General features: G+C 39.4%; 4 protein-coding genes, 1 non-coding gene and 2 pseudogenes across 13 annotated transcripts; 5 read left to right on the forward strand and 2 right to left on the reverse strand.

Annotated features, from left to right (window-relative positions):
• Positions 1 to 365: 365 nt before the first annotated feature.
• Positions 366 to 26,581, forward strand: LOC123594107 (annotated as a pseudogene).
• Positions 26,582 to 34,959: 8,378 nt separating this feature from the next.
• On the forward strand, positions 34,960 to 43,671 carry LOC123594364 (trophinin-like; the record flags this gene model as incomplete). Its single annotated transcript, XM_045471152.1, is given in 12 exon segments — positions 34,960 to 35,340; positions 35,342 to 35,493; positions 35,495 to 36,152; positions 36,804 to 36,908; positions 37,024 to 37,087; positions 37,344 to 37,423; positions 38,180 to 38,271; positions 38,979 to 39,058; positions 39,152 to 39,194; positions 39,613 to 39,675; positions 40,243 to 40,357; positions 41,362 to 43,671. Coding segments are annotated over 12 exon segments (3,744 nt in total), but the record flags the coding sequence as incomplete, so codon positions are not given.
• Positions 39,880 to 40,008, forward strand: LOC123595562. The gene has a single exon (XR_006711250.1). It is a non-coding gene; the product is annotated as a small nucleolar RNA SNORA11 (small nucleolar RNA).
• A 1,409-nt stretch (positions 43,672 to 45,080) lies between the features above and the next one.
• On the reverse strand, positions 45,081 to 183,901 carry PFKFB1 (6-phosphofructo-2-kinase/fructose-2,6-biphosphatase 1). Of its 7 annotated transcripts, XM_045470734.1 has the most exons (15): positions 183,597 to 183,901; positions 118,186 to 118,300; positions 91,328 to 91,453; positions 86,462 to 86,555; positions 85,559 to 85,625; positions 84,596 to 84,670; positions 84,029 to 84,085; positions 81,266 to 81,387; positions 77,192 to 77,399; positions 74,419 to 74,565; positions 70,524 to 70,628; positions 49,631 to 49,760; positions 46,877 to 46,939; positions 45,757 to 45,821; positions 45,081 to 45,400 (listed from the first exon to the last, which is right to left on the reverse strand). In XM_045470734.1, exons 2-15 carry the CDS (start codon positions 118,229 to 118,231, stop codon positions 45,341 to 45,343), a joined length of 1,365 nt encoding a protein of 454 aa, XP_045326690.1. In that variant the 5' UTR covers positions 118,232 to 118,300; positions 183,597 to 183,901; the 3' UTR covers positions 45,081 to 45,340. The 7 variants fall into 7 exon arrangements, with proteins under 7 accessions (XP_045326690.1, XP_045326692.1, XP_045326691.1 ...); XM_045470736.1 differs by lacking the exon at positions 91,328 to 91,453 and having other exon boundaries at positions 183,597 to 183,900; XM_045470735.1 differs by lacking the exon at positions 118,186 to 118,300 and having other exon boundaries at positions 183,597 to 183,896.
• Positions 183,902 to 185,153: 1,252 nt separating this feature from the next.
• Positions 185,154 to 195,319, forward strand: APEX2 (apurinic/apyrimidinic endodeoxyribonuclease 2). 2 transcript variants are annotated; one of them, XM_045473061.1, is made up of 6 exons: positions 185,154 to 185,767; positions 186,778 to 186,861; positions 188,868 to 189,048; positions 189,585 to 189,731; positions 190,479 to 190,548; positions 193,262 to 195,319. In XM_045473061.1, the coding sequence occupies exons 1-6, from the start codon at positions 185,611 to 185,613 to the stop codon at positions 194,165 to 194,167; spliced, it is 1,545 nt and encodes a 514-aa protein (XP_045329017.1). In that variant the 5' UTR covers positions 185,154 to 185,610; the 3' UTR covers positions 194,168 to 195,319. The 2 variants fall into 2 exon arrangements, with proteins under 2 accessions (XP_045329017.1, XP_045329018.1); XM_045473062.1 differs by lacking the exon at positions 188,868 to 189,048 and having other exon boundaries at positions 185,650 to 186,861.
• Positions 195,319 to 221,386, reverse strand: ALAS2 (5'-aminolevulinate synthase 2). Of its 2 annotated transcripts, XM_045473059.1 has the most exons (11): positions 221,271 to 221,386; positions 214,820 to 215,015; positions 214,035 to 214,157; positions 212,393 to 212,503; positions 209,301 to 209,523; positions 208,560 to 208,744; positions 204,227 to 204,406; positions 201,621 to 201,785; positions 200,770 to 201,038; positions 199,505 to 199,667; positions 195,319 to 195,604 (listed from the first exon to the last, which is right to left on the reverse strand). In XM_045473059.1, the coding sequence occupies exons 2-11, from the start codon at positions 214,998 to 215,000 to the stop codon at positions 195,441 to 195,443; spliced, it is 1,764 nt and encodes a 587-aa protein (XP_045329015.1). In that variant the 5' UTR covers positions 215,001 to 215,015; positions 221,271 to 221,386; the 3' UTR covers positions 195,319 to 195,440. The 2 variants fall into 2 exon arrangements, with proteins under 2 accessions (XP_045329015.1, XP_045329016.1); XM_045473060.1 differs by lacking the exon at positions 212,393 to 212,503.
• A 55,845-nt stretch (positions 221,387 to 277,231) lies between these two features.
• Positions 277,232 to 278,300, forward strand: LOC123594365 (annotated as a pseudogene).
• The last annotated feature ends 10,058 nt before the right edge of the window (positions 278,301 to 288,358 follow it).

Consider the following 288,358-nt stretch of genomic DNA (forward strand, 5'->3'; position numbering starts at 1 on the left):
GACGAGGTGAACTTAGGTTCCTTTTACTTTACCATATTCCCAGCAATTGTAAACATTTCTTGTTTCTTGATGAGGTCTGCATTGCTATATATTTCCACCTTAGAACTGTTTTTGCTGCATCGAAAAAATTTGGATTGTTTTGTTACTGTTTTCTTTTTTCTTCTTGTATTTTTTTATTTCTTCTTTGATTTTTTTATTGATCCATTTGTTGTTTAGTAGCATGTAGTTTAGCCTTCATATGTTTGTGGGTTTTTTTCCAGTTTTATTTTTTGTCATTGATTTATATTTTCATAACGTAGTTGGATAGATGCAGGTTAGATTTCAATTTTCTTAAATTTATTAAGAGTTGTTTTGCCTTCATAGCAATGGTGATGTAACCTTTATTAGTTATGTACTTTTATTGTAATTAAATTTATCATTTATTTTGGCTTTATAACTCCATTAAAACTATAAGCATAAGGAACTTAAACTTTGTTTTATATTTATACATATTTAAGTAACAATGATAATAAAATAATTTAATATTAAAAAAAAGAGTTGTTTTGTGGCCTAACATGAGATATATTCTGGAGAATGTTACATGTTCACTCGAAAACAATGCTTATTCTGTTATTTTTCAATGGAATGTTCTGTATATATCTATTATTTCCATCTGGTCTAATGTGTCATTCAAAGGCACTCTTTCCTTATTGATTTTCTGCCTGGATGATCTACTCATAGATGTAGGTGGGGTGTTTAAGTCCATTACTATTATTGTATTACCATAAATTTCTACTTTTATTCTGCTGATAATTAAGTATTTGTGTGCTCCAGTGTTGGATGCTTAGGCATTTGCAATTGTTATTGAGCTGATATCTCTTATTTGATCAATCCCTTTATCATTATGTAATGTCCTTCTTAGTTTTTTATTATAGTCTTTGTTTTTAATCTATTTTTTTCTGATATATGTAGTGCTACCTTGGTTTTTTTTCCCTGCTTTTATTTGTTTGGCAAACGTTTTTCCATGCATTCATTTTCAGTTTGTATGTGTCTTTAGGTCTGTGTTGCTTCTCTTGTAGGGAGTATATACATGGATCTTGTTTTTTTTCATCTATTCTGTTCTCCTATGTTTTTTTGGGGGGGGCATATAAGTCATTTACATTTAGAGTAATTATTTATAGATATGTACTTATTGCCATTTTGTTAATTGTTTTCTGGTTGTATTGCAGTTTTTCTCTGTTCCTTTCTTCTTCTCTTACTGTCTTTGTTTTTGATTGATGCTTTTTTGTAGTGCTATGTTTGACTTTCATTCTCTTTTTTTAGGTGTTTTATAGGCTTTGGGTTTGTGGTTACCACAAAGTTTATGTATAACATCTCAAATGTATAACAGTGTACCTTAAGTTGATGGCCTTTTGAGTTCAAACACATTCTAAAGATACTTTTTTTAAACTCTCTCTTCAATGTTTTATGTATATGCTGTCGTATTTCAATCCTTTTATTCATAATTTTCTTATGTCTAATTATAGCCTTTTCTTTTCCACTTTAAGAAGCCCCTTTAGAGGTGCCTGGCTGGCTTAGTCAGTAGGGCATGCCACTCTTGATCTTGGAGTCATGAGTTCAAGCCCCATGTTGGGTGTTGAGCTTACTTAAAAAAAAAAGATGTCCTTTTAATATTTCTTGTGAGACTATTTTAGTGGTGATATCCTCTTTTAACTTTTGCTTGTTTGAAAATCTTTTTTATCTCTTTTCCAAATCTGAATGTTAACCATGCTGGGTATTCTTGGTTATAGGCTTTCTCCTTGCAGTATTTTGAAGACATCATGCCAATCCCTTCTGGCTTGCAAAGTTTCTGCTGAGAAATTAGCTGATATAGGATTTCTTTTGTATGCAACTTTTTGCTTCTCTATTGCTGCTTTCAAAATTTTCTTTATCATTAAACTTTAACATTTTAAGTTTTATGTTTTGTGGTATAAATTTCCTTGGGCTCATCTTGTTTGCAACTCTGTGCTTCTTGAACCTGGATGTCCATATACTTCCATAGGTTAGGGAAAGTTTTTCACAACCAGGAGTTTCTAGGGTACCCTACATAGGGGCAACCTGATGGGGCAGCTATATCTGAAGCAGATGTCACCCAGAAGGTCTCAGAGTGCCCTGCATTGAAAGTGCCTTAGCAAGCTATCTGAAGCCAAAGTGATGTGGACCTGAAGTGTTCCAGGGTGCTTTATTCCTGTGTCCTTTGGTGCAAAGGCTGGAGCTGTAGTGAGAAATGACCAGGGGTGTCCCAGTGTGCACTGTCCTGTGGCCACTTCAGTGGAATGGCTGGGTCTAGTGTGGGCCAGGGGCCTAGGCACTGAGTTGGCAGGCTAGTTGGAGTGCCCAGGCTCTGTTCCTGTTTACATTATTAAGATAAAGGGGGAGCATAAACTGTGTCCTCAAACTCATCCTACCAGAAGAGAGTGCTAGCAGTTTCCTCATCCTCTGATGGAGTTTTAGGGCTGGCTCTTTTATATGCTAGTTGCTCTTAATTTACAGCTGTTTTTCTGTGCCAGTATGTCCAGTTCCAGTGTGGGCTAAGTATCTGGGCATCACTGAAATATAAAAACAGCTATGGTGTCCAGACCCTGCTCTGGTCTGTAGTTTGAGGGTGGTGGGGAAGTCTAAATTGTGTCACTCGCCAGTCCCTCTGATTCAGAGAGAGTTCCAGCTGCTTCTCAGCCATTTGGCAGAGTTCTAGGGCTGGATTTTTATAAAATACTTGTCTTTTAAGTTGTGGCTCACTTTCTGTACCCAAGGACAAATGAATCTGCTCCTGGTCGCTATGTACTATCACTTTCCCAGTTTGCAGCATCAGGGTTTGTGGTTCCCATAATTGTGTCTCCCTCTCTCTTGCTGTTCTGTCTTTTATTGTGAAAAAGTTATTCAGTCAGCCCTCAGTTCTTCAGGAGTAATTGCCCCATAAATAGGTATAATTCGGTGTGTTCCATGGACGAGGTGAATTCAGGAACTTCCTACATCCCCATCTTGGACAGGAACTACCAACACTTGTTATTTTTTTGTCTTTTGATACTAGCCATTCTCACTGGTGTGAGGTGGTATCTCATTGTGGCTCTGATTTGCATTTCCCTGATGATTAGTGATATTGAGCACATTTCATTTGTTTGTTGACCATCTGTATGCCTTCCTCAGAAAAATGTATATTCAGGTCCTCTGCCTTTTTTTTTTCATTGGATTATTTGCATTTTTTGTATCATTATATAAGTTCTTTGCATATTTTGGATATTAACCCCTTATTGGATATATTATTTGCAAATATATCCTCCCATTGAGTAGGTTGCCTTTTTGTTTTGTTGATGGTTTCCTTTGCTGTGCAGAAGCTTTTTACTTTGGTGTGGTACCAATAGTTTATTTTTACTTTAATTTCCTTTGCCTGATGAACCATATCCATAAATATGCTGCTAAGGGGGATGTCCAAAAAGTTACTACTTAGTTACTTTTAGGAATTTTATGGTTTCAGGTCTCACATTTATGTCTTTACACTAGTTTGAGTTTATTTTGTGTATGCTGTAAGAAAGTGGCCCAGTTTTTCTTTTGCATATAGCTTTCCAGTTTTGCCAACATTTATTGAAAGACTATCTTTCCCCATTGTAATTATTGTCTCATCTGTTGTAGATTAATTGGCCATATAAATATGGGTTTAATTCTAGGCTCTGTATTCTGCTCCATTGATCTATGTGCCTATTTTTCTGCAAGTACCATACTTTTTTGATTGCTAAAACTTTGTAGTATATCTTGAAATTTGGTATTGTAATATTTCCAGCTTTGTTCTTTCTCAAGATTGTTTTGGGTATTCAAAGACTTTTGTGATTCCATACAAATTTTAAGATCATTTGTTCTAGTTCTATGAAAAATACTATAGGTATTTTGATAGGGATGGAATTGAATCTGTATCTTGCTTTGGGTAGTATGGATATTTTAACCATATTAATTATTTCAATTAATTAGCATTGTATATCTTTCTATTTGTTTCTGTTGTCTTCAATTTCTTTCATCAGTGTTTTATAGTTTTCAGAGAATAGATCTTTCTACTCTGTGGTTAAACTTATTTCTAAGTATTTTATCCTTTTTTGTGTAATTTTAAATGAGATTGTTTTATGGACAATCTGCTACCACATTAATGGTGTATAGAAATACAACAGATTTATGTATATTAATTTTATATCCTGCAACTTTACTGAATTCATTTATAAGTTCTAATAGTTGGGTTTTTTTGGTGGAGTTTTTAAGGTTTTTCTACATATAGTATCATGTCACCTGCAAATAGTGACAGCTTTACTTCTTTCTTTGGTTGCCTTTTAAAATTTTTCTACTCTGATTGTTGTGGTTAGTACTTCCAGCACTATGTTGAATAAAAGTGTTGAGAATGGACATCCTTGTCTTGTCCCTGATCTTAGAGGAAATACCTTCAGTTTTTTTTTATTGTTGAGTATGATGTTCACTGTGAGTTTTCATATATGGCCTTTATTATGTTGAGATATGTTCATTCTAAAGCCTCTGTTGAGAATTTTTATCATGAGTGAATATTGTATTTTGTCAAATGCTTTTTCTGTATCTATTGAGATGATTATATGGTTTTTACCTTTTCTCTTGCTAATGTGATGTGTCACATTGATTTGCAAATAGTGAACCTCCCTTACATCTCTGGAATAAATCTCACTTGACTGTAGTGAATATTTTTCATTAAGTTTTTAATTTAATTTCTAGTATAGTTGAATACAGTGTTATGTTAGTTTGAGATGCACAATATATGATTCAACAATTTTATACATTACTCAGTGGTTAGTATGATAAATTAATCCCCATAACCTACTTCACCTGTCCCCAAACCCACCTCCCCTCTGGTAACCATCAGTTGTATATATATATAATACATATATATGTAATATATATTATATACATAATGTTTATATGTATAGTTTTCCTTATATACATATAATACATATGGTATTATATATATACATATTATACATATGTACCATATACATATTATATATATACATATATAATATGTATATATACATATATATACATATATAATATGTATATATACATATATACATATATAATGTATAATGTATATTATATGTATAATATGTATATATACATATATATACATATATAATATGTATATAAATAAAAGATTATATGTACATATATATACATATAAAATTTGTATATATACATATATAATATATGTATATAATATATGTATATATAATAGATTATATATGTATATATATATGTACATATAATCTTTTATTTATCCATGGGCACTTGGGCGGCTTCTATAATTGACTTTTGTAAATAATGCTGCAATAAACATAGGCGTGCATGTATCCCATTGAATTAGTATTTTTGTGTTTTGGGGGTAAATACCCAGTAGTGTGATTACTGTATTGTAAGATAATTCTATTTTTAACATTTTAAGGGAAGTCCATACTGTCTTCCACAGTGACTGCACCCAGTTTGCATTCCCACCAACAGTGCATGAAGGTCCCTTTTTCTCCATATCCTTGCCAACACTTATTGTTTCTTATGTTTTTGATTTTATCTATTCTGACAATTGTGAGGTGATACATTGTTGTTGTTTAGGTTTGCATTTCCCTGATTATAAGTGGTGAATATTTTTTGAATGTATTATTGGATTTCTTTTGCTAATATTTTGTTAAGGCCCTTACCATGTATTTCCATGAAGGATACTGGGCTGTAGTTTTGTTTCGCAATGTATTTATCTGGTTTTGGTATCAGGGTAATGCTGACATTATGGAATAAATTTGGAATTTTTCTTTCCTCTTCTTCTTCTTCTTTTTTTTTTTTTTTTTTTGTATTGGTTTGAGAAGAATTGGTATTAACTCTTGTTTAAATATTTGGTAGAATTCTCCTGAAGCCAAATGATTCTGGACTTGTTTGTTTGTTGAGAGTTTTTTGTTTACTGATTCAATATTATTACTACTAATTGGTCTGTTCAAATTTTATATTTCTTCCTGATTCAGTTTTGAAAGATTGTTTGTTTGCAGGAATTTATGCATTTCTTCTAGGTTGTCTAATTTGTTGGCATATAATTTTCATAATATTCTCTTATAAGTTTTATATTTCTGTGGTGTCGGTTATTATTTTTCTCCTTCTTTATTGTTTTTTTCTACGTGAGTTTCTATCTCTCTTTTTCAATGAGCCTGACTAAAGGTTTATCAATTTTATTTATCTTTACAAAGAACCACCTTTTGGTTTCATTGATCTTTTCTATTGTTTTTCCCCTCTATTTTATTTATTTATTTTCTACTCTTTATTATTTCCTTTATTCTACTATATTTGGGCTTTATTCTTCCTTTTCTAGCTTTTTTACGTGTAAGGATAGGTTGTTTATTTAAGATTTTTCTCGTGTATGGAGGTAGGCTCATAAGCTATAAACTTTCCATATAGACCTGCTTTTGGTGTATCCCAAACATTTTGGACATGTTTTCATTTTCATTTGTCTCCATGCAATTTTTGATTACTTCTTTGAATTCTTGGTTTACCCATTTGTTGTTTAATAGCATGTTCTAAATGAACGATGTGTTCGTGTTTTTTCCAGATTTTTTTTCTTGTGATCTATTTCTAGTTTCATACTGTTGTGTTTGGAAAAGTTGATGGATATGACAATTTTTTTTTAACAAAAAAATTATACGGAGACAAATGAGAACACAATGGTCCAAAATCAGCCTACCAGTGTTGTCTGCTGACATCTGAATTAGGAGAAAGTGCAGTGCTAACTAGCCTTGTCATGCACTGCCTGTTCAATTTTATTGATGCTAGCTGGGGGTAGAAGCTAAGTTTATTGCTGAATCCTACTGACACTACCTTGTTTGGGTGACTTGGAACACCACCACCACTTAGTTCCACCAAGTAGGAATGGAAGATCAGCTTTCCATTCATTACTCTGACAGGGAAATTGGAGAGCTGTATTCTGCTAAGAAGGGAATGAAAGATTAGTTCACAGTTTGGTCCTATTGACACCACCAGTTGGAATTGGAGCAATGCTGTCTGCTCCCATGAATGGGATGGAATAAGGTAAAAACTAAGCTCCCTGCTTAGCTCTGTTTACATTATGGCAAGCCTTTGTGGGGGAGCAGGGAGAGTGGGGTTTGGTTGGAGTGGAATAGTCATTGCTAAAACAAGTTATCTGTTGTAAGGTCATCCTTGTTTCTGTTCTTTGTCTAGAGATAATAGGCTTTTCTCTGAGTTTATCTCTCTTTTTCTTTTTCTTGTGTTTTTTTGTTTGTTTGTTTTTTGTCTGTGTTGGTGGGCTGCAGGATTCTGCAGTGCCATGTTTGGGATATACGGGAGCTAATAAGAAAACCCAGAGAACTCACAGGAATGTTTAAGTCTGGAGGTGCTTAGGCAGTTTGTCTTCTTTTGATTTTGCAGAATCTTTCTATGCTTTTTTGTATTATGCCTAGGGATCTTTAGTTGTAAGAGGAAAAATCTGGAAGGAAAAGGACTATTCCATATTGACTTAAACCAGAAGTCCATCTCACAGATATTGATATGTTGTACTTTCATTTAGTTCAAATTATTTTTCAATTTCCCTTGAAACTTTTTTTGACAGATGCTTATTTTAAAGTGTGATTTAATTTTCATATATTTTGTTATGCTAGATATCCTTCTGTTGTTGGTTTCTAAGTTTTATTGTGGTTCAAGTGAATATTTTCTACAATTTATATTTTTATTTTTTTAATTTAATGAGATTTGTCTTATGGGCCTGAATGTGTTTTGTTTTTAAAATAAACTTTCTGTGGGAATTTGATAAGAAAATGTTTTTTTTTCCTGTTATTGGTCTATTGTTTTCTATGATTTTGAATTAGATCTAGTTGATTAGTAATGTTGTTCGGGTCTTCTATATCCTACGTGTTCAACCAGTTATTGAGAAATAAGTGTTAAATTCTTCAACTATTATCGTTGGTTTATCATTTTTATTTTAAATTCCATAACTTTTTGTCTCATATTTTTTGAAACTCTGTTGTATTTTGCATACAAATTTAAAGATGTTATATATTTTTGAAGAATTAGTTTCTTTATGATTTTATAACATTATTCTTTATCTCTGATAATATTTGTGGTTCTGAATTCTGCTTTTTACCATTGTTTCATAACAATTTGTTGATTAGGCTTTTCTTTCTCTATTGAAATATATTGGCATCTTTATTAAAAACCAATTGACCATTGGGAGAGTTGGAGAAGATAGTGACAGAACAGGTGGGTTCTAGGATCACCTCGGCCCACAAACACAAATAGATAACTATCAAATTATCCTAAATACTCAAGGAATCAACCTGAAGACTGACAACAAAAGGGAGAGAAGAGGCCACATTGAAGAAGGTAGGAAAGCTGGAGATGTGTGTTAGGGGAGAAACAGATAACAGGTGCTATGGAGGGGAGGGAGCTATGGTCATGGAGAAGGACAACAGAGGTGCACACAGGAAAATTCACAAGGAGAATGTTTCCCTGAAGCCATGGCTTGGAAGATGAGAGGGACTGAATTTCATGAGTTCTTACAAGCAGCTGGGCTTAAATATGGAGTTGTAAAGGTCAGTGGGCTTGGCTGGGATACAGCCCCAAGGGCACTTCTCTGCTCCTGGAGAGAAGGCAGATAACCCACAGACAGTATAGAAACAGCAATCTAAAGAATGCCTGGGACACAAAGTGGGGAGATTATTCTCAGAGCACATCCCTAAGTTGCAGGATTCATGTCAACCACTCTCTGGGAACAAAGGAGAAGAAGAATCTTCTGGTGTCATTTACCTCTTCTGCTTTTCAGCATAAGCACACAATTGTAGGAAGAAACACATAGCCAACACTAGCTGCTAACTTATACACCAAACCCCAACACCTGTACTCTGATTGAATGCCTTTCCCAGTCACACTTGCCTCAGTCCCAGTGTGGTGGGCCTCTCCCTCAGGAGACCAGCACAAACCCCTGTCCACACCATGTTTCCTGACCAGAATTATGTAGGCCACAGTTCTGGTAGAGGTAGTGAAAGTTCCCATTTTTAAGCAGACCAGAGCACACCTAGTTAAAACTCACCACATTCAAGCCAGGGACCAAACACTGCCCACAGCAGGCAAGAAAAGCCTCTACCCATGACTGGCCTGAAAGATAGAGCAGCCACAACCACAACAGCAGACCACAAGCAGCACACACCAGAACCACTCCCTGAAGGGCCAGGCCCTGGGCACTAACCTGTACTTTAAGCCATTACTTTTAGGAGCAGGAGACATAACCAGTTTTTCTAACACATGGAAGAAGGTAAAGACTTACAAAAAATGTGAAGGTGGGAAAATTTATCATAAATGAAAGAACAATATAAGGTCAAAGCCAGAGATCTAAGCAAAACAGATATAAGTAACATGACTGATAAGAAATTTAAAGCTACAATCAAAAGAATACTCACTGAGTTTGAGAAAATAATAGAAGGCATCAGGGAGACCTGGGAGACCATTATCACAGAGATAAAAGAGTTAAAAAAAGAATCAGTCAGGGCGCCTGGGTGGCGCAGTCGGTTAAGCGTCTGACTTCAGCCAGGTCACGATCTCGTGGTCCGTGAGTTCGAGCCCCGCATCGGGCTCTGGGCTGATGGCTCAGAGCCTGGAGCCTGTTTCTGATTCTGTGTCTCCCTCTCTCTCTGCCCCTCCCCTGTTCATGCTCTGTCTCTCTCTGTCCCAAAAATAAACGTTGAAAAAAAAAAAAAAAAGAATCGGTCAGAGATGAAGAGTGCAATAAAAGGAGACTGGAAATAGGCTTGCTCCAATAAACAACAGGCTGGAAGAAGCAGAGGAATAAATTAGTGAACTAGAAGATAAAGTAATGAAAAGTAATGAAGCTGAACAAAAGAGAAAAAGAAGAATGATGCAACATGAGAATAGACTTAGGAAACTCAATGATTCCATCAAATGTGATAACATTCATATTATAGGAGTCCCGACCAGACAGTTCTGCAGGGCCATAGAGGTGGTATCAGATCTCATTTCACAAACAGACCAGAGCACACCTAGTTGAAACTCACCACATTCAAACTAGGGACCAAACACTACCCATAGCAGCCAAGAAGGTCCCTGTAAATTATTGGCCTGAAAAATAGAGAGACCAAAACAAAACAGCAGAGTGCATGCAACACAAACCAGAGACACTTCCTGAAGTGCAAATCCCTGGGCACTACATGACCTCTTCTTCATAAGGCAATAATTTCAGAAGCCAAAGACATAACTGGCTTTTCTAACACAGAGAAGAAGGCAGAGCTGTAGACAAGATGCCAACAAGAGGAATACACCCCAAATAAAAGAACAATATAAGTCCACGGGCAGATATTTAAGTGACAAAGATGTAAGTAACATGCTTGATGGAGAATTTAAAACAACAATCATAAGAATACTCACTGGTCTTGACAAAAGAATGGAAGACATCAGTGAGACACCACAGAGATAAAAGAATTAAAAAAAAATCAAAGATAAAGAGTGCAGTAGATTGGAAACAGGGTTGATGCAATGAACAGCAGGCTACAAGAAACAAAGGAGTGAATTACTGACTTAGAAGACAAAATAATGGAAAGTAATGAAGCTGAACAAATGAGAGTAAAAAGAATAGACTTAGGGAACTTACTGACTCCATCAAACATAAAAACAGTCATATTATAGGAGACCCAGAACAAGAGAGAGAAAGGGGGGGGGGGAATTTTAATGGAAAAAATATTAGCAGAAAACTTCCCTAATCTGGGGAAGGAAACAGACATCTGGATCCATGGGGCACATAGAACTCCCATCAAAATAAACAAAAGCAGGACAACACCAGGATATATTGTAATTAAATTTGCAAAATATCATGATAAAAATAAATCTTTTAAAAAAGCAAGAGAAGAAGTCTATAACTTACAAGGGAGAACAAATAAAGCTAGCTGGAGATTTTCAAAGAGATACTTGGAAGCCAGAAGGGAGTAGCATGATATATTCAAAGTGCTAAGTAGGAAAAATGTGCAGCCAAGAATTCTCTATCCAGCAAGGCTATCATTGAGAACAGAAGGTGAGATAAAAACATTATCTCAGGCGAACAAAAATAAAGTATTTCCTGACCACTAAAACAGGCCTGCAAGAAATATTAAAGAGAACTTTTGAGTGGAAAGGAGAGAACTAATGTGAAAAAGACAAGAAGACATTAGGGAAAATCTCCAGAAACAATGACAAAACAAGTAATAAAATGGCAATACATATATATCTATCAATATTTACTTTGAATGTAAATGGACTAAATGCTCAAATCTAATGACAGAGAGTATAAAAATGGATTAAAAAAATCCATCTATGCTGCCTATAAAGTTTGGTTTTGGACCTGAAGTCACCTTCAGAATGAAAGTGAAGGGATGGAGTATTATTTATCACGCAAATGGATGTCAAAAGAAAACCAGAGCAGCAAAACTTATATCAGACAAACTAGACGTTAAAGTTTGTTTTGATTTTTTAATGTTTATTTATTTTGAGAGAGAGTGAGAGAGAGACAGAGCATGAACAGGGGAGTGGCAGAGAGAGGGAAACAGAATGAGAAATGGGCTCCAGGCTCTGAGCTGTCAGCACAGAGCCTATGCAGGGCTTGCACTCACGAGCTGTGAGATCATGACCTGAGCAAAAGTTGGACACTCAACTGACTGAGCCAACCAGGCACCCAAGACAAACTAGACTTTAAAACAAAACCTGTATCAAGAGACAAAAAAGGGCACTGTAGGAGAGCAGTCAACATGGCGGAGAAGTAGGGGGATCTGAAGTTCCCTCGTCCATAACACAGCAGTGTTGAGGCCAGAGGACTTGGAATTCCAAGAGTCCAGGCTGCAGAGTGGCAGAAACATCTCCAGGGGCCCACAGGGACAACTTGGCAGGTCATAGGTGCATGCTTGCAAACTGAAAGAAATAAAAGAGGCCACATAAGCACAGAGGGCAGGCATCCCCTTCCACGGAGAGACAAAAGGAAGAAAAAGAGAGGCTGTGGAAGTGTAGGATTGTATTTGGAAAAGAGAAAAACCATGGACCAGGAATAGGAAAAAATGGAGAAAGTTCCAATTTATTTATTTTTATTTATTTATTATTATTTTTTTCATTTTTGGGAGAGAAAGACAGAGCATGAGCGGCAGAGGGGCAGAGACAGGGAGACACAGAATCTGAGGTGGGCTCCAGGTTGTCCGAGCTGTCAGTGAAGAGCCTGATGTGGGGCTTCAACTCACAAACCGTGAGATGATGACCTGAGCTGAAGTTGGATGCTTAACTGATTGAGCCACCCAGGTACCCCGGAAAGTTCCAATTTCTGAGAGTCTCTGGATTGACAGCCCTGTTTGCACTGCTGGGGATTAGGGGAGCCAGCCCCGGGTCAGTAACTACCTCAGAGGTACAGTCCACAGTGGGAGAAAGAAATCCCCTTTCCTGAGTGCTGTGGGAAGAAGGTATATAGCTGTTCCAAGGACAAAGGGCCCTGCCTGCACTTGCCAGCCAGAGGCCCTTTATCGGCAGGATGGAGCGGCACTTTCTCAGAACTGGGGAATGTGGACATTGGGGCTTGAATCCCTGCAAAGTGCCAGGGAGGTGCAGGAGTGGGTGGAGTGGGGCAAACTGTGCCCGTGCAGCATTGTAAGGAGCAAGAGGTCCTTTGTCAGCAAGGTGGAGTGGCTCTACCGTGGAAGCAGGGTGTGCAGAGCAGGATCCTTTAAGATTTTGGGGTTTGAATCCAAGCCAAGAGCCTGGGAGGCATGGGAGACTGTGGAGCAGGAAAACAAAACAAAACAAAACAAAACAAAACAAAACAAAACAAAACAAAAAAACAGCCTAATCGTGCCCACGCAGCACCGTGAAAACAGCTTGAACAGAGTGGTTTGGGACACCCAGTCCGGGGAGGAGAGACTGAGGTGTCACCATTTTTCTCCCTATCATCAATAAGGTGGAGCTTCAGGGAATAGACAAGGGGCCACAGTGGAAGTGGGGCCCGCCTACACCAAACCACTCCCATCCACACCTGCTAACCATGTATATACCAGAGCAAGACTGACGCTGACCAACCAGATAGCCCCTCTTCCAGACCAGTGCAGTCACTGGTTCCAAGGCACCCAGCGGTTTTGCATTTTCTGACTTAATTCTTGGTCAATTCTTATTTTATACACACACACACACTTCCTTTTCTTCCTCTTATTTCTTACCTTTTCTAGTCTAGTTATTCTGGTTGTTGGTTTGTTAAAGCAGACATTTAATCTATTCTCTTTACACGTGTTCTGTATCTCCTTCTTTAATTTCCTCTCTCTCTGGATTAAGCCATATAGTTTCTCAATTTTCTTTTCTTTTCTTTTTCCCCACCTCTGTCATTTCTGTCTTTCTATGGGAGAAGGCTTCTTCCACCACGACCACCCCCCTCTTTTTAAAAACTATTTTTTCAGGGTTATTTTAATGAGCAAATCAAATCACACATAGTGGAGGGTCCAAATCACCACTATGAGTAGAGAGATAAAGCAACCAGTCACAACAACAGAGAACGTGAAACACACTTCAAACAAACCTACTGAAGGGCCAGGCCCTGGAGTGTGTGACCTCTCTTTAATATAGTAGTGCTCACAGGTGCAAGACACGTAACAAACTTTTTAAAACACACAAGGGACAGAAAACTAGACAAAATGATGAAATGGAAGAATTCTCCTCAAAAGAAATTCCAGGAAGAAATGACAGCTAAAGCATTGCTCAAAACGGATATAAACAATATACCTGATCAAGAATTTAGAATAATAATCATAAGATTAATTGCTAGGCTTGTAAAAAGCATAAAAGACAGCAGAGAATCTACTGCTACAGAGATCAAGGAACTAAAAAATAGTCATAACGAATTAAGAAATGTTGTAAATAAGGTGCAAAATAAATTGGATGTGGTGACAGCGAGGATGGAAGTGGCAGAGCGGAGAATAAGTGAAACAGATATAAGTGAAATAGAGAATAAGTGAAATAAATTATGGAAAATGAACCTGAGAAAAACAGAGAAAAAAACATATGAGAACACTAGGGCAGAATAGAGAAATAAGTGATTCAATGAAACATAATAATATCTGTATCATAGGAATTTCAGAAGAAGAAGAGAAAGAGAAAGGGGAAGAAGTTTTACTTGAACAAATAGCTGAGAACTTCCCCAATCTGGGAAAGGAAGTGGATATCCAAATCCAGAAGGCATAGAGAACTCCCTTCAGACATAATAGGAATAGGTATTTTCCTTGACATATTATAGTGAAACTAGCAAAATACAAACATAAAGAGAGAATTCTGAAAGCAGCTGTGGACAAATGGGCCTTTACATACAAGGATAGACACATAAGTGTAGTAGCATACCTGTCCACTGAACCTTGGCAGGCCAGAAGGGAGTGGCAGGAAATATTCAATGGGATGAATAGGAAAAATATGCAGCCAAGAATCCTTTATCCAGCAAGGCTATCATTCAGAATAGAAGGAGAGATAGTCTTTCCCAAACAAAAACGGAGGAGTTCATGACCACTAAACAAGCCCTACAAGAGGTCCTAGGAGGGACTCTGAGTGGAATGCTGCAAAGAATACAAAGATCCAGAAACATCACCACAAGCATGAAACATAGAGATAACACAATGACACTAAATCTTTCAATAATAACACTGAATTTAAATGGACTAAATACTCTAATCAAAAGACACAGGGAATCAGGATGGATTAAGAAACAAGATTCATCTATATGCTGTCTACAAAAGACCCATTTGAGACCTGAGAACACCTTCAGATTGAATGTGAGGGGATGGAGAACCATCCATCATGCTACTGGAAGTAAAAAAAAAAAATAGCTGGAGTAACCATACTTATATCAGAAAAATGAGATTTTAAACTAAAGGCTGTAATAAAAGACAAAGAAGGACATTATATCATAATTATGAGGTATTTCCATCAAGAAGAGCTAACAATTATAAATGTTTATGCACCGAAATTTAGAGCACCCAAATATATAAATCAGTTAATCACACACATAAGCAATCTTATTGATAATAATACAGTAATTGCAGGGGACTTTAATACTACACTAACAGCAATGGACAGATCATCCCGGCAGAAAATCAATAAAGAAACAATGGCCCTGAGTGACAGAGCTCAGTTTGGTGGGGAACAAAGGCGCTCGCCAGCGCCATCTCCCCTGCCCATCCCCCAGCCAAAATCCCAAAGGGAACCAGTTCCTGGAAGGGAACTTGCTCACTCGGCGCAAACACCCAACTCTGTGCTTCTGCAGAGCCAAACCTCCCACAGCGGATCTGACTCCCTCCCGCTGCCACAGGGCCCCTCTTGAAGTGGATCACCTAAGGAGAAGCGAGCTAAGCCTACCCCTCCTGCCCCCGTGCACCTTGTCTACCCACCCAGCTAATACGCCAGATCCCTAGCATCACAAGCCTGGCAGTGTGCAAGTAGCCCAGACAGGCCACGCCACCCCACAGTGAATCCCGCCCCTAGGAGAGGGGAAGAGAAGGCACAAACCAGTCTGACTGTGGCCCCAGCGGTGGGCTGGGGGCAGACATCAGGTCGGATTGAGGCCCCGTCCACCAACTCCAGTTATACACCACAGCACAGGGGAAGTGCCCTGCAGGTCCTCACCACTCCAGGGACTATCCAAAATGACCAAGCGGAAGAATTCCCATCAGAAGAATCTCCAGGAAATAACAACAGCTAATGAACTGATCAAAAAGGATTTAAATAATATAACAGAAAGTGAATTTAGAATAATAGTCATAAGGGGCGCCTGGATGGTGCAGTCGGTTAAGCGTCCGACGTCAGCCAGGTCACGATCTCGCGGCCCGTGAGTTCGAGCCCCGCGTCAGGCTCTGGGCTGATGGCTCAGAGCCTGGAGCCTGTTTCCGATTCTGTGTCTCCCTCTCTCTCTGCCCCTTCCCCGTTCATGCTCTGTCTCTCTGTCCCAGAAATAAATAAACGTTGGGAAAAAAAAAAAAGAAGAATAGTCATAAAATTAATCGCTGGGCTTGAAAACAGTATAGAGGACAGCAGAGAATCTCTTGCTACAGAGATCAAGGGACTAAGGAACAGTCACGAGGAGCTGAAAAGCGCTTTAAACGAAATGCAAAACAAAATGGAAACGACGACAGCTCAGATTGAAGAGGCAGAGGAGAGAATAGGTGAACTAGAAGATAAAGTTATGGAAAAAGAGGAAGCTGAGAGAAAGAGAGATAAAAAAATCCAGGAGTATGAGGGGAAAATTAGAGAACTAAGTGATACACTAAAAAGAAATAATATACGCATAATTGGTATCCCAGAGGAGGAAGAGAGAGGGAAAGGTGCTGAAGGGGTACTTGAAGAAATCATAGCTGAGAACTTCCCTGAACTGGGGAAGGAAAAAGGCATTGAAACCCAAGAGGCACAGAGAACTCCCTTCAGACGTAACTTGAATGGATCTTCTACACGACATATCATAGTGAAACTGGCAAAATACAAGGATAAAGAGAAAATTCTGAAAGCAGCAAGGGATAAACGTGCCCTCACATATAAAGGGAGACCTATAAGACTCGTGACTGATCTCTCTTTTGAAACTTGGCAAGCCAGAAAGAATTGGCACGGTATCTTCAGTGTGCTGAACAGAAAAAATATGCAGCCGAGAATCCTTTATCCAGCAAGTCTGTCATTTAGAATGGAAGGAGAGATAAAGGTCTTCCCAAACAAACAAAAACTGAAGGAATTTGTCACCACTAAACCAGCCCTACAAGAGATCCTAAGGGGGACCCTGTGAGACAAAGTACCAGAGACATCACTACAAGCATAAAACATACAGACATCACAATGACTCTAACCCGTATCTTTCTATAATAACACTGAATGTAAATGGATTAAATGCGCCAACCAAAAGACATAGGGTATCAGAATGGATAAAAAAACAAGACCCATCTATTTGCTGTCTACAAGACTCATTTAAGACCTGAGGACACCTTTAGATTGAGAGTGAGGGGATAGAGAAATATTTATCATGCTACTGGAAGCCAAAAGAGAGCTGGAGTACCCATACTGATATCAGACAAACTAGACTTTAAATTAAAGGCTGTAACAAGAGATGAAGAAGGGCATTATATAATAATCACAGGGTCTATCCATCAGGAAGAGCTAACAATTATAAATGTCTATGCGCCGAATACCAGAGCCCCCAAATATATAAAACAATTACTCATAAACATAAGCAACCTTATTGATAAGAATGTGGTAATTGCAGGGGACTTTAACACTCCACTTACAGAAATGGATAGATCATCTAGACACACGGTCAATAAAGAAACAAGGGCCCTGAAGGAGACTTTGGATCAGATGGACTTGACAGATATATTTAGAACTCTGCATCCCAAAGCAACAGAATATACTTTCTTCTCGAGTGCACATGGAACATTCTCCAAGATAGATCATATACTGGCTCACAAAACAGCCCTTCATAAGTTTACAAGAATTGAAATTATACCATGCATACTTTCAGACCACAATGCTATGAAGCTTGAAATCAACCACAGGAAAAAGTCTGGAAAACCTCCAAAAGCATGGAGGTTAAAGAACACCCTACTAAAGAATGAGTGGGTCAACCAGGCAATTAGAGAAGAAATTAAAAAATATATGGAAACAAACAAAAATGAAAATACAACAAACCAAATGCTTTGGGATGCAGCGAAGGCAGTCCTAGAGGAAAATACATTGCAATCCAGGCCTATCTCAAGAAACAAGAAAAATCCCAAATACAAAATCTAACAGCACACCTAAGGGTAATAGAAGCAGAACAGCAAAGGCTAAACCTAAACCTAGCAGAAGAAGACAAATAATAAAGATCAGAGCAGAAATAAACAATATAGAATCTAAAAAAACTGTAGAGCAGATCAACGAAACCAAGAGTTGGTTTTTTGAAAAAATAAACAAAATTCACAAACCTCTAGCCAGGCTTCTCAAAAAGAAAAGGGAAATGACCCAAATTGATAAAATCATGAATGAAAATGGAATTATTACAACCAATCCCTCAGAGACAAACAATTATCAGGGAATACTATGAAAAATTATATGCCAACAAATTGGACAACCTGGAAGAAATGGACAAATTCTTGAACACCCACACTCTTCCAAAACTCAATCAGGAGGAAATAGAAAGCTTGAACAGACCCATAACCAGCGAAGAAATTGAATCAGTTATCAAAAATCTCCCAACAAATAAGAGTCCAGGCCCAGATGGCGTCCCAGGGGAGTTCTACCAGACGTTTAAAGCAGAGATAATACCTATCCTTCTCAAGCTATTCCAAGAAATAGAAAGGGAAGGAAAACTTCCAGACTCATTATATGAAGCCAGTATTACTTTGATCCCTAAACCAGACAGAGACCCAGTAAAAAAAGAGAACTACAGGCCAATATCCCTGATGAATATGGATGCAAAAATTCTCAATAAGATACTAGCAAATCGAATTCAATGGCATATAAAAAGAATTATTCACCATGATCAAGCGGGATTCATTCCTGGGATGCAGGACTGGTTCAACATTCGCAAATCAATCAACGTGATACATCACATTAACAAAAAAAAAAAAAAAAAGAGAAGAACCATATGATCCTGTCAATCGATGCAGAAAAGGCCTTTGACAAAATCCAGCACCCTTTCTTAATAAAAACCCTTGAGAAAGTCGGGATAGAAGGAACATACTTAAACATATAAAAGCCATTTATGAAAAGCCCACAGCTAACATCATCCTCAACGGGGAAAAACTGAGAGTTTTGTCCCTAAGATCAGGAACACGACAGGGATGCCCACTCTCACTGCTGTTGTTTAAGATAGTGTTGGAAGTTCTAGCATCAGCAATCAGACAACAAAAGAAAATCAAAGGCATCCAAATTGGCAAAGATGAAGTCAAGCTTTCGCTTTTTGCAGATGACATGATATTATACATGGAAAATCCGATAGACTCCACCAAAAGTCTGCTAGAACTGATCCATGAATTCAGCAAAGTTGCAGGATACAAAATCAATGTACAGAAATCAGTTGCATTCTTATACACTAACAATGAAGCAACAGAAAGACAAATAAAGAAACTGATCCCATTCACAATTGCACCAAGAAGCATAAAATACCTAGGAATCAATCTAACCAAAGATGTAAAGGATCTGTATGCTGAAAACTATAGAAAGCTTATGAAGGAAATTGAAGAAGATTTAAAGAAATGGAAAGACATTCCCTGCTCATGGATTGGAAAAATAAAAATTGTCAAAATGTCAATACTACCCAAAGCTATCTACACATTCAATGCAATCCCAATCAAAATTGCACCAGCATTCTTCTCGAAACTAGAACAAGCAATCCTAAAATTCATATGGAACCACAAAAGGCCCAGAATAGCCAAAGTAATTTTGAAGAAGAAGACCAAAGCAGGAGGCATCACAATCCCAGACTTTAGCCTCTACTACAAAGCTGTCATCTCAAGACAGCATGGTATTGGCACAAAAACAGACACATAGACCAACAGAATAGAATAGAAACCCCAGAACTAGACCCACAAACGTATGGCCAACTCATCTTTGACAAAGCAGGAAAGAACATCCAATGGAAAAAAGACAGTCTCTTCAACAAATGGTGCTGGGAGAACTGGACAGCAACATGCAGAAGGTTGAAACTAGACCACTTTCTCACACCATTCACAAAAATAAACTCAAAATGGATAAAGGACCTGAATGTGAGACAGGAAACCATCAAAACCTTAGAGGAGAAAGCAGGAAAAGATCTCTCTGACCTCAGCCGTAGCAATCTCTTACTCGACACATCCCCAAAGGCAAGGGAATTAAAAGCAAAAGTGAATTAATGGGACCTTATGAAGATCAAAAGCTTCTGCACAGCAAAGGAAACAACCAACAAAACTAAAAGGGAACCAACGGAACGGGAAAAGATATTTGCAAATGACATATCAGACAAAGAGCTAGTATCCAAAATCTATAAAGAGCTCACCAAACTCCACACCCGAAAAACAAATAACCCAGTGAAGAAATGGGCAGAAAACATGAATAGACACTTCTCTAAAGAAGACATCCGGATGGCCAACAGGCACATGAAAAGATGTTCAACGTCGCTCCTTATCAGGGAAATACAAATCAAAACCACACTCAGATATCACCTCACGCCAGTCAGAGTGGCCAAAATGAACAAATCAGGAGACTATAGATGCTGGAGAGGATGTGGAGAAACGGGAACCCTCTTGCACTGTTGGTGGGAATGCATATTGGTGCAGCCGCTCTGGAAAGCAGTGTGGAGGTTCCTCAGAAAATGAAAAATAGACCTACCCTATCACCCAGCAATAGCACTGCTAGGAATTTATCCAAGGGATATAGGAGTACTGATGCATAGGGGCACTTGTACCCCAATGTTTATAGCAGCACTCTCAACAATAGCCAAATTATGGAAAGAGCCTAAATGTCCATCAAGTGATGAATGGATAAAGAAATTGTGGTTTATATACACAATGGAATACTACGTGGCAATGAGTAAAAATGAAATATGGCTTTTTGTAGCAACGTGGGTGGAACTGGAGTGTGATGCTAAGTGAAATAAGCCATACAGGGAAAGACAGATACCATATGGTTTCACTCTTATGTGGATCCTGAGAAACTTAACAGAAACCCATGGGGGAGGGGAAGGAAAAAAAAAAGAGGTTAGAGTGGGAGAGAGCCAAAGCATAAGAGACTGTTAAAAACTGAGAACAAACTGAGGGTTGATGGGGGGTGGGAGGGAGGGGAGGGTGGGTGATGGTTATCGAGGAGGGCACCTTTTGGGATGAGCACTGGGTGTTGTATGGAAACCAATTTGACAATAAATTTCATATATTAAAAAAAACATAGTGTTGGAAGTCCTAGCATCAGCAATCAGAAAACAAAATGAAATAAAATGCATCAAATTTGGCAAGGAAGAAGCCAAACTTTCACTTTTTACAGATGACATGATATTGTGTATGGAAAACCTGAAAGATATCACCAAAAAGCTACTAGAACTGACACATGAATTCAGCAAAGGCTCAGGATACAAAATCAATATACAGAAATCCGTTGCATTTCTATACACCAATAATGAAGCAACAGAAAGAGAAGTCAAGAAACTGATCCCATTTATAATTGTACCAAGAACCACACAATACCTAGGAATAAACGTAACCAAAGATGAAAAAGACCTATATGCTGAAAACTATGGAAAACTTATGAAGGAAATTGAAGAAGACACAAAGAAATGGAAATACATTCCATGCTCATGGATTCGAAGAACAAATGTTGTTAAAATGTCAACACTACCCAAAGCTATCTATTCAATGCAATCACAATCAAAATTGCACTGGCTTTCTTCTCAAAGTTAGAACAAAAAATCCTAAAATTTGTGTGGAACCACAAAAGACCCCAAATAGCCAAAGTAATATTGAAGAAGAAGACCAAAGCAGGAGGCATCACAATCCCAGACTTTAGCCTCTACTACAAAGCTGTAATCATGAAGACAGTATGGTGTTGGCACAAAAACAGACACATAGACTAATGGAATAGAATGGAGAACCCAGACTTGGACCCACAAATGTACGGCCAGCTAACCTTTGACAAAGCAGGAAAGAGTATCCTATGGAAAAAGACAGTCTCTTTAGCAAATGGTGCTGGGAAAACTGGACAGCAACATGTAGAAGAATGAAACTAGACCACTAGACCACTTTCTTACACCATACATAAAAATAAACTCAAAATGGATGAAAGACCTAAATGTGAAACAAGAAACCATAAAAACCCTAGAGGTGAAAATAGGTAACAACCTCTTTGACCTCAGCCACAGCAATTTTCTGCTTGACACATATCCAAATGGGAGAGGAAATAAAAGCAAAAATGAACTATTTTGGGATCTCATCAATGTAAAATGCTTCTGCACTGCAAAGGAAACAATCAACAAAAGTAAAAGGCAACCGACGGAATGGGAAAAGAGAGTTGCAAATAACATATCGGGTAAAAGCTAATTATCTAAAATCTATAAAGAACTCACCAAACTCCACACCCCAAAAACAAATAATCCAGTGAAGAAATGGGCAGAAAACATGAATAGACACTTTTCCAAAGAAGACATACAGATGGCCAACAGACACATGAAAAGATGCTCAATGTCACTCCTCATCAGGAAAATACACATCAAAACCACACTGAGATACCACCTCACGCTGGTTAGAGTGGCTAAAATGAACAAATCAGGATATTATACATGCTGGAGAGGATGTGGAGGAATCAGAACCCTCTTGTGCTGCTGGTGGGAATGCAAACTGGTGCAGCTGCTCTTCAAAACAATGTGGAGGTTCCTCAAAAAATTAAAAGTAGAACTACCCTATGGCTCAGCAATAGCACTACTAGGAACTTATCCAAAGGATACAAAAGTGCTGATTCATAGGGGCACATGTACCCCCATGTTCATAGCAGCACTTTCAACAATAGCCAAATTATGGAAAGAGCCTAAATGTCCATGAACTGATGAATGGATAAAGAAGATGTGGTTTATATATACAATGGGATACTACTTGGGAATGCGAAAGAATGAAAACCTGCCAAATGCAGCAACATGGATGGAACTGGACGGTATTATGCTAAGTGAAATAAGTCAGTCAGGGAAGGACAGATATATGTTTTCATTTATATGTGGAACTTGAGAAACTTAACAGAAGAGCGTGTGGGAAGGGAAAGGGAAAATTGTTACAAACAGAGAGGGATGGAGGCAATCCACAAGAGACTCTTAAATACAGAGAACAAAATGAGGGGAGATGGGGGTGGGGGAGAGGGGAAAATGGGTGATGGGCATTGAGGAGTGCACTTGTTGTGATGAGCACTGGATGATGTATGTAAATGGATAAATCACAGGAATCTACACCCAAAGCCAAGAGCACACTGTATACACTATATGTTAGTCAACTTGATAATAATGTATATTAAAAAAAGGGCACTGTACAATCCTAAAGGGGATGATCCAACAAAAATTTATGGCAATTATAAATATTTAGGAATCCAACTGGAAATACCCAAATATATAAATCATTCAGTAACTAATATAAAGGAACTAATTGATAGTAATATAATAATAGTAAGAGTCTTTAACACCCCACCTACATCAATGGGAAGATCATCTAAACAGAAAATCAACAAGGAAACAAAATGAGAACCACACTTGATGGAATGAAAAGTATGGTAGAACACGCTAAGAAAAAAAATTAGTACTTAGAAGACAGAGTTTGGAAAGTAAGCTGAACAAAATAGTGAGAACAAAATTGTGCAAAATGAGAGTAGGCTAAGGAACTCAGTGATTCCATCAAACATAATAACATTTGTATTATAGGAGTCTCAGAAGAAGAAGACAAAGAAAGGGGGACAGAACATTTATTTGAGGAAATAATAGTTGAAAATTTCCCTACTCTGGGGAAGGAAACAGATATCCAGATCCAGGAGTCACAGAGAAGTACAATCAAAACTAACAAAAGCAGACTGACAACCAGACATTTTAATTAAATTGGTAACATCTGGTTATAAAGAAAAACTCTAAAAGCTGCAAGAGAAGGCCAGTAGCTTCCAAGGGAAAGTCCATGAGGATACTGGGAGATTTTTTAGCAGAATCTTTACAAGCCTGAAGAGAGTGCCTGAATAGGAAATGTCTGCAGCCAAGAATACCCTATCCAGTAAAGCTATCATTCAGAATATAAGGAGAGATAAAGAGTTACCCAGACAAGCAAAAACTGAAGGATGTCATGACCACTAAACTATGCCTGCAAGAAATATTAGAAGGGATATTTTGAGTGGAAAGGATAAATCAACAGTGACAGTAAATGTAGGAAACACAAAAAATTAAAAATAGAACTACCCTACAACCCAGCAATTGCCCTACTAGGTATTTAACCAAAAGATACAAAAATGTTGATTTGAGGGGCATGTGCACCCCAATGTTTATAGAAGCATTATCAACAATAACCAATACTATATATATAGTATACTATATATACATATATAGTACATATAGTATGTACATATATATATACATATATATACTATACTATATGCACAGATACTATATATATACATACTATACATATATAGTATACTATATATATATATGTACATACAGTGGAATACTACTCAGCAATCAAAAAGAATAAAATCTTGCTATTTGCAACAACATGGATGGAACTAGATTATTATGCTAAGCAAAATAAGTCAGGCAGAGAAAGACAAGTATCAGATGATTTCACTCATATGTGGAATTTAAGAAACACAACAGATGAACATAGGGGAAGGGAAGCAAAAATAAGATAAAAAGAGTGAGGGAGGCAAACCTTAAGAGACTCTTAAATACAGAGAAAAAACAGGGTTGCTGGAGAAGTGGGTAAGGGGATGGGCTAAATGGGTTATAGGCATTAAGGAAGGCACTTGTTGGAATAAGCATTTACATATATAAGTAATGAATCACTGGGTTCTACTCCTGAAACCAATACTGCACTGTATCTTAACTAGCTTGAATTTAAATAAATAAATTTCAAAAAAAAAAGATGTAGGAAACATAAAATCATATGGAATATTTCTGTAAAAAATAATCAAGGAACTCACAAAATAAAAGGATATAAAATATAAAGACATGCATCTAAAATGTGGGCAGGAAGGAGTAAAGAATGGGTTCAAACTTAAATAACCAAGTTAATAGAGATGGTTATATGCAGAAGAGGTTATATACAAACCCAATGGTAACCATATATAAAAACCCACTAATAAATATGCAAAGGATAAAGAGAAATAAATTCAAATATATCACTAAAGAAAATCAGCAAAACATGAAAAAGGGAAAGACAAGGAAGAATCAGGGATTTCTTCAGAAACAATCGCCAAAAAATAGTAAAATGGTAATAAATACATGTCTATCAATAATTGTTCTGAATGTAAAACAAGATAAAAACAAGACCCATCTATATGCTGTCTACAAGAAACTCATTTCAGACCTAAAGACATGCATTAAAAGTGAGGGCATGGAGATTTTTCGCAACGGGTTTGCCACTAGAACATAGGTGTCATGAAAACCACCGCTAAACCTAAACCAAAATTGGAAAGGAAAAGACTCATACCAACATCGTCGTCATTGTACACGTAGATTCAGGAAAGTCTACCACTACTGGTCGTCTGATCTACAAATGTGGTGGGATCGACAAAAAAACTATCAAAAAAATTGAGAAGGAGGCTGATGAGATGGGAAAGCGTTCCTTCAAGTATGCCTGGGTCTTGGATAAACTGAAAGCCAGACGTGAACGTGGTATCACCATTGATATCTCCCTGTGGAAATTCGAGACCAGCAAGTACTATGTGACCATCACTGATGCCCCAGGACACAGAGACTTTACAAAAAATATGATTACAGGCACATCTCAGGCTGACTGTGCTGTCCTGATTGTTGCTGCTGGTGTTGGTGAATTTGAAGTAGGTATCTCCGAGAATGGGCAGACCCGTGAGCATACCCTTCTGGCTTACACACTGGGTGTAAAACAACTTATGGATTAACAAAATGGATTCCACTGAGCCACCCTACAGACAGAAGAGATACGAGGAAATCGTTAAGGAAGTCAGCACCTACATTAAGAAAATTGGCTAAAACCCCAACACAGTAGCATTTGTGCCAATTTCTGGTTGGAATAGTGACAACATGCTGGAGCCAAGTGCTAACATGCCTTGGTTCAAGGGATGGAAAGTCACCGTAAAGATGGCAATGCCAGTGGAACCACACTGCTTGAAGCTCTGGATTGCATTCTGCCATCTATTCGTCCAACTGACAAGCCCTTGCGTCTGCCCCTCCAGGATGTCTACAAAATTAGTGGTATTGGTACTGTCCCTGTGGGCTGAGTGGAGACCGGTGTTCTTAAGCCAGGCATGGAGGTCACTTTTGCTCCAGTCAATGTTATAACTGAAGTAAAGTCTGTTGAAATGCACCATGAAGCTTTGAGTGAGGCTCTACCTGGGGACAATGTGGGCTTCAATGTCAAGAACGTATCTGTCAAAGATGTTAGTCGTGGCAATGTGGCTGGTGATGGCAAAAATGACCCACCAATGGAAGCAGCTGGCTTTACAGCTCAGATGATTATCCTGAACCATCCAGGCCAAATCAGTGCTGGATAGGCACCTGTGCTGGACTGTCACACAGCTCACATCTCCTGCAAGTTCGCTGAGCTGAAGGAGAAGATTGACCGTCATTCTGGAAAAAAACTGGAAGATAGTCCCAAGTTCTAGAAATCTGGCGATGCTGCCATCATTGATATGGTTCCTGGCAAGCCCATGTATGTTGAGAGCTTCTCTGACTACCCTCCACTGGGCCGTTTTGCTGTTCGTGACATGAGACAGACGGTTGCTGTGGGTGTCATCAAAGCAGTGGACAAGAAGGCAGCTGGAGCTGGTAAGGTCACCAAGTCTGCCGAGAAAGCTCAGAAGGCTAAATGAATATTATCCCCAATACCTGCCACCCCAGTCTTAATCATTGGTGGAAGAACAGTCTCAGAACTGTTTGTGTGAATTGGCAGTTTAAGTTTAATAGTAAAAGACTGGTTAATGGTAATGCATCGTAAAACCTTCAGAAGGAAAGGAGAATGTTTTGTGGACCATTTGTTTTGTGTGTGTGTGTGTGTGTGTGTGTGTGGCAGTTTTATTAGTTTTTAAAATCAGTACTTTTTAATGGAAACAACTTTGATCAAAAATCTGTCACAGAATTTTGAAACCCGTTAAAGCAAAAGTTTAATGAGAAAAAAAAAGTGAGGGCATGGAAAAATATTTCTTATGCAAATGTATGTCAAAAGAAAGCTAAGGCAGCAATACTTATAACAAACTAAAGAGGTGTTTCTTAAATTCAAATTTTAGTTAATATACAATGCAATATTGGTTTCAGGAGTAGAATTGAGTGATTTATCTCTTATATACAACACCCAGTGCTCATTCCAACCAGTGCCCTCCTTAATACCCATCACCCATCTAGCTCATCTCCCACCCATCAACCCCCTCCATCAACCCTCAGTTTGTTCTCTACTGTTAAGTCTCTTGTGTTTTGTTTCCCTCTCTTTTTTCCTCCCCCCATGTGTTTATCTGTCTTGTTTCCTAAATTCCACATATGAATGAAATCATATGGTATATGTCTTTCTCTGATTGACTTATTTCACTTAGTATATATATAATACATTCTAGCTCCATTCACAAACTAAGCAGACTTTAAAAGACTGTAATAAGAGACCAAAAAAGACACAATATAATCATAAAGGGTACAATCCAACAAGAAGATATAACAATTATAAATATTTACTCACCCAACGTAGAAGTGATCAAATACATAAAACAGTTAATAACAAACATAAAGAAACTAATCAATAAGAATACAATAATAGTAAGGGACTTTAACATTCCACTTACATCAATATAGAAATCATCTAAACAGAAAATGAACAAGGAAACAATCCATGGCTTTGAAAGACACATTAGAAAAGATGTACTTAACAGATGTATTCAGAACATTCCATCCTAAAACAGCAAATACACATTCTTTTCTTCTGCGCATGGAACATTCCCCAGAATAGATTGCATATTAGCCCACAAAAGAAGCCTCAAGAAATTCAAGAATATTGAAGTTATACCGTGACTCTCTTCTGACCACAACACTATGAAATTAGAAGTCAACCACAAGAAAAAATCTAGAAAGACCACAAACACATGGAAGTTAAATAACATACTATTAAACAATGAATGGGTCAACAAAGATATATAAGAATAAATAGAATGAAATTTGAAATGAAAATAAAAACACAATGGTCCAAAACATCTGGAATGCAGTGAAAGTGGTTTTAGAAGGGAAGTATACATACAGTCATACAGGCTTACCTCAAGAAGCAAGAAAAATCTCAAATAAACAACTAACCTTACACCTAACAGAGCTAGAAAAGGAACAACAAATAAAATCTGAAAGCAGCAGAAGGAAGTAAATAATAAAGATTAGAGCAGAAATTAATGCTATAGAAAATAAAAAAAATAAACAAAACAGATCAATGAAACCAGGAGCTGGTTCTTTGAAAAAATATAAAAAATAAATAAACCTCTAGCCAGACTTATGAAGAAAAAAAGAGAAAAGACTCAAATAAATAAAGTCACAAATGCGAGAGGAGAAATAACCAACATCACAGAAATTCAAAATTAGAAGAGAATATTATGAAAAACTATATGCCACCAAACTGGGCAACCTGGAAGAAATGGATAAATTCTTAGAAACATATAAGTTACCAAAAATGAAAGAGGAGAAACTAGTAAATTTGAACAGACTGATAACGAACAAAGAAATTAAGTTAGTAATCAAAAAACTCCCAACAGGGAGTGGTGGCTCAGTATGTTAAGCATCTGACTTCAGCCCAGGTCATCTCATGGTTCATGGGTTTGAGCCTTGCATCAGTCTGTGCTGACAGCTCAGAGCCTGGAGCCTGCTTCAGATTCTGCATCTCCCTCTCCTTCTGTCCCTCCCCCACTTGTGCTCTGTCTCTCTCTCTGTCTCTCAAAAATAAACATTAAAAAAATCTCCTCTAAAGATATAAAGAAATGGAAAAACATTCCGTGCTCATGGATTGGAAGAATAAATATTGTCAAAATGTCAATACTACCCAAAGCTATCTACACATTCAATGCAATCCCAATCAAAATTGCACCAGCATTCTTCTCAAAGCTAGAACAAGCAATCCTAAAATTCATATGGAACCACAAAAGGCCCCGAATAGCCAAAGTAATTTTGAAGAAGAAGACCAAAGCAGGAGGCATCACAATCCCAGACTTTAGCCTCTACTACAAAGCTGTAATCATCAAGACAGAGTGGTATTGGCACAAAAACAGACACATAGACCAATGGAATAGAATAGAAACCTCAGAACTAGACCCACAAACGTATGGCCAACTAATCTTTGACAAAGCAGGAAAGAAGATCCAATGGAAAAAAGACAGTCTCTTTAACGAATGGTGCTGGGAGAACTGGACAGCAACATGCAGAAGGTTGAAACTAGACCACTTTCTCACACCATTCACAAAAATAAACTCAAAATGGATAAAGGACCTGAATGTGAGACAGGAAACCATCAAAACCCTAGAGGGGAAAGCAGGAGAATACCTCTCTGACGTCAGCGGTAGCAATTTCTTGCTTGACACATCCCCAAAGGCAAGGGAATTAAAAGCAAAAATGAACTACTGGGACCTTATGAAGATAAAAAGCTTCTGCACAGCAAAGGAAACAACCAACAAAACTAAAAGGCAACCAACGGAATGGGAAAAGATATTTGCAAATGACATATCAGACAAAGGGCTAGGATCCAAAATCTACAAAGAGCTCACCAAACTCCACACCTGAAAAACAAATAACCCAGTGAAGAAATGGGCAGAAAACATGAATAGACACTTCTCTAAAGAAGACATCCAGATGGCCAACAGGCACATGAAAAGATGCTCAACGTCACTCATTAGGGAAATACAAATCAAAACCACACTCAGATATCACCTCATGCCAGTCAGAGTGGCCAAAATGAACAAATCAGGCGACTATAGATGCTAGCGAGGATGTGGAGAAACAGGAACCCTCTTGCACTTTTGGTGGGAATGCAAATTGGTGCAGCCACTCTGGAAAACAGTGTGGAAGTTCCTCAAAAAATTAAAAATAGACCTACCCTATCACCCAGCAATAGCACTGCTAGGAATTTACCCAAGGGGTACAGGAGTGCTGATGCATAGGGGCACTTGTACCGCAATGTTTATAGCAGCACTCTCAACAATAGCCAAATTACGGAAAGAGCCTAAATGTCCATCAAGTGATGAATGGATAAAGAAATTGTGGTTTATATACACAATGGAGTACTACGTGGCAATGAGAAAGAATGAGATATGGCCCTTTGTAGCAACATGGATGGAACTGGAGAGTGTTATGCTAAGTGAAATAAACCATACAGAGAAAGACAGATACCATATGGTTTCACTCTTGTGTGGATCCTGAGAAACTTAACAGAAACCCATGGGGGAGGGGAAGGAAAAAAAAAAGAGGTTAGAGTGGGAGAGAGCCAAAGCATAAGAGACTGTTAAAAACAGAAGAAACTGAGGGTTGATGGGGGGTGGGAGGGAGGGGAGGGTGGGTGATGGGTATTGAGGAGGGCACCTTTTGGGATGAGCACTGGGTGTTGTATGGAAACCAATTTTTCAATAAATTTCATATTTAAAAAATAATAAAAAACAAAAATAACATTTAAAAAATAAAATAAAATCCAACAGCATTTTTCACTGAACTAGATCAAAGCATCCTAAAATTCATACTGAACCACAAAAGACCCTGAATAGCCAAAGTAATCTTAAAAAGGAATAGAAAATCTGGAGGCATCACAATTCCCAACCTCAAGTTATATTACAAAGCTGTAGTGATCAAAACACTATGGTACTGGCACAAAAACAGACACATAGATCAATGAAACAGAATAGAAAATCCACAAATGAACCCGCAACTATAGTCAATTAATCTTCAGCAAAGCAGGAAAGAATATCCAATGGCAAAAAGACAGTCTCTTCAACAAATGGTTGGAGGGTAACATGCAAAAAAATGAAACTGGATCACTTTCTTACATCAGATAGAAAACTAAATTCAAAATGGATTAAAGACCTGAATCTGATACCTGAAATAATAATAATCATAGAAGAGAACACAGGCAGTAACTTCTTTAACATTGACCATAGGAACATCTTAATAGATATGTCTCCTGAGGTTAGGGAAACAAAAGCAAAAACAAACTATTGGGACTACATCAAAATAAGAAGTTTCTGCACAGTGAAGGAAACAGTCAACAAAACTACCAGGCAACGTGCAGAATGGGAGAAGACACTTGCAAATGACATATCAGATAGAGGGTTGGTATCTAAACTATACAAGGAACTTATACAACTCAACACCCTCCCCCCCAAACACCAAATAATCCAATTAAAAATTGGGTAGAAAACATGAATAGACATTTCTCCAAAAATGACATATAGATGGCCAACAGACACATAAAGAGATGCTCGTCATCACATATCATGGGTGAAATGCGAATCAACACTACAGTGGTTATCACCTCATATCTGTTAGAATGGCTAAAACCTACAAAACAAGAAACAACAGGTTTTGGTGAGGATGTGGAGAAAAGGGAACACTAGTGCACTGTTGGTGGGAATGCAAACTGGTATAGCCACTGTGGAAAACTGTATGAAGGTTCCTCAAAAAGTTAAAAATAGAGCTACCTTACAATCCAACAATTGTACTAATGGGCATTTACCCAAAGAATACAAAAAAACACTAATTCAAAGGGATACATGCACCCCTATATTTATAGTAGCATTATTTACAATAGGGAACATATGAAAGCAGCCTAAGTGTCCATGGATAAAGAAGATGTGGATAAAGAAGATGGAATATTATTCATCCATAAAAAGAATGAAATCTTGCCATTTGCATTGACATGGATGTATCTAGAGAATGTAATGCTAAGTGAAATAACACAGAGAAAAACAAACACCATATGACCTCATTCATATGTGCTATTTAAGAAACAAAACAAACAAAGGTAAAAAAAATGAGAGGAGAGAGAGAGAGACAGACAGAGACAAAGAGAGACAGAGAGAAATCAAGAAACAGACTCTTAATTATAGAGAACAAACTGATGGTTACCATAGAGGAGGTTGGTGAAGGGATTGGTTAAAGAAGTGATGGGGATTGAGGAATGCACTTGTGACGAGCTCATGGTGATGTATGGAAGTGTTGAATCACTACATTATACACCTGAAGTTAATATCACACTATATGTTAACTAACTGGAATTAAACTAAAAATGTAACAAAGCAAATTAATTAAAATATTTAGAAAAAAAGAATAGATTTGAGATCTTTGAAGACAGCTACTATCGTTTTTTAAAATTTTTATTTAATTCATTTTTTAAATTCACATCCAAGTTAGTTAGCATATACTGCAACAATAATTTCAGGAGTAGATTCCTTAGTGCCCCTTATCCATTTAGCCCATCCCCCCACCCACAACCCCTCCATTAACCCTCTGTTTGTTCTCCATATTTAAGAGTCTCTTATGTTTTTGTCCCCATCCCTGATTTTATATTATTTTTGCTTCCCTTCTCTTATGTTCATCTGTTTTGTACCTTAAAATTCTCCTATGAGTGAAGTTATATGATATTTGTCTTTCTCTGACTAATTTTGCTTAGCATAATACCCTCTAGTTCTGTCCACCTAGTTGCAAATGGCAAGATTTCATTCTTTTTGATTGTCGAGTAATACTCTATTGTGTGTGTGTGTGTATAACTATCCTATCTTACTTGTCTTTGCCCACATCCAACAAGCACCTTGACACAGCTGTGTGCTCAACATATAATTAATGATTGAATGAATAAATAAAAGCCCAAGACCTCTTTGCTGAGGAGCAGTGCTCCATTTCACAAGAGAGAGAGAGAGAGTCTAAGTACTTGCTTAGTGCACCTGTAAAGGGAGAACATGGTCCCAATAAAGCTTTTCAGATAAGTTGATATTCTTTGAAAGCATCAATATAGTCATCAGGGATAAATTTAAAAACGTTGGTAGGCTTTCTTACCCTTACTGTTTTTATTCTGAATTGCATATGATGTGGGACACCCTATTTTTTAGTGTTTAGAGACTCTAAATGTTTTAATCTGGTCATACTTGAGAAGGAAATGAATATGACCTAGACCTCTGGCCCCAGAACAGCTCCCAGGGCGAGAGACCCAGACACACACTACAACAACACACTCTGTAATTAGTGTTGGCATGGGGGGGGGGTGCTGTAGGAAGGGTTGGTATGGGAGCTCAAAGAAGCACAGTCCTCTTAGGGGGAACAGAGAAGTCAAATAAGAATGGGGATACAGAGTGGGGGATAGAGAAATCAAATGGAGAATAGGAGACAGCGATAGCTGAATTGGAGGTAGTATGCAGAAAAGCGACTACACTGAGGAGAATGGAAGGTTGAAAGTAGTGAGTAAGGGAGGACGTTGACAGGCAAGGAATGAGACCCCTCTGGAGGTGGAAAAAAGCAGGACCACTTCCGGCTGGGGAGGGGAAGCTGACAGGCTCAGACCTAAGGAGAGGCTTGGAGAGAGCGGACGCCTTCTGGACTCCAGAGCACAAGGTGAGCTAAGGTGCCCAGCTTTAGTGAAGACCCTGCGGGGGCCTGTGGGCTGTGGCTTCAATGTATTTGACTCCACACACCCTAAGCCTTGAAGAAAACCTGCTACGGGTTTGGAAACTAACCACATTAAAGTGGTCCGGTTCAGAGGTGCCTGGATTCTATTCATAAGGGAGATAGAGGGGGCAGAATCCCCTTTGGGCCTTATTAATGGAGGGATCTGGAATCTGTTCAAGCCGCAGAAAGGAGGGATGCAGACACGGTTCGGACTGCAGAAAGATCAATCAATGGTTCAGGCAGTAGAAAAAGAAGTAGCACCCGAGTCGGGAGGGAGATAAGCTATGGCAGGACTCAAGTAGGCTGGCGAAAGGGGACAGGATCCGGTTTGGGCCACCGAAGTAGTGATCAGGACCCAGAAATGAGGGGCAAAATCTATTTTGAATAGCTAAAACGACCTAACTCAGACGGGCAGAAAGAGGGGCTAGGACCTGGTTGATTGTGGTTTGAAATGGGAAGGGATAGAACCTGGTAGTATTCGGGAACAAGGAATACACTATAGCGTAATATCGTTGGATGTGTGGGTGGGGTATCCATGTCGCAGAAAGGGCGGACCGGTCACTTGTAAACGTGGAAGTGTCGGTGCGGTTTGGGGGAAGGGGAGGTGCAGGGACATACTGCAGAGAGAAGGGAAGGGGCGTATTAGGGAAAGAGGAGGTGTGGAGAAATACTGCAGGACGGAGGGAGGGGGCATATCAGGAAGGGGCGGGTGCGTGTCTATACCACAAAGAGAGGGTGGGCTGTGTTGGGGAAGGGGCGGTGCAAAGTAGTCCTGCAGGGAGGGAGCGGGCTGGTGTTGGGGGATCGTTTGGACTGAAATATGATGCAGTTAGGAATAGGATGCAGTTAAGCTGGCCGACATGTTCTGCTGCTCTGAGAGGAGGGGGTGTCTGTGGGATTGAGGTGGTCTGACTGTCCAGTCCACCAAAGCGCATGTGCATGAAGGCATGAATACATACTACTCTTCCCACCCCGCACCAGTTGGTGCGCATGCGCACTATTTAGTTGCAGTAGGGGGCGTGTGTAAGCTAAAGGGGCGGGGCTGTATAACTGACTTGCAGTTTCTTGGAGGCAAAAGGAGCTAGGGTTTGGATAGGTGGTCTGGGTTTCTAGGTATGAGAACCCAGTCATTGAAGGGTTTGGGGTCCAAAGTTAGATGAGATTCCCCCTTCCTTCAGGATAGGCAGGAAGTCGGGTGAATCTCCCTCTTCTTCTCATTCTTCCCTAACTCAGACCCCTTCCCCTCAGGCTCAGCTGTTACTCGGCCTTTCAGAAAATGGATAGGAGAAATGACTACGGTTATAGGATGCTCCCATTCCAGGTGAGGTCTCTGTACATTCTCACCAGTCCATCTGTCCCGTACTGAGTTCATTTATTGCTCTTGAGCCCCCTACCACTCTATAGTTGAAGAATTTCCTGCCTAACCTGTCTCAGCCCTCCCCCTACCAGGGGAAGGAGGAGGAGAGGAAAACCTGTTTTACTCTATCTCCTGCTCCCTTTCTCTTCCCTCACCCTCCCCTTCAATCACTGCGCAGAGGAAGGGGAGGCCTTCGTGGAAAGGGTGGGCTGTAGGGAGGCCAGATGGCTCAGTAGATCGTAATCCTAAGTGTGTAGGGCCCTCTGCTTCCCCCGGGAGCCTGGGGCTTCACTTCCCTCCAGATATACAGACTGGGACGACAGAAGAAGATAGAGTCTTGCTGATGCATACCCTCTTGGCGGCAACCAAGGACCCTCTGGCCATGGACCCACCAGTCGCCAACCAGCCTAAGAAAAGCAAGACCAAGAAGTCCCCTAGTAAGGCTATTACTAAGACCATACCTGCTGCCCCTACAGTCTCATCTACCAATGTGATCACCACTATCAAGCCTAAAGTAACTTTGCAGGCTTTAAACCTGCCTGCCATCCCCCAGATCAACCAGGCTGAAGCTACCACTGAAGCAGCCAATACTCAGGCTTCTTCAGTCACTGCTCAGCCTACGAAAGCCAATAAGACAAAAGAGTGTTATGGCTAAGGCAGACCAAGTCTTCCAATCTCTAACTGGCAATGAGAGTGTTACTGCACAGATCAAGACACCCTTACAGGCCCTCAACCTACCAGACATCCTGAAGGCTATCCAGGCTTCAATTACCATTGAGTCAGCAACTCCAGGCCTTGATAGCCCCCACTAAGCCCAAGAAAGCTTCCAAAGCTAAGAAGGCTGCTGATAAGGCTATAACTAGTGCTACTGATATCTCACTGGCTTTAACCACCACCCACACAGCTATTACCCAAGGCAGAATTACTAATGAGGCAGCTACTACTCATGCCACAGCAGCCTGCATTAGAACTAATAAAGCTTTCAAAGCCAAGAAGGCAACTGTTAAGGGCATACATACTGACACTGAATTTCTAGAGGCCCCAAATGCCACTGAGACAGCTACCAGGCAGATTGAGGCCACAGCAGCAGCTATCTGGCCCAAAAAATTCAAGGGCAAGAAGACTGCCATTAAAGGCCCAAATTCTGCCTATGAGGCCTCTGAGGTTCCACCTGCCATTCAAATGGTCACAAACCAAGCCCTAGCAGCCACCCTCCAGGTCAGGAGAGGGTCCAGGGCTCATAAGTCTGCCACTAAGGCCCAGATAGCTGAAAGCCAGACTAAAATTGTTGACCAAGGGGCCCAGGCCAAGATGGCCACCTTTAAGACCAACAAAAATGCCCTTGAGACTCAGGTTGCTGCTGCTGTCCAGGCCCTGGCAGATGACTACCTGGCTCACTTGAGTCTGGAGCCTACAACCAGGAACCGGGGCAAGAGGAAACAAAAGGTGAGATCTCTGACGTTACCACCCTTAATTTTTCATTTCTTTCCCATTCCTATCCTCCTAGTTTGTTCATTTGTTCTATAAAAGTTTACTGAGACTTTTTAGTCTGAGCCAGTACCTGTGTTCAGATAGGCTGTGAGAGATGCTGAGAAGAATGTGATATAGTTCCTGCTCCCTGACGGTTCATAGATTGGTGGGGAAATAATACATCCATACACTTAGCTACAACCTGGATATAATTCAACTTGTATTTTCATAATAGTTACCATGAGGCAAGCTTTGTCTTGGGTACAGTCATATAGGTTGTATCTTTATGTTTTGAAAGTAACTTTTGCTATCTGGGGATCACAGATACAGTGTTACAGATAAGAAAGCTGAGTTTCAGAGAGGTGAAGTGACTTGTCCAGTCAGTGGTGGCTGACGAAGAGGAGGAACCCCAGGTCCTGCCCTTGGGTGGCTTCTGTCCTGATAGGAAAATGAAACTCCTGCCTGGAAGACAGTGAAAGACAAATCTGGGACTCAGGGTTGCCAATTGTAAGGTCAAGACCCATTACAGGGAGGGTTTAGGGGATTTTTAGGAGAAGGTAGGATAAGGATACAGAGCTGTCTCTTTCATCTGGTGACTCTGGACCTTCCTTCTTTCTGATGATGTAGTCCAAGCATCTGAATGGGGATGAGAGAGGTGGCGATAATTACAGGTTGGTCCCATGGGGCTGGAGGCCTCCGCCACCCCGAGATGTGGCTCTTTTGCAAGAAAGGGTAAGACTCCAATGCTGTCCAGTCTCTTCTTTTTTTCACCTTTCTTCTTTTCTGTCATTCTTCTAAGTTTTATAAAAACATATTGAGATCTCCCCATGTATTCCTCTTCTCCCAGGCAAATAAGTTGGTGAAATACCTGTTGGTTAAGGACCAGACAAAGATCCCCATCAAGCGCTCAGGTAGAGTCATACCAACCCTCCTCCCTGAAATCTCCTGTCGATTCCCATCTCTCCCATGCCCTGGGGTAACTATTTACTTTATAGCTCCTCATTCTCTCATATGTCCTCCTCTTCCCTTCTTACACTGTGCCGTGGCTGGCATCTCCTGTTAACATAGTTCAGAACTCAAACTGCACTGAGCCCACAGGTTGTCAAAAGGGCTGCAGCTCTGTGGCCCCTGCTTAGCCCAGCTGCTCCTACCTTTCCCTTCTTACAGACATGCTGAAGGATGTCATCAAAGAATATGATGAATATTTTCCAGAGATCATTGAACGAGCAAGCAACGCTCTGGAGAAGGTGAAGGGGCAGCCCTGGGGGATGGGCGCAATGGGGAAGCCTTGAATCAAACAAAGACATACATGTCCCTTCCGGGATAGACCACAGAGACTCACTATCCAACCCCATCACTGTCCATATAGGCAGACAGTGGCCTAAGTGGGAACATAGACTAGCCCAGGGTTACACAGCAAGTCAGTGGTAAAAGCACAGCTAGGACCCAAGCCTCCCAATTTAGTCCTGTCTGCTGCTAGACATGTCCTGTAATGTATTTCAGATGCTCACCTCTCCCTTTCATTCCCCATTCTCTGTATCCCTAGATCCCCACTAATTACAAAGGTGATGCTGATAATAATAGTACATTTCTTTTTTTTTTTTATTTTTTTTTCAACGTTTATTTATTTTTGGGACAGAGAGAGACGGAGCATGAACGGGGGAGGGGCAGAGAGAGAGGGAGACACAGAATCGGAAACAGGCTCCAGGCTCTGAGCCATCAGCCCTGAGCCGACGCGGGGCTCGAACTCACGGACCGCGAGATCGTGACCTGGCTGAAGTCGGACGCTTAACCGACTGCGCCACCCAGGCGCCCCAATAATAGTACATTTCTTACCTGCTTGCTGTAGTGGTGGCAACTTAGCTAAGTGCTTTGCGTGCATTTTCTCACTGATTTTGCACACACACTTGAAACTCTACACAGGGAAGTGTGGGATGCTCAAGAAGATCATTGATGCCTAGGCTGAATTTTGTGATCTCACAGGCTATTCTTTTACTTGGCAGATGTTTCGAGTCAATCTGAAGGAAATTGATAAGCAAATTAGCTTGTATATTCTGATCAGCACTCAGGAATCCTCTGCAGGCATACTGGGAACGTAAGCTGGGAAAGGGCTGGGATGGGAGGGAGGCTCTGCTTCTATGGCCCTATCCCATCCCTGTCATCTCTCCCTATATCTCCTTGGAGAGGCAGGAAGACAGGGCTGAAGAAGCCCCCGTTCCAGCTCCTACACCCAGTTGGAGCCCTGCACATGGTAGTGGTGCTTGATTATGATTAAATGAAGGTGTAGAAGCCTGAAGCAGTGCATTCTTACTGTCAGGTTTTCTGTTTCTTCAGAAGCTTCCCAGGAAAGTAGACCTGTCATTGCTTGTCTCTTCCTACTGGCTTTGGTAGAGTGATTCTCAAAGGAGGGTTTCTTAGGGTAGGTGAATCATGATTCTTAAAGGACAGGGGCCATCACTGGGGCCATTCCTAGAATTCTCTTGGAGCATAAGGATTTGGGGGAAAAAGAAGGGACTCACATTGGCTGGGTACCTGGGTTGTACCAGTTTAACAAGCATTCTTCCATCTTATTAGCAACCTGAGGCAGGGGAAGATTGGATTCTCCCATTTTACTGAATAGGAGACTGGGGCTCAAGAGTCTAAGTGCCTTGCCCAGGGTCACATAGAGCTTGAAGCATAGACTGGGCAGATTTCTCTCATGTCTGAGGAATCTGGGAGAGGCTAGCTTAGTGAACTGACTGGTGTGTTATTTGCAGATAGCTGCTAGACATAAACCTTCTCTCTACCCTGTTATTCCCCTAGGACCAAGGACACACCCAAACTAGGTCTTCTCATGGTGATTCTGAGTGTCATTTTTATGAATGGCAACAAGGCCAGTGAGGGTGAGTGGCTGAGCATGCAGCTGAATGGGTGGCCACAGTTGGAATTCCACATGTTCATTTTCTGTCCCTGTCTCCTCTTGCCTCCCCTTGCAGCTGTCATCTGGGAGGTGCTGCGCAAGCTGGGGCTGCGCCCTGGGTATGATTGGGCTCTTTCAGTGCTTGCTGTCCATGTTGTCCTTTGACAAGAGAGGAATTCCAGGAATTCATCAGTCTGGTGGTCTGGTGGAGTGGGCAAGGGTGCTGGACTGGGTAGAGGGTCCAGGGTTCTGACATGGGTGGATGATGAAATGGTCCTGAACTCCCTGGAGTTCATTCTCCCTATGTAATTGCTATGTCATTCTAAGCTGAGATATAAGATAGAACTTCAGGGGCACCCCTGACAAAGAACCATCTGGCCTTAATTTCTTGCTTCCAGCGACCATGTGTTCAATACTCGCCCGGCTTCATTGGGACTGCTGCATGTGCTAGAGAGGTCTCTTCCATGTTGAGAAATGCCTCTGCTCTCATTTGGGAAGTTTTCATCTCTGTTTATGGGTTATTTTTCCCATTGTCAGGGTGAGGCACTCACTTTTTGGGGAAGTGAGGAAGCTCATCACAGATGAGTTTGTGAAGCAGAAGTAAGTGGTATTTGGGGGCTTTGTTTGGCCCTGAAATGTTCTGAGTGTGCTGGCTTGGTTAATAAATTGCTTTATCAGCCATTTTATTATACTAGCTTTAGATGTAATAAGAGCATCCTATGCCCTAGAACTGAGTTCTGTCCACCATTCCTATAAGTGGACAATTCCAGGACTGGGCTAGACCAAAGACAAGACCCTTGCTTTGGGGTGTGCTCAGAGCAGGGTGCCTGAAGAATGGCTCCTCTGTTTACAACACACCCAACAGGAACTTGGGTTTACTCCTCACAGGTGGCAAGATACTTTGGCCTTCTTGTGACACCATGCCCTATACATTCCTTCTCTGAAGCATCAAGTGACTGCTTTGCACAGAGCCAATGGGAAATGACTCAATATTAGAGACCAAGATCATGAACTAGGTTTGGGAGTGAGTCTGGGGAAGAAGGGTCTTAGAAATCCTTCTCCAGGAGCTGACTTTAGTATTTGTTTCAAAGAGGTTGCCATCTAGTGCCCAGTGGTTACACAGCAGATTTGCTTGGTTAGAAGCAAGTTTCATTTCCTTTCTCCAAGGTACCTGGAGTACAAGAAGGTCCCTAACAGCAGACCACCTGAATATGAGTTCTTCTGGGGCTTGCGCTCCTACCATGAGACTAGCAAGATGAAAGTCCTCAAGTTTGCATGTAAGGTAATAGGAGAGAATTCTGACTTGTTATATTAAGGGTTCTGGATGCCCCCAGCTGGGGCAGGCTACATGCAGGGATGGTCAGGCACAGGGTAGCCTGCAGTTCATATACAAACATATGTAGAACTTCATTGATGTTTGAGAATGCTGCTGAACATAAAGTTTAATTGTTTCATTCCTTTTTCATACTTTGTGTTAGTCTGCTTGCACCGCCATAGCAAAATACTACAGACTGGGTGACTTAAACAATAGAAATTTATTTTCTCACAGTTCTGGAGACTGGAAGTCCCAGATCAAGGTCCAGCAGGGTCAGTTTCTGATGAAGCCTCTTTCCGGCTTGCAGATGAATGTCTTCTTGCTGTGTTCTCATGTGGTAGAGAGCCTCCTCTTTTCTTAAATGTTTATTTATTTTAAGAAACAGAGAGCACGAATGGGGGAGGGGCAGAGAAGGAGAGAGAGAGAGAGAGAGAGAGAGAGAGAGAGAGAGAGAGAATCCCAAGCAGGCCCTGTGCTGTCAGCACAGAGCCTGACACAGGGCTTGATCCCACGAACTATGAGATCATGACCTGACCTGAAATAAAAAATCAGATGCTTAACCGACTGAGCCACCCAGGTGCCCCAAGAGAGAGAGCTTCTTTTTATAAAAACACTAATCCTATTGGAGTAGGGCCCTGCCTTTATGACCTCATTTAGCTCTACTTCCATAAAGGCCCAATCTCCAAACACAGTCACATTGGGGGCTGGTGCTTTAACATATGAATTTTAGGAGGACACAAACATTCAATCCATAACTTACTCTCTTATCATTTTCCATCTTTTCCATGAGGTTAACTCGTCCAAGATCACACACAGCACCTTAGTTATCAGAGCTGAAATGGATATCAGGATTGACCCATGATTGGAAAAAAAAAAATACTACTATTGCTTTTATACAAAGCCCATAGTATGTACTTAATATATAATTACAAATGTTATTATCCTCATAATGATTATCATCCCCATTTCAGGTGCAGAAGAAAGACCCCAAGGACTGGGCTTCTCAGTACCGGGAGGCAGTAGAGATGGAAGTGCAAGCTGCAGCTGCGGCTGAGGCTGAGGCTGAAGCCAGGGCTGAGGCAAGAGCCCAAATGGGGATTGGAAAGGAAGCTGTGGCTGGGCCCTGGAATTGGGATGACATGGATATCGACTGCCTAACAAGGGAAGAGTTAGGCGATGATGATCAGTCCTGGAACAGATTTTCATTTGAAATTGAGGCCATAGCCCAAGAATATGCAGATGCCAGCACCAACATCGACTTCAGCAGAGGAGCTAGCACCAGGGCTACCTTTAGCAATAGTGCTAATATTAGCTTCAGTGATGCAACCAGCCCCAGTGGTGGCTTTGGTGGCAGAGCTGGCATTAACTTTGGTGGCACACCCAGCACCAGTGCCAGCTTCAGCAGTACAGCCAGCATTTGCTTTAGTGGCACACCCAGCACTAGCACTAGTTTCAGTGGTGCAGCCAGCATTAGCTTCAGTGGTGCAGCCAGCACCAGCTCTAGTTTCAACAGTGAAACCTGCATTAGCTTTGGTGGCACACCTTGTACCAGTGCCAGCTTTGGTGGTGGGATCAGCTCTAGTTTCAGTATCCCACTCAGCACCAGTCCCAATTTCAGTGGTGGAGTCAGCTCTGGCTTTGGAGGGACACTCAGTACCACTGCTGGCTTCTGTGGTGCACTCATTACCAGTAGCAGTTTTGGCACTATACCCAGAACCAGCACAGTCTTTAGTGGTGTACTCAGCACCAGCACTGGATTTGGTGGTACACTCAGCACTAGTATCTGCTTTAGTGGCTCTTCCAGCTCTGATGTCAGCTTTGGTGGCACACTTAGTACCAGTATCTGCTTTGATGGCTCTCCTAGCACCAGCACTGGTTTTGATGGAGTACTCAGCACCAGTGTCTCCTTTGGTAGCTCTTCCAGCACTAGTGCTGACTTTGGCGGTACACTAAGTACCAGCATTTGCTTTGGTGGTCCTCCCAGCACTGATGCCAGGTTTAGTGGTTCATTCAGCACCAGTGTTGGCTTTGGCAATGCACTCAACACCAGTGCTGGTTTTAGCAGTGCTGTTAGCACTAATGCCAGCTTCAGCAGTGCACCTAACAGCATGTCTGGCTTTGGCGGTGTGTTCAGCACTAGTACAGACTTCAGTGGGGCACTTAGCACTACTACTGACTTTAGCATTTCTCCCAGTGCCAGCATTGGCTTTGGTGGACTTCCCAGCACCAGCCTCTGCTTTGGCAGTGTATCTAACACCAACCTATGCTTTGGTGGCCCTCCTAGCACTAGCACTTACTTTAGTGGTGCTACCAGTTCTAGTTTTGGTGATGGATCCAGTACCACTGCCGGTTTCATCTTTGGCAATGGCTTAAGCACCAGTGCTGGATTTAGTGGTGGACTGAGCACCAGTGCTGGCTTTGGTAGTGGACTAGGCACCAGTGCTATCTTCGGTAGTGGACTGAGCACCAGTGCTGGCTTTGGTGGTGGACTGATCTCAAGTGATGCCTTTGGTGGTGTACTGGGCACCAATGCTGGTTTTGGCAGCACACTTGGCACCAGTGCTGGCTTTAGTGGTGGCCTCAGCATCAGTGATGGCTTTGGTGCTGGGCCTAATACCAGCTTCAATGGAGGACCAAGTACCATCATTGGCTTTGGCAGTGGTTCCAACACCAGCACTGGCTTTATTGGTGAACCTAGCATCAGCACCAGCTTTAATGGTGGACCCAGTTCTATCATTGGCTTCAGCAGTGGACCAAGCACAGGCTCTGGCTTCAACAGTGGACCAAGCAGTGGTGATGGCTTTGGCGGTGGACCAAGAAATGGTGCTGGCTTTGGTGGTGAAGCCACCAGCCTTGTTGCCTGTAGCTTCTCCTATGGCTAGTGAGGTTTCAGGTAATTACAACATTTCCACAGCATGGCCTATGGGAATGGGTATAATAGCTGGGAAATTTTAAGAAACCCCGAAGTGGGAGGGTTGGGTAGGGAGATGAGGACAATGATGGAAGTATGAGAAAACATTTGTTGCTAAAATGTGCTTCTGTTTGGTGTTTTGTTTTCAGATCCCAGGTTTACAGATAATGCTAATTAATTGCAGCAGTTCTTCCCGTGGATCCAAGGTACATCCTTGGAATCTTTGTCCATACAGCAGTATAAGCAGATATTATCAATCAGCTGAGGGTGACACACTATGAAAAATCTGCTTGCTGATCCTGCTTTATTGTTTGCTTTTTGTGTGCTATCTTATTTTGGTATTGGAGTTATATTAAATTTGCAAAATGAATTGGAGTCTTTTTATGTCTTTTAATGTGCTTAGGTTGTTGTGAGTGACATTTTAGGTTCATAAAAGAAATAGATATCAGCATAGCTCTTCAAAGATGGTGGGCTCCAACTTTAGGCTAAAATGAAAGTATGATTTCAATGGGATAAAGACCTGGGGACAGCATGGCAGGCAAGAGGATTATAGCTTGAGCAAAGATGTCAAGGGGGAAATCCTAGAACAGAAATTTGAGGGAGAGGTTCTGGAAGGAAATATAGATTCATTTTGAGACATTTGTATGGGAATGGAGAGATAGAGTGACACTAGAGGTAGACACGGGAGCAAGGGAGGGTTTTCTTGAGATAGGAGAGAGACATATGAGTATGTTGCAGAGACATATAAAGGACATATAAAAGCCAATAAAGGACAAGAGATAGATAAGGAACAGTCAACAATTGACTGAAGTAGCCCATGCCTGAGAAGGTGGGATGAGATAGAGTGCCAGAGAATAGAGGGTGACCTTGACTTTGAATAGGATTTAAGGGTGGCTGTGGAAGCAAATAAATGTAGGTTTGTTTCAAGTGGTAGATCCTCCCCCCAAAAAGGTAATATGGATTATACAAGTTTTGGGTCTTGCTGGAGGCTATGATGGAAGAACAAAGGAATCAAAGCAGTGAGTATACGAGTCTGTCTCTTCACCACTGGGTTGCTAATACCTAGGTGCATAGAGAGTGGTTGAAGAAATGGAATATAGAATCCAAGCTGGTTAAGAATGGAAGAACAATGAGGAGGAAGAGGACTTGTCGATTAGGAGACAATGGAGGAATCAAAAGATTATACTCTTGATGCAGCATAAGAACAAATATCGTTCATTCGAGAAATATTACACACATGCCTCCTATGTGGGAGGCATGCTGCTAGGGATCCTATGAATGATACAGAGTTGTAAGGACTAGGGGCCAGGGGTCAGATAGCAGGATCCTTGTATTTAAGAAGTCATACTGGGAGAGGGGTGTCTAGATGATGCCAAGGTCTATGGAATGGGTAGCTGAGGGGGAAATGATCACTGGAGTTGAGGGAGTCAGGAGACTTGGAGGTCAGGGTATTGTTTGGATAATTTATATGAACATGAAAATCACTAAGGATGGCAGCAGGAGTTGGAAAAGAGAGGAACACTATGGTCTAGGTACAGATTCTTCTGAGTGTAGGAATGAAGGTATCACGTCCTCATCCATGCTGCCCACCAAGGAACAAGGCCCATAGGTACTCACAGAGACCTATATCCTCCCTCACTTTTAGAAGTGCTACCCCAGAACCCTACCCTCCAGGAAGCCCTCATCCATTCCACACCCCACAGCAACAGAGGCATTTCACAAAGTAAGATCTTAAGAAGATCTTGTAGGAGAAGTCTCACAATGACTTCCTCTCCCTCCTTGTAGGCAGCAAGAGAAGGCTTTATTGATAAGGAACTAGGAATTAAGAAAGAAAAAGCTTCATTCATAACTAGAAAGCTCCTTGGTTGTAGCTGGAAATCGAGGCCTGTTTTGGAGATGCTGAGGGCTTCTTCACTAGAAGCAGGGGTCTTCTAGTAAGACCAAGTCCAGCGTCTTGAGGTAAGAGAAGTGCAAGGTAAGCAGCACTTAAAGGTGGGAACCAGTGGAGACAAAGGCAGTTTGACTTTCTTGGAAAGGGCTCAGTAATGGGCAGGGACAGTGTCCAGGGCTTCCTCAGGTTCTCGGGTGATGTCCACATTCTGGGGGAAGAGAGCCCAGGATTAATAGGAAGGAGATACCACTATGGAGGCCCAGACCCACCCCTGCCTCTTGTCCTCTTGTCCCAGGCTCCTCTATTTCAGCCAGGCGTGGATCCTGACCCTTTTCTCAGGCAAGCCTCTGGGGAATCTCAACCTGAGGTATTTTGGGTAAGGGTTGCTTTAGTCCCTCATCTTCAAGTCACCTCAGGCCTGGGCCATGGTTCCTGCATTTCTGGGTGCTGGTTATTCTACCAGTTGGTATGAAACATCCAAGCTATGTGGGATTGGAGTGGTCTTTCTGTGTAGGTGGGTGCTTTCACTATGTGCCAGCTTAGGCCATAGAATCCCTCACCTACCTCAGGTTTCTCCCGGTGTGTGTTTACAGCTTCCACATTCAGGTAGATGGACTCCACTTTGCAGCCTCAGAAAAGAACAACCAGTCCATCCATAAGCCCCCAAGGTAAGCACAGGTCTTTCCTAAGGTGTCATTCACTCCCATGCCCATCACCACCCATACCCCCAGCTCCACACTGTGTGCAGATTGTGACTGGGCTGTAGGGAGGGGAATGTAGACCAGCTGTGTGACATATGGGGAAGACACCAGGTCTAAGAGGAGTCAATAGGGTGTCCTCCCACCTGTCTCTGATACTCTTAGAGTTCTCTGAGCCTCAGTTGCTCAACTGGGAATGGGAAGGAGATGAGAATAGATGATCTCTGGGGCCTCCCTCAACTCTTGTGGTCTGTGAGGCAGCAATCTAATGTATATAATAATGATGGAGTTCTGTGGATCTTCTAAGCTGTGTTAAATGCTGAAGTGGTGGAAGAGTTCTGGGGCCATTGCCTTGGGGCAATCAATCCCAGGTAAAGTTCATTTAGAGGCAAAATGATTATGGCAACACCAGAGGTGTGGAAGGTCACAAGGGAGTTCTGGGAGCCTGAAGAAAAAAGAGAGTGATATCACTGGGGTCTGGGGCTGGCAGAAGAAGCATAATGCCTGTAGAAGCCCCCCTTAGCTCCATCTCTGTGGATTGCACCCTGCTCAGGGCTTCAGTGTGCTGTTTGCCCTGCTCACATCCTAGAAGATAGTAGAGTCTCTGTCTCTCTCCTGCTCATGAATATTTCATAGAAAACTAATGCCCCAAGAGATAGTCTAAACTGACCAGGCCAATCTTTGAGCCCTTTCTTCAATTTGGTCCCAAACTACACTTATTCCTCTGGTCCCCTTTGGGCACCTCTTCTACAGCTAGTGCTCCATACTTGATAGAGCCAGAGAAAGTTGAGGCTAGGCCCTGGATTTAGAGGCCATCCCCGTTCTTCCCTGTTCTCATTTTATTACTGCTAATCTTTCCTTCGCCAAGACATCTAATTACATACCCAAGAAACCTCCCCAAGGTCTCTGCTGTACAAATGGTATGCACTGGAGGTATGCTCATGCTCTCTATGTGCCTTTCCTCAGATGAGGGTAGGGGCACTCACCATAAGCCACAGGTGTGAGTTTAAGCACTGTGTGCAAAGGACACTTGAGATATGGCAGCTCATCTAGAAAGGAGGAGAAAACAGCCATCAGAGACAGGGTAGTGTGGAGGGTACCACCTCCCCAGGCTTCTTCTGCCACAACCCCTTCCTTATGGTCAGCTTCATCAAGGGCACACTCCCCACACTCTGCAGTGGGTAGTGCTGAGAGTAGGGTGAGTAATGACGAAGAATGCAGAGAGATGGCCTCTAGAACAGGGAGAAAAGAGGTCCCTGGGGAATGTGGACAGATTGTGAGTTCTCCAGGAGGGACAGGCTGGTCATCTGGGAAGTGGTTTATCTCCTCATTAACAGGGCAAACATGAGACCAAGGCAGACCTCTATCCTGCCCCAGCCTCAGGCTTTCCACAGGCCTCTAAATGAAGGCACACAAATGTATGTCAGCAAGTTTTCTGAGACCTTGCTATGTGCCAGGACCCTTGGATAGGTGTACATGCACCTTCACAGCTCCCACAGTTTTTTGCTCCAGCCCAGGCCTGTGCTCTCTGATTCCTCTCACACTTGTTGATGGACAAGCATTTCTTGATTCACTTGTTTCCAGTTGTTGACTATTGTTCACAAAGTTGTTTTGAATATTCATGTACCATTTCTTATGTGGGCATAGGTTTTATTAGACATCCTTGAGAGGAGGAGTTGATCAGGCCCAATTCAATGGATGAGGACATTAAGCCTCTGAAAGGGAAGACATTTGCCCTATGTCACCCTCAGGAAGTGGCAGCACTGGGACTTGAACCTAAGACCCTCAGAGGCTAAATGCATGCTCTGCCCACGGCAGCCAGCTACCATTGCCTTGGAGGGGCTCACAGTGTCATGGGAATGACACCCTCATTTGCCACTATTCTCTGACGACAGTCACTCTCACTCACCCAGCAAGCACTTACCACTTCCCATCTCCCTTCACTGAGCCAGAACCCCACCCCTCATGGCTTCCCTGCCCCCGAGGTTGATCCTGGTCTTTTAAGGTCACCACCACCCTCGTAGCCTCCTGAGGCATCAGGTTTGGTGATATCCTGGGCATCTATCCTGCTCCTCCTCATCTTTGTCATCATCATTGTCAGGCTCTGGGCCCTCTGGTTGCATTTGGTGCAAGATCTCATTCCACCCTTGCTGATACTCTGCAGGGGTTACTGTTCCCCTGCACACATGACACACATGACACACATGGCACACATGACAACTGGACTCAGAGAAGGGAAGTGACTGACTTGTTTGAGGTCTCTGACCTAGCTCTGCCACCACCTGGACAACTGACCTTGGCCCAGCCTTTTCTCTCTCTAGCCTTCAGAGTTCCCATCTCTCATAGGACAGGATTGGACCAAATGTACTCTGAGCATGCCCCAGCTATGAGGCTCCTTGGGGGTCTGCTTCCTGAGTCACATCATCTCTCTGGGCCTTAAGTTTCCTCACTGAGTAATACGGGTAAAAGCATGTCCCGAGCACTGCCTGGCCCAACTCCCAGGGCCTTTGTGAACAACTGGTATGTCCTGTGCATGAAAGCAGGTAGGAAGTGGGTGAAGCAGTGTGAGAATGACAAGTGAATGTACCACTCCCCACCCCACCCCCTGCAAATCTATGCATTTATTAACAGAATCCTCTGGAAAGCACCTGAGATTGACACCCCTCACTGATCCTCTGAGCCCCATGATCTTGGGTAAATCACTTTACCTCTCAAAGCCTCCATTTCCTCATCTGCACAGTCAGAGTTACAGTGCTTGCCTCATGGTCTCAAAGACAGTACCAAGCAATGGAGATTGGAAGCTGTCAGAAATCTAGTAGCACAAGAACCCTCATCCCAAGCCCCATCACGTTTTCCAGTGAGGAGACTGAGAACCAGGCAGAGGAAATGACTTGTTCGATGTCAAGTTCTCAAGTTCCCTAGGTTTCGATTTTTGATGACTTCATATTATAAGTGCCCTTTATTTGGAAACTACCATAGTAGAAAATATTCAAGTCTGCAGGACATTGCACAATATAACTTTCAAGTATAACTTTTCAATGTCCTCACATACTCAGAGTATCCTGGAGATGCCCATACTTCAGCATCCACATCAGAAATGGACTCTCACACCCGAGGTTAACATAATGGTCCCTTTCTAGGCTCTCTGCCCTAGTTTGCATTCCAGCATATGTTGTCAGTGTATAGATACTCTGTAAATTATAATGTCTAGATATATTTTTAAAAAGAAAATATTTAAAAAATAAAATGGAAATATCACTATCTTGGGAGAAATCATCCCCACAACAAAGACAGAAACCTATAATCAGGATCATTAGGCAACAAAAAGTCCCATTACCACCTGATGACAGCATGCTTCATAGAAAAACTGGCTCAGCTTTTTCATGTTGATGCATACTGTTAATGTTGGCTTTTAAAACATTAGCTCAAAATAATACTAATAGCAGCAGCTAACACATATAGCCCATACTATGTGTCATGAATTGCCCTCAGCTCTTTACATATGTTAATGTATTTAAACTTCATCATTATTTCCCCATTTTACAGATGAGAAAATTGAGGCCAGAGAGGCTAAAGTAATTTGCCAAATCTATTATGTTACAGAGCAAGAACTTGAACTCAAGCATCTTTGTTCTAGATACTGTGCTCTTAACCACTAAGGTATAAACCACAGACTCCTGGCGTAAGGGTTCCAAATCATACCCAGCTCCCTATGCCAGGAACAGAGAGGAGAGTGGTACCTGAGCTCTTATCCAAGAAGTAGGCCAGGAGGCACCGCATGACAGCCTGGTGGCAGATCACCAGTACATTTTCCTGCCGTTCTAGCTCCATTATAACTGGCTCCAGACGCTGAACCAGATCCTCATAGGACTAAAAATGAGAGAACATTTGGGTAAAAAGAGTAGATGAGGCACATTTGCCCAGAGAACTCAGGACTAGGAATCAGGAAAAGTTGGATCTGGTGCCCGTTCAGTTATTGACCCAACAATATTGTCTTAGGCAACTCACTTCTTTTTAGGGTCTTAGTTTCTCATGTACTAAATGGGGACAATCAATACAGTGGACTAAATAACAATAACAATAATAAAACTTCTTAATATAAAATTCCTAGAAAAACCACATAAAATAAATGGTTGCACTGCTGATCTTTTAACAAAATAAAGGAAATATGAATGAAGGATTCCAAAATGAAGAAAAATGTGGGGAAAAAGAGAAATAAGTGGATACAGAAGCCACAATGCTCTGGGGGCATTTTTCAATCACAATATCTAACAGGCTTGAGATTTTAAAACCTTATAGAGACAGAAGACAAGGTCTTAGGTGTGTAGACGGTTGAGAATCAGGACTGAAACTTTCACATACATCTGAGACCCTCAAAGGGCTACATCTATTTTTATTTTTTTTAATTTTTTAATTTTTTTTCAATATATGAAGTTTATTGTCAAATTGGTTTCCATACAACACCCAGTGCTCAACCCAAAAGGTGCCCTCCTCAATACCCATCACCCAGCTTCCTCTCCCTCCCACCCCCCCATCAACCCTCAGTTTGTTCTCAGTTTTTTTTTTTATTTAAAATAATTTCTTTAACGTTTATTTATTTTTGAGGCAGAGAGAGACAGAGCATGAATGGGGAGGGTCAGAGAGAGAGGGAGACACAGAATCTGAAACAGGCTCCAGGCTCTGAGCGGTCAGCACAGAGCCCGACACGGGGCTCGAACTCACGGACCGTGAGATCATGACCTGAGCCGAAGTCGGATGCTTAACCGACTGAGCCACCCAGGCGCCCCAATGTTCTGTTTTTAAGAGTCTCTTATGCTTTGGCTCTCTTCCACTCTAACCTCTTTTTTTTTCCTTCCCCTTCCCCATGGGTTTCTGTTACATCTTTTTAAAAAATTTTTAACCTTTATTCACTTTTGAGAGACAGAGAGAGACAAAGCATGAGCAAGGTAGGGACAGAGAGGGGGACACAGAACCGAAAACAGCTTCCAGGCTCTAAGCTGTCAGCACAGAGCCCAACGCAAGGCTTGAACCCACAAACCATGAGAGCATGACCTGAGCCGAAGTCAGACGCTCAACCGACTGAGCCACCCAGGCACCTCAGGGATACATCCTTAATAGAAGTGTAAACCAGAAAAAAAAATATCCATAGGAGGAGGGGCAAACATGGCAGAGAAGTAGGGGAATCTGAGGTTCCCTAATCTCTCAAACAAAGAAGTGTTGAAGCCAAAGGACTTTGAACCCTAAGAGTCCAGGAGGAACACAGACAGAGTCGCTTCCAGGGAACCACCAGGACAACCTGATGGGCCATAGATGTGTGATTGCAAACTGGGAGAGATAAAATGAGTGGAGCAGTGGGATCCCCTTCTGCAGAGGGGAGGGATCCCCTTTTGCAGAGAGACAAAGGGAAGAGAAAGAGAGGCTGGGGAAGCATAGGACTGTATCTGGACAAGAGAAAAAACCACGGACTGGGACAAAGAAAGATCCAATCTCTAACTGAGGGGCTTTCTCAAGACTGGGGCTGGCTGCCCGATTAGTGCACCTGGGGAGGAGAGGAGCTAGTCTGGGCTTGGTGGCTAGGTCAAGGGCACAGTCTGTAGTGGGAGAAAGTGATCCCCTCCCTGGAGTGCTGTGGGACAGGACAAAGCCTGCCTGCATTTACCAGCCAGAGACCACATATCGGGTGGTGCAGAGTGGCACTTCCCCAGTACCGGGGTGTGCAGAGTGGAAGTTTGAATCCCAGTCAAGTGCCAGGACATGGGAATAAGCAGAGCGAGACAAACCACCTCGTTTGTGCCCACAGCAGTGATGACGGCTTGAACAGAGTGGTTTGGGATTCCAGGTCAATGGAGGAGGGACTGGAGTGTTGCCATTTTTCTTCCCACCACCACCAAAGTGGGGTCTCAGGGATAGGATTGGACAGTGTGGCCCACAGTGGAAGCGGGACCCGCCTACAACCAAACCACTCCTGCATGTGGCAACTGCATATCTACTGGAGCAGGGTTGATGCTGATGAACCAGACAAATCCTCCTCCAGACCAGTGCTGTTGGATTGCCTGATTTAATTCTTGGACAATTCTTATTATATAGATATATTCTCCCTTCCTTTTCTCCTTCTTATCTCTTCCCCCCTCTAGTCTGGTTACTCTGGTTGTTGGTTTGGTTAAGCAGACATATTTAGTCCATTCTCTTGATACATGTTCTATAGCTCCTTTTTTATTTTCTTTTCTCTCTCTCTGGAGTAATTAAGCCTTATAGTTTCTCTGTCTGGACAACATTATCTTCTTTTCTTTTTCCCGGCTTCTTCTTTTTTTCCTTTCTCTCTCTCTGTATTAAGCTGTATAGTTTCTCTGCCTGATCAATGTTTATTTTTTTTCCCTGCCCCTGTCATTTCTCTCTTCATATGGCATGAGGCCTCTTCCATCATCACTGCTTCCACCCTGTGGTTTGCTTGTAGCTGGTGCTTCTGTTTTTTTTGTTTTTGTTTGTGTTTGTGTGTTTTTGTTTTCTGTTTGTTTTTTGTTTGTTTTCTTTCCCAGGGCTACTTCAATGAACAAATCAAAGCACACTTGGTGGAGGGTCCGAAACATCACTATAAGTAGGGAGATAAAATAACCAACGTCACAACAGCAGAGAGCAAGTAACACTCTCCAAAAAACACCTCCTGAAGGGCCAGGCCCTGGACAATGTACGACATCTCTTTAATATAGTAGTGCTCACAGATGCAGGACACATAATAAGCTTTTAAAACACATAGGGACAGGAAACTAGCCAAGATGATGAAACAGAAGAATTCTCTTCAATAGAAACTCCAAGAAGAAATGACAACTAAAGAATTGTTCGAAACAGATATAAACAATATAACTGAACAAGAGTTTATAATAATAGTCATAAAATTAATCTCTGGGCTTGAAAAAAGCATACAAGACAGCAGAGAACTTATTGCTGCAGATTTCAAGGAACTAAAAAACGCTAGTGATGAATTAAAAATACTATAAATGAGGTGTAAAATAAAATGGAGTCAGTCACATTGAGGATTGAAAAGGCAAAAGGGAGAATAGGTGAAATAGAAGATAAAATTATGGAAAAAGAAGAAACGGAGAAAAATAGAAATTAAAAAATTCTGGATCACAAGGGAGAATTAGAGAACTAAGTGATTTATGAAATGGAACAATATTGGGGTGCCTGGGTGGCTCACTCAGTTGAGCGACCGACTTTAGTTCAGGTCATGATCTCACGGTTCATGGGTTAGGACCCCGCATCGGGTTCTGTGCTAACAGCTCAGAGCCTGGAGCCTGGTTTGGATTCTGTGTCTCCCTCTCTCTCTGCCCCTAACCCACTCGCATTTTGTCTCTGTCTCTCTCAAAAATAAATAAGCATTAAAAAATTTTAGAAATGGAACAATATCCGTATCATAGGAGTTCCAGAAGAAGAAGAAGAAGGGAGAGAAAGGGGCCGAAGGTGTACTTGAACAAAACATAGCTGAGAACTCCCTAATCTGGGGAAAGAAACAGGCAATGAAATCCAGGAGGCACAGAGACCCCCTTCAGACATAACTTGAATCAATATTCTGCATGACATATCATCATGAAGCTGGCAAAATACAAAGATAAAGAGAGAATTCTGAAAGCAGCTACAGATAAATGGGCCTTAACATACAAGGGTAGACACATAAGGGTAGTAGCAGACCTATCTACTGAAACTTGGCAGGCCATAAACGAGTGGCAGGAAATCTTCAATGTGATGAACAGGAAAAATGTGCAGCCAAGAATCCTTTATCCAGCAAGCTTGTCATTCAGAATAGAAGGAGAGATAAAGGTTTCCCCAAACAAATAAAAACTGAAGGAATTCATCACCATCATACCAGCCTTACAAGAGATCCTAAGGGGGACACTGTGAGTGAAATGTTCCAAGGACCACAAAGGACCAGAGATATCACTACAAGCATGAACCCTACAGATAACACAATAATTCTAAATACATATCTTTCAATAATAACTCTGAATGTAAATGGAATAAATGCTCCAATAAAAAAAATAGGGTATAAGAATGAATAAAACAACAACACTCATCTATTTGCTGCCTATAAGAGACACATTTTAGTCATGAGGACATCTTCAGATTAAAAGTGAGGGAATACCATCTGTCAGGCTACTGGGAATCAAAAGAAAGATGGAGTAGCCATACTTATATCAGACTAACTAGATTTTAAACTAAAGGCTATAACAACAGACGAAGAAGGAATTTATATAACAAATTACAGGCTCTGTCCATCAAGAAAAGCTAACAATTATAAATGTGTATGCAACCAATTCAGGAACACCCAAATATACAAAACAATCACAAACATAAGCAATCTTATAGGTAAGAATGTGGTTAATTGCAAGGGACTTTAATACTCCACCTATAACAATGATCATCTAGACAGAAAATCAATAAGAAACAATGGCCCTGAATGATACACTGGACAAGATGGACTTGACAGGTATATTTAGAACTTTCCATTGTAAAGCAGAAGAATATACATTCTTCTCAACTGCCCATGGAACATTCTCCAAGATAGATCACACACTGGGTCACAAAACAGTCTTTAATACGTATAAAAGAATTGAGATCATACCATGCACACTTTCAGATCATAATGCTATGAAACTTGAAATCAACCACAAGAAAAAGTTTGGAAAAACCTCCAAATGCATGGAGGTTAAAGAACATCCTACTACAGAATGAATGGGTCAACCAGGCAAAGAAGACATTAAAAAATATACAGAGGGGCACCTGGCTGGCTCAGCCGGTTGAGAGACTGACTTCGACTCAGGTCATGATCTCATGGCTTGTGAGTTTGAGCCCCACATCAGGCTTTATGCTGACAGCTCTGAGCCTGGAGCCTGCTTCGGATTCTGTGTCTTCCTCTCTCTCTGTCCCTCCCCCACTCATGCTCTGTCTCTCTCTGTCTCAGAAATAAATAAACATTAAAAAATTTAAAAAATATATGGAAACAAATAAAAATGAAATCATGACAGTCCATACCCATTGGGATGCAGCAAAGGCAGTCCTACGAGGAAAATACATTGCAATCCAGGCCTATCTCAAGAAACAAGAACAATCCCAAATACGAAATCTAACAGCACACCTAAGGGAACTAGAAGCAGAACAACAAAGAAAGCCAAAACCGAGCAGAAGAAGAGAAATAATAAAGATCAGAGCAGAAATAAAGAAATAAGGAATAAAAAAAATAAAACAGTACAACAGATCAATGAAACTAAGAGTTGGTTTTTTGAAAAAATAAAATTTATAAACCTCTAGCCAGGTTTCTTAAAAGGAAAAGAGAGAGGACCCAAAGAGATAAAATCACGAAAGAAAATGGATTCATCACAACCAATCCCTCAGAAATACAAGCAATTATCAGGAAATACTATGAAAAATTATATGCCAACCAACTGGACATCCTGGAAGAAATGGACAAATTCCTAAACACCCACACACTTCCAAAACTCAAACAGGAAGAAATAAAAAATTTGATCAGACCCATAACTAATGAAGAAATATAATCAGTTATCAAAATCTCCCAACAAATAAGAGTCCTGAACCAGATGGCTCCCCTGGGGAATTCTACCAGACATTTAAGGCATAGTTAATACCCATCCTTCTGAAGGTGTTCCAGAAAATACAAATGGAAGGACAACTTCTGGACTCAATCTATGAAGCCAGCATTACTTTGATTCCCAAACCAGACAGAGACCACACACACAAAAAAGTAGAACTACAGGCCAATATCCTTGGTGAATATGGATGCAAAAATTCCCAACAAGATACTAGCAAATCGAATTCAACCATATAAAAATAATTATTCACATGATCAAGTGGGATTCATTCCTGGGCTGCAGGGCTGGTTCAATATTTGCAAATCAATCAATGTGATAGATCACATTAATAAAAGAAAGGATAAGAACCACATGATTCTTTCAATAGATGCAGAAAAAGCATTTGACAAAATACAGCACACTTTCTTAAAAAAACTCTCAAGAAAGTAGGGAAAGAAGGAACATACTTAAACATAGAAGCCATTTATGAAAGCCCACAGCTAATATCATCTTTAATGGGGAAAAACTTAGAGTTTTCCTCCTGAGATCAGGAACATGACAGGGATATCCACTGTCACCACTGTTGTTTAACATAGTGTTGGAAGCCATAGCCTTAGCAATCAGACAACAAAATGAAATAAAAAGCATCAAAATTTTCAAACAAGAAGTCAAACTTTCACTTTTTGCAGACGACATGATACTCTACATGGAAGACCTAAAAGACTCCACCAAAAGGTTCCTAGAACTGATACATGAATTCAGCAAAGTCGTAGGGTACAAAATCAATGTACAGAAATTGGTTGCATTTTTATACATCAATAATGAAGCAACAGAAAGAGAAATAAAGAAACTGATTTCATTTACAATTGCACCAAGTACCATAAAATGCCTAGGAATAAACCTAACCAAAGACGTAAAAGATCTGTATGCTGAAAACTATAGAAAGCTTCTGAAGGAAATTGAAGATACAAAGAAATGAAAAAACATTCCATTCTCATGGATTGGAAGAATAAATCTTGTTAAAATGTCAGTACTACCCAAAGCAATCTACACATTCAATGCAATCCCAATCAAAATTGCACTGGCATTGTTCTGAAAGCTAGAACAAACAATCCTAAAATTTGTATGGAACCACAAAAGACCCTGAATAGCCAAAGTAATTTTGAAGAAGAAGACCAAAGCAGGAGGCATCACAATCCCAGACTTTAGCCTCTACTACAAAGCTGTAATCATCAAGACAGTATGGTATTGGCAGAAACCAGACACATAGACCAATGGAATAGAATTGGTCCACAAATTCTGGTCCACTCCAGAATTGGACCCACAAAAGTATGGCCAACTAAACTTTGATAAAGCAGGAGAGAGTATCCAATGGAAAAAAGACAGTCTCTTTAACAAATGGTGCTGGGAGAACTGGACAGCAACGTGCAGAAGAATGAAACTAGAACACTTACACCATTCACAAAAATAAACTCAAAATGGAAGAAAGACCTGAATGTGAGGTAGGAAATCATCAAACCCTAGAGGAGAAAGCAGGCAACAACCTCTTTGACCTCAGCTATAGCAATTTCTTGCTCCACACATCTCCAATGGCAAGGTAATTAAAAGCAAAAATGAACTATGGGACCTCATCAAGATAAAAACCTTCTGCACTGCAAAGTAAATGATCAACAGAACTCAAAGGCAACCAATGGAATGGGAAAAGATATTTTCAAATGACATATCGGACAAAGGGCTAGTATCCAAAATCTATAAAGAACTCACCAAACTCCACACCTGATAAATAATCCAGTGAAGAAATGGGCAGAAGACATGAATAGACACTTTTCCAAAGAAGCCATCCAGATAGGCAATAGACACCTGAAACGATGTCCCACGTCATTCATAATCAGGGCAGTACAAATTAAAGCCACGCTGAGATACCACCTCCCACTGGTCAGAGTGCCAAAAATGAACAAATTGGGAGACTCTAGATGCTGGCAAGGATGTGGAGAAACAGGAACACTCTTGTACTGTTGGTGGGAATGCAATCTGGTGCAGTCACTCTGGAAAACAGTGTGAAGGTTCTTCAAAAAATTGAAAATGGAACTACCCTACCACCCAGAAATAGCACTACTAGGAATTTACCCAAGGGATACAGGAATGCTGATGCATAGGGGCACATGTACCCCAATGTTTATAGCAGCACTTTCAACAATAGTCAAATTGTAGAAAGAGCCTAAATGTCCATCAACTGATGAATGGATAAAGAGGATGTGGCTTATATATACAATGGGATACTACTTGGCAACGAGAAAGAATGAAATCATGCCATTTGCAGCAACGTGGATGGAACTGGAGGGTATTATGTTATGTGAAATAAGTCAGTCAGAGAATGAGAGATACCATATTTTTCACTCATATCTGGATATTGAAAACCTTAACAGAAGACTATGGGGGAAAGGAAGGGAAAAAATAGTTACAAACAGAGAGGGAGGGACGCAAACCATAAGAGACTCTTAAATACTGAGAACAAACTGAAGGTTGATGGGGGCTGGGGGAGAGGGGAGAATGGGTGATGGGCATTGAGGACGGCACTTGTTGGGATGAGCACTGGGTGTTGTATGGAAACCAATTTGATAACAAATTATATAAAAATTAAAGAGAAAATATCCACAGGCAAAAGGAACAATGTCATTTATCTGTCTCTGCTTGACTCTTGGTGGAAAAATAAGGAAAATATTCCTGTAGTAATATATTAACCACAAACCTACCATCAGGTGTGTTTGTGGTTCAGAATTACAATACCCATGTGCTTTGGAAAATGCTAAGATGAGAGTTTAACAAAAAGTGACTTCAAGTCATTAGTTCCCAGAATTTTATGGAAGAAGCAAATGGGAATTATCCCTGAATTCTCTCAATGTAGGCTGTGGGATTCTTACATATAAATTTTGCCCATAGAAGCTCACATAACGCACAAGGGAAATAAGCTACGATGAATGAAAATAAGTAGAAACAATAAGAGAACTCTAAAAATTTAAGATAAGAGATCCAAAACATAAAATAAATGTTTTAAATTTATAAAGAAATAGAAGATGGAATAAAAATGTAAGGAAGAAAGAAGATGATATTAAATATAATGTAGATTTTTAAAAAGTAATAGAATTTCTAGAAACAAATTATATATTTATTAAAACCAAAAACTCATTGCATTGAGTAAACAAAAGATTAGATACAAATTAAGAAACAGTGATTTAGAAGATAGTCCTGAAGTAATTACTCAAAATGCAGCAAAGACTTTAAAAATAATAATAATTTAGGAAACATAGAGTATAGGGGCAGGATTCACACACATTAAATTGTACTTCCAGAAGGAGAAAATATGAAAAAGGAGTAAGACATAATGTCTTAGAGTTTTCTAGAATTGATGAAGAATCCCAATCCTCAGATTCAGGAAGTTTAATCCCAAGCAAAATAAATGAAAAAATATTCAGACATATCACAGTGGAACTTCAAAACAATGAAGATAAAAGACATTAAAGGCAGCCAGAGAGAAGAGAAGCAGCAATTAACCTGAGTGGAGACTTCTTAGCCACATTAGAACACAGAGGACAGTGATGGCAATATCTTCAAAATGCTGAAAGAAAACAATGGTCAAGGTACAGTTTAATTTTTTTAATTTGTATTTCAGTTGGTATACAGAGCAAATTGATTTTACAAGTACAATTCGGTGATTCATCACTTACATACAACACCCAGTGCTGATCACAAGTGTCCTTCTTAATACCGATCTAGCCCATCTCCCTCCCACCTCCCTCCATCATCCTTCAGTTTGTTCTCTATCACTAAGAGTCTCTTGTGCTTTGTTTTCCTTTCTTCTCTCACTCCTCTTTCCTATATGTTCATCTGTTTCATTTCTTAAATTCCACATATGAATGAAATCATATTGTATTTTTCTTACTCCGATTGACTTATTTCGCTTAGCACAATACATTCTAGACCTATCCACATCATTGCAAATGACATTTTTTGATGGCTAAGTAATATTCCATTGTGTATATATACCACATCTTCTTTATGCATTCATTGGTCCATGGACATTTGGGCTCTCTCCATAGTATAGTCATTGTTAATGATGCTGCTACAAACATAAGGTGCATATAGCCTATCGAATCTGTACTTTTGTATCCTTTGGGTAAATACCTAATAGTGCAATTGCTGAATCTTAGGGTTGTTCTATTTTTAGTTTTTTGAAGAAACTCCACACTGATCAAAGTGGTTGCACCAGTTTGCACTCCCACCAGCAGTGCAAAAAGGTTCTCCTTTTTCCATATCCTTGCCAACACCTGCTATTTCTTGTATTGTTAATTTTAGCCATTATGACAGGTGTGAGGTAGTATCTCATTGTGGTTTTGATTTGTATTTTCCTGATGATGAGTGATGTTTAGCATCTTTTCATGTGTCTGTTAGCCATCTGGGTGTCTTCTTTGTAATACAGTCTAGTAATGTCTTCTACCCATTTCTTAACTGGGCTGTTTGTATTATGGTTGTTGAGTTTGATAAGTTCTTTACAGATTTTGAATACTAATCATTTATCAGATTTGTCATTTGCAAATAGCTTCTATTCTACGGGCTGCCTTTTAGTTTTGTTGATTGTTTTTCTTTTCCTTTCCCTATGTGGAAGCTTTTTATCTTGATAAATATCATTTTTGCTTTTGTTCGTTCCCCTTGCCTTCAGTGACGTGTATAGTAAGAAGTTACTCTGGCCAAGGTCAAAGTGGTTGCTGCCTGTGTTCTCCTCTAGGATTTTGATGGTTTCCTGTCTCACATTTAGATCTTTCCTCCATTTTGAGTTACTTTTGTGTATGGTGTAAGAAAGTAGTCCAGTTTCATTCTTCTGCACATTGCTGTCCAGTTTTCCCAACAACATTTATTGAAGATATTGTCTTTTCTTCATTTGATATTCTTTCCTGCTTTGTCAAAGACTACCATATAGTTGTGGGTCCTCTTCTGGGTTTTCTAATCTGTTCCATTGGCCTATGTGTCTGTTTTTGTACCAGGACCATCCTGTATTTATGACTACAGCATTGTAATATAGCTTGAAATTCGGAATCATGATGTTTCCAGTTCTGTTTTTCTTTTTCAGGATTGATTTGTCTCTTTTGGGTCTTTTGTGGTTCCTTACAAATGTTAGGATTGTTTGATCTATGTCTGTAAAGCATGCTGGTGGTGTTTTGGTAGGGATTGCATTAAATGTGTAGGTTGCTTTGGGAAGTATAGACATTAATTTTTTAACATTTATTCATTTTTGAGAGACAAAGAGAGACAGAGCATGAGCGGGGAAGGGGCAGAGAGAGAGAGACACAGAATCTGAAGCAGGCTCCAGGCCCTGAGCTGTCAGCACAGAGCCTGACACGGGGCTTGAACTCATGAACTGCGAGATCATGACCTGAGCCAAAGCTGGACACTCAACCAACTGAGCCACCCAGGCGCTCCAGTATAGACATTTGAATAATGTTTGTTCTTCCAATCCAGGAGCATGGATGCCAGAGTAGCCATACTTATATCAGACAAACTAGATTTTAAAACAAAGACTGTAACAAGAGATGAAGAAAGGCGTTATATCATAATTAAGGGGTCTCGCCACCAAGAAGATCTAACAATTGTAAATATTTATGCCCCCAATTGGAGAGAACCCAAATATATAAACCAATTAGTAGCACATATAAATAAACTCATCGATAATAATACAATAATAATAGGAGACTTTAACACCCAACTCACAGTAATGGAAAGATCATGTAAGCAGAAAATCAACAAGGAAACAATGGCTTAGAATGACACATTGAACTAGATAGACTTAACAGATATATTCAGAACATTTCATTCTAAAGCAGCAGAATACACATTATTCTTTGTGTGTGGAACATTCTTCAGAATAGATTACAGACTAGGTCACAAATCAGCCCTCAACAAATACAAAAAGATTGAGATCATACCATGCACACTTTCATATCACAAAACTATGAAACTTGATGTTAACCACAAGAAAAAATTTGGAAAGTCTTCAAATACACGGAAGGTAAAGAACATCCTACTAAGAAATGAATGGGTTAACCAGGGAATTAATGAAAAAAATTTTAAATACATGGAAGCAAATGAAAATGAAAACACTACAGTCCAATCTCTTTGGGAATGCAGCAAAGGCAATCCTAAGAGGCAAGTGCATTCCAATTCAAGTCTATATCAATAAGCAAGAAAGGCCCCAAATACACAATCTAACCTTACATCTAAAGAAGCTAGAAAAGCAACAGCAAATAAAGCTTAAAGTTAGAATAAGGGAAATAATAAATATTAGAGCAGAAATAAAATAGAAACAAACACACAAACAAAGAAACAAAAACAACAATGGTAGAACAGATCAATTAAACTTAATAGCTGGTTCTTTGAAAGAGTAAACAAAATTGATAACCTCCTAACCATACTTATTAAAATAAGCAAGGACCCAAATAGTTAAAATCATGAATGAAAGGGGAGAGATTACACTTAGCACCACAGAAACACAAACAATTAAAGAGAATACTGTGAAAAATTATATGCCAACAAACGGGGCATTCTGGAAGAAAGGGACAGGACAAATTCCTAGAAACTCACAAACAACCAAAACTGAAACAGGAAGAAATAGAAAATTTGAACAGTCCCATAACCAGCAATGAAATTGAATTAGTAATCATAAAGCTCAAAAGAAACAAGAATCCTGGGCCAGGTGGCTTCCCAGGGAAATTGTAACATATATTTAAAGAAGACTTAATACATATTCTTCTCAAGCTGTTCCAAAAAAGAAGAAATGGAAGAAAAACTTACAAATTCTTTTTATGAAGCCAGCATTACCTTGATTCCAAAACTGAAGACCCCACTAAAAAGGAGAATTAAAGACCAATATCCCTGATGAAAAGGAATGCAAAAATTCTCAACAGGATACTAGTATACCTAATTCAACAGTACATTAAAAATATTCACCACAATCAAGTGGGATTAATTCCTGGGCTGCAGGTCTGGTTCAAAACTCATAAAACAATCAAAGTGACACACCACATTAATAAAAGACAGGATAAGAACCATATGATCCTCTCAATGCATGCAGAAAAAGCATTTGACAACATAAAGCATCTATTCTTGATAAAAAAAAAAACTAGGGACAAAAGAAATATATCTCAAGATCATAAAGGCCATATAAGAAAGACCCACAGTTAATATCATCCTCAATGGGTAAAAACTGACAGCCTTTCCCCTACAGGCTTTAACAAGACAAAGATGCCCCCTCCCTCCATTACCATTTAATATAGAAGTGGAAGTCTTAGCCTCACCAATCCATCAACCTAGAGTTTTATGCTCAGGCAAATTATCACATGGTATTGAGGACTTCCCCAAAGACACTTATAGACAGAAAGATTACTTTGTCGCCAATAAATCCTCACTGAAGTAATTTTTGTAAGTTTATCTGTTTATTTTGAAAGAGAGAGCAGAGGAGGGGAAGAGAGAGAGAAAGAATCCAAAACAGGCTTGGCAACAGCAGCACTGAGACTGATATGGGGCTCAAACCCATAAACCACAAAGAAAGGACCTGAGCCAAATCCAAGAGTCAGACACTCAACTGACTGAGCCACCTTGGCTCCCATCACTGAAGTAATTTCTGAAAGATGGAAATTGAACACAGAAGGAAAAACTTGAGATACAAGAATAAAGAATGATTGGACTCAGAGGGGAAGATGGTGGCATAGGAGGACGCTGGGCTCACCTCGTCCTGCTGATCACTTAGATTCCACCCACATCTGCTTAAATAACCCAGAAAACCTCTAGCAGAAGACTACCAGAATGGACTCTCCAGAGCCAAGCATAGACAAGAGGCCCACGGAAGAGGGTAGGAAGGGTGGAGAGGCGGTGCATGCTACATGGACTGGTGGGAGGGAGCTGGGGCCATGGAGGGGCAGCCCACCTGGGAAGGCAGAGCCCCTGAAGTCTGGCTTGCAAAAGTGGAGGGGCCGGATTCTGTGAGTTCTGAAAGCCAGTGGGATTAACATCTGGAATGTTAAAAGTCAACAGCTCTGCTCTCAGAGAGCAGGGAGGGCGAGAGGATGCCAGGAGGGAGAGTTGTTGAGCCCTGGAACAGGGCTTAGTTCAGTGGGCAAACAAAGGTGCTGGCAAGTGCCATCTACCTCTCCCACCCCCAAGCTGAATTTCCAAAGGGAACCTGTTCCTGTCACCAAACTTGCTTGCACCAAGCAAACGCCCATTGCTGTGCTTCTGTGGATGCATCCATCAGCGGGGCCTGCCTCCCTCGTGCTGCAGGGCCCCTCCTGCAGGGGACCACCAATGGCAAAGCAAGCGAAGCCTGCCCCTCCCGCCCCTGTGCACCCGACTGATCCATCCTGGGTAATATGCCAGATCCCATAAGCAGCACCACAAGCTGGCAGTGTGCAAGTAGCTAAGACACGGGCCACACCACTCCACAGTGAGTCCTGCCCCTGGGAGAGAGGAAGATAAGGTACATACCAGTCTGACTGTGGCCGCAGCAGTGGGCTGAGGGCAGACATCAGATCTGACTGGGGCCCCGCCCACCAACACAAGTTACTCCGAACAGTACAAGGGAAGTGCTCTGCAGTTTGGAGCCACCACAGGGACTACCCAAGATGACGAAAGGAAAGAATTCTCCTCAAAAGAAACACCAGGAAGTAGCGATGGCTAACGAAGTGATCAAAAATGATTTAAGCAATAAAACAGAAAAAGAATTTAGAATAATAGTCATAAAATTAATCGCAGAGCTTGAAAAAAAGCATAGAGGACACCAGAGAATCTATTGCTACAGAGATCAAGGGACAAAGAAATAGTCATGAGGAGCTAAAAAATGCTATACATGAGGTGCAAAATAAAATGGAGGCAGCCATAGCACGGATTGAAGAGGCAGAGGAGAGAATAGATGAATTAGAAGATAAAATTATGGAAAAAGAGGAAGCTGAGAAAAAGAGAGATAAAAAAAATCCAGGAGTACGAGGGGAGAATTAGAGAACTAAGTGATGCAATGAAACAAAACAATATCTGTATCATAAGAATTCTAGAAGAAGAGGGAGAGAAAGGGGCTGAAGGTATACTTGAACAAATCATAGCTGAGAACTTCCCTGATCTGGGGAAGGAAAAAGGCATTGAAATCCAAGAGACACAGAGGACCCCCTTCAGACGTAACTTGAATCGATCTTCTGCATGACATATCATAGTGAAACTGGCAAAATACAAGGATAAAGACAAAATTCTGAAAACAGCTAGGGATAAACAGGCTTTAACTTACAAAGGTAGACCCATAAGAGTAGTGGCGGACCTATCTACTAAAACTTGGCAGGCCAGAAAGGAATGGCAGGAAATCTTCAATGTGACAAACAGAAAAAATATGCAGCTGAAAATCCTTTATCCAGCAAGTCTGTCATTTACAATAGAAGGAGAGATAAAGGTTTCCCCAAATAAAAAACTGAAGGAATTCATCACCACTAAACCAGCCCTACAAAAGATCCTGAGGGGATTCTGTGAGTGAAATGTTGCAAGGACCACAAAGTACCAGAGACATCACTACAAGCATGAAAACTACAGACATGACAATGACGCTAAACCCATCTCTTTCTATAATAATACTGAATGTAAATGGACTAAATGCTCCAACCAAAAGACATAGGGTATCAGAATGGATAAAAAAAGAAAAAAAAACAAGACCCATCTCTTTTCTCTCCACATGAGACTCTTTTTAGACCTGAGGACACCTTCGGATTGAAAGTGAGGGATGGAGAACTATCTATCATGCTACTGGAATTCAAAAGAAAGCTGGAGTAGCCATACTTATATCAGACAAACTAGACGCTAAATTAAAGGATGTAACAAGAGATGAAGAAGGGCATTATATAATAATTACAGGGTCTTTCCATCAGGAAGAGCTAACAATTATAAATGCCTATGTAGTGAATGGGAGCTCCCAAATATATAAAACAATTAATCACAAACATAAGCAACCTTCTTGATAAGAATGTGGTCGTTGCAAGGGATTTTAATACCCCACTGACAACAATGACTAGATCATCTAGGCACAGGATCAATAAAAAAACATGGGCCGTGAACGGTACATTGGATCAGATGGACTTGACAGATATATTTAGAACTCTGCATCCCAAAGCAACAGAATATGCTTTCTTCTCGAGTACACATGGAACATTCTGCAAGATCAATCACATACTGGGTCACAAAACAGCCCTTCATAAGTATGAAAGAACTGAGATAATACCATGCACACTGTCAGACCACAATGCTATAAAATTTGAAATCAACCAAAGGAAAATGTCTGGAAAACCTCCAAAACCATGGAGGTTAAAGAACACCCTCCTAAAGAATGAATGGATCAAACAGGCAATTCGAGAAGAAATTAAAAAATATATGGAAAAAAATGAAGATGAAAATACAACAATCCAAATGTTTTGGGATGCAGTGAAGGCAGTCCTGAGAGGAAAATACATTGCAATCCAGGCCTATCTCAAGAAACAAGAAAAATCCCAAATACAAAATCTAACAGTACACCTAAAGAAACTAGAAGCAGACAGCAAAGACACCCCAAACCCAGCAGAAGAGAAATAATAAAGATTAGAGCAGAAATAAACAATATAGAATCTAAAAAAACAACTGTAGAGCAGATCAATGAAACCAAGAGTTGGTTTTTTGAAAAAAATAAATAAAATTGATAAACCTCTAGCCATGCTTCTCAAAAAGAAAAGGGAGATGACCCATATAGATAAAATCATGAATGAAAATTGAATTATTACAACCAATCCCTCAGAGATACAAACAATCATCAGGGAATACTATGAAAAATTATATGCCAACAAACTGGACAACCTGGAAGAAATGGACAAATTCCTTAGCACCCACACACTACCAAACTCAAACAGGAAGAAACAGAAAACTTGAACAGACCCATAACCAGCGATGAAATTGAATCAGTTATCAAAAATCTCCCAACAAATGAGTCCAAGACCAGATGGCCTCCCTCGGGAATTCCACCAGGCATGTAAAGCGGAGATAATACCTATCCCTCTCAAGCTGTTCCAAAAAAAAGAAAGGGAAGGAAAAGTTCCAGACTCATTCTATGAAGCAAGCATTACTTTGACTCCTAAACCAGACAAAGACCCAACAAAAAAAGAGAACTACAGGCCAATATCCCTGATGAATATGGATGCAAAAATTCTCAATAAGATACTAGCAAATCAAAACCAACAGCATATAAAAAGAATTATTCACCATGATCAAGTGGGATTCATTCCTTGGTTGCAGGACTGGTTCAATATTCACAAATCAATCAATGTGATACATCACATTAATAAAATAAAGATAAGAACCATATGATCCTGTCGATCAATGCAGAAAGAGCATTTGGTAAAATTCAGCATTTTTTAAAATAAAAACCCTCAAGAAAGTCGGTATAGAAGGAACATACTTAAACATCATAAAAGCCATTTATTAAAAGCCCACAGCTAATATCATCCTCAATGGGGAAAACTGAGAGTTTTCTCCCTGAGATCAGGAACAAGACAGGGATGTCCACTCTCAGCACTGTTGTTTCACATATTGTTGGAAGTGCTAGCATCAGCAATCAGACAACAAAAGGAAATCAAAGGCATCAAAATTGGCAAAGATGAAGTTAACCTTTCACTTTTTGCAGATGACATGATATTATACATGGAAAATCCGATAGACTCCACCAAAAGTCGCTAGATCTGATACATGAATTCAGCAAAGTCGCAGGATACAAAATTAATGTACAGAAATCAGTTGCATTCTTATATACTAATAATGAAGCAACAGAAAGACAAATAAAGAAACTTATCCCATTCACAATTGTGCCAAGAATCATAAAATACCTAGGAATAAATTTAACCAAAGATGTACAAGATCTATATGCTGAAAACTATAGAAAGCTTATGAAGGAAAGTGAAGAAGATATGAAGAAATGGAAAAACATTCCATGCTCATGGATTGGAAGATTAAATATTGTCAAAATGTCAATACTACCCAAAGCTTTCTACACATTCAATGCAATCCCAACCAAAATTACACCAGCATTCTTCTTGAAGCTAGAACAGGCAATCCTAAAATTTGTGTGGAACCACAAAAGGCCCCGAATAGCCAAAGTAATTTTGAAGAAGAACACCAAAGCAGGAGGCATCACAATCCCAGACTTTAGCCTCTACTACAAAGCTGTAATCCTCAAGACAGCATAGTATTGGCACAAAAACAGACACATAGACCAATGGAATAGAATAGAGACTCCAGAATTGGACCTACAAAAGTATGGCCAACTAATCTTTGACAAAGCAGGAAGGAATATCCAATGGAAAAAAGACAGTCTCTTTAACAAATGGTGCTGGGAGAACTGGACAGCAACATGCAGAAGAATGAAACTAGACCACTTTCTCACACCATTCACACACACACACACACAAAAAAAAAAACTCAAAATGGGTAAAGGATCTGAATGTGAGACAGGAAACCATCAAAACCCTAGAGGAGAAAGCAGGAAAAAACCTCTCTAATCTCAGCCACAGCAATTTCCTACTTGACACATCCCCAAAGGCAAGGGAATTAAAAGCAAAAATGAACTGTTGGGACCTCATCAAGATAAAAAGCTTCTGCACTGCAAAGGAAACAATCAACAAAACTAAAAGGCAACAAACGGAATGGGAAAAGATATTTGCAAATGACATATCAGACAAAGGGTTAGTATCCAAAATCTACAAAGAGCTCACCAAACTCCACACCCGAAAAACAAATAACCCAGTGAAGAAATGGGCAGAAAACATGAATAGACACTTCTCTAAAGAAGACATCCTGATGGCCAACAGGCACATGAAAGGATGCTCAACGTCACTCCTCATCAGGGAAATACAAATCAAAACCACACTGAGATCCCACATCGTGTCAGTCAGAGTGGCTAAAATGAACAAATCAGGAGACTCTAGATGCTGGAGAGGATGTGGAGAAACGGGAACCCTCTCGCACTGTTGGTGGGAATGCAAACTGGTGCAGCTGCTCTGGAAAACAGTGTGGAGGTTCCTGAAAAAATGAAAAATAGATCTACCCTATGATCCAGTAATAGCACTGCTAGGAATTTACCCAAGGGATAGAGGAGTTCTGATGCATAGGGCACTTGTACCCCAATGTTTATAGCAGGACTTTCAACAATAGCCAAATTATGGAAAGAACCTAAATGTCCATCAACTGATGAATGGATAAAGAAATTGTGGTTTATATATACAATGGAATACTACGTGGCAATGAGAAAGAATGAAATATGGCCTATGTAGCAACGTGGATGGAACTGGAGAGTGTTATGCTAAGTGAAATAAGTCATACAGAGAAAGACAGATTCCATATGTTTTCACTCTTATGTGGATCCTGAGAAACTTAACAGAAGACCATGGGGGAGCGCAAGGGAAAAAAAACAGTTAGAGAGGGAGGGAGCCAAGCCATAAGAGACTCTTAAAAACTGAGAATAAACTGAGGGTTCATGGGTGGTGGGATGGAGGGGAAAGTGGGTGATGGGCATTGAAGAGGGCATCTGTTGGGAGGAGCACTGGGTGTTGTATGGAAAACAATTTGACAATAAATTTCCTATTAAAAATGAAGAAAAAATGATTAAAGGAAGTGGTTAATGTGGTTAAATCTAAATAGACATTGACTGCATAAATAGTTTAATTATAACAATATAATTCATTTGAGGATTAAGACACAAGGTTGAACTAAAATACAAAACAATTAATATGTAATTTAGGTGAGGGAAGGACAAGAGTTCTGAAGTTATTATATTGTTTTAGGGGAAAAGTGAAGGTACTGATTTTAGATTTTGTTGATCATGTATATTAAAATGTTAAGAGTAATCTCTAAAAGAATGAAACTGATTATATATCTTAAATATAGATGTAAAAACTGAGGAGCACAGTTGTGAAGAGGAGAGAAACAGAAAAATAAACTAAGCATAAAGAGCTCAAAATAAGAGACTAGAAATAAGGTCAATTAATTCAGTCATTACAATAAAAGTAAATGTTCCAAAATTACCATTCAAAAGGCATATATTTTCAGTTTGTATTAAAAACAACAAAAGCCAAGTATATGCTGTTTACAAGAGACATTAAACAAAAATAGAGAAGTTGAATGTAAATGAGTAAATAAAGATTAAATTGGCAAATACTAAGCAGAAAACAATTATATAGCTGTATTAATCTTACACAAAATACACTTTTAAGCAAGGAATATTATTAGGGAAATATTATTAATAATAAAACATGCAATTTGGTCAAAAGATATAATTACTTTAAATTTGTATGCCTCCAATAATATAGCCTTCAAAATATGTAAAGGAAAATAAAGGCAAACTCAGATTGACTTTAGAATGTCATTTCAAAGGATGAGGATAAAAATGTGAAATGTGGTTTGTAACATATGATGTCTGTTGTTTTACCTTCGCTGGTGTCCTGCTTTTCTGATAATTGTTCCCAGGAATTTATTTCAGAAATGGAGTATGACTAATAAATAATTTCCAGTGTGGAACTGGCTAAATGGAGTCTGGGTTGAAAGCAATAAGGACGCACCTGATATGGGAATAGGGAATTGATGGTCTGGTTCATGTGGTGGCAAAGAATTTAGTTAAACTATTAGCCATTGTTCCTTGGGTCTTCAACCCACTTCCCAGAGTGACCGGAGCTTTAGGCAACTTGGCAATAATATGTCAGGAGTATGTTGAACTATATGAAGTGTCTTTAGTGAAAATAAACTAAAGACAACATGTAGGATAAAGTGAGCCCTCCTGAAAGCAGATGGAAAAGAAGCAGGCAAGAGCCAGATTATCATGTGCCTTGTGGGATGACAGCTGCTACAAAATATGCTTTACTCTGCTTCTAAAACTGTCCATGAGACTGTGGAATTCTGGTAGTTGGAATGAAGATACTGGCAGGTGTTCTAGGAGTCAGGCAGTCCCTCCAACCCTTACCTCTCCCTTGGGATAGCGGTAGCGATATTTATCTTGGTCCCGTAGTGCAAATTCCTCAGGGTAGTGTTCCTGGATTTCTTCATAGGTCATCTCCTCACAGACACCCTGGAAAAAATTATTTGGGAACAAATTCACAAGGTGAAACCCACAAGCCTTTACCATAGTTCTGAGGCCAATGATTGTGAAACAACAGCACACAATAACCTGGGTTTCTGTAAACACAGATCTAAGTTTGTGCCTGTTGTCTGAGTGTGTGTGTGTGTGTGTGTGTGTGCACACAAAGTGTGTGGATGTGAGACTGTGTGCATATGTACAGATGTGTTCATGGTTGAGCATATAGTATATGGTAGGTACCTGTGGTATTTCTTTGTGGTTGTCCCAATAGGTTTGTATATGTACATTGTATAAGTATTTTTTTGTAAATATATGGGTTTAAGGATTTGTAACTGTATTTGTGTGTGTATGTGTAGCATGCTGGTATGTTTAAGGACCTATGTCTTGTGTTTGTGTATTTGTCTCAGTATTTTTAGTGTGTTTGTGTGAGTGAGTGTGTGTGTGTGTGTGTGTGTGTGTGTGTGTACAGAGTGTCTGAGCATCTGAGAATGTGCTCGTGCGAGTGTCTCTATGGTCTGTCTCTCCATTTGGGTCTCAGTGTGTCTGTGGCATGTGTTTCTGTGAGTGTGTATGTCTCTGATTATGTCTCTGGTGTCTATGTGTGAGTATCTGTGTGCTTATGTTGGAGGTCATGTGAATTTGTGGTAATACACTTGAGGTTATCCATCTGTACTACATACATTTCCAACCATAGTATGCTTCTCCGTGTCTATGTGATATAGGTATCTTTGTATACAAAGACTGCATGTATGTCTATGGTGAGTTTGTCTATATGTATCTCTAGGTGTCTCTATCTGTGAGTGTGTATGTGTGTGCATGCATGGTGTGGGTGTAGATTGTTAGATGTGTCTGAGAGGGATTCTATGTCTGACTAGAAGATCAATGTGTCTGTGAAGTGCATGTCTGTGAGTGTAAGCATATTTATGGTGGGTGTAAGCATATTTGTGGTGGGTGTCTATGACTGTGTATGCAAGCACACACATGTGCTCACATACACAACAGTATGCTCCCATTTTATAGCATTTCCCATCTCCTCTGCTCCTACATCTGCTTCAGAACCTCTGGCAGATAAAGAAATAGGTATCCACAGACATATCAGAAGGCAAAAATTAATGAATTCCTAATGCTTTCAGAATGGGCCTTGGGGAGATATGGTCTCCTCACCCAAAGAAGGAATCCAGAGATAAGAGGAGTTTCTCAGGAGCACATGAGAGCTTCCCAAGTTCACTGAAAAATCCCCAGAAGTGAGGTGGCTGCTGGGAGTGGGGGTGGGAAGCATTTAGGTTTATAAAGTTTCCTTTTGATTGTGTGCATTCCGATTAGACTTTCCTGTAAGGGGCAATTGGCTCTTGTTTTTGTCTTTTGAATAATCTAACAGCCTTCCATTAGGGGTGAAGTTTGCCCCTGACACAGCTCACAAACAGCTCTGCAGTGTCAAACTTCTCCATCGACACTGTCCATGGGAGAAAGCATACCCTAATGGATACACAAGGTCCTTCCAGGTTGGCTTTGACTTTCTATTCTGAGACATACCTGGAGCCTTTTTCCTGTGGAAATGGTGGAAATGGCCACTGACTTAAAAAAATTAATGTTTATTTATTTTTGAGAGAAAGAAAGCACTAGCAGGGGAGGGGCAGAGAGAGAGGGAGACAGAATCCGAAGCAGGCTCCAAGCTCAGAGCTGTCAGCACAGAATCTGATGCTGGGCTGGACCTCACAACCTGAACCACGAGATCATGACCTGAGCTGAAGTCGGGCACTGAACCGACTGAGCCAACCAAGTGCCCTATGGCCACTGACTTCCTATTGACTTAAGGCAAATTGCCTACCTCTTAGAATTTTATTTTCCTCTACTGAAAAATGAGGAGAATTACAACTACCTCACAAATGTGTTTTGAATATTAGAGATAAAATATATAAAAGAGATTAGCACAGAATGTACAAGTCTCATTTTAAAGATTCAATCAGTAGTACTAATTGTTAATATATTATTGATCACAGAAAATAAACCAGAAACTTAGGCATTATTCTAAATTCTTACTTCTTCCTTACCCCTCCCCTATAGCCAGTTTCTAAGATTCTATCTGCTAAATTTCTCTAAAATCCATCCCTTTTTCTTCCCTGTCTCCACTGTTACAATCTTAGCAGATCTACACACACACACAACACACACACACACACACACACACACACAACCTTTTTTAATTATTATGATTTCTCCTGACATATCATTCCTGATCTTCTCTACCTGGCTCACTGTTAATTAACTCTCAGCTAGGTATCACTTCTTCCAGGCAGATCCTGTGTGGCTCAGAGGCCCTGCCCTGACATCTGTTCATAAATGGTCTAGCCTATAGCACACATGCTGTTTTGTATCCCTCTGTTTTTTTTAATTTACCCTGTTTAGACTGAAAACTCAGTGAAGACAAGAATCAATCTCTGTCTCCAACACCACCCCAGAGCCTGAAACAAAGTAGGTACCCAGTAAATGCTTACACCACATATGCACCAGAAACAAGTAGTGACTGATCTCTTTATATATTTGCTTGAATGTATTTTACAGCAAATATATGTGATATGTAGAGCAATACTATATATTCTTTTTCTAAATATGCATATCTCTGTACATCTATATCTAAGTACATATGTATGTATGTATACACACATATACCTCCCTGTATTTATAGAAGTATATCTACCAGGCAATCAAGTTAACCTACCTACATGCAAGTTATCTATGTTTGTGGTGAAGCTTTTACTTTAAGGCCTAACAATCATAACCTGTGGGATGCTACCTGATGTCAGTATACCTATAGTGCAGATGAGACAATGGGGAGGAAAAAATGCTTTCTTAAAGAGCTCATGGGAAAACCTGACCCTGAAGAGAGATTGCCATGTCAAGAGAGTGAGATGAAGTTTTTCTTTGATCTATCTTCAATGCCACTACTCTAGTCCCTCATACCTTCACCTCTTGTCTGGACTAATGCAGCCATCTCCATACTAATCTACATGCTTATTCTTGCCCTCTTCCCACCTAGTTTCCACACATGACCAGAATGGTCTCTTACTTATTTATTTATTTATTTATTTATTTATTTATTTATTTTTATTTATCAAGTATCATTAACATACAGTGTTATATTGGTTTTAGGTGTATAATATTCAAAAATTCAACAATTGAATATAGAATATTCAACAACTCTATACATTTCTCAATGCTCATGAAGATAAGTGTACTCTTAATACCCTTTATCTATTTCACTCATCCACCCACCCACCTCCCCTCTGGTAACCATCAATTTGTTCTATTTCAGAGTCTGTTTTCAGTTTATCTCTTTTTTTCTTTGTTCATTTGTTTATTTATTAAATTCCACAATTTACTGAAATAACATGGTATTACCTTCTTTTTAAAAAATGTGAATTACATTCATGCCACTCTTCCTTGACTTAGACTACATCATTGGCTTCCCATTTTTAAAGCAGTATCCAAATCCCTGAACATTAATTACAAAACTCTATGAGCTGCCTTCCTTTCCAACCTCATCTCCCTTGTACTTCCTTTGTTACAACCCTTGTCACAGAAAATGCAATGTCTTATTTATGGCCTGCCTTTGAGCTCCATGAGGACAGAGAACATGTCTGTTCTTGCCTTCAATGGATCCCTCAACACACAGAACAGTGTATAGAACATGGCTGGTTGTTAAGCAGCAGAAGCAATCCAGGGGATAATCCCAGAATCAGGTCCCATAAATCACCAGGAAATCCATCCCCTTCCATCTTACCGCATCAATTTCGTTCAGGGCCTTCCACTGCTCATAAGGAACACCCAGGGCCTCAGCTGTCTGGATAGTCCTCTTCATGTGGCTGGTCCACACCTTCAGGGAGCTGATGCCCTGGGACTGAATGAAGTTGGCCAGGGCATAAGCATACTAGGAGGTGGGGGTGCAGAGAAGGAGGAGGAGAGAAAGAGAGAGATGAAAGAAGACAGAGTAGCTGTAAGAATAAACTCAGATCTACCACAAATGGTGAAATAATAATGAACAAGAAAGTATAATTTAAAATTTTTCAATTTATAAACAAGGATATGACAAGGATTAAGGGAATAGAAAAGGGTATGTGTGCTTATGTGTGTATATGTTTATATGTGTGTGTGTTCATTGATGCTTATTAAACCCCCTACTTGATTGTTCATTCAAACAGCCCAACTCTGGCATATCTGGAGCCTAGGACAAGAGTACAAATGAAGGCAGTCCACAGTCAACCTCTCTTCTATTCCCATTTCTGCCTCCATCCTGCACTTGTAGATGCCTTGAGTACATGTTTGTACATGACAAAGTTCTGTCCACATCCTATCTCCACTGATTCCCATGATCCACAAACAGTGACCCCTTGGCTATCCCTTTGCCTAGGGGTAAACACTACTGTGAAATGGTCTGCTCTCAGGTGAACAGACTCTGGGATAGGCCCATGCAGACATGGAAAAAATACTCCAGTACAGAAGGACAGCAGATTCTGGGTTCTGGATACTCACAACGTGGTCTAGAATTAGGGGATATTGGATTTGGGGAGCATTTCTTTTTGACCATGGGGGTCTCAGTACCCAGCTTCTAAGGGCATTCAAACATCCATAGTGTGTGTGGTCATGTGTGGGTATGAGGATGTCCTGTTGTCAAGACACAGTCCAGTGAGGGAAATGATGACAGCACTGAGAGGAACTAGGAAGAACTGTGGGACCCCAAATGATCAAGTGATTCACTCTTCTTCTGCATTTAGGCATGTTATTAGTCACAGAGGGTGTGTGAGGAATATCAACACAAATGCAAAAATCTATATACATATGCATATGTACAAATATAGGCATTGTGTACACACATTCTAATTATGGATGTGAGTCAGCCGTGTTCTCTAGTGGAAAAAGCCTCGTAGCTCCTGCCTGTAAGATGCAAACAGGATTAACTCATCAGCCTGATTCTATGAGTGTCATGTTAGATAGTGAACAAGGAGCACACAGAATGCTCCCTGACACACACAAGGTGACAGACTCTGTGATTTATTATGGATGACAGTCAATGGTAAAGTGCTTTGTAAACTGTTATGATTCACTGTTCCCATAAGCATGAAGGTTGGTGCCAGGCATGTGCATGTATATACACATATTTGTGTGCAAAGGTGATATGCATTGTGGAGGTGGCATGTGTCCAAAGTGGGCATTGTGCTGTGTAGGTAGGGAATTAGCTGGGCAGGGCAATAGCTGGCCCCAGCCAAAAGACTCTGGTTGCAGGTGGTGCCATGTGGCAGGGGTGGGTGATGCCACCAATACCCTCTATTCAGCTCTAAGGAGTGAGAGGGGTCGGAGTCAGAGGTTTGAGTCTACCTCAATGGGAGGCTGCCAGTCTGAAGGTAACAGAAAGGGAGTCATGGGCCTTCCAGTGCAGTGCCTTGCCTAGGACACCACCACCTCTGCAGTGGGGAATGCTGAGGGGCAGGCAGGAAAGCATGGTTTTCAGTCCTGGCTCTCTCTTTTACTGGCTGCATGACCTGGGACTGCTCTTTGCTCCTCCTTGGGCCTTAGCTTCATCAGGTTTCATAAACCATTAATGGTAATGCCCACCCCACAGAGCTGTGAAGATTAAATGAGGCTCACAGCAGATGGTGCTGTGACTGTACACAGGTGCCCAATAAAAGATAGTGTTCCCTCCCTCCTGCACCTCATTTCCCATTTGTCCTACCCAAGCCATCCTCCCAGCAAGAACAATAGCTGTGTTAACAAGCCCAGGCACAGGGCCAGACACTAAGGAAAACATGTGTCTTTATTTTATTTTATACCCATAATGTACAGGTTTACTATGCTTGGCTGGAGAGAAGAGATTCATGCCACAGAGTCAGAGATGGGCCAGGACTGGGAGATATGGAGCCCAGGGCACAGTGACCTGCTTGGGAGGGCAGGGGAGGACAGGGGAGGGTTTCCTGGACCAAACCATGGAGCAGGAGCTATACCTTGGAAAGGGGTGGGGGATGGAGGGCAAGAAAAGAGCTGTAACTGGTAGGGGACAAGTTCTGACAGTGAAATAACCTGTAATGGGGGCTGGGGGCTGTGGCATCAGCCCTAAGTAAGGGAGGAGAAGATGGATTCAAGGATCCAGGGAAGCTGTCTGTGCAAGTGATGATGGCCAGATGACAGAGGAGGGCAGGCTGGGTGGGAGAAATTGTACAAGCAAAGGCACAGAGTCATGAGAAAGATGAGGGGACAAGTCAGGCAGGAGTGAAGTGTTCTAACTGTAATGGGGCTGGAGGTGCAGCCAGATCTGGGCAGGCCTTAAGTGCCAGGACCAAGTTATCAGACTTGCAGATGCTGTTGATACATGGAAGCCATTCAAGGTTGGGACAACACTGAGTGGATGATGGAGTGGAAGAGTGGCTGTGACCAAAAACTGCTTTTACTCTGCCACTGAGTTTCCCTCCCATCCTCAGGGCCCAGGCAGTGGCCACACCACCCACCCATGGCCCACCTGGGCCAGATCAGTCAATGCCTTGGATACATGGGGCCCTTCCTACCTGCTTGCCCCGAGCTGAGAGGCCAGAGTCACCTCCAATGCGGCCTCTGAGGTTTAGTTCACTCTCACCATGCCGGCATAGGTAGATGGAGCGGGGTGTGACATGGATGTTCATGAGATAGTAGACTGTGCGGCTCTGGATGTGGTCTTGCACTCGGTTCACCATGTAGCGTGTGCCCACATCGAAGATCTTGATGTAGGAGAGGTGGCTGGGCCAGCCCAAGCAGGAGCAAGCAGCTCAGGGGATGACAGTGTAGAGGTTGATCCCAAGACAAAGCCCCAACCACACACCCTGCTTTCAAGCTTCCTGTACAATGCAGCTTTCACCTAACTTTTTCCTCTAACAAAATGCCATGCCTTGCCCTGTTCTGGGTACCCATTCTAGAGACTAGGCTCTTGGCCACCCCAAAGAGCTCACTGCCTGCTACCATCTCCCCCTGTCTCCTTTCCTCAGTTTCATCTTAATACAGGATATCTCCTAACATTATTTTTTTACACTCCAGGCATCTGGGCTCTCTTCTCTGTGGTTCACACTCTTGACATACTCAGAGAAAAGCAGTAGTCCCCTGTGTCCCTGGCTGCCTTCCACATCTCACTGGCAGCTCCTCAATTGTCTATTCACTCTTTTAAATCTCAAGCTGAGCTCTGCATCTCTATTATTTAAGCCTCTGATATGATATATTGTATTTGACATTCTACAGGTAGCTACCAGATTGTGTCTGGGTGCACTTGTGTCTGTGTATATGCCTCTCTCCTCACTCAGAAAGGGAAAAGGATTGGGATTTCTCTCCCCCATCTGTCATGCAGTCAACAAACACACCCTCTTCTGTTCTAAGCATTGTGCTTGAGGTGGTGACTCAGCATCTGCCCTTTGGGAGCTCTTAGGCTAGTCAAGAACACACACTTGGAAACGCACCATCAATGCTCAACACCCCTTCCATAAACAGTCATTTACTCGTAGGTGTGCCAAGTATTGGGGTATGGGGATGCAGAGGCTCTCCACAACATTAGTGGAAATCTTGTGGTCCTTGCTTCAAGCCCCTTTTTTATCCCCTCAATTCTGTGTTCTAGGCATGAACTAATAACTACACACAGAGTGATAATCAAACTACTCAACAACCTGTCTGCAGAGAAGCTGGGAATGGGCAACACTGACTAATCAGAACACTAGAACCATGGAGTAAGTCTTCTGAGGACCCTGACAAACCAGGTGTGAATCCTTTAGTTGCTGGACTATAAGAGGTAAGATCTCTGGGAAGAGGTGGGGAAGGTTGCAGCAATGGGGTGACACACCAGCAACCCTGGGTGCACACTAACAAAACCAAGTAAATAGAAATAGCTGCACTACCCCAAATCATGTAAAGCAGTGGCTGAGGGGTTTGGTTTCAGAAAGCCTCTCCTCCGATTTTCCTAGAGAAGTCCTTTTTTAGCTGCTCATTAAGCATGAGCTCAATCATGCCCATCCCTGTCATCTATGTCCAGTGGTTCCCAAAGGACACTTGCACTTGCTGAGAATTTTCTTTTGTGCATTTTCTTTTGTCCCACTCCCTGGGGACTTCAAACTACATAAATCATTATAATCATCTTAGGACTCAGGGATTATTAGCTTCATTTTATAGGAGAGGAAACTGAAACACAGAAAGAGGAAGTGATTTGCCTAAGGTTAACCTCTCCAACTATCTTGTCTATTATCTCAGAACCTAGGGGTAGAAAATATCTGGTGTAGCTTTTTTGTCTAATTACTGACTGTTCCTGAAACTAGGTCCTGGGTGGCTCTAGGAGAACTTCCTATTTGCTCAGTTTAGTCTGACATTCCAGGTGCCTTCAAGCATTGGCCCCACTTGGCCTGACATCATCGTCCCATGACCTCACCCATGCCATGATTTCTCTGTTTCAATCTAGCTTTCATGCTTTTGCAGGAATATTCTCTGCACCCTCTACTTTCATTCAGATTTAACTAGGCCATTCCAAAATGCTTTTCTCTTTGCTTGAAAAGGCATTCTTTGCCTGCTTTCCAAAGCTGAGCTCCTGTGCAACCATCCTTCAAGAGCCAGCACATTCACTCTAAGTTTTCGTTGAGTCTAGGATCATGTAAAGTCATTTAGAGGTGTTTCCCACCAAAAGTATTATATTAGTTAATTCCCACCTCTACTGTGTGTAATGTAAAATAAAAATTATAAACTGTATGATAATATGATAAGGTCCTATGAAATTCTGTTTTTTCTTTCATCTTGATCACATTGATGCTGTTTTGGAATTAAAATATTAAAAAGCTTTCCAGATTTTTTTGTTCTTATTTTTGGTAGCCTCCACCCTTCTGGTACCCAAAACATGTGTCTTTTCTACCTATACTAGGTAAACCTGCTCTTTCAGATTTTTTTTTCCAAACTGTGCTGGGTCTTCCCCTCTGTGTTCTTCTAGCCCACTTGGTTTATCATTTCCACAATTCTGATCAACTGCACATTGTGTATTGTCTTCTCCAACCAAGCGGGTATTTTGTCAAAGCAGGGATAGCCCTTTCCTCTTTGGATTCCTGGGGCACAGGTTTGGTTGGACCCTGATGCATGGGCTGTAAATGTCTGTTGATGTAAAAATGATTAAATAAAACCAACCTTCAGAATCTGTCACCTTCAGGCCCAAACTGATTAATAAAACACTAGCTGAACACCTGCAGGAGTATAGGCTGAAGGCTAGGGGCTTTCTTAATGCCATTATTTCACTTTAACTGCCCTTCTTCAAGCTTCTTTCACCACATGGTGCTAGCCTATATGGTGCATTTATGGACACTTGAAAAAGTTACACTGTCATCAGGGCAGAAACAGCCTCACTCCAACACACATGCTTGGGGGAAAAAAGAAAGTGTGCCCTTGACCTGGTTGTCCTTGCACAGTGAACAATCTTTACAATTGTACATAAAGGTCTTGCGCCTTGCACTGAGTGTCTAAGTCTGATGTGACACTTCTTTATGATTAAGGGATATGGGAAGGGGAGAACTAGTCTGGAAGTTTGAAGATAAGGGTTTGAATAAATATTCTACTGACTCATTATGTGGACTCAGGTAAGTCCTTGACCTGCTCTGGGTCTCAGTTTACCCACCTAAGGACTGAGGCAGTAACAATTCTTGCCTCATAGGACTTTGGCTGGGCAAAGCAGTAAGGCTGCTCTTTAAACTTCTTAAGGTTTGAATGACTATTTGAAGCCTCCTTATACTTCTCACTTGGGGGTCCAAAGGATATGGATGACCAGAGTCTCTGATCATCACAGCCCATTTTGAGGAGTAGGATTCTGGTAATATCCTATGCCCAAAACTCACACATTCCCTGTACTACCAGATAACATTTTTCTAATTTTTAGCTGGCATTATGAATGAGAGTTTCATATTTTTTATGTATCTTCCCATATGTCAAGTCATGATGGAAGCTACCTGAGGATAGAAACCACCTCTCTTACCATTATTTATACCCCCTATGTACACCACAACCCAAAAGGGCAAAATACGTATTAACTGAAAAGGTACATGGGTTTTGTGAAAAGAGATATGAGTAGGAGACAAAATATATTGTTAGAATCTGAATTCTATCCCCTGATTTGTGCCAGAAGCTTGAACAAGTGGTTTCAGCTCTCTAAGACTCAATTTACTCTTCTTGAAAATGTATGAACATAATATCTATTTTGGCTTCCTTTTAGGGGTGGTGAGTGTATGTGATGAAACAAAGAAGGTGAACATATTTGGAAACTTAAGTGTCACCCATGTGTGAGCAATAATTTTGAAAAAATAATAGCAAAAACCATAGGAGGGGGGCATTTGTTACCAGAGACCAGCATCCTGATCTATCCATATTGTTCAGGAAGGCACTACTTTAACACTTCAACGGACGTTTCACATATCAAGGAATCACCACCTCAGATAATTAGAACTTTGAGGGTTCTTGAAGACAAATCATCAAATCTAGCTCCCTGATTTTACAGATAGAGAGGTTGATGCCCAGAGAGGGAGGTTATTTTCCCAGGTCCTAAAGGACATGACAATAGGGTTAAGGATCCAGTCCTGGGCTTTAGGGTTCTGGGTTCTTACCTGTCCAGTTCATCATCCAAGGGTTGGTAGTTGACCTCATAGCACTCAATTCTCTTTAGAAAGTCTTCCAGAACCTTTTCCCGGTCACAGTCTATGTAATCAGGGCTTCCAAGTTTTACTTGCTAAGAAAAGGTAGAATAGAGGAACTATGAAAGACAGAGACTCTAACAGTGCCCTTTGGAAGTGACCTTAGAAATCATTGAGTACAACATCCTTCATAACAAAAATGACAAAATTGAGACTTGGACAAAGGGTCTTGCCCAAGTTTACAAAGTCAGTCATTTGAAGAAAATTTGGACTGTGTAACTCCTCATTTCTTATCTCTATGTGATTAAACAAGGCCTGTTATATTGTACTCAGTTCCAGAGCACACACTGTTTAAGAAGAATACTTAAAAGAGGAGCAGAAATTGTGATGTGAGAAATGGATGAAGAGGGACAGAAGATTTTGGCCAAGGTTCATAATGGCTTACATGTGTTGAGTGTTTAATGAGAGAACATAGCATGTTGGCTTTAAATTTCTGAAGGATTCACATCTCTTAATCCCCCAATGCCTATCTTCTCCACCCACATTTACTATCTCAGTGAATGGCACTATAATCCACTCAGTTACCTGAGCCTAAAAGGAATATAAGAGTCATCCTTGATGTGTCTTCATCCCCCACCTCTCAGTAGGCTGTATCTCCATGCCCCATCATCTTCACTCTATCTTCTAAATATCCTTCCTATTGATTTCCATTCTCTCTTGCCTGGATGCTTACTCTAGCTTTGTGGCTAATTACTCTTGTCTACAGTCTTGTTACTTCTGATGTATTCCTCAAACTAGTAGCCAGAAAGATATTTTTTAACACGCACATCTGACCATGGCATTTCCCTGCTTAAAACTGTGCACTATTTTCTTATATCTTTTAGGGAACAGTGTGAACTATTTCACTGGGTGACCCATTTGTCATAATTGAGCCCCAAATTATTTTTTCATCTTATCTCCCATTGCTCTCTCATTGCTTTGCTCTAGCTAACTTAAACTACTTATAGTTCCCTGGAGATACCATAATTAATATATGTTGTTCCCTTATATCCAATTCTTCACCTGCCAAATTCCTATGCATTCGTCAAGATTCAGGTCAGCTATTGCTTTCTTTGAGAATCCTTCCCTGATATACTCCTATCCCTCCCATGCAAGGTTAGTTTCTCAACAATGTTCTCCCACAGCCTCCTTTATTTCTTCATCTCAGCACTGATCTTATAGTTATGTCTATAAACTCGCCGCTATCTCTCATTAGACTGTGAGCTCAAGGGCAGGACTCTCCTCTATGTCTCTAATATTCAGAATGGTTCAGTTCAGTTGTATAGATTCAATTCTTGTTGAATCAGTAAATGGGTAGAAGGCTGGATGAAGAAGAAAGGGATTGTAGATGTTCTATGCTCCAAGAAGCAAAAATAGGACCAATCAATGAAAATTTCAGGGAGGCATATTTCAGCTTCCATTGACTGAATTTGATGAAGGCAATGAGTCTCTTGTCACTGGAGGTATGAAAAGAAAATATAGGCAAACATTTAGCTGAAATTACAAGTATCTGAGGGAGGGTTGAAGGGGGTGACCTTTAAGGTCTCTTCTGTCCCCAAAATCCAGTAATTTCATGAAATAGGGGAAAACAAAATGGGGTGGGCAATCCAGTTCTAGGCTATGGGCCTAGAATCTAAAGGCAGTTCTTAGTGCAATTGTGAATGGGATCAGTTTCTTTATTTCTCTTTCTGTTGCTTCATTATTGGTGTATAAAAATGCAACCGATGTCTGTACATTAATTTTGTACCCTGTGACTTTGCTGAATTCAGGTATCAGTTCTAGCAGACTTTTGTTGGAGTCTGTTGGGTTTTCCATGTCGTCTGCGAAAAGTGAAAGTTTGACTTCGTCTTTGCCAATTTTGGTGCCTTAACAGAAGACCACGGGGGAGGGGAAGGGGAAAGAAAAAGTTACAGAGAGGGAGGGAGGCAAACCATAAGAGACTCTTAAGGAGTGAGAACAAACTAAGGGTTGACAGGGGGTGGGGGAGAGGAGAAAGTGGGTCATGGACATGGAGGTGGGCACTTGTTATGATGAGCACTGGGTGTTGTATGGAAACCAATTTGACAGTATATTATATTTTAAAAAATAAAAGCAGATATATTCTTGATACAAGCCTGAGCTCCAGTCCCAGTTCTACCTTTTTCTAGTTGTATGAATCCTTGACACGTCGTCTATCTTGGAACCTCTATTTTCTCTCTCCAACAATGAAATGATTCCTAACATGCAGGTTTGTTGTCACAAATCAGTAAGAGTCAAGCTTGGTGCCTAGTGCATGTTAAGGACTTTATATTACCTTGGCTTCTTTTTAAAAGTTTATTCATTTATTTTGAGAGAGAAAGACAGAGAGGAAGAGAGAGAGAGAGAGAGAGAGAGAGAGAGAGAGAGAGAATCCCAAGCAGGCTCCACACTGCCAGCACAGGGACCCATGTACGGTTCAAACTCACAAACCATGAGATCATGACCTGAGCTGAAATAAAGAGTTGGACGCTTAACCAACTGAGGCACCCAGGCACCCCACATTGGCTTCTTTAAATTTCTTAGGATCATTGTAGGCAAGGATGGCCAGGGAATACTTCCTATAGGAAGCAGAAGAGAGAACCTCAGAGAAGAATACCACCTTTAACCTAATAGAGGTATTTTTATACATTATCCAAGCCAGAGGAAAAGTGAGGAGGAAAGGTAACAGGTGTTCCTTACCCTGATGTTTTCTGCAATGATGCCAGGGTCGTTACAGATGGACTCAATGAAAAAGACCTATAAGAGAAAAAGAAGAGAGATTTCTGGCAGATAATTATGTTTGGTATGGCCAAACATAGCTTGACTTCTTCTTGGTGGCTCTGAGTCATATCTAGAGGCATCTCTGACAACATAATTTCATTCGGTGGTGCTTTCCATGATTCTGAGTTTTATGAGGCATATTGACTCTAAACTGAATAGCCCTAGATTAATTTTTATGTTTTTACTTGTTTTTAGTTCTTATATATTCTTATATATCCACTATAAGTGGCTGTCTTCCCTCCTTCTTCATTTCCACCCCCCACAGTGTCAGCAGCCTGTCAGCAATTATCTTCCATTGCCTAATATAACACCTCTTCTTTCCTATTCTGTTTCTTTGCTTCTGTGATCTGAAAAACCATATAACTAAATTAAAATGTTGAGCCTGATTTGTAGCTGATTTGGCAGCTTGGAGTTCTCTGGTTTGCCTTTCTTTGGAGTTTGTACTAGATAAGTAAGCCCTAGATAAGAGTGGGAATGTAACTATACCTTGTAACCATGTTCTTTCGCAAACTGCAGAATTAGTGACCGTCGTTCTCTAGTAGTGTTGGTGGCATCAAAAACCTAGAGGCAAATGATGAGATTGATTTACTCTGAATATAGTGCTGAAAGAACACCTACTCCTTGACTATCCTTATGCTAAGTGGAGGACTTCCAGGGTGAGATAGAACTTGAACTGAGTTTTGAAGGATAGGGATGATTTGGAGTTGACTTATGCCGATTTCTCAAGCATTCATTGAGCCTTTGTTGTCAGTCCAGAAATATAGCAGACTTTAGGTATAAATAAGAGAAGAATTGTAAATTTTTATTAAGGTCATTTTATAGGTAAAATAGCTGAGGCTTAGAGGAAATATTTGTCTTAATCAAGGCCACCAGGAGTTGCTGACAGAGCAAAGCTAGGATAGATCTTTCCAACTCCTAGTTGAGGCTTCTTCCTTCCCCAACACTTTGGAGCTCTTCAAGAACAGGAAACTCTTTACCCTCAGCACCTTAGATGGGACCATTTGAGGATTTAGTCTCCTTTTAGATTTCACAAATCTTATGCCCAGGGTCTATGGGATTAAATTGAATAGATATTTAGGTAAATCTCTAGAACTAAGAAATATTTGTACGGTACTCTTAAACTCTAGTGTAGTCTTACTGAATTCTTGGAGGTAGAGTGGTAAAGCATAGTGGTTAAAGGTATAGATTTTGGAGCTATACAACCTGAATTCTAGTTTTGGCTTTGCTGCAAACACGCTGTGCCACCTTGGAAAATTATTTAATCTCTGTGTCATTCTTCTATGCTATACCATGGAGTATAACAACAATGCCTGCCTCTTGGAAGAAGGCAGAATTAAATTAATATTTGCAAATTACTTAGAATAATGTGTGTAACATAGTAAATGTTCAATACATATTAGCTGTCATTCATCACAGCAGAAACTTGAGGAAAAATTCAAATTTCTTTACCGCAACATGACCTTCCTCACGGCTGAGATAGTTATGGACATCCTTCAGGGCTGCCAGGGCACACTGCCTGAAAAAGATGGAGAAAGAAACAGAGACAATCACTATCCCCAAGATCAGTTCCTCTGTATTTTTCTCCATTATCTTTTACACCATCTCTAAGATGTTCCACATTATTCACCTATGAAACATCTACACAGGGTATCCTATGTTCTAAACAGTATGAAGAGCACAGACAGGTCACACAGTTGAGTGGCTCTGTGTGCACATCTCAGGGGCAGGGATAAAGTGGAATACCCAAGAAAAGTAGACTAATGACAGATGTCATAATATTAAAAGATCTATCCCTTGAACTGACAGACCTCAAGTAGAACTGGTCCTTAAACCCAAGAAGAGTTCGGGTATACGGTCTGTGAAGTAGAAGGCATTCCTGGAATGGGTAACAGTACAAGCACAGGTATGATGGTGGCAATGTATTTATGTCTTTGGCAAGAATCTATCTAGTGATTACTCTTTGCTGGGTTATATTATAAGGGCATGGATCAATAAATGAGTACTGGAAGTGCTCAGTGTCTTGTAGAGGAGAGAGACCTTGAGGTTGAATAGATAGGGTTGGAAAGACTGGAATGGGCCAAGCTATTGAGAATCTTAAATGTTAGGCTGAGAATTTTCCACTTTCTCTTGTAAGGAGTAGGGGATTATTTGTTCCTAAGTTCTTAAGTAGGGGATGGTTACGACCAGAAACAGACTTTGGGTAGGCTAATGGAAGGGCTTTCCCAACCACCCTTTGAGAGTCTAGAAGACCTCCTTACTAACCTAAGTTGCTCTGCTCCATGTACCCATCATCTGAACAAAGCCCTCCTTCAGCCATTGGCAGTACTGATCTCTAAAATGTTAATCACTTACTTCCTGATAAGTAGGGCCTCCATGTTGTCTGGAAGAAAGAATTCATAGTTCTTGTAGCTTACTGCCTCTCGTCGGTACTGGCCTAAATTAAACACTGAAAACAGGGAAACCTGGTGAAGAGTTTGGAAAGAATCTAGTGGAATAAAATATGGATTTCAAAAATAGAAGATATAATTTAGATATAGGTAATATGTTTATAAAGGTTCAAATGGATTTCAAAAATAGAAGATATAATTTAGATATAGGTATGGATTTCAAAAATAGAAGATATAATTTAGATATAGGTAATATGTTTATAAAGGTTCAAATTATGGCTACCAGATTACTTATTCCTCACACATAAGAATTATGATCCCATTTTACAAATGAAGAAACTGAAATTCAGAGATAGGAAGTAACTTTCACAGTTAATAAGTGGAGAGCTTGGATTCAAAACCAGGTCTGTTTGGCTCCAAAACTAGTCACTTTCCATTATTCTATTTTATTAGAAACCCCAACCCTTTCAATGTCTTACTCTATTGAAAAGGTAAGGAAACAAATCCAGTGAGTAAAATCAATCATCAAGGATAAAATAGTGAGTCACCAGGTAGCAGAACTAGACTGGGCCTCCTGAATCCTAGTCTAATGTTATTACATTTTCCTGTATAATGACAGAGAATCCAAATTTTTTGCCCTCTCTAAGCCATGCTTTCTCATCAGTAATAGTGAAAAACCTGAGAGAAGGTAAGGAAAGGAGGAGAAAGAGTATAAAAGGCTAATGCAATATTTCATTCATCTATTCAATAAATACTTTCTGATGCACACTCTATAAAGCAGGACATGAGTTCAGAAGTCTCCAAGATAGACCAAATATGCATGATGGGGCCCCAAGGAGGTCACAATCCAGCAGGTAGGACAGACAGTAAACCAGTAAATGTAGAGTTCCTATCCAGTTTGTTAAATTCTCTGATAGACCCATGGAAAAGAATAAGGGGGATGGACAGATTAATTAAACTTGGGTAAATCTGAGATTGTTTCTTATAGAAAGCAGCATTTGAACCAGCCCTTTTAGGAAGGAAGGCCTTTTTTAGGCAGCCATGGAGAGTGGGGGAGACATTCCACGTAGAGGAACACCATAAGCAAAGGTATGACATTGGCATAAGGTAGAACATGTTTGGGGTATGTTAAGTCATTCACTGTGACTGAAGACTGAGACTGGTAGGGGTGGATTGTGGAGTGCCTTGAACATTAAGCTAAAAGGCTTGGTCTGAAACTTGCAGGCCAAGAAGACTCTTTGAGGCTGTAAGTATGATAAGCTTTGTGCTTTGAAACATGACTCTGAGGGCTTCTGTGAGAATGGACTGGACTGGAGCAGATGAAATACATGTGCATTAGAGCAGAGATCCATCCACCACCATCTCATGTACCCCTAACATCCAACAGAGGTTCCTTGGAGCCTCCAGTTCTCCACCAGAACCGTTCTTTCTCTCCACTTCTGCCAATATTCCACTCCTCCCACAGGACGAATCTTAAATATACCCTATCTGGAAGCTTTCACTGCCTTCCAGTTGATGATTTCTCTGTGAACACCTTAGTACCCTGCTGTAGGATTCTTTATGTGACATGAGGTATTGAGGTATTTGTGTGCATCCCAGACAAATAGAAAACTCTTCAAGGGTAGGGCATGAATCTCATTCATTTTTGCATCTTTAATGCCTACCATGGGTTTTGGCACATAAAAAATAAACATTGGAAAACCCTTCACCAGTGAATTAGAGAAACTGCATAAAGGGAAAGGAAAAGCAACAGAAAGAAAGGAAGAGAATTGAAGAGAGAGAGGGAAGGAGGGAGAGAAATAAGATGCTGGGATGGATAAGAGAAAGGAGAGGAAGAGGATGGAGAAAAAGAAAGTATAAGACCAATGTGGGATTCTTTTCTCTTCCCATCAGTAGAACCAAGTATCAGACCTGCACAGTGAGTATCACGCTTTGGAATCAACCGGATGTGGGTTCATTTCCTGGTTCTGTCACTCATTGGCCATGTGCCTCTAGACAAGGCACTTGACGATGCCCACTTCTTGGGCATTAATTTCATCAACTGTGAAATGATGATATTTTTTGAGGAACCTCCACACTGTTTTCCAGAGTGCTGCGCAAGTTTGCATTCCCACCAACAGTGCAAGAGGGTACCCATTTCTCCACATCCTCTCCAGCATCTATAGTCTCCTGATTTGTTCATTTTAGCCACTCTGACTGGCATGAGGTGATATCTCAGTGTGGTTTTGATTTGTATTTACCTGATTATGAGTGACGTTGAGCATCTTTTCATTTGCCTGTTGGCCATCTGGATGTCTTCTTTAGAGAAGTGATGAATGGATAAAGAAGGTGTGATTTATATACACAATGGAATACTACTTGACAATGAGAAGGAATGAAATATGGCCTTTTGTAGCAACGTGGATGGAACTGGAGAGTGTTATGCTAAGTGAAATAAGTCATACAGAGAAAGGCAGATACCATGTTTTCACTCTTATGTGGATCCTGAGAAATTTAACAGAAAACCATGGGGGAGGAGAAGGGGGAAAAAAAAGTTACATAGAGGGAAGGAGGCAAACCATAGGAGACTCTTGAAAACTGAGAATAAATGAGGGTTGATGGGGGGGTGGGAGGGAGGGGAAAGTGGGTGATGGGAATTGAGGAGGGCACCTGTTGGGATGAGCACTGGGTGTTGTATAGAAACCAATTTGACAATAAATTTCATATTAAAAAAAAGAAATGATGATAATACTAGTTTCTCTTTCATGGGCAGTTTAGAACTTAAGAATAGATGTTAGTACTTTGAAGACAGACATCCTCTTATTTTTATTTGTTTGCCCAACATCCAGCAAAGGCTTTGCCACAGCTGTATGTTCAATGAATAATTAATGATTGAGTGAATAAATAAATTCCCAAGAACTCTTGGCCGCACTGGGGAGCGGTGCTCCATTTCACAAGAGTCTAAGTACTTGCTTAGTGTACCAGAAAAGGAGGAACATGGTCCCAGAAAAAAAATTTCAGATAAGTTGATATTCTTTAAAAGCTTCCATGTAGGGGCGCCTGGGTGGCGCAGTCGGTTAAGCGTCCGACTTCAGCCAGGTCACGATCTCGCGGTCCGTGAGTTCGAGCCCCGCGTCAGGCTCTGGGCTGATGGCTCAGAGCCTGGAGCCTGTTTCCGATTCTGTGTCTCCCTCTCTCTCTGCCCCTCCCCCGTTCATGCTCTGTCTCTCTCTGTCCCAAAAATAAAAATAAACGTTGAAAAAAAATTAAAAATAAATAAATAAATAAAAGCTTCCATATAGTCATCAGGGATAAATTTAAAAAATGTTGGTAGACTTTGTTACCTTTACTGTTTTTATTCTGAATTGCATATGATGTGGGGGCACCCTATCTCGTAGTATTTAGAGCCTCTAAATGTTTTAATCTGGTCATACTTGGAGATAAATGAATATGACCTAGTACCCTGACCCCAGAACAGCTTCTGGGGAGAGAGACCCAGGCACACACTACAACAATACACTCTGTGATTAGTGTTGGCATAGAGGGGGCTGTAGGAAGGGTTGGTATGGGAGCTCAGAGAAGCACAGTCTTCTTCGGGGGGAAAAAGGAATCAAATAAGAATGGAGATACAGGGTGGGAGATAGAGAAATCAAATGGAAAATAGGAGAGAGCAATTACCAAATAAGAGGTAGTACACAGAAAAGAGACCACACTGAGGAGAATGGAAAGTTGAAAGTAGGGAGTGAGGGAGGAGGTTGACAGGCAGAGAAGGAGACCTCTCTGGAGGTGGAAAAAGACAGGACCACTTCCAGCTGGGGAGGAGAAGCTGACAGGCTCAGACCTAAGGAGAGGCTTGGAGAGAGAGTGGACGCCTTCTGGACTCCAGAGCACAGGTGAGCTAAGGTGCCCAGCTTTAGTTGAGACTCTGTGGCGACCTGTGGACTGTGGCTTTAGTGTGCTTGACTCTGAAAGCCCTAAGGCTTGAAGAAAATATCTTAAGATTTTGAATAAATGGTAATGCTAATCAAAATAGTAATGTTGTTGTTGTAATAACAGTAATGGTAATAAAAAGTAGTTTATTACTAATAGGGATGTTTGTGGGGAAATAGGTTCTACTTACATAAATGGTTAGAAAAAAGCTTAGGGCAGAAAGCCACCACCACGGGGCGAAAGTGCCTGAGGTTACCTAGCAAGATATTGAAATGGGATCAGGAGTAACTTATTATATCACTGCAGGAAATTACTTTCCATTTGACACCAATATACTATTATTGTATTTTGATCACAAACTCCACTTGCTCACCCCCACCCTTTGCTTCTTACACAAGTTAATGATTACTATCTGATTATTTCTTCACGTTCACCATGTTTGTAAGATCTTGTTTTCTTCACGTTCACCATGTGGGTAATGTTTTGTGAGCTCAATAAATACAGAGATGAAACCCCTGTTTGGGGCTCTTGTCTCCTCCTGAACATTAGCCTCTCTCAGATTGCGTGTCCATTCTCTTGCTGGACAAGAGAACTCCAGACTCATAGTGTGCAACAGTTGTTTTAAAGTCTTGCAAAACTAGAGTTCCTTGAGAATAGACATTTAATCTTACTAGTTTTCCTGTACCTAGTACCTAGAATACAGTTTAGGCACAGAGTATGTGCTCATGAAATTATAAAACTTATAAAAGTGTAATGCTAGTGGTAGTAGTAGTAGTAGTAGTAGCAGCAGTCATCCTAAGACTGGTAATAATGTTTTGAGGCATTCCTAGTACTGAAGTAATGTCTTTTCTGACATGCTACCTTACTTTTTTCAGTCAGTAGCCTGTAGGGAGCTGTAGAACAAAGGGTGTCACAGACATACCTTTAGTTGGTGTTCCTATCCAGTTGAGATATCGCGTGAGCTTCGTGGAGATGTAGGTCTTTCCTCGAGCTGGTAAGCCAACCATGATCACCATTGTGGGAGAATTGGTAAACTGGGGTACTGATGCTGGAAGATAAGCAGAGCCTTAAAAGCTTATCCCCAGGCTCCCATGATCTACTGGTATCAGCTCAGAGACACAGAATTGGAAAATTATCTTTCCTACCATTATAACAGCAACAACAATGACAAATACCTGAAAATTTTCTAACTGACTTATGAATTCATCAAAAACTGCTGCAAACAGGAATCTGATAGGCCAAGATGGTGGAAAAGAAGGGGGATCCATATTTCCCACATCTCTCAAACAAAGAAGTGCTGAAGACAAAGAACTTTGAACCCCAGGAGTCTGGGAGGAAAAGAGGTTGAATCTACCAGGAAGAAAATGAGAAAACCTGAGAAAAGATAGGTGGGTGATTGCAAACTGGGGGAGATAAAATGGGCTAAGTAAGCATGTAGGGGAGGGATCAAAGGGAAGAGAAAGGGAGAGACAAAGGGAAGAGAAAGAAGAGGTGGGGAAGTGTAGGATAAGAGAAAAATCTCGGACTGGGACTGAGAGGAATCCTGTCATTAACTGTGGAACTTTCTTCAGCCTGGGGCAGGCTCCCTGTTCATGCACTTGGGGATGAGGGGAGCAAGCCCTGGGTTGTGTGGTAGATCAGGGGTTCAGTCTGCAGTAGGAGAAAGCGGCTCCCTCCCTGGAGTGCGGTGGGACAGAACAAAGCCTACCTGCATCCGCCACCCCCAGGCTTGGCGGCAAGGTCAGCGGTGCAGTCCACAGCAGGAAAAGGCGGTCCTCCCTGAAGTGCAGTGGCACAGAGAAAGCCAGCCAGGACCACATATCAAACCATACAGATAGGCTCTTCCCCAGTACCAGAGCACACAGAGCAGATCTCTGAATCCTAGCCAGGTGCCCGGGCAGGGGAGTTGGTGGAGTGAGAAGGATTGCCCCATCTGCTCCCATAGCACAGTGAGGACAACTCGAAAGAAGTCCAGTGGGTCATGGAGAAAATACTGGGGTGTCGCCATCCTCCCCCATCAACCACCAAGGCAGGGCCTGAGGGATCAGTCCTAGGGCCCATAGTGGAGGTGGGACCAGCCTACACCAAACTATGCCCCTCTGTGCTGGGTAACTGCATTTCTGCTGGAACCAGATAGATGCTGTGCAACCAGAGAGCTCCATCATCCAGACCAGTGATGATGCATAGCCTGGATTAATTCCAGGAAAATTCTTGTTATTTAGATATATTCTCCCTTCCTATATCTTCCTTAATCTAGGCTTATAACTCTGGTTGTTGGTGTGTTTAAGCAGACATATTTAATCCATTTCCCTGATACATGTTCTACATCTCCTTCAGTACTTTCCTCTCCCTCTCTTGAGGATAATCAAGCCATATAGTTTCTATGTCAGTAACTTTACCTTCGTTTTTTTTGCTGCCTCCTTCTTTAATTTTCCTTTCTCTCCCTCTGGATTAAGCTGTTTAGTCTCTCTGCCCAGTCAATGTTTATTTTCTCTTTGTCCCCACCACCCCCGTCATTTCTCTCTTTATATGTGCTCTTTCATCAGCACTGCCTCCACCCTGTTCTTTACTTAGAGTTGGTGTTTCTTCTTTTTCTTTCTTTCTTTCTTTCTTTCTTTCTTTCTTTCCTTCTTTTTTTGCTTTTGGACTGTTTTTGTTTATTTGTGTGTGTGTGTGTGTGTGTCCATTTGTTTGTTTTATTTGTCTGTGTGTTTGCAAGTCTCTGTTTCCTCTTTGTTTTCCTTTCCAGGGCTACTTTAAGGAACAAATCAAAGCACACTTTGTGGAGTGTCTAAAACATCACTACAAGCAGAGAAATAAAATAACCAAAGTCACAACAACAGAAAGCAAGTAACACTCTCCAAAAAACACCTCCTGAAGAGCTAGGCCCTGGACAGTGTATGACACCCCTTTAATATAGTAGTGCTCGCAGGTAAATAGCTAAAACAAGCTTTTAAAATTCATAAGGGAAAAAAAATAGCCAAAATGATGAAATGGAAGAATTGCCCTCAAAAGAAATTCCAGGAAGAAGTGACAGTTAAAGAATTGATCAAAAAAGATGTAAACAATATAGGTGAACAAAAATTTAGAATAACAGTCATAAGATTAATTGCTGGGCTTGAAAAAGGCATAGAAAACAGCAGAGAATCTATTATTGAAGATATCAAGGAACTAAAAAATATTCATGATGAATTAAAAAATGCTATAAATGAGGTGCAAAATAAACGAAGGCAGCCACAGCGCAATGGAAGAGGCAGAGGGGAAAATAGGTGAATTAGAAGCTAAAATTATGGAAAAAGAAGAAGCTGAGAAAAAGAGAGATTAGAAAAAACCAAGGATCAAGAGAGGAGAATTAGACTACTAAGTGATGCAATCAAATGGAACAATGTCTATATCATAGTAATTCCAGAAGAAGAGAGACAAATGGCTGAAGGTATACATGAACAAATCATAGCTGAGAACTTCCCCAATCTAGGGAAGGAAACAGACATTGAAATCCAAGAAGCACAGAAAACTCCTTTCAGATGTAACTTGAATCGATATTCTACACAACATATCATAGTGAAACTGGCAAAATACAAGGATAAAGAGAATTCTCAAAGAAGCTAGGGATAAACAGGTCTTAACATACAAAGGTAGAAGCATAAGGGTAGTAGCAGACCTATCTACTGAAACTTGGCAGGCCAGAAAGGAATGGCATGAATTCTTCAATGTGATGAACAGGAAAAATATGCAGTCAAGAATCCTTTATCCAGAAGGCCTGTCATTCAGAATAGAAGAAGAGATAAAGGTTTTCCCAAACAAACAAAAACTGAGGGAATTAATCACCACTAAATCAGCCCTACAAGAGATCTTAAGGGGTACTCTGAGAGTGAAATGTTCCAAGGGGAACAAAGGACCAGAGACATGAATTCAAGCATGAGCCTTACAGACAACACAATAACTCTAAATACATATCTTTCAATAATAACACTGAATATAAATGGACTAAATGCTCCAATCAAAACACATATGATATAAGAATGGACAAAACAAGACTCATCTATTTGCTGTCTACAAAAGACCCACTTTATACATGAGGACATCTTCAGACTGAAAGTGAGGGGATACCATCTATCATGCTACTGGGAATCAAAAGAAAGCTGGAGCAGCCATACTTATATCAGACAAACTAGACTTTAAATTAAAGGCTGTAACAAGAGATGAAGAAGGGCATTATATAATAATTACAGGGTCTATCCATCAGGAAGAGCTAACAATTATAAATGTCTATGCACCAAATATGGGAGCCCCCAAATATATAAAACAAACACAAACATAAGCAGCTTATTAATAAGAATGTGGTAATTACAGGGGAATTTAATACTACACGTACAGCAATGGAAAGATCATGTAGACACAGAATCAGTAAAGAAACAATGGTCCTGAATGATACATTGGACCAGATGGACTTGACAGATATATTTAGAACTCTACATCCCAAAGAAGCAGAATACACTTTCTTCTCCAGTGCACATTGAACATTCTCCAAGATAGATCACATACTGGGTCACAAAACATCCCTTAATAAGTATAAACGAATTGAGATTATAACATGCACACTTTCAGACCACAATGCTAAGAAACTTGAAATCAACCAGAGGAAAAACTCTGGAAAACCTGTAAAAGCAGGCAGATTGAAGAACATCCTACTAAAGAATAAATGGATCAACCAGGCAATTAGAGAAGAAATTAAAAGTTTTATGGAGGGGCGCCTGGGTGGCGCAGTCGGTTGAGCATCCGACTTCAGCCAGGTCACGATCTCGCGGTCCGTGAGTTCGAGCCCCGCCTCGGGCTCTGGGCTGATGGCTCAGAGCCTGGAGCCTGTTTCCGATTCTGTGTCTCCCTCTCTCTCTGCCCCTACCCCGTTCATGCTCTGTCTCTCTCTGTCCCAAAAATAAATAAACATTGAAAAAAAAATTAAAAAAAAAAGTTTTATGGAAACAAATGAAATGAAAATACAACAATCCAAACCCATTGGGATGCAGCAAAGACAGTCCTAAGAGGAATATACATTGCAATCCAGGCCTATCTCAAGAAAGAATAACAATCCCAAATACAAAATCTAATAGCACACCTAAAGAAAATAGAAGCAGAAAAGCAAAGACACCCCAAACCCCACAGAAGAAGAGAATTAATAAAGATCAGAACAGAAGTAAACAATATACAATACCAATAAACCCAGTAGAACATATCAATGAAACCAAGAGTTGGCTTATTGAAAAAAAATAAACAAAGTTGATAAACCTCTAGTCAGGCTTCTCAAAAAGAAAGAGAGGGAGGACCCAAATAGATAAAATCATGAATGAAAATGGAACTATTACAACCAATCCCTCAGAAATACAAGCAACTATCAGGGATTACTATGAAAAGTTATATGCCAACAAACTGGACAACCTGGAAAAAATGGATAAATGCCTAAAGACCCACACATTACCAAATTCAAATGGGAAAATAAAAAATTTGAACTGACACATAACTAGTGAAGAAATTGAATCAGTTATCAAAAATCTCCCAACAAGTAACAGTCCTGGACCAGATGGTTTCCCTTGGGAATTCTACCAGACATTTAAAGCAGAGTTAATACCTATCTTTCTCAAGCTGTTCCAAAAAATAGAAAGGGAAGGAAAACTTCTGGTCTCATACTATGAAGCCAGCGTTACTTTGATTCCAAAACCAAACAGAGACCCAGAAAAAAAAAGGAACTACATTCCAATATCCCTGATGAATATGGATGCAAAAATTCTCAACAAGATACTAGTGGATCGATTTCAACAGCATATAAAAAGGTTTATTCACCATGATCAAGTGGGATTCATTCCTGGGCTGCAGGGCTGGTTCAATATTTGCACATCAATCAATGTGATACATCGCATTAATAAAAGAAAAGATAAGAACCATACGGTTCTGTCAATATGCACAAAAAGAATTTGACAAAATACAGCATTCTTTCTTGATGAAAACCCCCAAGAAAGTCGGGATAGAGGGAACACACTTAAACATCATACAAGCCATGTATGAAAGCCCACAGCTAATATCATCATCAATAGGAAAACACTGAGAGCTTTCCCCCTGAGATCAGCTAAACGACGGAGATGTGCACTCTCACCACTGTTGTTTAACATAGTGTTGGAAGTCCTAGCATCAGCAATCAGACAACAAAATGAAATAAAAGGCATAAAAATAGGTAAAGATAAAGTCAAACATTCATTTTTCACAGACAACATGATACTCTACATGAAAACCTGAAAGACTCCACCAAAAGTCTGCTACAATTGATACATGAATTCAAGAAAGTCTCAGGGTACAAAATCAGTGTACAGAAATTGGTTGCATTTTTATATCCCAATAATGAGCAACAGAAAGAGTAATAAAGAAACTTATCCCATTCACAATTGCACCAAGAACCTTAAAATACCTAGGAATAAACCTAACCAAATGTGAAAGATCTATGTATGCTGAAAACTATAGAAAGCTTATTAAGGAAATTTAAGAAGATACAAAGAAATGGAAAAATATTCCATGCTCATGGATTGGAAGCATAAATATTAAAATGTCAATACTGCCCAAAGCAATCTACACATTCAATGCAATCCCAATCAAAATTTCACCAGCATTCTTCTGAAAGCTAGAATGAACAATCCTAAAATTTTTATGGAACCACAAAAGACCCTAAATACCCAAAGTAATATTGAAGAAGACCAAAGCGGGAGGCATCACAATCCCAGACTTTAGCCTCTACTACAAACTGTAATGATGAAGACAGTATGGTATTGGCAGAAAACAGACACATAGACCAATTGAATAGAATAGGGACCCCAGAATTGGACCCACAAATGCATGGCTAACATGCATGCCATTTGACTAAGCAGGAGAGAGTATCCAATGGAAAAAAGACAGTCTCTTTACCAAATGGTGCTGGGAGAACTAGACAGAAACATGCAGAAGAATGAAACCAGACCACTTTATTACACCACACACAAAAATAAACTCAAAATGGATGAAGGACCTGAATGTGAGACAGGAAACCATCAAAACCCTAGAGGAGAAAGCAGGAAAAAAACCTCTCTGACCTCAGCCGCAGAAATTTCTTACACGACACATCACCAAAGGCAAGGGAATTAAAAGCAAAACTGAAATATTGGGACCTCATCAGGATAAAAAGTTTCTGCACTGCAAAGGAAACAATAAAAAAAAAAAAACTAAAAGGCAACTGAAGGGAGAGTGGGTGATGGGTATTAAGGAGGGCACCTTTTGGGATGAGCACTGGGTATTGTATGGAAACCAATTTGACAATAAATTTCATATTAATAAATAAATAAATAAATAAATAAATAAATAAAAGGCAACTGAAGGAATGGGAAAAGATATTTGCAAGTGACACATTAGATAAAGGGCTAGTATCTAAATCTATAAAAAACTCACCAAACTCCACACCTGAAAAACAAATAATCCAGTGAAGAAATGGGCAGAAGACATGAATAGACACTTTTCCAAAGAAGACATCCAGATGGCCAACAGACACATGAAAAGATGCTCAACATCACTTCTTCTCAGGGAAATACACATCAAAACTACAATGAGATATCTCATGCCAGTCAGAGTGGCTAAAATGAACAAATCAGGAGACTATAGGTGCTGGCAAGGATGTGGAGAAATGGGAACCCTCTTGCACTTCTGTTGGCAATGCAAACTGGTGCAGCTACTCTGGAAAAGAGTGTGGAGGTTCCTCAAAAAATTAAAAGTAGAACTACCTTATGACCCATCAGTAACACTGATAGGAATGTACCCAAAGGATACAGGAGTGCTGATGCATAGGGGCACTTGTACCCCAATGTTTATAGCAGCACTTTCAACAATAGCCAAATTATGGAAAGAGTCTAAATGTTCATCAACTGACGAATGGATAAAGAAGGTGTGGATTGTATATTCAATGGAATACTACATGGCAATGAGAAAGAATGAAATCTGGCCATTTGTGGCAATGTGGGTGGACCTGGAGGGTATTATGCTAAGTGAAATAAGCGAGGCAGAGAAAGACAGATACCATATTTTCCCCCTCATATGTGAATCTGGAAAAACTTAACAGAAGACCATGTGGGAGGGGAAGGGTGAAAAATAGTTACAGACGTAGAGGAGACAAACTCTAAGAGACTATTAAGGACTGAGAAAAAACTAAGGGTAGATGGGGGTGAGGGAGAGGAGAAAGTGGGTGATGGGAAGGGAGGAGGGCACTTGGAATGAGCACTTGGAAGCCATTTTTACAATAAATTATATTTTTAAAAAAAGTGCTGAGGGGATCTGGAAGATGGCGGTATAGGAGGATGCTGGGCTCACCGCGCGTCCTGCTGATCACTTCGATTCCACCTACACCTGCCTAACTAAACCAGAAAACCACCAGAAGACTAGCAGAAGGGAGTCTCCAGAGCCGAGCACAGACGAGAGGCCCACTGAAGAGGGTAGGAAGGGCTGTGAGGCGGTGCGCACTACACAGACTGGCGGGAGGGAGCCGGGGTGGAGGGGCGGCTCCCCGGCCAAGCTGAGCCCCCGAGTCTGGCTTGCAAAACCGGAGGGGCCGGACCAAGTGTGTTCAGACAGCAAGCGTGACTTAGCATCTGGGAGGTCATAAGTTAACAGCTCTGCTCAGAAAGCGGGAAGGCTGGAGGACAAAGGGAGGGAGAGTTGCTGAGCCCCAGGACGACAGAGCTCAGTTTGGGGGGGAACAAAGGTGCTTCCCAGGGCCATTATGCCTCGCCCATCCCCCAGACAAAATCCCAAAAGGAACCAGTTCGTGCCAGAGAACGTGCTTGCTCTGCACAAACACCCAACGCTGTGCTTCTGCAGAGCCACCCCTCCGGCAGCGGGTCTGACTCCCTCCCACTGCCACAGGGCCCCTCCTGAAGAGGACCACCTAAGGAAAAGCTAGCTGAGGCTGCCCCTCCCGCCCCTGTGCACCTTGCCTACCCACCCCAGCTAATACGCCAGATCCCCAGCACCACAAGCCTGGCAGTGTGCAAGTAGCCCAGATGGGCCACGCCACCCCCCAGTGAAACCCGCCCCTAGGAGAGAGGAAGAGAAGGCACACACCAGTCTGACTGTGGCCCCAGCAGTGGGCTGGAGGCAGACATCAGGTCTGACTGTGGCTCCGCCCACCAACTCCAGTTATACACCACAGCACAGGGGAAGTGCCCTTCAGGTCCCCACCACTCCAAGGACTATCCAAAATGACCAAACGGAAGAATTCCCCTCACAAGAATCCAGGAAATAACAACAGCTAATGAACTGATCAAAAAGGATTTAAATAATATAACAGAAAGTGAATTTAGAATAATAGTCATAAAATTAATCACTGTGCTTGAAAACAGTATAGAGGACAGCAGAGAATCTCTTGCTACAGAGATCAAGGGACTAATGAACAGTCAGGAGGAGCTGAAAAACGCTTTTAACGAGATGCAAAATAAAATGGAAATGACCACGGCTCGGACTGAAGAGGCAGAGGAGAGAATATGTGAACTAGAAGATAAAATTATGGAAAAAGAGGAAGCTGAGAAAAAGAGAGATAAAAAAATCCAGGAGTATGAGGGGAAAATTAGAGAACTAAGTGATGCACTAAAGAGAAATAATCTACGCATAATTGGTATCCCAAGGGGGAAGAGATAGGGAAAGGTGCTGAAGGGGTACTTGAAGAAATACTAGCTGAGAACTTCCCTGAACTGGGGAAGGAAAAAGGCATTGAAATCCAAGAGGCACAGAGAACTCCCTTCAGACGTAACTTGAATCGATCTTCTGCATGACATATCATAGTGAAACTGGCAAAATACAAGGATAAAGAGAAAATTCTGAAAGCAGCAAGGGATAAACGTGCCCTCACATATAAAGGGAGACCTATAAGACTCGTGACTGATCTGTCTTTTGAAACTTGGCAGGCCAGAAAGGATTGGCAGGAGATCTTCAATGTGTTGAACAGAAAAAATATGCAGCCGAGAATCCTTTATCCAGCAAGTCTGTCATTTAGAATAGAAGGAGAGATAAGGTCTTCCCAAACAAACAAACTCTGAAGGAATTCATCACCACTAAACCAGCCCTACAAGAGATCCTAAGCGGGATCCTGTGAGACAAAGTACCAGAGACATTGCTACAAGCATAAAACATACAGACATTACAATGACTCTAAACCCATATCTTTCTATAATAACACTGAATGTAAATGGATTAAATGCACCAACCAAAAGACATAGAGTATCAGAATGGATAAAAAAAACAAGACCCATCTATTTGCTGTCTACAAGAGACTCATTTTAGACCTGAGGACACCTTTAGATTGAGAGTGAGGGGATGGAGAACTATCTATCATGCTAGTGGAAGCCAAAAGAAAGTTGGAGTAGCCATACTTATATCAGACAAACTAGACTTTAAATTTAAGCTGTAACAAGAGATGAAGAAGGGCATTATATAATAATTACAGGGTCTATCCACCAGGAAGAGCTAACAATTATAAATGTCTATGCGCCAAATACAGGAGCCCCCAAATATATAAAACAATTACTCATAAACATAAGCAACCTTATTGATAAGAATGTGGTCATTGCAGGGGCTTTAACACTCCACTTACAGAAATGGATAAATCATCTAGACACATGGTCAATAAAGAAACAAGGGCCCTGAATGATACATTGGATCAGATGGACTTGACAGATCTATTTAGAACTCTGCATCCCAAAGCAACAGAATATACTTTCTTCTCAAGTGCACATGGAACATTCTCCAAGATAGATCACATACTGGGTCACCAAAACAGCCCTTCATAAGTATACAAGAATTGAAATCATACCATGCATACTTTCAGACCACAATGCTATGAAGCTTGAAATCAACCATAGGAAAAAGTCTGGAGAACCTCCAAAAGCATGGAGGTTAAAGAACATCCTACTAAAGAATGAGTGGGTCAACCAGGCAATTAGAGAAGAAATTGAAAAATATATGGAAACAAACGAAAATAAAAATACAACAATCCAAACACTTTGGGGTGCAGCGAAGGCAGTCCTGAGAGGAAAATGCATTGCAATCCAGGCCTATCTCAAGAAACAAGAGAAATCCCAAATACAAAATCTAACAGCACACCTAAAGGAAATAGAAGCAGAACAGCAAAGGCAGCCTAAATCCAGCAGAAGAAGCGAAATCATAAAGATCAGGGCAGAAATAAACAATATAGAATCTAAAAAAAACTGTAGAGCAGATCAACGAAACCAAGAGTTGGTTTTTTGAAAAAATAAACAAAATTCACAAACCTCTAGCCAGGCTTCTCAAAAAGAAAAGGGAGATGACCCAAATAGATAAAATCATGAATGAAAATGGAATGATTACAACCAATCCCTCAGAGATATAAACAATCATCAGGGAATACTATGAAAAATTACATGCCAACAAACTGGACAACCTGGAAGAAATGGACAAATTCCTAAACACCCACATTCTTCCAAAACTGAATCAGGAGGAAAGAGAAAGCTTGAACAGACCCATAACCAGCGAAGAAATTGAATCGGTTATCAAAAATCTCCCAACAAATAAGAGTCCAGGACCAGATGGCTTCCCAGGGGAGTTCTACCAGACGTTTAAAGCAGAGATAATACCTATCTTTCTCAAGCTATTCCAAGAAATAGAAAGGGAAGGAAAACTTCCAGACTCATTCTATGAAGCCAGTATTACTTTGATTCCTAAACCAGACAGAGACCCAGTAAAAAAAGAGAACTACAGGCCAATATCCCTGATGAATATGGATGCAAAAATTCTCAATAAGATACTAGCAAATCGAATTCAACGGCATATAAAAAGAATTATTCACTATGATCAAGTGGAATTCATTCCTGGGATGCAGGGCTGGTTCAACATTCGCAAATCAATCAACGTGATACATCACATTAATAAAAGAAAAGATAAGAACCATATGATCCTGTCAATCGATACAGAAAAGGCCTTTGACAAAATCCAGCACCCTTTCTTAATAAAAACCCTCGAGAAGGTCGGGAGAGAAGGCACATACTTAAGCATCATAAAAGCCATTTATGAAAAGCCCACAGCTAACATCATCCTCAATGGGGGAAAACAGAGCTTTTTCCCTGAGATCAGGAACACGACAGGGATGCACACTCTCACCGCTGTTGTTTCACATAGTGTTGGAAGTTTTAGCACCAGCAATCAGACAACAAAATGAAATCAAAGGCATCCAAATTGGCAAAGATGAAGTCAAGCTTTCGCTTTTTGCAGATGACATATTATACATGGAAAATCCGATAGACTCCACCAATAGTCTGCTAGAACTGATCCATGAATTCAGCAAAGTTGCAGGATACAAAATCAAGGTACAGAAATCAGTTGCATTCTTATACACTAACAATGAAGCAACAGAAAGACAAATAAAGAAACTGATCCCATTCACAATTGCACCAAGAAGCATAAAATACCTAGGAATCAATCTAACCAAAGATGTAAAAGATCTGTATGCTGAAAACTATAGAAAGCTTATGAAGGTAATTGCAGAAGATGTAAAGAAATGGAAAGACATTCTCTGCTCATGGATTGGAAGAATAAATATTGTCAAAATGTCAATACTACCCAAAGCTATCTACACATTCAATGCAATCCCAATCAAAATTGCACCAGCATTCTTCTCGAAACTAGAACAAGGAATTCTAAAATTCATATGGAACCACAAAAGGCCCCGAATAGCCAAAGTAATTTTGAAGAAGAACACCAAAGCAGGAGGCATCACAATCCCAGACTTTAGCCTCTACTACAAAGCTGTAATCATCAAGACAGAGTGGTATTGGCTCAAAAACAGACACATAGACCAATGGAATAGAATAGAAACCCCAGAACTAGACCCACAAACGTATGGCCAACTCATCTTTGACAAAGCAGGAAAGAACATCCAATGGAAGAAAAGACAGTCTCGTTAACAAATGGTGCTGGGAGAACTGGACAGCAACATGCGGAAGTATGAAACTAGACCAATTTCTCACACCATTCACAAAAATAAACTCAAAATGGATAAAGGACCTGAATGTGAGACAGGAAACCATCAAAACCTTAGAGGAGAAAGCAGGAAAAGACCTCTCTGACCTCAGCCGTAGCAATCTCTTACTCGACACATCCCCAAAGGCAAGGGAATTAAAAGCAAAAGTGAATTACTGGGACCTTATGAAGATAAAAAGCTTCTGCACAGCAAAGGAAACAACCAACAAAACTAAAAGGCAACCAACGGAATGGGAAAAGATATTTGCAAATGACATATCGGACAAAGGGCTAGGATCCAGAATCTATAAAGAGCTCACCAAACTCCACACCCAAAAAACAAAGAACCCAGTGAAGAAATGGGCAGAAAACATGAATAGACACTTCTGTAAAGAAGACATCCAGATGGCCAACAGGCACATGAAAAGATGTTCAACGTCGCTCTTTATCAGGGAAATACAAATCAAAACCACACTCAGATATCACCTCACGCCAGTCAGAGTGGCCAAAATGAACAAATCAGGAGACTATAGATGCTGGCGAGGATGTGGAGAAACGGGAACCCTCTTGCACTGTTGGTGGGAATGCAAATTGGTGCAGCCACTCTGGAAAACAGTGTGGAGGTTCCTCAGAAATTTAAAAATAGACCTACCCTATGACCCAGCAATAGCACTGCTAGGAATTTACCCAAGGGATACAGAAGTCCTGATGCATAGGTACACTTGTACCCCAATGTTTATAGCAGCTCTTTCAACAATAGCCAAATTATGGAAAGAGCCTAAATGTCCATCAACTTATGAATGGATAAAGAAATTGTGGTTTATATACACAATGGAGTAGTACATGGCAATGAGAAAGAACGAAATATGGCCCTTTGTAGCAACGTGTATGGAACTGGAGAGTGTGATGCTAAGTGAAATAAGCCATACAGAGAAAGACAGATACCATATGTTTTCACTCTTATGTGGATCCTGAGAAACCTAACACAAACCCATGGGGAGGGTAAGGAAAAAAAAATAGAGGTTAGAGTGGGAGAGAGCTAAAGCATAAGGGACTGTTAAAAACTGAGAAAAAACTGAGGGTTGATGGGGGGTGGGAGGGAGGGGAGAGTGCGTGAGGGGTATTGAGGAGGGTACCTTTTGGGATGAGCACTGGGTGTTGTATGGAAACCAATTTGACAATAAATTTCATCTTTTGAAAAAAAAATAAAAAATAAAAGAAAAAGAAAAAGTGCTGCAAACAGCTAACCCTTAATCTGTATAAACAGTCAAACACCTGCAGGGAGCAACAAAGTCGAGGTTTTTGCTTTTTTTTCATAGATACTACTGCTCAGCATACACTCATAAGTAGACTCAGGTAAAACTTTTTAATAAATTGCTAACGTGGTTGTGGGCTTGTATGAGAATGTGCAGCCCCTGGGGGTTGAAGACCTAGGTGGTTTTGCATCCTCTTGCAGACTTCCTCTACGAGTTCCACCAGGTGCTGACAGGGAAGATAGAATAATCCTGAGATGTCCTATAGATCTGGCTTGGGGAGTAAAACAGAATAGCAGCTATTGCTGAAATTGTGCCCAGACCATTCTCCTTTTATATCCTATGAAACAAAAGCTTTAGTCTTCACAGAGAAAGACAATGCAACTGTAACTTGAGAGTGGTAGTGGAAATTAACTGCAGCTGACAGAGGGAATAGCCAACACTACTGAAACTCTGCCCATACCAATCTACTCCATCTCCCCTAAAGCAAATAAACCTTAATGTGAAGGAAGAAGGGTGATGTCCTGGGCCTACCACTGTAGTTAGAGAAGAGGCAGGAACACATGGGAAGGTCACACCTCCAAGACTGAGGATAAGCATGCCTAAGACTGAGGCTTAATCAGACTAACATGAAATGTCATTAGTCACCTATTCCTTACTACCAGGGTAAAAAAAAAAAAAAAAAGTAAAATAATAGATTACATCTTCACACAAATAGAAGATTCATCTTCATACAAATTGTCTCCAGAGAGCAGCAGAAAGGGAAGAATCAAGGCAAGAAAGAAATAGTCTGAAGAGAAAAAGAAATCATCAGGACCAGATTCAGGTATAATACACATATTGAAATTATCAGGCAGGGAATTTAAAATAGCTACAATTGATAAATTTAGAAAAAACTTTATTGGAAAAGGTAGACAACATGAAAGATCAGATAGATAATTTCAGTATATGGATGAAAACTATAAGAAGGAATCAAAGGAAAATCAAGAGAAAAAAACTACAGTAATAGATCTGAAGAATATCTTCAATGTGTTCATAAGTGAACTTAACATAGCTGAGGAATCAATGAACTTGATATATTACTAGAAATTAAACACATTAAAATGCAGAGAGAAAAATTAGTAAAAAAAAAAAAGAAAAAAGAACAAAACATCCAAAAATTTTGGGAAAGTATCAAATAGTGTAATATATATGTATATATAAAATATATGCAATATATAATTAGAATGACAAAAGGAGAAGAGGGAGATAATGGGAAAGAAGAAATATTTGAAGAAAAAATTGTAAAAAATTTCTAAAATTGAGTTATTGATACCAAACCACAGATCCAAGTATCTCAGAGAACACCAAGCAAAGTAAATAAAGTTTAAAAAGAACCACACCACACCCAGATGTATCAAATTCAAATTGCAGAAAATCAGGCAAAAATAAAATATTGAAGGAGGCCAGGAAAAAGGAATGGCAGGAACACCTTACCTACAGAAGAACAAGGAGAAGAATTATGCTAGACTTCTTGTCAGATGCTACATAAACAAAAAGACAGTGGAATAAAAATTTTAAGGTATTGAAAGCAAACAACAGTGACAACACCACAAACTGTGCCAATCCAGAATTCTAAATTCAGCAAAAATGTCCTTCAAAAATAAAGGCAAAGTAAATGCTTGTATTTCAGACATACAAAAACAGAAAATTCATCACAGGCAGAACTGACTTATAAGAAATATTAAAGAACAATATTTAGAAAGAAAGGATATGATATAGGTCAAGAATCTGGATTTACATAACTAAAGAAGAGCATTGGGAAAGGAATAAATGAAAGCAATATATATCTTTTATTTTACATATTCTTAATTGTTCTAAAAGATAATTGTTTTAAAAATTGTTAATGCTTATTTATTTTTGAGAGAGAGAGAGAGAGAGACGCAGAGCATGAATGGGGGAAGGGCAGAGAGGGAGGGAGACAGAATCTGAAGCAGGTTCCAGCCTCTTAGCTGTCAGCACAGAGCCCAATGTGGGACTCAAACCCACAAACCATGAGGTCATGACCTGAGCCAAAGTTGGATGCTTGACTGACTGAGCCACCCAGGTGCCCCTAAAAGATAACTGCTTAAAGCAATACTGGTAATAATGTATTGGGTGTTTATAACATATATGAAAATTAAATAAGTACAACAATGACACAAAGAAAGTGAAGAAGATTCTGGGAATATTCTGTTATAAGGTGCTTGTTCTACATGAAAAACAATATAGTGTTATTTGAAGGTGAACCCAAATTACTTTAAAATATACATTGTAAACCCTAGGGGAACCACTAAAAAAGTTTAAAAAAAAATAGAGATATATAAATAAATAAATAAATAAATAAATAAATACAATAAATACAATAAATAAAATGGAATCATAAAAATTCTCAAATCAGATGAGAAAAAGCCAAAACAAAATGTTAAAAAAGAAGTAAAGAGGTCTGGGAAGATGGTGGTGGAATATGAAGACTCTAGGCTTGCATTTCTTTGTGAATGCTACTAGATAACTATCAAATCATCCTAAATGACCCAACAATAAACCTAAAGACTGGCAGAACAAATTCCACAACTAAAGGTAGAGAAGAGGTCACACCAAAGAAGGTAGGAGGTGTGGAGACACAGTTTGGTAGAGAAACGGATCATGGCTACCATGGTGGGGAAGGAGCTGAAGCGGTAGAAAAGGGTCAGAGACAGACTAGCACACCGAGAAGCCCACAGGGGGAATACAAGCTCCCATAGAAATTGGCTTGGAAAGCAAGACAGGATGAATTTTGTGAGTTCTTGAAACCACCTGGGTTTAAAGTCTAGAGATTTAAAGGTCAGGAGGCTTTGGCTCTGGGAAACCACAGAGGGCATTGGGGCTGTTCTTGGAGAGAAAGCAGGGCAAATAACGTGTGGACATACAACATGGAAACAGCAATATGAAGAGTACCTGGGGTACACAGTGGGGGAGGATATCTGCATATCTTGTAGTGTGTCAGCATTCAGGGAAAGACCCCTCTGGTAACAAAGGGCAGGCACCATTTTCCTCCCCAGCCTTTCAGTTTAAACACAGGGTCACTTTCAGGAACCAATTAGACTATACTTGACACAAAACTTGCTTACACCAAGCCCCAACCCCCCCCCCCATGCTGTGGTGGAACCACCATTCTCAGTCATGCTTGCCTCAGTCCCATTGCAGTGGGCTCCTTCCCCTAGAAGACCAGCTTAAAGCCCTGTCCATACTGCATCTATCAAACCAGAAGTTTTTCAGGGCCTTGGTTTTAGTAGCAGTGGTGAAAGGTCTTATTTCACAAGGAGACCAGAGCACATCTTAGTTAAAACTTGTCACATTCAGGTAGGGATCACATATTGCCCACAACAGACAAAAAGAGCCTCTGCAGATGACTGGCCTGAGGGTAGAGCACCCAGGACACAATGGCAGAGCACTTGCAGCATACATTAGAGACACCCCTTGAAGTACTAAGCCCTGGAGTACTATACTACACTACAGAGCACTACAGGACATCTTCTTCATAAGACCATTACCCTCAAGAACAAGAGAAGTAGTTGACTTTCCTAAGACATTGAAACATGCATAAAGACTTAGAAAAAAATGAGAGGACAGAGAAATCTATCCCAAATGAAGGAACTAGATAAGGCCATGTTGTATTTAAACTGCTGAATGGGAAAAAAACTGCAACCAAGATACTCTATCCAGCAAGGCTACCAACATTGGAAGGAGAGATAAAAAGTTTCTCAGACAAAAACTAAAGGAGTTACTGATCACTAAACCAGCCAGCAAGAAATATTAAAGGGGACTCTTTGAGTGGACAGGAAGAACTATAAATTAGAATATGAAGATAGGAAGCACAAAAGCAGTGATAATTAATATTTCTGTTAAAAAAACAGTCAAGGAACCCACAAAATAAAAGGTTGTCAAATATGACACCATATACCTAAAACATGGGAAGGAGTGGAATAAAGAATCAGTTCAAATTTAAATGACCATCAACTTAATACAGATTGTGATATACAGAAGATGTTATGTACAAGATAATTGTTTTTTTTAATATACGAAATTTATTGTCAAATTGGTTTCCATACAACACCCAGTGCTCATCCCAAAAGATGCCCTCTTCAATGTCCATCACCTACCCTTCCCTCCCTCCCACCCCCCATCAACCTTCAGTTTGTTCTCAGTTTTTAAGAGTCTCTTATGGTTTGGCTCTCTCCCACTCTAACCTCTTTTTTTGTACAAGATAATTGTAACAATGAATCAAAAACCACTAATAGGTATGCAAAGTATAAAGAGAAAGGAATCTAAATGTACCACTAAGAAAAAACAGCATATCATGAAAGAGAGAAAGAGTAATAAGAGAACTTCAGAAACAACCACAAAACAAGTAATAAAATGCCAATAGATACATATATATCAATAATTACTTTGAATATAAATGGACTAAACATTCCAATCAAGACACAGGGTGATAGAATTGATTAAAAAGCAAGACTCACCTATATGCTGCCTACAGGAGATTCATTTTTAGACTAAAAGACACCTGCAGATTAAAACTCGGAATATGGAAAAAATATTTATCATGCAAATGGATATTAAAAGAAATCCAGAGGAACAATAATAATGTCAGACAAAGTAGATTTTAAAACAAAGACTGTCAGAAGAGATAAAAACAGACTCTCTATATAATCATAATGGGGACAATCCAACAAGATATAACAATTGTAAATATTTATGCACCCAATATGAGGGAACCCAAATAAATAAAACAGATAATAACAAGTATAAAGGAACTAACTGGTAGTAATACAATAGTAGTAGGGGATTGTAACATGCCACTTACATCAACGAACAGATTACCTAAACAGAAAATCAACAAGAAAACTATGGCTTTGAATGGCACACTGGACAAAATGGACTTAACCAATATATCCAGAACATTCCATCCTAAAACAGCAGAATACACATTTTTTTCAAGTACACATGAAACATTATCCAGAATAGATCTTATTAGGCCACAAAATCAGTCTCTACAAATTAAAAAAAAAAAAATGAAAGTCATACCATGAATCTTTTCTGACCACAACGTTATGAAATTAGAAATAAACCACACACACACACACACACACACACACACACACACACACACACAAATTGGGAAAGGTCATAAATACATGGACATTTGATAATATGCTACTAAACAACTCATGGGTAAAATAAGAAATCAAAACAGAAACCAAAAAGCACATGGGAACAATTGAAAATGAAAACAAACGGTCCAAAACATTTTGGATGAAGGGAAAGCTGTTCAAAGTGTGAAGTTTATAGCAATACAGGTCTACCTCAAAAAGAAAGAGAAATCTGAAATAAGCAGCCCAACCTCACACCTAAAGTAACTAGAAAAAGAAAAACAAACAAAGGGAACCTGGCTGGCTCAGTTGGTAGAGCATGTGACTATATTGGGGACATGAGTGCGAGCCCCATGTTAGGGGCAGAGATTACTTAATAAATAAAAGTTTAAATGTTTTTAATTTAATTTAATTTAAAAAAAATTTTTAATGTTGGGGCGCCTGGGTGGCGCAGTCGGTTAAGCGTCCGACTTCAGCCAGGTCACGATCTCGCGGTCCGGGAGTTCAAGCCCCGCGTCAGGCTCTGGGCTGATGGCTCAGAGCCTGGAGCCTGTTTCCGATTCTGTGTCTCCCTCTCTCTCTGCCCCTCCCCCGTTCATGCTCTGTCTCTCTCTGTCCCAAAAATAAATAAACACTGGCACAAAAACAGACACATAGACCAATGGAATAGAATAGAAACCCCAGAACTAGACCCACAAACGTATGGTCAACTCATCTTTGACAAAGCAGGAAAGAACATCCAATGGAAAAAAGACAGCCTCTTTAACAAATGGTGCTGGGAGAACTGGACAGCAACATGCAGAAGGTTGAAACTAGACCACTTTCTCACACCAGTCACAAAAATAAACTCAAAATGGATAAAGGACCTGAATGTGAGACAGGAAACCATCAAAACCTTAGAGGAGAAAGCAGGAAAAGACCTCTCTGACCTCAGCCGTAGCAATCTCTTACTCGACACATCCCCAAAGGCAAGGGAATTAAAAGCAAAAGTGAATTACTGGGACCTTATGAAGATAAAAAGCTTCTGCACAGCAAAGGAAACAACCAACAAAACTAAAAGGCAACCAACGGAATGGGAAAAGATATTTGCAAATGACATATCGGACAAAGGGCTAGTATCCAGAATCTATAAAGAGCTCACCAAACTCCACACCCGAAAAACAAATAACCCAGTGAAGAAATGGGCAGAAAACATGAATAGACACTTCTCTAAAGAAGACATCCGGATGGCCAACAGGCACATGAAAAGATGTTCAGCGTCGCTCCTTATCAGGGAAATACAAATCAAAACCACACTCAGGTATCACCTCACGCCAGTCAGAGTGGCCAAAATGAACAAATCAGGAGACTATAGATGCTGGCGAGGATGTGGAGAAACGGGAACCCTCTTGCACTGTTGGTGGGAATGCAAATTGGTGCAGCCGCTCTGGAAAACAGTGTGGAGGTTCCTCAGAAAATTAAAAATAGACCTACCCTATGACCCAGCAATAGCACTGCTGGGAATTTATCCAAGGGATACAGGAGTACTGATGCATAGGGGCACTTGTACCCCAATGTTCATAGTAGCACTCTCAACAATAGCCAAATTATGGAAAGAGCCTAAATGTCCATCAACTGATGAATGGATAAAGAAATTGTGGTTTATATACACAATGGAATACTACGTGGCAATGAGAAAAAATGAAATATGGCCTTTTGTAGCAACGTGGATGGAACTGGAGAGTGTGATGCTAAGTGAAATAAGCCATACAGAGAAAGACAGATACCATATGGTTTCACTCTTATGTGGACCCTGAGAAACGTAACAGGAACCCGTGGGGGAGGGGGAGGAAAAAAGGAAAAAAAAAAAAAAAAGAGGTTAGAGTGGGAGAGAGCCAAAGCATAAGAGACTGTTAAAAACTGAGAACAAACTGAGGGTTGATGGGGGGTGGGAGGGAGGAGAGGGTGGGTGATGGGTATTGAGGAGGGCACCTTTTGGGATGAGCACTGGGTGTTTTATGGAAACCAATTTGGACAATAAATTTCATATATTATAAAAAAAAAATAAAAAAAAAATAAAAATAAAAAATAAAAAAAAAATTAACTATCCAAAAAAAAAAAAAAAAAAAAAATAAGTTAAGTTAAAAACGCATGTAATACACCTAACCTCCTCAACATCACAGCTTAGCCTAGCCTACCTTAAATATGCTCGGTCACTTACATTATTTGGGCAAAATCATCTGACACAAAGCCTATTTTATAATAAAGTGTTGAACATCTCAAAAAATAAATAAATAAATAAATAAATAAATAAATAAATAAACATTGAAAAAAATTAAAAAAAAATTTTTAATGTTTATTTCTGAAAGAGAGAGACAGAGTGCTAGTGGGAGAGGGGAAGAGAAAGAGGGAGAGAGACACAGAATCTGAAGCAGCTCCAGGCTCTGAGCTGTCAGCACAGAGCCCGACGTGGGGGCTTGAACCCATGAACTGGGAGATCATAACCTGAGCTAAAGTCAGACACTGAACTGACTGAGCCACCCAGGCACCCCTAAAAACTTTTGAAAAATGAAAATATCTTTAAAAAAAGAAAAAGATAAACAAACCCTAAAATAGCAGAAGGAAGGAAATAATAAAGATTAGAACGAAAATAAATGGTACAGAAACTAAATAAACAATAGAACAGATCATTAAAAATAGGAGCTGGTTCCCTGAAAAAAATCAATAACATTGATAAACCTGTTGCTAGACTTATCAAGAAACAAAGAGAAAGGACTCAGATAAATAAAATTACAAATATAAGTGCTAAATAACCAACACAACAGAAATACAATCATAAAAGAATCTTATGTAAAATTATATGCCAACAAATGGGACAATCTAGAAAAAATGGATAAATTCCAAGAAACATATATCCTAGTAAAGCCGAAACAGAAAAAAAAAATAGAAAATTTTCATAGATTTATTACCACCAAAGAGATTGAATCAGTAATCAAAAACCTCCCAACAAAAATCCAGTACCAGACAGCCTCACAGGTGAATTTTACCAAACATTGAAGAAGAGTTAATACCTATTCTTCTCAAACTATTTCAAAAAGAAGAGGAAAGAAAACTTCCAAATTCATTCTATGAGGTTAGAATTACCCTGATACCAAAACCGTATAAAGACATCACAAAAAAAAGAGAACTAAAGACCCATATCTCTGATTAACATAGATGCAACAATCCTCAACTAAATACTAACAAACTGAATCCAACAATGCATTAAAAAAGCATTGCCATGATCAAGTGGGATTTATTCCTGGTATGCAGGAGTGGTTATGTGGGGAAATAGGTTCTACTTACACAAATAGGTTAGAAAAAAAGCTTAGGGCAGAAAGCTGCCTCCACGAGGCGAAAGCACCCAAGGTTAGCTAGCAAGATATTGTAATGGGATCATGAGTAACTTGTTATATCACCTGCAGTAACTTACTTTCCATCTGGTGCCAATATACTATTGTGCTTTGATCACAAGCTCCACTTTCCCCCCAAACCCTTTGCTTCTTACACACACAAGTTAATGATTACTATCTGATTTCTTCACGTTCACCATATGTATAAGATCTTGAGTGCTCAAAATACAGAGACGAAGCCCCTGTTCAGGGCTCTTGTCTCCTCACGGACATTAGCCTCTCTTGTATTCAGTTCTGTGTCCACTCTCTTGCTGGACAAGAGAGAACTCCAAACTCATAGTCTGTAACATGGTTCAATATTCAAAAACCAATCAACATGATACATCATACCAGTTAAGAGAAAGGATAAAAACCATATGATCATTTCAATAGATGCAGAAAAAGCATTTGTCAAAGTACATCCATTCATAATAAAAAGCCCTAAGTAAAGTAGGTTGAGAGTGAACACACCTCAACATAATGAAGGCCATATATGAAAAACCCACAAAGAGCATCATACTCAATAGGGAAAAAACAGGGCTTTCCCCCTAAAGTCACGAACAAGACAAGGTTGTACACTCTCACCACTTTTTTTCAACATAGTAGTGGAAGTCCTAGCCACAGCAATTAGACAATGAAAAGAAATAAATGGCATCGAAATTGGTAAGAAAGAAGTAAAACTTCACTATTTGCAGATAACATGATACTATATATAGAAAACCATAAAGACTCCATCAAAAAATGACTAGAACTGATAAACAAATTTAGTAAAGTCACAGCATACAAAAACAATAAACAGAAATCGGTTGCATTTCTATACACAATAAGGAAGCAGCAAAAAAAAAATTAAGAAAACAATTCCATTTACAATTGCACCCAAAATAATAAGATATCTAGGAATAAACCTAACAAAAGAAGTTAAAGACCTGTTCTCTGAAAACTAAAAAACAATGACAAAATAAATGGAAGAGGACATAAGGAAATGGAAAGACAGGGGCACCTCTGTGGCCCAGTCAGTTGAGTGTCTTGCTCTTAATTTTGGCTCAGGTCACAATCCCAAGGTTATGGGATTGAGCCCCATGTTAGACTCCACACTGATTGTGGTACCTACTTAAGATTTTCTCTCCCACACCCTCAGCCCCAATTCCCCACTCACACACTCCCTAAAAATAATTTAAAAAAAGAAATGGAAAGACATTCCATGCTCATTGATTGGAAGAACAAATATTGTTAAAATGTCCATAATACCCAAAGCAATCTACACATTTAATTCAATCACTATCAAAATACAAATAGCATTTTTCACAGAATTAGAAGGAAAAAAGTCCTAAAATGTCTATGGAACCACAAAAGACCCCGAAGAGCCAAAGCAACTTTGAAAAAGAAAATCAAAGCTGGAGGCATCACAATTCTGTACTTCAAGTTATATTACAAAGCTGTAGTCATTAAAACAGTATGATAGTGGAACAATAATAGATACATAGATCAATGGAACAGAATAGAAAACCCAGAAGTAAACCCATAATTTTATGGTCCATTAATCTTTGACAAAGCAGGAGAGAATATCCAATGGAAAAAAAGTCTCTTCAACAAAAGATATTGGGGAAACTGGTCTGCTACATGCAAAAAATTATACTTGACCGCTGTCTTACACCATACACAAAGATAAATTCATACCAGCATAAAAATCTAAATGTGAGACCTGAAACTATAAAAATACTAGAAGCATACACCAGCAGTGAGGTCTCTGACATCAACCATAGCAATATTTTTCTAAATATGTCTTTTGAGACAAGGGAAATAAAAGCAAAAATGAACTATTGGGACTTCATCAAGATAAAAAGCATTTGCACAGCAGAGGAAACAATAACCAAAACTAAAAGGCAGCCTACAGTACAAATGAAGATATTTGCAAACAACATATCTGATAAAGGGTTAGTATCCCAAATCTATAAAGAATTTATCAAATCCAACATCCAAAAAACAAATAACCGAATGAAGAAATGGGCAAAAGATATGAATAGACACTTTTGCAAAGAAGACATACAGATGGCTAACAAACACATGAAAAGATGCTCAACATTACTCACTATCAGGGAAATACAAGTCAAAATCATATTGAGATACCACCTCACACCTAAAATGGACAACTCAGGAAACAACAGATATTGACAAGGATGCACAGAAAGGGGATCCCTTGTGCACTGCTGGTAGGAATGCAAACTGATGCAGCCACTCTGCAAATTAGTATGGAGGTTCCTCAAAAAATTAAAATTAGAACTACTCCATGACCCAGCAATTGTACTACTAGGTATTTATGCAAAGGATATAAAAATGCAGACTCTAAGAAGCACATGCACCCCAGTGTTTATAGCAGTGCTATCTACAATAGCCAGAGTATGGAAAGAGTTCAAATGTCAATCGACTGATGAATGGATAAAGAAGATGTGGTGTATATACATACAATGGAGTATTACTTGGTGATCAAAAGGAATGAAATCTTGCCATTTACAACTACATGGATGGAAGTAGAGTGTATTATGCTAAGTGAAATAAGTCAGTCAGAGAAAGACAAATATCACATGATATCACTCATATGTGGAATTTAAGAAACAAAATAGATGAACATAGGGGAAGGGGAGAAAAATAAGATAAAAACAGAGAGGGTGGCAAACCATAGAGACTCTTAAATACAGAGAACAAACTGAGGGTTGCTGGAGGGGTGTTGGTTGGGGGGATGGGCTAAATGGGTGATAGGTATTAAGGAGGGCACTTGTTAGGGTGAGCACTGGGTATTTTATGTAAGTGATGAATCATTGAATTCTACTCCTGAAATAATTATTACACTATATGTTAAATAACTGGATTTAAATAAAATTTAAAAATTAAAAAAAATTCAGTTAAGAAATGGGCAGAAGACATGAACAGACACTATTTCCAAAGAAGACACCCTGATGGCTTACAGACACATGAAAAGATGCTCAACATCACTCTACATCAGGGCAATACAAATCAAAACCACGATGAGATACCACCCTACACCTGTCAGAATGGTTAACATTAATAACACAGGAAACAGGTGTTGGTTAGAATGTGGAGAAAGGGGAACCCTCTTGAACTGCTGGTGGGAATACAAACTAGTGCAGTCACTCTGGAGAACAGTATGGAGGTTCCTCAAAAAGTTAAAAATAGAACTACCCTATGATCCTGCAATTGCTCTATTAGGTATTTACCTGAAGAATACAAAAATATAGATTTAAAGGGGTACATGCACCTCAATGTTTATAGCAGCATTATCAACAATAACCTAACTATGGGAAGAGCCTAAATGTCCATCAACTATTAAATGGATAAAGAAGAGATGGTGTGTGTGTGTGTGTGTGTGTGAGTGCGTATGTATATATATATATATATATATATATATATATATATATATACACATTACTAGCATGTATATATATATTATATTATATATATATTTATATATTATACATATATACATATACATTATATATTATATATATTGTATAACATATATAATATATTGTATTATATATAGTACACATTATATATTATAACATATGTATTATATATATATATATATATATATACACATACACATACTCAGTCATCAAAAAGAATGAAATCTTGCCATTTGCACCAACATGAATGGAGCTAGAAAGTATTATACTAAGTGAAATAAGTCAGTCAGGGAAGACAAATTTCATATGATTTCACACATATGTGGAATTTAAGAAACAAAGCAGATGAACCTATTGGAGAAAGAAAAACAAACCACGAGTCTCTTAATGATAGAGAACAAACTGAAGATTGATGGAAGGATGAGGTGGGAGATGGGCTAGACGGGTGATGGGCATTAAGGAGATCATTGTTATGATGAGCACTGGGTGTTGTATGTAAGTAATGAGTCACTGAATTCAACTGAAACCAATATTGTACTGTATGTTAACTAAGTAGAATTTAAGTAAAAATTTCAAAAGAAAGAAAAAGAAAACAGAAAACAATGGAAAAAAAGGAACAAAGCAAGGATATCTACTTTCATCACTTTTATTCAATAGCACTAAAACTCCTAGTCAGTATTATAAGCCAAAAACAAACAAATAAAAGGTATACAGATTGTATACAGATTGTACAAAATTCCAGTAAATCTGCAAAAAATTCTGTTGAGGAACATCATCAAAATACATGATAGCCAATTGCCCCATGAGCTGGACCTAAGTACTCAGAGGCTCCTCACCCCCTCCTCTGTCCTAGGAATATGGGTTCCACTTGCTTTTCCCACTCCCAGAGGCTACTCCAAGGACAAAATTGAGATGGTGATATGTTGGAAATACCTGCATGGGAGGGGGGGTGGTGTCTGGGTGGCTAAGCCAGTTAAATGTCTAACTCTTGATTTCAGCTAAGGTCATGATTTCACGGTTTGTGAGATCATTGGGCCCTGTGGTGACAGCGAGGACACTCCTTGGGATTCTCTTTCTCACCCTCTCACTCTGCACCTCCCTCTGTCTCTCAAAATAAATAAACATTTTTTAAATGAAAATACCGGGGTGTCTGGGTGGCTCAGTATGTTGAGCATCTGACTCTTGGTTTCTGCTCAGGTCATGATCACAAGATCGTGGGACAAGCCCTGCATCAGGCTCCATGCTCAGTGTGGAGTCTGCTTAAGTTTCTCTCTCTCCCTCTGCCCCTCTTCCTCACTCACGCTCTTTTTCTCTAAAATAAAGGGAAAAATAAAGGAAAATACCTGTATGGTATGTTACTGAGCCAGTTAGGGTCTCATGATAAACTTTTAAGATTTGGAGACCAGGTGCAGGGGTCCATTTTTCTTGCTGCCAGCCAAGACAAGCCTTGTATGTAGGTTCCCATTATTATTATTAAAAATTTCCGCCTACCCACCTGGAATAGCTTGCCTCTTTCTTTGATCTCTCCCTGCCTTCTTCATAAGGGGTCTAGGTTCATATTACACCTGGGAAGCTCCTGAGAGGGTTCCAAGCAACAAATACTCCTAGAACTAATAAGTGATTTTATTAATTTCACAGGATACAATGTCAACACAAAAAAGTCAATCATATTCCTATAAATAAGCAATTAATAGCTAAAGAACAAAATTAATGAAAAAACTATAATACTTCTAATAAGATAAAAAAAATACTTAGGTATAATACTAACAAAACCTGTATAAGATCTGTATGCTGAAAACTGCAAAATGCTCCTAAAAGAAATCAAACAACTAAATAAATACGCATATCGTGTTCATGGATTGAAAGACTCAACATAGTAAATATGTCCATTTTCTCCAAAATGACCAAGAGATTTAACAGAATATCAATAAAAACTATCATCAGGATTTTTTGAAAATATAGACAAACCAACTCTAAAGTTAATATGGAAGATCAAAGGAACTAAAATAGTTAAAATAATTTGCAAGTTAATAACAATTTTGGAGGAAACTCTGTACCTGATTTTAAGATTTACTATAAAGCTACAGTGCTCAAGACAGTGTGGTATTGTCAAAAGGATAGACATATATGTCAATGGATTAGAATAAAGAGCCCACAAATAGACCCACACAAATACAGTCAATTGATTTAGGAAAATCGAAAGCAATTCAATGGAGAAAATAGAGACTTTTCAAAAATGGTGCTAGAACAAATAGAACTCCCTATACAAAACATGAACCTCAACACAAACCTTGTACTTTTGCAAAAAAGAACTCAAAATAGATTATTGTGCTAAATATATAATGTAAATATATAAAACTTCTAAAAGATATTTCATCCAGTTTTATTTTATTTTTGGGTACGGTGCAAGAAAGTGGTCCAGGTTCATTTACTGAAGAGACTGTCTTTTTTCCATTGGATATTCTTTCCTGCTTTGTCAAAGATTAGTTGGCATATGTTTGTGGGCCCATTTCTGGGTTCTCTATTCCATTGTATCTATGTGTCTGTATTTGCAAATGAAATATCAGATAAAGGGTTAGTATCCAAAATCTATAAAGAACTTATCAAAGTTAACACCCCAAAAAACAAATAACCCAGTGAAGAACTGGGCAAAAGACATGAATAGACACTTTTCCAAAGACATACAGATGGCTAACAGACACATAAAAAAATGCTCAACATCACTCATCATTAGGGAAATACAAATCAAACCACAATGAGATACCACCTCACACCAGTCACAATAGCTAAAATTAACAACCCAGGAAACAACAGATGTTGGTGAGGATGCTGAGAAAGAGGATCCCTTTTGCATTGCTCATGGGAATGCAAACTGGTGCAGCCACTTTGGAAATTAGTATGAAGGTTCCTCAAAGAATTAAAAATAGAACTACCCTATGACCCAGCAATTGCACTACTAGGCAGTTATCCAAAAATACAGGAGTGCTATTTCGAAGGGACATATTCACCCCAATGTTTATAGCAGCACTATTGACAATAGCCCAAGTATGGAAAGAGCCCAAACGCCCATTGACTGATGAATAGATAAAGAAGATGTGGTATATATATGTATATATGGAATATATGGAATATATGTGTGTGTGTATACACACATATAAATACACATACACGCAATGGAATATTACTCAGCTATCAGAAAGAATGAAATCTTGCCATTTGCAACAATGTGGATGGAACTAGAGTGTGTTATGCTAAGCAAAAGTAGTCAATCAGGGAAAGACAAATATCATATGACTTCACTGACATGTGGAATTTAAGATACAAAACAGATGAACATAAAGGAAGGGAAGCAAAAATAATATTAAAACAGGGAGGGGGACAAACCTAAAAGACACTTAAATACAGAGAACAAACTGAGGGTTGCTGGCAGGGTTTTGGTGGGGGGATGGGCTAAATGGGCAAGGCGCATTAAGGAGGACACTTGTTGAGATGAACACTGGGTGTTACATGCAAGTGATGAATAACAAATTCTACTCCTGAAACAATCATTACATTATATGTTAGCTAAATTGTATGTAATTAAAAAAAAAATAAATTAAAGGGTGCCTGGATGGCTCAGTCGGTTAAGCGTCTGACTTCAGCTCACGTCATGCTCTCCCAGTTTATGGGTTTGAACCCGGCGTCAGGAACTGTGATGACAGCTCAGAGCCTGGAGCCCGCTTTGGATTCTGTGTCTCCCCCCTTTAAAGGCCCTCCTATGCTCATGCTTTGTCTCTCTCTGTCTCTCAATAATAAATAAATGCCAAAAAATAAAAATTAATTAATTAATTAATTTAAAAAATAATTTAAAAAACTTAACACCCAAAAAATATATAATCCAATTAAATAATGAGCAGAAGACACGAATAGACATTTTTTCCAAAGACATAGAACTGGCCATCGGGAACAGGAAAAGATGTGGTCAACATCACTGATCATCAGGGAAATACAAATCCACACTATAATGAGATTCATCTCATACCAGTCAGGATGGTTAACACCAACAACACAAGAACAACATGTGTTGTTAAGGATGTGGAGAAAATAGAACCTTCTTGCACTGTTGGTGGGAGTGCAAACAGGTGCAGCCACTGTGGAAAACATTATGGGGTCTGGGCTCCTCAAAATTTTAAAAATAGGACTATCTTATGATCCAGCAATTGTACTCCAAAATATTTACCCCAACAATACAAGAATATTAATTCAAATGGATAAATGCACCCCAATGTTTATAGCAGCATTATCTATAATTGCCAAATTATGGAAACTGCCCAAGTGTTCATTGACTCAGTAATGGATAAACAATTATATATATATATATATATATATATATATATATATGCAATATTACTCAGCCATAAAAGAGAATTAAGTCTTGCCATTTGCAACAACATGGATGGCACTAGAGAGTATTATGTTAAGTGAAATAAGTCAGTCAGAGAAAAAAAAAAGTATGATTTCATTCATATGTGGAATTTGAGAAACAAAACAACTGAGCAATGGGGAACAAAAGAGAGAGAGGAAAACCAAGAAAAAGACTGTTAACTATAAAGAACAAATTGAGGTTTTTTAGATATATGGTGAGGGAGAAGATGGCAGTGAAGGAGGACGCTGGACTCACCTCGTCCTGCTGATCACTTAGATTCCACCCACATCTGCCTAAATAACCCAGAAAACCACCAGAAGACAAGCAGGATGGACTCTCTGGAGCCAAGTGTAGACAAGAGGCCCACGGAAGAGGTTAGAAAGGGTAGAGAGGCAGTGCGTGCTACACGGACTGGTGGGAAGGAGCTGGGGCAGTAGAAAGGCAGCCTGCCTGGAAAGGCAGAGCCCCTGAAGTCTGGCATGCAAAAGCAGAGGGGGCGGACTCCAGGAGTTCTGATAGCCAATGGGACTTAACATCTGGAATGTTATAAGTCAACAGCTCTGCTCGGAGAACAGGAGGGTGAGAGGAGATTGGGAAGGAGAGGTATTGAGCCCTGGAAGACAGAGCTCAGCTCAGCGGGGAACAAAGGCACTGGTCACCGCCATATCCCTCTCCCATCCCCCAGCCAAAACCCCAAAGGGAATCAGTTCACTGAACTTGCTTGCACCGCACAAACAACCAATGCTGTGCTTCTGTGGAACCATCCCTCTGACGGGTCAGCCTCCCTCCTGGTGCTGCAGGGCCCTTCCCACAGGGGACAACTGATGGCAAAGTGAGCTGAGCCTACCCCTCCCGCCCCTGTGAAGCTTGCTTATTCACCCCGGCTTATATGCCAGAGCCATCATAGCAGCACCACAAGCCTCGAAGTGTGCAAGTAACCCACACAGGGTCCACACCACTCCACAGTGAGTCCTGCCCCTGGGAGAGGGAAAGATAAGGTACACACCAGTCTGACTGTGGCCCCAGCAGTGGGCTGCGGACAGACATCAGGTCTGACTGTGGCCCCGTCCACCAACACAAGTTACTCCAGACAGCACAGAGGAAGTGCTCTGAAATTCTGCGGCACCCCAGGGACTATTCAAAATGACAAAACGGAAGAATTTTCCTCAAAAGAAACTCCAGGAAGTAGCGATAGTTAACAAATTGATCAAAAATGATTTAAGCAATATAACAGAACAAGAATTTAGAATAATAGTCATAAAATTAACCTCTGGGCTTGAAAAAAGTATAGAGGACAGCACAGAATCTGTTGCTACAGAGATCAAGGGACTAAGAAATAGTCATGAGGAGCTAAAAAATGCTAAAAATGAGGTGAAAAATAAAATGGAGGCGACCACAGCTCAGATTGAAGAGGCAGAGGAGAGAATAGGTGAATTAGAAGATAAAATTATGGAAAAAGAGGAAGCTGAGAAAAAGAGAGATAAAAGATCCAGGAGTACGAGGGGAAAATTAGAGAACTAAGTAATGCAATCAAACGCAACAATATCCGTATCATAGGAATTCCAGAAGAGGAAGAGAGAGAGAAAGGGGCTGAAGGTGTACTTGAACAAATCATAGCTGAGAACTTCCCTGATCTGGGGAAGGAAAAAGGCACTGAAATCCAAGAGGCACAGAGAACTCCCTTCAGATGTAACTTGAATTGATCTTCTGCATGACATATCATAGTGAAACTGGCAAAATACATGGATAAAGAGAAAATTCTGAAAGCAGCTAGGGATAAACACGCTCTAACACATAAAGGGAGACTGATAAGGCTAGTGACAGACCTATCTACTGGAACTTTGCAGGCCATAAAGGAATGGCAGGGAATGTTCAATGTGATGAACAGAAAAAAATATGCAGCTGAGAATCCTTTATCCAGCAAGTGTGTCATTTAGAATAGAAGGAGAGATAAAGGTCTTCCCAAACAAACAAAAACTGAAGGAATTCATCACCACTAAACCAACCCTACAACATATCCTAAGGGGGATCCTGTGAGTGAAATGTTGCAAGGACCACAAACTACCAGAGGCATCACTGCAAGCATGAAACCTACAGACATCACAATGACTCTAAACCCATATCTTTCAATAACACTGAATGTAAATGGACTAAATGCACCAACCAAAAGACATAGGGTATCAGAATGGATAAAAAAAAAACAAGACCCATCTACTTGCTGTCTACACGAGACTCATTTTAGACCTGAGGACACCTTCAGATTGAAAGTGAGGGGATGGAGAACTAACTGTCATGCTATTGGAAGTCAAAATAAAGCTGGAGTAGCCATACATATATCAGACAAACTAGAATTATTTTCTTTTACATTTATTTATTTTTGATAGACAGAGAGAGACAGACCACAAGTGGGGAAGGGGCAGAGAGGGAAGGAGACACAGAATCCGAAGCAGGCTTCAGGCTCCGAGCTGTCAGCACAGAGCCCGACGCAGGGCTCTAACTCACAAACAGCGAGATCATGACCTTAGCCAAATTCTGATGGTTAATCGACTGAGCCACCCAGGTGCCCCTGGACAAGTCAGACTTTACATTAAAGGCTGTAATAAAAGATGAAGAAGGGCATTATATAATAATTACACCGTCTATCCATCAGGAAGAGCTAAACAATTATAAATGTCTATGTGCCAAATATGGGAGCCCCAAATATATAAAACAATTACTCACAAACATAAGCAACCTTATTGATAAGAATGTGGTCATTGCAGGGGACTTTAACACTCCACTTACAGAAATGGATAAATCATCTAGACACAGGATCAATAAAGAAACAAGGGCCCTGAATGTTACATTGGATCAGATGGACTTGACAGTTATATTTGGAACTCTGCATCCCAAAGCAACAGAATATACTTTCTACTCAAGTTCACATGGAACATTCTCCAAGATCGATCACATACTGGGTCACAAAACAGCCCTTCATAAGTATAAAAGAATTGAGATCATACCATGCACACTGTCAGATCACAATGTTATGAAATTTGAAATCAACCACAGGAAAAAGTCTGGAAAACCTCCAAAAGCATGGAGGTTAAAGAACACCCTACGAAAGAATGAATGGGTCAACCAGGCAATTCAAGAAGAAATTTATTTTTTTTTCCAACGTTTATTTATTTTTGGGACAGAGAGAGACAGAGCATGAACGGGGGAGGGGCAGAGAGAGAGGGAGACACAGAATCGGAAACAGGCTCCAGGCTCTGAGCCATCAGCCCAGAGCCTGACGCGGGGCTCGAACTCACAGACCGCGAGATCGTGACCTGGCTGAAGTCGGACGCTTAACCGACTGCGCCACCCAGGCGCCCTACAAGAAGAAATTTAAAAACATATGGAAACAAATGAAAATGAAAATACAACAATCCAAACGCTTTGGGATGCAGTGAAGGCAGTCCTGAGAGGAAAATACATTGCAATCCAGGCCTATCTCAAGAAACAAGAAAAATCCCAAATACAAAATCTACCAGCACACATAAAGGAAAAAGAAGCAGAAGAGCAAAGATACCCCAAACCCAGCAGAAGAGAAATAATAAAGATCAGAGCAAAAATAAACAATAAAATCTAAAAAAAAAAAAAACTGTAGAGCAGATCCAAGAGTTTTTTTTTTTGAAAAATTAAACAAAATTGGTAAACCTCTAGCCAGGCTTCTCAAAAAGAAAAGGAAGATGACCCAATTAGATCAAATCATGAATGAAAATGGAATTATTACAACCAATCCCTCAGAGATACAAACAATCATCAGGGAACAGTATGAAAAATTATCTGCCAACAAACTGGACAACGTGGAAGAAATGGAAAAATTCCTCAGCACCCACACACTTCCAAAACTCAAACATGAAGTAATAGAAAACTTTAATGGATGCATAACCAGAGAAAAAATTGAATCAGTTCTCAAAAATCTCCCAACAAATAAGAGTCCAGGACCAGATGGCTTCCCAGGGTAATTCTATCAGACATTTAAAGTAGAGTTAATACCTATCCTTCTCAAGTTGTTCCAAGAAACAGAAAGGGAAGGAAAACGTCCAGACCCATTCTATGAAGCCAGCATTACTTTGATTCCCAAACCAGACAGAGACCCAACAAAAAAAGAGAACTACAAGCCAATATCCCTGATGAATATAGATGCAAAAATTCTCATTAAGATACTAGCAAATCGAATTCAACAGCATATAAAAAGAATTATTCACCATGATCAAGTAGGATTCATTCCTGGGCTGCAGGGCTGGTTCAACATGCACAAATCAATCAATGTGATACATCACATTAATAAAAGAAAAGATAAGAACCATATGATCCTGTCAATCGATGCAGAAAAAGCATTTGACAAAATTCAGCATCCTTTCTTAATAAAATCCCTCGAAAAAGTCGGGATAGAAGGGACATACTTAAACATCAGAAAAGCCATTTATGCAAAGCCCACAGCTAATATCATCCTCAATGGGGAAAAACTGAGAGCTTTCCCCCTCAGATCAGGAACACGACAGGAATGTCCACTCTCACCACTGTTGTTTCACATAGTGTTGGAAGTACTAGCATCAGTAATCAGACAACAAAATGAAATCAAAGGCATCAAAATTGGCAAAGATGAAGTCAAACTTTCACTTTTGCAGATGACATATTATACATGGAAAACCCGATAGACTCCACCAAAAGTCTGCTAGAACTGACACATGAATTCAGCAAAGTAGCAGGATTCAAAATCAGTGTACAGAAATCAGTTGCATTCTTATACACTAATAATGAAGCAACAGAAAGACAAATAAAGAAACTGATCCCATTCACAATTGCACCAAGAAGCACAAAATACCTAGGAATAAACCTGACTAAAGATGTAAAAGATCTGTATGCTGAAAACCATAGAAAGCTTATGAAGAAAATTGAAGAAGATATAAAGCAATGGAAAGACATTCCCTGCTCATGGATTGGAAGAATAAATATTGTCAAAATGTCAATACTACCCAAAGCTATCTACACATTCAATGCAATCCCAATCAAAATTGCACCAGCATTCTTGTCGAAGCTAGAACAAGCAATCCTAAAATGTGTATGGAACCACAAAAGGCCCCGAATAGCCAAAGTAATATTGAAGAAGACCAAGGTGGGAGGCATCACAATCCCAGACTTTTGTCTCTACTACAAAGCTGTAATCATCAAGATAGCATGGTATTGGCACAAAAGCAGACACATAGACCAATGGAATACAACAGAAACCCCAGAATTAGACCCACAAAAGTGTGGCCAAATAATGTTTGACAAAGCAGGAAATAATATCCAATGGGAAAAAGACAGTCTCTTTAACAAATGGTGCTGGGAGAACTGGAAAGCAACATGCAGAAGATTGAAACTAGACCATGTTCTTACACCATTCACACACACACACACACACACACACACACACACACAAAACTCAAAATGGATAAAGGACCTGAATGTGAGACAGGAAACCATAAAAACCCTAGAGGAGAAAGCAGGAAAAAAAACTCTCTGACCTCAGCCACAGCAATTTCTTACTTGACACATTTCCAAAGGCAAGGGAATTAAAAGCAAAAACTGAACTATTGGGACCTCATGAAGATCCAAAACTTCTGCACTGCAAAGGAAACAATCCACAAAACGAAAAGGCAACCAACAGAATAGGAAAAGATATTTGCAAATGACATATCGGACAAAGGGCTAGTATCCAAAATCTATAAAGAGCTCACCAAGCTCCATACCTGAAAAACAAATAATCCAGTGAAGAAATGGGCAGAAAACATTGAAGAGACACTTCTCTAAAGAAAACATCCAGATGGTGAACAGGAGCATGAAAAGATGCTCAACATCGCTCCTCATCAGGGAAATACAAATCAAAACCACACTGAGATACCATCTCACGCCAGTCAGAGTGGCTAAAATGAACAAATAAGGAGACTATAGATGCTGGAGAGGATGTGGAGAAACGGGAACCCTCTTGCACTGTTGGTGGGAATGCAAACTGGTGCAGCCACTCTGGAAAGCAGTGTGGAGGTTCCTCAAAAAATTAAAAACAGATCTACCCTATGACCCAGTTATAGTACTGCTAGGACTTTACCCAAGGGATACAGGAGTGCTGATGCATAGGGGCACTTGTACCCCAATGTTTATAGCAGCACTTTCAACAATAGCCAAATTATGGAGAGAACGTAAATGTCCATGAACTGATAAATGGATAAAGAAATTGTGGTTTATATACACAATGGAATACTACGTGGCAATGAGAAAGAGTGAAATATGGCCTTTTGTAGCAATGTGGATGGCACTGGAGAGTGTTATGCAAAGTGAAATAAATCATACAGAGAAAGACAGATACCCTATGTTTTCATTCACATGTGGATCCCGAGAAACTTAATAGAAAACCATGGGGGAGAGGAAGGAAAAAAAGGTTAGAGAAGGGGGGAGCCAAAACATAAGAGACTCTTAAAAACTGAGAACAAACCTCGGGTTGATGGGACGTGGGAGGGAGGAGAGGGTGGGTGATGGTAATGAGGAGGGCACCTGTTTGGATGAGCACTGGGTGTTGTATGGAAACCAATTTGACAATAAATTTCTTATTTAAAAAAAGAACAAATTTATGGTTAACAGAGGAGAGTTGATTGAGGGTTGGGTAAATAGCTGATGGCAATTAAGGAGTGCAGCCGTGATGAGCACTGGGTATTGTATGGCAGCAATGAATCACTATATTGTATTTGAAGCTATCATCTGAAGCTATTACTACACTGTATGTTAACTAACTTGAATTTAAATAAAAGTAGTGCAATTGTGGGTCGTGGGGTAGTTCTATTTTTAATTTTATGAGGAACCTCCATACTGTTTTCCAGAGTAGCTGCACAAGTTTGCATTCCCACCAGCAATGTAAAAGAGATCCTCTTTCTCCACATCCTTGCCACACCTGTTGTTGCGTGAGTTGTTTATGTTAGCCATTTTGACAGTGTGAGCTGGTATCCCATTGTGGTTTTGATTTTTTTTCCCTGATGATGAGTGATGTGGAGCATTTTTTCATGTGTCGGTTGGCCATCTGAATGTCTTTTTTGTAGAAGTGTCTGTTCATGTCTTTTGCCCATTTCTTCCCTGGATTTTTTTTTTTTTTTTTTTTTTGGGTGTTGAATTTGATAAGTTCTTTGTAGATTTTGGATACTAACCCTGTATCTGATATGTCATTTGTAAATATCTTCTCCCATTCTGTTGGTTCCCTTTCAGTTTTGCTGATTGTTTCCTTCACTGTGCAGAAGATTTTTATTTTGATGAGGTCCCAGTAGTTCATTTTTGCTTTTGTTTCCCTTGCCTCTGGAGACGTGTTGAGTAAGAAGTTGCTGCAGCCAAGATCAAAGAGGTTTTTGCCTGCTTTTTTCTCGAGGATTTAGATAGCTTCCTGTCTTACATTGAGGTCTTTCATCCATTTTGAGTTTATCTTTGTGTATGGGGTAAGAAATTGGTCCAGGTTCATTCTTCTGCATGTCGCTGTCCAGTTTTCCCAGCACCACTTGGTGAAGAGACTGTCTTTATTCCATTGGATATTCTTTCCTGCTTTGTCATAGATTAGTTGGCCATACGTTTGTGGGTCCATTTCTGGGTTCTCAATTCTGTTCCATTGATCTGAGTGTCTGTTCTTGTGCCAGTACCATACTGTCTTGATGATTACAACTTTTAGTATAGCTTGAAGTCTGGGATTGTGATGCCTCCTGTTTTGGTTTTCTTCTTCAAGATTGCTTTGGCTATTCGGGTCTTTTCTGGTTCCATACAAATTTTAGGATTATTTTTCCTAGCTCTATGAAGAATGCTGGTGTTATTTTGGTAGGGATTGCATTGAATATGCAGATTGCTTTGGGTAGTATTGACATTTTAACAGTATTTGTCTTCCTATCCAGGAGCATGGAATATTTTTCCATTTCTTTGTGTCTTCTTCAATTTCTTTCATAAGCTTTCTATACTGTTCAGTGTATAAAATTTTCACCTCTTGGGTTAGATTTATTCCTAGGTATTTCATGGTTATTTGTGCAACTGTAAATGGGATCAAGTCCTTGATTTCTCTTTCTGTTGCTTCATTGTTGGAGTATAGGAATGCAACTGATTTCTGTGTGTTGATTTTATATCCTGCAACTTTGCTGAATTCATGAATCAGTTCTAGCAGTTTTTTGGTGGAATATTTTAGGTTTTCCATATAGAGTATCAAGTCATCTTCTATAAGCGAAAATCTGACCTCTTCCTGGCCTATTTGGCTGCCTTTATTTCCTTGTGTTGTCTGATTGCAGAGGCTAAGACTTCCAATACTATGTTGAATGACAGTTGTGAGAGTGGATATCCCTGTCTTGTTTTTGACCTTAGGGGGAAAGCTCACAGTTTTTCCCCATTGGGGATGATATTAGTGTTGGGTCGTTCACATATGGCTTTTATGATCTGGAGGTATGATCCTTCTATCCCTACTTTCTTGAGGGTTATTATCAAGAGAGGATGTTGTATTTTGTCAAGTGCTTTCTCTGCATCTATTGAGAGGATCATTTAGTTCTTGTCCTTTCTTTTATTGATGTGATGAATTACGTTGTTTTGCAGATATTGAACCAACCCTGCATCACAGGTATAAATCACACTTGGTCATGATGAATAACTTTTTAAATGTATTGTTGGATCTGGATGGCTAATATCTTGTTGAGGATTTTTTCATTCATGTTCATCAGGGACATTGGTCTATAGTTCTCCTTTTTAGTGGGGTCTCTGTTTTCAGAATCAAGGTAATGCTGGCTTCATAGAAAGAGTTTGGAAGTTTTTCTTACATTTCTATTTTTTGGAACAGCTTCAAGAGAATAGGTGTATACTCCTCCTTAAACGTTTGGTAGAATTCCCCTGGAAAGCCACTTGGCCATGGACTCTTGGTTTTTGGGAGATTTGTGATTACTAGTTAGATTTCTTTACTGGTTATGGGACTGTTAAAATTTTCTATTTCTTACTGTTTCAGTTTTTGCAGTTTATTTCTTTCTAGAAATTTGTCCATTTCTTCCAGATTGCCCATTTTATTGGCGTATAATTACTCATAATATTCTCTTATTATTGTTTTTATTTCTGCTGTGTTGGTTGTGATCTCTCCTCTTTCATTCTTGATTTTATTTATTTGGGTCCTTTCCTTTTTCTTTTTGATCAAACTGCCTAGTGGTCTATCAATTTTGTTAATTTTTTCAAAGAACCAGCTTCTGGTTTCACTGACCTGTTCTACTGGGTTTTGTTTGTTTGTTTGTTTGTTTGTTTCTATAGCACTGATTTCTGTTCTAATCCTTATTACTTCCTGTCTTCTGCTAATTTTAGATTTTATTTGCTGTTCTTTTCCAGCTCTTTAAGGTGGAAGGTTAGGTTGTGTATCTGAGAGCTTTCTTCCTTCTTTGGGAAGGCCTGCGATTACTATATACTTCCCTCTTGTGACCGCCTTTGCTGCATCCCAGAGGTTTTGGGTTGTGGTGTTATCATTTTCGTTGGTTTCCATGTCCTTTTTAATTTCCTCTTTAACTTATTGGTTAGTCCATTCATTCTTTAGTAGGATGTTCTGTAGTCTCCAAGTATTTCTTACCTTTACAAATTTTTACTTCTGGTTGATTTCAAGTTTCATAGCATTGTGGTCTGAAAATATGCATGGTATGATCTCAATCTTTTTGTACTTGTTGAGGGCTGATTTGTGTCCCAGTACGTGGTCTATTCTGGAGAACGTTCCACGTGCACTGGAGAGGAATGTACATTCTACTGCTTTAGGTGAAGTGTTCTGAATATATCTGTTTAGTCCATCTGGTCCAGTGTGTCATTCAAAGCCATTGTTTCCTTGTTGATTTTCTGATTACATGATCTGTCCATTGTTGTAAGTGAGGTATTGAAGTCACCTACTATTATCGCATTTTATCGATGAGTTTCTCTATGTTTGTGATTAATTGATTTATGTATTTGGGTGCTTTCACATTTGGAGGATAAATGTTTGCAATTTCTTCTTGGTGGATAGATGGATCTTCTTGGTGGATAGATACCTTCATTATGATATAATTCCCTTCTTCACCTCTTGTTACAGTCTTTATTTTAAAGTCTAGATTGTCTGATACAAGTATGGCTACTCCAGCTTTCTTTTGTTGACCATTAACATGATAGATGGTTCTCCATCCACTCATTTTCAATCTGAAGGTGTCTTTAGGTCTAAAATGTGTCTCTTGTAAACAGCATATAGATGGATCCTGTTTTCTTATCCATTCTGTTACCCTAAGTCTTTTAATTGGAGCAATGAGTACATTGACATTTAGAGTGAGTACTGAAAGATATGAATTTATTGCCATTATGATTCTTGTAGAGTTGGAGTTTCTGGTGGTGTTCTCTGGTCCTTTCTAATCTTTGTTGCTTTTGGTATTTATTTATTTATTTATTTATTTATTTATTTATTTATTTAAATGTTTTCTCCCCTCAGGGAATCCCTCTTAAAATTTCTTGCAGGGCTGGTTTAGTGGTCACAAACTCCTTTAATTTTTGTTTGTCTGGAAAACTTTTAATCTCTCCTTCTATTTTGAATCACAGCCTTGCTGGATAAAGATTCGTGCCTGCATATTTTTCTGATTCAGCACATTGAATATATCCTGCCACTCCTTTCTGGCCTGCCAAGTTTCTGTGGATAGGCCTGCTGCAAACCTGATCTGTCTTCCCTTGGAGGTTAGGGACTTTTTCCTCTTGCTGCTTTCATGATTTTTTCCTTGCCTGAGTATTTTGTGAATTTGACTATGATATGCCTTGTTGATGGTCGGTTTTTGTTGAATTTTATGGGAGCCCTCTGTGCTTCCTGGATTTTGATGTGTGCGTCTTTCTCGAGGTTAGGAAAGCTTTCCACTATGATTTGCTCACATAACCCTTCTACCCCTTTTTCTCTCTCCTCATCTTCTGGGACCCCTGTGATTCTGATGTTATTCCTTTTTAATGAGTCTCTGATTTCTCTAATTCTTAAATCGTGCTCTTTTGCCTTACTCTCTCTCTTTTTTTCTGCTTCATTATTCTCCATAAGTCTGTCTGTCCTCTACATCATTGATTCTCTGCTCTGCCTCATCCATCCTTACCACCGTGTCACACATTGGAGATTGCAGCTCAGTTATAGTATTTTTTATTTCCTTCTGACTAGCTTTTACTTCTTTTATCTCTGCAGAAAGGGACTCTATTCTATTTTTGGCTCCCGCTAGTATTCTTATTATTGTGATTCTAAATTCTGGTTCAGACATCTTGCTTATATCTGTGTTAGTTAAGTCCCTGGATATCATTACTTCCTGCTCTTTCTTTTGGGGTGAATTCCTTTGTTTCACCATTTTGAAGGGAGCAAAGCAATTAATGAGGTAAAAATAATTAAAAAATAAAATTAAAAAATTAAAAACAACAAACACACAAAAAATCAAATAAATGATGCTGGATCCTAGGTGTGTTTTGGTCTGGGTGTTGAAAAGGGGCTTGAATAATTAGAGAAAAAAAGGAAAAGAAAAAAATAGTGAATTGTTTGTAAATTTGAAAAAAATGAATAACGTGAAATAGAATAAAATGAAATGATGGAAGTAAAATAGAATTTGAAAAAAATTACACAAAAGTAAAAATATAGTAGAAAAAAGTAAGAAAATTATTTTTAATAAATATTGAAAATAAAAATATTTTTTCTCTTTCTGTATTAAAGAAAAAGAAAAGAAATGAGAAAGAGAGAAAAAAGGAACAAAATCAAAATTGAAAAGATGTACCAGTGAACTGACTGAAATACGATTGAAATTACTTCTCTTTCACCTAGAAGTCGAACTATGAAGTGCTTTATAGTCCGTAAACTAATCAGGTGGAGAGGCTTGTGTTCCTGAAGAGTGAGGTTGGCCCAGTGGGGTGGGGCTTAGTGTAATGGCTCCATTCTCCACCAAATGGCGATGCTTAGCTTACTGGGGTGGATTGTTGTGGCACTTGTAGTTGTGTATGGGCATCCCCAGGAGCGGTGGTAATCGTGTCCCCCAGGTACCCAGTCTCTCATATCAGAACTCTGTTCTCCCTAATCAGCAATCATGCACCTATCCTTTGTCTTATGCTTCTGTCCACTCCTGGCTTTTACACTGTCTGTGACCAAGCCCCAGGCAGAACCTCCCTCCTGAGTTTTATCTCAGATGTGGCTGTGTTTCCATATCTCTTACTTCTGTGGGACTTCAGCTTTGACCCTTTCTGCCCCTCTATGGGAGGGTCTCACCAAGCAATAGCCAGGTACTGGCCACACCCAGGAACTTTTGTGGAACTGTGCTGCTGCCAATGCCCAGAGACTGTGGCTGGGTGACAGTCTGCCCCAGAAAAAGTTCACATGATCGTGTGGCAACAGTGTTTCAGGGATTATGGCAAATAACAGCACACATCTGGCACCAGGATTCAACCCAACGACCTTGTTCCAGCACCAGCGAGTGTGGTTGTTCTCCCGGGTCCACTTAGGACTTTGCTTTTGGGGAGTCAAACAGCGTCTACCAGATGTCCTCCCAGCAGGGGAACTACCTCTCCCCATGTGGCCCAAAGAGCCCCAGAGTTCACTCTGCTCCTGGGAATTCACTCTTCCCACCAAGAGCACTGCCAGGTATCAAGCTGTGGATTTCAGACTCCACTCCCCCTGTTTATAGATGCTTAATGGAATTTAAATCCTCTCCTTTCTCCTTTATCCGTTTATTGTTCAGTGCCTGTGGCTGTTTTCACTTTTCCACTTTCTCTCTAGCTGATTTGGTTGGGGGTGCTTTTCCTGTATTCTCCCCGTCCCCCATCTCTGTCTTCTCTCCACAAGCAAAAACAGCTCCCTGCCTTCCACAGCTTCTCTCTCCCCCAGTTCACCTCTCTGTGCTGCATACCTGCTGAGTTTTGTGGTTCAGGTTGTGCAGATTTTTGTGTTAATCCTCAAATCAGGTTTCTAGGTTTGCATGATGGTTTAGTGTTGATCTGGCTGTATTTCATGGACGTGAAACACAGAAAAAACTTCCATGTTGTTCCACCATCTTGGGTCTTCCCTCTGATTCTTTTAATGTACCATTGGATTTGGTTTGCTAGTATTTTATTGAGAACTTTTGCATCCATCTTCATCAGGAATACAAGTCTGTAGTTCTCTTTTTTGTGAATTCTTCATCTGGTTTTTATATCAGGGTAATGCTGGCCTCATAGAATTAATTTGGAAGTTTTTCTTCCTTTTCTATTTTTTGGAATAGTTTAAGGGTAGGTATTAACTCTTCCTTAATGTTTGGTAGGATTTGTCTGTGAATCTATCTGGCCCTGGACTTTTGTTTGTTGGGAGTTTTTTTGATCACTCATTCAATTTCCTTCCTGTTTATTGGTCTGTTCAAGTTTTCTATTTTTCTTGTCTCTATTGTTGTAGTTGATATATTCCTAGGAATTTATCCATTTATCCAGATTGTCCAATTTCTTGGTATATAGTTTTTCATAGTATTCCCTTCTGATTCTTTGTATTTCTGTGGTGTTGGTTTTTATTTCTCCTCTCTTATATGTGAGTTTATTTATTTGAATCCTTCCTTTTTGTTCCTTGATAAGTCTGGTTAGAGGTTTATCAGTTTTATTTATTTTTTTAAAAGACCATCTCCTGGTTTTGGTGATGTTTTCTGTTGTTTTATATTTACTTATCATTTATTTCTTTTCTGATCTTTATTACTTACTTTTTTCTGCTCATTTTAGGTTATTTTTGTTATTCTTTTTCTTGCTTCTCTAGGTGTAAGATTCATTTGTTTACTTGGGATTTTTCTTGCTTCTTGATGTAAGCCTGTATTGCTATATACTTTCTTCTTGGGACTGCTTTAGCTGCATTTTTATTTGTTTCTAGGTATTATTTTATTTCTTCTTTGATTTCTTGGTTAAACCTCTAATTGTTTAATAGAATGTTATTTAACCTCCATGTATTTGTGATCTTTGAAGACTTTTTCTTGTGATTGACTTCTAGTGTCATAGCATGTGGCCTGAAAATATGCATGGTATGACATCTATCTTCTTTTATTGTTGAGTTTTATTTTGGGGGCTAATCTGTGACCTACTTTTGAGGATATTCCATGTGCACTGTAAAAGAGTGTTTATTCTGCTGTTTCAGGATGGAACGTTCCGAATATATGTTAAATCCATCTGTTTCAGTGTGTCATTCAAAGCCATTGTTTCCTTGTTTCTTTTCTGTTCAGATGATCTGTCCATTGATGCAAGTGGGGTGTTAAAGTCCCCTACTATTATTGTAGTATTATCAATTAGTTTCTTTATGTTTGTTATTAATTGTTTTATGTATTTGGGTTATTCTCTGTTGAATGCATAAATATTTACAATTACTATATATTCTTGTTGGATAATCCCTTTTATTATGATATAGTGTGCTTATTTGTCTCTTGTTACTGTCTTTGTTTTACAGTCTATTTTGTCTGAAATAATTATCCCTACTTTGGCTTTCTTTTGACATCAGTTTGCATAATAAAAGTTTCTCCATTCCCTTCATTTTCAATCAACAGGTGTCTTTAGGTCCAAAATTGAGTCTCTTGTAGGCAGCATATAAATGGACTTTTTTTTCTATCCATCCTTTCACTATATGTCTTTTGTTTGGAGCATTTAGCACATTTATACTCAACATAATTATTGATAGATATGTATTTATTGCCATTTTACTAGTTGTTTTATGTTTGTTTCTGAATATTTTCTCTGATCCATCTATTTCTGTCTTTCATGGTTTGCTGATTTCCTTTAGAGATATATTTGGATTTATCTTTACTCTTTTTATATTTATTACTGATTTTTGATTTGAGATTACCATTAGTTTTCTTTATAACTTCTTATGCATATAGCAGTCTATATTAACTTGAGGGTCATTTAAGGTTTTTAAAATTTTTTTAATGTTTATTGTTTTAAGAGAGAGAGAGACAGAGTGTGAGTGGGTGAGGGATAGAGAGATAGGGAGACATAGAATCTGAAGCAGGCTCCAGGCTTTGAGCTGTCATCACAGAGCCCAATGCAGGGCTCAAACTCACAAACTGTGAGGTCATGACCTGAACCAAAGTCACACGCTTAACCGACTGATCCACCCAGGTGCCCTGATGGTCATTTAAGTTTGAACCCATTCTTTACTCCTCTCCTACCCACGTTTTAGTTATATGTTCTCATGTTTTACATACATTTATTTTGTGAGTTTCTTAACATGACTTTTTTACAAAAATATTCATTTTTATTGATTTTGTGTTTCCTACCTTCATACTGTCACTTTTTGTCTTTCTTTTCCACTCAAAGTGTTCCCTTTAATATTTCTAGCAGGGCTGATTTAATGGTCATGAACTCCTTTAGTTTTTTGTTTGTTTGTCTGAGAAACTCTTCATCTCTCCTATTGTGAGTGATAGCCTTGCTGGATAAAGTATTCTTGGCTGCAGATTTTTCCCATTCAGAAATTTGAATATATCATGCCACTCCCTTCTGGCCTGCAAAATTTCTGCGTATGACCTTGTGGGATTTCCCTTGTATGTAACTGTCTTCTTTTCTCTTGCTACTTAATTTTTTTTTCTTTATCACTACTTTTTGCCATTTTAATTGCTATGTGTCTTGGTGTGAACCCCCTTGGGTTGATTTTGGGAGGATCTCTGTACCTCCTGGATCTGGATATCTGTTTTCTTCCCCAGATTAGGGATGGTTTTAGCTATTATTTTTTTAAATAAATTTTCTACTCCCTTTTCTCTCATTTCTTCTTCTGGGATCCTTATAATGCAAATGTTATTATACTTGATGGGATTACTGAAAACCATTAGACTATGCTCAATTTGCATAATTTTTATGTCTCATTTGCTCAGCTTGATTACTTTACATTCCTCTGTCTTCCAGGTCATTAATCCATTCTTCTGCTTCCTCCAGCCTGCTATTACTCCATCAAGTGTATTTTTAATATATATATTTATGTATTCATTTTGAGAGACAGAGAGTAAGTGGGGGAGGGGCAGAGAAAGAGGGAGAGAGAGAGAATCCTAAGCAATCTCCATGATCAGTGTAGAGCCCAATGCAGGGCTCAATCTCATGAACTGTGAGATCATGACCTGAGCAAAAATCAAGAGTCAGATGTTTAACCAACTGAGCCACACAGGGGCCCCCATCAAGTGTATTTTTAAATTTCATTTATTGTTTTCCTAATCTCTGATTGGTTCTTTTTTTTTATCTCTTTGTTAAGGGTCTCACTGATGTTCTCCATTCTTTTTTCAAATCCAGTGAGTCTCTTTATGATCATTACTTTAAATTCTGTATCAGGCATATTTCTTATATCCATTTTGCTTTGTTCTCTTGCGGTGGTGTGCTCCTATTCTTTCATTTGGGACATATTTCTCTGTCTCCTCATTTTTTCTAACTGTTTGTCTGTTTCTCTGTGTTACAAAAGACAGCTATGTCTCCTCTTCTTTAGGTAATGTCCTTATGAATAAAAGATCCTGAAATGCCCTGCAGTGTAGTGTCCCATGTTCCCAAGGACCTGGCACTTCAGGGAGTGACTCCTCTGTGTGTTGCATGTGCCCTATTGTGTCTTTGCTGCTTTTCCCTTCAGTCCATTGGTCTGTAGTGTCTCTCTTTGCATGTTGTGAGCATTGTTTGATCCTCTGGTACCAATCCATGCCTTTGTGGGGCCTTTGACCTGGAAGCTGCAGCAGGGGCAGCTGCAGCAGCAGCAGAGGGAACTGCAAGAGACTGAGGTTTGCAAATGTTTGCATTGGTCTTCTGATAGAGAAGCCCCTCAGCAATAGGTGTGAGGTGAACATGCCTGGGGAGGTCACATCTGCTAAGCACAGGGGGCAGGTGTCTTGGTGCAAGAAAGTAGTGAGTGTTGGTGCTGAACAAGTTCCCATAGGTGGCCATGTATTTACACTGGGGGTGGAGGAGAAAAAGGATGCCTGAAAGCTCCTTTCAGGGGAGGGGTCCCCTTGGGATCCGTCTTTTCAAGTAATGCTCTGAGATGAGTAAATCTCCCTCCCTCCTGTGTGGCCCAGTTGTACAGGGCATGTTAAACAAAATTATGAGCTCAAAGTCTGAAGCTGAATCAGAGTCTGCCTAAAGTCAGGACTCAAAAAGGTGAAATTACCAGTTGGTTAAAAAAAATCACCCAACTGAGAGAGACTGTCTCAACCTTGCTTTTCTGTAGGGAATAAAAGTATAAATAAACGTTCCTGAGAGTTCTTAACCCAAGCCTCCTTTCATGTGGGTTTGGGGTTTGAATTTACATTACTTCTGTTGAAAAAAAAACAACAACAAGGCAACACACACACACACATTCACACACACATAGACAAACACACACCCCAAGAAGAAAAATCTATATGAAAAAGAACCCACAGGTACAACAAACTGATGAATCAGAATTACAAAAACTGCAATTGGAATTATCTGATGCATACTGTAAAATAAGCACACATGATATGTTTAAGGAAATGGAAAGAGATATCAAAAATATATCAGAGAAACATGAGATTATCAAAAGAGGCCACATGATTTTTTTTCTGAATCAAATAATACATAAATTAAAAATAAAATCATTGAAATTCAATATGTAATCTATGAGTTAAACAGAAAATTCTAAAAAAGTGAAGGTAATTATTGAACTAGAACATAAATCTGAAGAATGTATAAATAATGCACCATAGAAAAAATATATAAAAATATAAAATTGAAATTGAAAAGCAAGGATAGAATGTGATAGTCTACCATAACTCTAACTGCAGTTCCAGAATGAGATGATAGAGATAATGTGGGGAAAGCAATATTTGAATAAATTATACGTGAGAGAATTTTTCAGAATGGGTGAAAATCATTAGTGCTTAGGTAAGAAAAGCAAAGCTTAAAAAATTAAAATGAAGAGAAGCAACATTCAGAAATATCATAATAAAATTGAAGAACACTAAAACCGAATAGATCTTTTTAAAAAAACAATAAGAGGAAAATATCACCTAATGAGAGTTACAATTATATTTGCAATTAATTTATCAATGCAGTAATGAAAACCAAAGATAGGGGAATAATATCATCAAAGTCCTGTGAGAAAATAACTATTATCCCAGTATTGTGTATTCATCAAAACTCTTTTCAAAAATGAGGATGAAATAAACACATTTTCAAGAAAACAACTGAGAGAATTTATCAACAGACTTTCAATATGTAGGGTTCTATGGGATATATATATATGTATATATATATATATGAAAAACCATCCCAGAAATAAGGGCTAGCAGGCAAGAGGAAATGGTGAACAAGTAAAATGGCAAACATGTACATAAAACTAAGCCAATATTGACTCGGGAAATGACAATAAAAAAGTCTAATTTGGGGATTATAAAATAACCAAGGAACTTTTAGTTTCAGTTCCAACAGCTTGGAAGTTATTGCTCTGTTCTTTACAACTAGAAAAATTTGGTCAGTCTGAAAATCAGACTTCTCTTGGACTTATCTGAGAATTGAGATCATATAGAAAACTGAAATCTGAAGTGAGGAACTTCTAGGCACGGACAGCACCTGAAATTTACTTACTTGGAGCAGAAGGCACTAGATGCCAGAATCTAGTTGGAATAATTAATTAGTAATTTTGACAAACTTCTGTAGACTATGGACTACCATGAGAATTAGGAGCTCCCAGGGCCTGTGTTCTTAAGGGCTTCCACACTTTTGCAAAAATTTCTTTCAGTAATTCCACAAGGTTTTCACTTTGACGATATAAGAAAGCTCCTAATGTGACATTGGCAGGAGGAGGGGAAGGGTAGTCATTGTGAACTCTTCTTAGACCCTTCTCCCTAACAAAGGCCTGAATTCCAAAAGGAAGGACATCACAATTCTAAAATTTTACATCTGGGAGAAGAAAAATCTGACCCACAGTAACCTGGTCCAGAATTTATATCTCACCTAATGAAAATAAAACCACAGCCAAAAGAAGAGAGGCTTCAAGGTGATAGACTAGGAATGCTATAGCCAAAGAAGGACAGAAATACTTCTAATGGACACATGCCCCAAACACCAGACCATTGTGCAATCCAAAGATTAAAACTTAATCAGAGGACTAGAGAACAGCTACCTTCCTTCACACCTCTCTACCATACTAATATTCCTTGAGTAATAATAATAGCAATTCCAACTGGGAAAGCTTCAAGAGAGAGACTCTCTGTAAAGTACAATCCGAAGGGAAGCCTGAAAGCCAAGAGGAAAGACAAAAAAGATCACTAAAGAAATGTGAAGTCTCTTGTACCTATAACTACAACCAACTTCAGAAACTCTGAGACAAAGACAAAATATTTTGAGGAAGCCATAAATGGGTTGGGGGAGGCAGCTTACCTGCAGAGTAACAATGATAAGGATTACAGAAGATTTCTCATCAGAAACCATGCAAGCAAGAAAAAAGTGGAACAAAATCTTTGAAGTGTTGAAAGGAAAAAACCTAAACTGATACTCAGCAAAGTTTGCAAGACTTTCTTATATAAACACACATATTAATTTATTGATAGTTCCTATAGACTGAATGATTGTAACCCCCAAAATTTATGTTAAATTCTAATGCCCAATGTATTTGGAGGTGGAATCTTTGGGACTCAATTAGGTCATAAGGATAGAGCCTTCATGAATGAAATGAAATTACTACCCTTATAAAAGACCCAGAAAGCTCTCTTGTCCCTTCTGCCATGTGAGAACAGTAAAAAGATAGTCGTCCATGAGCCAGGAAGTAGATCCTCACCAGACATGGAATCTGCTGGCATCTTGATCTTGGGTTTCCAAGATTTTCAGACTCCAGAACAGAGAAATAAATTTCTGTGTTTATAAGCCACCCAGTCAATGACATTCTGTTATAGCATCCTGAAATAAGATACTAGCAGAACTTCTCTGCAAGAAATGTTTAAGGAAGAGAGTTTGAAAAGGAATAAATGAAGGTAAAAAAAAAACTTTATTTTTTTTTTATTTTTCATGTTTTTAATTGATCTAAAAGATATTGTCTTTGGAAAGCAATAATAATAACAATGTATTGGGGTATTATACCATATAAATAGGTGAAATGAATAACAGTAATATCCCAAGGGAAAGGATGGGGGATTGCAAATAATTGATTGTAGGGTACATGAACTACACTTGAAAGAGTACTGTTATTTGAAGATACAATTAAATTATTTAAAAGCATATATTTTAAACCTTAGGTAAATCATTAAGAATGTTTTGAAAAGGAAGCATCACTAATAACTAAAGAGAAGAGATGAAATTGAATCACATAAAATGTTCAATTAAAATGAGAGAACACAGAAAAAGAAGGGAGGAGAATGAATGCAACAAATAGAAAACACTTAAAAGGATGGTAAATAGCATTATACCTATATCAATATAATCCAATGTAACCCAGAGAATAAAAAGAGAAGTAGAGTAGTAAGGACCAGAGAAAATAAACAAGAAAAGAGCATTTTAAATAGTGCACTTAAGCACTAAAATCAATAATTATATTAAGAGGTCTAATGACACCATTAAAAGACAGAGATTGTCAGAGTGAATACAAAATATGCAACCCATCATTATACTGTCTATAAGAAATTCATTTTAAATTCAATGACATAAGTGGAGATGGGATTACTAGATCATGGGATGGTTATATTTTTAATATTTTGAGGAGCTTTCATACTGGTTTCCTTTTTTTGCATCATAATCATTTATTTTATTTTATTTTTTCCAATATATGAAGTTTATTGTCAAATTGTTTTCCATAAAACACCCAGTGCTCATCCCAAAAGGTGCCCTCCTCAATACCCATCACCTCCCCTCCCCCCCCTCCCAAGCCCATCAACCCTCAGTTTGTTCTCAGTTTTTAAGAGTCTCTTATGCTTTGGCTCTCTCCCACTCTAACCTCTTTTCTTTTTTTTCCTTCCCCACCCCCATGGGTTTCTGTTAAGTTTCTCAGGATCCACATAAGAGTGAAAACATATGGTATCTGTCTTTCTCTGTATGGCTTATTTCACTTAGCATCACACTCTCCAGTTCCATCCACGTTGCTACAAAGGGCCATATTTCATTCTTTCTCATTGCCATGTACTACTCCATTGTGTATATAAACCACAATTTCTTTATCCATTCATAAGTTGATGGACATTTAGGCTCTTTCCATAATTTGGCTATTGTTGAGAGTGCTGCTATAAACATTGGGATACAAGTGTACCTATGCATCAGTACTCCTGTATCCCTTGGGTAAATTCCTAGCAGTGCTATTGCTGGGTCATAGGGTAGGTCTATTTTTAATTTTCTGAGGAACCTCCACACTGCTTTCCAGAGCGGCTGCACCAGTTTGCATTCCCATCAACAGTGCAAGAAGGTTGCCGTTTCTCCACATCCTCGCCAGCATCTATAGTCTCCTGATTTGTTCATTTTGGCCACTCTGACTGGCGTGAGGTGATATCTGAGTGTGGTTTTGATTTGTATTTCCCTGATGAGGAGCGTCATTGAGCATCTTTTCATGTGCCTGTTGGCCATCCGGATGTCTTCTTTAGAGAAGTGTCGATTCATGTTTTCTGCCCATTTCTTCACTGGGTTCTTTGTTTTTTGGGTGTGGAGTTTGGTGAGCTCTTTATAGATTTTGGATACTAGCCCTTTGTCCGATATGTCATTTGCAAATATCTTTTCCCATTCCGCTGGTTGCCTTTTAGTTTTGTTGGTTGATTCCTTTGCTGTGCAGAAGCTTTTTATCTTCATAAGGTCCCAGTAATTCATTTTTGCTTTTAATTCCCTTGCCTTTGGGGATGTGTCAAGTAAGAAATTGGTACGGCTGAGGTCAGAGAGGTCTTTTCCTGCTTTCTCCTCTAGGGTTTTGATGGCTTCCTGTCTCACATTCAGGTCCTTTATACATTTTGAGTTTATTCTTGTGAATGGTGTGAGAAAGTGGTCTAGTTTCAATCTTCTGCATGTTGCTGTCCAGGTCTCCCAGCACCATTTGTTAAAGAGACTGTCTTTTTTCCATTGGATCTTCTTTCCTGCTTTGTCAAAGATGAACTGGCCATACGTTTGTGGGTCTAGTTCTGGGGTTTCTATTCTATTCCATTGGTCTATGTGTCTGTTTTTGTGCCAATACCATGTTGTCTTGATGATTAAAGCTTTGTAGTAGAGGCTAAAGTCTGGGATTGTCATGCCTCCTGCTTTGGTCTTCTTCTTCAAAATTCCTTTGGCTATTCGGGGCCTTTTGTGGTTCCACATGAATTTTAGGATTGCTTGTTCTACCTTCGAGAAGAATGCTGGTGCAATTTTGATTGGGATTGCATTGAATGTGTAGATAGCTTTGAGTAGTATTGACATTTTGACATTATTTATTCTTCCAATCCATGAGCACTGAATGTCTTTCCATTTCTTTATATCTTCTTCAATTTCCTTCATAAGCTTGTGATAGTTTTCAGCATACAGATCTTTTACATCTATGGTTAAGTTTATTCCTAGGTATTTTACACTTCTTGATGCAATTGTGAATGGGATCAGTTTCTTTATTTGTCTTTCTGTTGCTTCATTATTAGTGTATAAGAATGCAACTGATTTCTGTACATTGATTTTGTATCCTGCAACTTTGCTGAATTCGTGGATCAGTTCTAGCAGACTTCTGGTGGAGTGCATCGGATTTTCCATGTATAATATCATGTCATCTGCAAAAAGTGAAAGCTTGACTTCATCTTTGCCAATTTTGATGCCTTTGATGTCCTTTTGTTGTCTGATTGCTAATGCTAGAACTTCCAACACTATGTTAAACAACAGCGGTGAGAGTGGGCATCCCTGTCTTGTTCCTGATCTCAGGGAAAAAGCTCTCAGTTTTTCCTCATTGAGGATGATGTTAGCTGTGGGGTTTTCATAAATGGCTTTTATGATCGTTAAGTATGTTCCTTCTATGCTGACTTTCTTTAAGGTTTTTATTAAGAAATGTTGCTGAATCTTGTCAAAGGTCTTTCTGCATTGATTGACAGGATCATATGGTTCTTATCTTTTCTTTTCTTACTGTGATGTATCACGTTGATTGATTTGCGAATGTTGAACCAGCCCTGCATCCCAGGAATGAATCCCACTTGATCATGGTGAATGATTCTTTTTGTATGCTGTTGAATTCGATTTGCTAGTATCTTATTGAGAATTTTTGCATCCATATTCATCAGGGATATTGGCCTGTAGGTCTCTTTTTTTACTGGGTCTCTATCTGGTTTAGGAATCAAAGTAATAGTGGCTTCATAGAATGAGTCTGGAAGTTTTCTTTCCCTTTCTATTTTTTGGAATAACTTGAGAAAGATAGGTATTATCTCTGCTTTAAATGTCTGGTAGAACTCCCCTGGGAAGCCATCTGGTCCTGGACTCTTATTTGTTGGGAGATTTTTGATGACTGATTCACTTTCTTCGCTGGTTATAGGTCTCTTCAAGCTTTCTATTTCCTCCTGATTGAGTTTTGGAAGAGTGTGGGTGTTTAGGAATTTGTCCATTTCTTCCAGGTTGTCCAGTTTGTTGGCATATAATTTTTTCATCATATTCCCTGATGATTGCTTGTATCTTTGAGGGATTGGTTGTAATAATTCCGTTTTCATTCATGATTTTATCTATTTGGGTCATCTCCCTTTTCTTTTTGAGAAGCCTGGCTAGAGGTTGGTCAATTTTGTTTATTTTTTCAAAAAACCAACTCTTGGTTTCGTTGATCTGCTCTACAGTTTTTTTAGATTCTATATTGTATATTTATGCTCTGATCTTTATTTTTTCTCTTCTTCTGCTGGGTTTAGGCTGTCTTTGCTGTTCTGCTTCTATTTCCTTTAGGTGTGCTGGTAGATTTTGTATTTGGGATTTTTCTTGTTTCTTGAGATAGGCCTGGATTGCAATGTATTTTCCTCTCAGGGCTGCCTTCGCTACATCCCAAAGCATTTGGAATATTGTATTTTCATTTTCATATGTTTCCATATATTTTTGAATTTCTTCTCTAATTGCCTGGTTGATCCATTCATTCTTTAGTAGGATGTTCTTTAACCTCCATGCTTTTGGAGATTTTCCAGACTTTTCCTGTGGTTGATTTCAAGCTTCATAGCATTGTGGTCTGAAAGTATGCATGGTATGATTTCAATTCTTGTATACTTATGAAGGGCTGTTTTGTGACCCAGTATATGATCTATCTTGGAGAATGTTCCATGTGCACTCGAAAAGGAAGTATATTCTGTTGCTTTGGGATGCAGAGTTCTAAATAGATCTGTCAAGTCCATCTGATCCAATGTGTCTTTCAGGGCCCTTGTTTCTTTATTGACCGTGTGTCTAGATTATCTGTCCATTTCTGTAAGTGGAGTGTTAAAGTCCCCTGCAATGACCACATTCTTATCAATAAGGTTGCTTATGTTTGTGAGTAATTGTTTTACTTATTTGTGGGCTTCCGTATTCGGTGCATAGACATTTATAATTGTTAGCTCTTCCTGATGGATAGACCCTGTGATTATTATATAATGCCCTTCTTCATCTCTTATTACAGCTTTTAATTTAAAGTCTAGTTTGTCTGATATAAGTATGGCTACTCCAGCTTTCTTTTGACTTCCAGTGGCATGATAAATAGTTCTCCATCCCCTCATTCTCAATCTGAAAGTGTCCTCAGGTCTAAAATGAGTGTCTTGTAGACAGCAAATAGATGGGTCTTGTTTTTATCCATTCTGATACCCTATGTCTTTTAGTTGGTGCATTTAGTCCATTTACATTCAGTATTATTATAGAAACATATGGGTTTAGAGTCATTGTGATGTCCGTAGGTTTCATTCTTGTAGTGATATCTCTGGTACTTTGTCTCATAGGATCCCACTTAGGATCTCTTGTAGGGGTGGTTTAGTGGCGACAAATTCCTTCAGTTTCTGTTTGGGAAGACCTTTATCTCTCCTTCTATTCTAAATGACAGACTTGCTGGATAAAGGATTCTCGGCTGCATATTTTTTCTGTTCATCACAGTGAAGATCTCCTGCCATTCCTTTCTGGCCTGCCAAGTTTCAGTAGAGAGATTAGTCACGAGTCTTATAGGTCTCCCTTCATATGTTAGAACACGTGTGTCTCTAGTTGCTTTCAGAATTTTCTCTTCATCCTTGTGTTTTGCCAGTTTCACTATGATATATCATGCTGAAGATCGATTCAAGTTACGTCTGAAGGAGTTCTCTGTGCCTCTTGGATTTCAATGCCTTTTTCCTTCCCCAGATCCGGGAAGTTCTCAGCTATTATTTCTTCAAGTACACCTTCAGCACCTTTCCCTCTCTCTTCCTCCTCTGGAATACCAATTATGCGTAGATTATTTCTCTTTAGTGCATCACTTAGTTCTCTAATTTTCCCCTCATACTCTTGGATTTTTTTATCTCTCTTTTTCTCAGCTTCTTCTTTTTCCATAATTTTATCTTCTAGTTCACCTATTCTCTCTTCTGCCTCTTCAATCTGAGCCGTAGTTGTCTCCATTTTATTTTGCAGTTCATTGAGAGAATTTTTTAGCTCCTCCTGGCTGTTCCTTAGTCCCTTGATCTCTGTAGCAAGAGATTCTCTGCTGTCCTTTTTACTGTTTTGAAGCTCTGCGATTAATTTTATGACTATTATTCTAAATTCACTTTCTGTTATATTGTTTAAATCATTTTTGATCAGTTCATTAGCTGTTGTTATATCCTCGACGTTTTTCTGAGGGGAATTCTTCTGTTTCGTCATTTTGGATAGTCCCCGAGTGGTGCGGGACTGCGGGGCACTTCTGTTCTGTGTTGAATATCTCACGTTGGTGGGTGGGCCGAAGTCAGACCTGATGTCTGCCCCCAGCCCACCGCTGGGGCCACAGTCAGACTGGTGTGTGCCTTCTCTTCCCCTCTCCTAGGGGCGGGATTCACTGTGTGGTGGCGTGGCCCATCTGCGCTACTTGCACACTGCCAGGCTTCTGGTGCTGGGGATCTGGCGTATTAGCTGGGGTGGATCAGCAAGGTGCACAGGGGCGGGAGTTGCAGGCTCAGCTCGCTTTTCCTTGGGAGATCAACTTCGGAAGGGGCCCTGTGGCACCGGGAGGGAGTCTGACCCGCCAGAGGGATGGATCAGCAGAAGCACAGCGTTGGGTGTTTGTGTGGTGCAAGCAAGTTCCCTGGCAGGAACTGGTTCCCTTTAGGATTTTGGCTGGGGGATGGGCGAGGGAGTTGGCGCTGGTGAGCGCCTTTGTTCCCGCCAAAGTGAGCTCTGTCATCCGGGGCTCAACAACTCTCCCTCCCGTTGTCCTCCAGCTCTTCCGTTCTCCGAGCAGAGCTGTTAGCTTATAACCTTCCAGATGTCAAGTCCCACTTGCTGTTGGAACATACTCCGTCAGGCCCCTCCACTTTTGCAAGCCAGACTCGGGGGCTCTTCTTGGCCGGCGGGCCGCCCCTCCGCCCTGGCTCCGTCCCTCCAGTCCGTGTAGCGTGCACCACCTCTCCGCCCTTCCTACTCTCTTCCGTGGGCCTCTCGTCTGCGCTTGTCTCCGGAGACTCCATTCTGCTCGTCTTCTGGCAGTTTTCTGGGTTATTTAGGCAGGTGTAGGTGGAATCTAAGTGATCAGCAGGACGCGCGGTGAGCCCAGAGTCCTCCTATGCCACCATCTTCCCAGGTTCCTTCATTCTGTTTTCCATAGGAGCTGCACCATTTTACTTTTCCACCAACAATGTAAAAGGGTTCCAATTACTCCACATTTTCTCCAAAACTTGTTATCTTTAAAAATGTAATAGCCATCCTAACAAGTATAAGATGAAATGTGTGGTTTTGATATGCATTTCTCTGATGATAAATAATAATAAGCATATTTTTATGAGCATCTTTACATACATCCATTGGCTATTTGTATGTCTTCTTTGAAGAAATGTCTATCCGAGTTCTTTGACCATTTTTTTAAAACAGGTTTTTCTTTTTTCTTTTTTTTTCTTTTTTGCTATTGAGTTGAAGGTGTTTTTTATATATTTTGGATATTAACCCCTTATAAGATATATGGTTTGAAAATATGTTTTCTCATTCCATAGATTGCATATTTCACTCTGTTGTGTTTTGTTTTTGTTTTTATTTTTTGTTTTTCTTTTTGTTTTTGCCATGCAGAAGCTTTTTAGCTTGAGGTAGTCTCACTTGTCTTTTTTTCTTGTTGTTGCTTGTGCCTTTGCTGTCATAGCCAAGAAATCACTGCCTAGTCTAATGTCCAATTTTGGTAAAATATCAAAGAAAATACCATTATCTAAAAACAAATTCTACTACCATATTGCTGTGTTTCCAAGCTATTGTATGTGAGGATAATTTTTGTATATATATTTCACCAAGATAAAACATTGCAACAGATTGAATGCAGAACATATAACAATACACCTAACTTCTATTAAGCCACACATAGAAGAGACTTGCAAATATGGAAAACAAATTTTCTTTCCCATTTTTTGAAACAATTATTAAAATTGTTTTACTGTTTTATTTATTTCTGAGAGCGAGAGTGTGAGCAGGAGAGGGACAAAGAGAGAGGAACAGAAGATTGGAAGTAGACTCTACACTGACAGCAGCAAGCCCAATGTGGGACTCAAACTTAAAAACTGTGAGATCATGACCTGAGCTGATGTTGGATGCTCAACCAACTGAGCCACCCAGGTGCCCCTAAAATTATTTTTAATGAAAAAATATGCTATTTATGTTAACATGTACTGGATTTATTATTTTCATATTTAAATGCATTAATAAATGCATGTTTTAAACAAAAAATAATATACCATACAATCATTAATTTACAAAAAAAAAAAAAAGAAACAGTGGCTCAATCAATATCCAGTAAATTAGACTTCAGCGCAAAGAAAATTACTACATACAAAGGGGGGCATTACATAGTGATAAAAGGATTAATCCCTAGGAAGGTATGACAATCCAAAGTGCACACCAGAAAAACAGACTCAAAATAAATGAAGCAAACCTGATAGAGATGAAAGGAGAAATATACACAACTACAAGTATATTTGAAGACTCCAACACACACTCTCAGTAATTGATAATATTAGAATTAGCAAGAATATAGAACTAAACAACAGAATCAATCCAAATATCTAATTGACATATATAAAACACCACACCGAGAAACACCAAAATAAATGTTTTGTTCAAGTACCCATGGTTCATTCACTGTGTTCTGGACCATTAAACAACACTCAGTAAATTAAAAATGATTGGAATTATACATAGTGTGTTCTCTGGTCACAATGAAATCACAGTAAAAATCAAAAGAAAGAAGAGAGGAAGGTCTCTAAACACTCGAAAATTAAAGTACATACTTACAAATAATCCATGGCTGAGAAAAGAAGTCTAAAAAGAAAATTTAAAAATATGCATAGAACCAATGGAAAGTAAAAATACAACTTTGACCAAAAACACAACTCATATGAGCGATGCAACTAAAGCAGTACTGATGGGAATTTGTAGCACTGAATGCTTACACTGGAAACAAGAAAAAGTCTCAAATCAATGATCTAAGTTCTAACTTCAAAAAACTAGAAAAATGAGAGCAAAGTAAACAAAAGCAAGCACAAGAAAAAGAATAATAGATAAAAGCTGATTCCTAACCAAAAAAAAATCGGTTAAATAAACTTTTAGCTTGAATGACAAATATAAAAGAGAAGACACAAACAGCAATATAAAAAAAAATGAAATAAAGGACATCACTATATATCTCACAGTCACTAAAAAGCCAATACGGGATACTATCAACTGACAAATGGATAAAGAAATTGTGGTTTATATACACAATGGAATACTACGTGGCTATGAGAAAGAATGAAATATGGCCTTTGGTAGCAACATGGTTGGAACTGGAGTGTTATGCTAAGTGAAATAAGTCATGCAAACAAGGACAAATTCCATATGTTTTCACTCCTATGTGGATCCTGAGAAACTTAGCGGAAGACCATGGGGGAGGGGAAAGAAAAAAAAATGGTTAGAGAAAGAGTGGAGCCAAAACATAAGAGACTCCTAAAAACTGAGAACAAACTGAGGGTTTATGGGGGGTGGGAGGGAGGGGTGGGTGGGCGATGGGTATTCAGGAGGGCACCTGTTGGGATGAGCAGTGGGTGCTGTATGAAAACCAATTTGACAATAAATTTCATATTAAAAAAAGCCAATAAGGGAATACTGCAACCAATTTTGCACTCATAAATTTGACTTCTTCGAGTTCCTTAGAATATTAATTCTTTGAAATGCACAACTTCCCACACCTCAGCCAAGATAAAATAGACAATCTGAATATTCATATAACCAATTAATTCCTATAATTGAATTAAAAATAAAATCTCTAGAAATAGAAATTCCTAAGCCAAGATATATTGGTTTGAAAAATATCACACATTTAAAGAACTAACACCAATTTTACATAATATCTGTAAGAAAACAAGAAGAGAAGGGAGCATTCCCAACTAATTTTATGAGGCCAGAATTACCCTGATACCAAAACCAGACCAAAAGAGTACCAATTGTAATAATAACAATAATGATAATAATAATAACTACCATGAACTTAAATGCAAAAATCGTCAAGAAAATACTGCCAAATAGAACCCAACATCTCATAAAAAGAATTATATGCAATGATTAAGTAAAACTCAGTACAGGTATGCAAGGCTACCTGTACTTTTTCACATTCAAAAAATTCAATGTAATTCACAATATTGACAAACTAAAGAAGAAAATATATCAACTTATGCAAAAAAGCAGTTCATACACCCATTCATGATACAAATGATCAGCAAGTTAGGAATAGAGGTGAATTACTTAAACTTGTAGAAAACTGTACAACAAATAATCTGTTCCTCACTACCCTTAAAACTGACTGAATGCTTTCCCTACTAATATCAGAACCAATGTAAGGATGCCCACCCTCTTGATTCTTTTGACATGGTACTGGAAGCTCTAACCACTGCATTAAGGCTGCAAAAAGAAACAAAAGGCATACAGTTTGGAAAAGAATAAATAAAATACTCCAGATTTGCCAATGTCATAATTATCTTCAGTTGATCCTTGAACCACACAGGTTTGAAATGTGTGGGTTCACTTATATGCAGATTTTTTTTGATAAATACTGTACAGTACTTTAAATTTATTTTTTCTTCCTTGTGATTTTTTTTCTTTTTTTTAGTTCTTTTTTTGTTTTTATTTATTTTTTAATATGAAATTTATTGCCAAATTGGTTTCCATACAACACCCAATGCTCATCCAAACAGATGCCCTTCTCAATACCCATCACCCACCCTCCCCTCCCTCCCACCTCCCATCAGCCCTCAGTTTGTTCTCAGTTTTTAAGAGTCTTTTATGTTTTGTCTCCCTCCCTCCCTAGCCATTTTTTTAGTTCCTTATGATTTTCTTAATAACATTTTCTTTTCTCTAGTTTACTTTATTATAAGAATACAGTATATAATACAAGTAGCACACAAAATATGTGTTAAGCAACTTTTTATATAATTGGTAAAGCTTCTGGTCAACTGTAGGCTTGGGGAGTCAGGTTTTTGGGGAATCAAAAATTATATATAGTAGATTCTCAGTTGTGTGGGGAGGATTCATGACATTAACCCCAACGTTGTTCAAGGTCAAATGTACATAGAAAACCCCCTAAACTATAAAAATTCCTAGAACTAACAAGTGAGTTCATCAAGGTTGCAGGATACAAGATTAACACATAAAAATCAATTGTGAGACTTTTACTTCCATCATTAGGAGCTCCATGGACCCATTCCCCAGTTAAACAAGCAAAATTGATAAATATTATTAAAAAAAAAAAAACTTTCAAAGTCTCTAGAAATTGCCCTAATGGGACATAGCACATGAAGAAGCATTTATTCAAGAAAATCTACTAAAATTCAGTAAGAACAAATAAAAGTCTTTGACATTTGTGCCATGACCTTCACTACTACCCAAGCTTAGCTTGATGGAACCTCCACTCCAGGTATCTGTGGCCAAGAAGGTGAAGCTCCCTTTCTCCTTGAGGAGGTCACCCAATCAAATGATATGGTACCTTACTACGTGGAGCTGACAGCCAGCACTTCACATCCCTTTCAGCTCTAAGTTGCAATGGCAAGTGTGGCTAAGATGTTGGAGATTCCCTTCCCTCCATCTAGCTCCCACCTATAGGATGAAGGATATTCCCCAGGTACAGCAGGTTCAGAATAGTGGGGCCCTGGTCACCCTCACTCCAACTTGCTCATATGTGGGAATTTTCACACCAGGATAGGCAAATGAAGGAGACTGAATGCCACTGCCCTACTCAACGCTCACAGCAGTGGCTCAGGGAGTTTGCCCATGGACAGAGGCAATACAAAATACAAGAGAGCTCTGAAACTTTCCCCAAAGGAAATGACTTAACTAGAAATAGAACACAGAGAAGCTCAAGCCTAAGGGTGCTCTTAAAAACAATAAGTCCACTTAAGAGCAATAAGCTAAACTATAGGCCAGCTAGTTCACCCCAAAGAACCAAAGAAAGAGGAACTTAAGAAGAAGCCTCCTGGGGCCAGAACAAACCTCAAAAACTCACTTAAAAAACCAGGAGTGCACTGTACACACTATGTTAGCCAATTTGACAATAAATTATATTTTTAAAAAGTACCTTTGCCAGAGTTTGATTGGATAACACTGCTGAGTAATGTATACCTTGGGGCATTGTGTGTGTGTGTGTGTGTGTGAGAGAGAGAGAGAGAATGCAAGAGAGCATGAGCAAGCAATGGAGCCTATAGTGTAATACAAAATGAAGTTGACAGCTTAATACAAAAATCAGGTAAAAATATAGTTAAAGTGAGCCCAGGAGTGAATGAACAGAACTAGAGAGTAAATATATATATTACTATATATATTACTGGATATATTTACTATATATACATATATATTTGACTATAAATATATACATGATTTCCTTAATTTTCTCAGCTTCTTAAAAACATAAAAATGATGTAAAATAATAATCATAACACTATATTGTTGAGATTTTAACATATACAGATATGATATGCATGAAATAATAGCACAAAAAAGATAAGATGGAATCAAGTTATAAAGAGGTAACATTTCTATTTCTCATTGGACTTAGCATAAACCTGAAGTAGACTCTGATTGTTGAGATGTATATGGAAAGACCTAGAGCAACCAATAAAAAAAGTCAAAAATAGAAAGTAAGCTATTTGGAGTTAAGATGGTGGAAGATTAGTGGGACTTTGAACTTGCCTTGTCCCTCAAGCACAGCTAGATAAATATAAAATCATTCTGAACATTCAAGAGATTGATCTGAGGACTAAGAGAACAAACTGCACATCTAAAAGTGTAGAAATGGCAACATCATGGAAGGTGGGGGCTTTGGAGAGTTGATTTGGGGAAGAAAGGAATTGTGCATGCTATGGAAGGGAGGGAGCAATGGCCATGGAGAGAGGATCAAGAGAGAGAGGGAGAGAGACAAAGGAGTGAGAGCAGGTTGGAGGGGACTACATGAGAAAAACTATTCCCCAAAACCATTGACTGGGAAAAGGAAAGGGGCTGACTACGATAGGTTTTTATAAGCAGTGGAGCTCAAACTCTGAAATTTTACAAGTCCATGCCATCATCAGGACAATGCCTGGCAGGTTTAGTGGTGCTCTGGTGGGGAGTGAGGGCAGAGGCCCAGGAACGGGCAGGGTGGTCTGACGATCGCCTGGTCACAGAAGTAGAAACAGTTTATACTTGGAGTGTATTTGGGAGTGATGACATGGGGACAGAAATGCTACTGGGCATCAGCAAGTTTCCCTGTTCACTAGCAAAGGAAAAGAGTCACCTGCTGGGGAACTAAGCCTTGGTGCCAGCTCTTTGTTGCACTTTACCATAAACTCTGAATTTCTGCCCAGTCCTACAACTGCTTTTCTGGGACAAGTCAGCCTCAGCCACACAGCAGCAAGAACCTCCCACAGAGGATCAGCAGGGGTCCACGTCACATGGATCCTTAAAATCATGAGTTTTGAAGCACAGCCAAGAGCCTTGTTGCCTGGAAGATAGACAGCTTGGACATGGACAGGGTGAAGGCAGAGATCTGACAGAGGCTGGAGACACAGAAAGTGAAATTGTTTGCTCTTTTGTGAGGATTTCCTTAAGAGTGCAGGCATGAATACACAGACAAGGAAAGAACCCTAAAAACAGCAAAGGAAGAAAAGTCCTTAACCTACAAAGGAAGAAAAACCAGGTTCACGGCAGATATATCCAGACACTTGGCAGGCTGGAAGGGAGTGGCATGATATATTCAACATGCTGAATTGGAAAAATATGCATCCAAGAATTCTTTATCCTGCAAGGCTGTCATTCAGAATAGAAGGAGAGATAGACTTTCTCAGACAAAAACTAAAGGAGTTTGTGACCACTAATCCAGTCCTGCAAGAAATTTTAAAGGGGACACTTTGAGTGGGAAAGGAAAAACAAAAGCAACATAGGCTAGAAAAGGAACAGAGAACATGACCAGAAACACCAACTTTACAGGTAACACAATGGCACTAAATTCATTATCTATCAATAATCATTCTCAATGTAAATGGACTAAATGCTCCAATCAAATCACATAGTGTATCAGAAAAGATGAAAAAATAAGACCCATCTCTATGCTGCCTATAAGAGACCCATTTTAGACTGAGAGACACCTACAGATGGGAGGGGAGGGTAAGGGGAACAATCTACAATGCTAATAGATTTCAAAAGAAAGCCAGAGTAGCCATACTTCATCAGACAAACTAGATTTTAAACCAAAGACTCTAACAGGAGATGAAGAAGGGCACTATATCATAATAAAGGGGTTTATCCATCAAGAAGGTCTAACCATTGTAAATAATTATGGCCCCCAAATTTTAAGCACCCAAATATGTAAATCAATTAATAACAAACATAAAGAAACTCATTGATGATAATATAATAATACTATGGGATTTAACACCCCACTCGCAGGAATGGACAGATCATTTAAACAGAAAATCAACAAGGAAACAATGGCCTTGGATGACATACTGGACCAGATGGACAACAGATAAATCCAGAATATTTCATCCTAAAACTACAGAATGCACATTTTCTCAAGTGCACATGGAACATTCTTCACAATAGATCACATACTAGGTCAAATATCAGGCCTCAACAAGTACAAGAAGACTGAGATCATTCCATGCATATTTTCTGACCACAACACTATAATATTTGAAGTCAACCATAAGAAAAAGTTGGAAAGACCACAAATACATGGAAGTTAAAGAACATACTACTACAAAATGAATAGGTTAATCAGGAAATGAAAGAAGAAATTAAAAAAAAATACATAGAAGCAAATGAAAATGAAGATTCAACAGTCCAAAACCTGATGAACCTGGATGCAAAATTCTCAGCAAAATACTAGCAAATTGAATCCAACAATACATTAAAATAATTATTCATCATTATTAGTGGGATTTATTCCTGGGCTTCAGGGGTTGTTCATATTTCCAAATCAATCAACATGATACATCACATTGCTAAAAGAAATATAATAACCATGCGAATCTTTCAATATGTGCAGAAGAAGCATTTGACAAAATAGAGAGCATCCCTTCTTGATAAAAATCCTCAATAAATTGGGATAGATGGACATACCTCAACATCATGCATGCCATATATGGAAAACCCACAGCTAATGTCATCCTCAATGGGGAAAAACTGAGAGCTTTTCCGCTACAGTCAGGAATATGACAGGGATGTCCACTGTCACCATTACTATTCAACATATTACTGGAAGTCTTAGACTCAGAATTCAGACAACAAAAAGAAATACAAGTAATCCAAATTGGCAAGGAAGAAGAACATTTTTCAGAATTTGCAGATGACAAGATACTCTATGTCAAAAACATGAAATATTCCACCAAAAATTTGCTAGAAGTAATAAACTAATTCAGCAAAGTTGCAGGAAATAAAATCAATGTACTGAAATCTGTTGTATTTCTATACACCAATCATGAATCAACAGGAAGAGAAATCAAGGAATCAATCCCATTCACAATTTCAATTAAAACATAAGATACCTAGGAATAAGCCGAACCAAAGAGATAAAATATCTGTACTCTGAAAACTATAGAACACTTATAAAAGAAATTGAAGATGGGGTACCTGAGTGGGTCAGTCAGTTAAGCGTCCAACTTAAACTCAGGTCATGATCTCACAGTTGGTGGGTTCAAGCTCCACATCAGGATCTGTGCTGACAGCTTGGAGCCTGGAGTCTGCTTCAGATTCTCTCTCTCTCTCTCTCTGCCCTTCCCCTACTCATGCTCTGTCTCTCTTTCTCTCACAAATAGATAAACATTTAAAAAATAGAAAAGAAATTGAAGATGACACAGAGAAATGGAAAAATATTCCATGCTGAGAGATTGGGAGAACAAAAATTGTTAAAATGAGTATGCTACCTAAAGCCATATACACCATTAATGTAATCCCTATCAAAATCCCACCAGCATTTTTCACAGAGCTAGGAAAACAATCCTGAAATCTGTATGGAACCACAAAAGGCCCTGAATAGACAAAGCAAATATAAAAAAGAAAAACAATGCTAGAGGCATCATGATTCCACACTTAAAGCTATATTACAAAGTTGTAGTCACCCAGACACTATGGTATGGCACAAAAAAACAAAACATAGATCAATGGAACAGAGTATAAAACCCAGAAATGGACCCACAACCATATGGTCAACTAATTTCCAATAAAGTAGGAAAGAATATCTATTGACAAAAGGACAGTCTCTCCAACAAATGGTTTTGGGAAAACTGGACAACAACATGCAGAATGAAACTGGACCACTTTCTTACACCACACACAAAAGTAAATACAAAATGGATGAAAGACCTAAATGTGAGACATTAATCCATTAAAATCCTAGAGGAGAACATAGGCAGCAACCTCTTAGATTTTGGCCACAGCAACTTCTTTTTTGAAAAAAAATGTTTATTCATTTTTGACAGAGAGAGAGCACATGAGCAGGGGAGAGGAAGAGAAAGTGGGAGACACAGAATGTGAAGCAGGCTCCAGGTTCTGAGCTGTCAGCATAGAGCCTGATGCGGGGCTCAAACTGTGAGATCATGACCTGAGCTGAAGTCAGACACTTAACCAACTGAGCCACACAGGCACCCCTGCAGCAACTTCTTATTAGACATCTAGATGTAGGCAAGAGAAACAAAGCAAACATGAATTCCTAGGATTAAAATCTTCCCATGAATTAGTGGGAAGATTAAAATATTCTGCACAGCAAAGGAAACAATCAATAAAACTAAAAGGCAGTCTACAGAATGATAGAAGTTATGTGCAAATGAATGTCTGATAAAGAATTAGTATCCAGGAGTGCTGATGCATAGGGGCACTTGTACCACAATGTATATAGCAGCACTTTCAACAATAGCCAAATTATGGAAAGAGCCTAAATGTCCATCAACTGATGAATGGATAAAGAAATTGTGGTTTATATACACAATGGAATACTATGTGGCAATGAGAAACAATGAAATACGGCCTTTTGTGGCAACGTGGATAGAACTGGAGAGTGTTATGCTAAGCGAAATAAATCATACAGAGAAAGACAGATACCATATGTTTTCACTCTTATGTGGATCCTGAGAAACTTAACAGAAAACCTTGGGGGGGGGAAGGAAAAAAAAGTTAGAGAGGGAGGGAGCCAAACCATAAAAGATTCTTAAAAACTGAGAATAAACTGAGGGAGGGGAAAGTGGGTGATGGGCATTGAGGAGGGCACCTGTTGGGATGAGCACTGGGTGTTGTATGGAAACCAATTTGACAATAAATTTCATATTAAAAATATAAAGAAATAAAAAGAGTATCCAAAATCTATAAAGAACTTATAAAACTGAACACCCAAAAAACAAATAATCCAGTTAATAAATGGGCAGAAGACATGAATAGATACTTTTACAAAGAAGACATCCAAATGGCTAACAGACACAAGAAAAGATGCTCCACATCACTCATCATCAGTAAAATACAAATCAAAACCATGATGAAACAACACCTCACACCTGTCAGAGTAGCTAAAATTAACAATACAAGAAAGAAGCTTGGTGTTGGAAATGATGTGAAAAAAGAGGAACATTCTTGCACAGTTGGTGGGAATGCAAATGGGTGCAGCCCCTCTTGAAAACAGTATGGAGATTCCTCAAAAACTTAATAATTGAGGGGCACCTGGGTGGCTCAGTCAGTTAAGAATCTGACTCTTGGTTTTGGCTCAGGTCACGATCTTGCAGTCTCATGAGTTTGAGCCCTGCATCTGGCTCTGCACTGGCAGTGTGGAGCCTGCTTGAGATTCTCTCCCTCTCTCTGACCCTGCCCCATTCACACTGTCTCTTCCTCTCTCAAAATAAATAAACTTTAGAAAAAATCTTAAAAATAGAACTACTCTATGACCCAGAAATTACACTACTAGGTATTTACCAAAAGGATACAAAAATATAGATTCAAAGGGGTACTTGCACCCTGATGTTTATAGCAGCCTTATCAACAATTTCCCAAATGTCCGTTGACTGATGAATGGATAAAGACGATGTGGTATTCATATGTAATTGAATATTAGCCATCAAAAAGAATGAAATCTTGCCATTTGCAATGACATGGATGAAGCTAGCATTTATTATGCTAAGCACAATATGTCAGTCAGAGAAAGACAAACACCATATGATTTCACTCATATGTGGAATTTAAGAAACAAAACAGATGAATATAGGGGAAGGGAAGGAAAAATAAAATAATATAAAAGCAGAGATGTAGGCAAACCATAAGACACTCGTAAATACAGAGCACAAAGTGAGGGTTGCTGGAGGTGCAGTGGGTGGGGGATGGGCTAAATGGGTAATGCTTATTAAGTAGGGCACTTGTTTTGAGCACTGTGAGTTATATGTAATTGATAAATCACTAAATTCTACTCCCGAAACCTTACTACACTATGTGTCACTAACATGAATTTAAATTAAAAATAATAAAAATTTTAAAAATGAAATAACACCTGAAACTTCCTCAATCTAGGAAATAGATATTGAGCTCCAGGAGGCAGAGTGACCACCCCAAATATCAACAAAAGCAGACACACACCAGGACATATTATAATTAAATTTGAAAAATATAATGAAAAAGAACAAATTCAAAAGTGGTAAGGCAAAAGAAGACAATAACTTGCAAGGGAAAACCGATAAGGCTAGCTGCAGATTTTTCAGCAGAAACTTTGCATGCCAGAAGGGAGTAGCATGATATATTCAATGTTCTGAATGGGAAAAAAATCTGCAGCCAAGAGTACTCTATCCAGCAAAGCTATCATTCAGAATAGAAGGAGAGACAAAGATTTTCTTGGACAAGGAAAAACTAAAGGAGTTCATGACTACTAAACCAGCTCTGCAAGAAATATTAAAAGGGACTCTTTGAGTGGAAAGGAGAGACCAAAAGTGACAGTTTATAGGTAGGATACACAAAAGTAGTAAACATAAACATATAAAAAATAAGTCAAGGAAATTACAAAAAAATATAAAAAATATAATAACATATATCTAAAACGAGGAGGAAAGGAGAAAAGAATGGGTTCAAACTTGAATGACCATCAACTTAATATAAACTGCTATATGTTAAGGAGGTTATATACAAACCTAATGATAAGCACAAATCAAACACCAGGAATAAATATACAAAAGATAAAGAGAAAAAATCCAAATATAACACTAAAGAAAATCAACAAAATTTGAATGAAAGACAAGAAAGGATTAGAGGGGTGCCTGGGTAGCTCAGTCAGTTGAGGTTCCAACTCTTGATTTCAGCTCAGGCCATGATCCCAGGATTGTAAGATTGAGCCCTGTGTCAGACTCTGCACTGGAAGCATGGAGTCTGCTTGGGATTCTCTCTCTCCCTCTCTCTATGCCCCTCCCCTGCCCTCTCTCTCTCTCTCTAAAATAAATTAATATTTTTTAAAAAGAAAGGATCAGAGAAAACCATCAAAAACAAACACAAAACATGTAATAAAATGTCAATACATACACATCTATCAAAAATAACTTTGAATACAGGGGCACCTGGATGGCTCAGTTGGTTAAGCATGCAGCTGTTGGTTTCAGTTCAGGTCATGATCTCATGGTTTATGAGTTCAAGCCCTGCATTAGGCTCTGTGCTGACATTGCAGACCCTGCTTGAGATTCTCTCTCTCCCTCTCTCTCTGCCCTTCCCCTGATAGCTCTCTCTCTCTATCTCAAAATAAATAAATAAACTTTTAAAAATTAAATTAAATAACTTTGAATATAAATGGACTTGGATAAAATAAACAAAATGTATGTATATGCTACCTATACGAGACACATTTTAGAGCTACACACACCTGCAGATTGAAAGTGAGAGGATGGAGAACCATCTATCATACAAATAAATGTCAACATAAAGCTGGAGTAGCAATAGTTTTTTCGGACAAACCAAACTGTAAAACAAAAACTGTAACAAGAGAAAAAGAACAGTATATCATAATAAAGGGGATTATCCAACAAGAAGATATAACAATTGTAAATATTTATGCACTCAACAGAGGAGAACCCAAACATATAAAACAGTTAACAACAAAGATAAAGGAACTGTTTGTTAATAAGAAAATAATAGTGTGGGACTTTAATATCCCACTTACATCAATGGACAGATCAATAAACAGAAAATGAACAAGGAAACAATAGTTTTCAACGACACACCAGAACAGATAGATTTAACAGATATATTCAGAACATTCCATTCTAAAACAGCAGAAAACACACTCTTTCAAAATGCACATGGAACATTCTCCAGAATAGGTTGAACATTAGCCCACAAACGAAACCTCAACAAATTCAAAATCAAAACCATACCAGGCATATTTTTTAACCACAACGCTATGAAACTAGAAGTCAACCACGAGAAAAAACCTGAAAAGACCACAAATACATGGAGGCTAAATAATATGCTACTAAACAATGAATGGGTCAACTAGAAATAAAAGAGGAAATAAAAAATTACGTGGAAACAAATGAAAATGAAAACACAAAGGTCTAAAACCTTTGGGATGCAGTAAAAGTGGTCCTAAGAGAGAAGTTTATAGCAATACAGTTCTAACTCAAGAAGAATGAAAAACGTCAAATAAACAAGCTAGAAAAAGAAAAAGCAAAAAACGCTAAAGGCAACAGGAGGAAGGAAATAATAAAAGATTAAAGCAGAAATAAATTACATAGAAAATAAAATCCAATAGAATAGATCAATGAAAACAGGAGCTGGTTCTATGAAAAAATCAATAAAATTGATAAAACTCTAGCAAGACTCACCAAGAAGAAAAGAGAAAGGACTCAAATAAATAGAAGCAAATAAATAGAAACAAATGAAAGGGGTGAAATAACAACCAACATCACAGAAATACAAACAATTATAAGAGAATATTTTTTCATATTTTACTTTATTTTTTAAATGTATTTATTTTTAAATTTACATTCCAGTTAGTTAGCACTTAGTGCAACAAGGTTTTCAGCAGTAGATTCCAGTGATTCATACCCTATATATAACACCCAGTGCTCATTCCAACAAGTGTCTTCCTTAATGCCCCTTACCCATTTAGCCTATCCCTCCTCCCACAACCCCTCCAGCAATGCTCTGTGTTTATAAGAAAATATTATGAAAAACTATATGCAAACAAATTGGACAACCTAGAAGAAATATATAAATTCCTCCAAACTTATAAACTAGCACAACTGAAACATGAAGAAATGGAAAATTTGAACAGACCAATAATCAGCAAAGAATTTGAGTTAGTAATCAAAAAACTGCCAAAAAACAAAAGACCAGGACCAGTTGGCTTCACGGGCAAATTCTACCAAATATTAGGGAAGAGTTAATACCTATTCTTCTCAAACTATTCCAAAAAATAGAAAAGGAAGGAAAACTTCTAAAGTCATTCCATGAGGCCAGCATTACCCTGATACCAAAACCAGATAAAGACTTCACCAAAAAAGATAACTAGAGTCTAATATCCTTGGTGAACATATATGCAAAATTTCTCAATAAAATACTAGCAAATCAAATTCAACAATATGTTAACAAATCACCCACCACGATAGAGTGGGATTCATTTCTTGGTTGCAAGTATGATTTGATCTTCTTAAATCAATTAATGTGATACATAATATCAATAAGAGAAAGGATAAGAACCATACTATCATTTGAATAGATGCAGAAAAATCATTTGACAAACTACAACATCCATTCTTGATTTAAAAAAAAATCTCTCAACAAAGTAGGGATAGAGGGAACATACTTCAACAAAATAAAGGCCATATATGAGTAGCCCACAGGTAACATCATCCTTAATGGGAGAAATTGAGAACTTTTCTCCTAAGGTCAGGAACAAAATTAGGATGTCTGCTCTCCAGACTTCTATGTAACATAGTACTAGAAGACCTAGTAACAGCAATTAGATGATGAAAAGAAATAAAAGACATCCAAATCAACAAGGAAGAGGTCAAACTTTCACAATTTGAAGATGACATGATACTACATATAGGAAACCCGAAAGACTCCACCAATAAATTGCTAGAGCTAATACATGAATTCAGTAAAGTCACAGGACCCAAAATCAATATACAGGTATCTGTTGCATTTCTATACAGCAATAATGAAGCAGCAGAATGATAAATCAAGCAATCAGTTCCATTTACAATTGCATCAAAACCATAAGATATCTAGGAATAAACTTAACCAAAGAGGTAAAAGATCTGTATTCTGAAAATTATAAAACACTGATGAAAGAAATTGAAGATGACACAGAAAAAGAAAATATCCCAAGCTCAAGCACTTTAAGAACAAATATTTTTAAAATGTCTGTACTACCCAAAGCAATCTACACATTTAATGCAATTTTCTATCAGAATACCAGCAATACTTTTTGCAGAACTAGAACAAACTACCCTAAAATTTGTATGTCACCACAAAAAACCCCAAGTAGCTGAAGCAACCTTGAAAAGGAAAAGTAGAGGCATCACAATTCTGGACTTCAAGTTATATGACAAGGCTGCTTAAACAAAAGAGTATGGCTCTGGCACAAAAGTAGACACATAGTTCAATGGAACAGAATAGAAAACACAGAAATCAACCCACAATAATTTGGTCATCTTTGACAAAGCAGAAAAGAGTGTCCAATTAAAAAAAAAATCTCTTCAACAAATGAGTTTGGGAAAACTGGACAGCAACATACAAAAGAATGAAACTGGAATTTTGGGGGAGATGGCGGTGTAGGAGGACACTGGGCTCACCGCGTCCTGCTGATCACTTAGATTCCACCTACACCTGCCTAAATAACCCAGAAAACCACCAGAAAACTAGAAGAACAGAGTCTCCGGAGCCAAGTGCAGACGAGAGGCCCACGGAAGAGGGTAGGAAGAGCTAAAAGGACTGGCGGGAGGGAGCCAGGGTGGAGGGGCCGCCCACCAGCCAAGCAGAGACCCGGAGTCTGGCTTGCAAAAGCAGAGAACCTGATGGAGTGTGTTTGGACAGCGAGCGGGACTTAACATCTGGAAGGTTATAAGTTAACAGCTCTTCTCCGAGAGCGAGAAGGCTGGAGGACAACAGGAGAGAGAGTTGCTGAGCCCTGGACGACAGAGCTCAGTTTGGCAGGAAACAAAGGCGCTCACCAGCGCCATCTCCCTCGCCCATCACCCAGCCAAAATCCCAAGGGGAACCAGTTCCTGCCAGGGAACTTACTTGCACCGCGCAAACACCCAACACTGTGTTTCTGCTGAGCCACCCCTCTGGCGGTGGGTCTGACTCCCTCCCGCTGCTGCAGGGCCCCTCCGGAAGCAGTTCACCAAAGAAGAAGCGAGCTGAGCCTGCCCCTCCCATCCCTGGGCACCTTGCCTATCCACCCCAGCTAATATGCCAGATCCCCAGCACCACAAGCCTGGCAGTGTGCAAGTAGCCCAGACGGGCCACGCCACCCCACAGTGAATCCTGCCCCTAGGAGAGGGAAAGAGAAGGCACACACCAGTCTGACTATGGCCCCAGGGGTGGGCTGTGGGCAGACATCAGGTCTGACTGTGGCCCCACCCACCAACACGAGTTATTCAAGACACCACAGGGGAAGTGACCTGCAGTTCCACACCACTCCAGGAACTATCCAAAATGACCAAACAGAAGAATTCCCCTCAAAAGAATCTCCAGGAAATAACAACAGCTAACGAACTGATCAAAAATGATTTAAACAATATAACAGAAAGTGAATATAGAATAATAGTCATAGAATTAATCGCTGGGCTTGAAAACAGTATAAAGGACTCCAGAGAATCTCTTGCTACAGAGATCAAGGGACTAGGAACAGTCAGGAGGAGCTAAAAAAATGCTATCAACGAGCTGAAAAATAAAATGGAAATGACGACGGCTCAGGTTGAAGAGGCAGAGGAGAGAATAGGTGAACTAGAAGATAAAATTATGGAAAAAGAAGAAGCTGAGAAAAAGAGAGATAAAAAAAATCCAGGAGTATGAGGGGAAAATTAGAGAACTAAGTGATGTACTGAAGACAAATAATCTACACAAAATTGGTATTCCAGAGGAGGAAGAGAGAGGGAAATGTGCTGAAGGTGTACTTGAGGAAATAATAGCTGAGAACTTCCCAGATCTGGGGAAGGAAAAAGGCATTGAAATCCAAGAGGCACAGAGAACTCCCTTCAGATGTAACTTGAATCGATCTTCTGCACGACATACCATAGTGAAACTGGCAAAATACAAGGATGAAGAGAAAATTCTGAAAGCAGCGAGGGATAAACATGCTCTAACTTATAAAGGGAGACCTATAAGACTCGTGACCGATCTCTCTTCTGAAACTTGGCAGGCCAGAAAGGAATGGCAGGAGATCTTCACTGTGATGAACAGAAAAAATATGCAGCCGAGAATCCTTTATCCAGCAAGTCTGTCATTTAGAATAGAAGGAGAGATAAAGGTCTTCCCAAACAAACACAAACTGAAGGAATTCGTCACCACTAAACCAGCCCTACAAGAGATCCTAAGGAGGATCCTGTGAGACAAAGTACCAGAGACATCACTACAAGCATAAAACATACAGATATCACAATGACTCTAAACCCATATCTTTCTATAATAATACTGATGTAAATGGACTAAATGCACCAACCAAAAGACATAGGGTATCAGAATGGATAAAAAAACAAGACCCATCTATTTGCTGTCTATAAGAGACACATTTTAGACCTGAGGACACTTTCAGATTGAGAGTAAGGGGATGGAGAACTATTTATCATGCCACTGGATGTCAAAAGAAAGCTGGAGTAGCCATACTTATATCAGACAAACTAGACGTTAAATTCAAGGCTGTAACAAGAGATGAAAAAGGGAATAATATAATAATCACAGGGTCTATCCATCAGGAAGAGCTAACAATTATAAATATCTATGCACCAAATACGGGAGCCCCCAAATATAGAAAACAATTACTCACAACCATAAGCAACCTTATTGATAAGAATGTGGTCATTGCAGGGGACTTTAACACTCCACGTACAGAAATGGATAGATCATTTAGACACACGGTCAATAAAGAAACAAGGGCCCTGAATGAGACATTGGATCAGATGGACTTGACAGATATATTTAGAACTCTGCATCCCAAAGCAACAGAATATACTTTCTTCTCGAGTGCACATGGAGCCTTCTCCAAGATAGATCACATACTGGGTCACAAAACAGCTCTTCATAAGTATACAAGAATTGAAATCATACCATGCATACTTTCAGACCACAATGCTATGAAGCTTGAAATCAACCACAGGAAAAAGTCTGGAAAACCTCCAAAAGCATGGAGGTTAAAGAACACCCTACTAAAGAATGAATGGGTCAACCAGGCAATTAGAGAAGAAATTAAAAGCATATATGGAAACAAACTAAAATGAAAATACAAAAATCCAAATGCTTTGGGATGCAGTGAAGGCAGTCCTGAGAGGAAAATACATTGCAATCCAGGCCTATCTCAAGAAACAAGAAAAATCCCAAATACAAAATCTAACAGCACACCTAAAGGAACTAGAAGCAGAACAGCAAAGATAGCCTAAACCCAGCAGAAGAAGACAAATAATAAAGATTAGAGCAGAAATAAACAATACAGAATGGAAAAACTGTAGAGCAGATCAACGAAACCAAGAGTTGGTTTTTTGAAAAAAATAAACAAAATTGATAAACCTCTAGCCAGGCTTCTCAAAAAGAAAAGGGAGATGACCCAAGTAGATAAAATCATGAATGAAAATGGAATTATTAATCCAATCCCTCAGAGATACAAGCAATCATCAGGAAATACTATGAAAAATTATATGCCAACAAACTGGACAACCTGGAAGAAATGAACAAATTCCTAAACACCCACACTCTTCCAAAACTCAATCAGGAGGAAATAGAAAGCTTGAACAGACCCATAACCAGCGAAGAAATTGAATCGGTTATCAAAAATCTCCCAACAAATAAGAGTCAAGGACCAGATGGCTTCCCAGGGGAGTTCTACCAGACGTTTAAAGCAGAGATAATACCTATCCTTCTCAAGCTATTCCAAGAAATAGAAAGGGAAGGATAACTTCCAGACTCATTCTATGAAGACAGTATTACTTTGATTCCTAAACCAGACAGTGACTCTGCAAAAAAGGAGAACTACAGGCCAATATCCCTGATGAATATGGATGCAAAAATTCTCAATAAGATACTAGCAAATCGAATTCAACAGCATACAAAAAGAATTATTCACCATGATCAAGTGGGATTCATTCCTGGGATGCAGGGCTGGTTCAACATTCACAAATCAATCAATGTGATACATCACATTAATAAAAGAAAAGATAAGAACAATATGATCCTGTCAATCGATGCAGAAAGGCCTTTGACAAAATTCAGCAACATTTCTTAATAAAAACCCTCGAGAAGTCGGGATAGAAGGAACATACTTAAAGATCATCAAAGCCATTTATGAAAAGCCCACAGCTAACATCATCCTCAATGAGGAAAAACTGAGAGCTTTTTCCCTGAGATCAGGAACACGACAGGGATGTCCACTCTCACCGCTGTTGTTCAACATAGTGTTGGAAGTGCTAGCATCAGCAATCAGACAACAAAAGGAAATCAAAGGCATAAAAACTGGCAAGGATGAAGTCAAGCTTTCGCTTTTTGCAGATGACATGGTATTATACATGGAAAATCCGATAGACTCCACCAGAAGTCTGCTAGAACTGATCCATGAATTTAGCAAAGTTGCAGGATGCAAAATCAATGTAAGAAATCAGTTGCATTCTCATACACTAATAATGAAGCAACAGAAACACAAATAAAGAAACTGATCCCATTCACAGTTGCACCAAGAAGCATAAAATACCTAGGAATAAACTTAACCATAGATGTAAAAGATCTGTATGCTGAAAACTATAGAAAGCTTATGAAGGAAATTGAAGAAGATATAAAAAAAATGGAAAAGCATTCCGTGCTCATGGATTCGAAGAATAAATATTGTCAAAATGTCAATACTACCCAAAGCTATCTACACATTCAATGCAATCCCAATTAAAATTGCACCAGCATTCTTCTCGAAACTAGAACAAGCAATCCTAAAATTCATATGGAACCACAAAAGGCCCTGAATAGCCAAAGTAATTTTGAAGAAGACCAAAGCAGGAGGCATCACAATCCCAGACTTTAGCCTCTACTACAAAGCTGTCATCATCAAGACAGCATGGTATTGGCACAAAAACAGACACATAGACCAATGGAATAGAATAGAAACCCCAGAACTAGACCTACAAACGTATGGCCAACTCATCTTTGACAAAGCAGGAAAGAAGATCCAATGGAAAAAAGACACTTTCTTTAACAAATGGTGCTGGGAGAACTGGACAGAAACATGCAGAAGATTGAAACTAGACCAATTTCTCACACCATTCACAAAAATAAACTCAAAATGGATAAAGGACCTGAATGTGAGACAGGAAACCATCAAAACCCTAGAGGAGAAAGCAGGAAAAGACCTCTCTGACCTCAGCCGTAGCAATTTCTTGCTTGACACATTCCCAAAGGCAAGGGAATTAAAAGCAAAAATGAACTACTGGGACCTTATGAAGATAAAAAGCTTCTGCACAGCAAAGGAAACAACCAACAAAACTAAAAGGCAACCAACGGAATGGGAAAAGATATTTGCAAATGACATATCGGACAAAGGGCTAGTATTCAAAATTTATAAAGAACTCACCAAACTCCACACCCGAAAAACAAAGAACCCAGTGAAGAAATGGACAGAAAACATGAATAGACACTTCTCTAAAGAAGACATCCGGGTGGCCAACAGGCACATGAAAAGATGCTCAATGTCGCTCTTCATCAGGGAAATACAAATCAAAACCACACTCAGATATCACCTCACGCCAGTCAGAGTGGCCAAAATGAACACATCAGGAGACTATAAATGCTGGCGAGGATGCGGAGAAATGGGAACCCTCTTGCACTCTTGGTGGGAATGCAAATTGTTGCAGCCACTCTGGAAAACAGTGTGGAGGTTCCTCAAAAAATTAAAAATAGACCTACCCTATGACCCAGCAATAGCACTGCTAGGAATTTACCCAAGGGATACAGGAGTGCTGATGCATAGGGGCACTTGTACCCCAATGTTTATAGCAGCACTCTCAACAATAGCCAAATTATGGAAAGAGCCTAAATGTCCATCAACTGATGAATGGATAAAGAAATTTTGGTTTATATACACAATGGAGTACTACGTGGCAATGAGAAAGAATGAAATATGGCCCTTTGTAGCAACGTGGACGGAACTGGAGAGTGTGATGCTAAGTGAAATAAGCCATACAGAGAAAGACAGATACCATATGTTTTCATTCTTATGTGGATCCTGAGAAACTTAACAGAAACCCATGGGGGAGGGGAAGGAAAAAAAAAAAGAGGTTAGAGTGGGAGACAGCCAAAGCGTAAGAGACTCTTAAAAACTGAGAACAAACTGAGGGTTGATGGGGGGTGGGAGGGAGGGGAGGGTGGGTGATGGGTATTGAGGAGGGCACCTTTTGGGATGAGCACTGGGTGTTGTATGGAAACAATTTGACAATAAATTTCATGTATTGAAAAAAAAGAATGAAACTGGATTATATTCTTACACCATGCACAAAGAAAATTAAAAATGGATTAAAAACCTAAATTTAGACCTATGATCTTTAGAATCATAGAAGATACCACAGGCCATAACTTCTCTGACTTTCGGAATAGTAACTTCTTTCTAGATAAGGCTTCTGAGGCAAGGGAAACAAAAGCATAAATGAACTATTTGGACTTTATAAAAATAAAAAGCTTCTGCACAGCGAAGGAAATAACAAAACTGAAAACTAACCTATAGAATTGGAGAAGATATTTGCAAATCACATATGTGATAAAGAGTTAGTATACAAAATATATAAAGAACTTATGCAACTTGGCAACCGAAACCAAATAATTCAATTTAAAAAGGACAGAAGCCAACACACACATGAAAAGATGCTCAACATCAGTAATCATCAGGGACATACAAATCAAAACCATGGTGAGATTCCACCCCGCACCTGTCAGAATGGCTAAAATTGATAACATAGGAAACAACAGATGTTGGCAAGGATGTGTAGAAAGGGGAACTTTCTTATACTGTTGGTGGGAATGTAAACTGGTGCAGCCACTCTGGAAAACAGTATGGAGGTTCCTCAAAAATTTAAAAACAGAACTACCCTATGACCTAGCAATTGCACTACTCTGTTTTTATCCAAAGGATACAAAAATACTGATTTGGTGGGGTACATGCACTCTGATGTTTATAGCAGCATTATTAACAATAGCCAAATTATGGACAGAGCTCAAATGTCCACTGACTGATGAATGGATAAAGAATTGCTACACACACACACAGGAATATTACTCAGCCATCGAAAAGGATGAAATCTTCCCATTGGCAAAGATGTGGATGGAGCTAGAGTATATTATGTTAAGTAAGCAAAATAAGCCAATCAAAGAAAGACAAATACCATATGATTTCACTCATATGTTGAATTTAAGAAAAAAAAAATCAGATGGACATATGGGAAGGGACAAAAAGAGAGGGAAGCAATCCATAGGGCCTTTTAACTATATAGTACTAAGGGTTGCTGAAGGGGAGGTGGCTGGAGGATTGGCTAAATGATTGATGGATATTAAAGAGGGAAGTTGGGGCGCCTGGGTGGTGCAGTCGGTTAAGCGTAGGACTTCAGCCAGGTCACGATCTCGCGGTCTGTGAGTTCGAGCCCCGCGTCAGGCTCTGGGCTCATGGCTCAGAGCCTGGAGCCTGTTTCCGATTCTGTGTCTCCCTCTCTCTCTGCCCCTCCCCCGTTCATGCTCTGTCTCTCTCTGTCCCCCCAAAAAATAAATAAATAAACGTTGAAAAAAAATTTTTAAATAAATAAATAAATAAAGAGGGAAGTTGTGTGGAGCACTGTGTGTTACATTTGAGTGAATCGCTAAATTCTTCTCCTGAAACAATATTACACTATATGTTAACTAACTAGAATTTAAATAAAAATTTGAAAAAATAAGTAAAAATATAAAAATTTTATTTATTTATTATTTTTTATTTTTTTTAATGTTTATCTATTTTGAGATTGGGAGAGAGAGAGAGAGAGAGAGAGTGAGCCGAGGAGAGACACTGAGAGAGATGGAAGGAGAGAATCCCAAGCAGGACCCACACTGTCAGCACAGAGCCTGACGTGGGGCTCGAACTCACAAACTGTGAGATCATGACCTGAGCTAAAATCAAGAGTCAGACGTTCAACTGACTGAGCCACCCAGGTGCCCCTATAATTAAAAAGTTTTTAAAGAAATGTAAGGAAGAAAATATAAGAAATTGAACACTGAAGCAGAAAAAAAAAATAGGCGGAAGACATGAATAGACATTTTTCCAAAGAAGAAATACACATGACCAACAGACACATAAAAAGATGTTCATCATCACATGCCATCAGGGAAATGCAAATCAAAACTACAATGAGATACCACCTCACATCTCTCAAAATGGCTAAAATCAATAACACAAGAAACATGTGTTTGTGAGGACCTGAAGAAAAAGGAACCCTCTTGGACTGTTAGTGGAAATTAGTGGCTCAGTCTGTTAAGCATCCAACTTCAGCCAGGTCATGATCTCACAGTTTGTAGGTTCGAGCCCTGCGTCTGGCTCTGTGCTGACATCTCAGAGCCTGGAGCCTGCTTCAGATTCTGTGTCTCCCTCTCTCTCTGCACCTCCCTCCTCACACACTCTCTCTCAAAAATAAATGTTAAAAATTAAATAAAATTTCAAAAAAAAATAAACTGTAATAAAAAGACAAATAACCTAATTTAAAAATAGGCAAAGAATTTAAATAGACATTTCTCCAAAGAAGATATACAAATGGCCAGTAGTTTATGAACTATTTTATAGTTTATAGTTATAGAACTAGTTTACAGTCATTAGTGAAATGCAAATGAGCATCATGAGATATACTTTCATACCCACTTAAGATGGATATAATTAAAAATGGACAAAAACAAGTGCTAGTGAGGACACAGAGAAATTGGAACCCTCAAATATTGTTTTTGGGAATGTAAAACTTTGAAAAACAGTTTGGCCACTTTGAAAAATATTTTGGCAGTTCCTCAAAGCATCATAGATTGAGTTACCAGATGACTCAGCAATTTTATTCCTAGGTATATATCCAAGAGAAATGAAAGCATATATCCACACAAAAACTTGTACAATGATGTTCGTGGAAGCATTATTCATAATTGCCAAAAGTGGAAACAACCTAAATGTCCATCAATTTATGAGTATATAGATTGTATATCCGTACAGTGAAATATCATTCAGTTATACAGGGGAATGAAATATCTGCACATGCTACAACATGGATTAACCTTGCAAATATTATGTCCAACGAAAGCAGGCAGGTAGAAAAGGCCACATATTGTATGATTCAATTTGTATTAAATGTCCAGAACAGGCAGATCTATAGAGACAATAAACAGATTAGTGGTAGCCAGGGGCTGAGGGGAAAGGGAAACTGGAATGACTCCAAAGGGTATGAGGTTTCTTTTGAGGGTGATGAAAATGTTCTGGAATTACTGGTAATAGTATACAACCTTGTGTATATGATAAAAACCACTAAGTTGTATACTTTAAAAAGGTGTGTGAATTAAATCTCTATCAAAAACAATCTTTAGAAGTATAGAAAAGATATACCAAGCAAATGATAAACTAAATGTATTAATATCAGAAAAAATGTTGATTGTAGGGCAAAATGCCAAAGATACTAAATAACCAGAAATTATTTCCTTACACATTGATAAGATATTAAATTCACCAGGAAGATATAACAATTGCAAATTTATTTACAATTATTCAAAATTGACATAGTTACCAGCAGATAGCAACAATTTTTTTCATATCAACAATTAGACAAAAACCCAGAAGAATGTAGAACATTTGAACCAGATTAACAAACATGACTAATTGAAGGATATACTACACTAAAATGTATATTTTTTTCAGGCACTTATGGAATGTTTACCAAAAATGACCTTCTTTGGTACAAAAAGCAAATCAGTATGTTTCAAAGAATTGAAATCATAAGAAGTTTGTTCTCTGAGAAGAATGTAAGAAAACTGGAAGTGGCAGGGGCACTGATGTGTCAAAACAGAAGCTGGCCCAAGGACTGGCACCAAATTACTGAAGGCCTCCTGCTGTGTCAGGCATTAACCCTTTAGTTGTTAAATGGTGATTAGTAGGTCCCAGCCGTCCTGAGAAAGGGACTGAGGTGGCCAAGGCAATGAGGTAAGTGGTGGGGAAACTAAGAAAGCCAGGAGCAATGTCTATTTACCAAATAATCTGGAAAGACTTTAAAAATCCTTATGTCCATACAATTGTGCATCTGAGGAATATCAGTCCTATTTACTAGGTCATTTATAACATCGGGTGCTGATACTCAAATATGAGATGAGCATCCAACTCCAGACGTTAAAACAATCAAAAGAAATTGAAAGAAATAGTATAATGATAAGACTAAATAGGAAACAAAGACATAACAGAAAATTAAAAAGCCAAAAGTTGATTATTTTAAAAAACTTATAGAAGTGACAAACTTTTGGCAATATTGTTCAAGAGGAAAATGAGAAAGTACAAATAAACAATATCAGAACAAAAGAGAGGATATAACTGCAAATGCAACAGAGATTTTAATTTTAAAAAAATTTAACGTTTATTTATTACTGTGAGACAGAGAGACACAGAGCGTGAGCAGGGGAGGGGCAGAGAGAAGGGAGACACAATCTGAAGCAGGCTCCAGGCTCTGAGCTGTCAGCACAGAGCCTGATGCAGGGCTTGAACTCACGAACTGTGAGATCATGACCCGACCCGAAGTCAGTTGCCTAACCAACTGAGCCACCCAGGCGCCCTGCAACAGAGATTTTAAAAATCCAAAATAAGAACTTCAAGCAAATAAATTTGAAAAGTTATATGAAATAGAAAAATTCCTAGAAAACCATAACTTAATATTAACAAGTAGAAATAGCAAACTGGAATAATTCTATAACTATTTAAAAGATTGTATCAGTTGAATTTTTTCTTTCAAAGAAGACAGCTGTCTCAAATGGTTTTATCTGAAAGTTGTGCCAAATATTTAAAAACATATAGTTTCTTGTATGACCTTTGTCAGAAAATAATATGAAAGGAAATCGTTCCCACTTCATTTTATGACACCAAAATCAAACAGAAACATGAGAATGGAAAAATTACAAACCAATCTCATTCATGAACAAAATGCCAAATTGCTAAATATAATGTTAATGAACTAAATCCAGCAGTTTTTATTTATCCTGAGACTGTGAGATTAGTGCAACACGAGAAAAATCTCTACTGTAATTCACATTAACAAATTCAAATAGAAAATTAACATGTCATCTTAGTGAATACAGAAAACACATTTAATGAAAGTACTCATTAAAAAAAAAAATCCTATTGACAAACTAAGAATGAACTGGAACTTCCTTAATCTGTTAAATGGTATCTACAAAAAACTACTGCAAATTTATTCAATGTTGAAACTTTAAAAGCATTCCCTTTAAAAATTAGGATCAACATAGCAATGCGCATTGTTAACATTTCTATTCAACATTGTACTTAAAATGGTGTGTTTGTGTTGGAGGTGAGAGGTCCTAGGAGTCCAGTAATATAAGAAACGGAGATATAAAAATATAAAGATGGGGGGTGAAAAAAGAAAACTGTCATTTACGTATAAATTATCAAAAGTAATAAGAAAGTTTATCAGGTTTCTAGTTACAAATGCAATATACAAACAACTATAATTATACTTGTAAACATTAGCAATAAATTGCTATAAAATATATTTTTCTAAAAAGGTATTATTTACAATAGCAGCAAGAAATAAAAGAATTTCTGGGGCATCTGGGTGGCTCAGTCAGTTAAGCATCTGACTCTTGATTTAGGCTCAGGTCATCATCTCAGGGGTCTAGAGATCCTGCCTCATGTCGGGCTCTGCACTGGGCATGGAACCTGCTTAAGATTCTGTCCTTCTCCCTCTGTCCCTCCCCCACACGTGCACAGAGGCACTCTCACTCTAAAAAAAAGGAAATAAAAGAATTACCTATAATGATGTGCAAGTCCTTTCAAATTATAAAGCTTCACTTGAATAACATGGAAAGGGTTTAAATAGATGGAGAGACATACTATGTTTACAGAAGACTCCATGTCACAAAAATGTTAACTCTCCTTAAATTGATTTACACATTGAATGCAATTCCAATCAAAATCTCAAAAGCTTTGCCTGTGTGTGTGTGTGTGTGTGTGTGTGTGTGTGTGTGTGTGTAACTTAAAAAGCTGATTCCTGGGGCACCTGGGTGCCTCAGTCATTTGAATGTCTGACTCTTGATTTCGGCTTGGGTCATGATCCCGGTGTCCTGGGATCAAGCCCCATGTTGGACTCCATGCTGAGTATGAAACCTGCTTAAGCTTCTCTCTCTCTCTCTCTCTCTCTCTCTCTCTCCCCGCTGCCCCTCTACCCTGCTTGTGCATGCTCTCTCTCTCTAAAATTAAAAAAAATGAAAAGTTGCTTCCAAAATTTATGTGGACAAAAATTTTTATTGCACTATTGTTCATAACCAAAAGCTAGAAACTACCTAAATGATCATAAACAGATTGGTAAACAAACCATGAGATATTCACAAAATGTAGCATTGCATAGCATGGAGAATAAACAATGTAACTGCATGCACAATAATATAGATGGCACACAAAACATAATGTTGAATGATAAAACAAGTGCAGATGAACATACACAGCTTTTCAAGCACTTTACACATGTTAAAGAATTTAGTTCTCAGAATAGCATCATTGATTGTGTCCATCTCCTCGCCCACTGCCTCCTTTGGGGCCAAGTAGGTCTTCTAGAGAGGATGCTCCAAGCAAAAGATGATTCAGGTCTTTCAGTGGTAAATAGACTCCCCAGCAAGGGAGGTGAGGCAGACATTGCCCAGGGCAGGATTTGGCAAACACTAAGTTTATTGCATCTGTGGTCTGACATAAGTCAGTCAATCACTAATGAGTGACTGTCTTGTGCAAACAGAGCCCATGCTTGCCTATGATAAGTGGTAGAGTGGAAGTAGAGCATTAAATACCTGCTATGTGCCAGGCTCTGAGCTTGATGCTGAAGATATGATGGGCAAAAAGATCACACACCTACGTTGTTTAAATAATACCTAACGTTCATTGAGCACTTATTTTAAGCCAGACAATTCTCTAAACATTTCATATACTTTAGCTCTCTAATCTTCACAACAACACTATTAGTCACTTCTTTTTACAGATGGAACAATGGAAACACAGGGAGGTAAAGATACTCTCCCAAAGTCACAGAGGCAGGAGGTAGCCGAGCTGGGATTCAAACCTAGGCAGTCTGGATCCAGAACCTCTGAATCACTGAATCACCCCAACAACATGGTGTGGGGAGTAGTTATTAATCCTGTTTTGCAGTTGAGGAAATAGAGGCTCAGAACTAAAGTGAGCACATATTTGTTTTGCACCCTCTACATGACAGCAACTATATTAAGTGATTTATGTATAATAGTTCTGCAACCTGAAAGAGTTCACAGGAATATAAAAGGCCTAACTCTGTAGGACCCAGATGTGCAGAGACTAGCTTGCCTGCTTGCCAGCTAGACCCAACTGTTCCTTGGAAAGGATCAAAGTGGTTGCACGGAGGTGAGATGTAATTCTCAGTCTCATCCAGGCTCCTAGATCTCTAGATGAGTGAGTGAAACTGCTGGTGGATAGAAGAAGGAAAGAGAGCAGGAGGTTGGGTTTTTTTCTGCCTCTTCCTCTTCTTCCTCCATCTTCATCTTACATACTACATACCATATTTTAACATCCTAAATCTTCCTGTATTCTCTAAGCAACTACATCTCCTCCCAAAATCCTTGAGCCTGAACATCCTCGAACATTTCTATAGTGGAAACTTAGTCAGCTGTTTCTCAAGATGTCTGGGTCCCACAGTGCACAACTGTCTTAACTCTGCCCACCTCATGGCTCCTCAAGCCATATCCTTGGGCTGGAAGCACCTTGGTTCACAACCATCCCTGTTATCTATGGGGAATGGTATACTACAGTTTTTATATGTATATAGTATATACATTTATATATATAGTATATATATTTATATATATAGTATATATATTTTTATACATAGCATATATTGTGTATATATATAGTATATATATTGTGTGTGTATGTATATAGTATATATTGTATATATATATACAAGTTTTGTTTGATTCTCCTTTGTCCCTGCTCTTTAAGTTCTCCAAGTGAATATTTCACAGCAGGGTGTGCCTGAGAAGCTGAGTGTTTTCTCTCTCAAATTCCCAGAACAGCAAAAGTGTCCATGTATGCCAAGATAGCAATGCAGGAGACAGGACACCCAGGGCATCAGACAGATAGAAACTTACCATAAGAGGCTTGAGAAAATGGAGGAGACAAACTGACCAATGACGTGGTACTGTTATGTATCCAGCACCTGTTCCCTGAGAAATTATGCCAGGAACCATCACCTTATTTCACCCAAGCACTATCAGACAAGACCAATTTCCAGACACTTCACTGAGATCACCAAAATGAAACATTCTAGGCCAGCACTGAACAGTTCCAAATTAGAAATGTGAAATTTCAAACAATAAGCATTTGAAATAATCTCTGGATAAGAAAGAAAAAAGTGCCTAGTGAAAAATCGCTCTGATTAAGATGGTCTTTACCTAATCTGCATTCTTTCTCTGTCCTTCATCTCTCTCTTTTTGTCTTTCTCTCATTCTTTTTCTATCTTTTCTGCCATTGGCCTTTTGTTATTTTTCAGCTATTTAATTCAGCTGCTTATCTAGTCCCACTTTCAGGTTGGGTTGGGGGTAGATGGGGAGCATGTCCTTTGCTCTTATATACCCCCTCTACCACCACCACCTTGAGGCCCATGGAAGCAAATCACACTTACAGCCCCTCCTCCGTTGTAACCCGCTGCTGCCACTGCTATGTGGAATCCAGATCTTCTGCAACCTGGTTTGGGTGAGCTCTTCCATCTCTCGAGACATCTTAGGCATCACAGCTAATGACACCACTGTCCACAAGGTACTGGGCCTCACTCCTGCCTTACTAGCTATCTTTTCTGTTGCTGTGGCCACAGCAGCAGGTGGACAGAGTTGGGACAGGGAGGTGCACTGGGCTTCTGAGCCCTCTGGCAGCCTGTATCCAGCCCCCTCTCCTCTTTCCTAGTCCTTGCCTGACTTGCCTGCCTCTGTGCCTGTATGTACCAGTGGGGGCTTGGGCGCAGAGTGACAGAGAGAGAGAGAGAGAGAGAGAGAGAGAGGTTGGGCAGAGGTCAGCAGAGGCCTCTGAACTCCAAGGGCTGTGTACATAGGAGATAAGTTGGAGCCCAGCAAGGAAGGTAGCCAGCAAGATAGCCTAGGTCTGGCCAGTTACTTCCCTCCAATGAAGACAGGACTAGTAGAGTATGCAAATAAAAGACCAAAGATCATGTGCTTACATCCTGTGTGGGGTGGAAAAAGTAAAGGTGATGGAGACATGTCTCAGCAGCTTTCACAGCTTTGAAATAAAAATGCGCCCAAGTGGAATGTCAAATTCTAACCCAGAAACCTCTAGAGATCCACATCACAAATTCAAGGTTCTCAAGTACAAACAAAAAAAATCCCTACTGAAAACTGCAATATTTTGAGCTAGCAATCAAAAACCCAAACTGGAAGTGGAAGGTTCATTGTCTCCCTGTTTTCCCCCACCCCCAAATGTTACTGCAACTATTGTCTTCCCCTGAATTCTGCTGCCTTTCCCACCACAGGGCCTCTCCCTTCTAAAATGTTCTGCTTAGGGAGCATACTTGGAGAGATGGACACTATCTGGTCATCTTTATGTTCTCCCCAACCAAGGCTAAATAAATTAGAGTAAACGTTTGGAAGAGGAGTGAATGCAGCCATTTTTGGGGGGAGAGATGGTAAGCACTGCCCACATGGCTTCCAGCTGCCATTAGGAACCCCAGGGAGAAAGGCATCATGATCTGATCCATGACCTGACTACAGCTCTTCAAGCCAAGCTGTGAAGATGGTGGAGGCTTAGGGTGAAGGCTGCAGCAGGCTGAGTGTGGGGATCAGGGAGCAATGACCTCAAAGTAGGACAAGTCCATAGGCCAGAACCATCCCACCCAGATGTGTGTGCTCTACCTAGCCACCCCCCCTCCACACCGGGTTGTTTTGAGGTTTTCATGTGTAGAACTCATGTAATGACACAGCTTACCTGGAAGATGTCCAAGTGTACTCTTACTTCATTCTTTTGCAACCTTCCCACCCCCTGATGAATCTCCAGTGATTGGCTACAAGGAAACTCAACTTTCTTCCACTGAACTGGGCTACACAGGAGCAAGCTTTTGGGGATAGAAATCTCTAATCACTTTCCTTCAATGCTCTCAGCTCCACTTTGCCTTTTAAGAAGTTCCTTAAGGGGCGCCTGGGTGGCGCAGTCGGTTAAGCGTCCGACTTCAGCCAGGTCACGATCTCGCGGTCCGGGAGTTCGAGCCCCGCCTCGGGCTCTGGGCTGATGGCTCAGAGCCTGGAGCCTGTTTCCGATTCTGTGTCTCCCTCTCTCTCTGCCCCTCCCCCGTTCATCCTCTGTCTCTCTCTGTCCCAAAAATAAATAAACGTTGAAAAAAAAAAAATTAAAAAAAAAAAAAAGAAGTTCCTTAAAAGTTTATTCTCAGTGTTCTGGTCTATTCAGAGGTTAGATTCCCTCCGGTTGTGTATAAATCATTCCAAACCTTTAATACATTTCAAAGCCTGCTCATCTAAATGAATCTATTGAGGCAGTGAATCACAGTGGTTAAGAGCAATGGGCTGTGGAGCCATACTACTTGAGTGGAATCCCACCTCTTCCTTCTGCTATGAGATCCTGGGCAGAAGACTTAACTTCTCAGTGCCTCATTTTTTTTCTTTAATCTGATAAGAGTATCTACCCGCTTAGGGTTGTTGAAGATTCAACATGTTAATACACATAAAGCAACCTAGAAATGCTCAAAATACATTACTTAACACCCGTTCTCTTTATGTAGTAAATGATCAATCACCTTTTTAGCTAATCTGCAACTTCTAACATAATGCTGAGCATATAAGAAACAGTAAGGGGAACTTATAACATATAACAAGGGGTTAACATTTATAATAAATAAAGAGCTCTTGCTAATCAATTAGATAAACTCACTTTTACTTTTTTGGTCCTGTAGCAAACAAGTGACCAAGTCAGGAGTAAGACACTGCGGACCTGATTTTTCCCAGTCCAGGGCTTTTTTGTTGTTGTTAATTAATTAGTTTAGCTTGATTTAAGAAGGGAGTCTTCCAGATGGTCTCAGAACCTTGAGAGTCTCAGAAATAGACTTTGGAAGAGATACAACTCTCTTAATCCTAATAAATCTCCTAACTGGTATTACTCTGCTAATGCTAATCTTTTTTTTTCCCCTCAGCATTGGCTTTGCTTGCTACTGAGTTGGGTTTTTTTCTTTTTCTGACAGTGCAATATTGCACATACTATATTTTGTGTTAGATTTTTTTTATTGAAGTATAATTAGCATACAGTGTTATATTAGTTTCAGGTGTGAAATATAATAATTCGACAATTCTATATATTTCTCAGTGATCAACTAGGTAAGTGTACTCTTAACCTTTTTTATTTATTCTATCCCTCCCCTCATCTACCTCGCCTCTGGCAGCCACCAGTTTATATGTATTTAAGAGTCTGCTTTTGTCTTTTTTTCTTGTTTGTTTGCTTCTTAAATTTCACATGAGTGAATCATATGATATTTGTCTTTCTCTGACTTATTTCACTTCACATTATTATTCTCTAAGTCCATCCATGTTGTTGCAAATGGCAAGATTTTATTCTTTTTATGCCTGAGTAATATTCCATTGTGTATATATATGCCATATATTCTTTATCCATTCATCTACCAATGGACATTTGGGGTGATTCCATATCTTAGCTATTGTAAATAAGGCTGCAATAAACATAGGAGTGTATATATATTTTTGAATTAGTGTTTTCATTTTCTTTGGGTAAATACCCAGTAGTGGAATTGCTGGATCATATGGTATTTCTATTTTTAATTTTTTGAGGAACTTCTATATGTTTTCCACAGTGGTTCCATCAATTTACATTCCCACCAGCAGTGTATCAGGGTTCCTTTTTTTCCCACATGCTTGCCAACACCTGTTATTTCTTGTGTTTTTGATTTTAGCCATTGTGACACGTGTAAGGTAATATCTCATTTTCATTTGCAATGCTAATAATCTTAACAATAACCTTTCACATGTATGTTTCCATGGAGCACAAAGCAACAATATATTCCATATCCTAGTTGTGCCTTATAAATATTCTCACTAGTCTCACAGGGAAATTGAGGTCTAGAGAGGGGAAATAACTTGTTCAAAGTAATTGAGCCAGTCACATGAACCCCCTTCTATGTTTACAATTTTGTCCTCACAAACTTGCCAAGAGGCAGAAAGATAATTTTAGCGGCAGGAAATCTGAGATAGGAAGCAAGCAGGCTATTGGCAAGGTCTGAAAGGGTAAACCTGGATTCCAGGCTTGAAAACCCAAGTGAAAATTACCTGGAACTGGAACTAGCTAGCTGGTTGGTTTTGTTGTTGTTGTTTTGTTTTGTTTTGTTTTTGTGGTTGTATGTGTGTTGTTTGGGTTTTTGTTGTTGTTTACCACTGTTACCAATTTTGATACTAGAAGCAGGAGAACTAAACAAGCTTTATGGAAAAGTTTTAGAATGGCTCTTCTCAATCAAGTTCAACCTATTTCTGTAGCCATATGTCTCTTTAGACCCTCATGCTTAAACTACACTGGCTGACTCACTGATTCCCCAAACACAGCATATGCCTTTTTTTTTTTTAACCTCTGGGCCTTTGCTCAGCCTGAAATGCCTTATCTTTCCTTCCATTCTCAATTAAATCTGACTCATTCTTCAAGACTTGGTTCAATGTTTGCCTCCTCTGGGAAACTTTCCCTGTATACTGGGACAGGCATTATCTTTGGTTCTCGTATTGTCTATATGCTTCAATCTATCTGAGCAAGTATCCACCAGTGTTTGTTTGTATACTTCCCTACTAGACTGTGAGTTACTTGAGGATGGGGACTAGACCTCAGTTATCTGTGATCAGTGTTTCCAGTGTCCAGCTCAGGTCCTGGTAAAGAGAAGACACTTGCTCAGTGAGTATTTGTGCAATCTATATCTCTCTGCCCTAGATGAGATGACCATGTAGATGAATAATCCCCCATTCAGAAAGGTAAATGTTATAACTTAGAGCTATGCAGGGAACTGGGGGGGGGGGGCAAACTAGGTCTAAAAGTAGAAGGTGGAATCTAGAAAGTTTCTCAACCTTGAATGGGGCAGAATAGAATAAACAAAAGAATGAAAGCCTTCCCTAAAAAGGTCCAGTTAACTGGTTACAAAAAAAGAGTTCACTATCAGAGACTTACACAAGACCCAGATCTGAGTCACAAATTCTAAAATGAGGTTAACTGTAGGAAGAAAAATTACATAGTGTGACTTCCTGAGGCCCACTTATCCTGACTATCCTCCCAAAGTATGGGGTATGTGGGAGAATCCCATTAAAAGCAGTATTAAGACCATACTGATGGGGGGCACCTGGATGGCTCAGTCAGTTGAGCATTCGACTTCGGCTCAGGTCATGATCTCATGGTTCGTGGGTTCGAGCCCCGCATCAGGCTCTGTGCTGACAGCTCAGAGCCTGGATCCTGCTTTGGATTCTGTGTACTCACCTCTCTCTGCCTCTCCCCCACTCATGCTCTGTCCCGCTCTGTCTCTCAAAAATAAATAAATGTTAAAAAATTTTTTTAAAAAAGAAGACCATACTGATGGGTTACAAAATCACAAAATGGGATCTCCTTATTGGTAATGCTTGGGAGTATGTGAGTATGAATGCATTTATGGGGAGTAAGGGTGTAGAGGAGAGATTGGCTACATGCTTACAGTTTAGGTGTTTATATGTGAGTATCAGACCTTCTGTGGCAACAGCCTAGGTAACACTTCCTTCTTAGCCACTTCCCTGGCCCACTATCCCCCCCCCCCCACTATATTCAGCCCCATGCCTAGGGCCCAAGGCTCACTGCACCGTAGTCCTAGGAATGACTCTCCACAGACTATAGTCACTCAGGGAGAAGAGCAGCTGTACGGCTGTGGTGGTATTGCCTGTGGAGGCTAGAGAAAAAAAGCAGGATCACTAATCTCAGAGCATGAAGTCCTGAAACATCTCCAGAAATTCGATTCCTGTTCTCCCACTCCTCTTCACCTTGAGACAGCCCTCTGAAGGAAGCAGCCTAAGGACTTCAACTTCCATTATAGTAAGGAGGTTACTGAAGCTCAGAAAAGGTGAAAAGCTTGTTCAAAGTGCCACCGCAAACCAGACCTGCTTTATACACCATTGGGGAGGTAAGAGATATAATTCCTACCATCCAGTTCACTCAAAACTGGAATAGACAAAGTTAGAGAGACTTTTCAAGGTGTTAGGGAACTGCATCTTTATGACAGTGTCCCACAAAGACAGGTGGGAATGGATGACAAATAGATAGATAGATAGATACATACATACATACATACATACATACATAATTAGACATAGATATCCTCTTTTCTCCAACTCTTCCATACCCTTTAATCCACACTTCAAGCAATCCCTATGTAAAGAAAACTTTCCAGAGAGCCTGAAGAATGGATTTGGGTTTGTGTAACCCCAACTATTTTTCCTTCTGTCTCACCTACCTGTTCTCCTAGAGGTTTTTTCTTCCATCGCTAATTATCCAATACACAGCTTTCTTGCATTTAGACCCTCAAAGCAAGTCCATGAGTGGCATCAAAGAGAGAGCCTGGAGGCATTGGTTGTTTCCTTGGAAAGGCTAGGGAAGTACCCTGGGTAAGAGGGGCATGTGTGCCCTCTGTTGAAATATCAGCTGTTAGTTATCAAAGAAGTTCGTGAGCCACCCGGAGCCTTTACTCTTCAGGCCAACCATGTGTTCTCCTTGCACCAAATGTCAGAACTAATATTAACAAGCAACTGCAAAATGGGTAAATTAAAACCAGCAATGGAGACAGGCAAGATCTGGATTTCCTCGGGGCTGGGTTTCAAATTGGTCTTCAGTGTAAATGGACATGAACTCTTACTGGGCAGTGCTTTGGCAATACGAAACAAGAGCAATAAAAATGTTAATTTCCTTTGTCCTAGTTATTCCACTCCTGGGACTCAATCCTGAGCCAATAACCACCAAAGCATGAAAAAGCTCAAAGCAACAAAATTTTTTATTTTAATTGCAGAGCTATTTATCTTGATGGCAATAACTGGAAGGTAACCTTTAAGTCCTCTAGGAGGAAAAGCAGCTCTTTGGGTCTTTTCTGCAGACATTGAGGATTATGGCTCTAAGACTATAAAATAATTCTGGGGAAAAATAATCATGTTGCAATTTGGGGTGAGGAAGCTAAGACTGCAAAGTCATGCTTTTCCTTGCACATTAGGCATGTCTATTAGTTATATTGTGTGTTCTGAAAAACATGTCACTAACATGTTTTTGCATTTGTCCTGTGTTTGTCCATTCAGTTAGGAAATATTTATAGACTCCTAATATATGCTGTCCCCTAGATTAGAGGATGGGGCTAACAAGATGAATCAGACATGGCCAATGCTGTCAAGTTGCTGGAAGTCATGTGACAAAAACAGAAATCAATGGTAGCTGTGTATTGTGTTAAGTGCTTTGACAGAATGGACCAGAGGGTGCCGTGGGGGCCCAGAGGAAAAGATCTAACTGGGGAGGTGTGGTGTATGGGTGTTAGGAAAAACTTATTCAGGAAAGTATTCCTTGAGGTGATTAAGGTAGTGTTTGAATCCTGGCTTTACCACTTCTGTGAGACAGATGAATTCACTCATTCTCTCATACTTAGCCTTAATACCCCTTACAGGGTTGCCCAGCGAATGAAACAAATAATGTATATGGAAAAGCTACGGGCTACACTGGGAAACAGTGCTGCTCTGGAGATTGGGTGGCCCACTTAAATTCTCTGGTCCTCGATTTTACTAATCTGAGAAATGGAGCCTAGAAAAAGTATGTGTTGGGCCATGTCCTTAGGAATGTCATAAGGCATTATAAGACACATAATGGCTATAAGGTGGGTTTGAGACAGCTTCCTCCCTTCCTCTCTCCTTGCCCTTTAAAGCTAGGAGCCTAATCCTAAATCTTATTCCACTAATGTACTTCTTCCTGTTCCCTCTAGCCGCGCAGTGTCCTTCCCGCCTCCCCTCTCCTACCCAAGCACAGTTACAGCCATTACTGCCAGGACGTCAGTGACACAGCCAGCAGCGCACTTAGGGGGCAGTCTCACTAGGGACGGGGTTTCAGTCGCAGCGCGGTTCCGTTCAAGGTTCCGCTGCTTAAAAAGTGGTGAAATCTCGTTTGTAAGTAATTGGCGGCACCCAGAGGGCTTTTGAGCAGCAAGGAAAGGAAGTCTGACGCCAGTGAACGACGGGAGGAGCATGAGCCTAACTGCTGAGCTTTCTCCTGCCATTCATTCCACCCACGGATTTGCACCACACCCTTCAGCTTCCGCTCCTCCCGCCAATAAGAACTGAGGAACTCGAAGCCCTGCCCCACCTTCAACGACGCTGTTGTGGCGCGCGGGAGAACGCAGGCGCCATTACGCGCGGAAGGCAGAACTTGGCCAAGTTGAGGGTGTCCCGCCAACCTGTGGCCCCTAGGTTGGGCGCGGACTGTGAGGCGTTGCAGTCAAGATGTTGCGCGTGGTGAGCTGGAACGTCAATGGGATCCGGAGCCCCCTGCAAGGGATGCTATACGAGGAGCCCAGCAACTATGCCGCCATGGTCGTGGGGCGCATTTTGGACAAGCTGGACGCCGACATCGTGTGTTTTCAGGAGACGAAACTGACCAGTGAGCGCTCAGAAGTCCAGGACCCATACCATACTTTACCTTTTCTACTAACTTTTGCCCCCTACTTATTATCATTTTACTTTCCTATTTCTCTATCCGTAGAGTCCTCTTAGACACGGTTCAGAATCCTGATCCCCTCCCCCTTAAACTCCTATCTCTCACGCCAGCTTTATGTCTTAATTCCCACTTCATCTCCTGTCCTCCGCAGAACCTTAATTCCCTCACCCTTGTAACCTTCATCCTCGCTCAGATCCCCTAATTTCCACTCATTATCCTGTCCCAGATCAGTACTCCAAATTTCCAATTTCCACACCCTGTCCAGCTCCAACTCTCAAATTAGATCCCCCAACTCCCCTTCCTTGCTCCCAGCTCAGATCCTTTAATTTCCACCCCACCTTTGCCCTCAGTTCAGATTATCTAATTCCTTCCTTTTTACCTCTCCATCTCAGATCCTCAGTTCTCCCCTCACGTCCCCTATTTCTCTACCCCCATCTCTCCTTCCCAGACTCAGAACCTTATATCATTTCTATCACATGTCCCACCCCAAGATTAGATCCCCTAAGTTACCTCTCTCACACACCCTAGCTCAACACCCCCATTCCTTCCCTCTCCCATGCACCCCCTCTAAGACCCTCTAACTACATTTCCCTCCATCCCCAATTCAGATCCTCTAATTGCCTCCCTCTCATACCTCCTATTCCTAGCTCAGATTCCCAGTTCCGTCTCCCATATTCCCATTCCCCACCTCCAGCTCCCTCCATTAACCTAATCATTAGCTTCCTCTCACCTAATTCCCTTCCTCACATTCCATAGCCTCCCCCTCCTTATATCAATTTCTTCTCTAGTCCCTACCTTTCTAGCTTCTCCTCTAATCATAGATATTTCCTCCCAACTCTGGCTCTGATATGTGCAAGGAATTAGCCTACAACTGTTAATTACAGACCTTTGTGTATCTGGGGCTTTACTTTAGGGGTTTTTTCTTTTGTTTGTTTATTTGTTTGTTTTTGCAGGGGATGTGCTGACAGAGCCCCTGGCTATCACTGAGGGCTATAACTCCTATTTCAGCTTCAGCCGCAGCCGCAGTGGCTATTCTGGTAAATGGGGCTTTCTGGGGACTTAAAATGAGTGATGGAGGCAGTTCCGGGGGAGTTTTCCAATATTTAATGAGAAGGTTGTAAGAAACTCGGGCTTTTTCTTAAGTTTTTTTTTTTTTTTTTTGAAATTACAAAGCTACTTTTAATACTTTGGGGTGAGCCTCACAGGAATAAAAATACTGGGAAGGTGTAACCCCCTCACCCCCAGGGTGATCCAGGGGAAAAAGAGGCTACCTGAGGGGAAGGAAGTACAAAAGGGACATGCTGCAAACTCAGGGCAAAGGGAATGCCTTCTGTGCTGGAAGGCAAACTTTGGTGGGGCTGGCTCCAGGCACACAGGGAAGGGCAAGAGGATTGGACACAAAGATACATGGATTCCTCCTTCTTCTCCTTAGCCTTTTTCTGCTTCTGCTGAATGATCTCGGAGTCCCTCTGCATGCGGGTAGCAGCAGAAGCCTGTCATTCTCATTCTTTGGACTTTCCCTTAACCTATTCACTCTGCTTTTTCATATTCTGGCTGGTGAGCTAGCTGGTTACCATGGGTCATGGTGAGGCCAGTGGCTCTGGCCTGCGTCTTTTGCATCCCCTAATTCTGTTCAATGTTGAAGGTCCCCAGGCTTTTAATCCACAGAGCTAAGGTCACATAAGATTATGTGAAGGATAGTTTTTATGTATAAAATTATTCTATTGGACTTTGGAAGCAATCATGTGGTAGTAAATTGTATGAACTCTAGAGCCAGACTGCCTGGGTTTGAATCCTGTTTCACTTCCTAGCTGTGTACCCTCTGGCAAGTTACTCAACCTCTACATGCTTCTTGTTTCCAGCTGAAAAATGGGAGATAATGCCTACCACCCAGGGCTAGTATAGGCATATTTTGTTTTGTATGTATATATAGTATGCATGTATATTATATGTATATATGTATGTATATATTATATGTATATATAATACTAATATATAAACTTTTATGTAAATAAATATATAACATGAATTTACATATCTATATATAAATATACATATATATATATAAAACACTTTGTGTTTTGCATGTATTGTGTTATTTATTTATTTTAATGTTTATGTATTTTGAGAGAGAGTGTATGCGATCAGGGGAGAGGCAGAGAGAGAGTGAGAGAGAGAATCACAGTAGGCTCCATGCTGACAGCACAGAGCCCAACATGGGAGGGCCTCGATCTCAGAAACCGTGAGGTCATGACCAGAGCCAAAATCAAGAGTCAGACACTCAACCAACTGAGCCACCCAGGTGCCCCAGATACTGCATTTTTTGTAAGTTGAAGGTTTTATGGCAATCCTGTGTTACAAGTCCCTTGGCACCATTTTTCCAGCAACACTTGCTCACCTCATGTCTCTTTGTCAGTTTTTGGTAATTCCTACAATATTTCAAACATTTTTACTACATTTGTTAATGGTAATCTGTGATCACTGCTTGCAAGTTGGTAAAAGCTCAGGTTAACAGGTTAGCACTTTTTAGCAATAAAGTATTTTTTACTTAAGGCATATACATTGATTTTTTTAGACAAAATGTTATACATTTAATAGACTACAGCATAGTAACAACGTAACTTTTATCTGCACTGGGAAACCATAAATTTCATTTGACTCGCTTTATTACAATATTTGCTTTATTGTGGTCTGGAACTAAACTCACAATCTATTGGGGTATGCCTATACAAGGATTAAACAAATTAGCCCATGTGATAATAATAATAGCTAACACTTTTTGGGTATTTACCATGTGTCCATGTAAAACACTTAGAATATTAACTTACTAATTCTGTGGCTTTTTTAGATGAAGGAACTCAGACTCCATGGTTTGAGTAGAGTTGCCTTGGGCTCTTGGAGCCATCCATGGCCCTTGAGTTGGGAGGGTTGTCATTACAGCAGTACTTGATGAAGATGTCTAAGGTGACCTATGTGGGGACAACAAGCTGTGCAATAGGCTGTTGGCTTCTAGGTCTGCTCAGAGTACCCTGTCTGTCTCCAGGTGTAGCCACCTTCTGTAAGGACAGCGCTACCCCTGTGGCTGCTGAAGAAGGCCTCAGTGGCCTACTTGCCACTCAGAAGGGGGACGTGGGTTGCTATGGAAACATGGATGAATTCACCCAGGAGGAGCTTCGGGCTCTGGATAGTGAGGGCCGGGCCCTTCTCACACAGCACAAAATCCGGTAATAGTTCACATCCCCCTGTCACTGAGCACTGCTGCTTCTACTCTGAGTATGGTGATTCTGAGGCTTGCGTTAAAAAACATGTACTCATGGAAAACTTCCCAAATTTACCTTTCTTGGACTCTAGTTCTATCTGGGCTATTCACTGTGTGACGTTGGGCCAATCATGTTCCCTTCTGAGCTTTGAGTTCCCCATCTCTACAGTGGAGAACTGCAGGAGGTCCAGCTCTCTTATTATCCAGGCACCTCAAAAGCAACTTGGCAACTCATCACTCCCAGGTTGCTCTCTTTCTGGGTGTCTTGTTGTGAATGGCAGCACCATCATGTGGTTTACCTGGGGGTCATTCTAGATGCCCCTCTCTTTTGCCTTATCTGTAATCAGTCCCCATGTCCTGTGCATGCCAGCTCATTCATGTCTTTCTGTTGCCTTCTTCACATCCATCCCACAGACAGCCATTAAGTGGAATCCACATGGTATGGGGAGGGAAAGCTTGGAAATGACCTTTTTGGTTGGGGGGGGGGTCTCTTCTCCCCAGCACATGGGAAGGGAAAGAGAAGATCTTGACCCTAATCAACGTGTACTGCCCCCACGCGGACCCTGGGAAACCTGAGCGGCTGGCATTTAAGATGCGCTTCTATAGCTTGCTGAAGATCCGAGCAGAAGCCCTCCTGGCAGCTGGCAGGTATTGTAAACATGGGAAGTACTTGAGCTTGTTCTAGGTACACAGCCTATTTAGGTGTCAAGCTTTATTGGAAGGAATATGGGGTCTTTGTCTTTTGAGGTCCTTTAAAGCCTAGATGGAGACACCAGCATGCCTACCTGAATGGGCCCTGCTCTGTATGAGCTGTAAGGACCAGAAAAAGTGATACAAATATGGGTTTTATTCTCAGATACCTCTGAGCACCTATTCTGGTTCCTTTTACTCACTATGAGCCCCAAGTCTAGTTCTGGTTTTATTTTCTCTTTTGTTAAGTGAATGTATGAATTCCTACCTCACAGAATAGTTTTAAGGATGGAATGAGAAAGAAAAAGTGCCTGGAAGCAAATGAAAAGTCTTGTCCCAGGGAAGGACAGGAAAGTGAGGGTGGCTTAGAGTAATCAAGGGTTGCTTCCTAAAAGAAGTAGTACCTGAGCTCAACTTTGAAGGACCAGAAAGATGCCTTAGGTAGAGATCAGTAAGACAATCGTGTCAAATAGGGAATGATGTCATCTTTGGAGATCAGAATTGGGTTGGTCAGACATAAAACGTGGTAATCTTGTGGTAAGATTGGAGAGGTAGGCTGCTATGCATTCCTGTGGGTTCCCACCTTGGCCTCAAGGTGGGAAGTGGCCAATCTGAGCTCTTGGGCCCAGGGGAAAGTACATGGGCCAGAACTATTGCTTCCCTTTCTTGAATGTCTAGTTGATAATCCCATATCATGTTTTTCAGCCATGTGATCATTCTGGGTGACCTGAATACAGCCCACCGCCCCATTGACCACTGGGATGCAGTCAACCTGGTAAGGCTCTTCTAGGCCCCTGCCTCATTTCTTTTTTCTTTTTTTTTTTTCTGATTGGGTTTCTGTTTAGCCAACCAACCAATGCTGGATTTTGGGGCCAAGGATAGCTTCCTTCATGGAAAAGCAGAGCTTAGTTTGAAATACTATTCTCAAAGCACTGAGGATTATTCATTCAGAAGACATTACTGATCTTGCCCTTGGCTTGGTCCTGAGCCATGTGCGGGGGACTCAGTTACCAGTCAGTACTGGCTCTTGGACCCTCAGAGGGCTCAGCATGGTGATGGGCTATGGACATATGAACAGCCAATTACAGAAAGGTGTCTTCAGGCTGAAGCAGAGATGGCAGGCCAGGAGTCTAGGTGTGCCTGGAGAAATGGGATTCCTGAGCCAACATAGACATTAGGGAGGCACCTGGAAATGGTTGGATTTTAAAAGATAAGTAGAACAGAGCTTTAGGGTGGAGAAAGCAAAGCATTCTAGCATGAGCAAAGGCTGCAAGGTGAGAATTTGCCTGGTGTGCATGGTGAACTGCAAGTCCCATTCTTGTTAGGCAGTGACATGGAAAGGGAGGTGAGTGGCCAGAGATGGGGCTGGAGAGTCCTTTGGGGGCCAGATTTCAAGGTCCTCGAACTCTACATTGCCTTGATCATTTCCCTAATATTCCCTGGTTTCTTGCTCATGAGTCTTCAATACCTCCCTGTTACTTGTGCAATGCAGAGAAAACATCTAGGCCTGGCATTGAAGACTTTTTCTGGTCTGTGCCCAGTCTCCACTTCCATCCTCAGTACTCCTACACACTCCATCCACTGCAGACAGATCGTCTCCTCTCAGTCCATTGCAAAAGTTATTCTCATTTTGGCCTTTCTCACTGTACCATTCTGTCTTTTTTTCTTATATGAATGTCTCATCTCTGAGTGCCTCTAGGCCGATGGTTCTCACCCCGATAGCACATTAGAATGAGGAACTTTTACAAGAGTATCAATATCTTGGTGCCACCCAGACCAATTAAATCAGAATCTTTTGGGCATGGGGCCAGAGCAGCAGTATGTTTTAAAAGGTCCTAGGCTGATTTTATTGTACAGTCAAGCTTCACTAGAATCTATAAGCCAGTTCCCAATTTGCCTTATAAAGGGGAGTGATCAGTAATTTATGCTGGCATAGTCCAACTCAGTATTGGGCATGGCTCAAAGAAGGGGCTGTAGGAAGATTCCTTGATTAGTTTGCAGAAGAGCCACATAAACATAGATGTGGCTTCTAGCTGGGAAAATGAACAGAAATGAGATAATGAAAGAATGGTGGTGGTTGTGTGTGGTGGGGAAGACAGTACATTACAAAGCCTTCGGTCCCTCCCTACCTTATTCCTCATCAGGCATTTACTCAGTCTGTTCTTTCTGCTTCCTGAGATAGTTTATATAACTTTATACCTTTTCTTCTTAGTTCAGAACTATTGTAGATCTCAAAAGTGCACCTCTTCTTCCTTCTGGGTAAAGAGAATTAATAGTACCAGGTCATATGACAAGCACAAACTTTCCAAAATAGCAGAATATGTCCACTTCCTAAAAGACTGGCTCTTTTAGTCTTTTTTTTTTTTAATAAGCTCCATGCCCAACATGGGGCTTGAACTCAAGACCCTGAGATCAAGAGTCGTACGTTCTACTAAATGAGCCAGCCAGGTGCCCCAGCTCTTCATCTCCCTAAATGGCACCATTATCCCCTTGGCTACTCCAACCAGAAGTCTTGGAGTTGTGTTAGTATTGTTCTTTTCTATCACCCCCATCCCACATTCAATTGATCAGTGAGTACTATTGACTTTAGTTTCAAACCATCTCTTAATTTCATTTCTCTTTGTCTCCTCAGGCCCTACCCTAGTCTGAGTGATTATCCTCTCTTGCTTGCATGGACTATGATAGTTATCCTACTGGTCTGCTAATCCCCAGTCTGGTCTCCCCTCAAGTCTTTTGGGTACACTGCTCCCTCTCTCCACAGGCCCATTACAGAGGCTGCCATCTCAATTTATAACACCCTCTGCCTGGCTTGCTCTTGCTCAGCCTTCACTTCCCAGCTCTAGATTACTTTTCAGGATGAGTTCAGGTTTCTACTTTGTCCCTAGCATCATGCCTGGCAAATAATCTGTGTTCTTTGAACGTTTTTCATTGAATGAGTGGGTGGGCAGGGGGATTGGATGGATGGATGAGTTGGGGATCAGAGCCAAAGGAAATACTTAGGCATAGATTTGTGGAGGTCCTCAGCTGAGGAGTTGGTGGGGTAGTGGGAAGATGGTCTGTGAGGCCTCTGACACACACAAGATAAGACAAATTGTTCCAGAGGGTTTAAATGAAAAGGGTAACAGTCTTAACTCCTAATCCCAGTCCTACTTCCTAGAGGTAACCATTTTTAGCTTTCTGCTTTCCATCCTTTTGGGAGCAGTTTGAGAATTGCTTTGATTAAGCAAACAAGCTTTCAGATTTGGCATTTATGGATCAATGCAAGGCAAATGTAACCTGATACAGAAGGAAAAACAAACATGGGCTTTTAAATAAGTAAGGATGGAAATTGAATCCCAGCTCTGACAGTTCTGGACTGTGTGACCCTGAGTATTAGTCTTCTTTGGAACAATCAAGTTTTCTCATCTGAAAAATGAAGCAGTTGGTTTTAAGTCTCTTCCAGGTCTAGGCATCTAGTTTTGCCTGTTTTCCTCTTTCCCCTTTGCCAGGAATGCTTTGAAGAGGACCCAGGGCGCAAGTGGATGGACGGCTTGCTCAGTAGCCTGGGATGCCAGACTGGGTCTCATGTGGGGCCCTTCATTGATAGCTACCGCTGCTTCCAGCCAAAGCAGGAGGGGGCATTCACCTGCTGGTCAGCAGTCAGTGGTGCCCGGCATTTGAATTATGGCTCCCGGCTTGACTATGTGCTGGGGGACCGGACCCTGGTAATAGACACTTTCCAGGACTCCTTCCTACTGCCTGAGGTGATGGGTTCTGACCATTGCCCTGTGGGTGCAGTCTTGAGTGTGTCCTCTGTGCCAGCAAAAGAGTGCCCACCTCTGTGTACCCGCTTCCTCCCTGAGTTTGCAGGCACCCAGCTCAAGATCTGTCGCTTCCTAGTTCGTCTCAAAGATCCTGTGTTCAGGCATTCAGCACTGAAACTCAACAATAAAACCCAGGTACAGATGCACCAAAACAAAGCCCGTGTGCGCTCAACCAGGCCTCGACCAAGTCAAGCTGGCTCCAGCAGAGGCCAAAAAAACCTGACAAACTACTTCCAGCCATCTTCCAGCCATCCCCAAGCTTCTCCTAACTTGGAACTTCCTAGTGTGGGTGCCCTCGTGACCCCAAAGACGTCAGAAAAGGAGGTGATGGCCAAAGTGGTAGAGGGGCAGGCCAGTGCTTCAGAGGCCAAAGATGAGAAGGAGATACGGACCTCTTTTTGGAAGTCTGTGCTAGGGGGGCCCTTGTCCATGCCCCTCTGTAGGGGCCACAGGGAGCCATGTGTGAGGCGAACTGTGAAGAAGCCAGGACCCAACCTGGGCCGCCACTTCTATATCTGTGCCAGGCCCCAGGGTCCTCCCACTGACCCTTCCTCCCGCTGCAACTTCTTTCTCTGGAGCAGGCCCAGCTGAATCAACCCAGGCCTAGGGATATCTATCATGGTTAACCCTGTACATACTCAGGCCAGCCCCCTCCTAGGCTACCTCTTCCTCCCCCAAGTCCTCCTCCTCTTCTTCCACTTTCCTCAAGGACCCTTCCCTTTCCTCTTTCTCTTCCTCTTCCTTCTTTAAGCCCTCTCTTACTCTTTCTTCTTCCTGCCTAGCTCCTCCTCATTGGTGAGCTACTTGTTTGTGCCCTATTGCTGTGACCCAATTCCCCAATGTGCTTCCCACCTTCCTGTCAGAAGTACACAGGAACCAATTGCCGCAGAAAGTTGGTTTTAAACCCCTTTATTCCTTGCTGACAAATATATCTGTGCCTAAATAAAGTCTGTTTTTATTTTAGCATACCATGTCATGTACACAATTTGGATATGCTCCATGAAGTTGAGTTAGAGACATTATCTCAACACTGGATTTCCCAGTGGCCTGTGGCCTGATGATACAACTCCTAGAGAGAGGGGAGGAAGGAAGAGTGGTATTCACTATAAAGGTGCTCTGTTGAGTTGTAGGGGTTCCTTGCACTGCTGATGTTGGATCAGCAAGGGAGGTGGGTGTGGTATGTTAGAAAGCTCAGGTGGATTGTGTAGCCTTAAACTGGCACTTCCCAACTGGTGTGTTCCACAGCTGCCACAAATGTATTATAGGGTGGAAAGAAATGGCCTTAGAGTTTCCAAGCAGGGCACAAATGTCAGGAGAGATTGCCTCCTAAGCAAGTGGTGTCATTAGTTCACCTAGGAGTGCCATGCAAATGTTTTCTGTGTGCTATGGCCTGGAAAGATTGGGAGCATTGCCTTGAAAAAGTTGCTTGCTATAGCCAAGTCTCTTTCCCACCTTGGAAAATAGAGCTGGTAAGTCCTGTTCTACAAGGTACTATGGAAAAGAAAGAGAACATCCATTCTATCTGCTGGATAATACCTCCAAAGTTTTGGGGAACTATTCCTCTCTTCCAGATAGTTCAGTTAGGGCTGATTCTATCTCCTGACTTCAGGGGCTACATGGGCCTATTGTGTCCAGGTCTACCATTAATGAGTCAGTCAGTCCCTGGATTTTCCTCATGGCGCTGCCACTCATCTGAAGGAGTCAGATATGCAGTTTTCTGTCTAATAAAGGGCTACAAATACTGCAGTTTGTTATTTATTTTTAGACTGAAGTCAGCTAGAGGCACACAATAAAGCAGAGGATAGGAGGAGGCTCAGTCCGAGGTGAAGTGCAGATGGGGTGGAGCTTTCAGGCAGCTGGCTTCTCAGGCATAGGTGGTGACATACTGGGGCCCCATGTTTCCAAAGTAGGAGCGTTCCCACTCACTCATAAGCTCAAAGTGCACAGGCCGGTGACAGAAATTGCAGGCAGCCATAGACACATCCTGGAGAGGCAGCCCCACCTCAGTCCAGGCTACCAGCAGCTTCTCTAAAGGTGGTAGGAGGTGGGGAAGGAAAGAATTGGTTAGACTAGGTCTTAATCCCTGTGTCACAATACAGATGTACCAAGATAATGATCCCCTCAAACCTCTCAGATATCTTGGAGCCAGAAGTAACCTCTTCTGTTTGCTCCATTGTGTGCTATGAATGTTACCATTTGTGTGTGGGTGCTGTTATATACAAAAGATTGGGAAGCATTTGACACAATTTAAAGCTGTACTGGCCTGGTCTGTAAGTGTCATCATTGTGACCTGGGAGCCTGGGGCAGAGGGAGTTCCTGGAGTGGGTGGGAACCCAGAGGAGAGAACCTGACCCTGTTGTTGGAAGTGCCTCAAGTGTGTGCCAGGGCTCTATCCTTGGCTTTTGTTTTTATGCTTACTCCCTGGGAGATCTTGTCTAGTCTCATGGCTTTTAAATACCATTTATATGCTAATTCTGAACATTTCAACTCAGCCCAGACCCTTTTGAATTCTAGATTTGTATATCCAATTTTCTTTCTGTATTTCCACCTGGGTGTCTGATAAGCATTTTTCACTTCACATGAACACAACTGAGCTAATTATCTCCCTACCTTCCATCAAGTCTAATTTCAACCTTACCCATCTCGCAGTTGATGGCAATTCCAGTTGCTCATTTGAAAAATTTTAGAGCCATCCTTTATTTTTCTCTTTTTCTCCTACCACACATCCAATTTATTAGCAAGTAACCACTGGCCAGCAAGTAACCACTGGCTTCACCTTCAATAATTAAAACACTTCTCATCACCTTTAATGCCATCATCAGGTCCTAGTCACTATCCTCTCTTACCTGGATTATTACAGTAGCCCCCAAATGGATCTCTCTGCTTCCACTCAGTCTCCCTTTCAGTCTATTCTCAACATAGAAGTTGGACCAGTTCTATTAAAATGTGAGTCAACTATGTCACTCTGCTCAAATACTTCAAAGGACTGTCTATTTCAGAGTTAAAGCCAAAATCCTTCCACTGGACTACAATACCCTACACAGTCTGGCCTCACATTTCCCCTCACCCACTTTTCTGTCTGCCTCTTGCTTATACCACTTCATCTACACTCATCTCTTTATTGTTCCTCAAGTACAGAGGAAATACTCCTGTGATTGGGTCTTCCCTGCCTTATGTTGTTCCATCTGCCTGGATGACCTTTCTTTTGATATCTACCCAGCTAATTCCTTCACTTCCTTCATAGCTTTGTTCAAGTGTCACCTCAATGATCTCTACCCTTAACACTTTAATGCTACAACCCTCAAAACTAACTCCTCCCCAAAAGCACTTCTTATCCCCTTATCCTGCTTTTTTTTCCCATAACACTTAAAAGTACCATGCTATAATGCATTACTTATTTTTTAAAGTTTTTTTACTATCTCCTTCCACTAGAATATAGTCTCCAGAAGGATAGTTATTGTACACCTTTTGTTTACTGCTATATCCCCAGCACCTAGAACAGTGTCTAGCAACAGTACATACTCCCATACTCAATAAATATTTGTTGAAAGAATGAATGGAAGGATGGCTGATTTAAGTCTAGAAGGTAAAAGGATGTAAGCCGGAGGGAAGAGTGAAGGAGAGCGTTCCTATTAAAAGGGAGCATTAATTGGCAAAGCACCAGAGGTAAGAAAGTAGAGCAAAATGAGGGAACTATAGGTCACTCAGTGTAACTAGAGAAATAAAAGACATGTGGAAAAAAAGTGAGGACATAGAGATCACCAGGTTGAAGGCATTGAAGGTCATGCCAAGGAGCTTCAACTGTTCTATATGCCAGTGGTCTCCAAATTTTGGAGTGTACATTCTATCAATACAAACATTTTAGCACATACCTTCAATCTATGTATATTTTTTATATACTGAAACTTGTATCGTCAGTCTATATGTTAAAGATCCATATCAGTAATGCCTAATTTCCTATTTTTAATATATAAAAGGTAAACACAAGATTCTAATAGCCCTGCTCATCCTATGGATCATCTTGTATACCTCACATTGGAGACCACTGCTCTAGTCTAGGCAAATAGGAAACATGAAGAGGTTTAAGCAAGAGAGGTAGTCAAATGTTTACAAAAACCCCTCTGATGGTCATTATAGGGAAGAAATTAGGGATCAAGAGAGAAGCAGAATAATTAGGAAGAAATCACATTGACATACTCAAAAACTGGCAATAGAAAAAACAGATTAGGCTATAGAGACCAGTTGCAGGATTTCAGGAAGGGTCGGCTGTGGGATTGAAAGATTGGTGGAGTCATCGTAGATGCTTCTCCTATATCTTTCCTGCAAAAGCTCAGCGTAAATGGACACTCAGAGAACCGAGAGTACTGAGGACTCTATAATTGAAGCCCAGAACAATTTAGAGGACTGAGCAAAAGATCCAGAAGTCTGGATCATCAGCTGAGGTAGTAGACTTAGTGGTTATGGCAATGGAAGTAGAGACAGACTCCCCAGTTCAAATCTAGTAGCTGTGTGATCTTAGACCCATTACTATATATTTTTATGCTTTGATTTCCATATGTATATATATATATATATATATATATGTATATATATGTATTATATATATGTATTATATATATATGTATTATATATATATATATATATATATATATATATAGGAAATGGAATGGAAATATAATGGAAATGGAAACATATATGCTTTGATTTCCATATATATATATATATATATATGTATTATATATATATATAATGGAAATGCTAATAGCATCTCTATCCCATGAGTATTAGGTAAGTTAATACATGCAGTGTTTGGAACAGTGCTTGGGACATGTAAGTACTTAATAGATGTTGGCTAGCATATTTGGTGTTTTTAAATGAATGAATGGCACCTATCTTGTCTTCCTTGAACTCTAATACTGCCTATGCTCCAGACATACAGAATGACTGTTGCCAATGTATGTCCTCTGTTTTCCTATCTCTAGGTCCTTGATCGTGGGATTGCCTTATTCTGGAATGTCCTTACACTATACCACGTGTACTTCAAGGTGCAGCACAAGGACTTCCTCACCCACAAAGCTTTCCTAACTTCATGCTTCCTACTTTACCTAGCCCTACGTGATCACTCTCCCTCCAGCTCCTGGAGTGCTAGAGCTCATCATACTGGAGCAGTACTGTCTATGTCTGTCTCCTTTGCTAGACCATCACCTGTCTACATGTCTTTTGCCCAACAGAGTTGGAATACACATCTGCTCTATGCCAGGCCCCATGCTAAAAACTGCATCCAGTGAGAATTCAGTAAACTTTAGGTGAATTGACTAAACTGGCATCATTCAGGACACAACTCAACCTACTCGGTAGTTCTACAAGTCTTTCAACTCATTCTCTGTCTTATGTTGTCTTTGTAGCCTCATAGATTGACACTCTTCGACTTCATTCCTACTACCCTACTTTCCAGTAACACCTGCTTATTGTTCTTGATATATCTCAGGCTGCTTCCCACTATTCACCTTGCCTTTCTTCATGCTCTTCCCTTTGCTAGGAATACCACTTCCACACTCTCTTTCTTTTCTTGGTCCAATACCACTCACCTTGTAAGACTCAGCTCAGGTGTTACCTCAGTAGGAAGCCTGTCTTGAATTTCACATGTTGGGTCAGGCCCCTCCTTTCTGCTCCCACAACTCCCTGATGCACTCTTTGTTGAAATTTGATCACCCCTTAAAGTCATTGTTTGTGTCCACTATGGCTCAACTGAACTAGAGCCCTATGGGTCTATTTCTCATCCATTTATTACCATAGTAGAGGGTCTGGCACACAATAGATATTCTAGAAATAAACTTTTAAACTGAATGGCATTCATTCTCTCAACTTCTTCAGATCTTGGGGCTGAAGGCAAAGAGACTGCTATAGACACCCATATTGAGAACTTACGCACAAAGTCATCCATCATCTGAGGGCTGTGGTGGGGGGAGGGTGCCAGGCGCAGCAGCTCTTCACCTCGGGGGACAGTTGGGTAGTTGATGGCCTGCACATAGATACCATGCTTGGAGAGCAGGAGATCACAGATCTTGCTGTTCAATGCTGCATCACCCACCTGGGGTCAGGAGAAAAGCCTGTCAGTATCTGCTAACCTAATAACCAGTTCCATTAAGCAGGTGGAGGGAGCCACATCAATGAACATCACTGAATTTTTGGACAGTTTTTTTTCCATAAGGGGCTTATAGTGGCAGCTCCAGAATTTCTATTAAGGAGTTTCTCAGAGGCAGCAATTAAATTTGAAGGGGTTGGGATGGAGGTGGTGCTAGGTACCTTGTCTTGATTCTGTTTGCAGAGCAAGCACACTGGTTTTACCTAGATGGCATGTTAATTTGTGGTGGTTCTGGATAAGAAGATGCCCCCTCCCTAAACTATCTCTGTGGTGCTTTCATTGGGTTAATTAAAAAAAACATATCAAAACAGTCTTTCTCAGTATCCCCAATATTTCCCAATATCCCCAAAAAGGAATACTGGGTTAGTCCAAGGAGCAGTGACTATTTCTTTCTCATCCATAAAACAGTCACATAAAAAGTGTCCTTACCACACCCTGACATACTGACATATACAAATAGATGTTATTTAAGAAGTAGCAATTCATTTCTAAAGGCAGTAAATTCTTAAACATAGTTGGGAATCCAAAACAGCTTCTTGTCCCATGATTTTTTATTTTCTAACTTTTTTTTTTACTTCAATTCTTATTAAGAAATGTTTCACATCATGACTGTATTATACATACACATATACACATATACAAACCTCAAACAAATGTCTCACAAAATGATACCTTCTCTATGTTTGATGTATTCCAACATTTTCTATTCTGTTTTTTAAAAATTTTCAATGCTAGTCATAACCTACTAAACTGATTTTGTGACCCACTAATGGTCTTGATCCATAATTTCAAAAACAGTGAATTATAGGTCATGGGTACCTAATATTGTGAGGGTCAGGACAGTCTAATAATCATGAGATTATAGCTAATGCAAAAAGAGGTGGTTAATCCAGAATGGCTGATAATTTTTCAAAAAGGTAACAAAGCTCCAGATAAGGAGAGTAGGAAAGCAAAGAGTTGATGAGAAGAGTGGATGTTGATTTGCTGGGTGTGGGAAGGTCCCAGAAGAGATAAGTAAGTAGGGCAATGGTCAGGGTTGGGCTCTCACCCGGATAGGGATGATGTGGCTGGGGCAGGGGATGACAGGAAGTCCCTTGTCCATTAGTAGCTGGCGCATGTGCTTGACATTTCGCTGGTGGGCTCGCCTCAGGGCTTGGCCCTCCTCTCCCTTGAGAAGCTGCACAGATTCCAGAGCTCCAGAGAGCACCATGGGAGGGAGTGAGGTGGTGAAGATGAAGCCAGCAGCATAGGAGCGTATCATGTCCACCAAGTCACTGGTGCTGGCGATGTAGCCCCCCACACAGCCAAAGGCCTTGCCTGGAGACAAGGAGAAGAAGGATATGCACAGAGACTATCATTAGTCTCTAGAGGAATAGGATCATATCCAGGTAACACAAGGATGTGTACCAGAAGCTGGAGCTCCAGACTCCTTTCTCAGGCCTCTGCTTATCTCTCTTTTCCATGACAAGACAGATAACTGATAATTCTGCTGCTTTGAGATAGGACTTTCAAGGTCTGCCATATGCAGTGACTAGATAGGCAGGAGCTGGGTGGGGACCTTTAGCTGGTTAGGCCCAAAAGTGGAACTAAAATGAAATTTGGAGCTGGAGTAGGGAAGGAATTTAGAACCACAACTCTTCATGTACTGACTTGAACCTGGCTATTTGGCCCAGCTTAGCTTTTTTTTTTTTTTTTTTTTTTTGAGAAAAACCCTCCCAGACTTTCTCAGCATCTCTGCAGTAGGGTGGAAGTGGAAGGAGGGAATCCAGGAGTTCCATAGCCTGAAGCTGTGAATTCTACCCAAATATCTTTTATAGCTTTGGGGAGGAGGAAGGAAAGGGCCTTACAGGGGCCTTGTTTCTAGATTATATATAAAGGCAGCCCAAGGTACTCACTCACCAAGAGTTCCAGAGACAATGTCAATCTTGTGCATAACTCCATCACGCTCCCCAATCCCAGCACCCCGGGACCCATATAGTCCTACAGCGTGAACCTCATCCACGAAGGTCAGAGCTCCGTACTGGTGGGCCACATCACACAACTCCTCAAGGGGACAGATGGCACCTGAGAAAATAGAGGTAGGAGATTACAACCCTTCCCCAGGGTTTGTGACCCATAACTACTTTGGGTTGGAAAAGGATGAGGGTGTGTATACTTGGGACTATTTCAAACTTCTTCAAATGTGTTGAATGCTTCCACCTCATTCCCACTCAAAGGGTGTGTGTGTGTGTGTGTGTGTGTGTGTGTGTGTGTTTGCGTGCGTGTGTGTATTATCCCTAGTTTGCAATCAAAGCTTACCTCTCTACTTTTTACTTCTGACAGTATCTGTCCTCTTGTTTAAGGCATTTCCCAGCCTCATTCAATTTTTTTTCCCCTCCTACAAGTCTGTGTATTTTCACTTAGGGTTGCACTGGCCCATATGATGCCTTTGTTTTAATAAATTAAAAAAAAAAAGCAACTTTTTGATCTAGGTTAATGCCGTCCTGATTTCAGATCCAATTCATTCACTCAGGCAGGTGCTTTTGGAATCCCTGTCAATATCTTTATACTTCACTGGTCCTCCTTGTTTCTATCTTTCTGGATTTCTGTTATTATCTTTTTTCCATAACCATTTCCATTGTTATTTCTATGTCTCCATTTTTCTGTCTCTGCTTTTGTTTTTCTCTATCTTTCTCTTTTTTTCTCTCCTTCCCTCCCTCCCCTTCCTCCCTAATTTAACCATCTCGCTGTTTGTGTCCCTTTCTGTCTACCTCTTTCTGCTTCAGACTTTCTCTGTAAGTTTGTGTCTCTTTCTGAGTTTCCTTGTGCCTCTATCACTTTGTCTTTTCTGTGCCTCTGTGGGATTGCGTTTCTCTCATCTATGTCAATACTGTTACCCGAGGGCACCCTCCCACAGGCACAGTCTCAGTTTATTGAATGAAAGAGAATTAGAAATAATCTGTATGTTTCTCACTATTCATACAGATTTACCATTTTCCCACGTTATTCTAGACATCTTCTATGCTTATAATTGTTTATAAGGTCTTCAAATGGCTATGAATCTCATATATAGACTTTGTGGCCACTCTGCATATATAAGAACTCATACATTCTGTCTTTCCCCATCTGCAAAATGCTGAGGTGCAGGCAGTTGGAATACAGAAGAATGTTCTTCAGGTGAAAACAGGGGCTCCAAACCAGGATTAAAGAATGTGAGCAACTCTTGGGACAATATGAGGGAAGAAAATCACAGGAAGTGGAACTTGAGATAAAGAGTAAGATGACTCAAGCATCATTTCAATGGGAGAAATTTAGCCCTAGAATTGATAGTTTAAGCAGTTTCTGCCAACAAAATAAGGAGCCATTCACTTGCAAATGTAAGGAAGTTAAATGATCCCAAGATGGTTTCCACTAAAGACAATGAATTAGACTAGTTTCAGCTAGTTGTAGAACTGCAGTGGGCACAACAGTAAGTTCTTCACATATATCAACTAAATTCTCACAGCTACTCTATTATAACCTCCATTTTACAAATAAAGCAACAGACACAGAGCAATTGAGAAATTTGCCCAAGCTATTAAGTTGTCATATTGGGATTTGAACATGAATAGTCTGGTTCCGCTGTTTCAGCATCACAGTTACATTATGCTGATGGCACTTATATAGGCTAAATCAGGTAATACTATGGACTCTCCTTTGTTTCAGTTGGAAAAACAACAAATTGAAATGAAGTGAGGGCATCTCTCTTTAATAAATCAAGAAGGTGATGCCTAAAACACATGAATTCTGCTCAAAAAGGTAGCAATAGGTAGCAATTTGAGCATTGTCTTAGTTAGGGGAAGATCAGAGGAAGAAGGGTAAAGACCATTTATTTCTACTTAGATCATAATAAATGGGATGACTTCCATTGTCTCTAATTCTTGCAACCAAATATTTTATGTTGGGGAAAACTGAGACTCAGGGAGTTTAAGAGTTACCCAAGACCATAGAACCAGTAAGTGCCAGCGGTGAGGCTTGAGCCCAGGTCTGTCTCACTTGCAAACAAATTTTGATTCCAATGCTTCATACTAGACCTTGCAAAAACTCTCAGCCAATGGTTTGTAAAATTTTTCATTGCAGAAACCAGACACTTGGGTGATTGATATGCACATCATTTCTAATGGAGTATTGTGTGAAGGAATTGGAATCATATGTACTAGGTGCAAATACTTTGGCACCAATTTACTGATCCAACCAAGACAAGTTGAGTGCTGTCTCTGAACTTCAGTTTTTTAACCTGTAAGATCAGTATAATAGCTGCCTCCATCCTTCAGCTTATACTGGCTATATGACCTTGGGCAAGTTACTTGTTTGTGTCTCAGATTCCTCATATAAATAAATAGAAATAATAATAGTACCTACCTCATAGAATTGTTGTGAAGATTAAGTGAATTAATACATGTAAAATACTATAATTTTTCTTGACATATAAAAAATTCTATACGTGTCAGCTATTATTGTCATCATGTTTTTTATGATGTACATACCATCCATGGAGTGAACGGTCTCAAAGGCCACAATTTTAGGTATCTTAGGGTTGGACTCTTTTAGAAGTTTCTTCAGGTGGTCAGGGTCATTGTGCCTGAAGACAAACTTGGCTGCTCCACTGTTGCGGATACCTTGGATCATTGAAGCATGATTGCCTGCATCTGAGTAAATCGTGCACCCTGAAGAACCAGAGGCATATTTCTTAAGCTTCTGTTCTGGTATTTCTACTTCAACCTCAGGACTGACCTGACAGGGGCAGAGAGCCAACCCTCCCTCCCTTTGAAGGTCCTGCTCTGCTTCCTTCTCCTCTGGAAGTCTTTTTGACACCTCTTCCTCCCTTGAAAGGACTACCCTGCCTGAAATTTTGACCCCTATGCCCTTCCCTTCAGTCAATTCTAACCCTGATTTGGCACTATCTTGGGGTGGACGAAATTTTAATTTCCCAAGAAGCCCTAGAGTTTCTTGAGGGCAGGGTCTAAATATATAAAATCAAAATATATAAGATCAAGCCTTGGAAAGGAGTTTACCCCAAGTCGAATGCTGGTCAACTTGGACTGATACTAGATTCTCCCTGGTCTAAATAAAATCCCACCTCTTTCAGGTAGCATCTCTCTGCTCATAGTTACAGGGTAGATACTTAGCAGATTTTCAGTTTGAATCATAAGCTCATGGCATGTCAGAGCAGAGCAGAAGAGCTAATACTTATTCTTCTCAAACTATTTCAAAAACTAGAAAAGGAAGCAAAACTTCCAAATTCATTCTATGCATCCAGCATTACCATGATACTAAAACCAGATAAAGACTCCACTAAAACAGAGAAATACAGGCCAGTATCCCCAATGAATATATATGCAAAGATTCTCAATAAAATACCAGCAAACTGAATCCAATAATGTATTTTTAAAAAGTAATTTGCTATGATCAAGTGGGATTTATTCTGGTTTGCAAGGGTGGTTTGATATTTGCAAATCAATCAATGTGACACACCACATCAATAAAAGAAAGAATAAGGATCATATGATCATTTCAATAGATGCAGAAAAAACATTTGACAAAGTACAACATCCACTGATGATAGAAACCTTGAACAAAGTAGGTTTATAGGGAACATATCTCAACATAATAAAGGCCACATATGAATAAACCACAGCCAATATCATCCTCAGTGAGGAAAAACTGAGAGCTTTTCCTGTATGGTCAGGAACAAGACAGGGATATACACTCTTACCACTGTTATTCAATATAGTACTAGAAGTCCAGGTCACAACAACCAGACAACAAAAAGAAATTAAAGGAATCCAAATGAGTAAGAAAGAAGTAAAACTTTCACTATTTGCAGATGACACAGTACTCTATATAGAAAACTGGAAAGACTCTGCCAAAAAACTGCTTAGAACTGATAAATGAATTCAGTAAAGTCGCAGGATACAAAATCAACATACAGAAATCTGTTGCATTTCTATACACCAATAATGAAGCAGCAGAAAGAGAAATTAAGGAATCAATCCTATTTATAATTACACCAGAAACAATAAGACACCTAGGAATAAACCTAACCAAAGAGGTGAAAGACCTGTACTCTGAAAAGTTTAGAAAACTGATGAAAGAAATTGAAGAGGACACAAAGAAATGGAAAGACATTCCATGCTCATGGATGGGAAGACCAAATATTGTTAAAATGTCTATACTACCCAAAACAATCTACACATTTAATGCAATCCTTATCAAAATACTACCAGCATTTTTCACAGAGCTAGAACAAACAATTCTAAAATTTGTATGGAACCACAAAAGACCACAAATAGCTAAAGCAACCTTGAACATGAAAAGCAGGGGCACCTGGGTGGCTCAGTCGGTTGAGTGTCCAACTTCAGCTCAGGTCATGATCTCATGGTCTGTGAGTTTGAGCCCCACATCAGGCTCACTGCTGTCAGCACAGAGCCCATTCCAGATCCTCTGTCCCCCCCTCTCTGTCCCTCCCTTGCTCATGCTCTCTCTCTCTCTCAAAAATGAATAAACACATTTAAAAAAAAGGAAAGAAAAGGTGAAGGTATCACAATTCTGGACTTTAAGTTATATTGCAAAGCTACAGTGATCAAAACAGTATGGTACTGGCACAAAAACAGACACATACATCAATGGAACAAAATAGAAAACCCAGATATGATTCTGCAATTGTTTGTCAATTAATTTTCAACAAAACATGATAGAATATCCAATGGGAAAAAGACAGTCTCTTCAAGAAATGGTGTTGAGAAAACTGGACAGCAACATGCAAAACAATGAAAGTAGACCACTTTCTTACACCATACCCAAAAATAAATTTAAAATGGATTAAAGACGTAAATGTGAGAGGAAAAATCCCAGAGGAAAACACAGGCAGTAACGTCTTTGACCTTGGGTGTAGATTCTTACTAGATATGTTTCCTGAGGCAATGGAAACAAAAGCAAAAATAAACTATTGGGACTTCGTCAGAATAAAAAGTTTATGCACAGGGAAGGAAACAATCAACAAAACTAAAAGATATCAGATATTTTTGTATCTTTCTGTCTCTGGTACTTAGTATAAGGCTAAGTACACAGTAGATGTTGAGTAAACATTTCTTGAATGAACAGATGGACACATTACTTAATTATAAGTGAGTAAATAAATATGTTACTGAATGAAAGAGTGAGAGGAGCGGTATCAAAAGATGAGGCTGAAGAGGTAGAATGAAGCTAGATTATTGAGGACTTTAGAAGCCATGATAAAAAGTTTGGGTTTGGTCCTAAATACAATAAGGATATACTACAGGGTTTTTGGCAGAAGGGTAATGAAGATAGGTTTGAATAAAAAAAATATTATTCTGACTACCATGAAGAAAAGAATACAGGAGGGCAAAAGTGAATTAAGAAAATGATTTTGGTTTAGGCTAGGATGGTGGCAGTAGAAATGGAAAGAAGTTTAATTCTAATGATTGAAGAGGAGGTTCACTGAAAAAAATCCCAAAGAGGTTGGATTTGGTTGGGGTTATGTGTGATCTCACAAAAGTTTCTGAGAAGTAGTGGGGATGTTTACAGAGTGCTGAAGAATCAACAGAAGTAAGGTAGTAGATAGCAAGTGTGGAGACTTCTCTCAAGCAGTTTTTCTGTTATAGGGAGGATAGAGATAGGGCAGTAGCTAGAGACTGATGAGAGGACATTTTTTTAGATGAAAGAGACGTTAGCGTGTTTAAAGAGGAGAGGCTGAAGACACAAGGAGAGAGGGAAGTGATAAATCAAGGTTCCTAAGGAGGCAGAGGAGAAAGAGACAGAGCACCAGCAAAAAGGATTAGTCAACAAGAAAAAGGGCACCTCGTTCATTGTGAGAGGAGAGAAAAAGTGAGAGGACATGTGGGGATGTTTGAGTTTGTAGGTAGTTTTTGTCAAGGAGTTGAGGACATTGCTACCTAGGGTCTTCTATTTTCAGGGAGGAAGGAGGTGAAGTCACTTGCTATGGGTGAAGGTGAGGTGGAAGTGTGGGAAGGCTGAGAAGAATGGGGGATTTGCAAAACTGCTTTGGAGACTTGGAGGGCTGACCATAGAAACAGAATTGCCAGACACCATACAGGTCCTGGTAAAGGTTGGGTACCATGAATTTTTAGTGGCTCCCATCTGAGAAATTATATACACCTAGGATTGACATGGAAAAGGTGGAGAGTTATAGTCATCTGTGATTGGAGCTGTGATAGAATGACAGGCATATGAGTTGAGGACATTATTAACTAGAGAGTGGGAGATTGGGAAGATTAGGTCCAGATGGGATCCACTGGGATTTGCTTTAGGCAGAAGAGATGTGCCTTCAAATTGTAAAAGAAAAGAATGAAAGAAGGGCAGATGAAAAATTAGATGTTTGTAGGTTTGGTGGCTGTAAGTTAAAAGAATTTCTGTCTGGTGGCTTCTTTTTTTTGTGATGTGAGATGTGAGGCTATTTGCTAAGAGTGAAAGAAAAGATAGTCACAGGTTTTAAAAGAGAAGAAAGTTTGGAAAAAGCTAGTATGGAGACATAATAGGACTGTTTATGAGTGTTAAGAGCCCAGTTGAGTTGTGAGGTGATAAATTTATGGTGTCAACCATCTGTGCGTTTGGGCACTACTATCACTACTACTCTGTAGTAGTCTTCAGCTTAAGTGCAGAAGGGGAGAAATGAGAAAGATATAGTCATCCAGCTCTGAGGATACACAAAGTGGGTAAGAAGAAAGGGCAATGGGAGGAAATGAACTCATAATAGACGGAAAAAGTGATGAAGGCAGTGAGGCTGCATGCTGTACTGCAGGATACCAACAATGAGCAGAACTCAGGCCCCAGGCTTACCTGGCAGGATCTTTGCCAGGGTGAATAGAGTAGAGTCATTGGCCACAAAGCAGGAAGAGAAGAGTAGGGCTGCATCTTTTTGGTGCAGCTCAGCCAGCTCCTGCTCCAGTTCCACATGAAACTTACTGGTACCTGAGATATTGCGAGTACCACCAGCTCCAGATCCATGACGCTGCAGGGTCTCCCTGGTGAGGAGAAAACAGGGTAGACAAGGAAAGGGGGAAAGAAACCCTTGTCAGGCACTGAGGAACTGAGCAGGTTTCTCTTCATTGAAGACAGTGTTGAATTAGTGATCCTTATGAGCTATGTCCTATGTAATCAAGTTGAGGGCAAGATGGAGAAAATGATGACACCTGGGTCCTCCTTCTCAGGCTGATGGCATTCAGGGATGGAGGGAGAAGCTAGGTTGAATGTAAACAGCTTGGAAGACCTTCTAGAGGAGGTCACATACTATCTCTGGCAATACTCATTCTGTAACCAAAGTAAGAGCTCATGGAAAGTGGGACTTGCTTGGCCTTTCATCTTCTCATAGAACTGGACAATTAGGACTTTGGAAATCATGGTTTGTTGATTGACATTGTTCATATCTGAGTATTAGATATGCTGGAAGACCATGAACAAAAGGGTTGGTAGGTAGAACCCAGGTTTCCACTGCTAGCTCTGCCTTTCCCGTGTGTGGCTTTGATTCTTCTCTGTATTCCCTGTGTTCCCACAGCTCATGGCCCAGATCTTACTACTCACTGTGTAGCTTGCAAAACCCGAGGGTGTCGGCTCATGCCTAGATAATCATTACTGCACCAGACAGACACATCCTTTGAGGTCACAGAGGCCTCAGAAAAGTGTTGGGCAAAGGGGTATGCATCAGCCCAGCGGTTTACAGTCTTGAACACACGGTAGGTGTGGTCCTGTTTCTTCTCCATGATCTTGTGCCTGAAAAACTGGTCATAATCAAAAACATCGTTCCCTGCAGAAGTAGAGATGGAGATGAAAATAATTCATTTTAAATTACTTCCTGATTAGTCCATATTTCACTGGCACTGTTGATTTTGAGTTCTCCAGTTCTCTATTCATTTATTTGATAAGTCATGAACTTCCTGAACCACAGTAACTCTCCACTATTTCATTCAACTATCCCTTTGCTTACTCACTTGCTTATTCACTCAAGTAATTTATTCATACATCACTTGGGCTGCCTACCCCTGGCATGGCCTCCTCTCTTTTTCTAAGGTTAGCCTTCTTACTGAAATCACTACTTCTAGCTTCAGTAAAAAGAGTTTTGACAGATCTGGTCTCTAGTCATTTCTCTGCCACTTCCTAGTTATGTGACCTTGGGCAAGTCATAAATCCTCTCTTAGTTTTAATATCCTCATCTGTAGAATGGGGCTAATATCTTCTTGCAGAATTGTGAGCATTTGATGACAAACAGAATGTAATACACCCAAACTAATGTCTGGTACATAGTAATGTTATTGCAATGATAGTAGTAGTAGTCATAGTAATAGTAATAGCCAATATTTAATTATATTATTACAACCAGTATTTAACAAGTGCCTATTACATGTAATGCCTTCTCTTAGGGATGTTATAAATATTATTTCATGTATTCCTCACAACAGGTTATTTTTTTAAATTTTTTAATGTTTATTTTTGAGAGAGAGAGAGAGTCAGAGTGCAAGTGGGGGAGGAGCAGAGAGAGAGGGAGACACAGAATCTGGAGCATGATCCAGGCTCTGAGCTGTCAGCAGAGTCCAATGTGAGACTCAAACTCAGGAACTGTAAGATCCTAACCTGAGCCACAGTCAGATGCTTAACTGACTGAGCCACCCAGGTGCCCCTGGAGAGTTTTATTAGTATATTCATTTTACAGATGAGAAAATGGAGACATAGACAGTTTAGGTAACTTGACCAAGATTTTGCAGCAAGTAAGTGACCTACAAGTAAGTGACCTAGAGTTTATTTTTTAAACTGCTACTAGTACAAAATGGAGCAATACTATTTTCAGGATAAATTGACATAATGTATGCCAAAAGATTTGTTAAACTCTAGAACTCTATACATGAGACAGAAATCATGATTGTTGCAAATGACAACTTACATGGTAGGGATGTAAGTTGGTAACATCTTTGCTGTAGGGATGTTTAGAAATATGTATCAAGAGTTTTTAAAATGCAAATGCTGACATACTTAGAGAAATATTTGCAGCATTTTTAACAGAAAAATGATTGACATCAAGAACTTATTTTTTAATTATTATTTTTTTAAAATTTATTTATTTATTGTGAGAGAGGGGGAGGGGCAGAGAGAGAGAGAGAGGGGGAGAGAATCCTAAGCAGACTCTGAGCTGTCAGTGCAGAGCCTGATGTGGGGCTCAGTCCCACAAACTGGGGGATCATGAACTGAGCTGAAATTAAGAATCCCACATTTAACAAAATGAGCAACCCAGGTGTCCCCAGAACTTATTTTTTAATAATTCTGAAAAATAACTATGAAAACTTTTCACACCAGTAGAAAAATGGACAAAGAATATAAATAGAAAATTCAATAAATGTGGAAGAGGATGCTTAATCAAGGAAAATCAAACTGCAAAATCAAATTTTTACCCATGTTGATAATGATTTAAAAGTTTGATAATATCAAGTGCTGGAGAGGGTGTGAGAATATGGATACTCTCTTTGATAACTGGTACACCCCTTTGGAGCACTAATTGACAATATTTATTAATACTGAAATTGTACAAAACCTTACACCCTAAGAATTTTCACCTCTTAATGTTATCCTAGAGAAAAAAACTTACCTATGTGCATGAGGAGTATATTCAACGTTGCTTGTTACATCACTGTTTGTAATAGGAAAAACTAAAAACAACTCAATAGGGGAATAGCTAAATAACCTCTAGTATATCCATACTGGGTCTAAGATAATACTATATATTATCATTGAGTACATTTATATGTACATAAAACCAACATACAATATAAACCAGAAGAAAGTTGAAAAATTGAATGAAAAATTGGATATAATAACCTGAATTATAAATGCTTGATTAACTTAATTGATGGTATATCCATGCTACAGAACACATTTCAACCATTAATAATTATTATGCAGCTTTATGCTTAGGGACATGAAATGATGCCCATGACATATTGTTAGGTAAACAAAGCAAGATAACAAAACTGATAGAATAAAATCCCATTCCTAATAAAAAACATGCATATGGAGGGAAGCATAGGAGGTGTGTGGTGTGTGTGTGTGTGTGTGTGTGTCTGTGTGTGTGTGTGGTCAGTCATGGGAAGATATCTGGAAGAAAATATAACAAAAAGGTAATCGTGAATGGTGGAGCTCTGAGTGATTTAAATTTCCCTCTTTATATTTTCCTGTATCTGTTGAAAAATACAATGATTCATATTCCTTTTATATTAGAAAAAGGCCAAATTGCATTATGAAAAATTAATATAAACACTATAAACACATACAAGAAAGGGAAAAGAAAAGGCTCTCAGTAAAGGATGAGTTTTTGAGGGAAGCAAAGAGAAGAAATAATAGGAGTAAACCTAGTATTTAAAGAGCCTTGAAAACAGCTAGAAACATTTCCATAAACCTAATTTTATTTCTTCCTCATGATAACCTGTTGAGGCAGGTATTAAAATCTCACTAAAGGGAAGTGACTTACTTGCCAAACCACAAATATCCAGCAAGTGCCAGCATTAAAATTTAAACCTAGACTCCCTTTGGTTCCAAAGCACTTACTGACATTTCCTCTATCATTTCAGAAGCCTCTTCAGCACTTCTTCCACATTCCTACCTCTCTATATCCACCTCATCAAACTCACCAACCATGTTGTTCTGAACCAGGTGTGTGACCTTTTCTGAAATTAGCTCTGGCTCCGGAAGACTGGACAATGGATTTCTTAGGCTGGTTGAGGCCAGGGAGCTGTGCAGGTCTGACAGAGAGTGTGGGATTCATTGGCCATGAAGAGAGGGGAGAAAAAAGAAAGCATGTGCTGTCCTTTTAAAAGTCAATACAACATGAAAATTCAAGTTTATGAAGTAGAGAAGCCTGCAGAGAGAAGAAATGTTCTGTAAAGGGAGCCCCTACTCATCTCCCTAAGTGGAAACCTTTGTCAGGACACCTTCTATAAGGTGTTATATTTTCCTCATTAGAATTTTCCCTTGGGTTAAGTAACTGGGGCTGCCACACTGCATCTTGCAGTTGGGAGGTATATGCAGGACAGTGTACCATACTCTTCTTTTCTGAATGTCATTAAAATTCAATTTTGAAAGTTTTACCTTTAATATCCCAAAAGGGCCTATAAAAAATATCAACACTGTGATCATCTTTCAAATGTGATTATCTTGAATAGTCTGTGTGGGGAATAAGCTTAGGAATTCCCTGAGCCTGCACTGATGGGTTAACAAGGCATAAAGAATTATAAAGCCATAGGATGCTCACACTCAAGTTTGGGTAAACAAGATTAGGTAAACAGGTATAGAGAGGGCGGGGCAAAAGCCCCAATACAAAGGTAGGTGAGGTAAGTAAGATTAGGTATTCAGGGCGGATACACCCCCCCAAAAAGCTGCTTTCACAGGAAGGAAGGACCAATTTAGGTAAACAGGCAAATAGGGCTATAGACCGCTACTGGGTGAAGTTGCCCAGAGGAGAGCTAATTAGCAAAAGAAAGGTGCCTTGTTAACCCTGAGGTAGCGTGCTCTATCTGCCTTATCCCCTAGGCTAGCTAAGGTAGACAGACACAGTCTGCCATTAACAACCATCTGCCTGGCGCCAGGATTTTGTTTTATATTGACCCAAACCCCTAACACTGTATTATCTTTAAACCCCTCTTTCCCTCATGCCCATAAGTTAATGTTCACAGACTTATTGTCTCTTTGTGCATGTCCATCACTATGTTTGTAAGCCTTCTGATCCTAATAAAAATAGAACAAGGGCCCTTAATCGGGGCTCTTGTCTCCTCCTGGACCTTAGCCATCTCTCACATTTTAATCCTGCATCTCACTTTCTTGCTGGACAAAAAAGAACTTCAGACCCAGAGTATACGACAAGTCTGAACCAATAGAGTTGACCTGGGCTTCATGCCCTTCTGAAAGATGTATCTGCTTCTAGCACTTATTCTTTCATGCAAATCCAGATTGTCATAGAGTGGTATTGCTTAAATGTGGGAACCCAAACTGTTGGGATCCATTTAGCCACTTGGGATAGAGGAGGAAGAACTCTAGAGGGCTCATTTTAGACTAATAGCTAAAAGTTACAAGAGCCTATGCACATATGTGAGTTGGGGAGGGTACATTTCAGTACACTGTCTAAGCTATTGCCTACCAGGGTTCCTTTGGAAAAGACTGGACTTCCCATCATGGGATGTGTACTAGCTGATCTTGAATTAGCCTAGCTGAGAACTGTGATGAAGTGAGTTCAAGCATTAGGAGTAGAAGCTGGATGAGGTGGCACTTGACTCCAACCTGTCTTGAAAGTCTTTACATCCTCTTGGACTTCTGGAGCTGCCTTCTGCACAATCTTGCTCTTCCCATCCTGGAGTTCTGACAGCATAAAGGGACAGTGGCTCTTGGCCCAAGATGGAGAGTCTATGCAAAGGCAAGAGAGTAAGTAGCAATGCATTTCCAACCATACGTTTAACAATGATTACTGAGACCTACTATATCCCAAAGCTCTATCTCAGGCTATGGTAGAGATACAGAAATAGATAAGTCTTGGTCCCTGTGCTAGAGGAGCTTCTAGGCTGGCATAAATGGCATACACTGAAGACACATTATGAACAGTGCTGGAATGAGAGGGAGGACATGGGCTATGAAAGTCTAAAAGAGGGAGTGGACATGACCCAGAATTGGAATTGGACAGGCTGGAGGTATAAACAAGGCTCACAGAGGAGATAGATGATGCTCAAGTAAAGTGTCACATGAGAAGTATGAGATACTGTAATACAGGGCATGGGTGAGGGTCATTTGACAGGAGTAAAGACTCAGAAGCTTGAGACAATAGAATTGATCCAGGTAATTTTAAGTAGTTTCAGCAAGACTGGATTATATAGAGTGTGAGAGGATGGGAGTGAGACTCGTGTGAGAAATATTGGCAGAAGTCAGACCCCAGGTGAATTTTGGGATTAACTTATTTGCCTTGACACTTTTCACATGAACTTTCCCATTTGTTAGGTAATGATGGCCAGTATGACTTGGCACTTTGTCTCCAGGACTCAAACATTCTCTCCAATTTGCCATAAACTTCTTACCTCCTCCAGCCTTGGTTGCCTTAGGGTGGATTTGAGAACTAGTTGGTCCTTGGGTGGTCAGGATAGGACAGCGTCCAATACCAAACAGGAACTGGTGAGTCTTTATCATCTTGCCCAGGAGGCCTATGTGGCCCCGGGAAAACGCCGGACAGCACTGTAGCAACATGACTGCTGCTGCCATACTGAGCCCGAAGTCCTGCAGAAGATGTGGAAAAGATGAGAGTCCACCATGAAGGCCTGGCCAAAAGCCAAGGGTCATTCCTGTGTTTGATCCTTCCCACCCAGTGCATGCTGCCCTCCCAAGAGATGTACTTATCATCCTTCCATGGCAAGAACTTTTCCCAATGTAAAAATGTACCAATAGAACATCAGGGAGGAATAAATAAGACAATGACCATTAGACAAAGTGATAAAGGAAAGTTCCAGCTGAAAGTCAGGAAGCCTGAATTCTGATTCAGACTGCCACTGCCCCCTTCTGTGATGGTGAGGAGTACTAAAGTGTGATTGTGTGTGGCAGGATGAGAGCTGACAACTTACCAACTCTTTGATAACACTTAAGGCTAAAAATCTTTCTAAGAATATGAGCCTCAGCCAAGTTAATATTCAGCCTGCTAATGCAGACAGATGCCATTGGCCAGGGCTCCTGGGGCTTGGCTTAGAGTGTTTCCTGAGCAGGCCTAGCCACCAAGGGAAAAGGAGTTTGAGGCCACAGGTACCAGCTTAAGTAGATTCAGGGAAATAGACAAAAAGGCGGGCTTTAGGCTCTACAGGCCATGTGCCACTAGACTGGTATTTTGCTTTCTTTGAACTTGCAACTGGATTTTAGAAAAGGACAGTTAGAGAAGGAGATGAAAACAAGACCCAAAGGGTCTGGGAAACAAGTCTATGGGCTAATGTAAGAGGCAGAGGCTATGACAGAGAAGAGAAGGGACAGAACGAAGATCAGAAAAAAGAAACCAAATACTTATAGTAGGCATTCAATAACTATTTGCTGAATTTAAGAGTAAGTTAATGAATGAACAGGGACTCAAGAGGAATAAAGAAAAGAAGAGCAGGTGAAAGAAGAGTCAGAAGAAAAGAGAAATTGGGAAAGATAAAAATAGGAAAGTAAGAGAGAACAAAGGTACAGTGATAGTGGTGAAGTTAGAAGACAGAAATTGTGGGGCACCTGGGTGGCTCAGTGGGTTCAGCATCCGACTTCGGCTCGGGTCATGATCTCACAGCTTGTGAGTTCGAGCCCCACATTGGGCTCTGCACTGATGGCTTGGAACCTGGAGCCTGCTTCGGATTCTGTGTCTCCCTCTCTCTCGGCCCCTCCCCCACTCGTTCCATGTCTCTCTCTGTCCCTCAAAAATAAATAAACATTTAAAAATTAAAAAAAAAGAAGACAGAAATTGTGGGGAAGAAAGAGATCAACAACATAGGGAAAAGGGATAGGGTAGTTATATGAACAGGGAGAGGAGGACTTATCCAGAAAAAAAAAAAAAACAGAAAAAAGGATGATGGGAAATACAAAAGGATAAGGAAAGAGACTTAGATGAGAGAGAGAGAGAGAGAGAGAGAGAGAGAGAGAGAGATTGAGTGACAGAGCAGAGGTATAGGCAGAGACAGACAGAGGGATATAAAATGGACATGAGGAGAGATGGAAGTAACTACAGAAACTACAAAGACTAAAAAAACTGAGAGCAGGAGAGGAGAGAATACAGTAGGAGCAGAGAGTCAGCAGGGTTCAAAGATAAAGGAGAAATGCTTCCAGAGAGAGTAGGGGTGAGGGAGAGAAACACAGAAGAGTTACGGGAAGACGAAATCAACCCCACTGAGGGAGATGAGAGAGAGGCTGAGCAAGAGAGAAAGGAGTAGAGACTAGATCAAAGAATACAGATGGCGAGGTGGTTAAGGTGGGTTTAGGATTAAGATGAGGGAGGGGTAAGAGATACAAAAGAGAAAGACAATGAACATGAAAGGAGAAATAGATTAGAAGGAAAAGGGCAAACTCGAGGTCCAATGTCAGCCAGTGAGACAAAATATGGGACAGGACAATAGGAGAGATATGGGGGAATGTGGAAAGACTAAGGCCCTGGCATCCCCAGAAGAGATACTGAGTAGAATGTGTAGCAGCACCTCCAGTATACAGGACTTTATATTGGAAGGCAAAAATGAACAGGAGGAACTCATGGCCCTGTCCTCATACCGCAACCTCCTTCATATCTTACAGAGTATCATCCTTCCCACCCTAATTCACAAAGCAATCTCTTCCCCTTGTTTATCCAAGAATATTCTCTCTACAATATTCACAGGCTGTCATGGGAACATAGGTCAGTATGTGGGGCAGGGACTATGGGCCCTGAAATTGGGAAAGGCCAGGGTATTGAAAAAACTAAATGAAACTCATGTTAAGCCTTTAGAACAATGCCTGGCACACAGTAAGTTTTCAATAAATGTTAGCTTTCCCTACTTCAATTTCAGCTTCCCAACTCCCTGTTGAATGTTCTTGGAAAGCCACTTCCCCTCTCTGGTTCATAGCTTTCATCAGCTGTCAAATGTAAGGCATTTATGGCTAGTTCATGGGGTAGGTAATGAATTGGATCTAATGCCTACCTCATATGTAGAGATATGAGTCCCTCTTTCCCCTGCCTGCCTGCAAAGGCCAAAGCACTTAGGGCTGAGTCTGCAGACCACAGATAAAGCTCCCAGTATTTATCACCATTGGGGTCTGACCACTCCCTAAGTTGAGACCAGGGTGTGGGAGAGGAGGGGAACTCCTTTTTAGAATCATTTCTGACCATCTGGCTGGGGCTAACTCTGGCTAAATTTGGTAAGGATGGGTGGATGGTCCAGGGAAAGGCAGGCAAAGAAAATGGCCAGGTTCCAGGCTCTTGAAAACTCCTTTTCCCAACATCGACACTGACAACAATAATGACAACAACATTGGGGTATGTAATGGGAAGAAAATCCCCCAAGATTGGAAGAAGGGTCCTGTCCTACCTTGGAATAATGGTGGATTATGGTTTACTCCCACCCCATGTATAAGAATGAAAGAAAACATATTGTATCTGTCTTTCTCTGTATGACTTATTTCACTTAGCATAACACTCTCCAGTTCCTTCCACATTGCTACAAAAGGCCATATTTCATTCTTTTTCATTGTCAAGTAGTATTCCATTGTATATATAAACCACAATTTCTTTATCCATTCATCAGTTGATGGACATTCAGGGTCTTTCCATACTTTGGCCATTGTTGAAAGTGCTGCTATAAACATTGGGGTATAAACAAGTGCCCCTATGCATCAGCACTCCTGTATCCTTTGGGTAAATTCCTAGCAGTGATATTGCTGGGTCATGTGGTAGATCTATTTTTAATTTTATGAGGAACCTCCACACTGTTTTCCAGAGTGGCTGCACCAGTTTACATTCCCACCAACAGTGCAAGAGGGTTCCCCTTTCTCCACATCCTCTCCAGCATATATAGTCTCCTGATTTGTTCATTTTAGCCACTCTGACTGGCATGAGGTGGTATCTCAGTGTAGTTTTGATTTGTATTTCCCTGATGAGGAGTGATGTTGAGCATCTTTTCATGTGCCTGTTGGCCATCTGGATGTCTTCTTTAGAGAAGTGATGAATGGATAAAGATGTGGTTTATATATACAATGGAATACTACTTGGCAATGAGAAAGAATGAAATATGGCCTTTTGTAGCAACATGGATGGAACTGGAGAGTGTTATGCTAAGTGAAATAAGTCATACAGAGAAAGACAGATACCATATATTTTCACTCTTATGTGTATCCTGAGAAACTTAACAGAGGACCATGGGGGAGGGGAGGAAAAAAAAGTTAGAGAGGGAGGGAGCCAAACCATAAGAAACTATTAAAAACAGAATAAACTGAGGGTTGATGGGGGGTGAAAGGGAGGGAAAAGTGGGTGATGGGCATTGAGGAGGGCACCTGTTGGGATGAGCACTGGGTGTTGTATGGAAACCAATTTGACTATAAATTTCATATTAAAAAAATAAAAATAAAAATGAAAGAAATTCAATACACTCATCATCTCTAAGGGACTTTTGACAATGATATTCTGAGTGACCTGGGAAAATACAGACTACTTCTTTGAATTTGTTGAATTATCAAGTTTTCAAGCTTCAATTCAAATTTCTCTGTTCCGATACTCCTTTCCTCAAGTTTGTCCAGCCTCACTCTGCCTGCCCATCTTTATGACCCATAATCTTATAGTCTAGTTACCTTCAGCTCTGTTTCCATTCCATTTCACTATCTATCATGGGACTGCAGTGTGTAAAATTAAATCAAGAAAGTATTTTAGGCAATTTAGGGTATTAAGAGCACAGCTTTGGGAGCCAGACATTTTTGAATCCTGGCTGTACCGCTCACTAGCTCTGAGACCTTAGAAAAGTTATGTCTCTTCTCTATATCTTATATCTGTAAAATGTAGATAATAACAAAGACAATTTACTTCACAGGGATGTTGTGAAGTTTTGGCAAAATAATCTGTACAAAGTATATAAAACAGTACCTATTTTAAATACTGAAAAATATGTTAGCTATTATTTTTATTTTCTATACTTTCTATGTAGAGAAAGTGAAGGTACATCCAAGTAAAGTCACATCATGAATACACTAGACTAGTTCACAAAAATTGATTCTTGTCTCAATTCTGATTTTTGTCCTTATCCTATTACAACATACTGCGTGAACTTGGGCTCTGTACTTTTCTTCTCTGGGCCTCAATTTCTCCATAGACATTGGACTAGATAACTTCATAGATTTCATCTGGTCCTAATAGTGAAACACTGTTGTAAATGCTTCACATGTACTGACTTATTTAATTCTAACAACAACACTGTGAGGTAGACACTAATATCAATTTTATTTCAAACCTGAGGAAACTGAGGCCTCCAAATATTAAGTAACCTGTCCAGGTGACCAAGCTAGTTAGTAGGAGAGGCATGATTCAAACCTAGGTCATCTGGCTCCAGAGACTGATACCTTAACCATTATGGATCTATGATTCAAATATTACTACATATTTTCTTGACTGAAAGCCTGACTCTAGACATCAATCCCCTCTGCTGCACTAACAGGCCCCTTTCTGGGACATATGATTTTGGACTTTGACAAATGCCTTTACGAAAGGAACAGATTTCTAATTGTAGTGGAATTTCAGGCACCGGTGAGCATTCATTCATTCATTTCATTTAACTATGCACCCATTGTGTGATAATCCTTGCCAAGGATCTTCTTAAAACAATGCTTTTAGCAAAAGGTATAATGGTAAAACTTCAGGCCACGTGACATATTATTACTTGAAGGTGTTCCCTGCACCTTAAAATCCCCTTTCATGCCAGCAACCAATCTTTAGTCCCAGAGATCAGAAGGGCCAACCACAACTCTATCCCAGAAGAGAGCCAGAAACCACTCATTGCCACATTACTTGCTATTTCCCCTTTGTGGCCTGCTTTGCAAGAATCAGTTAAGCTTGGAGGAGATGTGATCACTTTTCTTCAGGAATTGGAAGCATCAGGCCTTACTTCCCCTCCTAGTATCCTCCCACCATCATGGAAGAATCATAGAGAATTTTAGATACTTGGAATCATAGAACCAGAAATTTTTAGAAACAAAAATTTAGAAGACCACAAAATCAAAGTCACAAGAAGAGGTTGTGGAAGTCATAAGACAAGCCCTCTTTTCAGAGAGTGAATGATTGTCTAGGGTCTCACAGTGAATTGGGGTGAGAATACAAATCTATTGACTTTCAGCATAGGGCCCTTATAGTGACACAACATTCCTCTTCCACCTTCTCCCCTTTATGCTAATTATTCAATTCTCAGTTCCTTCAAATCTCTCTCTACCCAATTCATCCTTCCCATCATCCCCACATTCTCTCAATTTTCTCTCCCTACCTCTGGCCATCTAGGCACTGACCTGTCAAGCTCTGCCATCATCTGAGCAGAGAGAAAGAGTCAAAGTGAAGGAGAAATGGAGAATTGTTGGAATAAATATCAAGACCTTTTTCTGGGAAACAGAGAAGAAAAGGAATACAGATACAGACAGAGATTGAGAGATACAGAGTATAAAAAAGAGAAAAAAAAATTGGGAGAAGAATATACAGACAGAAATCAGACAAAGGAAAATTAAGAGAAAGCTAGAGTGTCAGAATTGAAGTGAAGTGAATGATCTTAAATACCAACAAAGGAGGGGAAACAAGGGAGGAAAAGACCAAAGAAAGCCAAAAAATATTTAAAGAGAAAAAAAGAGAAAGAAGAGAAGGGGATAAAGAAAAGAAAGAGAAAAAAGAAAAAGAGAGAAAAGTGAGAGAGAAAATGACAGATTCTAAGGAACAAAGTTAGATCTAGTGAGGCCAGAGAGTCAGCGTATGCAGCCTTGAGGTGGGCAGAAGACCAGAAAGAGTGCACTCAGGCTGAAAGCAACTCTTACCTGTTGCCCTGCACTGAGGACGAACGAACGACGGGTGAGTGCTGTGAGTCAGGACCTGGCATTTATCCCTCCCCCCTTGGCTCAGCTCCACCCTTCTCTCCTGCTGGCCAGGCTATCCATTGGCCCCAAAGGTATCTCAGGCTTTTGCTAGAGATAAAACCCAGTGTAGTCCCCTACCACCCAACCCCATCACTTAGCACTACCTCTCTCCTATTTTCTTTCTCTTCCTCCTCTGGAATAGTTAAATGAGCCTGCTGGGTTTTGGAATCAGATAATCAATATGTAGCTATAGCACCTTGAGCAAAATCACCTCTCTGACCCTTGGTTTCCCTCAACTATAAAAGGAGGACGATAAAACTCAGAAGCAACTGCAGCACAAGTGGAAATGGCCTCAGCTTTCACAGACTACATCCAGGTCGTTGTAACAATTTAATAACATCATCTACAGAAAACTTTGCACACTGCCTGGTTCAAAAAAAAAAAAAAAAAAAAAAAAGCAGCTAGGGGCTCCTGGGTGGCTCAGTCCGTCAAGCCTCCGACTTCAGCTCAGGTCATGATCTCACAGTCTGTGAGTTTGAGCCCCGTGTCAGGCTCTGTGCTGACAGCTTAGAGCCTGGAGCCTGCTTCAGATTGTGTCTCCCTCTCTCTCTGCCCCTACCCTGCTCAATGTCTGTCTCTCTCTGTCTCAAAAATAAATAAAAACATTTTTAAAAATTTTTAAAAAATTAAAAAAAATAGCAGCTAATGTTGATTGAGTGATTACTATGTACCAGAACCATCATTAACTGCTTTACAGGGATTAATTTAGCACATCCCAATAAGGTGCTATTATCCCCATGTTACAGATGAAGAAACTGAGGATCAGAGAGGTGAGGTAACTATTTGATAATTACCTGGCTAGTAAGTACAGAGGCCCACTACGAACTCTGGCAGTCTGTTCCAGAACTCACACTCTTTGGAACTCACATTCTTTAAGAACTATGCTCCCTTTCATTATATACAGTTAAAAATGTGAATTTCTCTATCTTCTCCTTTCTATTACCTTTTCCTTTTCCCTTTTTAATTTTTATTCTCCTCTTCTCACTATGTTCCCCTTTCCTTCTCAATTCTAGGGCAGCTGGACTATGTCATAATCAAGCAATTTCATCTGTGGAGCAGATTATCATCATTAGTATTATATTTACATATTATTTTTACATATTACAACATTATATTTACATAAATGGGATCATACTCTACATATTGATCTGCAGTTTTCTTTTTTGCCATTTGACCATACACCAATACACTATGTAGATATTTCTGCATAAATTCTTTCTGTTATATATTCCAGAATCTGAAAATTACCATCAGTTATTTATTTATTTTAATTTATTATTAAAGTATAGATGACATAGTTTATGTTAGTTTCAGGTGTAGAATATAGTGGTTCAACAATCCTGTACATTTCCCAGTGCTCAATATAAGTATAGTCACCATTTGTACCATACAATATTATTAAAATATTCTTGACTATATTCCCTATGCTGTATTTTTCATCTTCATGACTTATTTATTTTATAACTGGAAATTTGTACCTCTTAATCCTCTTTACCTATTTTGTCTATCATCACACCCACATCTCCTGTGGCAACCACCAGCTGGTTCTCTGTATTTAAGGGTCTTTTTGTTTATTCATTTTGTTTTGTATTTAAGAGTCCACATATGAGTGAAATTATGTGGCATTTCTTTTTCATTGTTGGACTTCTTTTACTTGGCATAATATCCTCTAGGCCCATCCATATTGTAGCAAATGGCACGATTCCATTCTTTTTTTTTTTTTTTTATGTTTGCACCATATTCCATTGTATATATGTACCATATTTTCTTTCTCCATTCATCTATCAATGGGCACTGGGTGACTTCCATATGTGGCTATTGTAAATAATGCGGCAATAAATGTAGGGGTGCATATATCCTATCAAGTTTGTGTTTTTGATTTCGTTCGGTAAATACCAACAGTGGAACAACTGGATTGTATGGCCTTTTCATTTATTTTTAAAGATTTATTTAAATTCAGTTAGTTATCATACAGTGTAATATTAGTTTCAGGTGTGCAATACAGGGATTCAACACTGCCATATACACCCAGGGCTCATCACAAGTGCACTCCTTAATCCCTATCACCTATTTAACCCATCTTCCCACCTACCTCCATTCTGGTAACCATCCGTTTGTTCTTTGTAGTTAAGAGTCTGTTTCTTGGTTTGCCTCATTCTCTCTCTCTCTCTCTTTTTCTTTGGTCATTTGGCTTGTACCTTAGATTCCACACATTACTGAAATTACATGATATTTTTTTCTCTCTGACTTATTTCATTTAGCATAATACTATCCATTTCTATCTATGTCATTGCATATGGGAAGATTTCATTCCTTTTATGGCTAATATTCTATTGTGTACACTGTGTGTGTGTGTGTGTGTGTATGTATGTATGTATGCATATATACACACCTCTTCTTTATCCATTCATCAGTCCATGGGCACTTGGGCTATTTCCAAAATTTGGCTGTTGGAGATAATGCTGCTATAAACATTGCGGAACATGTATCCCTTTGAATTAGTATTTTCATATTCTTTGCATAAACATCTAGTAGTGATATTGCTGAATCATAGGCTAGGGTTTTTTTTTAACTTTTTAAGGAAACTCCATATTGTTTTCCACAGTGGCTGCACCAGTTTGCATTCCCTTCAACAGTGCAAGAGGTTTCTCCTTTACCAAACCCTTGCCAACAACTTTTGTTTATTGTCATGGTGATTTTAGCCATTTTGACAGGTGTGAACTGATACCTCATTGTAGTTTTGATTTGCATTACCCTGATGATCAGAACTGTTGAGCATATTTTCATGTGTCTGTTGGCCATCTGTATGTCTGCTTTGGAAAAAAATATCTCTTCATGTATTCTGCCCATTTTTCATTGGGTTATTTGGTTTTTGGGTGTTGAATTTTATAAATTCCTTATATATTTTAGATATAACCCTTTATCAGATATATCATTTTCAAATATCTTCCATTCCAAAGGGTTGCTTTTTGGAATATTTTTAATGTTTCCCTCACTGTACAGAAGCATTTTATTTAGATAAAGTCCCAATAGTTTATTTTTGCTTTTGTTTCCCTTGCCCCAGGAAACTTATCTAGAAAGAAGTTGTTACATGCGATGTCAAAGAGGTTACTGCCTGTGTTCTCCTCTAGGATTTTTATGGCTTAGGGTCTCACATTTAGGTCTTTAATTCATTTTGAATTTATTTTTGTGTATGGTATAAGAAAGTGGTCCAGTTCATTCTTTTGCATGTTGCTGTCCAATTTTCCAAACATGATTTGTTGAAGAGACACTTTTTCCCATTTTCTTTCCTGCTTTGTCGAAGATTCATTGACCTATAGTTGTGGGATTATTTCTGGGTTCTCTGTTCTGTTCCATTAATCTATGTGTCTAGTTTTGTGCCAGTACCATACTGTCTTGATAACTATAACTTTGTAATATAACTTTAAGTCTGGAACTATGATGTCTCCAGATTTGCTTTGCTTTTTCAATATTGTTTGGCTATTCAAGGTTTCTTGTGGTTCCATAGAAATTTTGGGACTGTTTATTCTAACTCTGTGAAAAATGCTGGCGTTATTTTGATAGGGATTGCCTTAAATGTGTAGATTGCTTTCGGTAGTATAGACATTTTAACAATATGCGTTCTTCCAATGCTTGATCATAGAATGTATTTCCATTTCTTTGTGTCCTTTTCAAATTTTTTCATCAGTGTGTTATACTTTTCAGAGTACCGGTCTTTCACCTTTTTGGTTAGGTTTATTCCTAAGTATCTTATCATTTCTAGTGTAGTTATAAGTGGAATTGTTTCCTTAATTTCTCTTTCTGCTATTTCATTATTAGCATATGGAAATGCAACAGATTTCTGTATGTGGATTTGGATCCTGTGGCTTTACTGAATTCATTTATCGGTTTTTTTAAATGCTTATTCATTAATTCATTTTTATATGCTTATATCAATTTTAATGCTTATTCATTAAGCAGTTTTTCTCGTGGAGTCTTTTCAAGTTTCTGTACAGAGTATCATGTCATCTCAAATAGTGAAAGTTTTACTTCTTCCTTAATGATTTGGATTCCTTTAATTTCTTTTTGTTTGTTTGTTTGATTGCTGTGACTAGGACATCCAGTACTTCCAGTATTATGGTAATAAATAGTGGTGAGAGTGAACATCCCTGCCTTGTTCCTGACCATGCAAGAAAAGCTGTCAATTTTTCCCATTGAGGGTAATATTGGCTGTGGGTTATTCATATGTGGCCTTTATTATGTTCAGGTATCTTCCCTCTAAATCTACTTTGTTCAGGGTTTCTATCATCAATGGATGTCTACTGCTTTTTTTTCATCTATTGAAATGATCATATGGCTCTTATCCTTTCTTTTATTAATGTAATATATCACATTGATTGATTTGCAAATCTGAAACACCTTTGCAACCCAGGAATACATCCCACTTAATCATTGTGAATGATTTTTGTAAATGTATTTTTGGGTTCAGTTTGCCAGTATTTTTTTGAGAATTTATTTTGTGGTGTCTTTATCTGGTTTTAGTATCAGGGTAATGCTGGCCTCATAGAATGACTTTGGAAGTTTTCCTTTCATTTCTATTTTAAAACATAGTTTGAGAAGAATAGGTATTGTCTTTAAAAGTTTGTTTGGTAAAATTTACCTGTGAAGCTATCTATCCCTGAACTTTTGTTTGGTGGAGTTATTTGTTTGTTTTGTTTGTGTGTGTGTGCATGTGTTTACCAATTCAATTTATTTATTTATTTATTTATTTATTTATAGACAGAGTACAAGCAGGAGAGGGACAGAAAGAGAGGGAGAAGCTGAATCCGAAGCTGGCTCCAGGTTCTGAGATGTCAGCATGAAGCCCAATGCAGGGCCCAGACCTATGAACCATGAGATCGTGACCTGAGCCTAAGTTGGATGCTTAACTGACTGAGCCACCTAGACACCCCTTTTTACTGATCTTTTCAAATTTTCTATTTCTTCCTATTTCAGTTGTGGTAGTTTATATGTTTCTAGTAATTTATCCATTTCTTCCAGGGTGTCCAATTTCATGGCATATAGTTTTCATAATGTTTACTTTTTTTAAAATTTACATCCAGGTTAGTTAGCATATAGTGCAATAATGATTTCAGGAGTAGAATCCAGTGATTCATCCCCTACATATAACACCCAGTGCCCACCCCATCAAATGTCCTCCTAACACCCTTGCCCATTTATCCCATCCCCCCACCCACAACTCATCCAGCAACGTCAGTTTGTTCTCTGTATTTACAGTCTCTTATGTTTTGTCCCCCTCCCTGTTTTTATGTTATTTTTGCTTCCTTTCCTTTATGTTAATCTGTTTTGTATCTGAAATTCCACATGTGAGTGAAGTCATATATTTGTCATTCTCTGCTAATTTCAATTAGTGTAATACAGTCTAGTTCCATCTATGTTGTTGCAAATGGTGAGGTTTCATTCTTTTTCATTGCTGAGTAATATTCCATCATATATATATACCACATCTTCTTTATACATTCATCATTGGATGGAAATTCGGCCTCTTTCCATACTTTGGCTACCGTCCACAGTCCTGCTATAAACATTGTGGTGTATGTGCCTCTTCGAAACAGCACTCCTATATTGTTTGGATAAATAGCTAGTAGTGAAATTGCTGGGTTGTAGACTAGTTCTATTTTTAATTTTTTGAGGAACCTCTATACTTCTTTCCAGAGTGGCTGCACCAATTTGCATTCCCACCAGCAGTGCAAAAGGGCCCCTCTTTCTTTGCATCTTTGTCAACATTTGTTGTTGCCTGAGTTGTTAATGTTAGCCATTCTGACAGGTTTCAGGTGATATCTCATTGTGGTTTTGATTTGTATTTCCTTGATGATGAATGATGTTGAACATTTTTTTTAAGTGTCTTTTAGCCATCTGGATATCTTCTTTGGAGAAGTGTCTATTCATGTCTTTTGCCCATTTCTTCACTGGATTATTTGATTTTTGGGTATTGAGTTTGAAATGTTCTTTATAGATTTTGGATACTGACCCTTTATCTGATATGTCATTTGCAAATATCTTCTCCCATTCTGTTGGTTGCCTTTTAGTTTTGCTGATTGTTTCCATAGCTGTGAAGAAGCTATTTATCTTGATGAGGTCCCAATAGTTCATGTTTCCTTTTGTTTCCCTTGCCTCCAGAAACTTGTTCAGTAAGAAGTTGCTATGGCCGAGGTCAAAGAGGTTTTTGCCTGCCTTCTCTTTGAGGACTTTGATGGCTTCCTGTGTTATGTTTAGGTCTTTTATCCATTTTGAATTTATTTTGTATATGGTGCAAGAAAGTGGTCCAGGTTCATTCTTCTACATGTTGCTGTCCAGTTTCCCCAATACATTTGCTGAGGAGAGTGTCTTTATTCCATTGGATATTCTTTCCTGCTTTGTCAAAGATTAGTTGACCATAGGTTTGTGGGTCCATTTCTGGGTTCTCTATCCTGTTCCACTGATCTGAGTGTTTGTTTTTGTGCCAGTACCATACTGTCTTGATGATTACAGCTTTGTAATACATCTTGAAGTCCATGATTGTGATGCTTCCAGCTTTGGTTTTCTTTTTCAGGATTGCTTTGGTTATTTGGGGTCTTGTGGTTCCATACAAATTTTAGGATTGTTTGTTCTAGCTCTGACAAGAATGCTTGTGTTATTTTGATAGGGATTGGATTGGATATGTAGATTATTTTGGGTAGTATTGACATATTAACAATATTTGTTCTTCCAATCCATGAGCATGGAATATTTTTCCATTTTTTTGTGTCTTCTTCAATTTCTTTCATAAGCTTTCTATGGTTTTCAGTGTATAGATTTTTCACCTCTTTGGTTAGATTTATTCCTAGAGATTTTATGAGTTTTGGTGCAGTAGTTGATTTCTTTCTGCTGCTTCATTATTGGTATATAGAAATGCAACCGATTTTTGTACATTGATTTTGTATCCTACAACTTCTGAAATTCTGGATGAGTTCTAGCAGTGTTTTGGTGGAGGCTTTTGGGTTTTCCAAAAAGAGTATGAAGTCATCTGTGAAGAGTGAAAGTTTGAAATCTTTCTTGCTGATTTGGGTGCCTTTTATTCCTTTGTGTTGTCTGATTGCTGAGGCTAGGACTTCCAATATTATGTTGAGTAACAGTGGCAAAAGTGGACATCCCTGTCGTATTCCTGACCTTAGGGGGGAGGCTCTGTTTTTCCCCATTGAGAATGATATTAGCGGTGGGTCTTTTGCATATTGCCTTTATGATCTTGAGGTATGATCATTCTATTCTTACTTTCTTGAAGGTTTTTATCAAGAAAAGATGCTGTATTTTGTCGAATGCTTTTTCACCATCTATTGAGAGGATCATGTGGTTCTTATCCTTTCTTTTATTGATGTGATGTATCACATTGATGATTTGTGGATATTGAACCAGCCTTGCATCCCAGGTATAAATCCGACTCGATCATGGTGAATAATTATTTTAATTTATTGTTGGATCCAGATGGCTTTAATCGTTTGGTAGAATTCCCCTGGAAGGCCATCCGGCCCTGGACACTTGTTTGTAGGGAGATTTTTGATTAGTGATTCAGTTTCTTTACTGGTTATGGGTCTATTCAAATTTTCTATTTCTTCCTGTTTCGGTTTTTGTAGTTTATGTTTCTAGGTATTTTCCATTTCCTCCAAATTGCCCAATTTATTGGCATATAATTCTCATAATAGTCTCTTATTATTGTTTGTATTTCTGCAGTGTTTGTGATCTCTCCTCTTTCATTCTTGATTTCATTTATTTGGGTCCTTTCCTTTTTTTTTTTTTTTTTTTTTGTCAATCTGGCTAGGGGCTTATCAGTTTTGTTAATCTTCAAAAGAACCAACTTCTGGTGTCATTGATCTGTTCTACTATTTTTTTTTTTTTTTTTTTTGGATTTTGATATCATTGATTTCTTCTCGAATCTTTATTATTTCCCATCTTCTGCTATTTTGGGTTTTGTTTGTTGCTCTTTATCCAGCTCTTTAAGGTGTAAGGTTAGGTTGTGTATCTGAGACCTTTTTTCCTTCTTTTGGAAAGCCTGGATTACTATATACTTCCCTCTTGTGACCGCCTTTGCTGCATCCCAGAGGTTTGGGCTTTGGTATTATCATTTTCATCAGCTTCCATGTGTTTTTAATTTCTTCTTTAACTTCTTGGTTAACCAATTCATTCTTTAATAGGATGTTCTGTACTCTCCAAGTATTTATTGTCTTTCCAAACTTTTTCTTGTGGTTGATTTTGACTTTCATAGCATTGTGGTCTGAGCATACGCACTGTATGATCTTATTCTTTTTGTACTTGTTAAGGACTGATTTGTGTCCCAGTATGTGATTTATTTTGGAGAATGTTCCATGTGCAGTCGAGAAGAATGTGTGTTCTGCTGCTTTAGGATGATGTATTCTGAATATATCTGTTAAGTCCATCTGGTCCAGTGTGTCATTTAAAGCCATTGTAAAGCCATTGTAAATCCTTGTTGATTTTTTGCTTAGATCTGTTCTTTGCTGTAGGTTGGGTTTTGAAGTCCCCTACTATTATGGTAGTATTATCAATAAGTTTCTTTATGTTTGTGATGAATTGATTGATATACTTGGGTGCAACCACATTTGCAACATAAATGTTTACAATTGTTAGGTCTTCTTGGTGGATAGACTCTTTAATTATGATGTAATGCCCTTCATCTTTTTTTACAGTCTTTATTTTAAAGTCCAGATTATCTGATATAAATAGGGCTACTCCAGCTTTCTTTTGTTGACCATTAGCATGATAGATGGTTTTCTATCTCTGTACTTTCAATCTGAAGGTGTCTTTAGGTATAAAGTGGGTCTCTTGTAAACAGCTTATAAATGGATCTTATTTACTTATCCATTTGGTAACCCTACGTCTTTTGATTGGAGTGTGTATTCCATTGACATTTAGAGTGAGTACTGAAAGATATGGACCTTTTGCCATTATGTTGTCTGTAGAATGGGAGTTTCTGGTGGTGTTCTCTGGTACTTTCAGTCTTTGTTCCCTTTGGACTTCTTTGTTTTGTCTTTTCTCCCCTCAGAGAGTCCCCCTTAAATTTTTTGCAGGGCTCATTTAGTGGTTACAAACTCCTCTAGTTTTTGTTTGTCTGGGAAACTCTTTATCTCTACTACTATTTTGAATGAGAGCCTTGCTGGATAGAGTTCTTGGCTACTTTTTTTTTTTTTTTTTTTTTTTTTTTTTTTTACGATTCAGCACATTGAATATATCCTGCCACTCCTCTCTGGCCTGCCAAATTTGTGTGGATAAGTCTGCTGTGAACCTGATCTGTCTTCTCTTATAGGTTAAGAACTTTTTGTCCCTTGCTGCTTTCATAATTCTTTCCTCATCTGTGTATTTTGTGGGTTTGACTATGAAATGCCTTGTTGATGGTCGGTTTTTGTTCAATCTAATGGGAGTTCTCTGTGCTTCCTGGATTTTGATGCCTGTGTCTTTTCCCAGGTTACTAAAGGTTTCCACTATTATTTGCTCACATAAACTTTCTACCCTTTTTTTCTCTCTTTTGATCTTCTGTGACCCCTATGATTTGGATGTTATTCTGTTTAATGAGTCACAGAGTTCTCTCATTCTTATATCTTGCTTTTTTGCCTTAGTTTCCCTATTTTTTTCTGCTTTGTTATTGTCCATAAGTTGTCCTCTACATTGCTGATTCCCTGATCTGCTTCATCCATCCTTGCTGCCATGGCATCCATTTGCAATTGCATCTGTTTTTACATTTTTATTTTTTATTTATTTTTCAATATATGAAATTTATTGTCAAATTGGTTTCCATACAACACCCAGTGCTCATCCGAAAAGGTGCCCACCTCAGTACACATCACCCACCCTCCCCTCCCTCCCACCCCCTATCAACCCTCAGTTTGTTCTCAGTTTTTAACAGTCTCTTATGCTTTGGCTCTCTCCCACTCTAACTTCTTTTTTTTCTTTTTCCTTCCCCTCCCCCATGGGTTTCTGTTAAGTTTCTCAGGATCCACATAAGAGTGAAACCATAAGGTATCTGTCTTTCTCTGTATGGCTTATTTCACTTAGCATCACACTCTCCAGTTCCATCCATGTTGCTACAAAGGGCCATATTTCGTTCCTTCTCATTGCCATGTAGTACTCCACTGTGTATATAAACCACAATTTCTTTATTCATTCATCAGTTGATGGACATTTAGGCTCTTTACATAATTTGACTATTGTTGAGAGTGCTGCTATGAACATTGGGGTACAAGTGCCCCTATGCAACAGTACTCCTGTATCCCTTGGGTAAATTCCTAGCAGTGCTATTGCTGGGTCATAGGGTAGGTCTATTTTTCATTTTCTGAGGAACCTCCACACTGCTTTCCAGAGCGGCTGCACCAATTTGCATTCCCACCAACAGTGCAACAAGGTTCCCGTTTCTCCACATCCTCTCCAGCATCTATAGTCTCCTGATTTGTTCATTTTGGCCACTCTGATTGGCGTGAGGTAATATCTGAGTGTGGTTTTGATTTGTATTTCCCTGATAAGGAGCGACATTGAGCATCTTTTCATGTGCCTGTTGGCCATCCGGATGTCTTCTTTAGAGAAGTGTCTATTCATGTTTTCTGCCCATTTCTTCACTGGGTTATTTGTTTTTCAGCTGTGGAGTTTGGTGAGCTCTTTATAGATTTTGGATCCTAGCCCTTTGTCCGATATGTCATTTGCAAATATCTTTTCCCATTCCGTTGGTTGCCTTTTAGTTTTGTTGGTTGTTTCCTTTGCTGTGCAGAAACTTTTTATCTTCATAAGGTCCAAGTAGTTCATTTTTGCTTTTAACTCCCTTGCCTTTGGGGATGTGTCGAGTAAGAGATTGCTACGGCTGAGGTCAGAGAGGTCTTTTCCTGCTTTCTCCTCTAGGGTTTTGATGGTTTCCTGTCTCACATTCAGGTTCTTTTTCCATTTTGAGTTTATTTTTGTGAATGGTGTGAGAAAGTGGTCTAGTTTCAACCTTCTGCATGTTGCTGTCCAGTTCTCCCAGCACCATTTGTTAAAGAGACTGTCTTTTTTCCATAGGATGTTCTTTCCTGCTTTGTCAAAGATGAGTTGGCCATACGTTTGTGGGTCTAGTTCTGGGGTTTCTATTCTATTCCATTGGTCTATGTGTCTGTTTTTGTGCCAATCCCATGCTGTCTTGATGATGACAGCTTTGTAGTAGAGGCTAAAGTCTGGGATTGTGATGCCTCCTGCTTTGGTCTTCTTCTTCAAAATTGCTTTGGCTACTCAGAGTCTTTTGTGGTTCCATATGAATTTTAGGATTGCTTGCTCTAGTTTCGAGAAGAATGCTGGTGCAATTTTGATTGGGGTTGCATTGAATGTGTAGATAGCTTTGAGTAGTATTGACATTTTGACAATATTTATTCTTCCAATCCATGAGCAGGGAATGTCTTTCCATTTCTTTATATCTTCTTCAACTACCTTCATAAGCTTTCTATAGTTTTCAGCATACAGATCTTTTACATCTTTGGTTAAGTTTATTCCTAGGTATTTTATGCTTCTTGGTACAATTGTGAATGGGATATTTCTTTGTTTGTCTTTCTGTTGCTTCATTATTAGTATATAAGAATGCAACTGATTTCTGTACCTTGATTTGGTATCCTGCAACTTTGCTAAATTCATGGATCAGTTCTAGCAGACTTCTGGTGGAGTCTATCAGATTTTCCAATTATAATATCATGTCATCTGCAAAAACTGAAAGCTTGACTTCATCTTTGCCAATTTTGATGCCTTTGATGTACTTTTGTTGTCTGATTGCTGTTGCTAGGACTTCCAACACTATGTTAAACAGCAGTGACAATGAGCATCCCTGTCGTGTTCCTGATCTCAGGGAAAAAGCTCTCAGTTTTTCCTCATTGAGGATGATGTTAGCTGTGGGCTTTTCATAAATGGCTTTTATGATCTTTAAGTATGTTCCTTCTATCCCGACTTTCTCGAGGGTTTTTATTAAGAAAGGTTGCTGAATTTTGTCAAAGGCCTTTCTGCATCAATTGACAGGATCATATGGTTCTTATCTTTCCTTTTCTTCCTGTGATGTATCACATTGATTGATTTGCGAATGTTGAACCAGCCCTGCATCCCAGGAATGAATCCCACTTGATCTTGGTGAATAATTCTTTTTGTATGCTGTTGAATTCGATTTGCTAGTATCTTATTGACAATTTTTGCATCCATATTCATCAGGGATATGGCCTGTAGGTCTCTTTTTTTACTGGGTCTCTGTCTGGTTTAGGAATCAAAGTAATAGTGGCTTCATAGAATGAGTCTGGAAGTTTTCTTTCCCTTTCTATTTTTTGGAATAGCTTGAGAAGTATAGGTATTATCTCTGCTTTAAACATCTGGTAGAACTCCCCTGAGAAGCCATCTGGTCCCAAACTCCTATTTGTTGGGAGATTTTTGATGACTGATTCAATTTCTTCGCTGGTTATGGGTCTGTTCAAGCTTTCTCTTTCCTCCTGATTGAGTTTTGGAAGAGTGTGGGTGTTTAGGAATTTGTCCATTTCTTCCAGGTTGTCCAGTTTGTTGGCATATAATTTTTCATCGTATTCCCTGATGATTGCTTGTATCTCTGAGGGATTGGTTGTAATCATTCCATTTTCATTCATGATTTTATCTATTTGGGTCATCTCCCTTTTCTTTTTGAGAAGCCTGGCTAGAGGTTTGTCAATTTTGTTTATTTTTTCAAAAAACCAACTCTTGGTTTCGTTGATCTGCTCTACCGTTTTTTTAGAGTCTATACTGTTTATTTTTGCTCTGATTCTTATTATTTCTTTTCTGCTGGATTTAGGCTGCCTTTGCTGTTCTGCTTCTATTTCCTTTAGGTGTGCTGTTAGATTTTGTATTTGGGATTTTTCTTGTTTCTTGAGATAGGCCTGGATTGCAATGCATTTTTCTCTCAGGACTGCCTTTGCTGCATCCCAAAGCGTTTGGATTGTTGTCTTTTCATCTTCATTTGTTGCCATATATTTTTAATTTCTTCTCTAATTGCCTGGTTGACCCATTCATTCTTTAGTATGGTGTTCTTTAACCTCCATGCTTTTGGAGGTTTTCCAGACTTTTTCCTGTGGTTGATTTCAAGCTTCATAGCATTGTGGTCTGAAAGTATGCATGGTATGATCTGAATTCTTGTAAACTTATGAAGGGCTGTTTTGTGACCCAGTATGTGATCTATCTTGGAGAATGTTCCATGTGCACTCGTGAAGAAAGTATACTCTGTTGATTTGGAATGCAGAGTTCTAAATATATCTGTCAAGTCCATCTGATCCAATATATCATTCAGGGCCCTTGTTTCTTTATTGACCATGTATCTAGATGATCTATCCATTTCTGTAAGTGGAGTGTTAAAGTCCCCTGCAATTACCACCTTCTTATCAATAAGGTTGCTTATGTTTGCGAGAAATTGTTTTATATATTTGGGGCCTCCCGTATTCGGCGCATAGTAATTTATAATTGTTAGCTCTTCCTGAATGATAGACCCTGTGATTATTATATAATGCCCTTCTTCATCTCTTGTTACAGCCTTTAATTTAATTGTGAATGGGATCAGTTTCTTTGTCTTTCTGTTGCTTCATTGTTAGTGTATAAGAATGCAACTGATTTCTGTACATTGATTTTGTATCCTGCAACTTTGCTGAATTCATGGATCAGTTGTAGCAGACTTTTGGTGGAGTCTATCGGATTTTCCATGTATAATATCATGTCATCTGCAAAAAGCGAAATCTTGACTTCATCTTTGCCAATTTTGATGCCTTTGATTTCCTTTTGTTGTCTGATTGCTGATGCTAGAACTTCCAACACTATGTGAAACAACAGCGGTGAGAGTGGACATTCCTGTCGTGTTCCTGATCTCAGGGAAAAAGCTCTCAGTTTTTCCCCATTGAGGATGATGTTAGCTGTGGGCTTTTCATAAATGGCTTTTATGATCTTTAAGTATGTTCCTTCTATCCCGACTTTCTCGAGGGTTTTTATTAAGAAAGGGTGCTGGATTTGTCAAAGGCCTTTTCTGCATCGATTGACAAGATCATATGGTTCTTCTCTTTTTTTTTTTTATTAATGTGATGTATCACGATTGATTTGCGAATGTTGAACCAGCCCTGCATCCCAGGAATGAATCCCACGTGATCATGGTGAATAATTCTTTTTATATGCTGTTGAATAAATAGAATTCTTATTGAGAATTATTGAGAAATCTTATTGAGAATTTTTGCATCCATATTCATCAGGGATATTGGCCTGTAGGTCTCTTTTTTTACTGGGTCTCTGGTTTAGGAACCAAAGTAGTACTGGCTTCATAGAATGAGTCTGGAAGTTTTCCTTCCCTTTCTATTTCTTGGAATAGCTTGAGAAGGATAGGTATTATCTCTGCTTTAAACGTCTGGTAGAACTCCCCTGGGAAGCCATCTGGTCCAGGACTCTTATTTGTTGGGAGATTTTTGATAACCGATTCAATTTCTTCGCTGGTTATGGATCTGTTCAAGCTTTCTCTTTCCTCCTGATTGAGTTTTGGAAGACTGTGGGTGTTTAGGAATGTGTCCATTTCTTCCAGGTTGTCCAATTTGTTGGCATATAATTTTTCTTGTATTCCCTGATAATTGTTTGCATCTCTGAGGGATTGGTTGTAATCATTCCATTTTCACTCATGATTTTATCTATTTGGGTCATCACCCTTTTCTTTTTGAGAAGCCTGGCTAGAGGTTTGTGAATTTTGTTTATTTTTTCAAAAAACCAACTCTTGGTTTCGTTGATCTGCTCTACCATTTTTTTAGATTCTATATTGTTTATTTCTTCTCTGATCTTTATTATTTCTCTTCTTCTGCTGGGTTTAGGCTGCCTTTGCTGTTCTGCTTCTAGTTCCTTTAGGTGTGCTGGTAGATTTTGTATTTGGGATTTTTCTTGTTTCGTGAGATAGGCCTGGATTGCGATGTATTTTCCTCTCAGGACTGCCTTCGCTGCGTCCCAAAGCGTCTGGATTGTTGTATTTTCATTTTCGTTTGTTTCCATATATTTTTTAATTTCTTCTCTAATTGCCTGGTTGACCCACTCATTCGTTAGTAGGGTGTTCTTTAACCTCCATGCTTTTGGAGGTTTTCCAAACTTTTTCCTGTGGTTGATTTCAAGCTTCATAGCATTGTGGTCTGAAAGTATGCATGGTATAATTTCATTTCTTGTAAACTTATGAAGGGCTGTTTTGTGACCCAGTATATGATCTATCTTGGAGAATGTTCCATGTGCACTCGAGAAGAAAGTATATTCTGTTGCTTTGGGATGCAGAGTTCTAAATATATGTGTGAAGTCCATCTGATCCAATGTCTCATTCAGGGCCCTTGTTTCTTTATTGACCGTGTGTCTAGATGATCTATCCATTTCTGTACGTGGAGTGTTAAAGTCCCCTGCAATTACCACCTTCTTATCAATAAGGTTGCTTATGTTTATGAGTAATTGTTTTATATATTTATGGGCTCCCGTATTCAGCGCATAGATATTTATAATTGTTAGCTCTTCCTGATGGATAGACCCTGTGATTATTATATAATGCCCTTCTTCATCTCTCGTTACAGCCTTCAATTTAAAGTCTAGTTTGTCTGATATAAATATGGCTACTCCAGCTTTCTTTTAGCTTCCAGTAGCATGATAAATAGTTCTCCATTCCCTCACTCTCAATCTAAATGTGTCCTCAGATCTAAAATGAGTCTCTTGTAGACAGTAAGTAGATGGGTCTTGTTTTTTTATCCATTCTGATACCCTATGTCTTTTGGTTGGTGCAAGTAATCCATTTACATTCAGTGTTATTATAGAAAGATACGGGTTTAGAGTCATTGTGATGTCTGTATGTTTTATGCTTGTAGTGATGTCTCTGGTACTTTGTCTCACAGGATCCCCTTAGGGTCTCTTGTAGGGCTGGTTTAGTGGTGACAAATTCCTTCAGTTTTTGTTTGTTTGGGAAGACCTTTATCTCTCCTTCTATTCTAAATGACAGACTTGCTGGATAAAGGATTCTCGGCTGCATATTTTTTCTGTCTAGCACACTGAAAATCTCGTGCCAATCCTTTCTGACCTGCCAAGTTTCAAAAGAGAGATCAGTCACGAGTCTTATAGGTCTCCCTTTATATGTGAGGGCCCGTTTATCCCTTGCTGCTTTCAGAATTTTCTCTTTATCCTTCTATTTTTCCAGTTTCACTATGATATGGCCTGCAGAAGATCGATTCAAGTTACGTCTGAAGGGAGTTCTCTGTGCCTCTTGGATTTCAATGCCTTTTTCCTTCCCCAGTTCAGGGAAGTTCTCAGCTAGTATTTCTTCAAGTACCCCTTCAGCACCTTTCCCTCTCTCTTCCTCCTCTGGGATACCAATTATGCATATATTATTTCTTTTTAGTGCATCACTTAGTTCTCTAATTTTCCCCTCATACTCTTGGATTTTTTTTATCTCTCTTTTTCTCAGCTTCCTCTTTTTCCATAACTTTATCTTCTAGTTCACCTATTCTCTCCTCTGCCTCTTCAATCCGAGCCGTCGTCGTTTCCATTTTGTTTTGCATTTCGTTTAAAGCATTTTTCAGCTCCTAGTGACTGTTCCTTAGTCCCTTGATCTCTGGAGCAAGAGATTCTCTGCTGTCTTCTATACTGTTTTCAAGCCCAGGGATTAATTTTATGACTATTATTCTAAATTCACTTTTTGTTACATTATTTAAATCCTTTTTGATCAGTTCATTGGCTGTTGTTATTTCCTGGAGATTCTTCTGAGGGGAATTCTTCCGTTTGGTCATTTTGACCAGTCCCTGGAGTGGTGTGGGACTGCGGGGCACTTCCCCTGTGCTGTCTTGAATAACTTGCATTGGTGGGTGGTGCCGCAGTCAGAGCTGATGTCTGCCCCCAGCCCACCGCTGGGGCCAAAGTCAGACTTGTGTGTGCCTTCTTCCCCTCTCCTAGGGGTGGGATACATTGTGGGTGGCGTGGCCCGTCTGGGCTACTTGCACACTGCCAGGCTTGTGGTGCTGGGGATCTGGGGTATTAGCTGGGGTGGATCGGCAAGGTGCACAGGGCTGGGAGGCACAGGCTCAGCTGGCTTTTCCTTCGGAGATCTGCTTGGGAGGGGCCCTGCAGCACTGAGAGGGAGTCAGACCCGCTGGAGGAATGGATCCGCAGAAGCACAGTGTTGGGTGTTTGCATGGTGCAAGCAAGTTCCTTGGCAGGAACTGGTTCCCTTTAGGATTTTCGCTGGGGGATGGGCGAGGGAGATGGCGCTGGTGAGCGTCTTTTTTCCCGCCAAGCTGAGCTTGTTGTCCAGGGCTCAGCAACTCTCCCTCCCATTATCCTCAAGCCTTCCCGTTCTTTGAGCAGAGCTGTTAGCTTATTACCTTCCAGATGTCAAGTCCCTTTTGCTGTTGGAACACACTCCATCAGGCCCCTCCACTTTTGCAAGCCAGACTCGGGGGCTCTGCTTTGCTGGCGGGCCACCACTCTGCCCCGGCTCCCTCCCGCCAGTCCGTGTAGAGCACACCACCTCGCCGCCCTTCCTACCCTCTTCCTTGGGCCTCTTGTCTGCGCTTGGCTCCAGAGACTCCATTCTGCTAGTCTTCTGGCGGTTTTCTGGGTTATTTAGGCAGGTGTAGGTGGAATCTAAGTGATCAGCAGGACGCGCGGTGAGTGCAGCATCCTCCTATGCCGCCATCTTCCCAGGATCCCTCTTCAATTTGTGTTTTTAAAAAGCTGAGACTCACATCTGTGCCAGGACCCGCCCAGACAACAACCGACTGGGCGGGTAGGATGGGGGCCGGGACCCAGCCTAGGCAGAAAAACTGCCTGAAGCTTCTGGAACGCTGCAGCTGCTCGAGACGCCGCAGCCGCTGCTGCTCCTGGCAGCTGACTTCCTCCCCCTTAGGTTACCTGTTTTAAAATGAGTAAATTTCAAGATGTAATTGGTTTTATTTAGCAATTCATGAATTGGACAGCATATTATCTAACAAACTGAAAGATCTCTGAGAATCTGTACAAAATGGAAAGTTTTTATAGACAGGAGAGAGGAACAAGGAAGTCATAAGCAAAACAAAGATCATTTCAGGCAAGATCCTCACTGCTGTTGATCAAAATCTTACAGAGTTTTTAATTTTAATTCCAATACTGTAAAAGGATGAAACTGCAGTTAGGTTAGGTGTTAAGTCTTGGTTTGCTGGCCTGGAACGTAGCACAGATGACTCCATTTGAGGGGCTGTTGTGTGTGTGTGTGTGTGTGTGTGTGTTTTGTTTTTTTGTTTTGTTTTGTTCTGTTAGTTTACAATTTCTCCCTCTTGATCAGATTCTAAGCCTAACCGAGAGATGTGATCAAAATTTAAGGTATTTGTGTCCCTCTAAATTCAGTAGTTCTTGAAGCTTTTATTGATCCTCTGGGTGACATTCACAGGTCATGTTTTTCTTTGCTGTTTCTCTGTGGTACACATAGGTCATGACTTTAGGCTCACAATTTTTTAGTTGGTCATTCTCTTTGTTTTATGTCTACATTCCAGTCTTAGGGATATCATTTGCTTTGTGGTTATTGGTTGCAAACATGAATTTAAATATTTTGAGAGAATTCAATGTGCCAGAGAGATTGCTGTGACTATCACAAAAAGGATAATTACCAATATTTGTAGTGCACTTTGGAGCTATGGTCCCCAAGACACAAACCAATCAAAATCAAATATGTCAAAGACTTTGTTGAAGGAGTAACCTCTTTAAGCCAAGTGGGATGCTCAGTGATCTTCAAGTTCCCAGAAGTGTTAATCCAGGAACAGCAGGTGGTGATGACAACAGCACAGACACCTCCCTTTTAAGCTAAAAGATAATAAGATACAGCAAAGGCAGTCCTGAAAGGGAAATACATTGTAATTCAGGCCTATCTCAAGAGGCAAGAAAGGTCGCAAATATACAACCTAACATTCCACCTAAAGAAGCTAGAAAGGCAGCAGTGAAGAAAGCTTAAAACCTGGAGAAGAAGAGAAATAACAAAGATTAGAGCAGAAATAAACAATATGGAATAAAAAAAAGTGGAATAGATCAATGAATATAAAAGCTGGGTTTTTTTTTTAAATAAACAAAATTGATACCCCCCTAGCCAGACTTCTCAAATAGAGAGAGGACTTATGTAGATAAAATCACAAATGAAAGAGGAGAGATCACAACCAACACCACAGAAATATAAACAATTATTAGAGAATACTATGAAAAATTATATGCCAACAAACTGAACAATCTGGAAGAAATGGACAAATTCCTAAACACACACTCCCAAAACTCAAACAGTAATAGAAAATTTGAACAGACCCATAAGCAGTAGAGAAATGGAATCAATTATGAAAAACCTCCCCCAAAACAAGAGTCTTGGGCCAGATGGCTTCCCAGGGGAATTCTACCAGAAATTTAAAGCAGAGTTAATACCTATTCTTCTCAAACTGTTCCAAAAAATAGAAATGGAAGGAAAGCTTCCCAACTTGTTCTATGAAGCCAGCATTACCTTGATGCCAAAACCAAAGACCCCACTAAAAAGGAGAATTACAGACCAATATCCCTGATGGACATGGATGCAAAAATCCTGAACAAGATACTAGCAAATTGAATTCAACAGTACATTATAATAAATTATTTACCATGATCAAATGGCATTTATTCCTGGGCTGCAGGGCTGGTTCAGTATTCATAAATCAATCAACACGATACATCACATTAATAGAAGAAAAGGTAAGAACCACATGATCTTGTCAATAGATGTAGAAAAAGCATTTGACAAAATACAGCATCCTTTCTTAATAAAAACCCTCAAGAACGTCAGGATAGAAGGAATATAGCTTAACATCATAGAAGTCGTATAGGAAAGGCCCATAGTTAGTATCATCTTCAATGGGGAAAAATTGAGCTTGCCCCCTGTGATCAGGAACATGAGAGGGATGTTCACTGTCACCACTGTTGTTTAACATAGTGTTGGAAGTCCTAGCCTCAGCAATCAGACACCAAAACGAAATAAAAGGTATCCAAATTGACAAAGAAGAAGTCAAACTTTCACTCTTCACAGATGACATAATATTCCACACGGAAGACCCAAAAGACTCCACCAAAAAACTGCTGGAGCTGATACATGAATTCAGCAAAGTCTTAGGATATAAAATCAATGGACAGTAATCAGTTGCATTTCTACACACCAATAATGAAGCAACAGAAAGAAATATCAGGGAATTAATCCCGTTTACAATTGCATCAAAAACCATGAAATACCTGGGAATAAACCAACCTTTTGGTTGGCAGTCTGAGAATGACAGATATCACATGATTTCACTCATATGTGGAATTTGAGAAAGTTAACATATGAACATACGGGGAGGGAAGCAAAAATGAAATAAAAACTGAGGGGGAGGCAAACCATAAGAAACTCTTAAGGACTAAGAACAAACTAAAGGTAGATGGGGGTGGGGGAGAGGGGAAAGTGGGTAAAAGATCTGTATGCTGAAAACTATAGAAAGCTTATGAAAGAAATTGAAGAAAACACAAAGAAATGGGAAAAATATTCCATGCTCATGGACTGGAAGAAAAATATTGTCAAAATGTTGATACTACCCAAAGGAATCTACATATTCAATGAAATTCCAATAAAAAATATCACCAGCATTCTTCACAGAGCTAGAACAAACAATCCTAAAATTTGTATGGAACCACAAAAGACCCCAAAGAGACAAAGTAATTTTGAAAAAGAAAACCAAAGTTGGAGGCATCATAATCCCAACTTTAGCCTGTATTACAAGACAGTATGGTATTGGCACAAAAATAGATACATAGATCAATGGAACAGAATAGAGAACCCAGAAATGGACCCACAAATATATGGACAACTGATCTTCAACAAAGCAGGAAAGAATATCCAATGGAAAAAAGGCAGTCTATTTAACAAATGGTGCTGGGAGAACTGGACAGGAACATGCAAAGAATAAACCTGGATAACTTTCTTATACCATACACAAAAATAAATTCAAAATGGATGAAAGACCCAAATGTGAGACAGGAAACCATCAGAATCCTAGAAGAGAAAACAGGCAGCAACCTCTTTGACCTTAGCCACAGCAACTTCTTACTTAAAAGCAAAAATGAACTATTGGAACCTTATCAAGATAAAAAGCTTCTGCACAGCAAAGGAAACAATCAACAAAACTAAAGGCAAATAATGGAATGGGAGAAGATATTTGCAAATGAAAGATCAGATAATGGGTTAATACAAAAAATTTATAAAGAACTTATCAAACTCAACACCCAAAAATCAAATAATCCAGTGAAGAAATTGGCAGAAGACATGAATAGACACTTTTCCAAAGAAGACATCAAGTTGGCTAACAGACACATGAAAAGATGCTCAACATGACTCTTCATCAGGGAAATACAAATCAAAACCACAATGAGATATCACCTCACACTGGTCAGAGTAGCTAAAATTAACAATTCGGGCAACAATAGACGTTGGCAAGGATGTGGAGAATGGGGAACCCTCTTGCACTGTTGGTTGGGAATGCAAACTGGCGCAGTGACTTTGGAAAACAGTGTAGAGTTTCCTCAAAAATTAAAAATAGAATTACCCTATGACCCAGCAACTGCATTACTAGAATTTATCCAAAGGATACGGAATGCTGATTCAAAGGGACACATGCACCCCAATGTTTATAGCAGCACTATCAACAATAGCAAAATTATGGAAAAAGCCCAAATGTCCATGATCTGATGAATTAATTAAGATGTGATACACACACACACACACACACACACACACACACACACACTGGAATGTTACTCAGCGATGAAAAAGAATGAAATCTTGCCACTTGCAACAACTTGGATGGAACTGGAGGGTATTATGCTAAGCAAAATAAGGCAGTCTGAGAACAACAGATATTACATGATTTCACTCATATGTGGAATTTGAGAAACTTAACATATGAACATAGGGGAAGGGAAGGAAAAATGAAATAAAAACTGAGAGGGAGGCAAACCTTAGTAAACTGTTAAGGACTGAGAACAAACTAAGGATATATGGGGGGGTGGGGGAGAGGGGAAAGTGGGTGATGGGCAGAGAGGAGGGCACTTGTTGGGATGAACACTGGGAATTGTATGTAATTGATGTATCACACGATTCTACTCCTGAAGCCAAGACTACACTGTATGTTATCTGACGTGAGGATAAAAATAAAATAAAACAAAAAGATAATAGAGGGCTATCCTATTATAAAGAATAACTTTTTTTCCAGAGAATCTAAAGATATTTGTTGGGCAGACATTGCTTTCCAGGGGATTCTGAAATATTTTCAAGAATCTAGAGGTTCCTGATTACAGCCTCATTTACATTTACAGCCTCATTTACATTTACATAACCAGGGAAGTAGAGCCCTAACAAAGGAAAGGATTCAGGAAGGATTCACAATGGCCTTCTGGTAATTCCTATTTGAATCTGTGGCTCAAGACTAAAAGGATGACATCCATTGAGGCCAGTAAGACGTTGAGAGTCCATAGGCTGTTCAGGCAGTTTTATTTTAGTTAACCCTTGCATTATGTCCCTTTCTATGCATACAGCCTGAACACAACATTCCCCCAAGTTTGGGAATGTTAACCAGAGACAGGGAAATAAACCAGGGGTCTCTAGCATTATGCACAGGTCAGGGTTTATAATGACAAATTCAACAGTCTGAAAGGTTACCTCTTTATCAATAGTCTGAGAGATTACTATGATGGTGTTATCTTTCCAGGCCAATGCCAGAAAAGGGAAAAAAGAAATAAAGGATTTAATGTTTAAAGCAGAAAAGCTCTATTCATTGTCTTGGGAGGAGCAGTCTACCTTGCTGTCAGCTACTTTTATTTTTAGTCGTTTTGATTTGAAGTTCTCCAGCAATTGCACAGCTCCAGATGCCAAGTGAAGTCTTTTTCATTCAGGATGTATATCCAAGGTTCAAGTCTCTTAAGTTTAGTGAGGAGGACTGGTATAGTCCTTTCCAAGAAGATTCAAGAGCAGTCTTCTTAGTGATTTAAAATCAAAACAGGAGAGAAATTTGGAAACATTAGTTTAGAGAGTTGTAGCCAGATATTTCAGGAAACTAGAAGAATTCAGGATCCAGTCCAGTTTACAAGTACATAATAAAATCCTCAACACATCAACAGGATTAGAATCCAATAGCCACAAAGGTGCAAACAAATTTTTCTCCCTACAATCACACCTGTTTTTTAACCAAAGATAATCACAGTAAAACTAATTTGTTTGCATTAAATTTGGATTGATTATTTACATAAGTTTAGCAAGAATAGTGATTGACCATATGAGTTATTTTTATGACTGCTTTGTTGGTACTTTTAATAAGGAAACTTGGATTGTACTCTTAGAAGCCTCTGAAGTCAGGAAACTTAGCCAAGGTTAAACCAGTTTATTAAATCTGTCTGACCATATCTGAATCTATGCATATCTCTCTCCAATATGACATTCCAGTCAAAAGCCTTGGTAATAAAGCCAATGTTTTCAATTGTGTACTGTGACAAGGAGGACTATTCTTATTGAATTTATGCAAATATTAACTATATTGCAATGAAAAGAATACTCAAGTGTTTTTGAATTCTGGAGGGATTAGGTAGGGAGAGAAGTAAATGTTTTATCTTTGCTTACAAAGGTTTACTTTACCAAACTGCTGTAAGCCAATAGTAAGAGAAAAATATTTCCTTAAATATGAAAAAAACCCAAAACATCAATAAACCAGCAATGTTTCAAATAAAAAGTTATAAAAATTATAATCACCCTCATCAATTCATTCAGTCCCATGTTATTAATTCTTGTTCTCCTTGAATACAATGTTTTCATTAGTTCTGTATATTCTTACCCAGTTCATTTTTATGATCCTAAAGTTATCAGAAATCTATATTCTATAGTACATTCCATCAGTCTCCTTAAAAATGAAGCACTCTTGCAGAAATAATTTTGTAAAACCATGAGAATAAAACAATAACTCTCTGTTAATGACAAAGACTTAAAAGTGTCCATTGTTAAAGATCTTATGAGAGTTCATTATAATGGAATTGACAGAAGAATTTGACTATTTCAGTGACACAATATTTTTAGATGATGACTGAAATTATTATGGTAATATTGTACCAGAACATATCAGACTTTAGGCATTTCATACAATTTCTAGAACACTTATATATAAATATGACAAAGAAAGCTTAGTATTACTTCTTGTTTGACAGTGCTTCCCATGTAACTTAATATACCAAATTAGCCTAATTTATTTAGCATCTCCCTTTTTATAAAGAGAAAGAACAAATCCCTTGAGATTTCCAGAGAACTTCTGATAAATCCCAAAGTTAGTTGGAGTTCAAAGAGACTTTATTTAAAATTGGATTTTGGGGAAGTTTATCAAAAATATCAAAAGGTTTTAAAATACTTGGCCAAATAGGATAATAGATTACTGTGAAACAATAGTTATCTATTTAACCAAAGTGACAGTTAAAGACTTTATAGTAAAATATAGATTTCATAGTTATGAGCAAAACAGCTCTTTCAGTGTCCAGAAGACTAGGTTTAAGTAATCAAAACTTATTGGAAACAACAAACACGGGAAATTGTTTTGATAGAAACATCACATAAAAGATGAAACAATTTGGGGCGCCTGGGTGGCGCAGTCGGTTAAGCGTCCGACTTCAGCCAGGTCACGATCTCGAGGTCCGTGAGTTCGAGCCCCTCGTCGGGCTCTGGGCTGATGGCTCAGAGCCTGGAGCCTGTTTCCTGTTTCCGATTCTGTGTCTCCCTCTCTCTCTGCCCCTCCCCCGTTCATGCTCTGTCTCTCTCTGTCCCCAAAATAAATAAACGTTGAAAAAAAAAATTAAAAAAAAAAAAAGATGAAACAATTTGCTTACAGTTTCTTATTAAGAGTGGAAGAACAAGCCAAGAAATCTTGTCCTTTCAGCAGTTGAAAAATTTTAAGGTTTACGTTTACATAAGCACCCTGTAGATATTAAACTTATTTTTTTTAAAAAGAAACTTTTAAATTTATTTAACTTGTCCAGCATAAAAGTCCTTTCCCAAGTTTCCTTTTCACAAACCTTCCCCTACTTTCTTTTTGCATTCAGATCTTGTCCTGTTTTTCCTCTTTAAACAATGAACTTCATTTTTAGACAAAATTACTTTCCTTTTCCTCATGAAAAAAAATGCATCACATTCCTCATACCTTCTCTTATTCAAAACAACCATCTTACTTTCCTTGCATTTAGATAAGTTTTCCTTATAATTTCCAGTAGCTTATGTATGTATTACAAAATTTAACCCTTAAATGCCTTAATTTAATGTGAAAATAAAGAAGCAAACAATTGTGAAATATCTGTTATTCTATCACTCTATAGATTGGCAAGTTTATGAATACATTTATACATTAGAAAAAGTCAACCATCGTCTCAAGATATTTTTCTTACTGATAAATTTTGTAAGAAATAACACTAACTTATTTGACATTTATTTATTTATTTATTTATTTTTTACATTTTACTTATTTTTGAGACAGAGACAGAGACAGAGCACAAGTGGGGGAGAGGCAGAGAAAGAGAAACACAGAATCCAAAGCAGGCTCCAGGCTCTGAACTGTTAGCACAGAGCCCGACGTGGGGCTCAAACTCACAAGATCATGACCTGAGCCAAAGTCGGACGCTTAACCGACTGAGCCACCCAGGTGCCCCTAACTTATTTGACCTTTAGTAAACCTAGGTAGAATACAAGGTTTTATATTATTATATAATGCTGATACATATATTAACATTATTATATTTAATGCTGATAACCCTAAAGCCATGCTTTGAAAAATCAAACAAACTTAAACTAACTTTAATATTAAATATTTTCCAGATTATGTAAAACTGAAATTCATTTGAATTAAGTGTTTGTTATATTTCTGGGAATTTAATTTATACAAAAACTTCATTTTTACTTATTTTTTAATTTAAAAAATTAAGTCTATTTATTTATTTTTGAGAGAGACAGAGACAGCATGAGCAGGGGAGGGGCAAAGAGAGAGAGAGAAAGAGAGTCCCAAGCAGGTTCTACACTGTTAGTGCAGAGCCCCACATGGGACTCAGACCCATGAAACCATGAGATCATGACCTGAGCTGAAATCAAAAGTCAGATGTTTAACGCACTGAGCCACCCAGGAGCCCCTAAACACTTAATTTTTAAAATTCAATTAAATAGAGCTCTTTTATAATTAATGTTGGCAATACTACCTGGACATAGAAAATATCACACATCTGTACACACATATATAAACACATATGAACATACAGACAGACAGAGTCCTTGAATCTTCCACTGTAAGATTTTAGTTATGAAACAGTTATTTGCGGAGAAGACACTTAAGTTTTTTTTTTTTTTTAATTTGCTTAAGTTTCAAATAATCTTTCCCTTTTTTTTCTCCTAAGAATTACCTTCCTGAAGTTGGTATTTTAGAGATCACCTAGATAAAAATTCCTGGAAAGGATCAGGTGAGATATTTACATGTCAAAGGCACTGGGACAAACCTCTTGAGAAAAATAGGGAAGGCTTTGTGGTTTTGTGATTGGTAAAAAGGATTGGACTTTGAATTGTTTCTGGAACCACATCTCTGGTCCTATAAAGAGTAGACTTGTAAATCAAGAACAGCTGTTTTTAGTTATTCAAAAATTGGATTGCTATCTGAAGGATATCAAAGGAGTAACACACACATCCATATATGTTGGAATGTCTATTCCCCACCTCTGAGTACATTTGGCTTAGTGGAGAAAGCCTTTGAAAAGTTCTTATCAGGGGCACCTGGGTGGCTTTGTTGGTTAAGCTTCAGACTTTGGTTCAGGTCATGATTTCATGGTTCATGGGTCTGAGACCCACATTGGGCTCTGTGACAGCTGCAGCCTGGAGTCTGCTTCAGATTCTGCATCTTCTTCTCTCTCTGCTCCCATGCTGCTTATGCTCTGTCTCGCTCTCTCTCAAACATAACTAAACATTAAAAAAATTAAAAAAAATTAAAAGTTCTTATCAGGACCTGAATTTCAGCATCCATGTTTGCTAACCTCCACAAACAGAGCTACTTAAAAATTCTTTTAAGTCAGTTTTCAACTGAGACGAAACAGAAAAAACTGGCACTGTTAACCCCATGGACCCAAGAAGCATGTTCAAAGAAGGTGCAAAAGATATTATCTTCACCAGATCTAGAGGCACTCCCAAAGATCAACAACCAATGACCTGAATTTGGAAAGGAAGGTGCAATGTGCCTTAGATTAGCCTTTGATCTAGAAGTGAAGGATAAAGAGAATCATCTATAGTCTTGGGGTGGTTTTTTTTCAAAAGGTAACGTTACTAATGTTTTCAGAGTGAGAAGGCAAATTATAAAGAGGATTACTAGAATGTGTGCTCAAATAAATGAGGATGCAGGGAGCAGAAGTTACCTCAGTCTTATCATCTTTCATTTTAGGTATTTTAATATTTAATTAGCCTTTTGCCATGAAGATTTTAATGAAGTTATTTTGGAATTTTGAAACCTCTTGGAGGCTCCTGCATGAAAATTAAATAGGTATCCCATTATGTTTGTTCAATTTGGGAAACGTTACTTTTAAGTGAACTTCCTCTTTTTTTGATGAAATTAAAGGAATTATTGTCAACTTTATTGGATGTTTAATGGCATAGATTTTTCTTTTTTTAAATATTTAAAAATATTCTCATCAGTTAGAAAAGCATGTTAAACTATTTACAGAAGAAATGACAAAATATCTTGAATTTGCTTTAAAACAATTCAGTACAAATAGAAGAGGGGATAGATAAAACAACACTGGCAAAATGTTGATAATTGTAACTGAGTGAAGAGTATATATGAGTTTATTAAACTTCTGTATCAACTTTTGTACATTTGAAGTTTTCTGTAATAAAAAGTTAAAAGACAAGCCATAAAAAAAAAGGACTTGCACTCTTGTTCTGATTCTGTCATTAACCTCTAAACTTGAGCAAGTCAGATTCACCTTCCTGAGCTTGTTTCCTTATCTGTAACATGTGTTCATTGAAACGACAAACTTCTGATTTCTGTGGTTCTTTATTTCCCTTCAATTTGAAATACCTTTTTAAATGTTTTCCAGTTATGTCCATGAGGGGAGGCATTCATAGTATAGGTTGTGGGGAAAGTGCGGAGAGTTCCAGAGGGAAAAGGAATCAGAAAAAAACAAGAATTAAATGACTATAATCCAGAGTTTGTGTTATTTTTCTCTGATTGTCTTGAAATTTTCATTTTATGTATTTATTTTAAGTATCGTTGATATATACTATTACATTAGTTTCAGTTAGACAACCTTGTGATTTGACAATTATAGATGTTATAAAATGCTCACTAGACAAATGTAGTTATGTTTCACCACACATTATTACAATGTTATTGACTATATTTCCTATGCTGTACTTTTTATCTCCATGACTTATTTATTTTATAACTGGAAGTTTGTACCTCTTAATCTCTTTCACCTATTTTGCCTGTCACCCAACCCTCCTCCCTTCTGGCAACTACTAGTCTATTATTTGTATTTATGAGTCTATTTCTTTTGTTTGTTGATTTTGGTTTTAGACTCTACACATAAGTGAAATAATATGGTATTTCCCTTTATTTTTCTGATATATTTTACCTAGCACAACACCTGGAAATGGAATTATAGGATCGTATGGCACTTCTATTTTCAGTTTTTTGAAAAACCTTCATATTGTTTTCCATAGTGGCTGTATTATTTTACATTCCCATCAACAGTGCACAAGGGTTCCCTTTTCTCCACATCCTAATCAATATTTGTTCTTATTTTGATACTATCCATTTGATTAGCATGAGGTTATATCTCATTGTGGTTTTGATTTGTATTCCCCTAATGATTACTGATGTTAAGAATCTTTTCATGTGTCTCCTGGCTATCTATATTTCTTTGGAACACTGTCTATTCAGTCGCTCTGTCCATTTCCTAATCTTAATATTGCTTTTTTGGTGTTGAGTTGTGAGTTCTTTATATATTTTTGCTTTTGTTTCCCTTGCCTGAGGAGATATATCCAGAAACACATTGCTAAAGTTGATGTTCAAAAGATTACTGCCCATGTTTTCTTCAGGATTTTTATGGTTTGGGGTCTCACATTTAAGGATTTAATCAATTTTGAGTTTATTTTGACTTATTTTTTTATTTATTCACTTTTTATCACTTTATTTTATTTCATCATGACATGTGTACTCTTTAATCCCCATCCCCTGTTTTCCCCAATCCCCACTCATCTCTCCTCTGGTAACCATCAGTTTGTTCTTTATAGCTATGAGGCTGATTCTTGGTTTGTCTCTTTCTCTCTTTTTCCCTTTCCTCTTTCATTTTGTTTCTTAAATTCCACATACAAGTGAGATCGTATGGTATGCCTTTCAATGACTTATTTCACTTAGCATTATACACATACACGCACATCACATCTTCTTTATCCATTCATCAATCAATGGACACTTGGGCTGCTTTCATACCTTGGCTACCACAAATAATGGTGCAATAAACATAGGTACATGCGTATGTCTTTGAATTAATGTTTTTGCATTTTTTGGGTAAATGCCCAGTAGTGCTATTCCTGGACCATTAGGTAGTTAGTTCTATTTTTAATTTTGAGGTACCTCCATACTGTTTTCCACAGAGGCTGCATGAATATGCATTCCTATTAATATTGCAAGAGAATTCCTTTTTCTCCACCTCCTCACCAAGACTTGTTGCTTGTGGTGTTGATATTAGTCATTCTGACAAGTATGAAGTAATACCTCATTATAGTTTTAATTTGCATTTGCCAGATGACAAGTGAAGTTGAGCATCTTTTCATGTGTCTGTTGGCCATGTATAGGTCTTCTTTGGATAAATGTCTGTTCATGTCTTCTGCCCATTATTAAATTGGATTATTTGTTTTTTGGTTATTGAATTGTATCAATTCTTTATATATTTTGGGTACTAACCCTTTATCAGATATGTCATTTGCAAATATCTTCTCTCATTCAGTAGGTTGCCTTTTAGTTTTGTTTGTTTGTTTGTTTCCTTCACTGTGCAGAAGCTTTTAATTTCAATGTAGACCCAATAGTTAATTTTTTTGCTTTTGTTTCCCTTGCCTCAGGAGACATATCTAGAAAAATGTTGCTATGGCTGATGTCAGAGAAATCACTGCCTGTGCTTTCTTCAAAGATTTTTATGGTTTCAGGTCTCACGTTTAGGTCTTTAATCCATGTTGAGTTTATTTTTGTGATTGATGAAAGAAAGGGATATAGTTTCATTCTTTTGCATGTGGCTGTCCAGTTTTCCCAACACCATTTGTTGAAGAAACTGTAATTTTGCATTGGATATTCATTCCTCCCTTGTCAAAAGTTAATTGATTATATAATTGTGGGTTTATTTATGGGTTTTCTATTCTGTTTCATTGATCTATGTGTCTACTTTTATGCCAGTAGCATACTGTTTTAATTACTACCACTTTGCAATAAAATTTGAAATCTGTAATTGTGATGCTTCCCGTTTTGTTTTTCTTTTTCATAATTGCTGTGACTATTCGAAGTCTTTTGTGGTTTCATATAAATTTTAGGATTGTTTGTTCTAGTTCTGTGAAAAATGCTGTTGGTTTTCTGATACAAATTGCATTCGATGTGTAGATCACTCTGAATAGTACACACATTTTAACAATATTTATTCTTCCAAACCATGAGCATAGAATGTCTTTCCATTTCTTTGGGTCATCCTGAATTTCTTTAATCAATGTTTTACAGTTTTCACAGTGCAAATCTTTCACCTCTTCAGTTAAGTTTATTCCTAGATATTTCATTGTTTTTGGTGCAATTGTAAATGTTATTGTTTTCTTTACGATAGAGAACAAACTGAGGGTTGATGAAGAAGGTGGGTGGGGGATGGGCTAGATGGGTAATGGTATTAATAAGGGTACTTATTAATGATGAGCACTGGGTGTGGTAAGTCATGAATGACTGAATTCTACTCCCGAAACCAATATTGCACTATAAGTTAACTAGAATGTAAATAAAATTTTGAAAAAAAAATTAAAAAAATAAATGGAATTTAAGTTTTTATTTACATTCCTGTTAGTTAACATACAGTGTAATATTAGTTTCAGGTAAAAAATTTAGTGATGTGACACTTACATACAACATCCAGTGTGTATCACAACCAAGTGCACTTCTTAACTCCCATCACCTATTTAACATATCCCCCTACCTACCTCCCATCTGGTAGCCATCAATTTGTTCTCTGTAATTAAGAGTCTGTTTCTTGGTTTTCCTCTTTTTTCCCCCTATGATTATTTGTAGTTTCTTAAATTCCACATATGAATGAAATCATATGGTATTTTTCTCTGACTTATTTCCCTTAGCATATTACTCTCTGACTCCACCCACATAGTTGCAAATGGCAAGATTTCATTCTTTTTTATGGGTGAGTAATATTACACTATATATATATATATATATATATATATATAGTGCCACCTCTTCTTTATCCACTCATCAGTCAATGGACACTTGGGCTATTTCCAAAATTTGGCTGTTGGAGATAATGTTGCTATAAACATTGGGAAGCATGTATCCCTTTGAATTAGTATTTTTTATACTTTGGGCAAATACCTAGTAGTGCAATTGCTGAATCATAGGGTAGTTATTTTTTTTTTTAACTTTTCAAGGAACCTCCATACTGTTTTTCACAGTGGCTGCATCAGTTTGCATTCCCACCAACAGTTAAAGAGGTGTCTCCTTTCTCTAAATCCTTGCCAACACCTGTTGCTTCCTGTGTTGTTGATTTCAGCCATTCTGACAGATGTGAGGTGATATCTCATTGTAGTTTTGATTTATATTTCCCTGATGATGACTGATGTTGAACATCTTTTCATGTGTCTGTTGGCCATCTGTATGTCTTCTTTGGAAAAATCTCTATTTATGTCTTCTGCCCATTTTTTTTTGAAGGAGTTGGGTATTGAGTTTTATAAATTCCTTATGTAAATGTGATTGTTTTCTTAATTTCACTTTCTGATGCTTGATTATTAGAGTATACGAATGCAACAGATTTCTGTACATTGACTTTATGTCCTGCAACTTTATTAAATCCATTTTTCAGTTTTAATACGTTTTTGGTAGAGTCTTTCAAGTTTTCTATATATAGTATCATGTCATCTGCAAATATAATTTTTCTTCTGCCTTACCAGTTTAGATGCCGTTTATTTCTTTATGTTGTCTAATGTTTATGGCTAGGACTTCCAGTACTATGTTGGATAAAAGTGGTGAGAGTGAACATCCTTGTCTTGTCCCTGATCTTAGAGGAAATACCCTCAGTTTTTCACCATTGGGTAAGACGTTGGCTGTGAGATTTTCATATAAGGCCATTATTATGTTGAGGTATATTCCCTTTATATATCTACTTTGTTGAGAGTTTTTATCATGAATGGAGGTTGAATTTTGTCACCTGCTTTTTCTGCATCTATTAGATCATCATATTTTTCCCTTCACTTTGTTTTTGTAGTGTATCACATTGAATGATTTGCATATACTGAGGCATCAGTTCATCGCTAAATAAATCACACTTGATTGTGATAAATGACCATTTCAATGCATTTTTAAATTCACATTGCTAATATTTTGTTGGGTATTTTTCCATCTCTGTTTATTGGAGATATTAACCTGTAATTTTCTTTTCTTGTAGTATCTGACTGGCTTTGCTATTAGAGTAATGCTGGCCTCATAGAATAAATTTGGAAGTTTTCTTTTCTATTTTTTTTTTTTTTGAATGATTTGAGAAGGGCAAGTATTCACTTTTCTTTTAATGTTTGTTGGAATGCACCTGTGAAGCCATCTGGTCCTGGACTTTATGTTGGGGGTTTTAAGAGTACCAATTCGATTTTGTTACTAGTAAATTTTCTGTTCAGATTTTTTTCTTTTTCATTCAGTTATTAAAGGCTGTATGTTTCTAAGAATTTATCCATTTCTACTAAGTTTTGCAATTTGCTGGCATATAATTTTCTATAGTAATCTCATAATTCTTCGTATTTCTGTGGTGTTAATAACTCCTCACCTTTCACTTCTGATTTTATTTATTTGAGTATTCTCTCCTTTTTTCTTGTTTAGAGTATGGCTAAACATTCTCAATTTTATCTTTTCAAATAATGATCTCTTAGTCTCAATGATCTTTTGTATTGATTTTTTATTCTCTATTTCATTTATTTCTGTTCTTACCTTTATTGTTTCCTTACCTGTACTAACTTTTGGCTTTGACTGTCCTTTTTCTAGTTTATATCAGTGTGAAGTTATATCGCTTATTTGAGATTTTTCATGTTTCTTAAGGTAGACTCCAATTGCTATAAACTTCTCTCTTAGATTTGCTTTTGCTGTGTCCCAAACATTTTGAACTGCGTTTTTTTTTCTGTTTTCATTTGCCTTCAGATATTTTTTTTCTTCACTGATTTCTTCATTGACCCATTTTTTATTTAGTAACATGTTATTTAGCCTCCATGTGTTTGTATGTTTTCCAGTTTTTTTTCTTAGAATTGATATCTAGTTTTATTTAATTGTAGCTGTACAAGATGCTTGATATGATTTCAATTTTTTAAATGTATTGAGACTTTTTGTGCCCTATCATACAATCTATCCTAGAGAATGTTCCATGTGTACCAGAAAATAATATTGGGTTCTGCTGGTTTTGGGTGGAATGTTCTGTATGTATCCATTAAGTCCACCTGTTCTAATGTGTCCTTAAAAGTCTCTGTGCCCTTTGAGGCACCTGGGTGGTTCAGTCAATTGAGCATCTGACTTTGGGTCAAGTCATGATCTCGCAGTCCATGGGTTCGTGCCTCGCATCAGACTCTGTGCTGACAGCTCAGATCCTGAAGCCTGCTTTGGATTCTGTGTCTCCCTCTCTCTCTACCCCTCTCCTGCTCACCCTTTGTCTCTCTCACTCTCTCTCAAAAATAAAAACATAAAAAAATTTTAAAGTCTCTGTCCTCGTGATTTTCTCTGGATGATCCACCCCTTGATGTAAGTGAATTTGTTAAAGTCCCCTACTATAATTGTATTACTGTAAATTTCTAACTTTATGTTTATTAATATTTTTATGTATTTAGGTGCTCTTATGTTGAGTGCATAAATATTTACAATTGTTATATCCTCTTGTTTGATTGATATCATTATCATTATGTAGTGCCTTCTTTGTCTTTTGCTACAGTCTATGTTTTAAAGTCTATTTTGGATGCTGGGCTCACCTCGTCCTGCTGATCACTTAGATTCCACTCAAATCTGCCTAAATAACCCAGAAATCCACCAGAAGACTGGGAGAACGGACTCTCCACAGACAAGTGTAGGTAAGAGGCCAGGGATGAGGGGAACCACCGATGGCAAAGGGAGCTAAGCCTGCCCCTCCCACCCCTGTGCACCGTGTGGATCCACCCTGGCTAATACGCCCTTGGTCAGATCCCATCAAAACAGCATCACAAACCTGACAAGTGTGCAAGTAGCTTAGAGAGGCCACACCACTGACAGTGAGAGTCCTGCACCTGGGAGAGGGGAAGATAAGGTACATAACAGTCTGACTGTGGCCCCAGCTGTGGGCTGGGGGCACACATTGGGTCTGACTGCGCCCCCCCCCCACCAATACAAGTTACTCCAGACAGCACAGGGGAAGTGCCCTTCAGTTTGGAGCTACTACAGGGACAAGCCAAAATGACTAAATGGAAGCATTCTCCTCAAAAGAAACTCCAGGAAGTAGCGACAGCTAACAAATTGATCAAAGATGATTTAAGCAATATAACAGAACAAGAATTTAGAATAATAGTCATAAAATTAATTGCTGGGCTTGAAAAAAGCATAGAGGACAGCAGAGAATCTATTGCTACAGAGATCAAAGGACTAAGAAATAGTCATGAGGAGCTAAAAAATGCTATAAATGAGGTGCAAAATAAAATGGAGGTTTCCATAGCACAGATTGAAGAGGCAGAGGAGAGAATAGGTGAATTAGAAGATAAAATTATGGAAAAAGAGGAGACTGAAAAAAAGAGAGATAAAAAATCCAGGAGTATGAAGGGAGAATGAGAGAATTAAGTGATGCAATCAAATGGAACAATGTTCATATCATAGGAATTCCAGAAGAAGAAGAGAGAGAAAGTGGCTGAAGGTGTACTTGAACAAATCATAGCTGAGAACTTCCCTGATCTGGGGAAGGAAAAAGACATTGAAATCCAAGAAACACAGAGAACTCCCTTCAGATGTAACTTGAATTCATCTTCTGCACGACATATCATAGTGAAACCGGCAAAATACAAGGAAAAAGAAAATTCTGAAAGCAGCTAGGGACAAACAGGTTCTAACGTACAAAAGTAGACGCATAAGAATAGTAGCAGACCTATCTACTGAAACTTCACAGGCCAGAAAGGAATGGCAGGAAATCTTCAATGTGATGAACAGGAAAAAATGCAGTAGAGAATCCTTTATCCAGCAAGTCTGTCATTCAGAAGAGAAGGCGAGATAAAGGTTTTCCCAAAACAAAAATTGAAGGAATTCATCACCACTAAACCAGCCCTACAGGAGATCCTAACGGGATTCTGTGAGTGAAATGTTGCAAGGACCACAAAGTACCAGAGATATCACTACAAGCTTGAAACCTAGACATCTCAGTGACTCTAAATGCATATCTTTCAATAATAACACTGAATGTAAATGGACTAAATGCTCCAACCAAAACACATAGGGTATCAGAAAGGATAAAAAATACAATACCCATCTATTTGTTGTCTACAAGAGATTCATTTTAGACCTGAGGACACCTTCAGTTTGAAAGTGAGGAGATGGAGAACTATCTATCATGCTACTGGAAGTCAAAAAACGCTGGAGTAGCCATACTTATATCAGACAAACTAGATTCTAAATTAAAGGCTGTAACAAGAGATGAAGAAGGGCATTATATAATAATTACAGGATCTATCCATCAAGAAGAGCTAACAATTATAAATGTTTATGCACCAAATACAGGAGCCCCCAAATATATAAAATAATTTATCACAAACATAAGCAACCTTAATGATAAGAATGTGGTAATTGCAGGGGACTTTAATACTCCACTTACAACAATGGATAAATCTAGTCACAGGATCAATAAAGAAACAAGGCCCTGAATTATACATTGGATCAGATGGACTTGACAGATACATTTAGAACTCTGCATCCCAAAGCAACAGAGTATACTTTCTTCTCGAGTGCACATGGAACATTCTCTAAGATCGATCACATACTGGGTAACAATACAACCTTTCATAAGTGTACAAGAATTTAGATCATACCATTCACACTGTCAGACCACAATGCTATGAAGCTTGAAATCAACCACAGGAAAAAGTCTGAAAAACCTCCAAAAGCATGGAGGTTAAAGAACACCCTACTAAAGAACGAATGGGTCAACCAGGCAATTAGAGAAGAAATTAAAAAATATATGGAAGCAAACTAAAATGAAAAGACAACAATCCAAACGCTTTGGGATGCAGCGAAGGCAGTCCTGAGAGGAAAATACATTGCAATCCAGGCCTATCTCAAGAAACAAGAAAAATACCAAGTACAAAATCCAACAGCACACATAAAGAAACTAGAAGCAGAACAGCAAAGACACCCCAAACCCAGCAGAAGAAGAGAAATAATAAAGATCAGAGCAGAAATAAACAATATAGAATCTAAAAAACTGTAAAGCAGATCAACGAAACCAAGAGTTGGTTTTTTGAAAAAATAAACAAAATTGACAAACCTCTAGCCAGGCTTCTCAAAAAGAAAAGGGAGATGACCCAAATAGATAAAATCGTGAATGAAATGGAATTATTACAACCAAACCTTCAGAAATACAGGCAATTATCAGGGAATACTAGGAAAAATTATCTGCCAACAAACTGGACAACCTGAAAGAGATGGACAAATTCCTAAGCACCCACCTACTTCCAAAACTCAAACAGAAAGAAATAGGAAACTTGAACAGACCCATAACCAACGAAGAAATTGAATCAGTTATCAAAAATCTCCCAATAAATAAGAGTCCAGGACCAGATGGCTTCCCTGGGGAATTCTACCCGACATTTAAAGCAGAGATAATACCTATCCTTCTCAACCTGTTCCAAAAAATAGAAAGGGAAAGAAAACTTCCAGACTCATTCTATGAAGCCAGTATTACTTTGATTCCTAAACCAGACAGAGACCCAGGAAAAAAAGAGAACTACAGGCCAATATCCCTGATGAATACGGATGCAAAATTCTCAATAAGTTACTAGCAAATCGAATTCAACAGCATACAAAAAGCATTATTCACTATGATCAAGTGGGATTCATTCCTGGGTGCAGGGCTTCTTCAACATTTGCAAATTAATCAAGGTGATACATTACATTAATAAAATAAAGATAAGAACCATATGATCCTGTAGATCAATGCAGAAAATGCATTTGACAAAATTCAGCATCCTTTCTTAATAAAAACCCTCGAGAAAGTCGGGATAGAGGGACCATAGTTAAACATCATAAAAGCCATTTATGAAAAGCACACAGATAATATTATCCTCAATGGGGAAAAAATGAGAGCTTTCCCCCTGAGATCAGGAACACGACAGGAATGTCCACTCTCACTGCTATTGTTTAACATAGTGTTGGAAGTTCTCCATCAGCAGACAACAAAAGGAAATCAAAGGCATCAAAATTGGCAAAGATGAAGTCAAGCTTTCACTTTTTGCAGATGATATCATATCATATGTGTAAAACTCGATACACTCCACCAAAAGTCTGCTAAAATGATACATGAATTCAGCAAAGTCACAGGATACAAAATTAATGTACAGAAATCAGTTGCATTCTTATACACTAATAATGAAGCAACAGAAAGACAAATAAAGACACTGATCTCATTCACAATTGCACCTAGAATCATAAAATACTTAGGAGTAAATCTATCCAAAGATATAAAAGATCTGTATGCTGAAAGCTATAGAAAGCTTATGAAGGAAATTGAAGAAGATATAAAGAAATGGAAAAACATTCCGTGCTCATGGATTGGAAGAATACATTTTGTTAAAATGTCAATACTACCCAAAGCTATCTACACATTCAATGCAATCCCAATCAAAATTGCACCAGCATTCTTCTCGAAGCTAGAACAAACAATCCTAAAAATTGTATGGAGCCACAAAAGACCCTAAAGAGCCAAAGTAATTTTGAAGAAGACCAAAGCAGGAGGCATCACAATCCCAGACTTTAGCCTCTACTACAAAGCTGTAATCATCAAGACAGCATGGTATTGGCACAAAAACAGACACATACGTCAGTGGAATAGAATAGAAACCCCAGAATTAGACCAACAAAAGTATGGCCAACTAATTTTTGACAAAGCAGGTAACAATATACAATGGAAAAAAGACAGTGTCTTTAACAAATTGTGCTGGGAGGGCTAGAGAGCAACATGCAGAAGGATGAAACTAGACCACTTTCTTATACCATTCACAAAAATAAACTCAAAATGGATAAAGTATCTGAATGTGAGACAGGAGACCAACAAAACCCTAGAGGAGAAAGCAGGAAAAAACCTCTCTGACCTCAGCCGTAGCAATTTCTTACTTGACACATTCCCACAGGCAAGGGAATTAAAAACAAAAATGAACTATTGGGACCTCAGGAAGATAAAAAGCTTCTGCACTGCAAAGGAAACAATCAACAAAACTAAAAGGCAACCAATGGAATGGGAAAAGATATTTGCAAATGACATATCGGACAAAGGGATAGTATCCAAAATCTAGAAAGATCTCACCAAACTCCACACCTGAAAAACAAATAATCCAGTGAAGAAATGGGCAGAAGACATGAATAGATACTTCTCTAAAGAAGACATCCTGATGGCCAACAGGCACTTAAGAGGATGCTCAACGTCACTCTTCATCAGGGAAATACAAATCAAAACCACACTGAGATACCACCTGACGCCAGTCAGAGTGGCTGAAATGAACAAATTAGGAGACCCTGGATGCTGAAGAGGATGTGGAGAAATGGGAATCCTCTTGCACTGTTGGTGGGAATGCAAATTGGTGCAGCCGCTCTGGAAAACAGTGTGGAGGTTCCTCAAAAAATAAAAATAAACCTACCCTATGACCCAGCAATAGCGCTGCTAGGAATTTACCCAAGGGATACAGGAGTGCTGATGCATAAGGGCACTTGTACCCTAATGTTTATAGCAGCACTTTCAACAATAGCCAAATTATGGGAATAGCCTAAATATCCATCAACTTATGAATGGATAAAGAAATTGTGGTTTATATACACAATGGAGTACTACGTGGCAATGAGAAAGAATGAAATATGGCCTTCTGTAGCAACGTGGATGGAACTGGAGAGTGTTATGCTAAGTGAAATAAGTCATACAGAGAAAGACAGATACCATCTGTTTTCACTCTTGTGTGGATCCTGAGAAACTTAGCAGAGGGCCATGGGGGAGGGTGAGGGGAAAAAACGTCAGAGACGGAGGGAGCCAAACCATAAGAGACTCTTAAAAACTGAGAAGAAACTAAGGGTTGATGGGGGGGTGGGAGGGAGGGGAAAGTGGGTGATGGGCATTGAGGAGGGCACCTGTTGGTATGAGCACTTGGTGTTGTGTGGAAACCAAGTTGACTATAAATGTCATATTAAAAAAACAATTTTGGAAAGCTAAAAAAAATGTCTATTTTGTCTGATGTAAGTAGCAAAACTGGCTGAGTTTTAAAGCTCACAAAGTTAAGTCCCACTAAATCAGTGTATGCAATGCCGTACATTGTGGGGTCTTGCTTTCTCAGGGCAGGTACCCAGGGCCAGGGTGCTCAGTATGGTGTGTGAATTCCTCACTACTCCATTCTTACTATATCCCTTCATTTGTGGGTAGTTGCATTGGGTGTTTGTTTGGTTCCTGAGTGCATCTCCTCACCTCTTACCCTTTTTCATATGGCCTTTTTTCCATGACTAGCTGTGAGACATCTATTTTCCAGTCTTTTAGTTATTTTCAGAGTTAGTTGCAGTACATGTAGTTGTTGCCTTGGTGTGCCCATGGGAGGAGGTGAGCTCAGGACCGTCCTACTCCACTATTTCCTTCTCTCTCTCTCAAGTGTCCTTCTTAAATAAGTGATCTTATCTAATTGGGTTGTTCCTAATTGTGGCAATTTAATTCTAGGTTGTTTTTAGTAAGACTTTGCTGTTTTTGTAGATATTTACAGCTTCTGGGACTACAGTTTTTAGACATAAAATAAACAGTTTTGCCTAAAGGTGGCACTCTCAAGTCTGGATTTTAAGATTTTATTCATTTACTTATTTATTTATTGCTAAGGCTTTGAGTCTCTGACAGTTGAACTATTACCTAAAAGAGATGTGCCACCAGGCTGGAGACTGTGTGGTATTTTACAGTGTACCTATTTGCATGGGCATTTTCTTGAGGTTAGGCTGTGTCAACCTAATTCATTCCATGATCAACTTATCCTAATATAAGAGTCTTTTTGTTAAGTGGTATACAGACTAACAGCTCTTAAATGCTTGATCAATGCCACCAATTTTTTCAAGTTTTTCTTTTTACTCCTTTTTTTTAAGTTTTATTTATTTAGAGACAGAGTGTGTGTGCAGGGAAGGGGCAGAAAGAAAGGGAGAAAGGATCCTAAGCAGGCTTCATGTTGTCAGCATGGATCTTGACATGGGGCTCAAAACCATGAATTGTGAGATCACGGTCTGAACTGAAATCAAGAGTCAGACATCTAACTGACTGAGCCACCCAGGCACCTCTCTTTTTACTTCTGATATTCCCATTAACAATTATTTTTTATTTCCAAAAAATAAGAGAAATAAAGTCAAACATGTGTACCTTAATATATCAGCAGTAATCAAGAGATTTTTACTACTTCCTGACCACAGATTAAGGCCCTGTGCACACCAACAATTCTTTTAGAATCTTTAACTGGGGAATGAATTTATCCAGCAGAACTCAAGAAATTCAAGCTAAAGACTGGGGCTCCACACTGCCACTAACAGTTCCCACATGGATCTTCTGACAGATTTAAAAGCTGAAAGTTTTTCACTCAAAAACTAGGGATTTGCAGTCTGAAACACTAAGGACTTGGCTCTTGGTACAGTCATCTACCAGCTAAAGCTGACCTGCCCTGTATTGGAAAGTCAATTCTATTGAGAACTTGACACAAAGAAAGAAGAGCTGAGAACTGAGAGGTACTTACCCATAGTTTTCAGAAACAGTAAAAAGGGGAACTGAAAGGAGGTTTGCAAACACCATACCTGTGTTTCTCACTGTCCCTGAGTGTTGTCATAAGTTTACTTCAGGTCTCAATACTGCTGATAAATATGTTAAAAAAACAACAACATTCAAGTAGTAAATTTGAAGATCTAATTGGGTTTATTCAATGATTCATAAATCAGGCAGCATCCCATTTAGGAAATAAAAAGGAGCTCCAATAAGGTGTACAAAATGAAAGCATTTTGTATAATCAGAAGGTATGGGAATGAAGAAGTAATAAAAGAAAATATTATTTTAGGCTAGGTCATCTTTCTTTGGGGGAAGGGTGGACATCTATCATGCAGATTACCTCATTAGTGTTGGTCAAAAAATTCCAGACTTATTAATTTAAAGTTCCATTTCTGGGAGAGACCAAAAGTCCAACAAGCTAGGTATTAAGTCTTGGTTGGCTGGCATGGGGCTTAGTACAAGTGACACCATTTTGGCCTGTTTTGTTTTGTTTTGTTTTGTACCAAACCTGACTCAAGAAGAAACAAATAATCTGAATGGACATGTGTCTTAGTCCATTCAGACTGCTATAACAAAAGTATCATAAACTATGATTAAAAATAACAGAAATTTATTGCCCAAAGTTCTTGAACATAGAAGTCTAAGATCAAGATGCCAGCATGATTGTGTTCTCATGAGAATCCTTTTGTTTGTTTGTTTGTTTGTTTGTTTACAGTTGGTATCTTTTCAATGTCCTCACATGGTGGAGAAAGCTAGGGAGATATGCAAGTCATCCTTTATAAAGTACATTTATGAGGGCTCTATCTTTATAACTTAGTCATGTCGATGAATGCTCTGCCTTTATGACCTCATTTTTTTTAGTACCATTACCTTGAGGATTAGAATTTCAACAAAAAAATTGGGGGGGGCAGTGGGAGAAAAAACATTCAGACCATTGAGTTCTGTCTATGGCTACCCAAAATTCATGTCCTTCTTGCATCCAAAATGCATTCACTCCATCCCACTAGCCCCAGAGTCTTCATTTGTTCCAGTATTTACTCAAAAGTTTAACTTCAAAGGTTTATCTTAAATATCATCTTAATTTAATATGGGTGAGATGTTTCATCCTTGAACAAATTGGTCTTAAGTTATGAAATTGTGAATTCAACAGTTATGTGCTTCCAAATACAGTGGTGGGACAGGCATAGGATAGACATTCCCATTCCAAAAGGAAAGGATAGAAGATTAAAAAAGGATTAACTTGTCCCAGGAAGTCTAAAATCTAGTGGAGCTGTTGGACAAGTAAATAAAATACATCAAAGATGGCTGATGGGGCGGGCTAAAACAAACTCTGGTCTCTAGTTTAGAGACCTTCTCCAGGTTTTTCTTCCTTTGTTTGATGTGCAGTGAAAACCCCCACAGATATGGAGGCTGTCAGCTATAAATTACCCTCCCCACTTGCACTGTGGGCTCAGACCTTTGGAGAAACAGTCTCCTCTGAGCCTGCCAGTGTTAAATAAATCTCCAATCCACCAAGATCTCCGAGTGCTGCTTGGTTTTTCCGCCAGCATTGCAGCCTGGTTCTGTAACAGAGCAAACAACCCTAAACCTCAAGGCCTCAATGCCTAGCCTTTCAGGCCCACTGGGGTTTTCATCACTCCTTCTGGACACATTGGGGTTGGATTTGGATCTCCAAGGATCTAGGTAGCTTTGCCTCTATGGCTCTGCATGGTAATATCCATGCAGCAGTTCTCAAGGGTTGGAATGGAGTGCCCGTAGCTCTCTCAGGCTGGAAATTCATTCCCATTGATGAGGGAGCATAAAGCAGACTGAGGGCAAAATACAAGCTAACCCCCATCCTAGGCCCAGGTGGGATATGTGTGATATTCCTCAGACACTCTTGGTTGCCCAAGAACAAAGGAAAACAAAGAAAACAAGTGGTTAACTGATAGAGATCACAGTCATACAGGACATGAGTCTCCATCTGTTTGTAGATATTGTAGTAAATTAGAAGAATAAAGGTAATCTTATCACAAGCCTAATATCTAGGAACCTATAGACTCAGTTTCCTGGAGCCCCAACATAGTGATATGGGGAACAAAGGCAAGAAGGAAATGGCAGGTAAAATTAAATTTCCTTATACCTGCAGCCCATTGACAAATACCTGAGGCAAAAACAGAGTATAACATTTCTCCAGGAACCCCTTACCATCCTAATGTTAATGCCTTCCTAGAGGAAAAACAACCTTAGCTGGACAATAGCAAGGCCTCAGGTGTCTTAGGAGTCCTCTTTAGCATATCAAAGTCCCTCTGGAGGCCTCCCTTTTGACTTTACTTCCCCCAACTTCATAATATATAAGGAGTCACTCTTCACAACCCCAGTGCACCTCTTCCAGCCCACAAGTCCTGTCCTGTGATTTAATAAAATCACCCTTTTGCACCAAAGATGTCTTAAATAATTCCTTATTGGCCATTGGCTATGGAGTCCCCACCATCACCCCCAAAACCTCATCACCATGGCTCTATCAGTCAATGGTCCCTCCATAGCAGCAGCTCTCTTCCTGGATTGCATGCTTACATTTCCCAGAGGCTCCATTCTAGAAATCTAGGTGAAGAGAACAATATTCCAATGCCTTGTGTACCCTGTGCACTATGTATATTCAAGGTTTACTGCTTGTGCCCTCTGGAGAAGTGGCTGCCCTGAACCTAACTGCACCTTGGCCCTCCAGAGCTGAACTTGTTGTGTCCTAGGAGCTTGGTGGTAGAATACGAGGACTATCATCTTGAAACTTTTCTGCCCACCACAGGCACTTTTTACTCTAAGCCTGTGATAGGAGAGGCAGCCCTGATGATCTCCACAACAGAGTTGGGATCATTCTCCCATGGTTTGGACAATAGGTCCTGGCTTATATTATATGGCTTGCTAATCACTCCATTGTCTTGATGAATAGCTCCTACTTTCTTTTAAGATGGGCTATCCATACTAGTATACTTAATCAAATTTAGTCACACCCTCTAGATTCTCTCCCAAGCAAGTTTTTTTTTTTCATTCTGTTCTATGTTGGCAGAGTAAAAACCTCCCAAATTTTGAAGTTCTGCTCTTCTTATATTAATAATTTCACGTTAAAGTCATTTCTCTCTTCTCACATTTTTAAAATAATCATTCAAGAGAAACCAGGCTACTCCTTCAAAGCTTTGCTTAGAAATTTCCTCAGCCAAACATCCAATTTCATTGCTCACAAGTTCTACCTTCTACAAAACACTAGGACTCAATTCAGCCAAGTCCTACTTTATAACAAGAATTGCCTTCCCTCCAGTTTTCAATACATTCCTTATGCCTGAGACCTCATCAGAAGGACCTTTACCATTGGTATTTCTACCAACATTCCATTCACAACAACTTAGATATTCTCTAAGAAGATAGAAAGTCTCTTCTTTCTGGATCCTCACTAGAATTGCCTTTAAAGATCTATCTGTTCATGGCATGTAAACTTTTTCTAGAACTCACTTCCATGCTCTTCCAGCCTCTGCCCATCATCTAGTTCCAAAGATACTTGCACATTTTTAGGTATTTGTTATAGTACCAACCTCACTCCCAGTACCAATTTTATGTCTTAGTCCATTAGGGTTGCTATGACAAAAAGAACATAAACAGGATAGCTTATAAACAACAGAAATTTATTTTTTTCAGCTGCGAAGGATGGAAAGGACAAGATCAAGGTGCCAGCATGGTCATATTTTCTAGTGAGAGCTCTCGTGCTAGCTTCAGCTGCACATATACTAGTGAGAGCTGTCTTCCTGCTTCATAGCCATTATCTTCTTACTGTGTCCCCACATGATAGAAGGGGTTATATTGCTATGTGGAGCCTCAAGGGCACTAAACCCACTTGTGAAGCTCTGTCCTTATGAATTCATCATCTCCCAAAGGTCCTAATTCCCAATAATTTAGGATTCGAATTTCAGCATATAAATTTTCATGGCGGGGACACAAACATTTAGACCATAGTAAAGTGTTAGAAGAAATGACATTAAATTAGTAATCCAAAAACTTTCCACAAAGGAAAGCTCAGGACAAGATGGTTTCACTGGTGAATTCGATCAAACATTTAAAGAATTATAATCAGTTCATCACAAACTCTTACAAAATATAGAAGAGAATGGAGCACTTCCCAATTAATTCTATGAGGGCATTATTACCCTGATACAAAAGCCAAACAAAGATATACAAGACAACCATAGAACAACACTTTTTGAATAGAAAAGAAAATTCCAAACAAAATACTAATATACTGAATCTAGCAACATATAAAAATGATTATACAACATGACCAAGTTGGATTTATCCCAGGAATGGATGGTTGGTTCAACATATGAAAATCAAACAAAGTAATAAAGCATACCAACATAATAAAGGACAAAAACCATATGATAATATCAATATATGCAGAAAAAGTATTTTGCAAAATATAAGATGACTCAATGATTTTAAAAAAGCACTCAAAGTAGGACTAGAAAGAAATTTTCCCAATCTGTTGGAGAGCACCTATGGGAAAAAAAGACTCTTGATGGTGAAAGATAGTAAGCTTTCACGTTAAAGTCAGAAACAACTCAAAGATGTCTGCTCTCTACACTTCAATTCAACACTATACATGAGGACATAGAGCAGTCAGGTAATAGAATGAAATAAAGAAAAAAATAAAAATAGAACTATCTCTATTTGCAAATGACATGATCTTCCATATAGAAAATCTTAGGGATACACAAAATAACTATTAGTGCTGATAAATAAGTTCATAAAATGCAAGATAGATAAATATACAAAAATCAGTTGTATTTCTATATATTTTCAATGAACAACCTGAAAATACAATTAAAATTTTTATTTATAATAGCATTAAAAAGAGAATACATAGGATAAAACTTAATAAATAATTATGAGACTTGTGCACTGAAATTTAAAAGTTTTATTGAAAACAATTTTAAAAGATCTAAATAAAAGGAAAAACATCCTATGTTCACAGACTGAAAAACTTAATATTGTTACTATGGCAATACTCCCCAAACAGATCTACAGATTCAATGCAATCCTTATCAAAACCCCAGCTGGCTTTTTTTTGTTCTTGTTTTGCAGAAATTGCCAAGCTGACCCTTAATAAGGAAACAAAAAGATCCCAGAAAAGCCAAAACAATCTTGAAAATGAACAAAGTTACCAATATCACACTTCTCAACTTCAAAACCTACTGTAATCAGTCTATCATCATCATCATCATTAGTACCATCTTTGCTATGATTTCTTCTATAATTCATTTTATTTTTTGCAATGTCCTTGCAAAGTAGGAGGTAGTAACTGAAGCTCAAATGTTTTATCCTTGTAGAGTAGCTAAGATGGTGGCATAATAGGAAGATGCTAGGCTCATCTAGTCCCCTGAACATAACCAGATAACTATCAAATAATTCTAAAAACCCCAGAAATAAGCCTGAAGACTGACAGAACAAATTCTAAAACTAAGGCCACATCAAAGAAGGTAGGAAGTGCAGAGATACAGATTGAGGAAGAAACAGACCATGGATGCTGTGGAAGGGAGGAAGCTATGGTCTTGGAGAAAGGACAGAGGGAGAGGAGCACACAGGGGAGCACACAAAGTGAATACTTCCCCAAAGCCATTGGCTGGGAAAAAGAGAGGGGCTGATTTTTCTGGAGTTCTTGCAACTGGTGGGGCTTAAAGAGTGGAGTTTTAAAGGTCAGCGATGCTTGGGTGCCTTACTTCTGGAGAGAAAGCAGGGTAACAACATGGGGCAGAGGGCATGGAAACAACAATCTGAAGAGTTCTTGGGGCACACAGTGGGTGGATTGTTCTTAGAGCACATCCCTGAGGAAGCATTTTAAGGAGATCCCTCTCCTGGAACAAAGGAGCTGGCAGCCCACATTTCTATTCCTTGCCCCTAAGTATAAACACAGAACCACCTGAGGGAAGCAGCTCCAACTGGCCACCTAACTTGCTTACACCAACTTCCACAAACCTGTGCTCTGGTGGGTACATATATGCCAGTGTATATTGAGATGTACATTCCCTGTCTGTATTTTATCAATAGTTTTCTCATTGCTATTATTGGTTGGTTTAATTGCCATAGTGAAATTTAAGAGACTATATATATATATATAGAGAGAGAGAGAGAGAGACTATATATAGAGTATATAGTCAGTATATATAGAGTATATTCCAGTCAATAACAGCAGGATACATATTTTTTTCAAGCAATCATGGAACGCTGATTAAAATAGACCCTTTTCCTTGACCACGAAACAATCATCAACAATTTGAAACTAATTGATATCATACAATGTGTTCTTTGAACATAATGGAATGCAACAAGAAATCACTAACAGGAAGGCAATAGGAAAATCTCTAAACAAATCAAAATGGGACAATGTGTTTATGAATAATCCATGGGTCAAGGAGGAGACCACAAAGGAAATAAAATATACATGAAGCAGAATTAAAATGAAGCTGCTGAAGCAGTGCTGACAGGGAAATTTACAACACTGAAAGCTTACATTAGAAAAAATTAAGTAATCTAAGTTTCTATCTCAAGAAACTTGGAAAAGAAGAGAAAAATAAATGAAATTACAGAAAAGGAAATAATAAACACCAAAATAGAAACCAAACTGAAAATAGGAAATCAGCAGAGAAAAATCAAATAAATTAAATGTTAGTTTTTTTCAAAACTGTTACTGAAATTGATAAGCTTCTAGCAATTCTAATAAAAATACAAAAGTGGACACGTATCACCAAAACCAGATAGGGTGTTACAGAAACTGGTCTGGATCACCTGGCAGAAGAACCAAGTGGCCCTTGGAGATCTTGGAAAGCAGGAGGTTTATTTTACACAGCTCAGAGGAGCTCATTCTCCAGAGATCTGAGCTCCTAGCCTAAGCAGTGGGGACAATTTATAGTCTGTTGGAGCGGCAAGCTGGGTGGGAAGAAAAACCCAGGAGGGGAATCTTCGGGCAAGGGACTGGAATTCCATCAGTCCTATCGTCCATTTTATAACAGATTTTTCCCTATCATCCGCCCCTATGATCCCCCCTTAAACAGATCTAGGCTGTATTAGAGGGCATCATTTTTATTTATTTTGGGCTGGTCCTTTCTCTCAGTTCCCTGACTTTTGTTGTGACTATTCCTGACTGGTTTATAAAGTAACAGCATTCTTCTCCAAGGAAGATGCAGGTGCCCCTTTTCTCGGCAGTGAGGAAGTCAAGTGCCCATCTGTTCTGGAGGACAACTCCTGCCAGGGAACTTTTTTTGGCTCTGCAGGGACACTAGGGAGCCGACCACTCATTAGTCCCACAAAAGAGCCTATGCCTCCTATGCCAGTCCCTATCCCCATGGCTATTCCTGCCCCTAGGAGGATGGATAGTAACACTGCTCATTTAGCCTGGGCATAAGGCTGAAGGTTAACCTAAGCACCAACTTTTATCCTGAGAATCATTTAATCTCTTTTTCCTGAAGCTTGAGGTACATACATTAGTGCAAACACTTCCCCAAAATGGCATTGGCAACCTCCTTACTGGCAGGCAAACCAGCAGACTGAAAGAGGTTACACCACATTTAAGCTTTTTTTTTTTTATTTTTTTTTAACGTTTATTTATTTTTGAGACAGAGAGAGATAGAGCATGAATGGGGGAGGGTCAGAGAGAGAGGGAGACACAGAATCTGAAACAGGCTCCAGGCTCTGAGCAGTCAGCACAGAACCTCATGCGGGGCTCGAACTCACATACTGCGAGATCGTGATCTGAGCCGAAGTCGGACGCTTAACCGACTGAGCCACCCAGGAGCCCCCACATTTAAGCTTTTAAACTCCCCAGATTCTTCCACTGAAAGTGCCCTTCTCTTACAAATGCAGCCCAGATTGGAGGCAATCAATACCAACAAAACATCCTATCCATAAGAGGAAGGTGAGCATGAACAGGAACTTTTCGCTGTTTCCCCAGCTTTCTAGGGGCAACCTCTGCCAATCCGATGACAAGGAGTAAGGATAATCTATTTATTTTATCAGACCAGCAATTTTTCAAGCTTCTGCTGTATGTAGACCAGCCAACTTCTGGGGTGATATCGGGCTGAAAGGCTAAGATCGGATTTGGGTCAGTCTTCCAAGTCTGGGGCTCCTCAGGATTGGCCCTCTTAACTCTGTAGTGGTGGACCCATGGAGTGATACCTGTGATCTTGAGGGCAGTAGGGGTGGCCAGAATCATGGTATATGGTATGGATATGAAGCCCAGTCCACTGTAGTTTGAGAGAGTCTTTTTTCTAGTCTTTGACTTAGACTGAGTCCCCTGGTGAGAAGTGGTGTACAGGGGATTCTAAAGAGATTGGTGCCCTGTCTATGGTATCATTGTAACTCATTTAGAGTGGCCCCTAAAGCTTGAAGTTGTTCTCTTATTTACTTTCTGGGAGGCCCCCTAGACATGGAGAAGGCCTCCCAAAAGGGGAGAAACCTTGAGTTCCTGGTGTGCAACGGTCATGCAGGGGGGCCAGGGGCAACAGGTCCAGCCATGGGAGGTCTGTTTCCTGACAAAACTTGGCTAAGTTTCCCTCGAGGGTGCAATTCATTCACTCTACTTTTCCTGAGCTTTGAGGCTGGTGTCCGCAGGTCCATTATCACTGTGGATTGTGGCCAGCAGGCCAAACCGGGGGGGGGGGTCAATTTCTTCTTTGAACTCCTGGTGAGGGTCACAGGGAGCTATGTCTACCTCCTTATTAGCTGCTATCTTGGCTGCCTTGTCTGCTAGACAATTTCCTCATGCTGTAGGGTTGTCTCCCTTCTGGCATCCACACTGTTTTAAGAGTGACCTGTGGATTCTCACAGAGGAGCCCCTGGTATTGTGCTAACCAAGAATTGGAGGAGCATGAGAGATGAGACAGCATGGGGAACCTTGACATTTAATTCTTCTCCCAGGATGAGTTTATCTGCCTCCTTAATGAGCAGAACTGTGGCCGCTTGTGCCCTAAGGCACGGTGGCCATCCTGCTACTGGGTCCAGCCATGCTACTGGGTCCAGCATCTTTGACAGGTATGCTACTGGCCATTGCCAAGGGTCAACTGTCCGTGTGAACCCCGAAGGTGACCTTTTCCTTCTCATGTGCAAAGAGAATAAAAGGCTTTTTTATATTTGGCAGGCCAAGTGTTGGTGCCTGCCCCAAGGCAGCCTTTATCTCTAGGAAGGCAGCTTCAGCCTCCTCTGTCCAGACAGAGTGTTCTCGATCCAGCCCTAACAAGAGATTATAGAGGGGTCTTTCTATTTGTGAGAATCTGGGAATCCAGATATGGGAGAATCCCACAGCCCCCAGGAATTCTCCTAGCCCCCTCTTAGTTTGGGGCTGGGGTAGGGAGATGATGACCTTCTTTTACTCCAGCTATACTGCTCTCTTTCCATGAGAACCGATACCCTGAGTCCGACAAGAGCTGTAAGAAGGCCCTTGTGCCCTCTGTACAATTCTCTCAGGTATTGCTGGCAAAAAGGAGGTCATCCACATACTAGAGAAGGATGCAGCGTGAGGCTTCCCTTAGAAAGCCGGAAAGGTCTTTGGCCAGTGCCTGTCCGAAGAGGGCAGGCAAGTTTTTTAAACCCTTGTGGGAGGCACATTCAAATCAGTTGCATCTGACGCCCTGTGTCTGGTTCGGTCCATTTGAAGGCAAACAAGGGTTGGCTTGGGGGAGTCAAGAGGAGGCAGAAGAAGGCATTCTTTAAGTCTAGGCAGGTAATACATCTTGCAGAGCCTGGGATCTGGCTGAGGAGGGTGTCAAATGGGGTGTAAGCCTCGCATAGCCTCTCATAATAATCCCCGAGTGATTCCTTTGTGTTGTGCATATTCATGGCCTTCTTAGCCCCTGCTAGGATCCCCCAGAGGAGAGCCTCTTGGTACCGGTGGCTGTGGGCCAGCATCTGGAGGGCACTTACACCTGGCTGAGGGTCCAATATGACCTCCGGTCCAAGGGAGAGAGGATCTGCTGAGTCTGGAGGGGTGGGGAGACCGAAGGTGGTGGAGTATTGGGAACCAGGAGGTTCATGGGGGGGGGGTGCAAAATTGGTTCTTCCTCCGGATCACCAGAGAGAATTTGTGGAGGTCAGGACTTCCGTTGACCTTCCTGGGGCCATTTTGTCGAGGTGACTAAGACCCTAGCCTGTCCCTGTTTGTTGCAGGTAAATCACACCCAAGGGGGAAGTGTTTGGGCAATATTTAGCCAGGAGTCCATATATGGGAACTGATCAAGGTAACTTGTGTCTCTGGAGACAACATGCCAGATGCAGCAGACTGTTGGGACATCTAAAGTTCCCTCTGGGGGACATCCTACACCAAAAATGGGCCATTCTAACACACATAGGGTCCTTAACTTGCCAGCAGTTATCTTAATTCCATAGTCTCCCGAAAACCCCTTCTTTGCTCTGTCCTGACTCTGTAACGTTTCCATGAGATGGAGTCACAAAGACAGACAGAGGGATAGGGATGCCCCCTCTAATGAGAAGACCAGTCACATGCACATCTGGCCATGTTCCAAAGGAACTTAGGTGATGCTTAGCCATAGCAGTCTCAGATTTGTGACTTACAATCAGAAACTATTCTTTTTTTTTTTTTTTTTTTTTCAACGTTTATTTATTTTTGGGACAGAGAGAGACAGAGCATGAACGGGGGAGGGGCAGAGAGAGAGGGAGACACAGAATCGGAAACAGGCTCCAGGCTCTGAGCCGTCAGCCCAGAGCCTGACGCGGGGCTCGAACTCACGGACCGCGAGATCGTGACCTGGCTGAAGTCGGACGCTTAACCGACTGCGCCACCCAGGCGCCCCAACAATCAGAAACTATTCTGATGCCGCCATAGACTGTATGCCATTCACCCCAGAATCACAGACGGGCCCACTCAGACTGGAAGACTCAGACTCCATGGGGTTTTGGGGACCTTAAAGGTGACCGCTCAAGAGCCACAGACTTGAACTTGGCAGGTAAGCCAAACCAAGTTGCACGTTCACACTCACATACACACCAGAGGTTATTACATTCCCTCTCTCAGAATTTCTACCTGTGAGACCACTGAGGTCTCTGGGTAGTGATCAGGTCCCCTTCCACCACTATGGGTGGATCAGACTGAATTGGGGCCCTGTAACTGTGAGACCTCTGAAGTCTCTGGGGCGTGATCAGGTCCCCCTTCCACCACTATGGGTGGGCTGGACAGGACAGAATTGGGGCCCCAAGCCTTACCGGGATCCAACACTTGATGCAGGTTCTCACCTGCCAAGTCTCCTGAGTCTGGTGAGAAAGGCAGAGCGGGGCTGGCCTGAAGCAACTGAGTGGGAGACTGCTGAAATTTCAGCAGGGCATGCGTTCTCCGTTGGGATTCCTAATTCCATCACTGCCTTGCCATTTTCACAAACAGGTGGCAACAATGGGCCAGTGCGGTTGGATTTCCTCGTCAGGGAACCAAATGTTATGGAAACTGGTCTTGTATTCCTATATTATGCTTTTTAATAGCTGCAGATTCTGGAATGATATTCCATTGATAGGGAAAAATCTGTTATAAGTGGCTGAAAGGATTGATAGGGGAATTCCAGTCCCTGCCCAAAGACTCCCCTTCCGGGTTTTTCTTCCCACCCCCCTTGCCAGGCTTGAACATGAAAGGGCGGACCTATGCCAGCCGACTCCATCTTGTTCTGTGTCCTCCACCTTGAGTGACTATGTCCCTGACATGCCCCCTTTCTGGGAAAATCACAGAAACCTCAGACCACGCCTCCTCCCCTTGAGTAACCTCCCGCTCACCCGTTCAAACTTCCTGATCAAAACATGCACAGCGACCTTTGTAACAGGACTCTGACCCTTCCCCAGCCAATCAGCCGAGGCCACGACCCTTCCCCAGCCAATCGGCTGAGGCCACAGCCATTACCTCACCAACTGCCCCTAGACCCCTATAAAACCTTTGTGCTTTTGAAACTCACTCTCTCTCTCCCGGTATCTCACCGCTGTGTCAGTGCAGGTAGGGGATTGAGCTTGAGCTAGCTGGAATAAAGGCTCTTTTGCTTTTGCATCAGACTCGGCTCCCTGGTGGTCTTTGGGGATCACGAATTCTGGGCATAACAAACAGACTATAAATTGTCCCTGCTGCTTATGCTCAGGACTCAGACCTCTGGAGAATGATCTCCTCTGAGCCCACTGGTGTAAAATAAACCTCCTGCCTTCCAAGGTCTCCGAGTACTGCTTGGTTCTTCTGCTGGGTGATCCAGACCATAATATAGGAATACCATGAACAACTGTATGCTGATAAACTCAACAATTTAGAAGAAATGGAGCAATACCTCAAAAACTGTCAAAACTCATAAAACATTATGATGAGGTTTTGAGGTAAGGGTGGGGTCCAGAGCCAATGGCCAAGAAAGAATTCTTGAGACATCTTTGGTGCAAAAATGATTTTATTAAAGCAGGGGACAGGACCCATGGGCAGGAAGAGCTGCCCAGGACTCTGTGGAGAGACTGCATATATTTGGGAGTTGGGGGAGGTAAAGTCCAGGGGAAGCTTCCAATGAGATTTTCATATGATGAGGAAGACTCACAGGATACTGGAGACTTAGCTATTGTCAAGCTAAGGTTGTTTTTCCCTCTAGGAAAGCATTAACATTAAGACAGTAAAGAGTTCCTGGAGAAATGTTTTACTTTGCCTGCCTCAAATAGTTGTCAATTGACTGCAGGTTATAAGGAAATTTAATTTTATCTGCTATTTCCTTCTTGCCTTTGTTCCCCACATCACTATGGAGGGGAGGGTGATGTTGGGGCTCCAGGAAACAGAGTCTATAGGTTTCTGGAGATTAAGCTATTGAGAAGTTTGCCTTTTTCTGGTAATTTACTAAGATATTTTAAAATGATGGAAACTCATGTCCTGGAGGACTGTGATCTCTATCAGTTAACCATTTGTTTTCTTCCCTTTCCTTTCTTCTTGGGCAGCCAGGAGTGCTGGAGGAATATCACACATATTCCACCTTGGGGTGGGGGGTGTTTGCAGCCTATCAGCTTGTCTTATGCTCCATTATCAGATTAGATATTTGAATAGCACAAAACTACTAAAGAAATTAAATTTTAATTAAAAAATCTTCCAAAAAGAAAGACCCAGGAACAGATGATTTAATTGGAAAATTCTATGAATCATAGAATCTTCTTTAAATAAGAAGTAACACCAATCTACACAATCTCTTTCAAAAGTTAAGAGGAGGAAAATCTTCCCAACTCATTGGAGGAGGACAATATTAATCTGTTACCTAAACCAGATGAAGACAATACCAAAAAGCCACATTATCAAATCTCTTATGAATACAGGCACAAAAACTGTTAGTGAAATATGACCAAATTAAATCCAACACCATATAAAAACAAATTATATATCATGGTCAAGTGGGAGCTTCTCCAGGTATTCAGTGTTGCAACATTCCAAATTCAATTAATGTTATCTGAATAAGCTAAAGAAGAAAATAACATGATTATGTGAAGGAACACATAAGACTCCTGACAAAATCCAACACAAATTCATGGTACAAACTTTCAGAAAGTTAGGATAGGGGTGAATTTCCTAAACTTGATAAAGAACATCTACAAAAAAAGCCTATGGCTAAGACAGAGTGTTTACCACTAAGACTGAAAACAAAGAAATTATTCTTAGTCTCTCCACTCTTACTTAAAAAAAAAAAAAAACAGTAAACTAGCCCCTAAAACAAGTAAGATAAGAAAACTAAATAAAAGCAAATTAATGGGAAAGGAAAAAAAATAGAACTGCCCTGATTCAATAATAACGTTGTCTATATAGAAAATACAAAGAAATTTACAAAATGCACACACACTTGCGCACGCATACACACACACACACACACACACATACACCAAACAAAAACTAAAAAAATGAGTTTAAATCAGGTCTAAGGATACAAAAGCAGCACGCAGCTTGGCGCCTATGTCTGCACCTCCTGGTCACAAGCCTGCGGACACCCCTGGCAGGTCTTGGGGGTTCAGCCAAGCAGTCGTCTGGCTCTTCCTCCTTCCGCACAAGGCAGGGCGAAACCAAGGGAGCGCGTGGGGTTCCTGCCCCTCTTTCTGACAGTCAGTTGGGCCCTTTGGCTGAAATTGCCCTGGTGGTGACCTCACAACAAGACTGTTCTAGCCCAGAGTCTGGGAAACTAAGCGACAGCGTGAACTGCCACACCTTGCGTGGTCTCTGCTGCAAGGACCATCCTCTGCATCAGAAGTGACCATGCTCAGCTAGCCTGCTGGGGAAGGTTCACTTAGGAGGAAAGGCACTTCTTTCGTTCACACTTGTGCAAATGACTCAGAGCTTACTCACCTGGCATTTTGCTATAGCAAAATGATAGGGAACAAAAACTAAGATGTTTGAAGACAGTAAAACCTAAATAAAAAATAAGTATCATCATCCAAGAAAGACCTATTGGAGAAAGCAGAGGATGAAAAAGAACAGTGTTTTATTCAATGTATTTCAGCAGTTTTTGGGAAATTTAATTTAAAAAAATATGGCTACTTTTTCTTCAAAGAACTGTGCTTTTCAGTGGCAGTTACATCAAAACAACCAGACCCTAGGTGTTAACTCTTTGCTATGATTGATTATACTTGGGGACATGTTATTGAAGATACTCATGCGAGGAATGAGAAGGAAAAATACCTATCAAGGTTTTATGGAATATTTTTGCATCTCACTGGAGTTCATTGCTCTTTTACTTTTAGCAAATATGCCCCTTATGACCTATTTTATGACATATTTTTAGGCATTAAGTTTACTGAATACAACATCTGCCTATTTACTGAAGTTGTTTCCTTTAATCATGGCTTTTTGTATCATCCAGGTTTCTTGATAAAATGTATAAATTACTTTCTGATTTTCTCTAAAACCACCAAACTTCCATTTAAGAATCAAAAGTTATTTTATTTCTTCACAGTAATTTTCATTTAGATTTCAGTCCTTGCTTATGTTTTGGGAGATCCAACTATCCACCAAAATGTGAAGGCACAGAATGTTTATTCTTATCAATGTCCTTTCTACTTGAGTATTCAGAGTTACTGTCTGTCATTTCCCACGGCTGATTTTATTTATAGCTTTAATAACATCTTGGTCAGAAGTTACTACTTTAGTACAGGCTATTAGGATATCTTTCTATAGGAATGAGAGTCTCCTATATTTTTCTTTTCATCCATCTAGTTATATAGTGAGCTTTAAAAAAGTACTCCTGACTGAGCTCATTACCTGTTTTCTTGGTAGCTGGTTACCATTTGTCCTACTTCAAATTGTCCTTTTACTTAAAATACATATAAGCCAGAGTATATAGAAATGAACATTCCCTGTATTTTATCAATAGTTTTCTCACTGCTATTGTTTATTGGTTTAATTGCCACAAGCATAATTTAAGAGACATCACATTACCTGTGGATTAATGTGTCAACTGGAAATGATGCCTAATTACATTCACAATTTATAATATGGAGCAAATTTAAAACCTTATACCATTAATAATTTGTTACATGCCAATTATATCTCAAAAAGGCTGGACAATTTTGTTAGTATGCTGTCATGTTGAAACTAATTAAAACACAACTACAATAAGAATCATCATTTACAAACAGGTAGGCACGATGGCTCAGGACAAATAAAAAACTGAATTGAAGTCTCTCCTTCTTGTTTTCATAAATTCTCACTATGTGTCTTTTGGAACTATGCTATTATTTATTAAACTGTATGTTTTTTTAAAACAAAACAATTCCAAGTCTTTATACCTTCTCAGGAACACTGTATATTACAAATATTAATTTGTTACTAACACAAGCATGAAATGAGTTAATATTTTGGTCATATTAATGTTTCTGTTACAAAAAAAACAACAAACAAAAAAATCTCGATGCAAACTATTATGTAAATCTGAGATTTACTGCCAACTTTAAAATATGACCTGAAATAGACATTTTTTATCAAATTAAGAAAAATAAATTGCATTCTGTAAACTAGAAACAGTGGAGACCAAAAGTAAAATCACATTACCATCTAAAATCACTCCAGAAAAATGAAACACTTGCATGTGCACTTAACAAAACATATACAGGATCCATATAGTGAATATTATAACATATGATGAAAAAAAACTGAAGAAAACTCAAACAAATGGAGAGACCTTCCATAGTCATGGATTGAAAGATTAAACTAGAAAACATGTCAACACTTTCTAAATTGCTTAATAGGTTTGATGCAGTGGTTATCAAAATCCCAAGAAGCTTTTTTTGTAGATGAGCCTATTGAAAAATTTATATGGAAATTTGGGGTGCCTGGGTGGCTCAGTCAGTTAAGCTAAATTGAGACTTTTGATTGACTCTTCTCAATCAGCTCAGACTGACTTAACTAAGTCAGTAAGTTAAGTTGAGACTCTTGATTTTGGCTCAGGTCATGATCTCACCGTTCCTGGGTTCGGGCCTTGCATGAAGCTCTGCACACTGTCTCAAGCAGAGAATCTCAAGCCTAAGATTGTCTCTCTTTTGAGATTCTCTCTCTCTCCTCTCTCAGCCCCTTTCTTTCTCTCTCTCTCTCTCTCAAAATAAATAAATAAACTTTAAAAATTTATATGGAAATTCAGAGGCCCAAAGATAGCTAAAACGATTTTGATTGAGAATAAAGTGGTACCATTACAGTCCTGGGCATTTATCCCTGAGTAATGAAGACTATGTTCACACAGAAATCTGTGCATGAATGTTTATAGTGGCTTTATCTGAAATAGCCAAAATCTGGGAAGGACCCAAATGTCCTTCAGTGGGTGAATGGCTACACAGAATATGGTGCATCCATGCCATGGAATACTACTCACTGCTAAAAAGGAATGAACTATTTACATATGCAACCCTATTCATGAATTGCCAGAGAATTATGCTAAGTGAAAAAAAGCCAATATTAAAAGGTTACACACAGGATTATTCCATTCTTAAGACCACAAAAATAATATATGTGAGAAAGATTGTTGGTTGCCAGGTTGAAGAGTGCTAAGAGTGGGAATGAAGTGGATCTGGTTGTAAAAAAAGGGGGGGTAACATGAGGGATCCTTGTGATGGAAATGTTTTGTAGCTTGCCTATATCAATGTCAATATCCTGGTTGTCATTACACTATAGTTTTGTAAGATATTACCACTGGGGGAAATTGGGTAAATTTTAACTGGGTTCTCTATTATTTTCTTTCAACTGTATGTGATTCAACAATGATCTAAAAAAAACTTAATTGAAAAAGTTACCATATAATAAAATATGGTACAACTGTTAAAAATGACAACGATCCCGCCAAAAGAATAAAATGGGAAGAATTATTCTACCCAATATTAAGACCTATTATTTAGCTACAGTAATCAAGACAGTGTGGTGTTGGCTGAGAGATAGACATGTACATAAGTGTACTAGGGTTGAGAATCCAGAAATAGACCCACACAAATATGCTGAATTAAATTTTGACAAGGGTGCAAAACTAATTCAATGGAGGAAGGATAACCTTTCAACAAATGGTATAAGAGTAATTAGACTTCCTTAGGTCAAAAAAATGAATCTTGACTTAAACTTCACACACTATATAAAAATTAATTCAAAATAAATTACAGAAATCCATGGGGGAGGGGAAGGGAAAACAAAAAGAGGGTAGAGTGGGAGAGAGCCAAAGCATAAGAGACTCTTAAAAACTGAGAACAAGCTGAGGGTTGATGGGGAGTGGGAGGGAGGGGAGGGTAGGCAATGGGCATTGAAGAGGGCATCTTTTGGGATGAGCACTGGGTGTTGTATGGAAACCAATTTGACAATAAATTTCATATATTAAAAAAAAACAAAAAAAACAAAACCAAAATAAATTACAGACAAAAGTAAAACATAAGACAATAACAAAAAATTTAAATACATAGAAAAATCTTTGATATCTAGGGCTAGGAAACAAGTTCTTAGGCTTGAAACCAAAAGCATGATCCACAAAAGGAAAAACTGATAAGTTGAATCTCATCAAAATCAAACACTTTTGTTCTGTGAAAGCCCATGTGAATATGAGGAAAAGACAAGCTACAGACTGGGAGAAAAGTTTGCAAACTATGTATTTGACAAAGGATTAGTATTTTGACCATATAAAGAATTCTCACAAGACCAAACAATACAAGTACTGGTGAAAGTGTGGGAAATCTGGAGCACTCATACTCATGCGTATTTCATGGAAGTGTGAAATGACATTGCCACTCTGCAATACAGTTTGGCAGTTTCTTAAAAAACTAAATATACAGTAACTTAAAGTCCTAGATATTTTACTCTTGGGCATTTATTCCTTATAAATAAACATTAATATTTGCACAAAAATCGGTATACAAATGCTCATAGCAACATTGTTTCTAATAGCCAAAAACTAGAAACAGCCCGGATGTCCTTCAACAGGTGAATGGTTAAACAACCTGCAATACATCCATTGCACAAGGTACTAATAAATGGAACACTTGATACACTCAACAACTTGAATGAAACTTCAGAGAATTACACTGAGGAAAAAGTAAATAAAACCAAAGAGTTATATACTGTATGATTTCATTGTTGAAATGAGAGAATTTTAGAAATGTAGAATGCATTAGTGGTTGCCAGATTAGGGGAGTCAGGGACGGTAGGGTGGGAAAATGTGTGTCATTCTAAAAGGACTATATGTGTGATCCTTGTGATGAAAAAACACTTCAGTGTCTTTACTATGGTGCTGGTATATGTGGTAAAACTGTATAACACTAAGTATACACCCACACCCACTCCCACTCCCACCCACAAATAAATACGACTGGGAAATCTGAATAAGATCAGTGGACTGCATCCATGCCAATATCTTAATAGTGATATACTATAGTTTTGCAAAATCTCATCTGCATTATTTCTTTTTTCTCTTTTTTTAGTTTATTTTTTGAGAGAACGAGAGAGCAAGTTGAAGAGAGGGGCAGAGAGACAGAGAGAGAAAGGGAGAGAGAGAGAGGTAGATAGAGGCTCTGCACTGCCAGCATGGAGCCGAATGCAGGGCTTGAACCCAAGAATCATGAGATCATGACCTGAGCCGAAATCAAGAGTCAGACACTTAACTGAGTGGGCCACCCAGGTGCCCCATATCTGTATTATTTCTTACAACTGCATGTGAATCTACAATTATCACAATAAAACTTTAAAATTAGAAATAGAATGGCAGGTTTTGAAGGCAAAACAGAACCAAATTCAAGTAGAGGTGGTGAATTGGAATCAAAAAGAGGATACTTATAAGAAGGAAGGATTCTTGTAATGCATAGTGCATTTTCTCAGGACTTTGCATTTCAACAGACTTAGGTTGATAACTGGCTTCATCACTGGCAGGGTGAATGAATGATTCAGCCTCTCTGATCCTCCATTACCTCATGCATAAATGTGAATAATAATATTACTCCTTCTGTGAAGCTGCTCCCAAATATCTGGATTACACGTTCTTCTCTGTGTTCCAAGTTTCCTTAGCTCACTCCTGCTATGACTCTTATCACATTTGCCTTTTAATTATTTTCACTGTGGCCATCTGCTTATTAGACGATAGTTACTCAAGCACTGTTGTCCTGCAAGAATCACCCCTGTGTCTCCATAGTCTGCCTCACCCAGCACCTGGACCCTGGTACTCAGCAAAGGAGTAATGATGAGACATGCTGCTTACTCAAAACACTCTATTATTATATGATCATCTTGCTCATAATATAATATATTGACTATAATATAATGTATTGAAGATGAGTGAACATAGAAAGTCTCTGCTTACATTTATTTTCATAAGAACAAGGCTGGGGGGCAGTGCTGGTGGTGGTGGTTTGTATCCCCATATCTTGTTCAGAATATTCTGGTACCATTGTATTCTCCACTTTTTCCCTTTCATAAACCTAAATACAAAAGAACTGATTAACAGATTCGGGTTTCAATAAATACTTGTTGGTTGAATTCAACACTACCATGAGGTACTTTAGTTTTTCAGCCAGTTACTGTAGCTGTCATTCTTATGTATGTAAGCTTACACTAGCATAATCAAGAACATGACCTCAGTGATCAGTGGCCTTGGATGAGTTGCAGTGAGCTCTTTCACATTCTCTCTCTGTCTTTCTCCTGATGTTTTGGCCAGAACTTATTCTGTGTTTTTCTCATAGGCTTCCTTCCCCCTGTGTCTTTTCTTTGTACTTACACAGCTTTTCTGTTTGCATGTCTATCTACCCCCAAGTAATTGTGAGATCCCAGATATCAAAGGCTATAATCCATTCTTCTTTCATTTCCCACTTCCAGGATATCCTTGAAACACAGTGGGCATTGCTGTTTGCTAACTGCATTAATTCATTTATCTTTGTAATGACTCTGACAGAAGATACACTCCCTTTGTTCTGTAAAATTTAATGTAGATATTATATGTGTAGGTACCAGGTGGTAAATAGGCTATTGTATTGAGTGGTTAATATGTTACATGTGTATAACTTGGACTTATTTCCTTTACCACCTCACACCAAGAAAATCAGTTTTCAGTACCCAGAATGGCTTAAGGCTGCATATATCAGGCTTTAGAACCACTGTCACTCATAAGCAATCCACAAAATTTTTCTGCTCAAACTGTGCTTACTTTCAGCAATGCATAGTGTCATTGCAAACTGACTTCCCAGCTCAACCATAGAATTATTAAAGTCAGTGACCACACTGCATCACTCATGCGTACTTCTGACATCCAATTAAGTGGAAAGCTCATTGTAGGTACTTAAATAGCACCTCTTGACTCACTTATTTGGGCTATTTGTCTTTAAAAATTTGACCCTGTGGGGATTCTCTTTCCAGTAACAGTGGTATGAAGAGTTTGGGCAATTCACTTTTCACAGAACACAAGTAAAAACCTGGACAAAAATATTGAAAAACAACTATTTTATGACACTGACAAACAATAGAAACCCTGAAAAGTTTTTCTTTATGAAAAACTCCTGCTATGTTGGGAAGAAGAAAAGTTTGTGGCCTTTCTACCTGGGGGTGTACCCATCTCCACTCTCCAGCTCAGACAGTAAAAATCAACTCCTTTACTGTGTGGAGGTGGTGGACTCAATCTGGTAATGTTGACAGACCAATTAGGGACTTTGTACGGAGAGTTTGGAAGTGGGGAGTCATAAAAGGGTTGAGATATTATATTCTCCACTGTTCATGGTCTGACTGCTAAACTGCATGCATGGGGAAGACACAGGGAGTCAGGCAAAAGTTGGAAGTGTGGGATTACTTATGATGGATGTTGATGGATGTTGCTGTACCTTTGAATGCATTCCTCAACCCACATGCACCTTGGGTGGCAGAGAGAGGTGGCCTTACTGGCTTGAGTAAGGTTGCAAGATTTAGCAAATAAAAACAGAAAATGCTCAGTTACATTTGAATTTTAAATATACTAAAAATAGTATTCATCATTTACCTGAAATTCAAAAGGCATCTTGTAGTTTATTTGGCAACCTTAGAATTGAGGTGTCTGAACAAAAACTCTACCCAAATCATTGTCTGAATGCAAAGCAACTCTACAAGTGAAAGGAAGACTGCCAGGGTTCCCAGCAAAAGAAAAAAAGGGGGGGGGGAGGAAGGAAAGGGAAAAATGCTGAGCAGAGACACTATTGCCTACACACCATGTGGGAGACAGTTTTAGCAGCTGAGTCTAATTGAGGTCACAATAATTATCAACTAATAATTTAAAAAAAAAGATGAAGTTAGCAACATTAAGAAAAAACAAAACAAAATTAAAATCACTACAATGTGTCATCTATAAGGCTCATCTTTCAATCCCAAATTACTACATAGGGGGAAAAATGGAAAGCATAACCCATTCTCAAGAAAATAAATGAGTCAGTAGAATCTGCACCTATGTGAAACTAGATATTAATTTAGCAGATAGACTTTAATGCAACTATTATAGATAAGTCAAAAGAATTTAAGAAATAAATATTTAAAAGTTAAAGGAAAAATAGAGTGGATTTAGGTCAAAAGTAGGGAATATTAGCCAAGAAATAAGAACTCTGAAAGGAAAAAAATGGAAATTCTAGAGCCGAATAGCGTAACAACCGAAATTTAGAAAAAAAATCACTAAATTTACTCAAGAGCATAACTGAGATAGTAAAAGAAACAATTGGAAAACATGAAGACAGAACAACAGAAATTATTCAATCTAAAGAACAGATATAGGAGTTAAGATGGAAGAGAAGTAGGGGGACCCTGGGCTTTCCTTGTTCCTCAATCACAGCTGTATTGAGGTCAGATCACTTGGAACACCCAGGAAATCAATCTGAGGACTGACAGAAGGATCTCTATGGTTAGAGGGAGACCGCATGGTTGGTACAAGGTGCATGGAAGTGAATTGAAGGAGAGAAAAATGGCAGGGCCAAGGTGGGGGACAGAACCCTTTCCATGGGGAGACAAAGGGAGAGAAAGAGAGAGGGGTTGACAGAGTGCAGCAATGGGGTCACACAAGAGGAAACCTCTCAGGACCATGGACTGGGGAGCAAGAGGTACTGAGTGTTGCAGGTTTTTGTTTTTGTTTTTTGTTTTTTTTTGTAAACAGCATATGGAACTCAAACTGAGATTTTGGAAGTGTGCAACTTTCTCCAGAGCAGAGCTGTGACAGGCACTCCTGGGGTAAAAGATGGTGTTGACCCAGACTGCTTGTCACGGTGTAGAGATCTGCTGGGTCACACTACCCTTCCTGGAGTACATTTGGAAGAGGGTATATTGACTCTCCAAGGACAAAAAGCCCCGCCAACACCAGAAAAAAGCCTTTAATTGGCAGGGGACAGAGGTGCAAGCAGAGAGCAGATAACCTGCTTGCGCTTTTTGCGGTGCTACATCATAGCTACTGTGCACTGTGCAGATGTGGAACTGTTTTTCTGGGTAAAAGGACATCAGACACAGCAGAGAGAGGTTCTACTCTGGAGGAGGAGGGTGAGTCTGCATGGTACTAGGTCCTTTAAGATTTCAAATTTTGAATCCCAGCTGCATGTTAAAAGAAAAAATGCAGAAGAGCTGTGGCACAGGGTGTACTGACAAAACAGATGAACATATGGGAAAGCGGGGGAGAGGAGAGGAAAACAAACGACCAGAAACTCTTAAGGACAGAGAACAAACTAAAGGTTGATGGAAGGAGGTGGGTGGGAGATGGGCTAGATTGATGATGGTTATTAAGGAGGACATTTGTTGTGATCAGCACTGGGTGTTGTATGTAAATGATGAATCACTGAATTCTACTCCTAAAACCAATAGTGCACTGTATGTTTAGCACCAACTAAAGTTTAAATAAATTAAAGAAAGAAAGAAAGAGCAGAGATAAGAGTGAATGTATGTGAATGAAGCTTCAGAGGTTTGTGCATCAAACATCCCAATTTATGTGTAATTGTAATAAAAGAAGGACAGGAGGAAAAGAAGGGGCAGACAAATTTTTTGAAAAAAAGGCAAAAAATTATAAATTATGGCAAAAGGATTAACTTACAGATGAAAGAAACTAAATAAACTCCAAGCAGGAGAAACATAAAGAGAAGTACAACTTGAAAACTAAAGACAAATGGAAATTTTGAAAGCAGCAATATAAAAAATAGAACATCAGAGAAAACAAAACATAAAAAATCCCCATGAAGGAACCAAACCCAGAATAATCAAGGAACAGAAAAAGATAAGTGTGGATAGATTGTGCTAAATGAAGGGAGAAGGTGTAGAGGTAGGCAGAAGGCAGATAGATAGTGTAGGGTTTTGCAGGCCATGCAAAGGAGAGTGGATTTCATTCAAATTAAAATGCAAAGTCCCATTTTAATTTAATAGGTCCTGACATAATTTGTTCAACATGCTTAAAAATCATGATAGCTAGCTTGTGGACAATATAGTTTAGGAGGATGAGAGTTGAATAAAGAAGGAAAACTAAGATATTACAGTAATTAAAGCAAGAGACGATGAGTGACATTGGATATTAACATGGTAGCAATAGATCAGGCAGTTTTACTCAGGATATATTTTCAAGATACAATCAAGAGAACTTGCTGATGAACACTCGGGAAAAAAATACAACAAACCCAAGAGTTCAAACAGGGAAGTCACATAGGTTAGACAGGTCTGGGTTTCAGAGAAGAGAATGGTCCTCAGATATAAATTTGGGTGGGTTCCATGTTTTGATCCTTTATTACAATCCATCTATTTTTGACCAATTTTCTGATTCCTCAGGTACATGCTCTGTGTATGTTTTCTAGAGTCTTTAGCTGTAATCAGTAGAAGAGATAGGCAGTAGTGGGTTCACTCCATGGTGGCCAGAGGCAGAACTTCCTCAGTGAATTTTATGGACGATAAATTCAGTTGTAAGTTACATCAAGTTAGTGGTCTGAATTCATAGTCGGATTCTTCGTTCTATGTGAAGTTATACTAAAATGGTTAATGGATTATTTTAATTAGTGTGTCCTAAAAAAGGAAGATTTCCCTGAAGGTCAAAATTTATGAGCAATGACTGAAATATGGAAAAAAGATTTAATCTGAGTGAGTAGCTAAACCACACCTAAAACCAGGCATAGGGCAGAAGGGCTTTCAGAGGTAGACAGGTGGCACATTGTCCCTGCAGTGGGATCCAGAGGTTTCTCCACACAGTGGTGAAGACAGGCATATTGCTGCTCCTGCCCTTAGTTGAGATACTTCAAATTCCAGTCCTTGTGCCTGGATGCTTCCTTGTGGGATTATATAAAGAGCATTCTCACACTGGCTGCATAAGAATTAGAGCATGTGCATGTACATTGGCTTATAGTTGTATATCTATACTTTTCATGATGCACAATGGATTATATTGACTCACTGGTATCTGTAGATTCCTCAGATGGGCACTCAGCCCCGTTCATATATTCTTCTCATGGACAGTTTGGCAAGGAGTCATTATCCTTTCTGATTTAATCTTCAGATCTATCTTCTATTCATTTTCTAATAATGATTATTATTTTCATCCTAAAAGCAATTATAAAACATGTAAGTTAACTTGGGCTGGAAAGCCCCCTTGTGACCTCATCAGAGAAACTAGGAATTAAAATGTCTAGCTATCAACCTATGCATGCATGATATCATGGCTCCAACCATATATCCATCCCCCCCAAAATATGCTTTGAGATCCTATAGAGGCTGAGAACTAAACTACAGTCCACGTCCCATTAAAAAGCTTCAGCATCATCCTATGATGCAGGTCAAAGGACCTTTTCCCCAAATTTGAAATTCCAATCCTCTATGTCTCTTCTAAGCCCAATGGCCTCGTTTGAGTGTGTGTGTGTGTGTGTGTGTGTGTGTGTGTGTGACATACTTATCTTTAACTTATAAACAAAAGATCTCAGATGGAACCAGGCTTTTTCCACATCTTTTCAGGTGATAAATCACTGTGGTTCCTCCCACTTACCAGAAGCAAATAACTATAAAGGACCTAGAACCAAATGACCTAATAGGCACATATCCACACGAGTAGTGCTGTTGAACTCAAATGCATCCTGGAGCAGGAAGTGCAACGTCTAAATCCTGTTAAAAAAGTACAATTTGGGAATCATATTTTTTTCAGGGTGTAAGTTAAGTCTTTCACTGTATTATACAACCATCTCCCCATCTA

This window comes from Leopardus geoffroyi, chromosome X (assembly GCF_018350155.1).
Source record: "Leopardus geoffroyi isolate Oge1 chromosome X, O.geoffroyi_Oge1_pat1.0, whole genome shotgun sequence".
NCBI lineage: Eukaryota > Metazoa > Chordata > Mammalia > Carnivora > Felidae > Leopardus > Leopardus geoffroyi.

Coding starts and splice junctions, on each gene's coding strand:
- PFKFB1 (XM_045470730.1), bottom strand. CDS start 92,348: ATGGGAGCAGATGGGGCAATCCTTCTCACTCCACCAACTCCCCTGCCC. Junction 86,556..91,327: donor GATAGGAACACCAACTAAAG/GTATGTCTGTGA, acceptor CCCTGTTTTCAG/TGTTTAATTTAGGCCAGTAC. Junction 81,388..84,028: donor TCATTGCAGAAAACATCAGG/GTAAGGAACACC, acceptor ACCTTTTCTTAG/CAAGTAAAACTTGGAAGCCC.
- APEX2 (XM_045473061.1), top strand. CDS start 185,611: ATGTTGCGCGTGGTGAGCTGGAACGTCAATGGGATCCGGAGCCCCCTG. Junction 185,768..186,777: donor TCAGGAGACGAAACTGACCA/GTGAGCGCTCAG, acceptor TTGTTTTTGCAG/GGGATGTGCTGACAGAGCCC. Junction 190,549..193,261: donor ACTGGGATGCAGTCAACCTG/GTAAGGCTCTTC, acceptor CCCCTTTGCCAG/GAATGCTTTGAAGAGGACCC.
- ALAS2 (XM_045473059.1), bottom strand. CDS start 215,000: ATGGCAGCAGCAGTCATGTTGCTACAGTGCTGTCCGGCGTTTTCCCGG. Junction 214,158..214,819: donor GGCAACCAAGGCTGGAGGAG/GTAAGAAGTTTA, acceptor GCCTTTGCATAG/ACTCTCCATCTTGGGCCAAG. Junction 209,524..212,392: donor GGTTCAGAACAACATGGTTG/GTGAGTTTGATG, acceptor CTACTTCTGCAG/GGAACGATGTTTTTGATTAT.